This window comes from Pseudopodoces humilis, chromosome 3 (assembly GCF_049639895.1).
Source record: "Pseudopodoces humilis isolate 2021_Gansu_Grassland_sample_001 chromosome 3, ASM4963989v1, whole genome shotgun sequence".
NCBI classification, from domain to species: Eukaryota; Metazoa; Chordata; class Aves; order Passeriformes; family Paridae; genus Pseudopodoces; species Pseudopodoces humilis.
In genome coordinates, this window is record NC_142202.1 from 43227812 (window position 1) to 43516169 (window position 288358).

Sequence of the window (288358 nt, forward strand, 5' to 3'; positions counted from 1 at the left end):
TGATGGTGTCTGGAATGGAATCAGCTTTCCTCTTTCCAGGCATTAATAATTGAAAAATTTGTGTCACTTCATGGCATTTCCTGAATTGGAGAATAAAATGAAGACGACTTTTTAATTTGTACAGTTTACTTCTTAAAAAGAAAATCTATTTTTGACAGCCAGAATTTCCTAGAATTGTCACATATGGTTTGAATCACCAAGGGGAGAAATATTCCCTTTTACAAGTCTGATCAAGCAGAGACAACAGTACCACCAGCAGGACTGGCTCCTGGCTTAGCAGTCAGGAAAATACCTGTGAACAGGCAAGGCGTGTGAAAGTCAGGGAAGAGAGGTTTTTTCCTGTTTCCTCAGAAATTCCTGGATGCCTGCTGTATCACTCATCTGCACATTCTCAGGCAAACCCTACAGAAGCAAGGATGTGGGCTTTCAATCCCCAGATGGCAACCCTGCTTCAGTACCCCTTGGATTTCTGGCATGCAAGGGAACATGTTTTACCTATGAGAACTTTCAATGCTGTGAATTTCTGTTGAATACATTATTTAAGCAATTCCTCACTTACAAGGTATGTTGGTAGGAAAATGGGAGAAAATGGCCTTCTCATCAATGGGACCCACTCAATCCACACATGAGAACAAATGTATATACAATGGCCATTCTAAGATGGCCATTAAAGAAGTAAGGTTTATTTAAATGAATGCTACATCCAAATACTGACAACTTCAAATCCAAATACACATGTGCCATGAAAAAACTCCCGCTATAACAATGACAGCTCAATAGAAAGTAATTCCATATCCAGATGTAAAAAAAAAAAAATAATGCAGGAATATTTGTTTACTTAGTGGCTGTAGTGTAGTGTTTAAAGCCCAGTTTGTGACAAGCAGTAGACACTGAGCAGTGTGAGAAATTAATTTGAGGAAATTTGGGATTTGGGGTGATTAGTTCAGTAAAAAGGACTGTTGATGAGAAAAATATGTTTATTCTGCTTTTTAAAACACCACTGTTCCTGCTTTTGTTTCTCACAGTTTTGTTCTTAGTTGATCTACTGACATATAATTACAGCTGGCTCACACTATTATGAGTAAAATCCATTTTTAAAGCCTGCAGAACAGCAGTATGAATCCTCATCTTGTTTGCTAGTGATCAGGTATCTCTAGGGAAACTTAGTTCTTTTCTTTGACTAATTTAAATTTATGGGAAGTCATTCAGTCAAAAGAAACATTGAAAAGCTTAACTCTTTTGAATTGTATATCATTGCATTAGGACTCCAAACATTTTGAGTTATCCACAATATGTGATTATTAATCCCATAAATATTTTGAATTGAGTAATAATGAGCTACCAGTTTTACTCTTGTTTTGAAGCCTACCCTGACACCAATTGAGTCACTGTCTTTGGAACAGGATAAGAAAATTATGCCAGTAAAGCCAAAGCGCTGCTCTGTTACAGTTGTGGATGAATAATGGAACAGGTGATTCTGGAAAGTGAAATGTATTCACCTGTAACAACAATCACAATAAAGTCTCATTTTTCTTTCAGATTAAGAGGAGTTTGTTTTAAAAAGCTGCTTAATTTTATTTATTTATTTAACAAAATCCTGGATTAGCCAAAATTTCTAGGAGTTCTGTGGTTTAATAACTGAGTCTGGGACTTCTACCTTTCACATTAGACACCTTGATTTATTTTATTTCTCTATCTATTAGAAAGATTACCTTTATGCTAATCATATCACAAAGCGTATTCTAGAGGTGTTATAAGTACCCACAAAATTAACTAGAGCACAAATTTAGAACATCTCATTTTGGTTAGGGTGTGATGGTGTATCTAACCAAAGCACTGATTAAAGCCATGCAATAAAAGTTTTGCTTCAGTTCTGTGGGTGACTTAAAAATATATATATTTAAAAGTTTTTTGCATATTAACCCAAAATACCCTGGCTTTCGCTGGATTTTGATGGAAAAGAATCATTAGGTGATAAAATTCATCACTGAAAGTGAAATAAGTTCTTCTGGTTTTGGACTATTGGGTTCTCCACCTCACTGTGCTCTGCCAGCCTGTGCTGCTGTTCCACACTGGCCACTCCTTCCCATCCTCCCAACTCACTGCAGCTGGCCCACTCCATGCTGCAGCCATCCTTCAAAAGGTGCCATGCAAATGGTTCTTAAAGGGAAGGAGAGAGAATGAGAAGAATAGCTGGAAAAAAATCTGTATTAGAACATGAGCATGATGTTTTTTACTCTTCTGATCTGTGATAGATGCCACAGTGCCACATGTGAGCATAGCTTAAAAAGATCAAGATGTCTTGATCCTAAAGAGATAAATAAGTCTAACATGTCTGGGATTTCCTCATTTTTATGCCAGGCAAAACCTTTTTCTTTTTTTTTTTAATTTGATTAGAATTTGCAAGTAGAGCTGGCTTTCCCTCAGCGGCATGTTTTGATGAATACGTTATTTACTACTGAAACAGAAAAGGTCTCTGGTGAAGCAGTGATGGGGCAGAGAAGGAAAAACAAAGATGAATGCAAGAAGAAGAAAGGCAGAGTTTGCAGCTGAGCTGTGAGACGAACCAGAGGTCGCAAGGGACAGAGCTACAGGAAGTCTGCTCTTTAAGGCAGCAGGTGCAGGGGGGAGCTCTCATACACTGATGTCAATTGGAAGCGAAGGTATCACACAAAGCAGCAGCTATGTGTGGATAATGAGAAGCTGAGAGGCCAAGACAAGCAGTGGAAAACGGGTCAATTTGGAGCTTGCATGAGGGCTCAGGAAGTTGTCTGAGAAGGAAAGAGGCAGCAGCACTGCCTTCAGTACAGGGGGGTTTGTTAAAATTTGGTGTGATTTCTGATGCAGCATGTAATGCTGTAGCTTCACAGTTGCTTTTAAGTGGAAAAAAGTTTTTAGTGGGGAAAAAAAAGTTCCTAGTTCATTGTAGAGCAAAGGAAACTCTCCTGGCAGCACAAAGCAGGCAGTAGCATGGGGAAAGGGAAGGCAGACACAAGTGGAGAAGTAGTGGAGGGAGCAGGCAGGACAATTTCTTTAGGTGGCAGTGCCTGTATATGCCAGTACAATGAAAAATGGAAATTAAGAAACAGCAAAATTCTCCAGCTCCCTCCTGACTAACCTAAACTAGTAGACAGCGTTATAGTATCCACTGTTAGGTATGCTTTTTGTGTCATTTCTTACACCATCCATCTTAATCTAAACACTCAGCTACTGCCCAAATTTTAACTACTTTGCATTAGGGCAAACTGGAGTGGAGTAGATTTCTCTACATCTCTGGATGTCTCCCTATGTCATTTGAACCCGACTTAGGGTTATGGTTATAATTAGGTTAGGGCACAATTAAAACAGAATTAAAACCTAAGGATACTATTCTCCCCTACTAGATTTTGCTTTGGAAGGGTATCTGCAACTTTTTCTCCAGTTCTGCTTAAAGTCTTCAGTAAAAACTATCTGCCATCCCCCTCCAACTCCTTTCCAATGGTCTGGCAATTCGTTGATCAGGCTTGTCAAAAGCTGTTCCTTTCTGGACAAAGGAACAGAATATCGTGTTCTGTGTACGCACTCACACATATTCACACATATTCCTGATTATCGTCTGACGTAATGAATTACAGTCTGCTGAGTATTCTCTTGTGGTGGGACTTTTTTTTAAATATACACACTGCTGTGAGTACACATAAGGTAAGGCAAGCTCACCTGAAGCAGCAGTGATGAGGTTTGGGATAAACTTTAACTCTCCCAGTAGATTCAGAACAAATACAAAGAACTTACTAGCAGGGTTTTTTCCCCCCAAGTACATCTCATGCCCTGCTTCCTTTAAATATTTGTTTCAAGACTATGTACCTTTTTGGTAGCTTCGTATTTGGTAGCTTGTATTGACTAGTGTCTCTTGAACCCTTCCTGCTCACCATATAAGCATCTGAAATAAGTCTGCTGCTGATGCTGAGTTGAGGTAGCATGAACAAGATCTGGCTACAGAGGACTGCAGAAAGACCTCGTGAGATTAAGTAAGTGGGAAATCAAACCACAGATGAAATTCACTGTGTGTAGATTGAATTGACACCTACCAGGAAAAAAAAAAAATCCTAGCCTCTCCTATAAAATTAAAAGCGCTGAAATGATCACAGCCACTGAGAAGGAAACCGTGGCACAAGTTACAATATCAGAAAACATTAGGTAAGTGTGTGGCTGGATTCAGCCAAATGTTACAGACCATTTGCAAAGGAAAACAGAACAGAACAGGAAACATGAAGATGCCACTGTAGGAATCCATAGCAAACCTGAACATTTACTTAGTCCCCTCATCCCAGAAAGCAGAACAGAAAAAAATGAGAGAGGGGCTGTGTATAATGTCAGTCTGATTAGTTTGGCATTGCACAGTTTGGAAAAGGGACTACATTTTGTGTTAATACAGGATGTCATTAGAGGCACAGACACATTGGGAAAAATATGGTTTTTTCAAGCACAAAAATCCAGGAGCTTCCAAAGGCAGGGAGCCATAGCCAGGCTCAGAGCATGAGTTGGTGCCTTGTGCAGCAGGTGAGACCTGGGCAGCCCCTCACCCCTGGATGCTGTGTGGGCCAAAAGCTGAAGCAAGCTCAAGGTGGGGCTGGGAAAGCCCTTGGAGAGTTTGAGAGCCACTGCAGGCTACTGGCTCAACAAACCACTGAGCTGAGCTGAGCTGAGCTGAGGAGCCCCTTGAACACACATTGGTCAGAGGGTGGGTGGGACAGTCCAAAGGGGAAGTGTTGTGGGTGCTGCCTTGTTCCTGCTCCTGCTGAGACAACTGCCCTGGCTTTGAGCTGGAGGCAAGGCTGTTCTTGATGGGCCCTTTGTCTGCACCCATAGAGCTGCCCTTTTACAACCAATTTCTTTCTGAATGATGGGAGCCAGCACTGACATCACTTGAATCAGATGCACTGCAGCAAGGCTGAAGGAAGAAGGAGAAGGATGTGTGGCTATTTTTGGCATGTGAGGCACAGCTGCTTGCTGTCTTCTTCTCGCAAGTCAGGAAGGGCACAGACTGGAACAGGAGGTCAAAACTCTCTTAGCATGTCCTGTATTTCTTAGTAAATGGACTGAAACCAGAGAAAATCAGCAAGATGACAGTTGTTAGATAAACCTGGGCTTTTTTTAGCAACTTTTCTGAATGTTGTGAAAACTTTCTTGTGCACAGGATAGTGTATTTAACTTACAATTGCATTTCCTGTATCTTGAGAAAGAGCATTCTTGAAGACTAGGATGGATGGAGGCCATCTGGAAAACACTGATTTCATGTACATGATTAATATAGTGGATATGATGATTTATGTGTGAAGCAGGTACCACTTTAGCAAAGTTAATAAAAGCTGTAGTCAGTGAGCACTCATAAGCTTATATAAAGCTCAAAATTATGAATAACAATAGAGGTAAAACTGTCACTAGAGAAATACGAGGGATAGCAAAAGATGATGTGTGTGGTAACTAGGGAGGAGAAGATACACTGGAAATGGTGGAGGACTAAAATTACCTAAAACACAGAACAGGAAAGGGGATTTTAGCAGAAATTCATGTTATTCCAATGATATATAAGTTCAAGAGGACAGACTCAGGAAAGGTAAAATGATCTTAGGAAAAGGACTTGAAATGATTTGCTGTATATTAAGGGTTAACTATGGCAAGCAGCTAATCCCCATGCAGCCATTTGCTGGCTCACTTCCCGCACCAATAGGATGGGAGGGAGAATCAGAAGGGTAAAAGTCAGAAAACTCATGGGCTGAGGCACAGACAGTTCAAAAGGTAAAGCGAAAGCCACACACACAAGCAAAGCAAAACAAACAAGGAACTTGTTCACCAGTTCCCATGGGCAGACAGGCATTCAGTCATCCCCAGGAAAGCAGGGCTCCATCATGCATAACAGTGAATTTGGAAGAAAAATGCAATAAATTTGAACGTCCTCTCTTCCTCCTGCTTCCCCCAACTGTTACTGTTTGGCATGACATCATGTGGAGTTATGGTTTGGAATATCCCTTGGGTTGTTTAAGTCAGGCTGTCCCAGCTGTGTCCTTTCCCAGCTTCTTCTGCTCACTGGCAGGGCAGTTCAAGAAGCAGTGTAAGCACTGCCAAGCTAAAACATCCCTGACTGTGGTCACAAACCCAAAACAGAGTCCTAAATAAGCTACCACGAAGAAAATTGCCTCTATACCAACAAAACCCCATACATATATATAAATGGTAGCACCTTTCAACAAAATGAAAAAGCTCTATGACACAAAGATATGTGGAGTCATACAAAAGCAAAAAAAAATACATAGAATTCACAGTATCACAGAATATTCTGAGTTGGAAGGGACCCACAAGGACTATCAAGTCCAATTCCTGGTCCTGCACTAGACTGAGAATCACACCATGTGCCCAAGAGTGTTGTCCAAATGCTTCTTGAACTCTGTCAGGCTGTGCTGTGACCACTTCCCTGGGGAGCCTGTTCCAGTGCCCAACCACCCTCTCCACCTTTTCCTCGTGTATAACCTAAACCAGCCCCTGACACAACTTCAGGCCATTCCCTCAGGTTCTGCACCTGGTCACCACAGAGCAGAGATCAGTGCTTGCCCTTCCACTCCCCTCAGGAGGAAGCTGTAACTGCACTGAGGTCTCCCCTCGGTCTCCTCCAGGCTGGACAGACCAAGTGACCTCAGCAGCTCCTCACACAGAGCTCCTCCTTCACCATCTTCATTGCCCTCCTTTGGACACTCTTGAACAGTTCAATGTCTTTCTTACATTGTGGCACCCAAAACTGCCCCCAGCACTCGAGGTGAGGCTGCCCCAGTGCAGAGCAGAGCGGGACAATCCCTCCCTTGCCCAGCTGGCTGTGCTGTGCCTGATGCCCCCCAGGACAGGGTTGGTCCTCCTGGCTGCCAGGGCACTGCTGGCTCATGTTTAATTTACCCCAAACAGGATCCCCAGGTCCCTTTCCATGGAGCTGCTCTCCAGCCTCTCATTCCCCAGTCTGTCCATACATCCAGGGTTGCCCCATCCCAGGTGCAGAATCTGGCACTTTCTCTGGTTGAACCTCATACGGTTGGTGATTGTCCGGCCCCCTGATTTGTCAAGGTCTCTCTGCAGGGCCTGCTGGCCTTCAAGGGAGTCAACTGCTCCTCCCAGCTTGGTATTGTTTGCAAACTTTCTTAGTATCCCTTTAAGTCCTGCTTCGAAGATGTTTATGGCTACTTGAAACCAATGAATACCATAATAACTGCACACACATCTTGCTAAATTCAGTGAGCATCTGACACGCAAAGCAGCGCCAGAATAGGGCTCACAGTCACACGATGGCTCTAAGACCAAGCAATGCCCAGTACGGCTAAACCTGAAAACAAATTGTTTTCCAGGAGTATGTTTGGTATCTATGTTTGGGATGTGTGAGATGGAGGCCATATATCTGTACGTGTATGGTTGTGTCCTTCACCTGGGGTGAATAACCCCAGCACTGGTATGGGTTAGGGGCTGACCTGACTTCTCTGCGGAGAAGGACCTGAAGGCCCAGGTGGACAGCAAGCTGTGTGTGAGCCATGCCCACACCCACGTGGACAAGAAGACTGATGGAATCCTGGGATCGATTAGGAAGAGCATTGCCAACAGGTCAAGGGAGGGTATCCTGCCCCTCCAATGAGCCCTGGTAAGTCACACTCACATCTGGAGTGCTGTGTCCAGTTCTGGGCTTCTCAATACAAGAGGGACATGGAGCTCCTGGAGCAGGCCAGTGGAGGGATACAGTGATGATTAAGGGACTGGAACATCTCCCCTGTGAGGAAAGGCTGAGGAAGCTGGACCTATTCAGCCTCAAGAGAGACAACTGAGAAGGGGACATTATCCATGCTTTTAAGTATCTGAAGGGATGGTGCCAAGAGGATGGAGCCAGGCTCTTCTCGGTGGTGCTGAGCAATAGGACCTGAGGCAACAGGCAGAAACCAATGCGCAGGAAATTCCACCTGCATATGAGGAAGAACTTCTTTACTCCGTGGCCAGGGGAACAGATTGTGCGAACACGTGGCGTCTCCCTTACTGGAGATACTCCAGAACCATCTGGACACAATCCTGTGCCACGAATGACCCTGCCTGAGCAGGGAGCTTGGACCGCTGTGGTCCCTTCCAATGTGACCGACTCTGCGATCCCTCGATTCCTTTTCCGCCTAACTTAGGGCCGCAGCCCTGAGGGAACCGAGCCCACACAGACCGACAGCAGTGCGCGGGCGGAGCCCGAAGGGCCCGGCTTCCCTGGGGCCGCACCGCACCACCCTCCGGAGCCGGTCCCGCCCGCCGCCCGCTCCTTCCCCAGGGCGGTGGAGCTGCCTGGGGCCCGCCCCCGGCGGGGAGTGGCCGGGCCAGGGCCGCTTTCCGCCCGCTGCGGCCGGGGCCGGGATGTGTCGGCCGCAGCCCCGGCGGGGCGGTCCCGACAGGCGGCGCCGCGGCGGCGGGGACGCGGCGGGCCCGGGTGAGCGGGGGCCGGGGCAGCGAGGGAGGAGGCGGGGGGGTCCGGCCGAGAGCTCCGCAGGAGCCCCCTGAAGGCGCCGGGGGAGTGGGGCACCCCTCTCGGGGCCGGGGCTGGCAGCGCTGCTCCCCGCTGGAGGGGCCGGGCGGCTCGGCTGGATATTGCCCTCGGGCTGGGAGCGGCGGCAGCTCTTGGGAGTCGCGCTGAGTGTGGGGCGAATGTAGTTGTGGTTAATTTTTTTTTTTTTTTTTTTTTAAATCTCTAAAACCCCATGGATGTTTCATTTCAAAGTCCTAAAGTTTTAGGATTTGTTTTAGCTTTCTATTTCATTTATTTATTTATTTACTTATTTTAAAAATTATTTGTTTCTTTATATTTTAAAATATTTAATATTATTTATATAAAATATATTTCTGTTATTATTTTTTATATTTTTGAGCCCCTGGTGATGCTGGCATTTATTTTGCAGTCCATAATATTTCACAGTCTAAGAAAGGGTCTTGCAACTTTGAGATAACTTCGCTATCATTTTGTTAACTCAGAAAATAAGATGCTTTGGTTTTGCTTCAGCCCATGTGAGCGCAGTTTTAGTGATATGGGGGTATCAATGGTTTATTTGGTATCCTTTATTTGTTTACTTTTTTTAATAGCTAGCTGCAAAGAGGGAAGTAATGGTGCTCTTAGAAAAGTCACCTGCATTATGTCTCCAGTCGTGTCTTAAGGAAGAAAAAGATAGCTGCCTTCTCAGTGGACACTCTGTGTGTATATGCTTTTTTAAATAAATGAATTTTATAAGACTGTGACCTCTAATGTGGATGAACTGCTCTCCTTTTCTCTCAGAGCAGCAGCAATCAGCTGGTCTGAGCTAGGGCTGCCCTCCGTATCAACAGTGGTGCTGGCAAAAGGCTGGAGCTCAGATTCTGGGGAAAAACACCTTTTCCAGGAGAACTGGGAAACATGTATTTCTCACTAGGTATGCCTGCTCTCTTTTGGATTGTTTAGGATTGGTGTTCTCCCAGCTCCATGTGTCCACCAAGGCTTTCTGCAAATGCTTCAGTCGTCCTTGCCAACAGTTTAATAGAAAACAGCTCATTCCTGTTTTGGTAATCCACATTAATTTATGTGTACAAGTGCTTGACTAACTTCTTCCTATGCTTTTGAGTAGCAATTTAAGAGTTCTGCAGTGAAGTGCTTTTTATACTAGTAAAAATAAAGGCTTTCACAAAATATGCTGCAGAAGGTATATCAGCAAGTGCTGCTGCTAGTTTGAAGTAATGACTATTTTCAAAGAAATGAGTGAAGTTCCCTGGGATGAATTATCTTGTTTTGTCCTTTCCTGTTGGTTCATTTACTTGCTAATTTGCTATTGGCCTTACAGTAACTCCTGAAAATGGGAGAAGTTCTACTTATTAAAACTTTCCTTGGTGTTTAAATACTGAAGTCCCTTTAATGATGTTGTAGGGTGTTCCCCTCTCTCATTGCTGAAGTTGAAATTGTTGCGGTTCATTCTGGGAAAGGCATTGACAGTGGTTTTCCAGTTGAAACTACAGTACATTTTTCATTATTTGTAGGGCTTCTAGGCCCTTATGAAACTGCAAAGTAGGGGTGTTTAAAATAAATATTTGATTTAAAAGAAAACAAAAGGCTGAGTTTAGTGATTTGTGGTTACTGAAAATATTTGGATCGTGGCAAGTTGAAGGAATGTATGAGAACCACCAAATGCTTATGTGCATTGTTTTATATACTTGAGATTAGGACCATATCCAATATGTCTTTTTTTATTCCCAGTGCTTGATACTATCAGAGTTATCAATTTTCTTTATAGCTGTCTTTGAGATTGGGCACTGAAAATGGCACGTTCTCATACGCATCACTAATGATTACAGCTCAGCAGCACTCTAGAAAAACAGTCAGAGGCAAGTATTGTATTGCCACTGGCTTCCTCCCTCTTTAAATTTAGATAAATCATCGTTTGTTCTCTTCAGTGAAGTGAAGTCAAAACTTTGGGCCTAAGCTGCTTCTGATGGAATTGTAGTGGGTCCATGTAAGAAAAGAGGATTTATTAGCACCAGGATAAATTAATTGTGATGAACAGGAGGACAGAAAGCACTGCAAACAATGTTTTGTACTGACAAAAGCAAAAATCCTAAAGGTTAATTCTGACTTTGTTCACAAATTAGGCACACTTGGTTAGGCTTTTTTTGCTCGCCGTGGCTTGGGCCTTTGACAGCTACTGAACCAGCTGACCTTTCAAGTGCGATTTGCTTGAGTGTGTGACGCCTCACGAGTGTTCCTTAGGAATTACGATTTTTTCTTTTCCCATTTTAGCGTTGTGTTTCTTTGAGCGAGCCCCTCTTTCTAATTGAGCTCAGACAGGCTGTGACCTTTTCTGGCTTTGGCCATATTGCGTATTAATGATTCCTGTGGAAAGGAGATTTCTTACCTCCTTTGGAGTATCGGCCTCCAAGGTGAACGGGAAGGGACCTGTGGAGTTGCCATAGTGATTTCCAAGTTCATCCTTAGCATCTTGTGTCTTTTTCTAGAAAGCAGCCCTTTCATGCTGCGTCACTTAGATTAGGCTTGAACCCAGGGTACGTTGTAATACTATTCAATATTCTTGAAGGAAAACTGCTGCAAAACCCTTATGTATTCGGAATGAATGCGCCCTTTGTAAACCAGCAGTCACACGACGAAAAACTTGGCCCTCTGGCACTGAACAAAGGCTGCTGTTCCTATTTTAAGCATGGTAGTAACCTTATTTGAAGGTGTCTCCTTAATTCTGTGTAGTGTTAACTAATACACCATGTAATTTTCTTTTTTCTTGTTCTTTAGCATATAGGTGTGGATTCCATTAAGAGCTCACCTGAAAAATGCTTTCAGGGAGAAATATTTCTTTATCAAGCCTGCAAGCTACTGATGCTGTGGGAGCTAAGATCCACTATGGACGTACTTTGTTTGCTAAACATGAGTCTTCTGTATGGAAATTGAATTAGCTATTGACATGGAGTTACTTCCCTATTTATTGATGCTGAGAATGTGAAGTGGCTTAATGAGTAATCTGAAGTCTGCAGGCAGAGGGGTGAGATCATGTGCTTGCCTCAAGTAGGGTTTCTTTGTTTGGTGTGATTCCTTTGGGACTCGTAGAATTTGGATTCTGCCTCCCCTTTGTATGTACTGTAAAACGCTGCTCACTGTGTTTCAGGCCTTCCTTCATCTCACAGCCAAGCTTCCTTCCAGAACACCTATTATCTCTGTGATATATTTCTAATTGGGACCCAACTGTCTAATGAGTATGATCAGTGGCACTTGCTGATTTTTCTCACCCCCTCCTCCCTGCCTCTCTTGCTGCCTTGCAAATAGGTGTCTTAGTAGTGTCACCTTGGTGTCAGGGTAAATTGTCCTGTTACTCTGCTCTTTTTTCCCTCTGTCACTCTGTTTATTCAAAACACTGACAAGTGTAAAAAACCCCAAATAAATTAGATTTTACCTTGAATAGTAAATATTTACAACATAAATAGCTGTGTACTCAGAATAAGGGATGGAAAACGTTTTCTTAGTACTGCTTTAGCTAGCTCCTTTAAAGTTGTGTGGCCTACCTGTGTTTATGGGTTGAATGAAAGAACAACCAAGCCAGAACTACAACTGAATAGAAATTTGTTAAACACACTGTACATATACTTAGATTATAAAATCTCCTTGGGAAAGAGCTGTGTGGGAAAAGTGGCTCCTTGAAATTAAGAGCAGAATGGATGTGACGTATGTGACCTTTCTGTGTTCTCTGCAATGGCTGAAGAGTTGGTTATTTGGAGGGATGTAATGCGCCCTTGTTGAAAGTTTTCCTTTGCTGGGCTGAGAGGTCAGTGGGACAGGAAACCATTACAGAAGAAAATATCTTAGTAGGGAGACTTTGAGGCAACCTGTGGTGTGAAAAGTCAAGAGATTGATAGTGAGTATTGTAAAACTAAATAAAATGAAAGGGTTAGTATCTGGGAGAGAGACAGGAACTGGGAGTTGATACCATTAGATTTTTCTGAATGGTTTTGAAAGTCTCCAGATCTGTGTAAGCTGAGTCATGTGGCATTGGTGTAGCTTTTCAAGACCTTGCTTGATGGTGAATAATAATAGTGATGGAATATTAGAATCAGATAATGGTGATGTTTTGAATGTGTCTGTAGATAACGAAGTTTGTCAATGGCTTCACTACTTTACTGATTAAGCTAAGGGTGAGCACTACAATCCCTAGCTCAGCTCACCTACCTGACAGCAATTTGAGTTTAAATCATCAGTCTGATGATGGTGAAAATCATCGGACTGGTCTGAAAAATATGCTTTAAGCAATAAAGGAAACCATTTTTAATGTCCTTTTGTTTTGTTTTTGGGAAGCCAACAACTCTCCAGAGAGCATGGGAAGGGGAAGAATAGTTTTTTTTCATGATAGTAAACTGCTTTCTTGCTGTTTTAGTGGGATACTTAAAGTGTTTTGTTTTTGTTACGGTAGTAAGCGTTCTTCCCACTGACAATCCAGCTTAGTCTTATGGGCTATCATTACTGCAGATATGCAGGCACTTGGAATGGTGCTGGGGGAGGCTACTTGCAAGGCCAAATGCTTATAGCCACAGGCTTTTCCTTTATGTTATGGCTGTCTAATTCTTGTGGTTGGTTGTTCCCTTTCCTCCTCACGTAAATGTTCTACTTCAGGGAAACACCACAAGGTTCAGAGAAGGAACATCCCTGAGCCTGTTCAGGGTGGTAAATTGAGGTAGCCTCAGCTCCATAAAATATCTGACTTTTTGTTGCAAGAGCTAGGCTGATCATTTAAACTTAATTTCCCCCTGTTGTTAGAGAGCATGGCTTTGGGGACAAGAGCTTTCCATTCTCTGTGAGGATTTTGGACAAAGATAGTTACTGAGGCGGGAATGAGGTTGAATTTCCTTTTGCTGGTCTAGGTTTCAGGTGCTTCCTGTTGCTAATGGCCCGTGGAGATCGCGTGATGGAGGGAAATGGGCAGCACAGCTGCTTGCTGGGGCTTGGCTTTTCCCATTTAATGTGCAGTGTATTATCCCGTCGGTGTTTGCACTAGCAGCTCAGGCTGAGCTGTGGCTGGGTGGCATTCCCAGCTCTGCTCCTGAAGAGCCATAGGCACACCAGTCTCAGGAGGGCGTGATACACAGCTGCTGAGTTTGGTGATATTTTACATTGCTGTAGTAAGATTTCCTTGCTGTGAACATCTCTCTGGTTGCTGTGTCTCCAGTGGGAGCGATGTGGTGATATCTGTGCTTCAGCAGTGATGTGGGGTCTCAGGGGCATGAGGTGCTCTTGCACACCTTGGATGGTCCCAGGCTATGCTGCCACTGCAGTGGGACAGCACTGTTTTAGCAGGTCTGAAACTTTGCTCGTGTCCTGCCAGAACCCTTGCTTAGGAGAGCAGGACATTTTAATCTGCTCAGAGCAGGGAAAACCTTGAGGAGACCCTCACTGAAACTGTGTAAGAAGGATCTGATTACTGTTGCCTGGGGTGCAGGACCAGAGCAGCTGATCCTCTGTGTGGTTTTGCTCCCAAAGTAGTTAATAATCAACAGGTGTTGTGTTTCCTTTTCCCCTGGGGAGCCTGCACATGGTCATGGTGAGAGAGCTGCTGTAGTGTTCCCACACTTGTGGTCTGCTGGGGACTTTTACAGACTTGGCTGTGAGAGAAGAGCTGCTCCAGTTAATGGTTTCCTCTGAGCAGTCCCTCGGAACTGGATGTCTGCTTCCTATGGAATGAAGATTAGTGGAAAATCCAGTTTTGTCAGGGGGTCTCAAGTTGCTGTAAGGTAAGAAAAGATCAGCTTCCACTTCTTTTTTTTGTATGCACTGAGCACTAGCAATATGTGTTCTTTTAGGTGGTTGCAAATTTTCCTACTATGGTGACAGCTTTTGCCAATGACAAAATTTTCCATGGGATCATCTGTTCCAGGGTCAAGTTAGGATCCATTTCATGTTAGCCAAGGAGATGCTTTCTGCCCACCTTGAGTTATGATGTAGATTTTTCAGGAGTAGATTTGTAATCGTCTTTTCCTGTGTGAGGAAGGACTGTGGCAGGTAAAAACCAGCATTGCTGTTCTGGGAACAATAATGCATAAGACTTCTGATTGCCCTTTGTGAAACCTACTGGCTTGCCCTGTTGTACTTCAAGGCCTTGTGTTTATCTTTCAGAGTACAGTTAGTAAGGTTTTCCATCTTTGGGTTAAGCAGGCTAACGACTAACCATCTTGGGTTGGTAGTGTATATTCTTATCATTCACTTTCTGAATTAATTTCATATTATTTTAAAATACATTGCCTTTGTTACAAGTAGAGAGCATGGTGTGTTGCAACTGATTTGCTGTGTTTCTGGTGAGTTTGGTGTGGCACTGAATTTCTTGATGAGAGTCCAGACTTTTCTCCTTGATCTTGATGCACATGTACTTCTTGTGTTCCTGCTTCATGTGCTGCCGTGGCCTAGTGAAACTGTGTGCTTTGCTTAGGCATAAAGTTGGAAGTGTGACCCTTGCAGGTTTAGATTGGCTGTGGTTTTAATGCTGAGAGGCCAGTATGACTCCTCAGTGCAAGCCATGGGAAGTACATGAGATTGCTGTCTTTCCTGCAGGTCTCTTTGGAGTAATTGTTCTAGATGTTAGTTGGCTGAAAGTGATATCTAATGGCTTGGAAATCATGATATAAAATATGAGAGGAGTTTTTAGAAGAAGGATTACAAGGCAGGGGGCAAGTTGGGAATAATACCAGGAGTAATAATAATCAAAATCAATCCGGTGAAGACATTGCAGAGGATATAAGGATTTCTGGGTAGCAGCCTGTGTACATATTTTGAGTGCTGGCATTGCTAAGTAGTGGAAGAAGAGAGACCAGCCTCAAAAATCCCTCAAATTTCTACCAAATCAAGAAAAAGAAGATATAGAAATAGCTGTGTTTGCTACTTAATTCAGTTAAGGTATGGATCTCTGGCACAGTTTTGGCTGCCCGACACTTCTGTGTTGCAGAGTATTCAGGTGTGACGTTTTACATGCCCAATAACAGCTATAATCAGACTTCATAGACTGGATAGCATAGAGGCAGTATTCCCTGGGCAGAAGTGGTCTCCCTCCTTCCTTTGCTGGGAAATTTGTGAGAGAGGCAGGTTTTGCTGCAGTTGTTCAGATGTGATGTTAGGTTTTTAGTGTGTAATGCCCTTAGCACCATTTAAGGGATTATGTTTTTGAAAGGGAAGTGTCTTCAGAGAGTTGTAGTCTCACAGATGGCTCCATCTTGTCTTCCAGTTGGCAAGCAGCCTAGGAACAGGTATCAAAATAATTTTTAATATAGCAAAGAGAAATGCTTGCCAATGTTTGTACATTGGCAATAAAAAAGCCTCAGTAATAAAGATTTTGTGAAATAACTGTAATAGATCAAAGTGACATTTAGGTGATGCTCATGAGCATAATTTAATTGCCAGCTAACTACTAAAGGCCTGCTGCTGTGGAACAATTGGAGCTCCTGTGTTGTGCTTTGCTGTATCTGTCTTGCTTAAGGCCCTGACCATCACTGAAGCTTGTAATTTCTCTCTCTCCGTGAGAACAATGGATGCTTAAATGCTGTTTGAGAACTTACTTATTTCTAGTATTGTACTTTATTCTGAATTTTATTTATAGAAAGTGAGCTGTTTTCAGCTTCTGGAATGTGATGGAACTATTGTTTGCTAGCTTCTAGTGACTCCTTTGTGGAGTTATAAATTAGAGAAGTTGCTTTTTTGCAAGGTTGGATGCATCTCCACAGATGAAACTCTTGAACTTTTGTTGTGGGTATAGTTAACTAGTGGAATAATGAAAATCTTGAAACATGTATTTAAACCTTAGAGGTATGTTAGGATAGTGTGGGTTCAAGGGAACCTCAGATGATCTCTGGTCCAATTCCCTGCTCAAAGCAGACTGACTCCAGGGTTGTGTCAGGTTGCTCAGAGCTTTTATCTATTTTATATATTTTATATTGGGCCTTGAAAACCTCCAAGGATATTACAGCCTCTCTGAGTAGCCTACTTCACTTCTTGGCTGCCCTCAGGGTGAAAAAGTTTTCCGTTGTATCCAGTTGGAAGCTTTCCTGTTTTTAGTTATGTCCATCTCTTTCTTGTTCTGCCCCTCTGCACTGCTGTGTGTGGATTGCTGTCATCCTCACTATTGTTATGTGGCATCTTCAGAACATTGCTACTAGTGGAGGATAATTAGAGTAATTTCTGACATCTTTAGAAGTCTTGGAGTAGCACACTTGCATTCTTTGATTTACTTTCCTTCCTATAGCATAAAAGTATATAAAGCATAAAAGTATAAGCACTGTACTTGATGATATTTACTGTTGCTGCAAATATATCTTTATACCCAAAGAGGGCATTCTAACCTTAAGGATGTTCTTAGTTCTGCCTTCCTGGCTTTCTCTGGTACAGAGTCCTTGCTTATGACTCACACTTTAGGTAATTTAAGACATTTCATATGTTTTTGCTCAGTTAATCATTGTGACACTTTTATTGTTCAGAAATGAAAATCTCAGTCTTCTCAGTATCTCTCAAGGTTTTGTTGTCACCTCTTTGCTTTTGTAAGGCTGGTCATGGAAGGTGTTCCTGCTCACAGAGGGCTGGAGAGAGAGGATGCTTTCTAGGTTGAGCAGCTATGGCAGGTACATTCAAAATACTGTGAGTTTTCCTTTCTGCCTAGTCAGGAGAAAATTTAAAAGGTTTCCAGCAGAAAGGTAGCACTGTTTCATTCAGTAGTTAAAGTGTCAATTAACTACTTAGGTATATAAACTATCGTAGTGTATTTGCTTGACACAGGTATTTTATACATCTGTTTTCCAGTCTCAGATCTCAGACTTGTTTAGATTTTGGGTACAAAAACATAGATGGGTGCAAGTCATTACAGACTGAGTCCTCTAAATATGATGTTTGTATTTGCTTCATGTTTCTGGTGAAAAATGTAAGTTATATCTGAAGTTTCCAGTAAAAATTCACCAGACAGAATAGCATTATTGCAGGGTCTGCCTCAAGGGGACCTGCAACTCTAAGGTTTGATAGCTTAGATAATAGAAAGATAAAATTCTATCTGAGTGCTGTTTTTAGATCTCCAACATTTTCCATGAAGACAGGAGTTCTAAGGGTACAAAGCTTTAAGTGTACTCTGATAGTGAAAATACTTAGCTATCTTTCAGGAGTCCTGTGTTAGTCCTTTGTTCTTCTGTCTTGGGCATGCTTTGTGACTGGGATAAGTTGTGTAGTTTCTGGTTCTGCTTCATGGTCTGCTTCAACCACAAAGCAAATGCATCAGATTACTGCTGTACCTCAGAACTCGTGATCAAATGTCTCTGAAATTGCATTGCTTTCCTTGAAAGGAAGCTACAGCAGTTCTGCTGCTACTTCTTAATAATAATACTTTTCAGGAGTATTGTGTGTAAACCTCAAAGAAGCAGAAGAAATCCCTAATTACACAGGGACCTATCCCAGATACCTGAAAGGGATATGAGCTACCTTGCACAGGACCCTGCTGATCCTGGATTATGAATTCAGGCTTTCTAAAGCAAATAATATATTAGAAAACTCCAGTATTGGAAGTAATGAGTTAACAATCTGTATTTATTCTGGAAAATTATCTGAATGACACTCAAAGTTTTCCTCTGCCAAGCTTTTTGTTACTGAAGCAGATCTGTTCAGGTGTGTGTGTTTAACACCATATGGTACATTCTGCACCTTCTTTATCCACTTAAAATACTAAGATGGATCTGGAATATGTTGACCTGAAAAACTGTTCACTGGCTTGTTCTTTTAATACAGAGAATATTTTTGAGAGGTCTGATTTCTGTGATGACTTCTTTTTTTATTTTTAACTTGAAGTATTTTGCTGAAGACTTTGTTTCAGTGCAGTATCCTGCAGAGTCCCTGGCACTCAAGAAACAAGCTATGCCATATAGGGGTACAATTTCTTTGAAGATTATTACTGTGCTTTCATTTACTTCGATAATAAAAGCAGATGGGTAAGGTTCAATGAAAGGTGGCAGATAGTATGGGTTTGTACTTAGGTAGTAGTACTTAGTGAATCACAAATAGTCTGTGACAGAAATATGTTAAAAAAAACCAAACTGGCAGAAGTCTGTGCTTTTGTTGAGCAGCACAGACATGTGTTAATAAGAGTAGCCTGTATTATTAGCTAATGTATGTTAGCCCAGGGAGAATGTCAGAGTAAATTGTGACAGGTGATTGTCTTGATTTCCTAGATATGAATAGAAGTGATTTACAGTCATGGGAAAGAAGCTCTTACAAGAGTGTTTTCATTGAGATGATGTTTAAGGGGATGAATGGAGTCAGTGTGCCTTTGGAGTGAGGTTTGGTTTAGATTGTCATACAAACTCTGTGTGCTGTGAAAGATGTAAAAGAAACCCTGAGAATTGTCTGAAGTTCTTGTAGCCAAAAAGCTGAGCAAGTGATGAGGTCGATGAACACAGCTGAAGTGGGGCTGGGCTTCTTTTAAATGCACTTGGGGAAGCCTAGAAAATTCTGAGCCCTGCTGACGGACCGTGTGAAGCAGGAAGGCTCTCCACCTAGGAAGGGATGGGGTGGGTTGAGGAGGTGGAGGGCCTGGAAGCTCATATGAGGAGGATTTTTGGGGGTAAGTTGAGACATGCTTGTTTGCTGTTGTGAGAGAAATGCTGTTAATGGGGCTGGAGGGAGGCTTGTGCGTGTTGGTGACAAAAAGGAAAGATTGGAAAGGACCAGAGAGGCAGTATTGAGGAAATTTGTGTTGGGAATGAGAGTATCTCTCTTTGGCTTGGAACACTGCTCAGGAGCTTTGTGGGTGCTTATCGTTGTAGACTGTGAAGTGTGACCTGTCCAGGGTTTTTGTCAAAGTTCCAGAGCAGCAATTGGAAAGATTCTGGATCAACTCTCTTTTTCACTTGAAGAGGAATAAGCCCTTGGTTTGGAAGCAGTAAATGGGGAGCAATGATTGAAATGCAGTGAAAGTCAGTGTAAAGGAAGGCAGGGTTTGATGGGAGTGGTGGAAAGCATGTGCAGTGTTGGTATTAGCAGTTAGGATGGGGACAAAAACGAGTGAATGACAGTCAAAGTAGACTGTTGGTGTTTGGTGATGTCCTCTCTCGGTCTAGGGTCTGACTGGCTGCTGCTTGACTGTATTCCTTGATCCTTGTCTGCTTTTGGTGGCCATGGCTTTTGAAGGCATGTAAGCAGGCTTTGGTCCTGTTGAGTCTTCAGTCTCCAGTCTTGGTGTGAGGTGCACGGGGTTACTCTCAGCTCCTGCCTGAAGCTGAGCAGGCAGTTGCTCAGATCTGTGTTTCTGGCACAACCTGGTGAGGTAGGTTGGAAATAGCACATTTAGCCTCTAATGCCAGGGCTCCTACATGGGAAGGTATGGAGAAGTAGCTGTCTAATGATGGTGGTTGCCTCCTTTGAGTGCTTTCAATAGCTTTTCCAGCTGTTTATTGAAGTTTTCTCAACCTCTGTATTGGCAGCTGTTGTCCCTCTGTGCTGCCACATCTGCTAAATTCTGTTGTCCAGTGCAATTACCTTCTAGAGAGAACCTCAGTTCTTTCCTGGAATGTTCATTTTTTACAACTTTCCTTAAAGGATATCTGGCTTGATCTAGGCAGAGTGTCTTCTGACCCACTGTATTTAGAAGGAGCTGTGATGTCTGCCAGAAGTGTTCCTGCCTGTGGTTAGTACTCTGCTGCTGTTTCAGCAATCTCTGCTATAGTATTTCTTCCATAGCCTATTCATAGATAATCTCAGAATTTCATCTGAACAACCTACTTTTCTCCTCTGCTAGAGGAAAAGGATATAGCTGACGTCTTTGCTTTTGTGTTCTGGGGCCCAGTAAAACAAACTTCCAGCTTCTGTTTTGTCTGCCTACAGCCTTGGATAAGGGTTGTAAAGGCCGAGCCATATTCTCAGTGAAGATCTCAAAAGGGATATCATGTGTGTCTTTCCCACTTGCCAGTGAAGGTCTCTGAGGGAGCTGTGCTCTGCTTGCTGGAGTGCAGTTTCACCCCTCACAGGCTGTAACATCTGCAGACTGATGGTGCTGAGCTGCTGGTGTTTGGCAAGGACTTGAATTAACTGAAGCTGCTTGTGCAGGCATTGAGGACAGGAAAGTGAGGCTGCAGGTTGTGCCTCGTGGGTTCACCGGAGGATCTTCATCTCGCCACTCGGAACGGCAATTTGTTGTCAGCTGGCAAAAGCACAGCTCACACAATCGCTGCTGCAAATAGCAAAGAATACCCAAGGGCAGAAATTGTGTCAGAGCATAAAGAGCTGCAGGCTTCATGTAAAGCCCAGAGACTTTGTTTTCAGGGGAGCAGGGTGAGGGAGCAGCACCACTTCTTTGCCTTTCTCCTAGCTACAGGTTGGCCTCATGTCCTGGGCATTGCTGTAACTGCAGTTTGTGCCTTTTGCAGTGTCTTGTATTTAATCTGCATCCTGAGGTGCTGTGCTTTCTGCGGGAATTTAGTGTTCAGCTTTTCTGATGTCTGGAGCTGCATTCCATCTCTGTTCTTGCCTAGACAGCATGGACATTACATCTGACAGCCTGACTGGGGCTACAAGGTGAACTTCCTTCAGCAAGCAAAGGAGGAACATTTGTCCTGGGACTTTGATATTAAACTGTAAAGCTAAAAGCCTTCTGACTCCTCACCCTTGGCAATATAGGAGCTGCCACGTTGTTTTATTTTCATTATATGTGATCACTACTGAGCTGTTAAGAGAAAATTACTTTCTATTTCAGTAAACTCAATTCTGGTTTCAGACTGACTGTGCATCAGATGCTTAATTTGGAACCCACTCTCTTGGTGAAATTAAAAATTCAAATCTCCAAGCTGGAGCATTCAAACTGTGCTTGAATTAGAAATTGACTGCTGTCAATGTGCTCTCACACTTCACTTTTTTTTTTTTTAAATTCCTCCCTCCCCTCCCCCCTGATGAGTTTTATATTAGAGTCTTGGTGTAGATGATCTGACTGAGCAGAAGTAGTGGGAATCCACACTGTCACTCTGTAGACAGAGTGATGAAAGAGAAGTGTGGTGTGTTAAATAGACCATTTTTGAAAAGGACTATTGTGTACTGATTCCATAGTTCCATGAGTGTTTGGCAAAATCACTTTATGGGCTATGACTGCAAACTCATTAAGTGTAGTTTGCAAATTAATTTAGGACCTAAGAAAACTTCACAGTTTCTGTGCAACATCCTTGCTCCCCTATTTCTGTGTCATATTTAAAACTGTTGTCAGATCTTGACTGAAAGAATCAGTTTCTCTCCACTTAAGGCATTTGCATGGACTGCCTCTACAGATTTTTGTATTTGAACTAGGGACAAAAGAGTTTTTCCTCAGGAAGGAGAACAACAAAACTTACACACATCCACACCCCACCTCCTGAAATAAGCATTGGTTCTGTGTTGTGAATATTCTCTGTAGGCTTGCAACTTGTGTGTCCATCTGCCTCTTTGGAAAGCGGGTAAATTATTCTTATTACTGTAAGTTAAAAGGAAATTTACCCACAGGTTTGGAAAAAAATGGGCTGGATATTTTTGGGGAAGTGTCTTCTGTTATTCACTGTGCTGAGGGCAGCCAGTGCTGGTACTGGTTTGTTTTTCCAGGCCTGCTTGTGTTCATCCTTGGGATGTTTTGTTGTTCATCAGACAGGATGGATCAGGCTGGTGATGACTGGGGAGCCTGGGAACTGTTCTCTTAGGCAGCTGGTGATGTGAGTTTGGCAGTTCTAGCTGGCCAAGGCAGGTATCAGTGTGTTGGGTGAAATACATCAGTGAGTTGTGTAAGGAGGTTTGGAGAGTGATTGGGTTGAGGCTGATCAGCCAGAGATGAATTTGGAAGGTGAAGTGTAGTAACAAATATGTAATTAAGGAAAGGGTTATTTCTCTTATTCCCCTGACTAAATAGATGATTGTTACTGACATGGGAGGTGTTTGTTATTCACCAACTTACTTTTTGGTAGACTTTTTTTTTCTTTCTTAGTGTTAAGGCTAGACCAGGTTTAAACTGGTTTTTTTTACTTAATTTCCTGAGGTGTGAAAAAATTGACGGATGTGTTAATATCAGCTGATTGTATTCTAATTCTAGGGAGAGGTGCTGTAATTTCATCAAATGGCTTAAAATGAGTTGTTGCATTAAGAAGGTAAGTGGCTTGATTGTAACAACTCAGTGATGTGCATTACGGGAGTGTGTCAATAAAAACACAGTTATTTAAACCCTGGCTAAAGAAGAGCATTCTGACTTTTACAATGCACAACTCTTTGAAGTGCCTTTTAATGAAAAATGGAAACTGACATGCATTTAATGATCTCAGAGAATATGTTATTTGCGACATTTTGGGAATTTAACGGTTGACTGACTGAACCCAGTCTGTGACGTTAAAAATCATGGAAAGCCTTGGTGGGGAAATAATGTGTGTCATTATACCCAATACAATGTAACTCAGCCCTGCTTCTCTCTATAGATACACTTTATGGAACTTTAGATAAACCACAGTTACACTTAACAGTAGGTGAGATGAAAGAGCTGAGGGAGACCTTTTCATTTTAGGAGTTAGGAAAACCTTTATTTGAAAGTGACTTTCAGGGAGAGCTTATTTGTGCAAAGAGGTGGTACTTGTTTGTTTCAATATGGGCTGTGTTGAGATCAGTGCCATCTTACTTTGCATATTTAGTGGTGCCTTTGAAATTCAGTGAATGAGTCAAACTATAACTGATTAGGAACTTCGCAACTTGCAAATATTTTGCGTATTTCTGTGATGTGGGAACTGAACAGTAATGGTTATTGTCATGTCAAATTGATCTCCAAGAATGGTTCATTTTTGTTTCTGATAGCTTAAACATTTATGTGTGTATGTTTGTAAATAATAAATATTTGAAATTCCCTTTGTTTGTATGTGGTTTGATGCAGGTGTTTAGGGCTTCCTTAAGAGAAGCAACACTACAGAAATGGCTTGGAGCAGTGCTTTGATAGTTGGCTTTGAACATGACTGAATACCTTTTCTTCCACATCACAATTACCACCCGCAAATGCTCTGAAGATGAATTTGTTATTCTAATAAAAACAAACTGGTATAGTGTAGGTGTATTCAGATAGTTGAGCTACCTTTAAAACTTCATCTATAATTTCTCACTTTCAGGGAGAACTTAAATGAACTCACAAGCATTCTGCATCACATGCTTAAAGCAGGAGTGAGGAGGTGATCACTTCAGAGTTTCTGTACTGATCTGTAAAATTCTATTGGAATAGCAAACATACAAAGTATTTGCACCTTTTCATCCACAGATGCTATTAGAACATTTGGTCAGAAAACCTGAACTGCCACTTTTGTGGCTGAAAACAAAGACTGATGATCTAAAATAAATTAGATGTCTGTTTTGCTGTCCTTTAGTGTCAGGCTGGGTACGAGAGAATGTGCTTTTTCCATCAGTGTGAAATGCTCTTAGGCTTCACCTCTCCCTCTTTCATCTCACTGGTGCAGCTAAGATGTGAACAGCATTGTTTTACAGCAATAGACTATTTTATTTTTCCCTCTGCTTTGAATCTCAGCTGACATTTTACATGAAATGTTGATCATCAATGATCATCATCATACTATGTTGAAAGAGCTGTTAAGAATATTTCTGAGCTTTCATAATTAAATTTGAAGTAATTTGTATGTATTTGCCATTAAATATGCTACATTATCTTCTAAGATTGTAAAATATATATTTTAAAAATTTGATTTTTAATATTACAATTGAAAGGCTCTTCCATTTGTGGCTTTTCTCTCTTTCTAAATGTGCCTCATACAATGCATGACACACTGTAGCGTAGGGTCTTAAAATTGCCTTAGGTTGTTTTTATTCTGATAATTTTGTAGTTAATTGCCAGCAATTATTTGATGTTCTTCAAACTGAGGTAAGATGAGAAAAATTTAAGGCCTGGTTTTTTGTTTTTTTTAACAAGCCAGCTGAATCGGTTCAGTGTAATTTCTCTGACATGCAGACAAGGCAACCTATGGTTGGAAGGCTGTGCAGAGAAGGTTTATGTAGCTGTAGTTCAGATATGTAATAATAAACAGCTGAAATTATTCTAATGTTGGTAACGGGGATGTGGCACAAAGGTAAACAGTGCCCAAACAGTACACCCAAGGCAATAGTAACTTCCTGGCTGGGTTTTGTGATGGCTGAGGGCACTGTGAGTGCTCTCTAGCTGGACCTGGAGACCAGGCTTCCCCTTATCCTTTAGGGAAGGTGTGTCTGTGTTCATGTTGGTCCCAGCTCTGTCCACCCTGCCTTGCTCTCAGGGGCAGGCACATTGGGACAAAGGACCTGCAGGTGTCTCCCCTCTGGATGGCTCATGGCTTGGCCCAACTCTAATTCCGAGTATAACTTGGGCAGTGCTCTGTTCTGGTAGCCAAGTGAGCGGTGTGTGCTGCTGGATGGGCTCACCAGGAGGTAGACCTGGAGTCTACAGAGGAACTGAATGCCAAACTTGTCTAGAGGGCTACCTGTGAACCTTGTGAGGAGCGCGGAGATGCATGGGCTCCTTCAGGACACTGGAATTGTACAGAGCCCCTTTGGCTTCAATAATTTTTAGGATTGCATCCAGTTCACTTGGTATGAATATCAAATGCTTTGGCCAATTTAAACCTTATTTACATTAGCTTAGTTTAAATTTGGTGTTTAAAGAGCTGTAATTATCTGTCTACTTTAGAAATTCATAGTGATTTAGTGAGATCAATTTTAAACTGATTTTAATTAAACCAGAGAACCTTTTGTGTTTTAACAGATGAGCCCTGTGACAGGCCTTTTTAAAGGGCCATGGAGTATATGCATCCTTAGAATGACTCTTTTATGCATGCCTGATTTCTTCTGCTGAAGTAAAATTTAGGCTATTTTTTTTTATATAAACAAAAAGAATTAAATTTTAAAGGACGTTCAGTTCTTGTTTTCTTGCTCTGAGAGTGATTCCTGTTTGTTAAGACTTCTGTTAAATTACTCCCAGTACAGCATTTCACTGTCTTCTTATAGTAGACAGGCTGATGGACTCCGTGACCTTTTTTACTTCTGATTTCTGTGATGCTTTTTTTTCCTCAAACAAAAGAAAATGTAGGAGACTGCTGGGATATTCTAATTTATGGTGATAGGAAGCAGAATACAGAAACTTAACTGCAGTCCCATGGTGAGATGTGCCACTATTCTAGTATATGGAAAATGTATAAATTGCTTTTGTTGAAGGTTATTTGGAGAGAATATAATGAATGTTGGGAAAATTCTCCTGGGAAGTTTCAGTTCTAATGCTTAAATTCTTGTATAGGACGTTGTCATAGTGAGGTGTGTATGGGGCCTGTGTAAGGAGCTGCTGAGGAGTTTAGATTATGTGCATATCAGTGTAAAAACTGACAAAGGGTTGAGAATAGTGAGGAATGTTAAATGTAAAGAAAAAACTCTGAAACTTGTGTTTTTGTAAGAGCTCTGTGTGGGTGATATGAATATTTCTAACATCCAGTTGATTCTGTTTCTGTGAGTAGAGGGCAGCTAATAGAGGGCATAATTCAGCTAGGCATCAGATCCACTTGAAGGCTCATTCTGGCAAATAGGTCCAGTCAATATCTTTTTGTGTTACCAAATGGATGACAGTGCAGAGCTTGTATTCCCATTGATTCCCATTGTGCAGGACAGACAAATGGAATACCTTTTAACTAGCAGTAAATCCATGAGAGAATGAAAGTAGTCATCATGTAATCTTTTGCCGATAATGCACATATAAAAATATACAGAAAACACAGACATTAAATTCTGATGTCCCACTTTTAATGTTTACTGTGGTATTTTTATCTTGTTTGTGTGGGGTTTTTTGTTTTCCTGTTTTCCTGTTTTCTGCAAACGGCAAATTTATATTTTCATCCGTGTGAGGAAACCAAGTTACTGAGCAGAGGCTGCTTCTTAATGACATTAATACTTCAATAATTCTACGAATTAATAGTTTTCTAGGATTGGTGGTTCTTCATGCAGAGCTTTTCCTTTAACTTGACATTTTGGACAATAGGTAGTATCATAAATCTAAGTGACAACGTGTACAATATCTCATTAGATCCACATCTGCAACCACAGGGTGTTACAGTTGCGTCTGTTATGGCAGCAGAGTCTGAACCACTTGCTACTCATAGTGTTGAAACATGGATATGAACACAAGAAACTGAACACTCAGCAACAGCAGGTTATGAACAAAATTGCTTTGTGATCACGGCTCTCACATTTTGGATGCAGATTCACTCCTATCTTAGATGTGCTTGTAAGTCTGAAATCATTTTGGATCGGAGAAACTTAAACCAAGTTTCTGCTTCAGCGTGCTGTTAAGCAAGTTGAGAATGGAAAAGCAGAGTGATCCTGTGAATAGGGAAGATGATGTGATACCCAGGTTTATGTCCTGATGGAGGAGCTTGTTAGTGAGTTCACTTAAAAACAGGTGCAAACTCTTTAGAAGGTGAACGAATACATGCTGTGTTCTCTGTCTGCAGTATGGTCAGTGTCTGTGTTTTGTTGAGATGGAAAACGATATGCTGCTTGAAATTTCAGAAACAACTATTTTCAGATGCTACAGTATGTTAAGCCTGGAAAACTGCAGAAACACTTACTGACTTTTTCTCCCCTTCCAGATGATCACCAGCAATTAATGCCTGCAGGCTCGCTGCGAAAAAAGAAGCTGGCAAAAAGACCTGGATACATGAGGCCAGAAGCTCAGCGACAGATCGAGTTTCAGTCCCTGGGTGTCTGCACAGGGACCAGCCCAGCAGAGCTCCAGCATGGCCGGCAGCACTGTGGAGGCTCTGAGAACTGTGTTCTGCACAGACAGTGCCAAAATGACTTGGAATTCCTGTGCTGTAATGCAGTGAGTAGTGCTGTAGTTCCTGCTAATGGGGTAACAACCTTGTCCGCTGCTGGAAATACTCCAGGATGCTGTGAAAATCTTTCACGCTGCAATAGTCCACGCCCGGAGAGCACAGGGATAGGGGTTTGCTCTGCTGCAACAACAAGCAAAGGAGATGCTTCTGCTGTATGCTGTACATGGCAGAAAAGCTGCAGCACCAAATTGAGCAAGCCCCCAAACATGTGTGCTTTGGATCAGACAGAAGTGAGTAACAGCCGTGACTATCAAAACAGAGATGGTATTTCTCCTTCTGCTGGTGCACATGATAGCTTTAGTTCAAGTTTCAGCTTCATACAGCTCTCCCTGAACTTGGCCTCTGGAGTAATTGATGTTGAGGGCAAATCTGTTGAAGAAGCTGAGATCATTTTGCAACCCAAAACCCCAGGCAGTCTGCAGAAGCCAGAAGAGATGGCACAAACTCATGAGCACTTGGGAGATTTGTGTTGCTTCTTCAGGTCCAGTGAAGATTTGCAGCGTGAACGTGAGAGCCCAGTAAATGATAAATTACAGGACTGTGAGACTGTCTCTCTCTCGGATATAGATGCAACATTTTCATATTCTACAGATTCCTCAGATGCAGCATCTGCTGGTTCTTCTGTCACCTCAGGCTATGAAAGTAGCTTTACTGTCAGTGACCATAACTGGGATACTTTGATGAGAAAATATGAACCAGTGCTACAGGATTGCTTGCTTAGCAACCGCAGTACGTTAAAGGTCAGTAATCTCACATTGTTTCTGATACCTCTTCCTCAAAACATTTTTATTTATAGTGCCAAAATCAAAGTTTATGTAGGAGTTCAGATGCTCCTGGCTTTTGTGGCCTTTGTTCAGAGTTCTACAGTAGAGCTCTGCACGATAAAAATGAGATAACAGGTTTTGTTTGGTTCTTTAAAAATAGGTGATATTGTTGTAGAACCCTATTCTATATTCTACTGAAGCTTTAATCCTCTCATTTCAAACATCACACATCAGTTTCTGACTTCCGTAAGTACCATTTCTTTTCACAGGTGGCTGTTTTGTCTGCAGTTTGGGTTATATGTAGTATAAAATTAGGGGGTGATAAGAACTCTTTTCTTGAAGTATCATGATTTAACAACACTGAAGTTTTTAATTGGTAACGTTTAAGTTGAGCCAAAGGTTTCTAAGAATTAGACAACTTTGTGGAAGTAGTGTGCAATCTAATAGGTGCTCTCCCCACATGAAGAAAAATGTGGGTCAAGTCCCTCTCTATCTCCAGCTGGGAACTGAACCTTTTTTTCTTTTCCCCTTCCACCCCGGAGAAGCAGTGGGCTGGTGGGTCAGGAGTCTTTTTGCATATATGTATATTCCCACATTTATACTTACAGTGTATACAGCGTCATTCACTGTGGTCTTTATAGGAGATGGGTGGGGAAACTTCAAGAAGGATCTGCTGTGTTATATTTTTATGATGATAGGTTGGGCATTCTGAGCTTACCTGATCAAAGGAGCCAAGTATTGACTTTATTGTGCACAGGAAACAATAATCCAGAGAATAATATGGACACAGTGGATTGCAATAACTTGTCTAAGGCCCACTGAGTGGGTAGTGAGTGTTTTATTTGGGTTTATTTTTGAGCGTTGTTTTTGTTTGTTTGTTTGGGTTTTTTGTGTGTGTGTTGGGTTTTTTGTTTGTTTAATTTTATTTTAATTGTCTCACTTGTGCTCAAGTTTCTTAGTTGCCTTTTGGAAACTCAGATCTTTGTAACTTCTCAGCTGAGACACATACCTGGTGAGATGTGCTGTATTGTCTTTAGGCTTAATGAAACAATCTGCTCTGGGGCGACTTTGCACAAACCTTCTGTCTGGGTAAGATAGAAGGCTGAGAAACATTTATTCTTTCTTTGCTTTCCGTGACATCTGACCTGGGCTTACAGTGCTCTGTAGTACTTTCTCTTCATAGATAATGTTTGTAGAACTCAAACTAGGTTCTCTTATGACACACATTGACATGGAGCAGTTTCTGTGGTTTCATGCCTGGAATTGCCATTTGCCTATAGTCTGAGATGGTTTGGGAAATTAATTTGCTGCAAATTTGGGAATATGTAATACAATCAAAATAGGAAATTATTTTTCTTTCTTTTCAGTATTGCTTATTTGATAGGCACGAAAGAAACATTGCTATCTTTAATTTCTGTATTCATTAATTCATTGAATGGAGAATTGGGGATTTGTGCCCTCAGATGTCTTTGCCCTTGGTTAGCCAGTTGTGTATGTTTAATTTGAAACACCTTCCTATTGTAATGATAATGAGCAAGTCCCAAAGTTTTCAAAAAGGAACAAAGGCAACGGTAGTCAAGAAAAGGAGACAATACCAAAGTTGTTAAAATTATGCTTTTTCTGTACATAAAAAGTGATCTTCCTCTGGTACACATCTAGGACATGCCATGCTGTAGCAGAAGCAGGTCTTTGATTAGTTGAGCTCTGAATGTCTCCCCAGCCTGTGAACAGAAAGCACTTTACAGTGGCAGCATCAGTCAGTTTGCCGTGGGCGTGCCTGGGCTGTGGTACCCAAGCAGACTTTAAATGACCTGCCACTGTAGTGCATGATGGAATAAACACTGCCAGCAGCAGCAAAGCTGTACTCTCAGTATAGATGGTTGTTGTACATCATGTATATGAAAAAAGTGTCACTGGAATCATTACTATTGCAGGCTTCTTTAAAACACTAAAAAGTCAGGCATAAAACACAGAAAATAATTTAAGGTGACGATTCAGAGCTCCTCCCTTCAGTACCATTCATATTCCTCACTAGCCTCAGAGAAAAAAGATTGGAATTCCAGGAAGTGAAAACCAAAATAAAGTAAAACACAGAAGAAATGGGAATGTATGCAATGTTTTTTATTTGTTTTTCTTCTGGAGCATCCTGTAGCCTATTATTAATCAAACATTTTTGGATGCTTTCCTGGCTTTATTTTTACAGTTCTTTTCTTACTAGTCCACTTTCACATACCATATTCAGAGGGAAATCCTGAATTTAAAGATTTGTGAGTTGATGTGTAGTCTTGATAACTGAGTGCTTCTATTAAGCTGTTGACTGGCTGTACCTATTTTTCTGCATGCAACTTAGAGTTTACATATGAGGATTAAATATGAAAGAGCTTCGGGAAGAAGGGAAATATTTTTAAGTGCAGGATTTCTAAAGTGTGGATTTTAGTCCTCTCCCAAGCACTTTCAGGCTTTGGGCTTTGAGAATATACAGTGCTTCTTTCTTCAGGCTCACCATTTTCAGGTCTGATAGTGGCTTATTTGGTACAGGTCACGCATAAATTTAATAAGAAATACATTTCAGTCTTGTATCTGTAGCCATGTTAGGCTGTGGCTGTCATGGCAGTAAGGAGAGGACTAAACCTACCTTCTAACCAATTTCTTTTAACAGCAAAAACTTGTAATGGCCTTAGAAATTTTTGGTAAATTTAAAACTTTGGTCCAGACTCTTGATGTTAACAAAGAGAAGTGTTAACTTTTGAAACAAAACTTTATGATGGTAAGTTTCTTTTGAAATGTGAGAGTACTCTGTATGTGGTTGGGGTATTCTTGGTGTTCTGCTTTTTTTCCTCATCTAGCATTTGCATTGTGAAAATGCAAATATCAACATTATGAAGATAAGCCTAAATTGTATTTTAATGAAACTTTTTTGGTTGCATATGAGCACTTTTTTCTGACCCATAACATGAGTAAATATGTTCCAAAATACTCATACTGCATTTCTGTTTACAGAATAAAATGTGGTTTGCATATGGAAATTTTATATTTGTTCTCTGCAAAACTCAGGTAAAAAATTGTCAGAATGAGCTTGGGAACATGCTGTTGAGTACAATGTGATCAGAAGTAGATTTCATGCTGACAGAATCCTCTAGTAATTGTACTTTCATTTATTCAAAGGGTGAAAAATATCCTGCAATCGCACGATCTCCTTTGCTTTTCAAGAAATATCGTTTGTTATTCTCTGTGTGTGTTTGGACTAAAGCCATGCTTGGCTCAGGTAGCTGCAGTTCAGCTGACTTCCAAATAGGTCTGTCTACTTAACAAATACTGGGCTTAACTATTAAAATTTGACCACTGTAGTGATGTAGTAATCCATTAAATTTATATTGCCTAGAAGTTAATAGTCTATTTATTTTTAAATGCAGCTTCTTCATAACTAACTTTTTTTTTCTTTACATAGTTAAAATCCTTGATCTTACGTCTTCAGAGGCTTCAGGAAAAAGCAATAGAGGAAGATGACTATGATAGAGGTGAGAATTGCTCCTCCCTACTCCCCACTGGATCATGCTGCCTTTTTTTTTTTTCTTTCCTTCTTCCTCTATTAGTTTTATGTCCCCTACATAGCAGTGAGTAGGTGTGGAAAACTAATTCAATGACCTATATTGTTTATTCTGTCATGTGGTAGGAAACAAATTAAAGCAGGTCAGCAGCAGGTAGCAACAGTTTTTGTTTTCTTGAGCCACATCACCATGTGGGAAGGTTGAAATCCAAATACCCACCATCTGGATCAGCTGTTTTGAAGCAGCATGACTGAAAAAAAAATGCAGAAATGAGTGGAATCCTCAAAAGGAGAAAGGACAGGCACTGGCTGCTGACAGAGTGAGATTTGTTGCTTGCCACATTTAGTCATGACACTACAACAGGGCTCACAGAAATAAGGTCAGCAGCTATTACAGAAGTGAATGATACTGTCCTGTGGGATTGATTAAGTTGATGTCCACTGAGTTCAATCAAAATCAGCTAGAGAAGATGGTGGTGATACAGCTGCTGGCAAATATCTATCTTTCAATTATGCTTTTTCTTTCCAATGCCTTGACACTTCTGATAAATTTTGTATGTGTGCACATTAATAATTAGAGCATCTATTAATGCATGTTGGGTTTCTTATTGTTTCCTTTTGTGGTAGTCTGTGTTCAGGTACTCATATTTTGATAATCTTGAGGTTCTAAGGTAAATTCATCCCACTAGGTCTATCTTCAGTTGGAAGGGTCTGCAAATATTTCACTGAAATCTATATGGTTACTTCAGAGAATAAGTGTGGAAGAAGACAGCTCCTTTCCTCTCACTTTTATACTCTTGGCTTTTAGGAATTGGGCAGTGGTCAGACTTGTGGTTTGCCCCTCCAAACTAATGCTTTGCAGTTTTACTATGACTCTGTTTTCCTGCCCCCAAACATGTCCCCAAGATGAAAATATAATGTCTAGGGGGTAGGGTGTAGCACTTCTGCAAGAGTGATTCTGTTGGCCTCTTAAAAGCCTGCCTGTGTATAGGAGAAGAGTCTGCTGCTGTCACAAGTCATACTTTTAGTGTGTCATCTCCTGACAGGGTAAACCTTTAGGTGTGTTAAAATCTGAGGCTGTAGTAGATATTTATGTGTTTAATCTCTGTCAAATAGACATTATTAATGTGTGTGCTTTACATGTGTAACACTCATAACTCTTCTTTTTTAAGTGCCTGTGGGTTGAGCTCACAGTTGGAGACTTCCCAACAGCTGTGTACTCAGTGTGCATGGTTACCACAGATTCCCACTGGGATCCTCTAGGCAGTCAGCCAGTCTGACAGCAGTATTTCAGTGTATCAGGTGTGACATCTCCATGTGATGCCATATAGTTGTTGACCACAGGGAAAAGCCATGAGTTGTGCTGATTCTCACACAGAAAGCTTTGTGTGGTTTTCCTGGGCACTAGTCTTGAATCCTTAAAACGGGACCAGTTGTCTCTTGATGATCACTTCCTTCTTTCACCCTTTTCAGTTCCACCCTAGTTATCAAGCAGGGGTTAGCACAGAGGGTGGTTTGCAGAATCTTGCATTAATTCCCCTCAGGTGAGTGGTCTGGCTGAAACATTATTTCTCCAGATGTTGTGGGCAGAGAGAGAAAAAGTGATAAGGAGAATTCACAGGTGGGATTGTTGTTTTCTGTGCTAAGCCTGACATAAACAGGCAGAAAACATTGGTCCTGGTATGGGACTGGATGCCGAGGTGCTTGAGAGAATGACTTGAGTTCTTCCATCCCTTTGAAAACTAGAAGTCTGCCTTGGCACTGTTGTTCTCAGAAAATGACATGCTTCATGCATGCATGCATGCAACCAGGGCTGAATTTTATAAATTCCTAGCTTTTGAGTCCTTGACCTGTTTCCTGTCATGCTGGTCTTTGTTCCACTTCTGATACAACTATCAACTGAGGTTTTTTTTTTTGTGACTGCTTTTCATTATTTTCATGGCAGCTAAACTGGCTCCCTAAGTTTTCCTTTGGTGAAACACAGGCAGTGTATCTTCAAGATAAGACGTGCATGGAGAAGGTGCAGAGCTGCAAGGAGAATCAGAACTGTGACCTTCCTTCTTCATCTTGCAGTGGCAAAGCTTTCCACCTTTGCCTTTAGAGCTATGTTGCTGCTTCTGGTGGAGAACAAAGTCTTCTGTGGCGTGAAGTTTGAGAGCTTGTTAAAGAGCTTGCAGATAGGCCCAGTAGCAATTTCTGTTAGAATGAAATCTGTAATTAGCCTTCTTTGAAGGGATCTTATTGCCAAATATTGCTAGCAGAGAATGGAATTGCTAAATGTGCCGTGATGTGGGGTGTAAATGGCCGTGTATTATCAGGGAATGGGAGCAATGAACATGGTGCATGGGGAGGGCTGAGGGCATTTTAACTGTAATGCTAGAGAGAAAATTACTGATCCTGTAATTTGGGGAATGAATCTGAGTACAGAGTGAGTCCTCTGTTAAGAGCAGAACTGTTTTGAATCAGAGATGATGGTAGTACTGTGTGTGGTGACAACGCAGGTCTTGCTCATTTGGTAGCACTGCAGAGCAAGGGTAGACCTAATGTGATGAGAATAGCTGTGAAATGCCCTGGACTTGGAAGAGGTGAGTAGAGGGGAGGGAGAGAAGGTGGAGGAGGGGTATGTGTGGCTAAATTCCCAAGGGGAAAATTAAATTGCCAATAAGTACATTATCATGTGTAGCTGCTGCTTTGGTGATAGTCTACTCTCCAGCTTCAACAATAGTCAAGAAACAAAAAGAGATTTCCTGACTCCAGCTCTTTAAGAATCATCTAGTCTTGAGCAAAGGCCTTTTGGTGGGAGGGAGAGGTGTTAGCACTTAAAACTCCTCTAAGTGCTCAGAACTGCTTTCTGCTGTCTGACACTGGAAACTTCACAACTTTAAGCAAAGACAAGCATCACAAGTTTGACATTGTTTCTTTCCTGCTCTACAGAGCTTTTTGAAAGCTCCTGTAGTTTAAGAAAGTCACTGAAACTGAATTATAAGTAAAGTAGTGCCCCTACAGAGAGGGAAAAAGGGCGCACCGGGTATTTAGTTGCGGCAACAAGACTAGGAAATGACGCAGAAATAAAGGCAAGCTTGTCGCCCCTACAAAGCCATGGACAAATACCTTGTTGCAAACAGCTCAGAAACAAGGATATAATTGTTCTTTCACCTTGCAGAAACACAGGACAAATGCATGCTGCTTGAGCTGCTAGAGAACATGGTGTCTTCCAGGTTAATGTTAATGCATTAGCATTTATTGAATGAGGGAAGATTTTTGTCAAGGCAACCATAACCCTCCATTGTTGTTTAAGAGACAAGGGAATGCCTGTTTAAGTCTTCAGCTTGTTTCTTCCTAGTTTTTCCTTTCTTTAGTTGAATCTTTGTCTTCCTCCTCCCCTTGAGTGACGAACAGCAGAAATGACTCTTGCTATTGCTTGGTTATTTGTGCTGTGCCTTCTGAAAGACCTGCCTTGGGGTCAACACCTTAGGGTGTTGGTGTAGAGGAGCTTCAGTCAGGCATTCAGATAACTACATTTTTTTCTACACTTTCTGGCAGTGCTGTGTGTGTGGGGTGGGGAATGTGTTACGACAGCGTTGGGGGTTGCTCGGGGTGGAGGGCACCCCCATGTCCCTCATTGGTGCTCTTTTTCTAGAGGTCACAGTGCTGTGAAACCTGCAGGGTGTTCTCTCTTCATGCTGTAGCTGTCATGGGTTGTTTCAAATGCAGATGTTCCTTGGTTGTGAAATGGTTATGTGAAATGCATATTCAAATATCCTCAATCCCAGTATAATTTTAAAGAGGAACCCTTGGGATATTATGTGTTTTATTGTTCTTGCTGTTTCTAGGTGCTAAAATATCAGGAAATAAATGTATTTTTTTTTTGTGTATTTACTTGTGGTCTCCTCTTGATGGCCACATTACTGTATATTTTCAAAGCAGGTACTGTACCATGGGAATATAAGCATTTTGCCTTGCATAGCATATAGGAAAAATTGGTGTGTTCTCCAAGGATCACTTGGAATGTTGTCATGGCTCATTATTCATGATGGAGCTTGACAGCTCCAAGGTTAAATACACTGCTGAATACAGGAGGAAAAAAAAAAAAAAAGACTGTATTTTGTGTCTGTGGGAGTTGTGCTTGCAGTGGGAGCAAGTGCATTTTGTTCAAATGCACTTTGAACAATCTATTGCCCAAACATTTGAAAATATTTTTCCTGTTCTTTGCTACTTGAGCTCCTCAACCTTGCCTGGTACAAGAGGCAAGTGGATTGGTAACTGTCATGACCAAGTCTTGCTGCTGAACTCCACTACTGGCTCACATGCCATCTTGTTACTGAGCAAAAAATTGCTGCAGAACTACTGATTCTTTTAAATTATGATAATCATTTTTTAAAGAATTTTTTTTCTTTGCACATGCATTGCTTGCAACTGGTAGGGAATGCTAATTCCCCCATGCAATTCAGAGTCAGCTTTCTTCAGTGAAGGTCATTGAGCAGATCAGAGCAACTCCTCATCAGTCCAACATGACAGAAAGAACACAGAAATGTTTATGCCTGTGGTGGCAAAATCTATCCTATCTCAGCAATAAGGATTTGTGCTGTAGGTACATTTAACGTCACATAAGCCTAAGTTATTTTAGGTGAGTTCTCAAAGGATGAGCTATGTGGATTGGTGAACTGCCATGGACTTGTGCACCGTGTGCTCTGCAGAAAAAGTGTTCACATGTTTTCTCTTTATATTTTTCTCTTTTCTTGTGTTCTTTAAGACATCTTAATACCAATTGTCCTTTCCGTATCTCAGGATTTGCAGGGCATCAAGGGCAGAACCCTATGGTGCTTGTAGGAGCTTCAGTCTCATTTTGCACATTTTCCCTTAGTCACAAGAATAGGAAGGGAAAGGAAAGACTTGGTAGCTGTTGGTCTCCTGTAGCTTTTCGCTACCAGAGGTGCTGTTGGTCACTTGAATGAGCTATTTGTTTTAAGGCAACTGCAGAAGAGAGTAAATGAGGGAGAATCATGTTCAGTAATGCTTGGGTTGAAAATGCTAAGTGGCACTCAGAGGAAGGCCTTTGCCACTTCTTACAGTGCTACTTGCAAATACTGAATTTTGCAAAAACTCTGAATACCTAGCCAGATGTGCATCTGTTTGGTCTTTACAAGTTTCTTTTTGCAGTTTAAACTGGAGCAGTATTTTTCCCAATTTGAAGTACTATTTCCAGTCATAGCTCTTAAACGTTTGTACTAATTTGATATTCAAGCAGGTGGGTGGTGTGTTGTTCTTTTTGTTGTCTGTTTGTTTGTTTTTTAATTTCTTTTCTCTTGGAAGAGCTGTTTGTAGATGAGGGTTGGATAGAATCCCTGCTTTACTGTGCTTCTATTATTTTGAACTAAACTGCTTGCTTGACAGATGGCTGCTATAACAGGACACAGAAACGAAGGCAACTTGGCTTCTTTCTGAGGAAGGACAGGGAATTTGAGAGAAGCTATATCTGGAAATAACTCTCGAAGAACACATTACTTTGGATTGGACTTGTTTCAGTGTGGCACGTATCCTTTGGAAGTTAAATCTTCGACCCAGCTGTATGTTTAGTGAATCACTCTAGCTGAGGCTGCTGACTAAATAAAAAGTGGTGAATGCTGGAGGAGCAGAGCTGCTGTGACACAGGAGACCTACTGCAAGCTTGTAATTTGCAGTCGTAGGCCACTGCCTTGTCAAGGGGTTTGGGGTGGATGGAACAAATAGAGCCTTCTGTTGTGCCATGCTGTTAGAGATTTGTTTCACCACAAGCTTGTAGAAGCTTCCTGAAATCTGTGTGGAAGTCTTCTGGGTTTCATTTTTCATTTTTATAACTTTCCTGTAAGGCTATTAAGAAATAGGGGGGAAAAAAGCTTGTATAAATTCTCAAACCCTAAGCTTTGTTACATGGATCTTGTTTATCTTGTCTTACTCTGATAAATTCAAATAATGTCTCCAAAAGAGTTTGGAAGGTTGAGGATAGTAAAGGCTTTTGTGAAGTACACATTAGACTTAACTTACCTTGCAACAAAACAGAAGCAGCACAAGCCTTGTGCCTCTACCATCTTGTCCATGTTCCTCTAAGATAGTGGACTGAAATGAAAAACAAAAGTCTTTTTGCACATATCCATTTTTTGTTTGGTGCTAGTTGAAGCTGTGGACTGAAATGCTGTTGTTCAAATGCCTCATCTTGGCTTCTGTCCACAAGCAGCAGTAACAACATTACTGTTTATTTTATGCAATCTGTGTTAGACTTATCCAGCTGCCTATCCAGTATTGTGTTGGGTTTGGTTTTATTAAATTGCAAAACTGAGCAGGGGTCACAATTTAAAGGTATGAATTTCGTTATCTCGCTGCCAGGTAGACAACTGGAAAAACTTCTTTTAATACTAAAATAATAGTATTAATTGCTTGTGAGAGAGAGATCTAGTATGCATTTCTGGGTACTTTGACTTCTTGTTTCATTACATGAGAAACACATGCACCTCCAGCAGGTTCTTGAAATGCTTTTGAAATCCTTATTTTAGACCAGTTCTGTTCCACATCAATGAACATCTTTGAGGTAGAACCAGACCTTGCTGACCAGCAGGTCTAGTTATGCTCCACGTTGAAAATGCACTTGTGTTTTCTGTATCTCAAGTTCCTTAGTCAGTATTCTAGCAGAAACTGCTGTAGTCATGCAGTATCTTGCTTGAACTGTGCAGCCTAAATATTTTTAGGAAGTGGTAGTAATTTATGGGATTCTGCCATGCTCTTGTATTTTAATCTTGGCCAGAGTGAAGAGGTTCAGCTACATCTTGTGTTTCTGGAAGCTGCTTGACAAGAGGAAAATTGCTGAAGTTTTGGCATACAGAGTGCTTGGAAGCTTTCTCTGCTCCTGACCATCTGCTGTCTAAAACTGACACTGCCGGCCACCCTCCTAGGGTTGCTGGGCTCTGTTTCTCAGTCCATGATGCAGCCAAGCTGTTCCCAGACAGCCTGGCTAGTCTTTTACAAACAAACAAGCAATGACAAAAATACGAACAAAATAAGCAATTATGGGTAATTTAAGATCTTACTTGCCGAATTGCTGTTTGAAGCACTGGGTTCTAATGGGTATAACTTGGGAGAAGTGTTGATGTGCTATCTGGACGGTACCCACTGAGTGAATGACATGGCTCTCCTGATACTCAGCCAGCCCATCTGCTTACTTTGCACTTGAAAACAAATTTTATATTCAGGACAGACTTATCTTTCCCTAGCTCTTAAAATATTAGCTCCAGATAAGAAAACTGTGTTTCATTTGCAAGACGACCACTGGAGACAGCATGGCTATTAATTCAACCAACAACCAGAAACTGATTTTGCTGCCCTTGTCTTACACTTAGGATATAAAAATTCTAAGGGAAGTGGGACACCTGCTCTTTTCAATTATTATCTGCTTAATAAATGACTGGACATGGGCAGAAACCTCTAGATGCCACGATAATGCAATTTCTGTGTGAATTTGGATTAAAAAGATGCTGAGTGAATGTGACTACCATTTGAAAGCAAACATGAAAATCTTTCAGTATAAATCTTCTGTGGGGAAACAATAATGCTCTTTGCTGCTTCTTGAATGGTGTCTGGTCAAAATCCTTAACAGGATTTTGGATATTGGAGATCTCTTCAACCCTTCCATTGCTTTCCAAACTCCCCTGCAAAGTGTGATTGCCTCAAGTCAGTTAACTTCTGTTTTCTCTTCAGATTTCCCTTCTCTCCTCTGTGTCCACCTGTCCAGGCCAAACTGCCCATGCTGGGGTGTGTTCATAGTTCTGCAGATGTGTCTGTTCTCTCTGATGCTTCACTGCCCTGCCTTTGGCATATGCAAACTTCTGTGTGTTGCTTTATCATTAGCCTGTGGAAGGAAAAGCAGAAAATGTGGTGTTCTATGGAGCTCTTTAGTGCTCTTAGGACAGCGATACATTTGTGGCGGTAAGCATTAATGAAAACAGCCAAGTGGGAAGATGTCAGATTCCTAGCATTCATATATACAATAGCATGTGTTGGACAAAGAGTCAGTGAGTCCATATGAAATGCTGACTGTGGGAGCCTCAAAACTGATGTCAGGTAATGTGAGTTTCAAACTTGCTTACCAGTTATTAAACTGTATATATATACTGTATAAATACCAGTCAAGATTCCTGGTGGGTTTTGATTTGAAGTGTGGAAAGTGCTGGACTTGAGGTTTGTTTTTTTTTTTTTTAATGGGAAAAAAGTAAATGAAATTAGTAAGTTGAATTGGTTTGATGTTTGGCAAAGTTGGGAACAAAGCAAGGTGAGGTGCTGTGATTTGGAGGCATAATTCCAACATGATGATGGAACTACATAAGGATGTCCAGCCATTTTTGTTTAGGTCATGGCAGAATGTGCTATTGATCTGATTTATTTGTGGGTGCTCATTTGTGTGTGCCTCTGGCACTGCCAAGTGCCCCTGTATGCCTCCCTGCTGATGATTCCATGGAAAAATAACATCTTGGAGAAAAGGCTTTAACCCTGGAGTTGCTAGAAGCTCTCCAGAAGTCATTCAGCTTCTTGAGAAACTCGGGGTAAGTAAAGAACAAAACCCATTTGGATTTCTATGTGCTGTGGCACCATACAGAGAATCTGTTGCCTTGCACCAGTGTCAGGGAGTGTGTTGTATATTGAAGCCTTTGGGATCATGGTCTCAAGAATCTGCTTAGAAGTGAGTGGGTTTTTATCTGATTGATTTTTTTCATGACATACTGTACCTAAATGTTTCTATGCTGTCCTAATATCTAACTCTAAAATTGGAATAGGTTGTTCTAAGATCAGGAATTGCAATATCTAAATTTCAGACATTTCAGTTTCTGCCTCTTGCCTGAAGAACTTTTCAAGGGGCATAGGGCAAAGAGGTACTAACTGATGTGTTTTGAAAACCTGGTGTACTTGAGGTATATTGAGTGAGAGCACACAAGAGACATCTCAAATTTGACAGGAGTAACAATATCACTCCAATACTTAAGAAGCGTTCTTGAACAAATCTGTTTTGTAAGATTTTTGTCTAACACTAGGATTTCAATTCTGGATAATTTTCTTTTGTGTTGTGAGGCAAATGAGATTAGCCATGAACTATGAGTACAGGTGTTGACCTTCTGGACTTAAATACACTCATTCTCAGTGTGGGATTTTTCAGGACCATGAATTCCAGACAAGGTTTGCCACAGGGAAATATCTTGAAGAGTCTGACCACAATCAGATAAGCTTTTAGACACACAGGTGTGTAAGATTTTTCATGCCTGAAAGTTCGTATTACTGTTATAACTAAACTAGATGCCCTGGCTGATAAGTTACCAGGACAAGCCTTGTGCTGCCTGTGATAAATGTATTATAGGCAATAGTGTGATGCTGTGATGTGTATGAGGGGAAAAGACAGGTCTAACTTTGCTTTACAAAATAGTAGACTCCATGCTTGCCTTTGAAACTTCACAGTGAGAATATGGTATTTGCTTCTCTAAAACTGTCAATTTAGTATTTTGTAGTAGCTGGTGATTGATAATGTCAAGTACCAGTTTTACGTGCTTCATTAAATGTGAATAACCAAGAGAGCATATAGATAACTAAAATCACTATCTAGGAAGGATTTCTTTTTATGAAAAAGTAATACTGATCACTTATTAGAAAACCGGAAATTCAAAAGCAAGTAGTTAGGAATTTCTCATTATGCGTACCAATAGCAGTAAAACAAATGTTACTGGAATAGAAAGTATTTTTAGAGACTTCTGGAGCATCTTTGCTATTAAAAGTTTTTCTGAAAGCACAGGTGGAAAAGCTGGTGTCACTAAATTGTGTGATTTTTTTTCTTTTTCATCTTCAGTTTTCCTTATAGAGGGGAAGATCAGCCATGCAGTCACAGCAGTGATCTGTTGTTTCTAAACATGTGCATAATTTGAAATGAAAAATGGCATCAAAAAAAGGGCATATGACTAGGGTTGTAAATATCAGCTGAATTCTGGAACCTAATTCTACTTTATCTGTTTTTGATTCAAATTATTTTTAGTCCTAAGAATTTTATAGTTTTAAAGTGAAATGTGTCTTTACAATTGCCTCAAGCAATACAACCTGTAAGTGATTTTTTCTTGTGTTATCAAATGAGTATGAAATGCCCTCATGTATTTTTAATTTTTTGTAAATAAAGCATATGATGTCATGGGATAACTTTTGGCTGCACCTCTGCACTGGGCTGAAGCTGGGCTCTTTTCAATCTGAATCCTGAGTGACAGCAAGAACTTTCTCAGTGGGAGTAATTTGAAATTAAATTGCTCTCATTTAATTATGAGAATGTAGGAATACAGAGAGAAAAGGTTACTGCTGTACCCCATAACACAGTGCAAAGCCTACTAGTAGGGTTATTGCTGAAAAGTCCTCATCTGTCAAATACCACTCAAGGGGAACTGATTTCTCCATCCTTAATCTGAGCAAGAGTCAAACTGGTGAACTGGAAGCAGAAAGCTCAATAGCCCATTAGTAGTTCTGCTGAGGTCTTGTGTTTTCAGGTTTGAGAAAGTAACTCTGGTGACTTAAGGAAGCTACACTGACTGACCTCCTTCAAATGTGTGCAAGCAATATCTGCTGCTCTGTATTCACAGGCCAAATGCCATGCTTTGTTGCCCATGTTCATAGAGAATCTGCTGTCCTGGTCTTTCTAAGTGAAAACAAAAAGCTCAGCTCTTTTAAGTGCACAGCTGTAATTAAAATCAAACTCAAATTCATATTGAAGTGCAGGGGTGTTGGTTTGAAGTATTTTAATTACTGCCTTTATGTGGTGGAGAAAACACTTTTGAGCAAGAGCTGAAATAGGTAGGCTTTAGCACCTGGATATTCTGGTGCTGTCTAATAATAATGAAAATGGTGAGGAGTTCTGAACAAAGAGGTGTTCTGGTCAGACTATGTCACTTCCCTTGAAGAACCTAGGGTAAGAAGACTCAACATGTATATGTAAAAACCCCAAAACATTTCATAATGTTGTGTAAAATGACAAGGTCCTCCAGGGAAAGAAATGCTGACGACACCGAGGAGGAGAAGAACAAGAATTATTTGGGAGGAAAAAATAATCCAAAGTGAAATTACTTCAGAATTAAAATCTCATTCTATTTCAGAGCAATGTGCCTTCAGAAGCACTGCTACTACATTGATTTTCTGATATAATTATTCTACCATCACAAATCTGTTCATGTTTGCATGTAGAGAAGTCTGAGTTTTGTGCAGTTTTTTATTTCCTGTCTCAGGTGCTTATTTCCCCATCTGTAACTCCCAGGACGTATTATGAGGCATACATAGGATGCTATTATTTAATTTAAATGGCCCTTCCTCCTTCTTTTTTTTTTTTTGAAACATTTTTGAAAACAATCATGAAATTCCAGGTAAGAAGGAGGAAAGAAATCTGTCAGAGAAACAAATCATCTTTACTCCCAATGTCATGCACTGTTGCCACTTTGCTTATGGAGTGAACTTGCCCTTTGCTTTATCCAAGAGGTGTTTCTCTCTGCCCTGCTCCTGCTTTCAAAATATTTAGGCTCTTCCTACGTGTAGGTGTTGTACTGACTGACCCACTCAGGCTGAATATGTAGGACCAGCCTTACATGCTAAAATTATTCCATTGTTATTGCTTCTCTCAGAGGGGAAAAAAAAAAGAAGTCCTTTTCAGTCAAGAAAGGAGAAGGCAAGGCTGCCTGCCTGTGTGTGAATAGCTAATGTCTCACCAGTGCAAACAGATGGGAGTTACTTGGGAACAGTGTGGGCAGCAAAACAGCTGAGCTGTAGTTGACTTATTTTCTTTACTTGTGACACACTTGTTTGTTGAATGTAGGGAAAAAAATATTCATTGTGTCAAAAGAAGTGAAATGAAGCTTTTTTGGGTTGGTAAAGTGTCCTGACAAATGTTGCTTTTGCTCAGATGAGTTAAAACCAATGCATTGGGTTCCTGTTTAAGCCAGGGCTTGGTTCTGTGCTGACTGCAAGAGGTGTAGGTCATGTGAGGGCTGGAATCCTTCAGGGGGATAATGTAGCTGCTTCTGCTGGACAAGCATCTTCTAGGCTGTAGCTTGAAGGAAGCAAACTTGAAGTTTGACTTTAACAGGCCTGTTCTGAGAACTTTCCTGTACCTCCATGTATGCTCCTGTAGGGACTGTGACATCATTGGTGATGTTTGCCGCATTTCCTGGCCTCCCTTGGGTGCAAGCAAACAGCATCGTTTCTCTTGTCTCTTTGAAGTCGGGGACCAAGTTTGCCTTGAATGCTGTGCCTGTTTTTAATTTGTCTAGAAGCCCTTTTTCCCCTGCTTTTATTTCATAATGTACAATTCCTTAGCATAAACCTCTTTGCCAATGTTTGCTAATAATTGTTCAGAGTGAATGCTGATAAGAGGCAACTAATAGTGTACTGAGTGTTTGCTTACAAAAGTCAGTTTTGATTTATGAAGTTAGAAGGGATGGAAAATTAGTTCTTCAGGAAAGGGTGCCCTCCTTGATTCTAAACACACTCCTGGTTCTCCCTTTCCTAAGAGGCAACCTTTCCTCTATTTCCATTAGAAAAGTGAGCTTCTCTGCTCCCACTTCTCTGCTCTGGAGTCCAGTGTGCTGCCTAGCCTTCTCTACGCTTCCCCAAACCCATTCTTTCTGTAATAGAAGTGGCCAGGTCTGTGGCTTGTGTGCCTTCCCCACTGCTGGAGCAGGATCCTAGAAGCTGTCATGCTCTTAGCCAAGATTTTTGAATTTCTTTCATGTAAGGCAGGTGCCTTTAGAGTTCACATTTCTTTGTCTGTAGGAAGATCTAAAGAGTTGCTTGGATGGTTGGTTGTTCAGGTATGTGTAGTTGATGCCTATTTGACCTGAGGAGTGTCTTCTTTCTCATACTTTTTTTACAAAATCTTAATTTCTTTTGCCCTATCAATTACAAAATTGCACTTCATATCTGCCTGGAATTACTGAAGTCCATTTTTAATATCTGAGATTTATCTGCCTTGTAATGCAACAGCACACAGTGTTCCTAATATCTCCAATGCCTACCTAAAAGAAATATTGCTGAATGTTACCTGGGGTGCAGAACTTTTTAAGCACCCTTGGGAAAGCAAAGAAAGTATTTTTACAGCCCTGTCGGGCAACCAGAAAGGCTCCCTTTACCAAAGTAGACTGGATAACCTTTGGGGAAAAAAAAAACAACCCAACAAACCAGTGTGAAATACTAGATTTTTTTTTTTTTTCATAGTTCTCATCTGCAGGCCAATTGACTCTTGTCTTTTTTGAAGTGATGTGTAGCACACAAACCTACAATCTTGGCTTCCAAGCAAGTAGATGAATGATACTGGGGTCAGTTAAAAGTCACATAAAATACCAGTCATCCCCTCTATGCAAAGGGGTTTAAAGTAACAACCCAAACCAACTTGCAATAGAGAGATAGAGAGACTTCCTTGATGTTAATATTCTGCTCAGCCAAGATTAACTAACCGCTGCAGACTTCTTTTGAAGGTTAGGATGAAGCTCGTGCTATGCTTATTTCTAATCAAACAATGTTCTTGGGAGCTTGGGGTAAGGTCAAAAAGTGGAATGAATATTTCATCATTGCCAGCTCTTACGAAGTTCATGACTGTCTTGCTTTACAACTTTTTCCCATTTTACTCAGGACTTGTCAGGACACACCTGGAATACTGAGTTCAGTTTTGGTCCCTGCTACACAAAAAAAGATGTGGACAGGCTGGAGAGGGTCCAGAGAAGGAACATAAAGATGAAACATAAAGAAGGAACATAAAGATGGAAGCCTTCAGTGTGAGGAAAGGCTGAACTTGGTTTGTTGAACTGGGTTTGCCCATCCTGTAGAAAAAAAGGCTTAGGGGGAGACCTTGTCAGCATGTTCCCATATTTAAAAGGTGGCTACAAAGATGGAGACTCCCTTTTTGCAAGGAATCAAGTGAAAAGACGAGGAGTAATGGGCACTAATTACTCCTAGAGAGATACCAGTTGGACATAAGGAAAATTTTTCCCAATGAGGCTAATCAGTCATTGGAATAATCTCCATAGGGAAGTGGTGCATTTCCCAATGTTGGATACCTTTAAGCTTCAGCTGGGCAGGGCTGTCTTGTCTAGACTGCATCTCTAAGAGAGGTTGCATCAGGTGATCCCTGAGGTGCCTTCCAGCCTGGTATTCTATCATTGATTCTGCTTCCTTCTATGAGTGAGGAGCCTAATTTGGCCACAAATACCTGTCTGAGAAACACCCTGTAGATTTGGGGTATGTTTAGCAGTATTATGATGTGTTCAGTGCTGAACTGCCTGTGCACAGAGTTTGTGCAGGTGGTGCTCTTGCCATGCCTGGTTTTTGATCACTATTTAAATGGCCTCTTCCTTTATTGCTCAGCTGCTTCCAAGCATAAGCAGCTTCTTGTTACTGAAATCTGTGGGGATGACCATAGTGGACAAGGAAGTGTAATTACCAGGGTGACACCAGTGGGAAATACGAATCTGTCAGAACTGCTGGCTCTGGGTGGATTTTGTCCTCTGGTGTTTTGTACTTGTTCATTCAGAAGTACTCTGCTTGGGGTCCCTTCCTGGCAAAAGGGCTGTCCAACAGCTATTTGCTTACTGCCTTAACCTTGGCTGTGAGGAGTTGCCAGGACTCCTACTGTGCAAATTCAGCCCCAGCAGATGCTCTTTCAGAATTAAAGCCAAACTAGGAAAGGAGAAGAAGCCACAGTGCTAGAGGATAGCTAAGTATCTTAACCCGTTGTTTAGACAATAAGCAATTTAAAGAGTTACGTTAAGTGCAAGAGCGAATAATGGTTTGTTTATCTTCCAAAGGACAATTTGTGAAACTGGATGGAGTGACCGGGAATGCCTGAACTGAACAAGAGATATTTTTGCTGCCTACAACAGAATTTATTTCTCACTCTTTTTTACTTCGATGCTAATTATCTTGTTTAATAACAGTGGAGGAAGAAGGTGAATGTGATGACAGTGTAAATGATGTGGCATCAGGGAGAACTTCTGTAGAATTTTTTTTTTTTTTTTAGAAACAAAAGCTTTTGATCATTGGTGAAGCTCAGTAACTGGGATATCGTGTAGGAAATAAGGCAGTTGTACAGAGGGAAGTATTCAATAGGAGTTTTTTTTTGAAGCATAACATTAGAGTTTTAGTTTCTTTGAAAGTTTATGCAACTTTATGCAAATACTTTGTTGCATTTTTTATTATACTCTTTCAAGTATTTGACACGTTGCCTATTGAACCTGATTTTACCTTCTGTCTAAGTGAGTTTTAAAAAGTTATTTCTGGAAAGTTTTTTTTTTGAAAGTTGTCATGAAGAGATTTCGTCTGAGGTTTTATTTCTAAATGTTCCTCTTAGCATAATTGCATTAAATATAAGACATAGCAGCCTGGTAATTCCTGGAGCTTGCTGAAAGAGGTCTGTAGTATTTCCCGGCACCAGAGATGGTGCTGAGGCTGGCAGAGGCTGGCAGGCTTCCCTGTAGGCTTTTCTCTCCATCCTTTGAAGTGTTGAAACATCCATTTGTCACTGCTGCAGGCAGGACCCTGCACTGGATGGACCCTGGTCTGATCTAGTCTGGCAATTCTGGTCACTTCCAGACTGTTTTGGTTTCTTCTTCCTCTGGTGTAATATGCTCATGTTTTTTTGTATGTACTTGTTGTGCTGGCAAAGGTATGAGGTAGCATAACAAAACTTTTCTTTTTAGCCCTTTATAAAGTGAAGTAATTTTCTTTCCTGCAACTTAGGCTCATGTAACCATTCCAGCATCTGAGGGTGGTTCTCAGAGTGCATCTGAGAATCCCACTTCAGTGGGTATCAGATTCTTTTTATTTAGATTCTGGATCCACAAGCTTTCACCTCTTCAGATAGGAAACAGCTGGCCAAGGGCAAATTTTATTTACACAGTATGCATCTACTTGACGAATCTTCCAAGTAAACAAATAACTTCTTTCAGAATGGGGGTGGTGGGTGATGTTCTCCAGAATATTGTTTGGTGTCAATGCAGTTACAAGTAAAGCATCTGCACATTGAGAGGCATTCATCAAACAGTGCTTCATTGGCCTAAAAACCTTAAAAATTATATTTTCTGTCTCTAACTGAGAATCTGTTTTCTTTTGGGTTTTCTTTACTGCAGCTGTTAGCAGCCTAACATTCTGATGCTGCCATCATTCATTGTGCTTGTCACTGAAGAAACCATTGTGGCTTTCTAAGGTCTTGGTAGTGTTGTTATTGAGTATATTTGAATAACTACTTGAATTTGACACAGTTAGGAAACCTGCCAGAGGGTAAAACAAACATCACTCCCATTCTTGCGTATGGCAGCTGAAGTGGCAGTGAAGAGGTCTGAAGAATGCCACCCTGTCCCTTTGCCAGCTTCCAGCCTTCTCTTCCCTGTGGAAGTGAAAACCTATGAAAGGAGATACATGTTACTGTGCTATGCCAGATTTTTTCTTTTTAATGGAGAGATAATGCTTTGAACAAGGGGTATGTGGCTTCAGATACCTGTTACTGTATCCCTTGGAGCACTTACTGACAGGATGGCCTGATTCTGTTCTAACTGGTGATTTAATTTCCCTTAGTCTCATTCTGGAAACATTCAGGTATCTGTATTTATTCTGTATCTTAGGGACAGAGTTGCAGCTGTCTCTGGTAAATTTTGTTTCTTTAACAGAATGTTGTTTCTTTTCATTTTTGATCCAAAGCTTGCTTAGGATGCAGGCAAGTTTTAGTTCTAGTCAACTAGTATCTGGAAAGTCTAATAAGACCTAACCTGCTTTGCAGTAAATCTGGGAACCCAGTGCTTACAATAAGGACATTGATTGCATGATTATTCTATTTTTGCTTGTTTTAGAGTTGACTCTAAGATATTTCTACCACTCTTCCCAGTAACTGCCAAACTTCTTCCAAGCTTGCCTTGATGATACAGGATCTGAATCTTAAGCAATAGTGTTGAATTTTTAATCTTTTGTTAGTAATGGAAGCTGAGAATAAACTGAGTTGTGTATGAATTGAGTGGTGGAGGGATGTAGTGAGGAGCACCTTCCTTTCCCTTCTCTTCCATCATTGCACAACTCTAGGCCTCCCTGGGTGACAAGGGTCATGTGTCTCTGTAGGATGGGTTTTTGATCACTTAGCCTTAGGATTTCAGCTCCAGCATTAAAATGGCTTGATGCTAATTTCTGTATTTGTTTATGTCAATTTTATATTTTACAGCATACTGTGATGTTATAAATGATTAAGTGCCACTTTTTGAAGAAGAAGTTTTTGATACAATAGGAATAGGGAGCTAAAAGAAAGGAAAAAAAACCAAAACCAAACCCAAACCCACAACAGATTTCTTGTTTAGTTTTGTTTTGTTGTAGTCTACTCAGTCATATTTGCTTTTTGTTATTTTAACTTTAGGCAAGCTATTTCAGCCTGCTTCAGGTGAGCTGTCCATAAAATGGGTGTATCATCACTTGCCACACTACAGTCCTTTGAGTTCTAATTAAATACTCCAGAGCACACTGGACTTCAGTCATGAAACGACACTAATGTTGGCTTGTCATGTCTTGGGAAAAAATGAAGTACTTGAACTCTTTATTTATTTTTTTTCCCCTATGATATAGATTGCAACAACATTATTTTCTGTAGTAGCAATTATTGGATGGATTGACCTTTACCAATCTAGACACTGATGTAGTGGAAGGGACATTTTTCCACTTGACCTTTATGCAATGTGTCGGCTTGTCCTGTAGTGCCAAATGAGTTGCAATTGACAGATTTGATGGAACACTAACTTGACGGGAGCTTATTGTTTGGAAGCAGTTATGTGTGGAAATGTGGAGCCTCTAGTAAATGATGTGATAAGCTATTTGCATGTCTTTTATCACTAAGGAACAAGTTGCTTGGAAATGACTGCTGCCTAAATTGCAATATGAATGCTGGTTAGCTGAGATTTCAGTAAACCTTACCGCACAATGGTGTTTCAGAGTAAAATCTATTGGCTTATCTTTTTATTTCTGTATTGCTTTGTAACCAAATAAGAGTGATTTTCTGTATTTTAATCTTGCTACTTGTTTTATAAAAACAAAAGAGGAATAAAAGACAAGCAATTTTCAGTGTATGACAAGGAGGCTGTGTCTGTCAAGAGGATGGCCACACATGTGTCTGTGTATTGTGTATAATTGCTTTCTTGGTTATTAATTGATATATTAGAGAAATAATAGCCAGATATTATTTGGGAAGAGAGAAGTTCTGTGTGTGGGGAGGAGCGGGGAGCTATAAGCACAATCTAGAGTGAGGTTAGGGGATAGCATAAAGAGAACCATAAAAGGAGAACCAAGCTATCCTGCCCCACTGCTCCAGCTAGGAAGTGGAGATGTCAGTTGCTCCTCACATCTGGTAAAATAAAGGAGGGAGAGAATTGTTGAGGAGAAACTTAAAAGCAAAGACTGAAAGTCAGTTATTTCAGGTGTCTTGTTCTAATCCAGTATCTCTTTCTGCTCTGGTGGAAGGCTCTGATACTTCCTGTAAATAAAATAATTCCACCTCCAAAATGGATAAGAAAAGGTCGTAGTGGAGCTCAGGATCTACCTGAGACTACCTTAGTAATGAATTATGTGGCTTTTTAAAACCATTGAGCAGCAGGACTGAGAAAAGAGCAGCAAATGCCATCTGTCTGATCTACATATTTTACCACAGTTCTTCTTAAGCTGTCCATTGAGGTGAAGTAAAAAGGAGCTGAATGATTGTGGGAGGGGAAAGCAGCTCAGCTCTCTTCTCTTGGATTTGCAGGAGATATTTGGAAGGGGAAAAAAAAATTTGATGTTTATAGAGGTTGCTGTTAACAACAGTCACATTAACATATTATTTGTTACTTCAAAGACAATCTGTTCAAACAATTTCAATAGCAGGGGATGTTGCTTCACAGAGTCAAGGTGGAAGGCTGGATAGAAATGTTTGTTTTGCTGTGGTAAAACAGGTGGTGTGGGCGTACTGGCATGGAGTGAAATTCATAGCAAGATGCGCTGGTGTGGCAATGCTACTTGATTGTAACTCACAAAGAAAGTAGAGATTAGTTAATGTGAAGCTGTATGATAATAAAAGTTATTTTCTTGTGAAGTTTTTGTTTGTAGCTAATGCATGCCACAAAAGATAGCATTAAGAGGCTATAATAAGATAGGCTTTAATGCATTTACTTTACGTGCTTGCAGGAGATGTCCTGCAGGGGCTGGAAGCAGAACCTGCAGTTCTGGGGTCTACAACAGGATCACTTGAAATATGTTCTGTCTTTTGTATGTGGGCTCCTATAAAAATGGCAGATATCTGATCTTTTCTGGAGTACCTGCTTTTCTGAACCCCTTCTGGAGAGCATGGCAATATCCAAATCCCTCTCCCCAAGCTCTGTTTCTAGCTGTGCAACTATCAGAGTCCCACTTTGCTCCTCTTTCCTGGCTCTGTCAACAGACATGGTCTGGCAGCTTTCATTTCCAGCCCCTGGAGGCTCTGCTGAGCAGAGGGAGATGCTGGTGGAGGCAGTGACACTTCCTGTGCTCAGGCTGTATAAAGCAGTGAACCTGTATGTAAAATTTTCAAGTCTTGTAGCTTGAAGTGTGAGGACCGGTGAAGGTGCCTTGGCACTGCTGCATTCCACTCAGGTTGGGCATTTGAGAGGCTCTTCTGTGGATCTGCATGCTGGAGGAGGTTGGACTTCTTGCAGTGGCTATCATTGGGTGGTTGCTGGTGTTCCTCTGAACTCAATCCAGCAAGGCCTCTGATTGCATTTCATGGTTGATGGAGTCTTGTCTCATTCGTAATGGCTTTGCTGAAGGGCACCAAAATAGAGTTAAAGAGCTGTGGAACTTCCGTAGAGAGCCTTTGTTCTTCCCCCTGCTGACCTCTTCCTGTGCAGCTCTACCTGCTGTCCAGCATGCTTGAGGAGTAGTTCTTACACCTGAAATACTTCCAGGAGCTCAGAGCCAGGATGAAAGGAATATTGTAAGTGTAAAAACTTAAAGTGCATATGAGGAAGGAAGGTGGGGAATAATGATTTAAAAAAAAAAAAAAAAAAAAGCCTCCAGAATCCCATTTGTTAAAACAGGAAAGATGATGGGCTTCATTTGATTTTGAAATGAGAAGATTAAGAGGTGACTCCAGTGGGTGAGAGTCTTTTACATGGAGCAGTCTCCAAAGTTCAAATTATGAAAGGGTTAATACAAGGTTTTGTATGCAAGGAGCAGTTCAGATTGTGTAATTACACCTATCCTTTTAGCTGAAGATCTCACACAGGTATTAATTAAGCCTAACAAGGCCCCTATGGAGCAATTGTTGCTGTCTGTGTTTTTACAGATGGAGGACCTAGAAGCTGAAAGAAATAAGGTTATTGACAATGAAGCACTGTAGAATTGGTGTTCATGGGGGAATACCCAGTGTGACTTGAAGCCACCTGGCACAGGCATGGCACAACCAACCCATTCCATGAAACCATGCCAATGGTATATCCCAAATGTTTTCTCTCTGCTTTAAAATGTAGGTATGTGTAAATGCATAAAAAGAAACTGTGGACTAAGAAAAATTACTATTTCTAGATGAACTATCTTCATTATGCCTATAACTACTCCTGAGTTTTTTGGGTTTTTTTTGTATGGTATGCTTGTGATTTTCAGTTTCCTGTGATATTTTGGTTAGTGTTTTCATCCAGTTTCCAGTGTTTTATGAGGCTTATGGGAACCAGCAATAAGGAAAATATATCTACGTTGCTGAGGTTTTGTATGCTAATTCTTTTCATTGTGTTCATGTAAATCTTTTCAATGCAGAGCAGACATTATTTCTTCAGCTTCCCATAGGGAAATCAAACATCTCTCAATTGTTGTTTTGCTTCCTGTACTACTCCTGAGCTGTTGATAATTCCACAAAAGAATTCTGGAGAAGTATTGGTGGATGGATGAAGATGGGTAAACAGAGAATTTTGAGACATTCTTACCCTGCTTTGTAGAATGTTGGATTTCTTAAGCAAGTAATCTAAGCCTTTCATCCTCTTCTGACCCTACCTCACATAGTGTGGGATGGTTGCCTGCCTTGTATTGTTCTGTTGTGTAGTTGTTCTATTCTTTTTCCCTGGTGGTGGAATTTGGGCAGCTCCAAGACTAAGCTTGACAAAATTGCTACCTTTGTTGTTTCTGGAAGCCTCCATAACAGGTTGAATGTGGTGGTGGCGTCGAGTGTCCCAATGCCATGATGTGTTGGTAGAGATCTGTTTCAAGGAGGTCATGTCTCAGAGTCATCAGCTCAACAAAACACAAGTAATTTTTACAATAAGAACCTGCTTAAGCTATTAGGAAGCTGCCAACATGAAGTACAGCTTGATAGCAGAGGAAAAGCCTCCTCTGAGGTTATTGCAGTGAGATGTGGCTTTGATCCAGTTCAGCCTAAGACTGTTTCTTCAGGGAAGTTCACTTCCTGCAGTGTTCTGAGCCCCGCAGACTTTCTGGTTTTTTTAGAGAGTTTGGTGACATTTTGGGAATGTCAGGAATGCAGGATGTTTTGAAATTCAGAATCAATAGGACAAAGTGTGCTTGAGATTAATTTCCAGAGGGAAAAAAAATAGAAAAGGGTATGCAGCTTTTTACATTTGGTATTTTATATTTTTTTGGCCTTCCAAAGGAAGTTGTAGGATCCAATTTCAGTTCCACTGCCCAAAATTATTTTAATTGTTTTGTGTTTATGCTTTGGTACCAAAAACAGACTTGGGAAAGCAGTGGTGAAGATGGTAAATAGGAAATAGACAAGAGCTTAGTACTTGTATATGTAAGCTAAATAAACTGTAGATTCAAGTCAAATAGCTAAAAAACTGTGTTTTTTCTCTTTTTGAAAAGAAAGAAGACTAGAGAAGCAGATGCTAGCTGGAAGATGTAGGAAAGGAAGAGAGTCAAGGCGCAGAAACAATGAAGGGAGAAACTGGGGTGTAAGGGTACCCATGAATTGCTGAGATGAAATTGATTAATAAGGCCAAGTTCAAATGGAAGGGCAGGAAATCAGTCACCAAATATTAACAGTCAGCAGCTGTTCTGTGTTCTGTGATTTTCTTTGCCATTGAATTCTGATTCCTGGAGTAATAATTTCCTGGTGGAAAGTATCTGACTAGATACAATGCAGAAATTTTTTACAGTGGCAGAATTATTTTACAATGAGTGTGCTTGAAACGCTGGAACAGTTTGTGCAGAGTGGAGGGATGGATGCGTGCCCCGTCTCTGGCAACATTGAAGGCCAGGATGGATGGGGCTCTGAGCAACCTGGTCTAGTAGAAGATATCCCTGAATATTGCAGTTGGTTTGGACTAGATGACTTTAAAGGTCCCTTCCAACTCAAACCATTGCATGATTCTGTGAAATTTTAACGTTTGTGAATCAATTTTTTGCTTTGACAGTCAGAATACTCTGAGAACAAATGACCATTCTCTCATATTGCTTGATTTCTTAGGATATGGCCTTTACTGTATAAAGCAGAGCAGTGGTGTGTCTTCTGTGTGCTGGAGCAGTGATGGATGGTAGAAATTGGAAAAGTGGTTAGGCTGAACTAAAGTTAGCATCTTTTATTTGCTATTTTTTAATTTGCCTTTTTTTAAAAATAGTTTTAAAATGTTTTTTGATTTTGCATCTACTGGTGCAGAGTGCTTGGGGAAGGCTATCAGCTTAATTTGATGGTAAAGTTTTACTTCTTGAAGAACACTGGGAATAAAGAAGAAACAATTAAATTAGATTTATATATTTGAGATTATGTAGACTATTAAATGCGAGAGTGGGCACCTGGAATAGTAGCAAACATGGAGTGGTATTGTGGGAGCTCAAGAAGGAGAATGCAGGGAACAAGAGAGGCAGAAAAAAGATTGCTTTAACCTAAAGTAAAATTCTGGCATCCAGGTACTCATCCATAATGAATGAATGTACTGTTTTCAGCTCTGTTACCACACAGGCTTACTGCATCTTCTCTCTCCCTTTTGTTTCTAGAAGCTTCAATTTTCCTTGTAGAGTTCCCCACTGCAGTTTTCAGAGCAATTGCTTTGGGGCTGCATGCACGCATTTATATTCTCTTTATAGCTCTCTGTGTGTAATATTCAATCAATAAGAAATAGTATTTTATACCTTTTCATCAGCATGCCTTGCCACAGAAGGGGGATAATGTTGCCTAATTGCATTTTGTTTTGATGGTGTTGATCTGTAGCTGGTAGCTTAAGCAGACTGCAAGCTAATTTCTTCCCCTATTGTAGTCCTTGGGAAACATAGCACAATTTAATATACACCACACTTCAAAATGTCTGCTGTTTTCTTTCAAGCTTCAACTTAAAGCAACTCTACATCTACTCATTGGTGTTTCTTAGCCTAGACTTTGTGCTGCTTTGTTCTGCACTTTTGCAACATGGCTTTTAAAAGTATGAAGATAAACCTTTGTGGAACACTGCTTGTATCATCTGTACTACTTTGTAGCTTCTCACAAAAAAAATAAAATGTTTCAAACGGTATTCTTTACCATGGTGTTCTCAATATGTTCAGGTTAGGCAATAATAAAGGATCCTTTTCTTTGTCTGACAGCTGGAACAAAGCACTTTAGATTCACAGTATGTGCTTAAACAGACCCTGGTACAAAAAAGTCCCAACATAATCTGATTGTCTCTAATTACAAAATCCTTGATATAAAAGCCCAGATACAGACCATCCAATTTTAAAATTTCTTCCTGGAATATTCAGAACTTTATAAAAATGACAAGTACCTCACACTATAATGCAATTAGTTGTAGAGCACTGCATGGTTTGCTGTTAATTGACTCATGTGTTTTCTAATCAATCCATGGCATTTATTCAGAAGCAGTGAAGATAGATGGATGTTGGCTTAGAGATTCTTGGAGCAAGGAAAGGGACATGGTGAACTGGGATTGAATTGTCTGCAGTTGACATCAATATACAGCTGACAGTGCTTGTATATGAACTGCAGCGATTGGAAACTTCCACCAAACCTTCTCTTCTACCATCTCCAGTAAAAGAAGGAGCTGTATTTATTGCAAGCCAAAGAGCTTTGCATTGATTTCTTTGAGCTTCCTTGTCTTGTGAGATCTGATTCAGAGTAGAATTTTATTCACAATATTTGTCTGTTCTGTTGTCCTGCATAGCCTGACGTTTTTAAAGATACAGAATTGACCTGGAGTCAGCAGTATGTGTTTTTCTTTGTTTCTCCAGAATCTCATATGTAGTGACAGTACTGTCAGCACTGCTGGCAGAATAATGTTACTATCAAATAAAGTGCACAAGCAATCAGCTTTTTTTTCCCTTTTAATATATCTTTACTGATGTTACTGTAAATTATTTTTATTGTAAAGTCATATTGGAAATGTAAAGATCTTGGTGGTTTCATTGGAAGCTTTGTGAAAGACTGTGAATAGCAAACAGTCACTGTTTAATTTGTGAACTGGCTAAAGGAGAAATGATGTCTCCAATGTTCAAATGCCTGTCTGTGAACTCTTGTGGTGTTTGAAGGAATTTACAAATGCAGCAAATCTGAAGAGAAGGACTGTAGGGGATAGAAACTGTATGGAATTGTATATTTCATCCAGTTAGAAAGATGAATTGCAAAGGTTGTCACATACAGAAAACTGCCCACTATTTCACTAACTGTTATGCATGTCAGGCACATTAACAAATGTAATTACTCCTGTGTTTAGAAAATTATGGAAGTAGTTAGTTTAGGCTCTAATGTGAAGTATTTATGAAGGTCCTAATATTAAGAATGTTGCTATTAAAGATACTATAAAACCTCAATGTTTTTCAGCAATGTCAGATAGGAACAATGGAGATTAAGCTGCTTCTAATATGCTGAAATTATTGCCTCTAATTTTCACCTAGAGTGTGGGTCTGATGCGCTTTTCTCTCCATTTGCCCCTTTGGCTGTCATTTATTTTGTGGATTGTAAATTTATTGGAGTAGAGTTTCTTTCCCCACTCCCTTTCCCCTTCCCCTCCGTTGGCTGAGCCTGGTACAATTGGAACCTCCATTGGAGGCTCCTCTGTGAGATGCTAATGGCAAATAATGACTTTCCTTTATGGATAGTCATGTTACAGGAAATTGTCAGTTTATCCAAATAGTCCTGATGTCCTTAAACTCAGCCCAGAAATAACAGCTGTGAGGATAGTTCACCCTACATCATTGCCAGGTGAGGAGAAAGTAACATGAGAAAGCCAAATTTTTCTAGCATTGGCTGAGTAACTACAGAGAGATTAATTGTCCAAGTCAGGACTCGGATATTTTCCTGCTAGGCTCTCAACCCCCATATTTCCCAGAGGTGTGCTGGACAAAGCCCTTCTGGCTTTGTGGCTTCTTGCTTATGTTCCTGCTGATGTTGGAAGTAACTGTACCTGCACCCTCACAAAACCCATAGAGTTCTATGGCTTGTGCCCATAAATCCTGTTAACTGTGATTATTGAGAGCCAGAGAACATATTACAGATCTGAGTGACAGTCTGTCAGTCACGCTGCTGCTGTGAATGTTCTGTGAAGTTGGAGCACTGGTCAAAATTTATGATAAAAAGTCTGTCCCAAGCTTTGCACTAGTGACTTTATGGGGAGAAGTTTCTTTCTGGGGAGGTAGATTTTCCAGTGTTAACTGGAGATGTAAACTGTAGGTGGAAATCTTGGTGGTGTGCTTTGGAAGAAGCATCTTTTAAAACATCTAAGAATGTAGCTTTTTGTTCGATGCTAAATGAATGCTCTTGAATTCAATATAAATTAGAGGAGGGAAATTAAATATCTGCCATTGTGTCAAGTTTCCTTTTGTAATAACAGCTAAAAGTGTCTGTTCTTGTATATTTTAAAGCTTTCAGCCTTCCCAACTCTGCTGCTACACAGATGTTCAGTACACTAAATTCTGAAATGTTATATATTTTAAGGCAGCAGCAATTTCCTGGGTTGTAATTGGTATGAGCTGATGGGTGGAAAATGCAGAGCTTGCAGGGATGCAGCATGCTTGAGCTGTCCTCCCTTTTAAGAAATCTTGTAAACAGTGCTCTCCATTGCTTCTCTTGAAGGAAGTATTTTGAGTACCAGGTTTCCTTTCCTTTCCTTCTCCCTCCCCGATTTACATGTAGTGGTATCTCATTGCTAGGAAAGGAGAAGGAATCTGAGGATAGGCAGCTGATGCTGACTGCAGGAGGGGGAGGCTTGTGGCATCAAATGCTATACCAGGTCATTGCTGGGTATTTTGCTTACTCTGGTACCTTGAGTGTGTCAGGGAATGCAGGAGACTTATTCTTTTGTACTCTTCTGGTTGCTAGTCTTTTAACGTTAAACAGCACCAGAATTGGAGGTACCATCAGTCGAGCATCTCAGCAGGAATTAGAACAGTTTGTCATCTGTATTGAGTGAGAAATAACTGAGGAATACACACAGACCAAGGAATTATGGAGTTGTAGCTCTTGCAGATTTTGGCCCTCCTGCTTTAGGGTGATTTTGTGACAGTAGCTTCTGACTCCAAAGGGTGTTCAGCAGCCAGGAGTTTGCTTTGTTCCTCAAGGAAGTCATGACAGTTCAGTAGAAGAGCTGGAGTGTGCAATTGCACAAAGGTGCCTTTTTTGACTGGAATGGAAAAAGTTAAGTGCCAGGTAAGTGGGATAATTACATTTGTGTTTTGCTCTGCCTTTTTACTGGCTATGGGACCCAGGGGGTTATAGCCTTTTCCAGAAAGCTTTAGCCGCTGCTTACTGGCCTTCCCAGGAACTGCTTTTTCCACTGACTGCTGGATATATTTAATGGACCCTCCGCCAAATATAATTTTAATTTGGATTAGGTGTGTGAGCCTTCAGAAGGAATCTCCCAATTGTCCCATTTATTATGCTTTGTAGATATGTCTTTTATATTACTGTGTTATTACATATTACTATGCAGTGTAGAGCAGTCTTGTAGTACAATGGGTTGGTTTGCTTTCAGGTGAGAAAAAGTTTGAAGAGCTGTAGAGCTACCAGAGGATTTCAACTGTCTGTCCTTTGATTCATAGCATTGCACTAAACCTAGTTTGAAGTAGAACCTTCCAAGATGCAGATGTTGGGGCCTCAATACTGAACTGTTTTGCTCTGCAGATGTTTTTCTTTTAATCCACACAGTCAGCAGGGTAGGCATAACTCTGCTCTCCTGTTGCTTCAGTGGTGTCTGTCCCCAGACCCATGACTTCTTGGAGTCAGCCTTGTCCAGATGTGCAGTTTGACTTTGCAGTGGCTTTATTTTGCTGTTTTCCACATGCAGGGTTGAATGGAATATAGAAAAGGTTTGCTCTATACCGATGACCAGACAGCATGTGCTAGGGGCTAGCTGTTCAACTATCCAGGAGTAATCTGAAGCCCTATTTTATACATATCAAGTGTCTTTCTTTTTGACTGTGTATATGTTTGGTACTGTTAGATGGTTAATTATTTTATCCTTAAGTTAAGAGCAGATAGGAATTCCAGGTGCTTGTAATGCCCTCAGTTCTTATTAAGGTATATGTCTTTGTGTCATATTTGGATATTAATTGATCTGCATTTTCTCCTGCAAGTTATTTTGCAGGAGGCTAATGCTGGTAACTGGGCTGTTATACACCTTGCTTACTTGCTCTCCAGCTGTGTTTCAGTCACGCATTCAAGCTCCACATTAGACTCCTCAGGTTACCAGACAGGGTATGTGTTTGAATAATTCATGGTTCAATTTATGTATTCTCTGTTACAATGTATTTTGGAGACCAAAAGCATAGATAGCCTGAGAAGAGAGAAGTTTCTGGTGGATAGAGCAGAAGTCTTTTAGATGACAGACATTAGGGATTCAGGAACAGAAAGGGGGCACTTTTCATCCTGGTTCTTAGTCTCCTCTCTAAAGTCCTGGTATTGTGTGTGATTTTGGATACAGGCTGCCAGAAGGGTCTTTGGTTCTGGACCTGGGACTTCTTTGGTTCGTAGAAAATACATGACTGTCTTTGGTGCTGAGCATACAAGACACTTGAGTCATTTTGGGCCCCTAGAATTTTTGAGAAAATGAATGGTGGGGAGATTGTGTTTTCAGAAGCAGGCAAGAAAAATATTTTTGAGCTTCAGTGTGTAAGTTATGGTTATAAATCCTACACAAATCCTGTTTTAGGGCCTTCAGATTTTGGGGGGATGCAAGAGCGAAAGGGAAGATGTTGTTTGCTGAATTGTTGTGCAAGATCAAATGACATTCTCGGGTTGATAGCTGAAGAAACACTTTCTTAATATGCAGCAATTTGTAGAATAGCATGATTGATTATCTTCGCATTTTTTAGCACAGACATAAATAAACGTAAGCATAAGAAGTACATAGCAAATGCAGATCTGTCCTTACTGAGATGATTTTCTTAAATGTTTTTTAAATGATGATAAATAGTTCTGATAAAGTGAACCTTTTCTTTGGAGGAATAAAACTGACGTATAGTATGCAAAAAATAGAGAGGCAGCCAGAAGTTCTCACGTGGTCAGTTAGAAGCTATGGAAATTGCTTCCTTTACTCAAAGCTACTACAAAGCATGATCTTTGGAGACACTACTGTTTTCTGACTGCTGCTTGTTTAATTGAGAACAGCAGTTAGTCAGCATCTTCCAGGCCTTCTGTGGGTTTGCTTTAAAGTGAGTGGGATGTCTGAGGTACATTGGCAATGGTGGTTTGCACAGTAATGGATTGCAGTGGAGGGTAATTTAAGAGTTAACTTTTACTGTTTGGTCTGAAGTAGGAGCTTTGTCTAGGGTATCTGTAGGACTCTTCAAGGCAGCAAGCTGGTACCCGCATGTAGTAAAATAAAAGGCTGATAAAGAGAATTTAGGCCTCATTTTAAATGCTTCTGTAAAACAGTATGTATTGATTACCTGAAGGTTTGGTCATTTAAGAACTTCATCAAATGGGGGGGATTGCTTTTGGCATGTAAGCTGTGCATTAGGTAACTGATTTTGAAGTGAGGAATGGGTTAAAGTATTAAGCCTTTCTTTGTGATGGAGATACCTGAGTGCATGTGGTTTCTTTTGGTGTCTCAGTCTATCAGCAAGTTCTTGGATTCTGTGAAGGTCTGTTCTCTGTTGGAATAACTTGTTAAAACACCTAAATGAAAGTAAAAGAAAGTTGTGTCTGTGAGTCTGATGACTTAGCAATAGCAAAGGCCTTCTGTGTCTGCTTCTTGGCTGAAAAATCCTAGAAAATATGGTGGAAGAGATCACTCAGAATATTCTGAGCTGGAATAAGGATCATCAAAGTCCAACTCCTGGACCTGCCCAGGACAGCCCAAAGAATCACACAATGTGCCTGAGAGCATTGTCTGAACGCTTCTTGAACTATGTCAGACTTGATACAATGACAGCTTCCCTGGGGAGCCTGTTCCAGTGCCCAGTCACCCTCTGGATGAAGAATGTTTTCCTAATATTCAGCCTAAACCTCCCCTGACACAACTTCAGACCGTTCCTTCAGGTCCTGTCACTGGTCACCACAGAACAGAGATCAGTGCCTGCCCCTCCACTTCCCCTCAGGAGGAAGCTGTAACTGCACTGAGGTCTCCCCTCGGTCTCCTCCAGGCTGGACAGACCAAGTGACCTCAGCAGCTCCTCACACAGAACTCCTCCTTCACCATCTTCATTGCCCTCCTTTGGACACTCTTGAACAGTTCAATGTCTTTCTTATATTGTGGTACCCAAAACTGCCCCCAGCACTCGAGGTGAGGCTGCCCCAGTGCAGAGCAGAGCGGGACAATCCCTCCCTTGCCCAGCTGGCTGTGCTGTGCCTGATGCCCCCCAGGACAGGGTTGGTCCTCCTGGCTGCCAGGGCACTGCTGACTTACGTTCAACTTGCCAGTGACCAGGACCCACCAGGCCCTGGCACTGCTCTCCAGCCTCTCATTCCCCAGTCTGTCCATACATCCAGGGTTGCCCCATCCCAGGTGCAGAATCTGGCACTTTCCCCTTGTTCAAACAAGAGGATGCATTTGGGTTTTCTGGCTTCAACCTTAAAACTCTGCCAGAACTATTCCTGAGAAATGTTTGTCTGACCTGAAAACCAACACTGGAGATTTCCTGTCTAACCCTGGCAGCTAGATTTAGTGCTTCACTATATCTAATGTTTTTTTGGCATATCATTTACTGCAACTCAAGTTTGTTACTGAGGACTCAAATTCTAAGGGAACATTGTATTACTGCTTTCTTTGCAGCTTGCAGCTTTGTAGTAGTACTGGAAGTTACCTCAGTCTTTATCTCTGCCAGTCTGAGGAGCCCTGCTTATGTCCCTCTTTCACATCCTGTTGGCTAGATTTCTGGTCATTTCCATTACTTATGCTTGATCCAGATTTCTCTTGAGCCACAGCACTAAAAGCTGGATTGAGATGAGCCTTATTTGTATGGTTCCCTGCTCTGCAGCTGGTACTGAGGCTCTTGGGTCTCTCCATGCACTGATGATATTAGCCAGGTCAAATGGCAGGGATCTCCTTTCCAGAAGAGGATTCTAAAAGCTGGGTGCTGCAGTGTTCAGCTCACTGGAGTCTCATAAGACATAACCCTTAAGTGTGATGCTGAAAAGATAAAAGGGTAAAAAATCATTTAGTGCAGAGAGATAAGTAGATACGAGCAGCCATATTACTTATAAGATGCCAGCAGAGCAAATTATTTAGAAATGTCTGCTAGTAGAAACTAATTGAATACTGTGTAGATTGGAATATATAAAGCAGGATGCAGCCAAGACTTAATGAGAGAGAGAGAGAGAAGGAGTTGGCCTGTGGATCCTCTCATCTGTTTTCCTTCCCAAAATAGTGTGTTTCTAGGGCCAGGAGGGGTAGGAGTAGAACGATGGAACAACTGGACACACAAATACAGTTAAGCATAATTACGCTGAAGAACAATGACAACGTTGTTAAATGGCTATAAAGGGTTGCCACAACTCCCAGGAAGCCCAGTGGCGAATGGTGTGAGTAAAAGGAAGTGTTTCCATGTGGTTTGGCATCCAGTGCTCATAGGACACTAGCCAACCCTTTCAGCCCTTACTATTCTGTTTGTAACTGGTATTTTCGATGGCTGAGTTTGAAATGCCAAGTGGCATATTAGCATGCAAGTGCTGATATGTTTTTCTGATCAAAATACAGGGTTGGGAGTCTCATCTCAGCTCAAATTTCAGTTTCAGTGTGGTGATAGGGATAGGGTGAATCTACTTAGCTGTGGCCCCTGAGAAATGCATCACAAGTGTGATTCACCTCCATTACTTTGCAGGAATAGTATGCACATGGATACAAGTGGGATAGGGTGCTCATTTCAGCAAGGGCTTTCTGACATTTTGCATGCCAATGACAACACAAAAGTTCATCCTGGAACAGTTTGCTGGGACAGGGAAAAGATCTAGTCTTATTAGTAAGGTCTCTGTATTCTACCCTGTTGGCACAGAAACAGACTGGAGATCAATACTAATGACAGATTATTGTAAAAATGCATCATTTGCTAAAGCAGCAAATATAAGCAGCTTCTAATGTAAAATCCCCTCAGAGGATAAAGAAAGAAAATAAGCAATAAAAAGCATACACAGATGGATGCTATTCTGATAGTAATATATTGTATTGAAAATGTGAAAAGGATTGCTAATCGCACAAAATTTTATGCAGTGAGGCCACGAGCAGAGTACTGAACTGTAAAGGTTTTCCATTTGAGGATTAGCTCAAAACTCTCTAATTTGACTAATGTATCATCAAAGGTGTTCTGTCTTGGATGGCAGGCTTGTTTTCTGTCATGTAGGTGATTTTGTGGGTATAGTGGCACAATAGAAGATACATGTACTGCATTAATAATTAGTAGTTAGAATGATATTCCTTTGTTTTCTACACAGGGACAGAAAACAAGTAACTTTCATAGGGAAGTGGTTACTCTAAGAAATGTATAGGGTTATGGTAGAATCAAAGCAGTGTCTTGGGGACTACTGTTATTTTTATTTAAAGTTGCAAGTAAATGTTTTTTGTTTTGAATGATAAACTGAGCATAATTCAGGAGAGCCAGGAATGTGATAATTGTTTAATTGCTATAATTGCATGTGCATTTTCTGCTGAAGTATACTGCTGTATCATGTGTGATTCTTCAGTTCTTGATCTAATAGCAGTACAAATTTTTTATGAGGTCAAAATTTAAATGAGTAACTGCTACCTAAGTTTTAAGAAAAACTGAAGCAGTGAAGAGTAGCACTTTTCCTAGAATTTAATTCTCAGCTGTTACTCTAGGAAGAGCATAGATGATAACTGAGATAATTCTTTGGAGCTCTATGAAATTAAGAAAGTGCAGGGAAGCCTGCAGTTTTGTCCTTGTCATAGAAAAAAGTAGCTTGGCATCGTGGTTATTTGATATTTTTCATTGTGGTCTTGTTAATTTCTCCTTAAGCAGAGCAGACCGATATATTTTATGAAAAGAGGAAGAAGAAGAACCATCAGAGAGGTGGATTTTACTTTTTGTTGAGAGACTGTGTTTTTACCCCCAGGTAAAACAGGACCCTTTTGTCACTGTTTAACTTCTTTTTGTTAATTTAATTTCTAGCTGATAAATTTAGACGGAAACTGGAAGAACTGGAGAAGGAGAAAAATTCTTTAAAATTTCAACTTCCTTCAAGGCATCCCTCAGTTAGCAGTTTTTTGGATAGGTTCATGACCCAAGTTCAGGCAACTTTGCACTGGGCTGCTGATCACTGGTAAGTTTGTTGATTTGTTATTGTGTAAAATGATGCTTCTCTTTTTCTCAAAATGCAGAATACAGCTTATGAATAATTATAATAAAGAATTTTAATGACCATCTAATGTGTTCATATGAACCTTGCTTATGAAAATTCCACCCTTCCCCCCCCCCCCCCCCAATTTTTTTCTTTCTACAATTCTTTCAGAATTCCCCTGAAAAACATTGATCATGGTGAACTGGCAAATTAAATGGAACATTTCTCATTGATGTTGAGTGGGAATGGGATTGAATCCTTGACACGGCAGCTTGAGCATACAACAGCAACGGCAGCTTGAGCAACGCTTCCCTGCGGAGTTAATTCTGATGCTCCCTTTCAGGCAATGAAAGGATATTTAAATATAAAGTAAAAACCAGATCTGATAGGAATAGATCTTTGGGAGCTTCCTTTTGTGTGCCACTTCTTAGACAGCAATATTGAGCTCAGCATTGTACAAAGTCACAAAAATAAGTTCTAAACCTTGTCTTGAAGGGATAACTTCAAAGATGAGAGGAATGTGAGATGTGTTGGATGGCCCAAGAGAGGGAGAGCTTAGGAAAAAAAAATAGTCTTTATTTCTTGGTCTGTCGGTGCTCCTAGTTACTGTTGTTAGAAGAGGATAGTTTATAGGTATTGAAAGCTATTCTCAAATGCAATAGCACAAATGAAAGAAGAGAAGCCTTTTGTTTTCTGGCAGCTTGTTAATATAAAGGCTGCAGTGTGCTAGTCAATACCTTTGTGTGTAATTTTTGATAGACATGAAAATTAGATAAAATCAGATAAAATTAGATAATACTTTTTTTTTTTTGTGAAGTTGGAGAATTTGTAGGTAATTTTAGCCTCTGTTTATAGCATCTAGTAAAAGGGGGGGTTTAAAAGAAGCTGCGCTCCTTTCAGAGCTGTTTCCTTCTACCTTCTGAGGCTCTAAGAGGCCTTAAAGATGAAGATACACCATTCTCTATTTTGCTGTTAAGATGTGTTTGGTCTATGCATTAATTTGTAATCATGATTTTGGCATTAGAGGTAGCGTCTTCTTTGTCATGGAAATTGGGTCACTAAAGCATTCCTCAGATACAGTTTGCTTATTTTTATCCTGTATAATGTATATATAATGCTTTTACATATAAAATAGATGTTATAACACACTTTTTTTATGAAAGTGTTCCTGTTCTTTGGATGATTAGATCTGTAACTCTTCTCTTTGCACAGGTCTGAGCAGTGCCATTCTTCAGGGTCAGATGAATATTGTCTTCCCTTTTCTGTCTTGTGCATACTCCTTTCTTTGAGCTTAAGTTCGACTGCTATTGTTGTGACACCCTTTTATTTGCTTGCTTGATTCTTGTAGCCTTTTACACTGCTTTGTCTGTGGTCTGACTCATTAATACAGCAAGTGTACCCTTTGTCTTCTGTACAGGGGTTTAAGTCCTTTCTGTTCCAGCAGTGTTTTTAGATGGTACAGTGGAATGCCTAACTGCTTCCTCAAGAAATTATTTTTTTTTGTTTTCATTTTGAATTGGAACAAAACCAGAATATCCAAGAAAACTTTTGGTTTTGTTTCACCTGGAAAATTAAAAAGATGATCAGACTATCATCAGATTACTGCAATTTTACCATAGTTTAGTCAATCTCATCTTTTTGCAAGAAAAGTGTGTTTGACAGCTTATTTAAGATATGAAGCTGAAATTCATGCTCCAGTTTTGTTTTACTTGATTAAATTATGAGGTAAGTTTTTAAGTGAATGCATTTGATGTTGACACAGGATATTGGGGGCATGTGGGGGGAGCCAGATTTTGTGATTTTTAGCTTAGGAACAAGAAATGCTGTGGTTGTGCAATCATTCAGATTTGGTGAGATAAGAGAGATCTTGTTTGTCTTCCGGCAGTACCAAGTAGACAGATGCACATGGAATTTTCAAGAAGGTTCTGAAAATAAACTATGTTTATAGTGGAATTATTTCTAAATTTTGATCAGCCACTTGGAAATTTATTACATATCTCTCTAGGAACGATGCAGCTCTGGCTTGAAGAAGGTGGCTTCAGACCTGCTGGGAAGTGTAGTTGGTCAGAGCCACAGGAACCTGTAATGATTGTAAGGCACAGTGATGGCCTAGCATCTCATAATATAGGGGATGTCTCTTTGGTGCACGCTGTTAATACAGAAATGCAGTTACACTGTCGTTATGTCTGTCTTGCTTCATGATACCTGTGTTAGTGCTGAGGCTTTATTTTGCCTTTTCAGCATATTCTGCAGCCCACAGGAGGGAGTAAAGCATGTGTCTTTTGATAGTCCTGCAGAATAGATGAAAACCTCTTGTTCTACGCACTTGTTAAACACCTGTGCATGGAGATCATAATTGCGTGATTAATCGTGCTTAAACCAGACTCACGATGCATGCTTTATATGTGGCATTGATGTATTTGCTTTGCGAGATGACAGTGGGAAATCATGCCTCAAAACACTTTGTTTGAGACACAATATTTTTAAAAGATACTGAAATGCATCTGTACTCTTTATGTGGAGATGCATGCACTTGTCTCCAGAGATGGACACAGAACACAATTGCCCTTCTCAAGTGTACATGCCCTTTGTGAGGGAACATGGAAAGCAAAATGGATTTGCATTGTTTGCAGGTGCATTTTGAGAGGCTGATTATGGAATTGTTATTTAACATAATGTGCTGGAGTCCAGTCATGCAAAGATTTACAACTGAGGGCTGTACAGATGACTGGGAGGAAGCCCGCTGATTGTGATTTTGAAAGAACTTGCTGTGCAAGAGAGAAGTAAAATTTGGCATTGTGGAGCAAACACACCAGATGATCTCTAATGTAGTCTCCAAAAGCTGACAGAAGCTGCAAAAATGGCTTTGGCAAGTTTCTAAACTTCTGTCTAAGACATTTTTCTCTGTATTGATAGAAACTACATGCCTTAGTTTTGTCTCTTTCAAGGCAGTGATGGATAAATTTCTGAAATATGATAAAGCTGGGGGAAGCCTGAAGCTTTACAAACTTTCCATTTTCTTTCTTCATCGTGTTGTAAAAACAGTGTAAATGTTTGAGATAATAAAGGAAGATATGCCAAGGAGAAAAAAAATCTCTTGTTCTCTAACTGTATCTGTTTGAAAAGTATTCATTCTGGTGGTGGTGGAGTGTTATGACTCTAAAGGTAACATGTAGCATTCTGATCTGATTAATCCTTGAGACACTGAAACTCATGAAAACCACTAATTTTTAGCTTTTGTCGTGTTTTTTTTCAAAGGGTTAGACGTGAAGAAAATGGTCTTTGTCATGAAAAAGAGCACAGACTTTTGAGATCAACTTCCCAGGAGAGGACGCAGGTTTCAGCCACAAAACGAAACCAGCTTTTTCAAGAAAAGAAGCGGTTACAGGTAACAGGACTGCAGAGTTGTGTATAAGAACCAGTGCTGTGTGGGGAAAGCCTTGTAAGCTGTCACACAGAATTAAATAAATTTATTGTAATAGCGACTTTGCTTCTGTGTAGTAATTAGAGCCTTGGCTGGAGTCCAGTCGATAATCTAAGTGATGATTGGAGATGGCAGCCACAGGAGTTGTGTTAATCTCATTACAGAAACGCAGAGCTGGAAGGTTTGGTGGCTTGTGTGCATGCTTAAACTTTCCTCATTATCTTTTTAAGCGTGCTCTTTGTTATAATTTGACGTTTTAATGTTACACTGATCTTCAGAAGTTTTTATTTGAAGACAAAAAGTTTTCATCCGTTTCTGGTTAGAATTTACTATAAATACATGATTTACCAGCTTTTATTCCTGAAAGATGATTGATGCTTTTCATAAGGATGAAGGAATCATCACGGAGCAGTCAGCATTTGCTAACAATAGCTTTACAATGACACATGATGTCACAACGTGATAGTTTGGCAAATGGAATGTTTCAGGATGGCATTAGTCCAATTTTAAGTCTGTAAGCCTTTTAAGCAAAATTCAGCTCTTTCTTTTCACCATCCTTCAAAAATCTCAATGTACGTTGATGTCTACTTATGTGTCTTTTAAACCTCGGTGATCACACTCAGCAATGTGGCACCTTAGAGAGCAAGTAGACCTACTTTTCCCTTTTTTCTGTGATCTTGTCTTGAATTCTTTTTTTTTTTGTGATATTTTCATTCCTTTGTTGGATCCAATAGTATAGTAATCTTTGTGTACACACATAAATTGATATATATAAAAAACCCGCAAAGAAATAGAGAAAAACATCTTATGTGGTCATTGCAAAATTGTACTTAGGTGAAGAAATGTCTTTTTTATCCTACTCATCATCTTTGTATTTTTTAGGTTTATTTCATCATCAGTTAAGAGGAGACATAGTGTCAGCATTATCAGTATGCAGAAATTTTTTTAAATCTAGACATCCAAGAGCCACCTCAAGATATTGAGCTGAAAACTGCTGTACTTAAGACTCCACTACAGCTATTTTTTACACTTGCTCAAGATGAATCTTTATTTTTCTGTAGTTATACCAGAAAAAATTAACTGCACCATTATACAGGCATGCAATTTGTTAGCATTTTATCAAAATTACCAAGAATTTAGGGTTCTGGGGAAGGCTGATCTGTGGTGATTGTTTGCACCCAGGAATCCCTAAAGATTGCTCCTGCCCAAAATCTTGCATGGTCAGAAGTAATTTTTTTTTTTTTTTTTAAATTTCTTCAGCCCCATTTTTCTTTACTTTTTCTTCTGCCCTCTCTCCTGTTGGTTATGCCTTTGTCTTCAGGGATTTGAAAACCTGTGGCAGTACCTGTAATTTATGTATTAACGTTTCTACTGCAGTCTCTACGTCATGCAGACATCAGTCCGTAAGTGAAGCTGGAGATACATAATCCGTACTGAGTAGCTGTTCTTTTGGAAATCCAAGTTTAAACTCGAATCTGCAAAGTAAAGCTCCAGCTTATGTTTAGTGAGATGAATATCATCTGCTGCTCCGTGCTGAGACATTAGGTCCTTTTTATCTGTCCCTGGAGGCTGACCAAGAGCGTGCTAAAGGCTTCTTTGCATTTCTGGAAAAGAATGTGGGAGAATTCCAGTTTACTGCTTAAAATTTCCATGTTCCCAAGAATGCCTGTGAACTATTGCTGAACAGAGCAGCTTTCTTTCTGTGAATGCAGATTGTGTGCTTCTGGTATCTATTTATGTTGTACATTTCAGTACTAAAAGTGTAATTGTAAAACCAGATTCCGTTCATCCTCCTTGCTGTTCCCGTGTAGGTTGCTTATTGCAGTGATTGCAATTACTACGTGTTCACAGAATATGGAGGTCTCTGTACTAAGTAGGGCCTATTAAGGTTTTGGCAGTATTCCCAAGCCAGTAATACAGAGACATAATTGTCCTTTGTGCACACTAAAAGCCTAATTTGAGACTGAAAGAAAGAAAACTGATGTTTTTGGTCTGCTGATCTTTCTGTTCTTGACAAATGTCTGTGGGTTGAAACATCGGCCACATCATTCTCTTCTTGCTGTATCTAAAACCAAAGAAGGACCAAAATAACTGATGAACCTAGTGTGCAGGACTACTATAAGTTGAAAATTTGGAGCTAGTCAACCTTTGAATATGCAAGGGCCATTTCTTCTTGCTCTAAGTGATATTTGAGAAGCTGGTTACAGTGCAGCAAACCTGAAAGTATGTTTTTTAGCATAATCAGTGAACTAAACTTCATGTAAATTGCATTGAAAACATTATCATAATGTTAAGGTTATGAAGTGAAGCTTGAAAAAAGCAAAAAAATGCTGAAGTCTGTTATCTGTGCATAGTACATATGTTTTATAAGTCTGTAATATTGAAGTATGCCTTTTTTATCCCCCTAGATCCCTACCTACATAGCTGAAGTGTCTGCTTAGTTATTCAGAATACTATTTTATCTTCATTACTCAGTATTTGACCCCAGAACCCTTCTACTGTGTGCCACTCAAACCTTCTTTTAAATACAAATTGATTAATTTGTGAGTGGGCTCTTTTTACAGTATTAATCAACATGGCATCTTAGTGATTCAAACCCACTTAATTTTATCTCTGTAACACCATTTTGGGTGTTACTGCCATTTGCTCAGATGCAGAATGGAGAAGTGAATTGCCATATAAAGCCAGATGGTTGCTTCTAACGTCAGTTTTGTAATGCCTAGTTATTTACTCATTAAAGATTTGGTTTTGGGTTTCTGGATTTTTGTTTTTAATTTTTAGTTGGACTGAATGTGATCAGAGTTTGAAATTGAGCTTTGATTTCTGTTGAGAGCCTATAGATAGCATGTCAGAGATCTCTTGAAGGTTGTATAGAAAATGATGAACATACAGTCTGTGGCCATGTGTGGAGATAATAGTTTAAATGGCTTGCAGAGTTTCACAGAGACAGTAAGAAATGTAGGCATAAAATCAAATTCTCCAGTATGGCGTTTGGCTAGTTTGATGACAACTTTAACTCAGCAACCTAGATTCCTTCAAGAAGTGCTGTTTCCTTGGATGCAAGCTATCTGTTGGGTTTTCAAGGAAAAACCTGTGCAAGGATGATGTACAAATTCATGAAGCTTTTTTTTTTTTTTGGCGTCATCAGTTCAGGAAGGACATAGAGATGCTTGAGCATATCCAGAGAAGGGCAGTGAAGCTGGTGAAGGGTCTGGAGCACAGGTCTGATGGAGGAGTAGCTGAGGGAGCTGCAAGTGTCTAGTCTGGGGAAAAGGAGACTCAGGGGAGGACCTCATCATGTTCTACCTGAAAGGAGGTTGTAGCCAGGTTGATCTCTTCTCCCAGGTAACAAGTGACAGGACAAGAGGAAACAGCCTCAAGCTGTACCAGGGGAGACTAAGATTGAACATGAGGAAGAATTTCTTCACTGAAAGGGTGTCCAGCTTTGGAGCAGGCTGCCCAGGGAGGTGGTAGAGTCACCATCCCTGGAAATGGTCAAGAAATGACTTGACATAGCACTTAGTGCTGTGGTTTAGTTGACAAAGTTCTGTTCCAGTCAAAATTTGGACACAACGATCTTGGAGCACTTTTCCAGCATTAATGATTCTACAGTTCTATGATTCTAAAAATTGTATTTTTCTCTTTCAAGAAACATCAATATTTTAATGGACACAATTTGAACTTCTAGAGAAATGAGTGCAACTGAGGTTGAAGTTCTGTGCATTTTAAGTCAAGGGAAGGATTTTGTACTTTTAGTTAAAATGAAATGTTAATTATCAGAAGAGCTGGGTAGATAGTGATTCTCTGCTTGTATCCTGTGCTTCATTGTGGGATTGGAACCATTATAGCAACCATTGCAGGGACAGTCTGCAGGATAGATGTTTGATTGGTTTAGCTGCCTGTCTGTAGAACAAGATTCTGTTGCCATGGGTGATGTGATAATTGTGCTTTTGATGGAAGTTTTTAGCTTGTGAACTTGGGAAATACCTAGGTATTCTGAAAGTGAAAGAGGGCTGACAGTAGGTGTTGGAAGAGGAATGTGAAGCGTGGTGTTGAAATGGAGGTGAATTCAGACTGCTGGAAGCACTAGAGTTTCTGATTATAACTGACATAAGAATTTTTGTGTGTCAGCAAGAGGATGTCTCGTTTAATGTTTGCTAAACTGGACAAATATAATGAATGCTATTTATGACACTTGTACTGTTTTTTCTTAGGGGAAAATGGGTTTCTTTTATAGGGCTCATAGAAAATTTTGGTTTCTGTTCTATGCAGAAAGAAATTGAAGATCTCCAAACAAGACTGAAAATATTAGAAGGAAAAGATCAACAGCTGAGAAGAGAAATTGAAGAGCAAGACAGGCTTATTCATTCGCAGGACTGTGAATTGGCTGCTTTACTTGGCTGCATTTCTTTAAGAGAGCTGCAGGAAATAAGCAAGGCTGTGGATGACACTTTAACATCCTCCTATCGAATTCCATTCAGTTTAGATCTCCCAGAAGCAATAAAGAGGTATTTAAATTTCAATTTAGATGTAGAGTCTTGTATCTTCCTGTATGTTCAGCTGAATTGGCTGTCAGTTGTTTTCTTCATCATTGTGCCAGCTAATTATCCAGATTTAGACACTTTAAAACTTTCTAAGAAGAGATGTTGGAGTTCTAATATTGATGTACTTCCTCATAAGAGTTTGTAGCTATTTGATTGTCTTGCACTTAATGTTCTCTTATGGTGAACACCCACCTACATAAAGCATATGTGTCCATCAGCTCTTAGTTCCTATCAGCAGCTTACGCTATTTGTTGTTAACTGGTGGAATCTTTTCCCCAGTTTGGTAGTGCAGTAATTAAAACATATTTCTCCCAGCCTGTAAGTGTGTACTAGGCACCATACAAATAAGTATTAGAGATGCGTCTTGCTTCCATGAGCTTGTAATGATGATAAAGTTCAATGTCATGAGGACTGCTAGACTCAGACAGTGGACTTGAAGCAGTGGGGAAGAAGATGCAGCATGAATAGTTTTGGGACACCTACAGTTAAATGAACAGTAGATGGATCCTTTAAATGGAAGAGTAGCTACTCTTGGCAGTATTTTGGAAATAACCTCATATTTATTTAAAAAAGCAATTGAAGTACTAAAACTGTACTGGACACTGGTGATGGGACTTTGAAAGTGGTACTGCTGCTGTGTCACCAAGAGAAAATAAAATTCCTATTTATCCTAATGTACTTTTCTTCCAGATAAGCAGTAACTATGTTGCTTGCAATTTTTTTTCTCCCATCATGTTTATTGGATTTAGTTTGGTTGTATTAACATTCATGAGAAATTGCTGCTCATGTGTGCTAATTTATACAGATGATTTTTTTTTTTTTAAAGTCAGCAGAAGTTTTATAGAGGACATATTCTTCTCTTCTGACATGTGTTTAAAATTTTAAATTAGGTTATGGGAAATAGTTTCTTGCATTAAGTTTAGCTAGCTTTAATAATATTTTTTACCTCTTTTTCTGAGATGGAGAAATAAAAGATCTTAGCAGTCTGTCTGAGAAACTGGTTTGAGTTCTCATAGTTTTGGATTTGCTTATGAAAGAACATTCAGATTATTTTTTTCTCTCATTGCTGCTGTAATATTTAGGTTGCACTTACCTCACTGGGAAATTATTTAGAAGTGAGTTAAATAGTATGGGTTCAGGAGGAATTTTCTCTGAGTTGTTTGCTTACTAGCACTGTGAATAGCACAATCAGTTGAGAGAAAACAGGCATTCATTATTCAAAGTGAGTTCATAACTGGAATGAAAATTTAGAAATATTTTTTTTCCTTTCTGTTCATTTTTAAGTGATGCAATGAATGAAACTTTCTTTTTTTTTTTTTTTTTTTTTTTAATTGACTTTGTTGTCACCAGTGGTCAGGTGCTTCTGCTCTTATTCCCATAGCTGGAGTTTTGCTCTTGGGGCTCTGGTGGATTGACCTTGGCTACACACCATGTGCTCACCAACCACTCCATCACTTCATCTTCTCAGCTGGCCTGAGGAGAGAAAATAAGACGGAAAACAATCCATAGGTTGAGATAAAGCAGTTTACTAAAGCAAAAGTGAAATGTTGCATGCATGTGCACAAAGGTTTTATTCTCTACTTTCTACCATCAGGTGATATCTAGACACTTCCCAAGAATCAGGGCTTCAGCCCATGTAGTGTTTGCTCTAGAAGGCAAGCACTGTAAATAATGAATGCCTCTGCTTCCTCCTCCTTTTGTTAGCTTTTATATCAGCAGACATCCCAAACATTCTTGGAATATCCCTTTGGAATATTCCTTTTGTAGTTTGGAATATCCCTTTGGTCAGTGGGCATCAGATGTTCTGGCTATGTCCCTTCCAAGATTTTGCCTTTCCTCAGCCTACTGCTGGTGTGGGAGGGCAGGATGTTGGAGAGAGGGTGCTGATGCTGTGCCAGTGCACATTGGTGGGTTATCAACAACACCTTTCCAGCCAGCAGTGCAAAGCACAGCACTGTGGAGGCTCCTGTGGGGAAAGTTAACTCCACCTCAGCTAAACCAAATACAGGACACAAAAATGCAGTTATGTAACAGTGAGAGTTTATTCAGATTGACAGTGAACTTAACTAATGGGTGTCTTCCTTTTCAAGCTGTGCAGTCTATCATACCTCAGGTACAGATTTTATGTCTGAGTCCAGGCTTGTTCTCCTGTAAGATGAAAAAGCATCGTGCACATAGTAAGACATTTGGTGTGGGTATAATTCCTGTGTGCCTATGGGCATCCCCTAGATTGTCATACAGTTAAACAGTAATTTAGGAGATTACCTTGTTTAAACTTCTGCTCAAAGTGAGGCTACAATTTCCAAGTTATATCAGGTTGCTCAGGGACCCATCTGTGAGTTTTGTATTTCTTCAAAGATGGAGATTTTGCAGCTTTGATAGGCATCCTGCATTTCACCACCCTTGCTGTAAATTATTTTTCCTTTGTCTTGCCAGAATTTCCATGCTTGCAACTTGCATTGGCTTATTCTAAATCACTACATGTTGTGGAAGAAGTATTGTTTATTAGGTAAAAGGCTTAAACACTTGGTTGATGCTACTTCAGCATAATAGTTTTAAATTCCCAAGTCTTGACATAGTTAATCTGAAAGAGATTTTTCTGGACATGTGAATTTTATTTTATTAATAGTTGCAGAGGGAGAAAAAAAGTTTTCCAAATTTACACCTGTGTGAGAAATAAAGCTATTACTCATGCACATGTAGAGATCAGTGATTATGTAGGAAGGTGGATATGGATGGGCAGTATATTACAAGCTCCTCACTGTTGGGCTGCAAGATACTCTGTATTTATTCTAGTAACACTGTGCGTGTCAGTAAAGTAGTGCTATAATGTGCTTTTGCATAATTATTTGTTGACTACATGAATTGCATTCAGCACTGGAGTAACATGGGCAGGGCTAGTGTGAATCATCTCTTAAGAAAATCTGTGCTATAATGAATTGTATTTGGTGGCTTGCAGGTCACTAAAAGATAGAACATTATTCAATATATTGAAGCAAACTTCCAGGAACTCGAGAGGACATACTAAACAAAGAATGTTTGCTCAAGTACTTGCCCTTCTGTGTGAAGGAAGAAAAGAGCAAGTCAGATATAACGCTGGGATAAGCATTGCATCTAAGCTTATTTTTCTTGTTTAGTGTTGTTATTTTTTCAGGAGTGTTCTTTGTTTTATCTTGTTTATCTTTGGTGTGTGGTGAACTTTTTAAATATGAAGAGCCTTTGCCAATACCTAAAGCATGCTTTGAGTTTGAAAAATTAAGAAATGTTAGGGACTTTACCCTAGGACCTTACTTGAGGGCTGTTGGAAGACATGGTTAAAACCTGCTGGTTAATGGGCAAAGAAATATGTTTTGACAGGGAATTCTCACTGAGGTTGAGACTGCAGAATGTGGTAGTTTTGCTCATCCAGACAGGCTTAATTGCTGTTGGTAAGCTAAAGGGTATAATCATTATTTTAAAATGGGGAAATTGCAGGACAAAAGCCCAGTTCACTTGTATGTGGGGTTGCGTGGAGATGCATTTGAAAGGTGGAAGCAGCTGGTGTTGTGTACACTGTGACACATGCCAGAGTTTTAACTGAGGACAACACACTGAAATCAGAAGGAAGTGGGTCTGGATGTTTCAGCGTGAAGTACTTTCTTCTGGAGATTGCAAAAGGTATCCAAATATATAATTTCCATATTTGCTACTGCACACCATTTCAGAAATACATGTTTTTAACTGGTGTAACTTGAGTTTTCTAATTATAAAATAAGACCATATTAATTATTTGACCTATTCACTTTGTTAGTTCCTTTATTTGTTTCTTCCCATTTCACAATAAAAACTGGGGAAATCCGTTATACTTTAGTTCATATTTAGTTTCATTTAGCAATTTCTTTGTTTTATCCATATCTGCAGATGCATGTGTCCTTACATCATGTCATTCTTAAAAGAAATTACACAGTTCCATCTGGAATATTGTCTGGGCACTGACTGCTGGTTGAAAGAAAGTCACTTATATACCTTTCAAAAGTTTTGAATGCTCTGCCTCTTCCTCACATGGATCAATTTTTGATTAGTAGGAGTTTGTTCTGTGGTGGGTTTGTGGGATCATCTGAAAATAAGGAAATTCTCTGTTACATGTATTACTTATTAGGGGGTGGCCAGTGGTGCAAGGAACTGGACTTGAATATTTATGCAGCCAGTTCACTCTGCTTTTGTGATGCCTGGAGTTCATTTGAGAAAGATCAATTTGAAATGAAATACAAATACTCAGGGGGGTGTAAATCTTATTTGTTGGAATATACTCAGAATATTCAGCAATTTCAGTTGAGGGCAAAGCCTGATAAAGGCAAAAGAGGTGGGGTTCTTTTAGACATTTTCAAATTAGATGTTAGCAAGTTATGTGAAATTGCTGAATAAGTCTGAATGTAGCCATGCTTATTTAAGTCAGCCTTTCAGCAAAAATATTTATTTTTAAACATTATTTTAAATATTATCTTTAAAGTGTAGCAAATCAAATTGCAATCTATCCTTTCAAAAGGATATCTGTTGCTTTTGTTTTTAGTTTGGTTTTTTTGACTAGTCTTGTCACAGTGCCTTTGTCTCAAAAATTCCCTTTGGGAACAGGACAGTAGCTCAAATACAAAGAGCAGAGTGATGAAATGGCTCTGTAGCATCAAGAAATTTCTACTACAGTGCACAAGTTGCTAATGTTCCTGACTCTTTGAAGGGCCTGTGTGTGGGACAGCTGAGAACTGAATTGTTCTAATGCCAGGTACTCTTGGAGTCTTTGATTCTGGATTTGCTACTTGAGGTGTTTGAAGTTTTTTGTTGTCTCCACTTTTTCCTGATACCACAATCTGTTACACAATCTTTATTACAAGTAGAAAGGGATGTTGGTAGGTAGGCTAGAAGCAAAAATGATTGCAACTTTTTTGGTTTCTAAAGATATTCCTGAATTTTTTCAGGAGACACTCTTATGCTGTGTTATGAGTTGGTCTGTGAAGATCCTGATGGTTTGGTAGATGTCTATGAACATTGCATCATTGTCTAATTTCTTCTGGTCTCATTTGGTGCTGGGGAGGTTTGAGGTGCTCCTGGGACTGGCTATACATAGAGCCAATTTCAGCAAGTCAATATTGCTTTTACCTTCTTCTTTTCTTTGCCTGAAATGTTATTTACTTTGGGGTCTTTTACTGTGTGAGTGATTTTCCTGTGCTGCATCATTAAGTCTCTACCCTGGGAGGATGTCAGCAATCCTGCAGTCCTCCCTTGGCAGAAAGGCCTTCTGACCAGACCTTCCTCCTTCTGCTGTCACTTGTCCCTACCCAATGGCCCCTTGACTTCCCAGGTGCTGTTACATTCCATCCATGTTGGGGTGAGCATCTCTGTGTGCACATTTGTCTCATCTCTGTAAGATTCTTGCTTCTGTGCTGTATGAGAGGACAAAGCTTCTGGGCTCCTTCCTCTGCATTGTTCCCTGCTTTGCATGGTGATTTTTCTTCTTTTTTCCCTCCTCCTTAAAAAATACCCCTCTCTGTCACACCTATACCACATTATCTGTCCTTATTCCTATAAAATACCAAAACTCCAGGGAGAGGATATTAAAAAGGAATGTAAGTCAACAGAATAGATAAATGAAAGATGAGAGCTTTTCCCTCATTTTTTTCCCTTTGATAGAGATGCATGATGAAATGACAGTCTTGAGCTGCTAGATGTGCAGACAAAACGGTGACTTCTATGCAGCACTGAGCACAGCCAGAGCTTCTTCACCAAGTAACAGGAATGAAGAAGAGAGAGCTCTCAGTCTGGTTCGGTGACTTTAGCTTTGGAATTGACAGTCTTTGCACAGGATGAGGAAGTGCTGCACAGCCCCAGAAACTGCTCTCGCTGTTGTCCTCGTCTGTTTCAGTCATAAGCTCTGGGCATGAGAACCTTCTGACAGCTTTAGTTGCTCCCCAAGGCCTGTTTGGTTGACTTAATTTCAGTCAATGATAAATCATGTTCTACAATTTGAGGATGATGCACAAATCACTTTGTGTATTTGCCTTACTGCCTTGATTGAAAAAGGGCCCTTTCATGCTGCTCTGACTTTGTGGGGTTTTTTTACAGCTTAACACAGAATTTTGAAACTGTTCCATGTGGTAGGATTTATGTCTTTGACTATACTACATGAGATGAACCAAAATATTTTTTCAGGGTTCTTAAAATACAGCTGATGTAACTGCTGCTATTATAGATAGATATCAGGAAGATGGTATGGTGCCTATTTTTTAAAAAACTGTATTTCTCTTGTTTAGTGATCCATTTTATCCTGTGCACTACAGCTTCACAAAACCTGCAGCAGTGGGCTTGTGGCTAGGAGCAGAACCAGAGGGGATGTTCCCTGGCATGTGAAGAGGACTCTGCCCTGCAAAGAGCCCTCAGAGGGACTGTCCTCACAGCCAACTTCCTCTGCCGCAAGGGGATTTTGAAGGGAAACTCCCAATTTCTTAACAAATGTCATAATCCAACTTGAGCCTTGATAATAAGATTGTCTCATTTTCAGCTAGTCCCATAGCTGTGTTTGTCTTGGACAAGGCCATCATCTCAGCTTTCTCTAAGTATTTGGCTATAGTCTTTTGTAAGAGGCTAAGACAAGTCACAGGTGAAAGAAGAGGTCTGCCTCTTCTTTTGTGAGCTGATTAGGAGGCTCATCTTTCTTGTGGATAGATAGGTGTTTTCCTCTCCATTTGGTCTAGGATTAGTTTCATTCCTTTGTTCTTTGCATAGGATAGAAGGGTAGAGTTAATTGGCAAGTGGCTTTGTTTCCTTTCTTGTCACAGCAACTCTAGGAGGAACTATGTATTGAAAGCCTGGCGTGCCATAAAATGTCTGTGCTTTGGCACATGTAGTGAATTTCCCTTCTGTGAAGGTGCAAACGTGGCTCAGAAGTTCGTAAGTTCATAATGACTCTGGTCCCACTGGCGGATGAGTGGGGACACTCATTGGAGGGAGGAAAAAGGGCTTCAGCTTTTAAAATCTCCCACACTGTAGGCACTGACCTTCCTTGGGAACAACAGGGGGCATTAAAAATAGAGCAGGGAAAGGAAGGAGCCAGTCTTCCAACTTTGAGGACAGAGCCAGTGCTGGCAACCTGAATTATTTTGGAGCAATCCTAAAGGCAATTTTTTGTCCTTCCAAGCAGTGTTGTAGAAGGAAAAAGTCGCAGTAGAAGGATAAGTAGCACTTGCTTGAGTACCCACATGTATGGTGTCACGAGGAATCTGGTTTTCCCTTCTGAGCATCTGGTTCCCCCTGCTTGCTTGAGCAGCATCCAGTGGGACATAGCAGCCTATAAAGCCCAGGCCACATATGTGCTGATTCCTCTGGGTATGTGCACAATGAGATTTACTTCTCCGTAGGGAAAAATGACCAGCTGTCTCAATCAGTGTGTGATACTGAATTAGTTTGTGTATAATGAAGAGAAACAGCTAGCAACAATATCCAAGGACAGACCCTTTCAGTCAGAGAAGTGAAATGGATGTTATTCTTAGGAGAATAATTGCAGCTGCTGTGGGCAAGCTCTAGTTTTTGTGCACTCCAGACAGATGTAGCAGAAGAATGGAGATCTATTGATATGTCAGAAAATCTGGGGAAAGTATTAGTTAGGATGTGATGGGCTGCTCCTGCAGATAGCTCTTTGATTGTCCCTTTGTTCTCAGTCTGATGTTCCTGTTCCCGATAGCAGCTGAAGCGACAACTGCTTCAACCGCCCTGCAGCATCAGCTGGCAGAAGAGTGGTGGGAAATCCAGCACCATATGAATGGTTTGGTTGGTTGAAACAGCCAGCTGTCTGAATGGTGATTTATAGGACTAGAAGGTTTCTCAATATGTGGCAATAAAAATGGAGCTTGTTGTGATGATTAAAGATGCCAGCAGCATCTTCAGGTGTCTATGAACTGATTGTTTCTGTTAGAGTGATTTTATGTAAAAACCCCCAAACCATACTGAGATTCTGCCTCTGTCCATGTATTGCTGGCATTTAAAAAAACCAATTTTTTAATCAGTCTTATAAAAAATTGTGAAGTGTTATCCAATGCCCTGATTTTTCTTCAAGTCTCCTAACTGGGGCTAATGTCTGGCAGCACTCAGCAAATAAGAGTTGACTCAGTTTAGAGTTTTTATGTATGCAAGAGCTGGGCAGGATGATGAGTTTTTAAAGTACACTTCCTACGGGTGTCAGTCTTCGAGAGTTGACAAAGGCAAGTACAGTCACTGAGCAACCTGAGTCAGTGAGAAACCCTACTGGTAAGCTGAGGTTATACAAACATTGGGAAAGTGTATTTCCAGTTCTGACACTTGAAAAACCCTGAGTGGGGAAGCAGATGTATTTAAGCAATCCTTGATGTATAGCAACATCAAGAAGAAATACTGCTCTGCAAATGATAGCTTGAAGAAGAGCAAATTGCTGGAGAAAAAACAGCTCTCTGATCGCTCAGAGGTAAGTGCATAATTTCAGGTTCTCATTCATATTCCTTTGAGAACTTTGTAGATTGAAATGTGCATGAAAGTATGATACTCCTGTGCCTTAAAGTCCATCTCTTGATAGTTGTTCTCTCAGATCAGATTAATTTTTGAGGCTGGAAGTTTTCCAAGGTTAGACTTTGCATTTTACTTCTAATTCAGGTGACTAGTCCTTGCAGCTGCCAGAGATTTCATTTTCACTATGAGTAAAACACAACTTTTCTCTCCTTGTATTTAGTGTCCAAGTCCTTGCCTCAAGAGCATTCTCAAGTTTAGATAAAGTGGATTTTCACCCCATCAGCTGAGCAGAAATTTTGTATTTTTATAATTTTTAACCTAGCTCTCTCATCATATAGGAGTTTTCTGTGGGCTGCATTATTGAAGAAAAAATCAGAGTTTATTTGGAAAATCCTGACTTAGGTTTAAAGGGTGATTTTCCTTCCCATTATAAAGGTATGCTGCTGTGAAAATATCATTGTTTTAAGTCCCATGGATCATTGCAGAGATGAAAAGGAACTTACGTGCTTGGCTGAAAAATCACTTTCTCGGTATGGTGATACTCAGGGGTGTAGCCCAGACAGGCTCATGAAGCCATCACACAGAATGAAGTCTTGTTATCCCATAAATTTCTTGATTAGATAGAATCAAACATTGTGGTAGAGCGTTTCAAAAGAAAACAAAAAGTGGTGGTTTACCTTAATACATTTAATACATTCTAGCCCTGAATGTCCTTAATTGAGAAGAAGTGTAGGGCCAGCAACACCCTGTAGGTTTTGTCCTGGTAAAAATCTGCCCATGGTATCTGTAAATAATAATCTGTTGGTTTTCCTCAAGAAAACTTTGGTAACAAGTATGTTTTCTCTTTTTGTTTCTTTCTTTAGTCCTAGTTGTACATGTCTAGCTTAAAGATGCCTCTTGTTAAATACAGTTTTGTTCAAAGCTTTTTTTTTATGATTTGTTTTCAAAACTTTCTGATATATACCCGATGAGGGAACTATAAAAATACAAGGAAGTTATTGATGGATTTGATTTTATATTGTGGATTTCTTCCCTAAAGGCACAGTGAAGTCCATACACTGAAGATTTTTGGTGGATTTTGATGTAGACTGTAGCAAATATCTACACCAAATGTTCCCCAAGCAGAACTTCTGATTTTTTTTTTTTTTTTTTTTTTTGCAAGGGACTGGACAAAAGCTTTTTTTTAAGATCAGCTTCTGTTTGTTGTTAAAAGAAAGATTACATCTGTAGGGCTTGGTTTATATATTTTCATCTTCTAAGAGAGTATAGCTTCTTGTGACTTAAGAATCAGAGGAAGAATCATGTTAGAAGATGTAAAGCTCTAAAAGCCATGCTCTCTGCAGGTTGTGATCATGAGAATGAGATTATTCTTTGCAGGCATTCTCATTACTCTGGGCCAAATTCAAACTGTAAACTGTTTAAATTTGCTGATTTTATCTAGGAAGGAGTATATATTTGTATGAATTGAGAGTTCAGCCCATCATGCTTTCTGCATACAATCTTAGTGTAGGCTTCTAGGCTGTTGCTCTTGAATTACAAATTCAAATATGGGTAATTTTAAATTGTTCTAACTTGTGCTTAGTTTTAAAGAAATCAAAGTGCTTTTTGCTTAAGCACTGTATTGTCGTGTGGAGATTGGGAGTGTAATGACAAGATCTGTAATAATTTTTTAGGTGACAGTAATGTAAAGAATACTTGCTATCAAAGGACATTTTACTTATCTTTCAGTGTCTTCAGGCAGGGATCAACAATAACAGCTTAGTTTCTCTATGAAAAATAAGGATTTTTAGTACAGGATTTATTTGTTTTATACTGGATCCCTGTGTGTGGTATGTTCTGTTGTGTGGATATAGAAAGTAAATCCTGACTACACTTTTTATTGCTGTATAACAGTTTTATTATTAATACAGGATATTAATACAGGAACAGTTTCTGTTTAAGCAGTGTGTATATTTAAATATATTAAATGTGGGGAACAGCATGAATTGCCTTTTGCCCATTTGCATTCTTTGAATTTTTTCTTAGGAAGCAAAACATAAATACATAATAGCTTGGTATGCAAAGGGAAGTATTCTAGCATAGGGGAAGGAAAGAGATTCAGAAACATGCCTTCCTTTTGGAGGAAGACATTTTTCCCAGTATTGTGCTAGTTAGCCTTCCTTTGAACAAAGTCACTTCCACAGTATCTTTAATTCCTGCATGCAAATTAAAACTTCTCAGAAGATTCTTTAAAAGGCATTTTAAGTATTATCTGTTATTCTGTGACACTTAATCTCCTCTGTGGTTATGTCAGAAGCTGTCATAGAGTGAGGGATGTGTGAACCAGACCACTTGATTCTTATTCTTCCCTCTGCCCCCTATTGCATTGAATATGTTCCTTTATTTTGCCTGCACACCATTCCCAACTATGAACATCATCATCTCAGCAGGTTCCAACTGTGTTATTACAATTAAATACACTTAGTAGCTATTCTTTAATATCAGTAAAATTAGGTACTTAAAGGGTACTGCCTGAAGTGTTTGGCTCTTAAAATTTTTCCCATGGTCTGTTGTTCCATGCCAGATCAACTTCAGTTCCTGAACATGCAGCATTCCCACATCCTCCTGCAACTCTTCAGCCAAAGTCAGTCTTTTGCCAAGGTATTCCTTCATGTGTCATCCAGGAATTGCATCATTCCTCAGCTCCTGCTTTCCTGTTCTAGTCTAGCCTGCATACAGTGATATTCTGGGATGTAGCACATGTAAATTCCTTCTCTTCTTTCCTCCTAATGGATCCCAATGTCTGTAAGTCCATGTCATGTCATTTAAATGAAAGGCCTGTGTGGCCATCTGCATGAATGAAGATACTGCACATGATGTATAGATTGCTGTGGGTTCTGCAAGTGTTAAAAACCTTTCTTTTCCTTTATATTTAGTCAGTTAAATTTGGTAAATTGAATTCCTGTCTTAATCTAGTCCTTTCACCAGCTGGGTCAAGAACTTTGCTTTTTCTGTGATGGTGTTAGCCTATATTGCATTTGACAAGTAAGTTCTAAATGGTCCTCGTAATGGATTGCTAAGACTGTGAGGAGGAGCTGTCAAATTCTTGATTAGCTGTTCTGTCAGAGAAGAATAACAACAAGTCAAAACTGGATGCCTTCCCAGGCAAGATTTTAGTGTTGTTTCAAAGACCTCTTTCTAAAGCCATTTACCCTTGTAGTAATACCTAAAGCAGCTTTTAAGCAGACAGAATACCCCTCTTAAAATGAAATATGATGCTCCAGGGTGGTTGTAAAAGAAAATGCTGTTTCTGGTTCAAGTCACACCTAACAGATCATGGTGGTTAAAGCTCTTTGTTGGTAGAATGAATCGGTATTGACTGCCTGGTTACTCTTGTGGGTCATTACCTTGTCAGTTAATTGGAAAGCTTGTGAGGGGCTTCTCTGTGACAGTGTTTTGCGGTAGAAGAAAACAACCTGGGAATAAATGTAGTTAAAAGCAGTTTGTAGTTGGTAACGATGGCTGGTTCGTACATGGTTTTGATTGCTGTGTGTGCATTGTACACTGGACTAATCTCTGTGAGGGGTAAGGGATTCCTGTGGTATCACTCTGAAGGCTAACAAGGATTGGAAACTGAATACTACCGTGAAATTCGTACCATAAATAAAACAAATACACTTGTAAGTGTCAATGCTGTATCTGTAGCAAAAGGATCTTTAGATTTGAGTCTCTGGTTAATCCAGCTATCACTTGGGTCAAATTTGACCAGCTTGGGTCAAATTAATGGCTTACTAATTACATCCTTTATTGATTTAGGTCAAATTAATATAAAATTCCATTAAAACTATAGCTCCACAAAATAATCTTAAAACTGTAGTTCTACTGTCATTGAAGTGGCAGCATTTGATTCCTTATTTATTTTTCAGTGACTTGTTAGAGACTCGAAAAAGAAATCTGAGTAGAGAGAGAATGTTTTTTCCCACTTCGCACCTGGTCCTGAAAGTCTGCATGGACTTGTGCATCCTTGTTAGCAATGCAGATTTGGCAACTCAGTCCTAGTTTGCAGTGCTGTTTTGGATGCATTGCTTCAAAAGAGGTTAAAAATTATCTCCCTGTTAGCTGTATGAGTTGTGCAGAGCAGTTAAATGTATGAACCTGGAGGGGAGCTTTCTGTGAGGAAAGTAAGCAGATAAGAGGAAGAGCACATGGAAGATATTTGTTAGAATTGCCATCTATATACTGTTGTTCTTCTGGCTATAACTGCACTTTACATTTTCTTATGGCCTGGGTCTTTAGAGTTGAATTTTATGAGGCAGTTTCAGTACAATTGGGTCAGTCACCCAGTATTCATTCAATTACACACTGCAGCCTTGCTGCTGCCCCTTGACATCTGTACACAAAGCCCATCTTTTTTTTACGTAACCTGATCAGCTCAGATGCCAGTTGTGGGAGATGCTGAAAGTCACTGGGGGCTCCAAAGCATAAGAAAAGAAGTGGCTAAATAGTTCATTCCCTCTGGCATGCCCAGAGGCAAGCAGGGACCTGATAATGGCATCATTACACCAGCAATACTTTGTGTTTTGCACATATATTGCTGTAGAAAGGGGAGAAATTTGAGACTCTATGAGAAATGTCATTAAACACTTTAACATAGGTAGGCAGCTGCATTTCTGTTTGTTTCATTGCACAGACGCTGGGGTGGTAATGAGGTGTCAGGCCTTGCTGGGCTGTAGATAGGAAAGGTGTGTGCTCCTTAAAGCAGGGTATTAGGGACAGCAATGCAAATAGATTGCCTCGTTAATGTGATTAAATGATACTCTGAATTCTGCCTCTGAGGCTATTTCACTCCCATGTGCAGCTGGGCAAGATGGTCCAACCAGCCTTTCTGCAGATGATCAGTAGCTGAGTGCAGCTCCAACTTCACTGCTTTGGGATTCATGCTCATGAAAATGCTGACTCTTGAAATAAGGCTCAGTAAGTGCTGTGCTTGGAAAATAAGGACAGGTTCTCGAAAGAAAACTGAAATGCATGTAAAAGAGAAATGCCTAGGCAGCAGGAGCTGTGTGCATGTCAAAAGAGGCACTCAGTCATAGTGTGCTTTCTGAATAAGTGGCTTGTGTTTCTTACACCTGTAAAATGAATACATCACTGCCTTGTCGTGCAAGAGTATCACTGAAATAAATCCAGTGATGTCTCTGATATGTTTGGATATTTCAATGCCAAACACTAGAGGAAAACTCAGAAATAAATCATTAGTTCTTATTTGGGAAAAATAGTAATGGTAGGTCATGAAAGAAACAGAGTTTTTATAACACAGGCATGAGGAAAAATTGAGATGCTGCTAATGGGAAGTGCTGACTGTCATGTACACAGAACTGAGGTGTTTGACAGAAAAGAAAATAGTGTGTGATAAAATAATTGCACACTGTATAAAAAGTGTACACCTCCTAAGCCGGAGGGAGGGGAGTATTAAAGTTGCAAAAATAACCTCTCTCCTAACTCCTGATGTTTGCTTTTACTTGGATTTTTCAACTTCATGTTAAAAATGTAAATGGTGGATTTATTTATGAGAACCAAAGGCAAAAGTTTAATTTAGATTTGGTTAATATAAGAGTGGGAAACTTACATGCTTATATTATGTGGAAGAAAACCTTGAATTTTTTTCATAGAAGCATAGATGATGCCTCAATTTCAGCCCACTGTTCCATCAGTTTGGTACAAATATTTGATAGGTTTTTATGGATCTAAAGAAACCGAGTGCTGGTAACATAAAATTACTGTGAGGAGAAGTGACTGTAGTTGGACTTTTTCTGGCAGAGTTGAAAGCTGGATTGTCAGAGGATAGTAAACTGTCAGTTCTTTGTGAACTGAAATGCCTTTGTGTTAAGGTTTTGGATGATACTCTAGGAAAGCACCACTCCTGGACATTGCCAGGAACTTCTAAATTTGCTTTAGGTATTATGATCACACAAATAATCATAATTATGTTTCAAATGGTAAGTAAAATCTGTATACTCATTAATAAAGAGCTGCAAAGGTGATGTTGGTTAGTCACTAGCAACCCTGAAACTAAGCATAATTTTTGTCTTGATATTGACTCTGCTGTGTTTTGTATGAGTCAGCTTAACACTTTATTTCCATATGAAAATGTGTCTTGTGTAGCAGGCCATGTTGAGCAGAGGTTAACCTAACTTATTTTTATTTTATTAATTTTACTTTAATTCCTTCTAGCCTTCAGGAGAAAGAACAGCTGTTCAGCACGTCCATTAAAGAAACTACTGCCAAAGTAAGTACATGTTTTCAGTTCTTCAGAATATTTACAGATGATATCACCCATCTTAATATATTGTCTTTGTTTTAGGAAGTTAGCTTTGTGGTGTTCCTTCTAAGAAGATTTTGCACATAAATATTTTTAAGCGTACACTGAAAAGCCCTCCCCAACTTTTTGTTTGAACAGGTCACAAGGATTATAGTACTTCAGGAAGCAGATGGAGTCATCTCTTCTTTCTCAGCTTCTTTACTAGTGATCAGTCCTCTTGTTCAGGTCTCTATTCAGGAACAGACTACTCAGCGTCATGAAATCATGGTCATAGCTGAATGTTTTAGCTCTTAATGCAGAATCTCTTACTTTCCTCTCTAACTGGTTTTGTTGGTATGAAAGGAAGAGCATAAATGAAGTACCTTTTAACCCCACCATTTCACTAATAATCTAGCTAGCAATCTCATTTTCATACCCTTTAAAAATACAAAGAAAAGTGATACAGCATATTTAGCATAATTTTTGTTTCTAACTAGAAATATTAATATTTTTCCTTTATATTTCTTATTTCATAGGCTTCTTTCCAGAAGTAGAACACTAGAGTTTTATTTCAGAATTGCCCACTTTGAGCAACTTATGGAGAGTTGCTGCATGAATACTCTAGAAAAAAAAGATCCATTTACTCTAGCCAGTTCACATAGATCTATATGAAACAGGAAATGAAAAAATATTTCTGGGTTTTGATTAATAATGAATTTATATTCTGAAATAAACTTATTTTTCACACTTTCTCTAATGGCAGTCAAAATCAGTAAAAAATGTATCCTTCATAATCTGATCTTCCTAGTCATCTTGACCAACACTTTCACTGTGCACTGTTACAAAGATAATTTGATGACTGCATCTCATTGCCAACTTCTTCCTTCTCTCCCACTTTATTTTGAGCTCATTTTCTCTATTCCTTGCTTATACCCACATCTTGCAAAAATTAATATAGACTATAACAGTGATTCCCCCTGTATTTTTGAAATGGCTATGAATAAAGTATCAAGAAAATTATTTTAACTGACCTACACCTCATCCACTAAAATGAATGAGACATTCAATAGCTCAACGTGATCTTTCAAGTGTTGTTTCAAGCTATTTGCAAGCTAAAACATAAGGTACAGAATTTGCCTTTTCCCCAGAAAATGTCTCATGAGGTATTATTTTATCACCATAGTACCTAGAGACTTTTTCAATCACAGCTCAACCATTGGGTAACAGTAGAGAAGTCTGTGAGGTAGAATTTCACAGATTTATTTTTTTTTCCCCTTTAAATTTTCATTAGACAAAATACTATTTTAATTTTATTCTATTCCTATGTGACGACTTTTATTTGTTATAGGAGATAAATAGGAAGCATGTAGTGACATTTCTCCAAATAATTTCCTATTTAGTTTATTCATATAATCTTATCCTATTATTTTCATCTCAAAATAAATAGAGCTGGTCTTTTAAACCTTTTTATTGTATGGGGAAAACATTCCTTTGTCAAAGGTCCTTCCTTTTCCCCAGTGCCACTGGCATTTCTATGGCCTTTTCTGCCTCCTCTCTTGTTTTCAGCTGTGGCTGCAAAAGCTAACTTCTGCCTGCTAATGAAGGGAGGGCTGTCCCTTATTCACCACTTTCCTTCAGAAATTAATATCTGCTTTCAGTAATGGCAAGATTGTGCTGTGTGGGAGAGCAGGTAGACTGTTCCTTCCTTTAGGCAGTGTGAGCAGAATTTCTTCATCTTTTCCAAGGTGCTGTTCTAAAGAAATATGAAGGTTACTCAAAACTTCTTTTATCTTGAGATGATTGGAGAGTCAATTCCAGTGCTTTACTTGCTGTCCTTGTCCCTGTTTTTGTCACTTTAGATTAACATCATATACTGGAAAGATGGAAGAGGATGACAATGGACAAACTTGCCTTTGATATTTTGCTGGTTTTCATCTTGATTCCACATATCTTTGCTAACCAGCTTCCAACTGGTTTCAGATAGACTGCTTTTTTGAATAACATTTCAGTCTGAATGCAGATTTATAAGGTATATTCCTAAACAAGAGCCTTTTTTTAAAAAAAAAAAATCTGCTTTAAAAAAACTTCAGAAACCACTGAAGAGGATTTTGTAATAAATACAGTAACACTTGGCTGCAAAAACACTTTCCTGAAACGGAGACTTTTTTTAGACTTTGAGCCTGTTGGTCTGTGGGTCACAGCAGAGCTGGTCTCTGAAAACAGGGAGAGGGCATTGTTGGGGCCACAGGCCCCTGCAGTCAGGCTGGTTACAGAAGGATGGTGTTCACTGGAAGCCCAGGACACTGGCTCTGTGAATGTTCACCACCTTTGTTAGCTAACAAATAACCTTTCCTTAGCAGCTGAATAAGCTACTGCAATGAATAATGGTATCTGTTATGAAGATACAATAATTACAAAAAGTGAAAAGAATTGGAGCTTGTAGAGTAGACCTGATGTGACATAGAAGCAGTGCCATAATTTTAGGGGATATTACTTTGTCTTTCCCACTTGCTCATTTAATTTTGTTGAACTATGCCATATGATAGGTCTGAAGATTAATGTTGTTCATTTATCTGCAGAATACATGTGACATAGATACAAGCAGAGGCCCGGCAGCCTACTTATCTCGTTCCAGAAGAATCATCTCCGAGTTGGAGGGACTGCCTTTCTGCCTCTGGTCCCTGCATTTGGTCCATTAATAAAGAGTGCCAGCGAGCTTTGTTCTGACAGTGGGGCTTACAAGGTGGACAGTGCTCACTAGAAACTGATTAAACATCCCAGCTTATTTTGCGTAATTGCCAAACAGCTGTCTAGTGATAATGACTTTAACTTACTACCAGCATGGGATATATTCATGCAGTTTTCCTGGAGCTGAAATACTCCCCATCTAATTGCAATTCACTGAGCCATTCAATGCCCCTAAAGAGAGAGTACTGCTTGGAAAGAAGTCATTAAAAACTTTCAGATTTATTTTGGAGATGGGAGACAGAAATGGCCTTTGGGTTTTTTAGGCACGTTTATTCACCTCTGACAGGTTTGGGGTTTTAAAAACATTTTAACTGAATTAGCCAGTGAGTCACTTAGAAGGGGGTACTGGAACAAATTGAAATATCTGGGAATTTAAAAATTATAGTAGATGCAGAAGCCATATGTGTTTTTAAATTAATAAGATGACTCTGAAGTCTTTACTTCAGAGTAACTGTTACTGCTTGGAGGGTAGTTCTGTTGATTCAAAAAAAATTTACCCATTTATAGTTAATAAATAGTCTCAGCAAAGGAAGAGGGTCTTATTAACTTAAAAGAATCTAAAGATTATTTTATATATGAATTATTATCATTTAATTGTATGAACAGGTAAACCATTAGAACTATAAAGTTTTGCTCTTTAAAAAATGAAGTTATACCTGTGCTTCTGTTAATATGCATAGCGCTTGTTTTTTGAGGAAGGAAAAATAAAAGTGAAGGAAGACAGGGAAACTTCTCTCTGGAGATTTCCTTTCACATGACATCATTTAAGAACTGGCCTGTGCCTGTCTTGGCTATTGCTTTAGTATTGGTTCCAGTGAATACAATGTTTTCTTAAGTGTCAGCTACTATTGTAAAGAAAGTGTTTGGCGTCTGCCTTCAGAACAAGGGATTTGCCTTAGTTCAGTGAAGGGTCTTTGTTCATTTTGCTTTCCTTCCCAAATGATGCATTATGGAGTAATCCAAACATTTTTTAATATGTGGGACTTGTATAAATTTTGCATGCTGTATAAGCTCCTTCTGAGGTGGCAATGTACACTGAAACGTAAAGTACAGAAGCGCCTGAATTTGCTTTATTTTTTTTCTCTATTTTCTTTCTCCATCTTTTCAATACCAAACCGTATTGAAGGACCTCCAGTTAAAAAGATAAAAAAGAGAGCAAGGGAAAGTCAGAAACCTGAACCCTAGTAATCTGTGTGTCCTGACTGTGAAACAAAGTACGGAGTCAAGCTGATGCAGCCTTATTTGTTGCCTGTGTGAAAAATAAGGCTGCTTTGCCTTTTTTCATTTAAAATGCAGAGCACGGTATATTTTGTATAAAAATCAGTGCACATTGTATGTCATGGAATTTTAATCTCCAAATACTGGCTTACTTATGCTCCACTTCAAGCACAATCATTAATACTGAAATTGTGCAGAATTTGCAAGATGGCCTTTCTTCTGTGTGCAGCCTCAGTGTGTAGTGGTGAAACATGTCCTCTCTCATGCAGGTAGTTAATGCTAATACCGTTCTCTGTTTTAACAATAGAATGTGCAGCACAGCCTGGAAATTTTGATTCAATGTTGGGTGTTTCTGTAAAGACATCACTTTTTATTAAGCTTTTTTACCTTGCTGCAGGATGTTATGTCATGTGTGTTAACCAAGAACGTTGAAGCCCCATTTCAACTGCCTTATACTTTTACATGAATGAATTCTATATCATGTCTGTCTGCCTCAATTTAGGTTTGCACGAGTCAGAAACTCTGCAGTACTTTGAGGAGGAAAGTGAGTGATATTGAGACTCAACTACCAGCTCTACTTGAAGCCAAAATGCTGGCTGTTTCAGGTAAGTTTTAAGTGATGAGAAGGATTAACAGTGTTAAGGAGTCTATTAGAGCAGTTATTGACCTCTTCATAACAGACTTGTTAGGGAAAGCTTTTCATGTGCTTGTGTAGATCCCTTGAAGTTGTGGCCAGCCTGTCAGAACAGGGCTATGCCATGTCTTGTGTAAGGTACTTCAGGTCACTCTCCACACTTTGGAACTACTGGCAAAGCTGATGCTGTGTGGTAGACAATTAATGTGCAAAACACATGGTATTTTTCCGTAGGTGAAATTGATGTGTAATCATCAATTGCTGTTCCAGGACTCCTAAAGTTACATTCTTAGAGCTCTCTAGCTAAGTTGTAAATGTATAGCTAAGGAATCATAAGTACAAGTCTGGCTTTAAATGACACTTTAAAATGGAATACAATAATTGGCAGCTTCTGCTGTTCAGATCATTAAACAACTAATGTTGGCAGCAAAAGAGCACTTTCATCCTTGGAGCACTCGTGCATGTTATTTACAACCAGTAAAACACTGAAATGTGATTACAGAGTGTGATACATAACAGCCTTACATGTCATTTGCTTGGGATTGCTGCACTGTTCAGCATGGAAAAAAGGCAAATCACAGTCCTTTCTTTTAAGTTGAAAGAGGTGGGTTTTCTAGTTCAGCAAATGGTTTGCAAATGTTCCAGTAGGTGTCTCTGCTAAACACCTGCCTCAGAGAGGAAGCTGAGTAGAAGGGAATGTGGACTAGAGTGCAAGGAGTTACACTAAGTAAAGAAAGGCTAAAGGGTTTTTGATACATGTTGAGATGTAGCTCTCCATATGTGATTTATATATTAAGTTATATATAAGAATCTGTATTACACACACAAATTATTTTAAAATGAAACCTTGTACAGCGTCACATGTTTTGTTTGCAAGGAGTGGATAATGTGAGCTTGAGCAAAGTCCTAAAGGAAATTAAAGCCCAGATTTTGTGTTGATGCTGAGCATGCTCAATTCCCGTATTTCTCATAAAACCTTTCTTAAAATGTAAGTCTTTTTTATTTCACTCCACCTATAAGAGGTAAACCAGGCAATGGTCCTTCTCTACCCTTAGACTGTTTAAATGTGGGTCATTTTATCACTTTCACAAAAGGGGTTTTATGGCTTAGGGACAAAACAGCCCATAAACTGGTCATGCAACTACATGTAGGAAGCAGTTGGCCAGAAAAGCTGTATCTCAGTCTGACACTTGGAGAGAGTGAATGACAGCTTGAGGATCATTTCCAAAACATTCATAACAGCATTTTATACTTGTTAGCTCTTAAAAGAGGTTGTTTGTTTCAGGAATGAATTCCAATTTAATGCTGCTCTTAATATAAAATGTTTTTACAATTGTTTGACTGCCTTTCTATGTTTTTTGAGAAGTATCACTGCATTTTCTTTTCTTCTTTTACTTCAGGGAATTTTAATGACTGTGAATGGTACAATCCTAATTTTTTACTAAGGCAAAATTCTGCATGGCAGAATTAAAAATCAAGGACGAAAGGTAATTTGGTGACAGTGGATACTGTAATTTCTTTACCTCATTTTAAGATACAGATACATTTAGTCAATGTGGTGGCACTTGTTTATGTAAAATGCAGAGGTATATAGAGAGAACACAGGGGAGAGACAAGAATAAAAAGAAAATTATTTCTTTGAAGGCCTGAAAGTAAAAAAGTGAAAAAAAAATAAAATCTGAAAACACCAGAAATAGTCTTAGAGCACAAGGTGAATAAAATCAGAAAAGCCAAGATACAGTGAGTTGCAGCTAGCTAGCAGAGAAGCAAATCAGGAAGAAAAGATTTGATAAATGCAGAAGAGGAAAGAGGAAGTAAGGTACAAAAATACGGGGGTTGTGTTGTTGGGGTTTTTTCACTTAATAAGGCAAACCCAGTGAATAGTGGATAATGGAGAAGGCTAAATTACTTTAGTTTCTGTGTATTCCTGTGTAGGATTAAATGAATGACACCTCTTGAGGAAGGCATTGTTAAGAAGCAGGTGTTAACCTTCTAAATACTAGCTAAGATTAAGCAAGACACTTTATGTACATATTCCCTGGTCTCTCAGCCACAAGTGTTACAGCCACAGTGAACAGCTTGTCCATCCTCAATTGTTAGAAGTTGGAAGAGCTTTCAGTTGGGTAATATGCACTTACTTAAGGACAGTCTTGGAACAGGCTGACGTTCAGAAGAAATTATAGCATGCATATGAAAATATGCTGTAAGAAAGTTGAGTGGTCATAGAGGTTTTCATGTAGTCTGGAAACATCAGGCAGGGTTAAATGTCTGTTACTTCTTCTTATGTAGCAGTTAGATAATTCATTCAGACAGTTTCTTCAAGAACACTGTTAATGGATACTGAGAACAACTGTTTTGCTCTATACAGATGTCGCATAATTTTTGATAAAAGTAGCATTTTTCTTGAGGAAGCAGTAAGAATTAAGAGACTTTGGAACAGTGTCAAAGCAAAAAAGGTGACTGTATCCCTAACGTTAGATTAGATGAGCTAAAAAGTGAAAATTATGAAGTGAAAATTAGCTTTCAGAGCTTATATGTGGTGACTTAATGATGTGATGACTTGGAAAGCATGATATATACCTCAGCCTTCAATGGCTATCTTGACAGCTTCAGACAACATTCATTTGGTGCATGAACTGTACTTTCTAATACAAATACATTGATTTAAAATACTGATGTATTTGCACAAAAAAAAAGTAAGAATATAGTTTGATATAATTTTTGGAGGAAAATGCTCTGATAAATGCAATGTGAGCATAAGTTCTGTTAGTTAGTCTTATCAATGCCGTACCATGGAATTTAGGGCTGTATGCTAAATGATACTGTAAAGATGTGAGAGACAATACTATGTGTATAAATGCCTCTCCTTCCTATTTTTTCATCCTGGGAAGAAGTACAAAATTAAATTTAGAAGAAAAGAAAGTTTGTGAATATTTGGATTATTGAAGGCCATAAAAGAAATTGAATTAAGTTCCAGTGAGCTTTCTAATGGGAAAAAGAAAAGAAGCCCATACTTCCATGTTCAAGAGACATTTTTATCAACAAGTGAAAATCAGAACCTTTCTATCAACACCTCAATTACATCTGATTGGCCTGTTGGGACAAATAACTAATAGTTAATACTCCGGAGATGCTAGTCCAGAATTTTCCTCCAGAGAGAATTAGAAGGATCCTATGTCATTCCAGTTATTATGTCAGTAGCTTTAGGTAATTATAGGTAGCAAGTTCTCCTGATGTCATGAGATGTTACTGCTGATATGCACATCTGTAAATTCTCATCAATGAGCTGTTATAGTTTAGCATCTTAGTTGGTCTTTTTTTAATTATACAAAAACACTTTAATGTCAGTGCTTAGAAACCTGCATGTGATGTTTCTAACAGCTGCTTCTTACAGTGGCTCTGAACATGCTCATAATATTTTGTAATCAGTTTTAGGAAGAACATGGCAGTATGTGATACTCTGTTCTTTCTTTTAGTATCATGTTACTATTTAGCATGAGATTTTTCTAGGGAATAAATTTCGGATGAAACAATTTGAAGCTTGTAAGAAAATTCAAGTAGGATGATGTTTACGCAAGTGTGAACATAACTGTAGAAAATTATTGAAACTTATTTTCATACTTTGAGCTGTTTTACACAAGAGGAAATAATAAGAGATGGTGTGTTTCTGTTGTTTTCTTAGTGACAAAATAATTTGGGAATAGGACTGAAGATGCAAACTAAAATGAATTTTTAGTCCTGTTTCATCTCTTTCCTATATTTGAATAAAAGAGGTTTATGGAGGTACATTTTACAGTGTTTTCATAGACTCTTTGAGAACTCTTTTTCCTCTTGAGAATACATATTAGCACGGGACTAGATAGCCAGAAAGTGGCTTAATGAGAAGCTAAGCAGGCATGAATGAAATTCTGTTTATTATGTAGTTATCCATGAGGTGCATATCATTAACTTTCCTTCTGTTTTTGAAAACACAAATTAGATCCAAACACAGAACTTAGAGTGAGGTGACTTGTAGTTTGAAAATCTTGAAATTGTCTATACCATTTAGAGATCATGTGTCATGGTCCTATAAATATCATTACCTATATTTCATTAAGTACTGGCAAGTGGGAGCTGCTTGGAAATGATGTTGTGGGATGATTTCCAGCAGTACAATAAGGTTTTTTTCCTTATGTCAGTGTAAAAGCATAGTTTTATAAATAACATGACATAAATACGAGATAGCATATTTCACAAAGCCTAATGTTAGGGCTGTTGCCTCTCTGGCTGCCCTTTGATGCTCATTTAGGGCAAATTTTTCATGGATCCAACTGTAACAAAAAGTGCCCCCCAGCTTTCCAGATTTGGTGCTAAGTATTCCTGTTGGGAATGAGTAGGTTAGGGGAGGGGGGACAGAGCCATCAGGCTGGAAGATGCCAGTGCAGGCAGAAGGACATTTTCAGCCATCCATCTGTGGTTTATGTTAATGTGGATGCCTTGTTTTCATGCTTGTGATGTAGTCTGTCATTTCAATCAGAAATATGAATGGACACATAGAGTTCTTGGTATGTCAAGTTCTTCCCCAGACATGCTGCTCCTAATTTGTCTTTCACCGGAAGGTAGTGATGTTCCTGGTTTCTTTTCTGTTCCTGAGAAATGTTGTTTGGTGATGGTTGCAGAACTTGCCTGATCTTAGAGACAAAACCAACAATGCTCCTTTGTGCCTTCTCACAAAGGCTCTGTTTTTTGATGAATTGGAGTCCAATAGAGGGCTGCATCTTGTCAGATGACATAGCTGGTTCCACACTTGCCTATTCCTGATTCCAGCAGCAGCCTGGGTTGATGGATCAGAGGTGTACTGAGATTTATTCTACTTCATGACTGCAGTGTCTGGTTCCAGCATACAATTCTGTGTATGGTCATGTCTTCCACAATACTCACTTTTTATATATATATTATGAAATAAAATTTGCCACCATATATTGATCAAGCAGTGTACTTTTTGTCACACCTATTTGAAAAATAATGCTATTGAGTCCCCCAAACCAACTCTCTAATGGTCCCTCAGACTTCAGACAGCTCTGTGTTGTGGTTTGTCCCCAGCCAGCAGTAAAGTCCTTTGTGGACATTCTCTCTGCTCACACTGGGGGAGGAAAGTAAAACTTCTGTGTTGAGATAAGAACAGTTTAATAACTGAAGCAAAATAAAATAGAATAGTACTAATGTTAAAAGTAACAGCAATAATAATGGTAAGGAAAAGGAGAGTGAGAAGAGGCATAAAGCCCAAGACAAGCAAGTGATGCACAATACCAATAAAGTGATGCTTACCACCCACAGACCAGTGCCCAGCCCATTTCCAGGCAGCTATTGGTCCTTCTCAATCAGCTCCCCCCAGTTTATTTGCTGCATATGACGTTCTGTGGTATGGAATATCCCTTTGTCCAGTTTGGATCAACTATCCTGGCCATGCTCCCTCCCAGCTTCTGGTGTACTTGCTTGCAGAGCATGGGAAACTGAGATGTCCCTGATTTTAGGCTAAGAACTGCTCAGCAACAGCTAAAAACATCAATGTGTTATCAACATTATTCTCTGCCTAAATTCAAAACACAGCACTGTACCAGCCACTAAGAAGAAAATTAACTCTATCTCAGCCAAAACCAAGACATTATACTGTTTGTCTTTTTCATCTTGTTTTCAAGTCAGACTGCGAGATACTACTGGCTTTCAGTGAACTTCAAGGGTAATTCATTGTAGCTGAAGTTCCAGCATGATATGTGACCAGACAGCAGAAAATGTTTTCTTCTGTTGGAGAAGTCAGTCATGAAACAACTTACTCTCTTTCACTCCTCTTACCTAAGCAGCTATCCCTGGAGCAGGAGAGAAGGTCAATTTATCTCTTTGGCAGCTCTTTTCCCTTTTTTTTTTTTTTTTTGGTTTTGTGCTCAAAGATGACATGTTAAATAGAAGAGCTGTGAAGGGAAGGTGCTATCCCTCTGTAGAAAGGGGCTGTGCTGTGGTCTGGAGGGCATGAGAAAAAACACTTGTGGAAGGAGACAGATATGTCTTTCCATTGTTACTACTGATTTGAAATGTTATTACTTTGGGTTTATTTATTTGTGCTCCCCACTGTCCCTTTGGGGATTTTTTTGGGTTTTGTTTTTTTTTTTTAATATAGGTATATATATTCCTGACTTGTTCCTTGGTGACTGACTGTGTCCAGGTACAAGAGGCTCTCTGTGTCTGAGAATTGCTCCTCCAAATGTATGTCTGTGGGGTCTCTCGCCTTCTTCTAGCTGGCAATTACCTGTCAGGATCACATCAATCACGTAGTTGAGTTATGCTTCATAAAAGCATTGACATGTGTTATTGCTTAAAAACAATAATTGCAATTCAAATGTGCTGGATTTCTGTAAAATGTTTCAGGAGATGGTAGACTGTCCTTCATTCGCAGTTTATTTTCTCAGAGGTGCAAACACACTGGCAGTCCTTCCAGAATCTTACATTTGTCATGTCTTTAGCTTTTTCCCTTTCCTTTGTGAGTAGGTGAATGGTATTTATTTTCTTCAATTTCTTTTGTGGTGTTGAAATCACTTTGTATCCTCATTAATCACAGGGTGGAAGATTTTCAGCCTTGTATTCTGGTACCATTGATAAATACTATGGCGGCAAATGCCCTGAGCTAAAATGTAAATTTTCACTTTCTTATGAATTATTAAAGGTAGTGCTGTAAGTATATGAAGAATTAATTTATAGATAATGATGAAGAATGACCAGTCTATTCTTTGTTACATTTAAGCTAGTGTCCAATAGATATGCTTTATTATTAATGACAAATTTACTCCTTTGTACTACAACGAACATATTTTCAGTGGGGCTGAGACTTCTCTCTCTGGTTCAAGTATAAATAATGGTAACTATGAATGTATGTAACTTCTGCCATAAATTTGAGAAAAAGTGTGAGTAAAAAATCTGTGGACCCGTAACTTTGTCCTATGTTTTGAAGGGGGAAATATTTAATAAAGTTTAAATAATAACATATTTCTTGTTATTTGGTAAAATTGAACAGATTTCAAACCATATTTTTAACCAATTTGTTGCTGCTAAATTGTATCAAAATAATGTTATTTTACTTCAAGACTACTAAATAGGCAACTATCTGCCCGATATAGTAAAATCTGACAACGAGGTGTTATAATGGGCATGAGTTCATGGCATGTAACTATATGTACAGAAAATATATTTGATGGCTAGAGTACTATTTAGCTGTAGCCATATAAAATTTTAGGAGTAGAGAAAACAAGGGAAATACAGTAATGTTTACACTAAGTAAAAGTAGTAATTACATGACTACTTTCTGCCTGGAGATTTTTTTTTTATTTTTACTGTTTTTCCTGTGTGTGTTGTTGTGCTTGATTTGGCTGGTATTTTTGGCATTCACATCAAGCTGCTGGAGCTTACCTGATGTCACTTTCTGTAGAGGATGAAGGATGCATGGGAGGAGTGAGCCCCAGAGGGCAAGATTAAGGAGGAAGATTTAACTTTTTTTGTTGCTGTCTTTCAAGGTAATGTTCAGTCCTTCAAAGAGAAGTGTACATGCTCAGTTTCTTATGACAGTGCACTGCAAGCACCTCACCCTCCCAGGGCACTGGGAACTGGAAGTCTGCTGCCCCACTTTGCACCCAGTGTGTTTATATGAATGTGGATGCAGTGGCTAAAATTGCACATCTCTAGCAAGCTTCACAGTGAGGAAGGAGGAAAAATGGCATCTTGCTCTCCAGTCGCCTTCACAGAATCTCTGTCCCAAGCCCTGGTTTTGACCAGAATCTCAGCCTTGGTCTTTAGACTATTAATTCCTTAGCTTTGTTTTCTCTGTACAGATTTTCTGAGTAGACAGTTCTATTGGCTGCATGATTTTTGAGTTTCCTAGGAAGAGTATTGAATACTCTTTTGTATTTTATATTTATCTATATAGATTATATATATATATATATAATTTATATACAGTACTCTACTGACTTAACCAATATCAACCAACTAGAACTCTCTCACTGATATGGCTGTGTAATACACAGCTCTGAGTGGCTGACAAAGTTATTGTGTTCACTTAGGCAAACTAATTATTAAATTATCAAAGAGAGAAATGTTAACATTTTGAGAGCATTAGCAGAATAAAGTTGACATATGTCTTCAGAATGTTTGTATGGCATCCAATGTGACATCTCGACAAAAAAACAACAACAAAAATAAAAACACCTACAAAAAGCCCACAACAAAACAACAACAAAAAAAAACAACCCAGGAGGGCAAGTTTTTCAATGCTGGCAGCTATGGATTATATATTAATTTTTTAATCAACCTTCTTCTGGCATTTAGAAAACAGTTACTTTGGTTGCTGGGATTGAGGTCAGAGCTCACTGGTAATGGTACTTGCGATACCTGAGTTTTTGTATGCTCTTCTGAATTTTCACTGCAGACTTTCAGACATTTTTGCTGTCATGGGAAGCTGCATCAGGTAGGGTGTCTTTTGCTTTTGAGTTTGTATCTGGTGCCATTTCCTTATAGCCTGAATTTCGATATAAACTTCTCCTCTGGGAATTCAGATCCATTTAGTATATATAAAACTTTCATATGCAATATCATACCTTTTTCCTTGCTGTTCTCTGAAATGTAACAGCAGGCTTCAGATTCTAATGAAGATTTTCTCACCTTCATGTTTTATTAAGCCTCCTGTGCTTTGATGCTTGGGATGAGTTCAGGTGAATAAATGTGGACTCAAGTCTTGTTACCTTAGAAGCATCTGATTATTTGCCATTTTCCCAGTGATTTTGTCTTGCTTATTTTGTTGCTTTGTTTTGCCCATTTGGAAACATGACAAATTAAGGTAATAAAATCTGTGCTGTTGTTTCCCAGTAAAACACTGGTAAGCATAAGATCCTACTATTTGTAAGATCCTACATATGCTATTTGTAAAGTATGTTTATATTTATTTGTAATTGCAAGACTGAAGTGGCAAATAGGGTTTTAACTGGGAATTAGAAATGAAGGACTTTTGAACTGTTAAAAAGAAACAAGAAAATGTCAACTTTGAGGAATGTTAGATAGGAGGAAGAGGTTGAATGAAACTGTCATAGCCTTGGGACTAAAAAAAAAACACCAAAAAAAAAATGTAAAACAGGACTACCACGCTGAGCAATGTTCAGTTTTTAACTGATCTTTAACTTTCAATTTTGACTTATTTGATATAGTATTTTTCCAAAATTTTGATAAGCACAGCCTCCCTCTGGCACACCTGCCCTCATACAGCCACTTGAGTTTGCAACAGCATCTTTGCTCCAGGCTGTAGGTGTTTGGTGGAAGTGCTTCTGTTCACTCTGGCATTCTGGAGGAATGGAGCCTCTCCAGGCAGCTGCTGGTGGTGGTTTGCCATCTTCTGACCGCTGTAAATACTTGCATCCCATTCTTACTTCCTTGTCTTGAAGAAACTGAACAGCAGCCAAAGCATTCCCTTTTAAGACTTTGTGACCAACACTTTGAAGACTGCAGGTTGAAAAGACATAGTGCCATAATTTAGGATATTCTGATGTGGATTTGATTGTTTGGATTATATTTTAATATTTGAAAATAAACTTTTCAATTGATCTGTTGTGTCTAAGCAACAGTGTAAACAAAAAATTTACTGTGTAAACAAAACCAAAAAGGAGCCCTTACGTCTGAATAATGCTAGTGGTACTATAAAGTGATTTCAGGAGGCTAAAGTAATTTCAGAAGCTGATGAGACATTTTTGTGACTGGATTTGTTTTATGTTAGTATTTGCTTCAAGGCTAAATATTCTAAGTGCCTTTACTTACTAAGTATCTTTACTTATTAAATCATACTACTAAATTTTTGCTAATTTAGGATGATATCAGAGCTTAAAACTTATGTTAAAGATCTTCTTTTGTTGGGCAATTCTGTATGGAAATTATTTTTTTCAAGAATTCTTTTGATTAAAGTGTTGTGGTGGGGTTTAGGTTTTTTTTTGTGTGTGTATATTTTAGTGGGATTTTTTTCCCCCAGCCAAGTATCTCAATCATTAAAATGATTCTGGTACAGTTATGTAAATGTAGCATTGTTACTCTGTTGCTGTTTAAAAGTAATTTAATGGCTGAGGATCTCCCTGTCATTTTCTATTTATTACAGAAGACTTCTTTGCAAAGTAAGAAAAAATTCCTCTCCAGCTACTTATAAAACTGGTTTTCAGAGTAGTTTAGTGGATAAATATTACTAGACTAAACCACTTGGGAGTTGAACTTTTTACTCTGGATGCCTGTCCAAAGGAACCAGACATTTTTAAATACTCCAGAGCAGCGTGAGCTGGTGCTGCCAAGGCCTTCTGCCTGTGATGTTTCATGCTTCAAGGAGAGGCAGAAGTGGAGGGTTGTGACTTCTGAATGTATTCTCTGAGAAAAACATCTCTCTATGGTCTTTGCTTGAGGTGCAGCCATTTAAGAAATGTAATGTGTCATTCATAAAGAACCTTCCGGTGCTTGTTACAAAAACCAGCACAAGGCTGCTTTGTTCGGGGAGGAAATACTTCAGTGTCCAGCAGGTTGAAGGCCTCTGTTTCAAATACGCTGTTATTTGAGGCGGTCTTCTAAAAGAAAAAAATGTTCTGATAGATCACACTGCAGTGATCAATGAATTACAGTATGATGTTATTTGAACTGTGAACCCTTAGGAACAGGTTTCCTGAAAAAATGTGAATTATATAAATAATTCTGTGTGTGTAAGGTTAAATCAGCTACAATTATTATTTTTGTAATATTAATTAAATAGATGCTTGCAAAGCAGTTTTTCTCCCCCCTTTCAGTGCTGTTAGGAAGTATAATTGCCTAATTTCCCAGGATTGCTATGTAAGCTACTGATGTTGCAAGTGTCTGCCTCATTGTCTTTTTCCTCTTTCTTCCCCTGCCCCCACAAAACATGCAGGAAGTAATTTTGGCACTGCAAAGGATCTTGCAGAAGAAATAAGATCATTAACATCTGAGAAAGAGGGACTGGAAGGACTTCTCAATGAACTGTTGGTTCTGAGTGCCAGAAATACACGAAAATTAGAGAGAATTCAAGATGATTACACCAGGCTGAAACAAGAACTTGAGCAAGGAGAGACTGCCTTTGGTGAGTAGTTTACAGATTGCTACAGCTTTTTGCTCAGACCTGATCTCCTGAAGGTCTGCTGGGTTTGATGAATCGTTCTGCATTTCACAAAACATACTGATTGTTCTGAGGAAAGTCTGGCAGTGACCTAGAGAAACAGTATGTTCAATATCCTCTCAGCTGTTTCCCCTGGAGTTGGAGGAGGCTGTGGAGAGCAAGGGATACCCCAGCAATATACCACTTTTTGAAATATGCCTTAGCCCAGTTCTCAAAACCTTTCTTTTCTAAGCCCATTTTAATCACAGTGATGTGTTCACATACAGAGGAACATGTAGTCTTTATGCAGAAGCAATAGATGTGTCTGGCTGTGACAATAGGAACATGTTTGGTGTATGAAACTAAATGTTTGGTACGTATGTTTGGTGGTGGGTATGAGGTGCAAGAGATTCCTGATTCTGAAAGCAAGAGTTCTCATAGTAAATTTGTGTTTGAGTGGGAGTTTAAATAACTTGCCAAGTGCTGCTCTCACACATCTATGGGCAGTGTGCTTGGGTTGTAGTGTCATGGTGGAATTGGGGAGGTTGTCTGTGATTACTGGGAGAGCTACTGACAAATTATCAAATAGTAAAGTCATTCCTAGACTTGACTTACTCTCTTGCCTGCTCTACTCACTCCTGAAGTTGAAGTAGATAAAATGACCTTGCTGCTTGCTTAAACAAAAAGGCTCAGTAATTTTTGATTGACTACAAATATACTAAAATTATCTCTAAACGAAATACAATCCTGAGAGCTACTTTAAAGCTTTAGAATTTGGAAATGTCTTTCCTTTTTCAGGATCTATGAGGAGTAGGTTGGGTGAAGAGAGAAAGGTGCCTATGTTTTAGAAGCATATGAAGCTTCTTCATAGGCAAGTGGATAAGCAGAGCTATTTTAAAACAAAAAAGGCATCTGGATACATCTAATACTGTGTTTTAAAAATGCATAGAATAATGTATATACTCACACACTTCTAGGTAAGAATTCGCTTTTTTAAAATCTAGATAAAATTTTAAAAAATGGTTCCTCAAAATTGCACTGTGATGCAAACCCAGAAATGCACATCAGGCAATGCTGCTTCTTTACTTGGATTTTCAAAAGAGTTGAAAAGGATTCTGACCTTCTAATCAGCCCGTTTTTTTTTCTCTTTTATTTTAGGACAATTAAACTTCCTGTAATACACATGTATGTTTTCATTTGTGTTTAGTTTAGCAGGGTTTTAAATCAAGCCTATACAAGACACTTGCTGATACCACAAATGGTATCAGTTTAGTCTTTTTTTTCACTTTTGGATTTATACAGCTGAGAGGAGATACCTTCTTTACCTGACCTCCACTGTCCCACATTTTGTGACAATAAATTTCAAAATACAGGGTGTTTACTCTATAGATTTTATTTTAATTTACTGTGATTCTGTAGGCATAAGGAGAAATTTATCCTTCTGTTAAAATAAAATGCTGTCAAGCAGATACTAGTCAGAGATACATAAATTGAAACCTGGCATCTTCCCTTTTCATCATCCCTGCCCCCTTTACATATGATCTACCCTATTTTCTCCTTTACAAAATGGAAATATTTGAGAACACTGGCATGGGTTTGATACCAACATATTTAACTAAATGTAAACCTTCAGATGTACTCTGGAAAACAGTATGCAGATAGTGTCCTGAGGAAAAGAAGCCACTTTTTTGGAACAGTGTTATTTTGCACAGCATTTTTATATTTAGAGAATAAAGCATAAAGAATTGGAATACAATTTTGTTGCCTTTTTTTTTTTTTCCTGCTGTTCGAAAGAACTGGAGATAGTTGTGTTGGCTTTGTCTGCACTGTGAAAGGTGTGATTTGAGTTGGGATAACTGACCTGACTTACTTCACAGCCTTAGGCCTGGTGTTTCATTTATGCCAATAAAATCTGCCTTGCTGCAGAGAAAGGCAGTTCTTCCTTTTCTGTGTTCCTGCCCCATCCTGTACACTATAGGTGTACGGTCCTATACGTGTCTATTTCTATGTCATCTGGTACTTGAATTGTTGCTTTGTGCCTGCGACCTTCTTGAAAACTTTATTTTTTTTTACTGAACCTAATACTGCTTTGTATGGAAAATACTGGACAAAAAATTTAAATGCTAAAATATGTGTGTGTGTGTTTGTCTTGTGTATAAATTGGTCACCTATTTTTTACTTCATTAATAATTGTTGATTTCTCATAGTAATGCAGATATAAGGAAGCAGACGTCAAGGGAAGAGACTTAATCACACAATAATCAGAGCTGGAATTTTAAATAGGACACATCATTAGCATGTTAATGAATTTTCTCACTCTGTGCCAGCTGCCCAAGTATAAAAGATATTGCAGATGTAGTGCAAAAATCAGGCTTGGCTTACTGCACTGAGAGCTGTCAGTGCTCTCTATGAAGGAAATTTGACAAAAAATCCTTTCATATTTTTAGAGATGCTAAAAAATATGCTTTTCATGTTGGATAATAGAAGCATTGACAAGTAATGCTATGTATTAGCATTTTAGGATGAATAGTACTAACTTGCCCTTTAGACATTGACTTTCTTCTGAGGCCGTCAAAACGCTTGCTGTAAAAGTGATCAACTGTTATTTCCATTTTACAGATAGGAAAGCCTGGGACTTAGAGGTCATGTAATTTTACCTGAAATGGTGGTGAAGCAGTTGCCCAGCTGACAGTCTAGCATCAATCCTGATTGAATTAATCTCTTGCAATAAACATATGAAACCAAAGTGGTGCTGTGTTTCTTTGTGAGCTTTATATTCCTCTGGACTGCTGCTGAAGACGCAATGGTTCTGGGAAAATCGCTGAAGGTCTTGTGCTTGATCATTGAGCAGACCTGTCTTATAAAGTCAGAAGGTTCTGTTATGGCAAAGAAGAGAACTGCTTTACAGTCCAAAACAACCAAACTTGTGTTCCAGACAAGTGAAGCTTAATTACTTGCCTGTCTGCCAAACTGTTGGATTGTACTTATAAATCCTGGCTTGGGTTGATTGACATTTGTAACCCAGGGCTGGAAATAAAACCTACCCTCTTCTTGTGGCTTCCTCACTACCAGTGCTGCTGGGAAAGTTTTCCTTCCTCGTATGCTGAATTTTTTTCCTGGCTGCTCTCAGCTGTTTTCTGCCCCTATTACACTTTTGGGAAAGCACCTCCCATAAGTAATGTATGTATACACACAACTTGGTGGGGGGGGACCATGCTTCCCAATCTAATTGCTAGGTTGTGCTTGCCAAGTCATGTTAAGTAGAATTTCTGTACTGCATTAATTTCTAGAGGAAGTATAAAATAAGGGCTTTCATGCACATGAAAATAGCTTTTTAACCCTGTCGTGGTTTAAAACCAGTAACTAAAAAATTACTATTTTTTTTCTGTGAGATATGGATTTGAATAAGAGCAAAACAGGCTTAAAACTTAAAAGGAATAGAAACAGTTTATTAACAAACTACAAGAATAAGAACACTAGAATAAACTTCCAGAAAACCCTTTTATCTCTCACCACTTAACCATTCTTTTGTACACATGATAACATAGAGACAAAAAAAACTTTAGAACTTTGGTGGTCAAAAACAGTCTCAATTTTTGCTAGAGTCTTTCTTTCAGTCTTTGTAGAGAAACAGAAGTCTCTTTTTGCCAATGTATGGAGTTTTTAGAGTTCACTCCTCCCATTCCACATCACTCCGAGGTGTGCATGGGTCAAATGAGTCTAGGGATACTATTTTAAGGATTAGTTATTCAAAGGCAGAAGTCTTCTTCATCTGTCTCTGAGAGCCTTCCTGGAAAACAGCTTTTGCTTTGCCCTTCAAGGCTTCAAAAAATCTTCACTCTACTCATCTCCAGCAACTCACAGTATCACAATTACTCTTATTTTAAAAAGTCCACACTTTGAACACTCTATTCCTCCCATACTCTAGTCATGAATTAAAGGAGTCTTTTAAACTACTATTATCCATCTCCATAGCTTTAACAGAAAGATATTTCAGCTGTACGCATCTCCTTATTCTCTTTTTCTTATTTAAACTTAACTCTTTCTCTCACTGTTTTTAGTGGTTCTATGATGTTTTTTGCATGTTGATTGTCTCTTTCGTTCTCTGTCTTTTCTGAAAAAAAAGAGTAATCTGTTCATTTATCTAAGTAGTAAAAGAATTAAAAGCTTTAGAAAGCTGCAAGAGTTCATAGTGTTAGGTTTCAGTCCCGCAGCAGAAACTGAAAACCAAGCTCGGCTGACCGACTCTGCTTCTCTCCCCCACCCCTCCCTGTGGCCTTGTCGGCCTGGAGCGGGGGGGAAGGAGGCCAGGACAGACCTTGTTACCTTGTCAAAAGCCGGAAACCAAAGAGGGCAAGAGCACTCTGTCTGTACTTCTTAAGGGGGTGTTTACAAGTTGAATTCACTTTTTAATGGTCAGATCTGCTGTCAATTCTTGGAAATGACTGATAATTAGTCAGGAGGAAAAACTCCCAGCAGCCACCAGCAGCGCCAACTTCCCCTCTTTCTAAGCTGTCTTAAAGGTGAAGCTACCCCATGACAAACCCTTTTAAAAAACACCAAAACCCAAACTACTGTTTGAAGGCTGATATTTCAGTCTCTCTGCTCAACTCCTGTTGCCATCCTTGACTTTTATTGTCTTAGAAATTGCTTGTGTAAGTCCTAAAGCTCTTACCAGCCTGTTTTTACAGTAAAGCTTCTGGAATTGAACAGATACATTTATTAAACAACAAACTAGATGTAGCAGAGGTGTTTCTTGGGAAGCTGGAAATTTCTGTCAGGCTCACTTTATTTTGTTGAATACACACACTCTGCATGCTTGCATAGAGTACCTCACAGTGTTTTGTCCTTTTAACAGAAGAAAAACCTATCGGAGTTGATTTTTTTAATCTGTTCGTTTTTTTTTTTTTTTAATAAAAAAATCCCAATGTTTTGACTTTAGAATACTACTTGGGAATAAAATGTATTCAGAATGTACTTTGAAGACTAAGAAAAATTCTGCTATTCTTTTTCTAGTCATTGTTCCAAAAGCTGCAAATATGACTATTGTGAAGGATGCAATTAGTCTAAGACTTAATATTGTCTGGACAGCAGAAACCACTAGTGGTGCTGCTTAATGTAATGCTCACTATTGCATACTGAAATATTTATGAAAAGAAGGTTCCATGCTTCATATACAATTGTATAGGATGTGATTTATCAAAGTGTTAATGACCATTTGCTACAGAGCAATTTTATTCGATTTCAGACATTTTTATTCTGATGAGTACAACACAAAGTCTTACAATAGAAACACATGCCATGTACTTTGTACTGGGAAAGCTACCTTTTTTGTTTGTTTAAATATTTATTTTAAATGATAGCTGTAATACGAAAGCTTCTCTCTTTTTCCTTGTAACTGGTCTTTGCAATACTGTTTGAAGATGTCTAAAGATCATCAACAATTTTACACCATTTTTAATTGTTGAAAAAAGAAGTATGACATAAACCCATGTGCCTATGACATAACCAGAATGATTCCATCTTTTCTTTACTGATTTTTCAGGTGATGGTTTTAATGCTCTTCCTCAATGCTAGTTTTTCTTTACCAAATAGGCTTTCCATAATTGTTTCTGTAGTTCATTGTCCGTCTGAGCAATTATCTGATTCTAAACTGAAGAGCTGAACCTTTTGATTACCTCTGTTTAAATAAATCATTAAAGAAGAACCCTCATAGTGTGTAACAGATGGGCTTCTGTGAGGGAGAAGAAGCTGCTCTGTTGTGTCCACTTCTAATTTGGGTGAGATCATTAAGTTCTGCATGTCACACCTTTATGAAATGCTTGTTGTCATTAAAGTGAGTGGTGAAATTGAATGGCTTATTGCTTATGTCTACGGCCATCTCCACGTAAACTGTGATCCTGAAGGATTTAGCCAGTGGTCCCTCTGTTTAGCTTTCCCAGAAGGTGTAAAACCCTCGGTGATGATGCAGGGATGGGACTGGCAGTGCACCTGATATTATCCTTTACTCTGAGCTGACGTTCAGTTGACACTCCAAAGAAGCACTTGGCAGCCTTCTGTTGGGCAACATGGAAAAGTCATGTCCACATAAAAACCCAAAAGGATAAAACAGCAACAGCAACAAAACCCTCAAGAAGCCCAGTCTTGCAGAGCTCCTTTTGTGTTGTCTTGGGCAAGTACAGCATGAGTAATTCCCTCTGCTCATTAGTATTCTCTCTGCTGTTTCATTAAAAAAATTGGTGTTCCTGCATTTGTGTGGACTCGCACACTTATGCTTATTCTGTGTTTATTTCTGTTTCACTGATTTTGAGCATGGGTCTCATTTTCTTAGGTCATTTTAAAGCACTTGAGATCTTACAAGTTTAGTAAACACATAGACATCTTTTGGTCTTATAATTCTATAATGTTAGTAACTGCGTATCAAATTGTTACCAAGCTTTGAGGATCAAATTCAGACTAATGATTTTCATTCCATTCGTGCTTTCACAATATCATCCACATCATCTTTGTTAAGTAATATTTAACCATAAGTAGTTAAAGGGTTTTTTTTGTGTTTTAGAATTGCCTTTCTTGATAAATACTATCAGTAGAATTTAGTAACGTAAAAAGAGTAAATTCTGCCAGGCATTTCCTGTAACTAAAATCTCAAATATATCTTAATTTTAGACATCAATTTTTCTCATGATTGAAAAGATTGGAAAACAGTATGTTTAAGCATAATTAAGTTTGCCATATATCTTGAGTCACTTGTAATTGTGTTTCTTACAATGGTGATTTTAAAGGTCATCTTGTGTGGTGTTGTTCATTTAAATGTGTAAAATACTTTGGTTTTCACTTGGGGCATAGAGGTTTAGTCTGTATAAATGCAATGGAGGTATTAAATTTAATCTGGCCTTTCTGTATAATTAGATGCAAATATGTGTAATGCAGAAAATATGAAATATTCAGGCAGCTTGAACTGAGAAAGCAGCTTGGTTTAAAGCCTGCCAATATCTGTAGAGATCTTTTGATCAGGGTGTTTTTGTGTTGATGCTCAAAGGTGAGCTTCTCTTCTATCTCTTCCAAGATGTGATGACAGTAACTTAATTGAAATGTTTTATGTACCTGTATAATACTTTTTGGACAGCAGTATGAGGTAATTACACACAGAATAGTAACTCTTGAAATGACCTGACATGGATGCTGCAGTCATAGAGGTGGTTATCTACCTTGCTGCAAGGAACAAAGCTTGGTCTGAAGTTTTATGCTGGGTCTCTTCAGGGAATATGATGTCATCTTTGACTAGGATGGGCATAAAGACATCAAGATTTTTTAAGTTTAAGGCCACAGATATGTGGAGTGGTTCTGTTGTAATTGTGCAAGTGCAATCTAGTGGTGAATAGTGTCACTGAACAGCTTCCTATTGCAATGGGAGGTGGGCAACCTCCCCCCTGTAATGCAGTGTGGACACTTTATTGTGCTGGTGTGCAGGCAAACAAGCAAACAGAAAGTTCTGAGATTATTCCAGGCAACTTATTCCTTTACATCTGAAATGCTGTTGCCAGCTATATACACGGTGCATTAAACTTTTGGAGTGGGCATCATATCAAATTATTCTGGTTTGCCGTCTCTGCTCCAGGTTTCTGCACTGCTCTGCTTTTTAGTTCAGCTTCTTCAGCTGACAGCGATGCAACAGAGTAAGTAGGAAGAAGCAACACAGATGAGTTAAATTTGGAATAAATGTGGAAATTCATACCACCAATTTTAATCATTCTTCATTCGATTCTATTTCTGCAGCTGCATCTTCTGAGGTACTGGGCTCAGATTGAAAATCCATGTTTTTTTGTTTTTTTTCTTAATGACTCTAGCTGGTTTGAAAAAGAATGAGATGCTAAGATGCCAAAATGCTAGGATTAAAGAAGAGAGAAAAAAATAGTATATTATGTTCATTGCCCAGATAGAGCAGGTTCCCCTATGTAATTCAAACTCTAGCCCTGGTTACAACCAACAAACATTCTTTATTTTGCCACTTCTAGAATTTGAATATATCATGGTAGGAAATTTGTAACTATTTTCCTGATAGTATATAGCTGCTGTTCCTACATGTTATATTAAGAGAATTCCAGTTTTGTCAGAAAGATGTGTCTGATGAGCTGCTCAGAGGCAGACAGGAAGGTCTGTGGGGCTGCTGATGGGGTGCTCAGAAGAGGACCTAGGAAAGTAGTGATATGGAGTGACACTTAGCAGATAGGATCAAATTAATTTTCAAATATTGCTTTCCTTGTCTCCCAGATGAGGTAATGGAGGCACTCAGGGAATTGATTTTGTGTTTCTGTTAATTTTGCCATTACATATGGGTACTGCCTGTACGTATTTGGCCTTTAGGATGGGATTACAGCATGTGTTTGACAACTTGATGCCAAAACATTAGTAGGTTTGAAGTACAAAATAAGTGTTTGGTCTCTTAAAAACCTCAAGTTTTATTGCAAAAGTCAATGAACAGTTGGTCTACCATTTACGGGTTTCTTTAAGTTATGTTCATTTTGGTTTTTATTCTCGGTGTCACACGGCATGGTTTTGCTTTTTCTTTTTCTTTTTTTCTTTTTCTTTTTTTTTAAATGTTGTTCAAGTTATATTAACATGGCATGAGATTTTCAGGTCCCAGAAGTGTGCAAAGGGCTCTTTAGAATACTTTGCCTCATTTAGTTTCTCTTGAAGATGAGTATAGAAATGGATAGAATATTTAAGAAATAGTGTTAATTTGCTTTCAAGTAGTACTTCAGTGAAACTAATCTTAGGCAGTTATCCTTTCGAATATTCAGACTTTCTGCAAATTGAAGATAAAAATAGTACAGCATTTTGCATTCAGTTAATGTTTTAGATTTTATTTATTTTTTTTAGATGTAAGCAAGAAAATGTTGGTTTGGGTCATCTGGGATCACTGACAAAAAACTGATGTGCTAGAAGAAGACTTTACTGCCACAGAAGCACAGAGTGAAGATATTGTTTAACCTTTTAATTGCAGATATTTTTCAGATGTATGTATTTTGATTCAAAATTTTAGCACTTTAGTACATTTCCATACAAAAGTTTTCATTCAAGAGTTTTGACAGTGTTCTCGAGTTACAGTGTACAAAGCTAATTCTATGATTGCATAAATACATGCAATTTGTAAAGAATTACATCTCCTTACATTGGCAGTAAATTCACCTCGCTGACTGAAGTCAGATATTTATTTTTCTCAGATACTGCCTTTCATCTTTGCTTTGCTATGACTGGCAATATTCAGATACAGCATCTAAAAGTATGTACATCTAAGCAAAAGAAACCCCTGGGATACCATTCCATTTGGAATACAAGGTGTCCCTCATGAAATACAGGGGTTTATTCTCCAGATTTTTTTCCTTTTGACTGTCAGATGTGGAGTAATTTCTGCCTCATTCTTTATTGCTTTTTTTGTTTTGTTTTGTTTAAGGTTTCCTTTGCAAATTTACATTTGGAATTGCAAATGCAGTAGTAAAGATACAAGCTAAATGAAAGTTTCTATAAAGGATTTTGTAAAGTAGGGTTGTTACCAGCCTTGACTGAGTTTTCCCAACTAAATATTTGCAGTGAATGAAATTACTGTCTGCTACAAACTACTGCATAGTTTGTTTCTTCAGTCACCACAGGGTTCCATGCATGCTTTATACCCACTGGGATGCAGAAGTATAACCAAATCTGGAGTAATAGAAAATATTTATTGAAAAGTGGAGGAGGTATAATACCTGATGATAAATCCAGAATAAACCTACTGAAATTCTAATCCTTTCTAGAAGAGCTGGGTTTTGTCTCTAAAATTATTTAAATGCTGCATGTATTATGGTAAAGAATGCTTTACAATAGAGAACCTCTTCCAATTTATACCTCTTACCAAGATAGACAAGTAGAAATAGAGAATTTAAATGGAAGAAAGAGACATTATTTGTTCTGACTTTGATTCCCCCAAGAAAATGTATTTACATCTTCTCTAAGCTTTTAGTCTTTTTCTGTACTTCCATTAAATCCTAAGTGATTACTGAGGCAATGGAAATCTTATTATTTAGAGCAGAATTAAGTACCTTCCATCTCCAGTTCAGGAACTGAAAGTTTTCACTCAAGAATTTTCTTTCTCTGTCCTTGGAGACATAAACTGGAACAAAAGGCAGAAAACCAAAGGATTGCTAATGCCTGAAGTTAGGAGCTGGAACTCCATGTCCTTCAGTTTGATTTCTGTTCTTACTTCAGCAGGAACAGAAGCAGTTTGCTGATGTTCCAGTTGATTTGGGCCAGTTTCCTTGTACGAGGCGTGGAGGTAACCACTGCTTCTGTTACAATCCTGTTGTCAGGTGTATGCTCCACAGACTCGATATTTAGGCATGGGAGACAATAGTAGCAGGTGATAGTATAAGGCCCAGGGATTTTGTCATCTGTAATTGCAAAGAATCTGTGGCCCATGTGCAACAGGTGCTTGTGATCATTATTCCTGGTGGCCTGCCAGATTTCAACTGATAGGCTGAGACCATGTAAGAAAAATAAAAATTCACAGAACTGGATATTTGAAACGCTGGGTTTTTTTGTTGTTGTGTTTGAACCTGGTTTCTTTCTTTATTCAAAAATATTGTAGTAGAATATAATTAAAAATTTGATGCTAACTGAAAAGAAGACTCACTCATATTTGTGGATGATATCTTTGGTTTGATGTGCATGTTGAAGGCTTGGGTAAAGATAAACAGGCATGTTTGCCAAGCTGCATAAGATTAAACAGTTCATTACCTGTTGGAATTATCAGCTGCAAGACACCTTGCATAATTTGGACTACAACCTTTATATGCTTTTGGCTGGATTATACCTCTTATCTAGTGAGGTGCATTGAAATATAATTAACAATGTGAGCTGGAAATGACAGGCTGAAACTATGTGTATTTTTGTGCAGATAAACAATCCTGTATCTGGATCAGAAGTCATAGAAACATTTTATCTACTAATTTTTTTCCCAGTTCCTGTGTTCTAAAAAATTCTACAGAGAAAAATAATCTGTGCTCTGTGTCAGAGAAGAGCAAATAGGCACCAGCCTTGTCTCCCTGTAGGCTTGACTTTAAGAACCTTTGGAAAATGTTAAATCCTGCAGAAAACAGTAGTTATGTTAGATTTTTCATAATCTGCATTTTGAATGTTTTATTGGAAAGAGAATTTTGAAAACGTGGAGGCAGGAATTCTGATCCATATATACTGGTATGAGTTTTGCCTCCAGTTACGGCAGAGTTCAGGATTTCCCCTGTGACACTCCCCACACTGAAGCTGCAGCATCTGTTTCTGAGCTGAGCTGTTTGGATGCAAGTCGTCTTACCTTGATGAAAGTGCAGTCCACATAAGAAAGTGCAGAACTTGGTCAGAAATTCTTTTAACTAGGAAATCCTCCAGCTTTATGACAAAATGATAAATTTTGAAGTTGGTAGTCCTCTTCTACTACAGAAGAATCAGGTGTTTTATTTTGAATGTTTAAGCTGAAAGCTATTTGCTGTTGATTTTAGTTCAATGAACTTAACAGCCCTTTGACTTTTACAGTGTATTATTTTAGGATACTGTTTCTCTGTAGTTAGGAGAAAAATATTTTTTTACAAGTTCAGAGCATATGAAATGTGGAATTTTCAACAGAATCACCCGCATTTGTTCTTGTTACTGCAGTAAAAACCGTATGAACAGTAAAACCTGAATGAAATTTATTGTCCTTGTATTTTCAGGTTTCCAGTGTGCAGTCTTCTGGGTATATATATGTTCTTGATCTAGTTCTTAGTCTATTTAAATGTTCCTTGATCTAGTGATTAAAATAAAAATTTTCCTGTGCCAGCAGAAAAATGTTAGAATTGTGACATTTTTTCACTTCTATTCAGTACCTGTGAAAAAAAACTGTGTGAGTACTGGTGTAACATATCATTGTTCATTAGCTCATGAAGTGGTCATCCACATCCTTAGGTGGAAGGATATAATTCCAGTGGGAGAGATGCCCTCTAAATAAGCTGTAGACAGTGGCTGAAGCATCAAAAATGGTGTTGTCCTTTTTTAGTACCTTAGATTGCAATCTAAAAACATAGATCTGGATATTTGTTAGATTAGCTATTTTTTTCTCCATATCTTTTCTGCTTATGTGGTAAGTAATGACAATCTGGGGAATACTTGAAAATAACAGAATTCTAGACAGGGACACAACAATTCCTGCAGCTTTGTAGTGTTGAACAGAGCTTTTGACAGTTTTTGGCAAGTACTTGGCTTAGTCTTTTGCCAGCCCAAAAAAACATGGATGGTATGTCAGTATTGTAGTCCAAGGATGCTTCAAGATCAAATTGGCCAATACTCAAAAAGATTTTGCCTGCAACCTGTCTCCAGTATGGATTATAGACCAGAGGAAAATGATAAATAAAGCCCATGTGTTCTAAAAGTTTTTGCCAGTGAGTCTGGTTAAAACCAGTTGTAGATATGAGCCATCTTTGTTCAGTTTAAAGAGCAGAAGTCTAAAATCCTTTGGTTATAGCCCGCAACTACCTGCTCAGAGACCAGAACTTGATAGTGGAAACATATTTATAGAGACAAAAGCAGAATAGATCATTTCTAATGGCTAGTAATTGAAGCTGACAACCTTAGATTTAAAAAAAAAAAAAAAGCCTTTTAACTGACAGGACAATTGTCTTTTGCCAGAGTTCAGCAAAGATTTTATTGTAAATGCTCAGTAACTGGGGTTTTTTATATGTCATTTTTGTAGTTGCAGCTGGAATCAGTTCAGAGGGATCTTACTGTGTTTTGCAGATGACCAGGATCATTAAAAGCAATAACTTCTGTTAGACTTGTGTTCTGGTACTGTTGTTTTATAAAAAGAATAATAACTAGAGAAGCAATCCCTGTTTTGGTATTTTTTTAGATAAATAAAGCCCAATGCAGAATGGCAACATTTTCTATTAGTGTTAAAGTGAATTGGGTTGTGCAGTAATACCTCGTTCTCTTCCTTCCCACTCCTTTTCTATAATTTTTAATTTACTAGCTCACAATACTTTTCAGTCTCTTCATGGTCTATTTGTCTCCATCTCATGCTGTATGAAGTTTTCTTGCAATCCAGTAATTAATTGAAGTCCTGCTTGTCTGAGCTCCTAATCATATGGAGCACAATTTCACACCTTTTCCAGGACAATGTACAGTTCACTGAGGCCACACTCTCTACCTGATTTATTTATTCTTAAAAGAAGATGGCATACAGAAGCCTTCTCTGACTCAATTCCTCAAAGGCCCGGTATGTAGGTGTTTCCTCATTTTTATGCTGCTTGCATTTTGCCTCTTGTGGTGACCCCTGCTGAGGTTACTTATGTGTTGTAAGAGTGGATTGATTGGGGAAATGGAGACCAAGGGAAAACACAGAACTCTAAAAGCACAGAGCATTTTACAAGCTGTCTGCCTGACTTTGAAAACCAATATGCACTGGTCTAAGTGGAAGACATATTCACAATTTTGCAGGATAAAGTACGAGGGCAGCAGGATCTTTTCGTGTGTTAGAATACTTTGTCGCAGTGCTGAAATGCTGAGCTGCAGCTGAGAGCCATCAGGGTATACATTTATTAATTTAGTTCTGCTTCTGTAGCATCACTCTAGTGTACCAGCATCCTCTTATGCCTTATAGAAATATAAAGACGTAAGAAAACCTCTGTTTTCTAAAATTCTCTGGGGTTTTGGGAGTTGTTTTAAAAGTTCTGAATGCTCAGAGTCCGTCATCTTCATCATTCTCTATGTTTAGGTTTATTTTATAGCCTTTTTCTCCCACTAGGTATTCTGGAAAGCTTGTATTTTAATATTTCTCCATATCTGATAGATGCCACGCATCTCTGCAGTAAAAGAAATAAATAAAAAAATATAAAAAATTAACCTCTAAATTCTGAGCATTAATTGGTTTACAGCATTTCAGTTTCTTTCCCCTCTTTTCACTCTTGTTATATGTTCACTTTCATTGTAAACCTTCAAGTCCCATTGACATGTTTTCCTTTATTTCTCTTCTTCCCTCATCTCTGTTCAAACCTTTTGAATTTTTTGTATTTTTATTTGTATCTGTGTACGTGTAAAATAATTTCATCTAGTTTATTATGCTGTTCTCTTATTTCTGATAGCTTTTCTAATCCAAAAGGTTCCTGAACTAACTTGCATGGGCCCACTTCACTGTTAATTCAATTTTCTGTTCTCTAGGTTATTTTTATTACCTTTGTTGTTTCCCAGGTTTTTTTTCCAAATTCTATGCTTAATGTTACTTCTTTTTAAAAAATATGGACTCTCTTCCTTGTTTCAACCCACATATAGCAAACCTGAGTTACGGATTTTTCTTTCCACTTCCACGATTTGTGACTTGGTAGTTAGGTGATTGCTCTGAAAATTGCCAATACTTGCTGACAAGTAGTTTTTTTCCCAGCCTACATGTTTAGTGCAAGAGAATAACCCAAATGGGCAGCCACTTATGCTTCTTTCTTGTGTGTATATACCTTCTCACTGTCCCAAGACATTTGTTTAGGCTGTATTTGGGCAGTATAAACAGAGGGTGTTTCACTTCACTCCCGGAGGCAATGTATCTGAAATTCTCAGGTAGGACACCCACCTCTATGTAGTGCTCTACAGTGCCAGGTCCTTTTCCTGTCCCAGAACATGCAGATGCTGTGAGAAGTGCCTTCAGTCAAAATCCCGCTCCCCCTTGCTAGAAGGTGGTGTGCTCTCATTAATAGTAACGAAGCTGGAAAAAACACTCCTAGCACTCTCTGGTGGACCTGCACTGTGGGACAGTCTCCTTATCACAAGCCAAATATTTTTCTTACCCTGCCTATTATGCCTGTTCAATGTGGTGTTTAAAGGGTTTGTGGTGGGGTAATCCTGGCTTTGTTGTGCCATCACACATTACAAATGTGTGTTTCCTTCAGCAGTGTTTTCCAGGTTCCCATCTGTTCTTTCAGTTCCCTGTTAGGAAAAAGGTCCATGTTGAGCTGTGTTGAATTACTAAGCTCTCAAGGCAGACCATGATGATCCCACAGAGGAATATTTTTCCTTTATAAAGCAGCAGAGAGCCCAAGATGACTTGGCATTGGAATTATTCTCTGCCTGTCTATCTTTGTTTGTTCCATGGCGTTTCGCTGCTGAACAGTAGGAGTGGTGATAAACTTGTATATCTAAGATGTGTCTGGAAATTACATGAGCTATGAAGTTTAAAAAGGCAAAAAAGGATGGATTTCTGCAAATAGCCTACCTAAAATGATTGTTCAATGAAGAATTCTCCTTCAGTACACAGGGTATACTTCAGTGAATAGTTTGAGACTGAGAACTGTGAGCCTTCAAATTTATAAAACAGGTAAAAGGCATAGTAACAGAAGAGTTGCTGTCCAAGAATAACTCTGTAATAAGAGGTTAGGTAGGAAAAGTTACCTGACTGTCTTGCAGTCAGAGGTCATGAGCACAGGAAAAACTCATTTAGCTTTTGTTCCCCTTTCCTACTGTAGGTGACTGCTTTCTTCACACGTTATTTTTGTTATTTTGGCACACTATGTGTGAGTGACAGCAGGATCTTTAACTCTTCCTAGCTTTGGCAACTGTCCCCTTGCCTCTGTGAAATTAAAGTCTGTAGGTTTTGATAAGACATTCTTTAAAAGAGAACTTAATCTGCCATCATTTATTTTATTAGACTGAAATATGTTCCTGCTGCCCTCTTTGTTGAGAGTTATTGCTTCAACAATCACAGGCAAATCTGATTTACTGTAAACATTTATAACAGCAGAGTAGGAGTGTGGGCTGTAAATTGGTTGGAAAATGGGAGCAATTTGCTAGGAGTGAGAAAGTAAGGTTAAGTTAAACTGTTGAAACATTCACTGAAGTCTTGTACCATCAGCTCCAACAGCTTAACTAAGTACTATGAGAAGCCTTATGCCAGGTCATTCTTTGCTACTTACTTTGTGCTGGCATTATTGGAGAACACCCCGCCTGGCAGGGTGTGGCACTGGCTCTGCCCACTTGTGACTGGTACTAAATCAGTTGCAATGAAGAAAAAAGGAAAGGGCTGTTCCTCTCGTGTCCTGAGGGGGTACCTGTGATTTGGATACTGAAAATAATTTATTTTAATTTCATCTAATTAAGTGGACAACTGGGAGAAAGGGTGAAAAAAACCCAAAAAAGCAAAACTTAAATGGAAGAATTTAAGTGGTGGCAGGAAGGAGGCAGAAAACCCAAGGACACATGTGAAGAAAGAGTGTTGAAGATTGAAAGAAGCTTTTGATTTGATCATGTATGAAATATTTCCATCAGCCAAAAGCAGTTCTTAAGTCTCCTCCCCTTGCAAACCTCTGCAATCAGGTGAATTAAATTTCCTCTTCGCCTGCCTCTCCCCTTAAAGAACAAATGGGAGACCAGTGGCCCAGCACTGTATCAGTGTGCAATATCAGGATTCACTTTCTTCTGTGTCTAGGATTTGAAACCACCTCTCCAGCACATCTTGAAGGGGGGTGATAGGTCCCCAGTAGTCAAACGTGCTCTTGAGGAGACACTGTGCTATTGCCTCTGTGTCCTGACCACTATACTGGAGCATTCTCCTTTTAGGGGTTATAAAACTCACCCCGTTTTATCATGCATTGCCTTTCCTAGTGCAAACTGTCTCTGGAGTCATGGAAGTTATAATTATGCAATTTGTATGATTTATTGCTTGCACTCAACAGCCACTCTTCGCTGCTGTTTCCATTATTTCTGAACTGGATCAATTTAAAAGTTTGATGTTCTTACAAATATCACATCAATATAATTACAGGTGTTGTAACATTATTGGCCAGTCTTGTTTGGGAAAGAATTAATTTCAAGAGAAGGTATATTCTACAATGATGTAATTTGGAGAAAAGCTTCACGTTTGCTAAATTTTGTTTGGTGTGTGGGTTGTGTCGCTATCTTCATACACAAGGGAGGTGCCTTACTGCAGGGTTTGCGCTGTGAGGGGCAAGCTCTGTACACATCAGGGCAGCAAATATCAGATGTTACTTTAAAAAATAAAATAAAATAAATGTTTTTTTAATATTACGTATTTTCCACATGCTACCATTTATTCTGCCTCGGAATGTTCCTTTTGACCTTGGTGAAAGGCTGTAATTAATCAGCAATTAAGGCGGCGGCGGCCTTAGGGAGGCAGCGCGAGGGGGCGGCATTGCCGCGGGAGAGGCGCGCCCGGCGCTGGGCTGCGGGAAGGGAAGGGATGGAAGGAGGGAGCCCCCTCTTCCCGGACACCCCCGAAGTGCCTTCGGATCGCCGGCCTCGCGTCCGCCGGCAAAATGCACCCTTGGGATAAGATAAATCGGCACGGTTGCGGTGTTTCTTAGTAGCCAGGTGTCCCCTTAAAACTTGATTTAGGGCTGTTATTGAGGGGTTTGAATTGCACTTTGTTCTGTCTGGGTTCTTCTTGAATGCGCACCTTACTGTAATGTTCCAGATGGCTGTCGTCTTAACAATAGATAAGAATTAAGGATGGTAATTGGGGATATTTTATTTAAATCCACATCTTTAGCTTTCATTACTTATTCACATTCTATTATACCCTGGTGCTGTATTCAAAACACTTGAGGATTTAACAAGGGGAAAAATAACCATTTAAATTAGGATACTATGTTGACACCTTTACTGATGGTAATTTTTTCAAGCAGTAGTGCAGTATGGAAGAGCTGGAGCTGTTTTACATGGAGGAGGAAGAGGAAGCCTCACAAACACAAAATTTTGTTTGAGTTGCACTTACAAGCTAAGAATTCATTCCCAAAGAAGACCAACTTATATAATGGGGTGGGGAAGTGTTGCAAGCAGGCAGGCTGTTCACTGAGTAGAACTGGTGAGAAGACTTTTGTAAGAGTTTTTGCTAGGTCTTTAAATTTGTTAGAGCATCACAGAGTGTTTTTCTGAGACTTCTGACTAAAACTTCCTCAAGCAGAGGCAAAACAGCTAGTAAATGCAGTGGTCTGGGAAACTGGGTATCCATGTGAAAGTCCATGCATGGCTTGATTGAGAGTGATACTGGATATTGGTTTCTCCAGAATGAAGTGGTAGAGAATTAGAGAGGTCACACTGGGCCTCTAGTACTCCTTGCACTAGCACCAGGTTTCCTGGGATGGGTGAATCCACCTTCTCACTGGTAAACAGACACTTTGAGAGAGCTATTGTTTCTTGGGCTTCTGACCAGTCTGACTTAAGTTCAAAATATCAGAATGCTGCTTTGACACTGAATTATTATCCTGGATCACTGCTGGTGATGCTGCAATATGTAATGAAGCCAAATCTCTAAATGCCTGCAGAGTAATGAGTGATTTAGCTGCATAAAATAGAGAACACATTTCCTCAAATGTTGGTACTGTGGGAATAAAAGCGGGTGCATTGACACTGCTGTAGATTTGTTTTGGTGTAGCCGCTGGGTGCATAGAATTAGTCTTCTGTCGTGATAATTTTTACTGACAGAGGTGGAAATACCATTTTCCTTTCTTGCTTGTTGGATTTGAGCTAAGAGCCTTTATTTGGTTCATGAAGACCGTGCTTAGTTTCAGAATGATAGTCAAATGCTTCAAGTAATCGCTAATGAAAGGCAGGCCCTTCTGTGTCTTGATTTCCATATTCAGGATGGATTTGCTTATGTCAGATTTCTGAGTTACTAGTAGTCCAGATAGAATGAATGTTGGTTACTCTCCTTTCCTACAGCTCAACCTACTGAGGTATTTTATACATTGATGGGAATTACATATGAGAATTAGCACTGCATTATAACCATGGTGCTTGAATCCTCTCTCAGGCTTGTTCCATGAAATCCAGGATTTAAGTTCATTGGAATAGTGAAATGGAATTGGGGGGATGCTGTAATGTGTATGTGCATTAGAATCATGTGTAACATTTTTATAATCCATTAAGGTGATGTATGTTGTTAATGATTTTAATAGCCCTCAAGTGTCTGTCTCTTGACTACTTATCTTAATACAAATTTTTGATTTTAGCATCTGTATTATAAATGCAATTTCAGTTTTCATGAATGTTGTTGCTCACCTGTATCTGATACTACATCAACATACCATGCTGATATAGTGTCAGACTTCCTGTGTTAGTAAGGGTTAATGTATTGTTCACCAGTTTGAACTAGAACTCAGTGGCAGTGTGCTAGGATGAAAAAAATATCTGGATCTGTATCAACAGGGAACCTAAGAATATCACTAATTGCCAAACACCTAAAATATCTTGGATAAAACCTTCCTTTTCGATGCAGTTACTTTCTTGTAGAAAATACAAACAGCTGATGGTTGCTGGTAAATCCAGTGTAGTGTGATCTTAGAAAGGTAGTGCATATATAGAAGGAAACAGCCCATAACAAAAATTCACATTCTTTTTACCTAGTGCTCAGCAAAGTTGCAGGATATGCATGTGTAGATAAAAGTTTTATCAGACTGATCAAAAAATTTATATAAAGCCTCTGATCTATGGAGTGAAGACAATGTGAAATATGTTTTAGGGGGATATATTATTATCTGTAAAAATCAATACAAGTGTTAGAGGTGAATTATTGCTTCAGAATATGATTTGTTATATTGAAGTATGCAGCCATTTTCCTTTCAGTGCTAGTGTTGAGCCATTTTTTTTTTCATAATGAACCATACTGAAATGTTCTTTTTCCTTTTATTTTATATTTTTATGTGTTCACCTTGCTAGTTCTATTGTGTGGAAGATGGGAAAACCTGCTGTTGGACTTGCAGTTGGATTACATTGCTCTCTGGATTTCTCTCTTGTTTTTCTTGGGAGAATAGCTGGTATAAGATTAAAAGTGGGAAATTTTAATAAACACAGGTTTCTGAAACCCTTTTATGCACAATTAAAGTGACAACTAAGGAAAGAATGAGAATAATTCACAAAAGTCAGGTCATCATCACCCAACTTATTGTGTAAGAGAATTTTAAAATGAAGGGCAGGATCTAGACCCTGTGTGCTCTAGATCCCAAAGCTTTGCAGTCAGCAGATTCTCTTCTTGTGTGTTTGTGTGACATGTTATGAGTTAAGTCCTTAATGAAAGGCCTCATAAAGCATTTTTCCTGTTGAGTTTTGAGTACAGCTCTGTTTTGCTCAGTACAGTTTATCTAGTTTATATATGCTCAGACACATTTTTGTCTTCCATCTAGAAAAGTTCCTTAGGTGGGAAGAAATTAATTGAAGCGCTTTTCCTTAAATAGCCACTCTAAGTGTGCTCGTTTGTGCATGCAGACACACAGTTAACCTAGCAAGTCCAAAAGGCCTACCCTGCTTTGCCTCAGTGCCTCCAGCTTACACTGAGACTGGACAAGGGTAGGAGTGTGAAGCCAATTTTGGGTTATCATGTGTGGCTACTGAAAAGGTTACATCGTCATGGAATCATCACAGAACACATCCACATGCCTGCCTGTGTAAATGTAAGTAGTTTTGTCTGTTCAGAGTGCAATTATTAATGCAGCAATACCATGCAAAACTGTTTGGGGTCAGGTTTTTTAACAGAACGTAATTTTACAGTTTTGACTGTTTCCACTTTGCCTTTCCCAAGGGAGACAGGCACTTCAGCAGAGGCTTCTGTAGATCTGCCTATGGATTTCTGGCATACAGCAAGGTTTCTACCAGGGTCATAGAAACCAGGATTTCTGCTTTTGTATCTCAGTTTTGAGGGTTGTGCTGTGAGCACCATTGAAACAATTTGTGAAAAATCTGTTCAGGGGAAAAAAAACCAGCCCTCAGTTGCAGTATGACTCCCTAAAACACTTAGCCATAGATTTGTATGGATGTTATGGGAGCTTCTAGAGTCAGGGTGAAATGAGGGGTAAGAATGGGAGGGAAGTGTTAGACAGTGGTACGAAAAGAGGTTGGTAGTCTTATGTGTTACAGTCTCCGTTTTCAGCTGGGGTGATTGCCCAGCACCATGGTGGAAAGCAAAGTTCACTTGTGAAGATGGCATCTTTCATAGTTTGTCCAAGGGGATAGGTTGGTGTAAAGGTGTATGAAGGTCGTTCCCGTAGATTTTTAAGTAAGCTTTCATAACAAAGATGGTGTGATATGATGATGCTCAGAACTTGGGAGGGCTAAATTGTGAGCAGAGGATCTCTAGGATTGTCAAAGTAGAAGTGTTAGTAGGGGTGTGGTAGGCATTCTGTGAGGCTTGGTGGGGTTTCTTTTTGTCTATGAACTGTCTTCTAGTTTTTGTGAGAACATGTACATACTGACAGCAGAAGAGATCTTTTTTTCCCTGTTGCTGGTCACCATATCCTTCTGCCACGAGTTCACTTGGAATGCAGCTCTGGCATGTTGGTTTTCAGACAATTCTGGTGTGGTGGGCTCAGGGCTGTCCTTTGACCTCCAAACCAGGGAGCCCTGAGCAATGTTCAATTTCTTTGTTTAATTCTAAAGAGTTCAATTCAGGAATTGAAAGCAGCGGGATAATATTGCCCTTCTTAGGAATAGCTTTTCGATTGTATATTGACTCTGGTGTGTAAGACCTTGCACAGTTGCTGTGACTTCCCTTTCCTTCACCCATCTTCCCTGTCTGCGTGTTTCTTGTCCCTTCTTTTCCTTTTCCTTGACAATGAACTTATTCAGACACTGATGCTCCTCTGTGGATATTTAACTGATTTCTAAAGAAAGAAACAAAAAAAATATGGGACTTTAAAAGGATAGGCCTTCCAATGTAATCTAAATTTTGGATTTGTTTGAGATTTGTGGAGCTACGCCCTTACTTGTCTGTGTAGTAGCAGTGTGCTGGAAGTGGTGTGGACAACTACAAAATCACTTGAGATGATAAAAAGTAGTCTTCTTTATTTAGAGCTTGTTGCTCACCACTCTTACAAAAATCTGTCATTGTGTTTGGTTTTGCCCCTAAGTTTTAGGAGTTGAAAAAATGTATTTGTCTGCAAGATTGCAACTTGACATCTGAGGGGGTGAAGCTGGAAGACACCTAACTTGGGGTACAGCTGTGTGTCTTGAGAGTCTCTCTTCACTTAGCTTTTTCAGTGGAGTAAGTTATCCTAAGTGGTCAAGTCCTATTAACTTTGACTGGAATTTAGGCTGTTTAATGACATAATAACTATATCTTTCTGGACAGTTTTTAAAAAATATTGGATCATGAATTGTTCAGTGAAAAGTCAGTAAAATAGTATTTTTGGATCCCAGTAAAGTCTTGCAATATTTTTTTTTAAAAAGCGTACTTCTCATACTACATGAAAATTTGCCAGGGAAAATAAATTTCTATGAATAGAAAAAGTTATTTATCCTAAGTTATTTATCTAAACCTGTGAGTAATTTGATTTGATTATTAAAGATTGGAAAACTGAGCCAGAGAAATTAGTTTCCTGAATATGTATTTTAAATTATTCTAGCTAATTTATCCTTGGAAAGAGAAGCTACATTGCAACTGTTTCTGAAACTAACAGCTCTGTAAATGCACACACCATTTGAAGGCTGTGGCAAATGAGGTGGGAGTGTTCATCTCCCTCACTGTACTACTTAATGTAAATTACTTTCCTGAATATCCATTTTGTGTACAGGGAGCAGTACACAGCAGATGCTTCATACGCTTAACTGAGAGCATTTGTAAAACAAAGCGTCTCTGTAAAACCTGTCTCATCCTTGGATATCAGTATTTCATTCAGTGCTGCCATTACTTCTTAGAAGAAAGTTCATCTAAGAGCAATGCAGGCAGCATCTCTGCATAAAAGCAAACATTCAAGATGGTGGAGGTGAAGTTGTTAGGGGTACGTGATTCCAAGCCAGAGTTTATCACCGTGAGTCTATAATATCTTAGTATGTGTGTGAAATGTCAGATATGAAAAGGATGAGTTTGTCAGAGGAGTGTCCAGGTGTGCCATGCAAGCTGCCAGCAATAACTTGCTCCCACTGATCTTATAAATAATCTATGGCTTGTTATGTTTTAATTCAGAACACCTTAAAGGGCAGCACGTCATTATATAACCATGTATATAATGTCCCTGTATGCTCTTTCAGAAATTAACTTTGACAGATACTAAAATGGTGAGCAGACTTGTTGGCTCCTCACATGGGCTTCTACAAGAGTTTTGTATGAGCCAAAATAGTGTCAATAAATAGTATGAGCTGTGGATGAAACATTTGCATGGAAACAGAGAAATAGACTGATATGGGTTCTTTTAAATATAACCCTAGTGATGAATTGTTATTTGAGAAGTGATGCCTGACTCCTTTTAAAGATGGTATCACGCATACAAATTGTGTATGCCTTTAAAATGCTCCTCGTTTTAGTCTAAACTTTAGACTAAATTTTAGTCTCAGCATTTATTTTCTTCTGTTTCGTAATGTTTTGTTTCCTCTTTGTCACTTCTTCCTGCCATTTTCTGTACTTGTTCAAATGATCTATTTTTTTTTTTTTTTTGAGTGTTCTGAGGCATTTTCTGTGTTTGTAAAGCTCTTTTTCCTGAGAGAAGTAGGAGTTATTCTGCTGGAATGTACATGAAGACTCCTGTTACTAATGTAAGGGTTCATCCTTTGAAAATAATACTACACACTGTGTGCTAGCTCTGACTTCTTCCCTCCCTTGGAACTGGCTATTATTTGTTGAGCACTGTCAACACACTCTACACTGTGTGATAAAAAGAAAGAGGAGTATGGGATTTCTGCCCCAAAGGGTCCGCAGTCTATTAGATGCACAAAACAGATTAGATAAAGCTGAATATGGCACTGGTCAGATGCACAGATTAGTCTGAAAATGCCACAGATCTCTTTAATATAACTTCCTCCTTTGATGGATGTAGTCTGTGTTTTAATGAAAGTATAGAAATACTCTTGTCTTCCCTGAAGACTTTACAAAAAGCTACATCTGAATAACTGACAGGTAGGATCTATCATGCCAAGCTTAAGCTTATTGCTAAGCCAACATATCTGATAAAGATGGTTTGCCTACTGGCAAAGAATTAATTGGATTTCATACTTTGAGTCCTTTCTTTTGCTCCATCATTATTATCATGGAGTTACAGGAGGTAGAGATATAAAAGACCTATTAAGTCATCCAAGCAATAGGCTTCTCAAAGCGTGCCTTCTATTACCCTTCTTTTTTTCCTTGAGAGTCAAATGTTTCTTAATTTTATCTTCTTATTCATAATTGTATCTATTGTTTCAATCCTAAGTAGTGAATTTTCCTTATTCCCACACATATCCTTCCTTCAGATATTTACAGGTTGTAACTGTGTCCCCCAGAAAGCTGTTCCCTAGTCAACCTTTATGCAGTTAACTTTTAATGTCTTGATGTAATAACGCTCCTCAATCTTCACTTATCATTTTTCTTACTTCTCTAATAACTCTGTCTAATGTGTTATCTTTCTGGTAATGAGGTGTCTGGAGCTGAATGTAATATTCCGTATGTGCTTCTGCAAGAGTTCTGCCGTGGGGGACTCACAGCTCTCTATTGCAGGATGTCACAGAACTGTTTAGGTTAGAAAATACTTTAGGATTCAGCCACTAGCTTAGCACTGCTAAGTCCACCACTAAACCATGTGCACCTACAGATGTGGACAAAACCCCTTGGGCTTTATTGTGCTATGTCACGTAGCAAACAGGAGACCGATTGATTCCGATGACAATGGCGTTGTATCATTCCAGGTGATAAAGCAATATTATGTGTGTCCTTCCATGCAAGTGTGAATGGGAATTTCTAGATTTTTATCTCTGCAGGAGTGAACTATATTCATCAAAAATATTTGTTTCTTTTATCCCCTCTTTATAACGTAGGCAATTAAAAGCAGAACAGACAAGTGAGGTTAAAATAACACGGAGGCAATTGGCAGTGCCCTGCTGTTGATCTCTCCTTTGAACATCTGCTGGCACCCTCGGGAATATGGTTGGGATAGGAGTGATTTCTGCTGACTCATTATGGTTTATTAACACCAAATTGAATATATTGGCAGTGTAGGTGTCACTGGGGAGCAGCTAGAAGAACCAGCACTCTGTATATGTGCTTTATTTGCCCGTGATTCAAAAATAAATCCTCACACTGGGAAGGGTAGGGGGCTGGAATCAGGGTGTGAATGATAAAGGAAGAGTCCTCCTGCAGTAAACCCTCGTTATTTCAAGGTGCATTGAGGGAATTTCAGCTGTGATTCATATCCTCTGTGTAGCAGAAGATAGAAGAGCAAAGAGTGATGGGGACAGGGAGAAGAAGGCAGAGAAGTGCAGCCTGTCCTGGTGGTGTGCTCAGGGTCAGTGCCCCATGCAGCACAGCACCACATCCATCTGCAGATCCCAGCATCTGGATACAGACCCCCAGCAAATACACTGGCATGGGTTTAGAACCAAAGGTGAAAACAAATGGTCTGGAACTGAGTTTGATACTATTATGAAACAAAAAGAAAGAACTAAGCTTGCTGTGATGCGTTAAATACATTTTTCATCTTTAGCTGCTTCTGTATGGAATGGAGCTATGTGCAGTTAAAATTTTCACAGGAAATTGCAGCCACTGATCTGAAGGGATCCCAGTTGCTTGGACTCCAAGCAAGTGCAATCCCAGTTTGAAACTGAGGTTTTGACATCACAGTGTTGTTCTTTTCTCTACTGCAGGAGCTGTGAGGTAATTTTCTGTTTCAGTTTCTGATTCAGTTTAGTGACTGATTTCTTGAGCACTGAAGAACTGAGTTAAAATACTGAGAGAGACCTGTTTCTCCTCTTCCAATCTGCAAATAAAAACTGTGTTTCAGCAAATACATCTATCATGATTATAATCTTGGAGTAATTTTGGACCCAGAACTGATTGTGTCCACTTCCTTATTTGAGGCAATGTTTCCTTTTGATCAATTTAAAATACAAATTCGGATAAACTTAACTTCCTTCATATGTACACAAGTCATGAAAAAATAATTCAGTTAGTGAATTTGATATCATTTCTTAGTGTTCCTTGTGTGCCTTTTAAGAAGTTCCCACTGTTATTCAAGCTGAGCTTGGTGTAAATATATTAGCATCACAATAGAAACACAGCTTACTACTTTTTAATAAAGCAAACATGAAGGTATTACAAAGTTACAGCTCTGGTAGGTTGTGCTTAAATAGCATTTCTGTGTTGTACTCTTAGAACATAGAGTATATATTCTGACATACAGCATGGTTTGGTTGTGGATGAACCTGTTTTGATGATTGGTGTGCAAAGAGAACCATGACTTTTGAAGATTAGCTGAAAAGTAGAAATGTGGATTAAGACTGGTTTAAGCTCAGGCTGTGTTTAAAATACAGTACTGTTCCAGAGAACAATATGGCAATTTTGCTTGCTCCCTGCTTTTGTATCTTTGGCTCCTGCATTCCTGTGAAAGACTTGTGGTTCTTTCAGGATAAATTTTTCTTGTACCATTCACTTCAGCAAATCAGTGTTGGTGGAGAGTATCTGCATCTTCCCTGAACTGGCAAGCTGTGGTTCTTCTTAGCACTGCTTTGGGAAATTTATTCCCAGTGTCTGGGATGGTTTTCTTCAGTGTTTATTCCTCTCCCTCAAGTACCTAGTTGGAGGCAGACCCTGGATTTGTGCAGGAGCATGGTGTGATGCTCCCATTGTTTTATTTTACCATAATTTAGAGCAAGCCTGATATCCTGATAATAGGAAAGGGAATTAAGCCTCCCAGATGTACCTAGTTCTCCTTTTTCTTGTAGGTGATCACCAGTGAGCAGGTGTGTATCATTCCCAGCCTTCTGGCATGCTGAGGACAGCAGAGGGGAACAAAGGGCCAACTCACTTGCCTCATTACAGTCTAGTTTTTTAATTTATTCCTTAATTTTTCAGTCAGCCATACACATACAGAATATGAAAGCAATGTGTTGAGGCAACCGATGCAAACACCAGGCCTTGAACTGCAAAGCACCTTGCAGACTTTGTTCAGTGTGTCTTACTGGGGGATGCACTGATACATGCTAAAGGAAAAGGAATCTGAATTAAATTAACTGAAGAAGAATGAATACTTTACAAGCAGACTAGCATTATTCTTCCAAGTTTCTGAAGGGCTTTTTAAAGTACAAATTAATTAGTCTCCTAGCCTCTCTATGATAAAGCTCTTTTTACACAGAGTTGAGGCCAGGAGAGACTGTTATATTATTTAGTCTGACTTTGCCCTTTGTGTGTGCCAGGCAAATGCTTTCTTAGTGTTTCTCACAGACAACCTAATGGGACTTTTCCTACTGGTCTTTAGTAAGTTTTTGAGGTCTTGAACTGAAAGAACTGCGTGCTGCAGTTCAGCTAAACCTGGCTGTGTATGGTACAACCCAGTGTCATGTGGACAGGGAGTCCTGTACAGTGCTTTGTGGGAATTAGGGCCTTGAGTGGGGTCTGCAGCCACTGCTTAGAGCCATCAGAAAGGCCAAGCAGAGAGGAGTCCTTAGCCTTGAGTTTCTACAGAGCTTAGGTATTTTGCTCAGACTTTCAGGGAAATGCTTCTTTCCATTTGAGTTCACGGATTGTTCCCTTCTCCTGAAGACAAGACAGAGTATAAGCAGTGTTTAATTTATCACCTGGAGGGATAGAGACTGACATATTTCACTTTGTTGGAGAATATCCAGGCTGCCAGGGAAAGAAAGAGAGGCTAGTTTTACTGCCAGTCCTCTTTGTCTCTAACCAAGAGGATACATAATAGTATTTCCTGGTGATCTCATCTTCCTCCCTAATGAGCAATGGAATATTTTAACTACACTGATACCTAAGACAGATGTGTTGAGCATCGTGTTCTTGCCAAAGCAGGGATACGAAACTCATGAGGTTTTTCCTGGTGGTGGAACTTGAAGATTAGTGAACTCAGAGGCATACTGAGTGGTTGACACAACCAAAGAATTACCATAATAATTACAGCATCACTTTTCTGGATAATGGGAACTGATACTTCAGAAGCTTTCCAAGTTGGGAAGTTTGTTAGCATTGTATTAGAAATCAGCATCTAATTGGTTTTTTTACCCTTCTTTATAATTGTACCATTCTAATTGTCACATAACGATTTTGTGGTGTTCCAGAACAGGCAAAGTGTTCAGTTATTTTATTTTTGAGGACTTAAATGAGGTCTGTGGCAAACTGGATTTTATGATTCTATTGAAATTTACGGATTCCTACGGCTTATTCCCTTGGTGAATTCCAGTCTGTGATAGTGAAGGGTGCTGTGATGGAAATATCAATAGCATTATAAGTGAAGAATGGTGACTTTAGAAAGCAAATGACCAATTGCAGTCAGTTAATTCTGTAAGAAATTAAAACCAGGACTTGCAAAGTCACATCTATAAAGTTGCTGTCATGATGTGCAGGAGTTTGTTTGCAAACAGATCAAGATTCCTTTTAACATCTAACATTAGTCTTCAGTGTTAATGGAAGAGGAATTCACATTTGATTTTTTTTCCAGCCATGGTTTTACTCCTTAACTATAACTTATAGGCTTGTGCCACTGGTTTCAGCTGCTCAGTATATGGTTTAGGGAACTCTGTTCAGATCAATCACTTCTGAAGAGAATATCAGGGAAAGCTCAATGACATGTTTGTTTCACATCTGATAGGTCTTTAACTCTTACAGCTTGCAGGCAATCAAGTGGCTTCTAATATGCTGGTAACTGCTTTGCTATCACTTCAAAATGGATGTGTCAATTATCTTCTCATGCTGTACATTTAATGGTCAGATCAGCCCCTGCACTGCAATTTTAGTTTGTTTTTACTGTACCCTTTTTAGTCATTGTTCTGGATGGTGTATTTCCAATGAAGTTGCATTACTGAATCTCTTAGGCAAAATTAGAGGAGGATATTAGATTGGAATTGTTAATACAAAAACATGCTTCATTGAGTTGCTGAGGGAACTACTTTTGAGATGCTTCTTGCTGCAGCATGTATGGATATGAATGTATTGATCGTGTATCAAGCCATTTATTGCAGACCACCCACATTTTTTCTGCTAAAGGAAAAAGAGTATTGTCTATTTGTGTGTATCTATAAATCTGCCTTCTGCTTGAATACTTTATTTTCAGCCTTAATTGTGTCACTCTTGAAGTGGTAGATGTTTTCTTTTGTATTCACCCCCCCCTCATTGTACAGCTTAGTGTGGATGTTTTGAGTTTTCCTCCAGTGAGCAAGTACAGGCTACTGCTACAGTAGTACTACAGACTACTTCTTTCTCCCAAAAACCACTGAGTGAATTATTCTTCTTTCCTCTCTCTTCCTTTCCCCCCCAGACTTAAGCATATTTGCATTACCTGAAAACCAGCCTTGCTGTGAAGTTTTGCTGAAGTTCATTATGTAAACCCCAAGCCTGGGCTGCTACCAGTGTTCTGCAGTGAACATGCATTGGTTGCTTTATTCTTCCTCAGTTTCTTGTGATAATGGTTTCTGGTACCTTTTGTGATATCATCTGCATTTACCTGGAACAACAAAAGGGACAGTAAGAGATGAAGATGATGTTATGAAGATTTCAACTGTGTAGTAGGTGAAGTCCATCATTGTGTTTATCTGTTTGGGTAACAGTGAAGAGAAGAATAGTAATGTGCCTTTTTTATTTTTCTTTTTTTTTTAAAAAACTTTTTCATGTTTCCCTTACTTTTAAGGGAAAAATTCCCTGCTCATGTCCAGGGAATCTGGGAAATGTCTGTGTGCAGCTACAATGTGAAGACTTTATATGCTTTTCATTATATTGATTTGTTCAGCAGAATTAATGCTCACAGCAATAACCTATTGTTCATATTTTTTGTTCATCACTGCAAATTTGGCCTAGTTAAAGTCCCCTCCATTTTTAAAGACTCTCTCAAGTCACCAATTTTACTGTGAACATTTTGTTTGTATCACCCACTCCTTATTTACCTTTATTGCACACAGCAATAGTTAATCTAATAGTCAGTAATAACCTAAAAAATAGTGAAACCTGAAACTTCTCCAGGTGTAAACAGCATCAAAGCACCCAAATTATAACTTTTTATACCTTTTATATTTCTTTGCAGTTCACTTTTATGCTTAAATATCTCAGATAAATATCACTTATTTTTTTGTTCAGACTAGTATGTATGTCTTTCCTCTTTAATCAAGGCATGATATTCTAGTATTGCATTTCATGCTGTCAGTCCTGCATCCTGGTTACTTCCCTCCCTTCAACATCTGTGCCCCTGAGAGAAGCAACTACTGCAGCTGCTTCTCTTTCAAGTTCCCTGCCCTCTTGTCCTTACCCTCAGTTGCCTTACTCTCTTCTGAACTTTTCCATATCCCACTAAAAAATAGTCTGACTATAATAGTCACTCCAGTCTCTGTGAAGAATAGTTAACTTCTGCTTGTGTCTCTTAATATTTTCAGTAAAATCTATGAGGAGAGTGGGAATTAGTATCAAGACAAGGCAGGCTGTTTTTTCAAATGATGAATTTTTAATTTTTTTTGTAATTTTAAAAACTGCCCACAACAATGACTATCATCTAAACAATGATTAATAAAAAATTAAGCATGAAAGAATCATGTGCACCAGTGCAAATGCTTTGTGTGATTGTAATCTTCATATTGGAGCATTATCCCCCAGTTCATGGTAATGATTAAATTTCAAAGTTTCTAAAGAGAAGATGGAGCAACTGTGCTCTAATGAATCTGTAATGAGTTCTAGGGCTAGGTAACCATGCATAGTTGAGGGATTTGCATAATAATTGTTATAGCTGTACTAAAACTATAGAGTTTTTTCCAAGAAGAAATGAGAATTGTTGCACAATTTAGTGAAAAATTCAGCTTTTGTAGCTTCTCCAGCAATACCACAACTGTAACTAAGGGAAAAAAAAAAAAAAGCTGTAAGGAAAATGCAGTGATGGCACTTCATTTTTACATTTGTAAAAAGTGTGCCTGAAAGCAATGGATTTTTTAGCCTGTGTAATTACAAATAATTAAATTTGAATTTTTTACTAATTGGGTCTTCTTCAGCCAATATTAGGACTCAGAAGTGAATTACTGAAAAGTGTAAAAGTGTAGGTAAAATAGGTAAAGGCTTACCCAGCATCCTTACTCACTAATACACTGAGGCAATTCTTTTTTAATAAGAGGACTACTAATAAAAGAAAAATATTATTTCATTTCCGTTGCAGGAGGAAGATCTTTGCTTAGCCCAATGTTGTTGCAGGGTACTATTGGTATGGTTACTCATTGGGCTTTTTTTTTCTGTCGAGTTTTACTATCTACTTAGGTTCTTACAGTATAAAGTAAAGGGTTCAAAACTGCATTCATTGATTTCCTGTAACACAGCAAGAAAGAGTTCGCATTTTCCGTGTTTATTAAAACTAGAGGATTCTGAGGGCTCTAAAACAGTGAACTGGAAATTCTGATTTTGATTAGTTTCTATATTGACATTGAATTTCTAATTAAAAATTCCACTTGCACAGTTTTCCAGGCAGACAATGTTCTACAATAAAATTACTTCATCTATATGCTGCCTGTCTCAGTTTATTCAATCGTTTGTTCTGCCAGGAACCATTTTTTCACTTTGTAGGAGTGTTGAATTTTCTTACCAGTATCAAAGGGCAGCGTTAAAACAAACCCCATCTCATGTCCACATGGTGTGATGTGAGGAGAGCGGTACACAATGCTGTGCTTGTGATTCGAGGCACTGTGCTGGCCACAGTCACCACCGTGACTGCAAAAATAAAGCTCTTGTTATTCCTCTCTTTGGGTTTCTTTCTGCTCCATCAGGTGGTCAGTTCGTGCTGCTAGGCCTCTTCTCAGAGCCAGGCTGGTTCTCTTTCTGTCAGGATCCTTTCTGCTTTTGTTTTCTATGGTTTCACTGATCAGATTGTATTTCTCCAGAAAGTGCTCCCTAGAGCAATTTCAGCTGTTCTCTGCCTCCTGATGTTGCACTACTTGTCTGCATTTTTATGGTCTGATCCTGTCTGATGTTGTTGTATGTGAGGTGCTCTGACAGTGTGGTCAACTTCTGGAAACAGACAATGGAGGAAAAAAATCCAGAGAGATTCAGCTCTTTGGCTGGTGGAGATGGTCCAAGAGTGCAGGGACAGAACATACTTTAAAAGCTTGTGTGAAGTCAAGTGGCTCCTTACCAGGTATCATCACATTTCATTCCCAGTCTTTGCCTTCCAGAGGTACACAAGTCAGGCCTCTCCTTTTCTTTTTCCTGTGCCCTGGGTGTGAATGGTGGCCCCACTGATGAAGGGGGGAGCACTTTCTGATGGTGCTCAGAGCAGTTTGTATGTCTGAGGTCAGCAAAAGCAACCAGCTCACCTCAGTCTCCAGCTGCAGGTTGATGAACTGGTTCGTCTCAATGAGACATGGACATTGTCTTGCTATCATGGGCAGTCTTACAAAGAAATTCTCATTTTCTGACCCCCATCTCCAGCCTGAAGCCTTGAGGTTACAGGAGGTCAACGTTGTATGTGGGGTCAGAAAGTATGTGGTTAGCATCATACTTAAACCAGTCTTATGGCTCTTGGACTATAACACAGGGAGCTGTCATTTCCTTCAAAACTGAAATCTTTTCATGCGTTCTTGGCATCAATGAAGTTTCTTTTCTTTAAGCTCTTTGCCATGTTCCAAGTCTGGAGTAGAACAAGCATTCAAGGTGATTTGAACTCACAAAAATATTTAATTCAGATTTATTTAGCGCTACTGCTGAACTAAATTGGTCTGTTAATGGCATTGAGAACAGCAAATGACTTGATTAGGAAGAGAAAATCTGATTGATAAACTTCTTATTTACTTGAAGAATAATTTGGCTTCTTTGAAGTAGCCCTGCTTTTGAGTCATTACCGTGACATTATTTGTGCGTGCAACTGTACTCCGAAACAGTTTTTCTTCAGAATGTGGTCTCTAACAAGCTTTATCAAATATTCCTTGCTTCAATGCAAGTTCAGGAACATTTTGAGATTTGAAATTGATACATTTTCTACAAGGAAATGGTAGTGTTTTGAAAATGCCCGTCACAGTTTTTAGTTTATCTCTATTAAAAACAATCAAGAGATTAGCAAGCAATGATTTTTGTCCTTAATTCTCATATCAAAGCTGTTTGTGTTAACAAGATAAAATACATTCTGAGGCAATATGTGCAAAGGCTTGTTTATCAGCAAGAAGAATAAAGTTATCCTCACTTGACCTGAATTTTTTTTTTTTTGCTTTGTGTATTTTCTGGATACTTCTAAAACATTTAAATGAAAAAGTAATTTATATTTGAACCACACTGGCAGAATTTTATCTTCCTGTTTTGTGTTTTATTGTTTAATTTAAAACAAATCTATAAGAAGTAAAGGACCTATTAATAAAATAATAATGTTTTTTCAAAAAAAGTTTAATGCTACTGAGACTCATACATCTTTAAGTATCATCAGAAATGAGTTATTCAGTAAAGAAAATGATGACTTGCTATTTTCTAAAGTTATTAAAAACATAAATCCATCTGTGACTACTTGTATTCAAATAGCATCGAGGATGTTACAGAAAAAAACTTCTTGCCATGGCTTTGCTATCTCATTTGAGCAAATTCTGTGTGTCCCAGCTGAGCCCCAGAACAACCACATTTAGTGTTTGACTTCCCCTTCCACACAGGCTGTCATTAGAGGAGCTCAGTCCTATGACCCCTTGCTCTGTCCTTGTTACATCTCCTTGTGCCAGTTACCTACTGTGAACCGTGAATGCTCATCAGGACTTGAAGCTGTAGGCTTCCAGACTCTGTCTGGGAGTTTTATGCAGGTGGACAAAGGAGCTGTGATTGAGGCAAAGAGATTTTCATTTCCTTTTTTCCAGTGGCAGTACTATGAGCACTGTCTATTTGAACTCTTTGATTCAATCTGCAATGCCCCACCCCATCAATAATTTGTTCTGTGATTCTCTGTCAAATCTGATACAGTCTTCATGGAAAAGATAAAAGAATCCTTATAAATCCTGGATTTTTTTTTTGTTTCTTTATAAATTCAGAGTTTTGCTCCTTGTTCGTGACCAGTTTAAAATGATGCTGTCTTCAATTATCGTTATTTTTTATGCAATATGCTGATGGTTTGGGGCTGTTTTAAAGCAGAGCTTTAGTAACATGCTGTGGGAGGTTGAATTCAAAATCCATTATTATTAGATAAAAAGTTTAATTGCTCAGGAAGAGCAATTAGAGGAAGGTCTCAGAGTTGTAGTTTTGTTCCCCAAGAGCTGGAACTACTGAGAGGTGCTGATCTCGGGAGATGACCTGGAAGAAGGATACAAAGATGTCAGTGAGAGAATTAGTAACTGAACTTACTAGAAATGAACATCAGGGTGACTAATAGTATAAATTATTAATTTTTTTTTAAATATTTCTCCCGCTGTTCACGTGTTTTCTCTGTCAGGAGGACACTTTCTGTCTCTTATGAGGAATATCCCACTTAGATGACACAGAAATGCTTGAAGCTTGTATATCAAGCTTGGTTTGTGAGTTTTTTGAAAAGTTGTGTTGGTTTGAAGATGTCAGTTGTGAAGATGTTTCTGTTAATGTGAGTCCTTCCTGCTCCTTCTGTTTTGTGTTGCATTGCGTTGATTCTTGAGGATGTTCTGGTTTTCTTTTCATTCTTTTGTTTCACTTATAAATATTTCAATTTTGCTGAAGCTGCTCAGAGCAGAGGTAAGTTTTTCAAGGGGCTTTTTGAGGGATCTCCTAATATTTTTTGTGTTTTTACTAGAAAGTCTGAAAGTATTGGGCTCGTAGGCAGAAGAATTTTTATCAAAACTATAAAGGGAAATGTAAAAAATGACAACAATAGGAAGCAAGCTAATCAAAAGCATTGAATTGAAATACCATTTGACTTGTGCTTGGATTGGGTGTTCCCTGTTATGCCCTGTGGCAAGTAACTTGCCTGTGATGGGTTGTGCTGATGCAGCACTAGAGACAGCTGTTCACACAGAGGTCGATCTTTGTGTGTGTTGGCCATTTCAGTGCTGAGCTGGAAGCATATTAAGGAATGCAGCTAAAATGGGATTTTGCTGACATCACTTTTATCAGCCAGTCTTTCAAAGATGCAGAAACCTAAATGTCCATGAAGAACAGAGGGAAATAGTTTTGTGACATGGGGTCTTCCCATTTCTGTTTTACTGTCTTCCCCACACTCTTCCCATCCTTTGAATCTATTGGATTCAGAGTGAAGTACTGTGGTACCCTCTAACCCCTCTCCCCGCAGCAGTTCCTGTGCTTAAGATAGACCTCAACATGTCCACTTTCCCAAAGGCTGCCTTCCCCACCAGCCCACCTGAGCTGCAAATGTTCTGCATGTGGTTTCGGGGTTAAGCTGCATGCTGACACTCTATAGCAACAGAGACAGTTAGTGCAGACACTGAAGCTGTGCCTGCAGACAGATGAAATACCTTTGTTGATAGTCTTTTTGAAGAAGGGTAAATGGAAGTAGAAAAAAAAAAAGAGGAAAAAAGCAGGTCAAAAGCAGAGCCTTGCTGAGAGGATGAAAGGAGTTAAGAGTTTGTTTCTGTGGAATGTACCAGTTGATTAACTTTGTGCTTTGAGTTTTGCAAGTTACAGTCTCCCTTTAAGGAGAGTTTGAGGGCCCCCTTGATAGCCACTGTCAATCACAGTAAGTTGTAAAATTGGTCTCCTGGGGTGCCTTGCCCTCCACAAACTGTTGGCATGTCCCAGCTGTCCTTTGGTGTGAGGGGTGGGGCATCCCTGTGCTGGAGGCTGGAAAGCAATCTCCCTGAACAATGGGTATTTCTGACAGCAGGGATATCCCCAGAGAACTTGTGAAGCATTCAGGTGACACAATGATCCACTCCATCACCTGGGGTGAAACATGTATTGGCAGTGTGTCTTCTTTCCTGGCTGAGGATGGGACTTGCTTTCACCTTGATAATTCTTTTAGAAATATCTTTAACTACGGTTATGTTTAATAATCATAGGCTGTGGGTCTGTTGAAGCAGTGTGCAGTTTGGAGCAACAAACTGAGCTTGGATTCAGCTCCTGTCTCTGATCCCTGTACTGTCAGCTGATGTAGACACATTACCCATGTCTTTCTTGTCTCTGTTCATGTAACTCAAATGGTGAAACAGTTCCTCCCTCTGTGAAGAGCATCACTCAGTTTTTGGGATCCAGCAGCAAATGGTACTCATTTAAAGGCAGGGTGAGGAGTGGTTTATAGAACTGTAGAATGTTAAGGTTTGGGGGGGACTTCAAAGATCATACAGTCCCAACCTCCCCTGCCATGGGCAGGGACACCTCCTACTAGACCAGGCTAGTCAAGGCCTTACCCAACTTGGCCTTAAACACTGCCAGAGCTGGGGCATCCACGACGTCTCTGAGCAACCTGTTCCAGTGTCTCACCACCCTCACAGTAAAGAATTTCTTCCTAATACCTAATCTAAACCTACCCTCTTTCAGTTTGTACCCATACACCCTTGTTCCATCACTGCATTCGTGACAAAGAGTCCCTCTCTAGCTTCCCTTTGGATACTGGAAGGTTGCAGTGAGGTCTCTGTACAACTTTCTCTTCTCCAGGCTGAAGAGACACAACTGTCAGCCTGTGTTTGTAGAGGAGGTGCTTCAGTCCTCTTAGCAATATTGTGGCCATCTCTGGACTTGCTCCAAGAGTTCCATGTCCTTTTTGTGTTGGGGACACAAGAGCTGGATGCAGCACTCCAGGTGGCGGTCTCACAAGTGCAGAGAAGAGTGGCAGGAACACCTCCCTTGACCTGCTGGCCACGTTCCTTCGGATGCAGCCCAGGATTTCCTTGGTTTTCTGGGCTGTGAGTGCACATTGCCAGCTCACATTGAGTTGTTCATCAACCATCACCCCGAATATTTGCTGGAAGGACTACTCACAGTCCCTTCTCTGCCCAGCCTGTAGATGTGCCTGGGACTGCCCCAACCCACATGTGGGACCTTGCACTATGCTTGGCTGAACTTCATAGGTTAGCATGGGCCCACCTCTCCAGCCTGTCCAGGTCCCCCTGGATGCCATCCCTCCCCTCCAGTGCGCTGACTGCACCACAAGGCTTGGTGTCTTCAGTGAACTCAGTGAGGGAGCACTCAATCCCACCATCACAAATGCTGAACAGTATCAGTCCCAGGAGTGACCCTGAGGGACCCACACTGCTTCCTCATGGGGGAGGTTGCATGCAGCTGTCATCTGCAGCCTTCTGGGTACAGAATGTCCGATCTTGGGCAGAAGCCAGGGTAGCCTGAGAGTTGCTCTCTTTTTGCCAAAGGATAATTCCCAAAGGGGTCTTCTATTAACTATCCTGGCAAGTCCAGAGAACATTTAATCTGCTCATTGTTTAAGGAAAAAATGAGAATGCTCATTTCGTTTCAGCCATTGCAGTGAACGAAGTACACTTACAAGAGGCTGAAATTTGCCCCTAAATACAGTCCAGTCATACAAGCTGTCACTTTGCTCTGAAGCTGTTTGATCTGAAACAGTTGTGGTTCCCATCAGCTAGAATTCCCATCAGGGTACTCCAAGTACATTGTTGCCTCTGTGCTTTTTGTAAGAAGCTTTTTCCTGAAATAGACTTTTTTGGACAGTGAAGGATTTTATTTTCTCTGTTGTCCATCTGGCTCCTTCATCGACATCTGGAATGCTATGATTACCCAATCCACAGCAACAAAGATAATTTAAGTCTTAAAAAGACAGCAGAAGCTTGTGGAATGGATTTATAGCTTATTAGGGTGCCTGTATATTTTCTCTCTGTCTAAAGAATGTTTGCATTATTGTGTCGTTTTTAAGAATGAAATTTCCCTCAGGGAAAATTAAAATCCATCACCACAATGTACTTGGGAGTAGCATTGTTTTCCTAGAAATTGCTGTAAGTGCAAGAAGCACTATAGGTAAATAGTGAAGCTGCAGGGTCTGTTTCTTGGGCAGTTTAGGGTGAAAGAACAAATATTCTTCAAATAATTGGCAAAGCAGGATAATTATTTTTGTTACAAGTGGGATGCAGTATATCTGTGTGGCCTTGCCCATGCCCAATAGAAAGCAGATAACACTAACACCTTTCAGAACTGACAGTGCAAATCAAATAGAGGAAATCCAGTGTTGTTTAATGCTTTTGTTGCTAAAGCCTTAACTAAGGAGGGTGGAAGATAAAAGGTTAATCAAAGGTGACTCTTACTAGGCTACGTGGTGATTTTTATGGCAGGGGGACAGAAGCTGTGACACGAGGGTTTCTTTTCATTCCCTTTCATTTTGTGTGTCTCCCCAGCCCTCCTTGCGCTGTGCAAGCTGTGCCACCTGAACCTGGTAAGTCATTACACGCCTGGCTGGCTGCAGTAGAGGGCTGGCATGGCCCATGAGCTCAGGGCAGTGGGGCAGGAGGTGGCACTGTTCACTCTCTGCTGGCCTCAAGTGTGCTTCTGGTCCAGGACCTCCATGAACCAGAGATTCCTGTTTTTCAAGGAAGGCATGACAGGAAAAATTGAGGAAAGCTCCTTTAAGCACAGGGAATGGATTTCAGTAAATTGTGAAGAAACCCAGCCGGAAGAGGTGACAACCTCATGTGGCAGGAGTTGTGTGTCAGAGTTCTGTGAAATGATCATACCTGGGCCCCAGTTGTCAATTTGACCAGTTCAGATGGCCAGTGCCTCTTACAGATCATCTGATTTGGTGGGATAACAAGCGCTCAAAACTCTGTTAAAAAATAATTATGAAAACATAAATATGTTAATGTTTTTCAAAGAATTGTAGCTATCCAAATTCCCACAAAAATATATATTTTGACCAAAGATGCAGTGCCAGAGATCAAAGTAGGCTGCTGTATTTTCCTATGCTAACATGCTTCATTTTGCTTTAGTGAAGCAATATTCTCTTCCTGCTGCTGATTGCAGTCGTGTGCCCTGCTTAAATATCTTCTGGGGAAGACCACGGAGAATGAAGTTATTAAAAATCTGAGTTTCTCTGGGTTCATTTGAAATGAATCATTATTAAGCAATTCTGCCTCACAACTTTTTAGAAAGTGAGTATTTAATTGCTGCTACTCGAATGCATTTTCTTAGGGTATGATTCCCCTTTGGACATCTTTTCTCTTTAGATAATTTAGTTTTAAAAATGCTGAAAATGGGAATAATGCACAATTAAGAATTAGAGTTGCACCACTCGTTAGGGAGGTGATAGACTGACAGTCACGTTAAACACAGAGGAAGCAGATACAAGCTTTATTTTCCCACTCTTGTTTGCCCTGACCCTGTGTGGATGCACCTAGAAGTCTCACACAAATTCAGGTACATTTCTGCATCTGTGTATGCTAAAAGGAAGCTTGCAATTGATATATCAATGTGGATACAGAAAGGCAGAATGGCAGAAAAATCTTGGGTTGTTTTTTTTTATTTTCTTCAGGACAAAATATTTTCTTCAGGACAAATCTATGCCTGTTTAATGGCTCTAAAAAGTGTTGCAAGAAACATTAGAATAACCCAATGGAAAAGAACAGTAAATTGAAAAGAACAGTTGTAATTGAAATAAAACAGCTCATAAACTGATCTGAAAAAATTTAGGGAATTCAAATTTAGCTGAATAGTCCTTTAAAGAGAGAAGATTTTTTCATAGTAGATTGTACTGAATCTTGCAGTAGCATCTTGCTTCACTGCCTCTGCAAATTAATTTGTGCTTCTAATCTAAGACTCCTAAGGCTGATCTAAGCTTTCCTGTGCTACTGAGTAGGTACACAATAAGCAGTCAATTGATTTGTGTTACTCTACCTAGTTTCAGAAGCACTTATTATACCAAATATATTTTACTTTTCTGGGCACTCTAGCTCATCTCTCTTTGTTGCTGGGTTGTCATGCAATAGTAAGCATCCTATAGTGCTTACTTTCCAAAATACGACTTTTGTTTGTTTGTATTCTGACAGCATATTCTTTTTTATTTCAATTTATGTATGCTTTCTGATCTTTCATGTGTTACTGTCTTCCATAAAAAGCATTTTTTGCCCAGCTGAGCAGGCAGTCCTTGCCTGCTATTTATATGTCACTAAAACCCTGTTTTCTGTTTCACACATCAGTTTGCACTGCAGCTAGGGTGGAATCTGTTATGTATTTTTGTGCTGTTTTCTCACACAGGCAAATCCTTTCATTCTCACCACTTCCACCAGGAGGTTACAGCTATTTAGCTGGTCATGCACATGGATCTGAAAGTATTTTGCAGAGGTACTCGACTCAAAACATCCAAATTCGTTTCCCAGTATTTCTTTTTTTATACCTTTCTACCTGGTCCGGTATATATCATAGTAATTTCTTTCAGGCCTTGTGAGGAGCTTTGCTTGGTTCAGCCCCTATAGTTCCATTAGGCTGCAGCCTAATGAATTAAAGAATTATAAATATTAATGATGAAATATCCCTCTGTGTCCCAGCTCTAGCCATATTGTTGTGTGAGTAATGGCCATTTTTATACAGTTGACTATAAAGCCTGTCCACTGAATGACTTCTGTTGTGCAATTTCACAAATCCCATCATTTGTTTTCAGGTTAAATAATTTTGAAATTGCCTAACTATTATTTCAAGTATATTTCTGCAGAGAATAGCGATGTAAATTTGTTAGCATTTCGAGAATAAGCAGCCTTTTAAGGCAGCTACACTAAAATTTCAGAAGCTTAACCACCAAATGTTCCATGGAATGAATCATAAGAACATCTTTGGCCAGGCAGAGGTATAACCCATGTACTGTGCTGACTTGATGGCTTGATGAAACTGACCTGGACTGACTGTAGGATCTGGACCAATCAACAGACTTGACCAGAGTAATATCCATTGGCCCTTCCTTTTCTTTTTTAGGTGACACCTTCTGGCTTCATCAGAGTTGTAGTTCTGAGGTAGTACTTCATTAGGATACTTCTTTTCCTGTCGTCTCTGCATGCCGCTGTTCCAGCAGGTTGTCCAAAGATGCTGTGTGGGCTCTGAAGTTCGATAAGTTCATTAACTACTTCCGTATTTGTGCGTGTGTACATGTATGTTTGTCTGTCCCAAAAGTAAATAGTCCTACACTATTTGTTTCTGGGAACTCCTTGCCTTAATTTGTTGTGGGCTTCCTTTCAGCATTATTGAACTATGATTTTTTAGTCTCTGGCTGCAGGTTGGTGCCTGCTGGGTTTGTCTCTGTGGAGGAAACTGAGTATCTTTTGTGCATTAGTTGCATTTTTATGTAAGCAATACGTTCTATGTTAAATTCACTTACCCTCCCCCTCTTCCTCATACTCACCTTTTCTTTTAATTTGGACGGGAAGGGAAGTGTCTCTGTGGGGTTCTGAGGATTTCCACACCTCCTGGGAGTTAATTTTTCCCCCTCTTTAGGACAGGTCAATAGTGCTTATCAGGCATCAGGCTACACTGCTGTGAGCTCGGGCATTCTGGTTTCTCCCAGAAGTGAAACCAGACATCTTTTCAGAGGCACTTAGCCAAAAAAAGAGGATTTCCTAGAATTTTAATCATACCCCTTATGTTTTCACCCAAAATACTGTACTTTTAAGCTGTGCTAATTGACCTGAAGTTCTGGTTGTAGATTCATGGTAGTAACCCTCAGAGCTAATTTACGCAACGTGCTTTGAACTGAACTTGGTAATGCAAATATAATGTCCTATTAGCAAATTGTAAATGGTTCCTACTGGGATTTGTACAATGATTCTGAGTTCATTATTACTGTCATTCAATACTGTGGATGAGTAGAGGAAAAATAATTAAACAAAGTAGTACTTTAAATCCCAGAAGGAATGTAAAATCAACAAAGTTGAAAACCCAGAAGTCTTAACTTGTGTTTAATATATATGCTCTGTGGAAAGGGAGGGGGAAGCGAGTGTGTGTGTTAAATACTCAGCGTAGCTGCCCAGCCTAATTGGATGGAAAAATTGATACCCAGTGAATCATGTATTTCCCCCAAATGATTCCGTATTTCTCCGAATTTTAGCTGATAATGTTACATGGAAAATGGCTTAAGAAGTATTTTCTTCTAATCCTCCTTTAAATATAAGTCATCTTCCAAAAGTGTTGCTTGGGGATTTAGCTGTTTGACTCCTACTGATATCCCTGGAAGTTTCACAGCTAAAATGCACAAACAGCGCTTTGAAAAAGCCTCTTGCAATCCAACACTGTGGAAGCATTTGCTGTGTGAGCATTTCTCATTTCTACAGCTTGACCTGGCGATAGCAGCAAAATCTATGGGGGACCTTGAAGTTGGGAAAATGTTGAATGTTCCTCAACTTTGCATAAACATGCAGGCCAAGTCCACTTCTATTAGGCAGTGGGCAATTTGTCCCAATGTTTAAAACTGAATTACCAGGGAAGATGACAGAAAAAACACTCTAATTGTTCAACTGACATATTAGTCAGTCAGCCAGGCGAAGAGGCAGCAGCTCAATTGAAAAATTATTCTCCAGTGTGGTGAACTGTACCACTTGGCTCTACTCAGACTTGAACAGAGTGCCCTAGAAAGCCGGCTGTAATCTGCTCATCTGCTGCAGACCAGTTGAATTTCCCCCAGGCTCAGTTCTTCAGCAGCACCTTTCAACCTGCTCCTCATCATGACTTTCTTTTCCTGTTTGACTCCCTCCACTTCTCTTTTCTCCCATGTTTTCTGGGCAGACTGTCTCTCTTACCCTGTTAATTGTCCAATAATTAGACTGGGTACTTGAACAGGAAACTTGAGTCATATTCTCTATTTTCAGGCTGTGAGACTCAGAAAATTTCATTCCTTAGGTGTCACAGCCCAGGTTTGTTGTGTTCCAGCTGGTGGACAATTCCATCTCCTGTCCACCTTTTCCATGAAGGAGTGATAAGAAATGGTTGGATGTTGCCTGTAGAGCTGATTAGTTTGTCCTGACAGTGTCCAGAAGAAGTTACTGCTGCTCTTGCATGTTAGTGAGAAGGTTAAGAGAGGAGGCATAATTCTAATCCTAAACATAGGACATTTTGGAATAGCCTCATAATGCTGTTCTTGCTGCAGGTGTTGGGATGTTCTGAAGATCTGGAGCTTGATTTTTGCCAGAGTTGGATTTTTGCCCCATGTCTTCAAAACTTAAGAAATTAAAACTTTCCTTTTCAAGGTGACACTTGAAAAATAATTTAGGTTATGAAGATTCCATCAACTAAGCATGTGAAATCATACCTAAAGAACATTTGGTATTAGAAAATGTTCAATTAAGCTATTGTAGAGGAGTTCACATCAGCCATTGGCAAGTTGTTTCAACATCACCAGAATGACTAGCTTGTACTTGAAAGTTTTATTTTCTAGAAGTGGCTTAAACACTGCCAGTTTGGTACGGAGAGCAAAACCAGAAGTAAAATTCCCTGTAGTATTAAATGATTTACAGCTTAAGTGAAAGAGCAAAGCTGACCAAATATGAAAAAGAGAAATTTGAAAGGCAGAGTAGAAACTAAAAAGAACAGAGGAGAAAATGACACAAACAGCATAGACTTAGGAGTCAGGGAGGGAGACAGCTTGGGTCATATGGCAAATAAAATGTATGTAAAAGAACATCATAGTCAAAAGTCAAGGAAGAGTGTCAGTTTCAACAGAAATTGCTACTTTCAGGGATTTTTTTTTTAAAAGCCCACTGTATTAAATTATTCTGCTGCTTTGAAGAATGAGTTCACTCATCCTATTTACAATATAGCAATGCAGAGACTCAATATGAGGGGCAAGGCCTTTAATTTCTTTCCTTTATGGACATTATATAAACAGAGGTCTTAGGGTTTAATTCAAACAAAAGATTTTCTATTGATGCTGACACTGTCTGCTTCAATCTAGAAAGAGATTTTGAATAGTAATAAGGATGCTTTTTTCGTCATCTTTCTAAACTAAATATGAATTCTCTCTTAAAAAACAAAAACAAAAGGCTACAGGAAGATCAAATATTTTATAGTTTATCCAGATAAGGGGAAGATGTAGATTTATGCCTGGCTCTGGTGACAAAAGAGGGTATCAAGGAAAAAAAATATATGAAAGAGAGAGTAGCATCAGTGAAGATTACATGGTAATCTGCAATGTGCTGGAATTTTTCTTCCATTGGAATCCATTCTTTATTATGCAGTGTAAAGTGGTGTGTACAACCAATTTATAAAGTGCACTTTATCACCCTATGTGAAATCTTATGCCTTTGTTGTGACCACCTTAGCTTAGAGATATTAATACTGTTGTTTTCAAGAACTCTACTGCAGTAGAGTTTTGCACTAGGAAGTTCATAAGGAAACTAACAAAGAACATTTTTAAGTCGGCCAATTTAATTAATGATCCTGTTTTGAAAGTAGTTTAAAAAACATCTGTCCACTCAAAAATCAAGTTAAAAAATCATCTGCCCTTCTGTCTGTGACTCTGCCCTTTTGGGTGCTCAGGATTAGTAGAAGCTCTTAGTACACATACATTCATGTAGGTACATCTGTTTTTCTGAGCTGCAGTAATTCTCCCACTTACATTGTATAAATCTCTGCTCCAGCTTTGTGTATAAGGAGCAGAGAGGCTTTTAAGGCATCACTGCATGTTCATGGTCAAAAGCATCATGTTTACATTGATATGTCAGGCATAGCCAAATATTTCTTGTGAGTTTAATGAAACTCATATGCTGTAATGTGCAGGTTGCATAGTGCCAGGAAGAAGCAGCTAGGGCAAAGATTATTAGGGATTAAGGAAAGTGATACATTAAAGCTCCCTTGTCCCTAAAATGGCTGCAGAGCAGGCTCTGCTCAACCTCTGCTGAGCAGCTTCACATATTTTTCTTGTTTGGAAGCCCTGTAATTGCATTGCAGAAAGGATGACTCGTATAGCCAACAGTGGTCAAATAGTTTACAAAAGGTTTCTGAAAACTTTGGCGTATGTGGGACACTGCTTCTCTTTATCATGGTCTCATTGTCAGCTATTTTTCAGAACAGAAGTTGCTGCTTCTCTGAAGTTTCAAGACCTGTTCTAGATCCTTGGAGAGAACAGCAGTACAAAAATGTAAGCTAGTGCTATTTGCAGGTATCCTTTCTAAGCCTTGGTGCAGGAAGTCCCTGCTTTATTTGATGTCATTTCAAGGTTGTTAAAAAATAGCTTGCAATGCTGAATATTCTTTCTCATCACTATTGCAATTTGTATTACTTCTAACCTTCAGTATATACCTTAAAGCTCCACTTTGCTTCCTTTAAAATTATCTGAAGGACTGATGTCTTAGTAGCAATTTGTTCTACTGTGAAGGTGTTTGTGTTTTTCCTTTGTCAGTGATAGCATTGGCTTTTCAAACACTTTTTTGCCTTTTTTTTTTCTTTCTTTTTTTTTTTTCCAAAGCTCTTATGCTTGTATGCTGCTCTCCCTTTAATCTCTTCTAGTAGCCAGATTCTACAGCAGCATTTAAGGGCAAATTCCATTTTTTTGTAATTTTTTTTTTCTGTGTTGCAGTGAGGTGGTTTTGTTCTATAAAGAAGTTTTGACACAATTTATGCAATAATTAATTTTATTTCTTGAAGTAAAAATATATTTTATCCTCTGACTTAGGGCTGTCTCTCTGTAGGTGTCTGGGTTCTTGCTAATTTGTATGGCCTGACTAGCAAGCATGTTGAGATAGGAAAAGAATAATCAGCAGTGTTAAGAGTTAGCATGAAATTTTGCAGAGTCCTTTTAGAAAAAAAATTCTGGAGGGGTTAGTGATTTTGAAAAATCTTTTTGTGACCTTAAATTAAACAGCCAAAATAGGTTAGTAATTTAATATAATTTTTAGTTGCAATTAGTTGCAACTAAAGCATTAGGTGTAAGACTTCATATGTGGAAGTTCAGCAGAGTTTCACCTGAAACCAGCTACTGTGTCTTTTAGAAGCCTTGATGTTGTTGAATGGCTATGACGTGTCCAGTGGTCTATGGATCATCCATATTAGCTGTAAAGTATCTTCTTAAATCAGAAATTAAATTGTGATTTCACTTGTTTTATAGTTTGTCTCGTCAGACAAAATGTTTGACCTGTTCCTGCTCTTCATAACATAGGCATTAGGTGCTGTCAGTAATTGTCATGGAGCTTGGCCCATGCATAAAGCCTTAATTGTTCTCTGTTTTTTGTCTTGGATAGCTATATGAAAGGCTCATTCTTGGTCTTTTTATCTTATCTAACAGCGTTAAAATAAATCTTACTTCCAGGAAAAACTTGTGGCAATTCAAGCAACGAGTTTGAACTCTTCTGGTGCCTTTGCACATGTTGAGTCTGGTTGCCTTGTTGGGGTGTGTAATGATTTCCAGATGATGTCTTGTGACTGCTGACAATCTACAGAGGGCAAGCTGGACACATGGCTCTCCTTGATGTTCAGGCTTTGCTTTGTGAGGAGAAAGGAGAAAAGGAATTTTTGTTGTTGTTGTTGGAGCAGGGAGGCTGAACAGATGGTCAGCAGAGGATTGAAGTAATAGGTGGCAAGCAGGCAGAGAGGAGAACCAGGTAGGAGAAAATGTAAGCAGACTGCTCTCTGGGACCTCTGCCTTCCCCTTCGCTTCTTCCCAGCTGCTTAGTAAAGAATGCCAGTGAAATGAGAATAGAAAGTGAAAGGAAACTTTTCTCATGGGTTTTGGAAAAGAGATGATACTTTTAATACTAAAATAGGTTAATAAGTTGTTGTGTAACAAAGTGTGAACAATTATTCTGGTGGCTGCAGAGAAGCAAGGAAAACAGGATGGTCTTACCCATGTGATGGAATGGGAGAGGAAAACTCACTTTCAAAAACCTTCACTGTCCCATTGGAGAATTCAGGAGCCTCCATCCCCCGAGGATGTTATTGGTGAAGATCTCCAGCATTCTTCCCGAAGTGGTACTATACAGTCACCCTGGAGCTAGAAAGTGTGTATGAATCCATATCTAATTCTAAATGAAGTTAAACCTGTCTGTAATGAGGAAAACCTTTCTGGGGCAAGTTGGCTTATTTATGTCAGCAGTGTCAAGCAGAGAGAGAGTTTGGTTTGAGCTCAGATTTCCCTGAAGTGAGAATGTTGTCATCCAGTACCAAACACATGAAGTAGGAATAGTTTTCTCCCTGGTTTTCTGCAGCCAATTTAAAATTCCATTTAGTGCACTCCTATCACTTGCAGCTTTTAAATAATTTGTGGGAAAGTAACCAAACCTGTGATAGGGGATCTGCACCTAGGCTGTGGTTACTACAGAGGTGGTACATGTAGGGGAGAAGTTGGAAGGCCAGGAGGCTGCTTCCAGACCTGGGGCTGCACAGGTGGGTTGTCTGGTGCTATTTGATTTGTCACCCTCCCTACATTTTGTATAGTCTCTTAAAGTATCAAGGCAGAATTTTTTCATGTTATTATGTATTCTGGTGACTGCTGGGCCTATTGCCCATTCAGTTTAGAATCAGTATGCTTGCTTTGGTTCTGTGTAATAAAACAATGCATAAAATTTCAGCTGATTTTTTTTAAGGTAAATTATTTACTGAAAGTAATTTGCTTCCTTCTGCCTGCTGTCTCCCACATGTAGCATGGAAGGAATTCCTGTGTCAGGTTTGACAGATTTTGCAGAAATTTGAAAGAAACTCAGAAGCTATGTGAAAGTATGGTAATTCTCTTGAATTTAGGCAATTTAATCATCACAGAACTTGAAGGGTCACCTGTCTCTTTAGATGAAAAGTACTGCATACAACAAAGAAGGTTCAGGAGGCAGATTCTGGGAATGTCTGTTTCTCAAATGTGCCTTTTTATGCAGGGTGGTTTTCCCCTGCTCCTTGTCACCTCTGCAAACCTTTTATGCCTTGCTCAAAGACAGAATTGTCAGTTGTTATAGGCAGAGCTGCTGGCACCTCCTGTCATTTCTCTTTGTAAGATCTATTTTCTGTTTTTTATTTCTTTGTCAAACTTCTGTTCATTCTGAGATTTTCCATAACTTATATCTGCCCTGACATCTAACTTGAGAGCAGAATGTGGCTTCTCTGTTAAAATCAGTATCTTCTATACGCTCTCTATGTTTAGCTGTAATTTTTTACATCAAAGGCAAGGTGCCACTTGTCTTATTGCATGCTCAAAATCATTGTTGCACCAAGGTCTACAAATTAAGCCATCTGTAAATATGTTGAGAACTTTGACACAAGCAGAAGGAGCATTTTCTTTGCCTACTTCTGCTATGTGTAAAATACTGCCATCTTTCCAAATGAGATGGAAAAACTTGGCCCAACTTGTCCTTTATGTGATCTCCTAAAGAGAGTAAGCTGGTTCTCCTGAGCTAGTAGTGCCCACCCATTCCCAGCATGTCTGGAGGTTACACTACGCTTCCTCCTGTTCAGGATGTACCAAGGTGTTAGGGAGAAATTGAACAGTAGACACTCTGTGTCCACAGCTCCAAAGGGAACTTCCCGAGGAAGTGGAGTTGTTCATACTGTTTCAGTCTTTTCCTGTTTCAGTGCAGTATTAGGGGCAAAATGCTGTGCTGTCCTGTGTTCTGCCAATTTTGTATTTCTCTATTACTCTTCATAGATTTTTATTACTTCCCATATATTTCCAGAGTTAGAGGGTATAAAGTGGAAATATACTAAAAGATTTTAAATGTGAGAGTGAGCAAAGTATTTTAAGACCGTGATGCTCCAGATGGAGCCTTTAGTTATTTGCTTCCATATATCAGAAGTGTTGCCCTCAACAACAGAGCAGTTGACTCTGGTGCTGGAGAGGAAAGTGATGCTGATGGAAATCTTCACATGGACAAGGTACTACATACTCCATCCCTCTGAGAACTCTGAAAGCAGAGAGAGTCATTTGACAATGCATCCCTGAAAGCCTGCTCTTCTCCTGTGGGATGGGATTATGATAAGATCAACATTAGTGAAGCACCCAGCTGTTATTGCAGACTCTTTTCCATCCAGAGGGACTGAGACTATCTAGTAGCCCTGCATAGTACAGCCCTTCAGCATTCACAGATCTCAGTCCCAGCACATCTGCTACTCCTGAGCTGCCTGCCTGTGGTATGGCACTGCAAAGCACAGCTTTCCATTGCTGTGGCAGGACAGTATCCTTTTCTCCAGGCCAGCTGCTTACAGAAGGAGGGAAAAACCTTGTGACTGAGTTATGGAATCCAATCTCCAATTAGGCAGAGAATATTTTCAACTTCATCAAGTAAGATTGAGTTGTGTCTTTATAAGTCTGGCTCTAATTTCTAATTTTCTAAAACAGATGTTTTAGTGTGTCTGGTTTACCTTTATGTAGTGTTTCTAATTGCAGAATAGCCAGTCCATTTGGACGTCTAAATTTTGGCTACCTCATCTCTGGTCACAGTAATTTCTTAGTTTCTGTTCTGCAGTGTGTTATTTAGAGGATTAGCACATTTCTTAGAACAAATCATAGTTACTGGAAGAGTGATAATAACTACATACCTCGGTATTTACTTCGTTACTTGATGACAGGGAACCAGCATAGAATTTCATTTGGCTTTTTAAAGTATTTACACATTTTTAATAAGGCACTAGTTTTTTGTGCCTTTAATCCTGACCTTTTCTGTTTTTTCTACTTGAGTTCCTTGGGAACAATGCATTGGAGAATGGTCATTCTTCTTCACACAGAGCTTGTTCTTTGGGGTTTTCTCCTGTCTGCAGGATGCAAAATTCCTTACCATTCTGTAATCCAAAATCTTGTTACTGGATCTTGACATGTAGTTGGGCAGCTGAGATGTCATCTCTGAAGTTTGACTGTCTTTTCAAGTGAACCTTTAAATATATCAAAGCCATTCTTCAGTTTTTCCCACCCAAACTTCACACATTAATGTAGTACATATTTCATGACAGAAAATAACAGAATCATTTTCATAGAATTATTTTCTGATTTCATTTTCTCTTACTATTAATAATAATTTTTACATTTAAAAAAATAATAGTGAAGCAACATGTCAGCTTTGTTCACACCTAATTCTGCCCTCAGAGTAAATGAATGCATGTCTATGCAGTTATTTTTATTTTTATTCCTACATCCTTAAGTCAGAAAAAAATGCCATTGAAGCCAGTGGGAGTTTTACTCTTCCTAATAAAATATTTGAAAAGGAACATAATGCTTGTGGATCAGAAAGGCTAATTTTGTAGGTTTCAGGCTCGTCATGCAGACAGATAATGTCTGGCAGTCCTTTTTATGCTGGGTGTTGATGAAGGAGCTATTGCAGCTTTTCCAACCTTTAATTTTGTGTAAAACTATGTGTCATTATTCATCCACACTGTCTATCCATTAAAAAAAAAAAAAAACCAACAAAGAAATAATACCTTTTAGGATGGAAGGCAAGAATAATTACTTTAGACTTTGTATCTCTTGGACTCAGTGGATGACTTACCTGGTAAAGAACTACTGACCTGTGAAAAATACTGTGATATTGACTACCATTTTTTAAGCCCCTAATTCAATTTTAAAAATTTATTCTTCTGAGTTGCCAAGCATCTACATCTGGAACATCCATGTGAACACTGGGTTTGAGGTGTCTCCAGTCAGATACTCAGGTTTTATAAAGTTTTAGAGAATATTAATTGTAGAATCCAAAGCATATCTCATAGTCCATAGTTGTTTTTAAGTTCAATTTTTGAGGACCAAAGAATAGGAGACTGAAGAATAAGCGTAATGATACACTTTCATGTGTGGGCTTAAATAATCTTTGTAAGTAATAGAAAATAGTATTACCCCAGTGAGGCTGCTTTCAGATGAGAAATTACATGTGATGATGTTTTAAAGGGATGCTACATAAGTTAATTATTGAATGGTATTTATGCAGCTTCTGAAACAGCAGATTTACATTCAGCAGCAATTAAAAGACCACTGCTCACTGCTGCTCCTCAGTTCTGTCTGACCATAAGTGACTCCAAGACTGGATTTTGCTGCTGTAGGGAGGATGAAAAATTTAAGATAAAATAAGGGAAAGAAATGCTGACTCACTTTTCTCCAATTAAGACTTCACAAGAGAAGTTTATTTTTAGTCTTAGCAAATAACCTGGTGTTCTGATCTTCTGTGAGTATTTATACTTCTTTATTTTAATAACTCCCCTCAAGGCCAATATAAGCTAAGCATGTAAATCTCCAGAGAACTGATGGAAAAAGGCAACCCCGTTCACTTAAATGTAAAAATGTAAAAACATTTGGCATGCAGAGAAGAATCTCATAAATTATTATTTCTTTTCTTTCTCTGTCATTTAGTACTTTCTTGGCTAGATTGAAAGCACACACGATTTCCTGTTTGCATTTCTTTGCTTTGAAGTGATGGTGAATAAATTTATTAAATTAGAACAAAAAAATCTGCTAATCTGTTGCTTGTCTTCTATTTCAATGGGTGATCTAAAAGTCTGAAAGTATTTCTGTATTTGTTGCAGTGCTGTCTACAGTTAGTTGCAAGGGAAGTAACCTTAATCAGATTTTTAAGATGTGTTTTCCTTCCAGCAAAATCTCCAGGTCACAGCTTTTCCAATTACACGGGGAAGAAGGCAAGGAGACAAAGCTAGTCTGGGGAGCTTTCTTTTTCAGCAGCAAAGTTTGCATTTCTTTTAATGTAAAAACGTTTGACAGGAGAGAGTAGGGTTTAGTGATGTGAGGTGATTTCCAAATGAGTGTTAGCTTTTTGCTGACCTACTTTTGACTAGTGGTGTATTCTTGTCCATTACTTTTTGTCATTGAATAATACTGGTATATTAAGCTGTGTGCTTCAAGGGCATTGTAAAATTGCATGTAGGGGCAGGACTGAACTGTGAAAGTGCGAATTACTGTATCAGATCAAACCCAATTAAAAAGTGACAAGCACAGCAGGAGAAATTGAAAGCAAGGTTTATCTTTCATGTAACGTAAGAAGTCACTATATCGGTTAGAAACAAAGTGAGTGTGAAACAGATTCTCCACCTCTTCTCATCCCTCTCAAAAAATTAATAATATCTGCTGACTTTATTATCCAAAAGAATAAGCCCCTGAGTTGTAACAGCTCATGTTGAAGGACACTGTGACAATGGCAAGAGAAGGGGAAGTACAGCACCCGAACACCTTGAAGCTGTTTGCTATCAAAGCATGCACTGGGCCTCAGGTCAGCACATTTGGGGGTTGATGGATAGGGAGTTTGCAAGAAGTGGTGGCCGTTTTTATAAAGCTGTAGTGTGTCATTAAAGAAAGACTTGCCGTCTTGCAGGCGCTCCGCAGTTCCACAGGAAGTGTAGGAATAAAAGCACCATAAGGAAACTGTGAGCTTTTACTAAGCCCTGTAGTTGTTACAGAACTGCTACAAGCTAGGAAAAGTTATTTAGTCTCCAGTGCCATTACAGAAATCCTTATAAACCCTTTTGCATAACATCCATCAGCACTCTTCTAATGAGTAATTGAGCCTGTGAACGTATAAACTAATGCAGTTGTCTGTGTACAATATAATACTGCAGAATCCTGCTTCCAGATACTGGGGGTGTGGTGGGTTTGGGTTCTTTGTTTGTTTCAGGCTTTTTTGTGTTTGGTTTGTTTGTTTGTTTGCTAACCTAATAAACCCATATAACAAGCAAAACGAAACAAAACAAGCAACCAAAAAGTAAATCAACCTTGCAAAATGTGTTCTGTGCTTGCCATTGTATTGCAGACAGCTTCAGTGATGTGTGACTGCTGCGTGACCTGGTGACCAGCACCTTCTGCAGACAGTCGATGTTACACTGACCCTGATGCTTGCTGCTAATGGTGCTACCTCAGTCAACTCCTCTGTGTGTAAACTTTAATTTGGCTAATACCAAGTTTTCAGGTTAGGCTTTAGTGGGTGAACCGTCTACGTTGTGAAGGAAAAAAAACCCAACAAACACAGAAGGGGGAAGCACTTGATGTGTGGAAGCTGTGCTTGGAGCCGTCGTATTGTACGGAAGGTGGGGGAGATGGGTGGATAAATCCACAGGGTACCTGATCTTTGTAGTATGTTTTGCCTGTAAAAACAGTGATGCTCTGTAGGATGCCTCTTCATATAAAATAAATATTTGATGTACAGTGAATTAAGAATTTAAAAGAGACCAAATGATTCACAGTCCCACTAGATGGATTTTGCAAGCAGCTGTTAGGGAGGAGGGAAGAAAGTTGTCACATTGTGAAAATGGTTATTACCTAAAAACCTTCATTTTCCTGAAAGAAGTTTACTTTCTACCATTGATGCAGTGCCAATGGTGATTCAAAGGAACAGCTTTGTTCTTTTGTGTGTTATGGTAAGTAATCTTTTGGAGTGTCTTCTGGGTGAAGAAGTTGTAGGGACAGAGAATGTCTAGGTCTGAATTTTAAAAACAAGCAAAGAAACACACACACAACTGTCCTCCCAGACACTAAACCACAAAAAAAAACACAACCTAAATTTCATAACAATCTTGAGCGGTATTTCTTTTCATTCTATAGTGTTTTGGTTTTATCAGAAGAAGTTTGATACAAGATTAATAACAATTTAAAGGACTGTTGTGCATGGACTGATACATTTGTTAGTCTGGCTTACTTCTCCTAAAGGTAAAGAGGAGGACCTAGCTGCGTGGGTAATACTTCTTTTTTTGTGGAGGTGATTTTTTTTTTTGGCCGTCATTGTTGTCTTTGTTTTTTATTTTGTCAAGAGGAAACTTCTACAAACTGTGCCTTTGTTAGTCTCACCATTTTTCTGGCCCAACCAAGAGATTAATGCATTCTTTAGTGATCTATTATTATAATATAGATACAATAGACTTTCAAGAAAAAAGGGAGAAGACACCCACACTGTAATTTGAAAGTGAAAAAGATTAATGAAATTCTTATTCCTAACTGATATGTGTAAAATATGTGGGTAAGAGATGAATTGGTTCAAAAAAGGAAAACCCCCATAGAACTGTACAGTTATATCATTACCTAAATTTGGCCTTTATTTTGCAGTGACCAGTGTAAAAGAAAATGCTGAGAAGTACATGGAGGTTCTGGAGGATAAACTACATAGGTAAGAAATGGTATCGTGAAAACCTTTGAAATCTTAAAAACTCCTGTACGTGCAGCATTGATATGCATAAAAGTGTTAAGGAACTTGCATTAGAATAATACCAAAAATAGTTCAAAGTAGGAAATACCCTTTGTTCATGGCTGCATTCAGCAGCCTGGCAATGGGTGCAGGTAAAAGAAAGAATTGTGTTCTTCAGTGCACAGGGCTGCTCTGGAGCAGTGGTCCAGCCAGAAACCCTGAAATATTGGGGATATGACAGCTGGGTGAAAAATCACCCTTCTGCTCCCATGCAAAACACAGCACTGAGCAGGGGCAAAGAATCCCTTACCAGAATTCTGGACATCTTTAGCAAGTAATGATATTCTATATAACAGTTTAGAAAGAATGCAAATTTGGGGCATGGCAGAGTGCAAGTACAAACCAAGACAAAAGATATTTAAATAATTAAATCCTAGTGCAGAATTTACAGATTTTTATGCCTTTGCTTTTTGAAACAAATGCTAACATTTCTATTTCTATTCTTCTCTTGGTGTGTGAAGAGGATTCTAGGTGACCTCTCTGACTTTAGGCTTCTCCTTGAAATATTGTTAGCACATATTACAGTGCTGTTGTAATGGAATCTTCTAGTGAGTGAACTTTGCCCTGAATGAGTATATTTGTATTGAAAAAGGCTTTCATGGGTTGTAATTGGAGTTTTTGTATTAATAAAATGTAGTCCACCAAATAAGCACCATTTCCATTACTGAACAGGTATAATTAATAAATTGTTACCCTTCTTAATTTTTTTGTTGTATTGATAACGAGAGGGTTCTATATATTTAGTTTTGTTCACTCATACTTTTGAATATAGAAATATTTATTTTACTCAACTCTTAAATTTAAAAGATATTCAGATCTGAATGAAAAATGATGGAAACAGACGTGAAGATCAAGCTTTGTTTCTGTGTGCTACTTAACCCTCTCTTAATATTTTTACTCCATATACTTCAGTCCATAAGTTTAAGACAAGTCTTAAGGCCTTTGTGTGCTGTCTTTTTGAAAGACAAAAAGATACTCTTTGTTATAAAACAAAGTATAGCTGCATCTTTTGATGCTTCTAGAGTGTATGGATTTAATTGACATGCCAGGTTCTCAGAGGGATGTAAATTTCTCTTTAAGTGTTAAATACTTGGAGAAGCTGTACGTTTGTTTCTCCTTCCAGGGGTTTATCAGATAGAGTTTGCAGGTCCCAGATGGTGAAGATTCAGTCCTAAACTTGTTTTCCAAGATGTGCAAATGGTATTAGTCTAAAAATAGTTCAAGTAATTAAGAGCTAAGAATTTGCTTGAATTTTTATGGAAAGAGAAAATCTTTAGTGTTTTTATTAGAGAGACATTTCCAAGATAGTATGTCCTGAAAAATATTTTATTTTCATGCAAATAAGGTGGTTATAGATTTTTGTTTATTATAGGTTCTTAGGTCTTTAAGTAGTTAGCTACACCTGCTCTACAGCTTGAGCAATCAAGAAAAAAAAAGCAAGCAAGAGCCCAAGAGGCTTCCTCGAACCCTGCCCCTGCTTAGAGCAGTAACTTGAGAGAGTTTCTCTTTTTTGGTCTTCATATAGTTGCTCATATTACTCATTTATATATATATCATAAGCTAAAAAAAGAGTCTCTAAGGAAAGTTTAAAGAGTAAGTTTTAAGATTACATTTTAGACAGGGATGGAATTTGCATCTGGCTCATGGATGCACTTTTGGGGATGCTCTTGAAACCAAAAGAGGATCAAATCTGGTGTCGTGGTTTTAAACCAATAACTAAGAAAATTACTTATTTCTTGCTGTGAGATATGGATTAGAACAAGAGCAAAACAGGCATACAACTTAAAAGGAAAAAAAAAAAAAGTTTATTGACAAACTACAATAAGAACACCAGAATAAACTTCCAGAAAAACCTTTTCATCCCCTATCTACCCACTATTCCCTTGTTCACATGACAAAAGAGACAAAAACTTTGGAACTTTGATGGTTAAAACAGTCCCAATTCTTGCTACAGTCTTTTCACCAGTCTTTATAAAGAGAAACAGAAGTTTCTTCCTGTTAATTTATGGAGTTTCTCACAAGAAAAACTATTTTTTTTATAGTTTTCCATTGCTCTAATGTTAGCTGCCCAGAGCTTTTCTTATTAGAGCCCACTCCTCCCATTTTCACATCACTCTCAAGTGTGTATGGGCCATGAGTCTAGGGATGGGATTTTTAAGGATAAGTTATTCAAAGGCAAAAAGTCTTCTTCATCTGTTTCTGTGAGCTTCACTAGAAAACAGTTTTCTCATTGCCTCTCAAGGCTTCAAATCTTCCAGCACTTCACTGTACCATAATTACTCTACTTTTTTACTCAAAATTTACACTTTGAACACTCTATTCCTCCCTATTTACTGTCATGAATTAAAGGAGTGTTTTCAAGACCTTATTGTCCATGTCCATAGTTTTAACAGAAAGACATTTCAGCTTAATTAAAGCATCTTCTTAATTCTCTACCTTTTCTGAAGCTTCTTTTCTTTCCTGTCACTGGTAGTTTATAAAGTCTCTTTTCATGTTGATCACTCTCTTTTTCTCTCTCTGGATAAAAAGATTAATCCGCAAGTCTCATCTGGGTAATGAAAGAGTTAAAATCTTGCCCAGGCTGTTGTAGGTAGTTCTGTGGCCTCGGCCGGTGCAGGAGCTGGAGCCGTCTGCGATGGAAAGTTCCTCATGGCTGCTCTGGAGAGTGTAGGCGCTGCGCCCAGCCCGCTGCAGGTCCAGAGCCTCTCTCCTTCTTCACTCAGCAGTTTCTTTTCTGAATTTAGTTACAGCAAAAAACCTGCAGCCGAGCCAGAGATCGGCTCGGCCCGGCCCGGCCGGAGCCCGGAGAAAACCCCCTCCACAGGGCCCGCATCCCCCGGCCGGGAGACGCTGGGCCCAGCCCAGTCCCCGCCCGGCCGCATGGCCTGGGCAGGGAACGGGAGGCCTGGAGCTCCGCCACCCTTCCCAGCCAGGAAACAAAGAGAACCAACAGAGCTCTGGTTTTACACTTTAAGGTAGGGTTCACAAGTTGATCCCACTTTTCAATGGCCTAAACTGCTGTCAATTCTCAGCAATGACCGATAATTGGTCAGGAGAAAAGACTCCAGGCAGTTCCCAGCAACTTAAACTTTCTTAAAGGCAAAGTAACTCCATGACATCTGGGTAGCATGAATTCAAATAAGCCTCTAAAGCTTTTCTCCAGCTGAAATGTATAATTTTGCTAGGTAATGTTTCAAATAAAAACAGCCTAGATTCAGAACCTTTCAATTTAAGATACAGCTTCAAAGTAAAGCAGAACTCTTAGAAATGTCATTTTTGACCACTTTGTAACAGAAGGAAAAGGAAGTTAATGAAGAAATCTCATAACAAAACAGCTTTAATGAAGATTCAAGTTTCAAAAAATCAATTTTGACAGTTAATTTCCCTCCTCCCCTTTCCTTTTCTTTTTTATTTTCATAAGAAAAGTTTGGAATATATTCCTCTTATTCCTTTTGTCCTTTTTTTTTTTTTTTAATGGTTGGAGAGAGGGAAGGGGAATCTAGCTTATTTGCTGGAATACCTTTTGGGGACATGGGGATTTTGGGTTTTTTTGTTTGTTAGTTGGTTGGTTTTAAAAACAAATGCAAACTTTTCACTGGGGCCTAAAAGATGTATCCATTGTCAGGTAGCTTAACAGAATACATTTCATTAGGAATGCTACTCTTTTGATAGCCTTGTACCTAAAGAAAAAATGGGAAAATATGCATTTAAAAAAATGGGAATGTGTTCAGTGTCTGATAGTTTCACCCCAAGGAAGGAGAAGAACTCTCTAAGTATACAGATTAGTTGACATTGTTTTTTCCTGATTTAAAATATAGGTTATATTCTGACAGTGGACCGGCAGTTGTTGAGGACAGTATCCTCCAATAAAAGAATGAACCAATAGCATGTTTAATAATGCTGCTGGCTGGCTCTCTCCTAGTCACCAGCATACATCAAGCCATTCTTCAAGTTTATACATCAAATCATTGTCTGCTCTCTTGAGAGTGTAAATACCATTGCTTGCCTTATGTTAGTAAACAGGAGATGTGCAAAAGTGGTCAGAGTTAGGATAATAAAAGTGAGTTCAGCAGAGACCTCTGTCTGTGTGAATATGTGAAGTACAAGAAGTTCTGTGTGGGTTTCTTCAGCTCATCCCTTGAACCAATTAGGAGGGATTGTATAGAAGTTTACAGTAATTTCTCTAGCTCATTGAAATTCAGATGAGCATCTTCTCAAGGGAGCCTTGTTCTTCCACAGAAAGTGGTTTCCTTTTTTTCATTTCACTTGTTTCTACAAGTGAAGGCTCTGCTTGCACTTTATATCATTACCATGAATAAAGTAGACTTCAACCATCCAACTCTTTCAAAAACCACTGAGTTCTGCCATAAGTGAGCTTTAGTCATGTAAATGGGTGAGGGTCACAAACTGATCCTAGGAGAGAGTGCTGTAAAGCCATAAAAGATTTCATATCGAGCTGTTAGTGCCTGTGTGTCATGTTATAGAAACTGATGTCTCTCTGCTGCATGGAAACTGCTGTGCTAAGGCTGCTGAGTAAGGCTTTCCAAAAGGTTTTCCCTCCCTCTTGTCTATGGAGCAGCACAGGCATGCTTGTGAGTGCCAGATGGTCTGTGGTAATTTTGTATAACCCATGACCCTCCTCAGTTGTGCTGAGGGCTTTTCCAGCTGCTGGTAGTATCTCAGCAGTGCACAGATAGGGCTGAAATGTCATCTTTGCCTGCCTGCCCCCAGGACTGTGTTTTCTACTGTGCTTCCAAGAGACTTTACAGCTCCACCCCTTGCTGGATAATGATCTGATCTTATTTTGCTTACCAACAGTTGTGCTGCTGGAGTGTTAAAATGCAGGTTAGACAAAATACTAGATCCTTCTAGTGACTCATTTAGTCCCTTTCTTCTTCCCAGCTGGTCTAAGTCATACACAGCTGTGAGAACATGAGCTCCAAAATTCTGAGAAGCAGACACTTTGTATGTGGTGATGCATTCCTTTATATCTCTTGGCCCACATGGTGATGACTTCTAAATCCCTTATCATAGCTGCCTCAGGCTGGAAACAATTTTTTTGTAGCAGCTGATGTAAAGATGACATTTCTTGAGCTGAGGGAATTTAATGTGATTGTACTGTTCTCCAGACCTCAAAAGATTATGCTGTGACTTCCATTCATCACAAAAACAGGGCTTTTAAATAGCTTTTCCTAATTCCCAGATAGGAATCGTGAAATTATTTTGGGGGAATAATGTTGTTCAAGAATAACCAGTGACAGTTACACAAAGGTGATTTTAGTGAGCTATTTTCTGTGCTATCCTGCAAGAAAGGTGAAATGCACAAATATAACAAGATGCAACACTGCAGTGACTGTACTTTGCTGCTGTTGAATGATATAGCACCAGGAAACTTTGCAAATGTGTACCAAACCTTTCTTCTTTAATTGACTCTCTTTTGCTGTTTGTCTTGGGTTCATTTTCTGTTCAGCAATGTTTGTTTTCATATTAATCTTGCCTTTATTTTTACTCATGGATACATGGTACAGAAAATGTCCTGGAGTCTTACTCTGATGTGAGTTGTGTTCATCTGCATGGCTCCTCGTTCACTGAGGTGTTAAGATGGTTGGTGTGATAAAGGCAACTTGCATTTATTGAAGCAGCAAAAATTGAGCCCAAGGTCTGTTTTACCTGATCTCATGTGTGGGGCTTTTTTGATTTTTTTTTTAAGAGTTTCAATCAAATATCACTGGCCTAGTTAAGAACAAATGTGGCTGCAGCCTGATTGCTCAGATTGCTAGGGCATGCAAGTATTCTGTGTCAGAAATAAAGGTTTCTCATGCAGGCAGTGCTTTTAATGCATTTGAGTATGTCATCTTCAGTGAGATCCTGTCCATTCAGGCAGACATACAATGTTCTCAGGGTCCCATACCATAAGATGACAGGTCAGGATTGAATACCACCACATCACATTCCAGTTTACATGAAAATGAACAGTCTTAGAAGTTACAGTCTTTCCTTAATATTCACTGTTAGTTTACATACCACATACCTTAAGTCTCCTTTATAAAATACTATGTTTCAGAAATTGTTTTGGGAGCAGAGCTGGGTATGGATGCTCTGAATAGCACAGCACACATATAGGGCAGAGTTTCATACTGCTGGTGGTCTTAAAGGTGGTCTCAGAGCATATCAAAAGGACTGTACATCCTTACAGATTTGTAGCTCTTTTTCTCTGTTGTTCATGTCTAGATGGAATATTTTGTGTTTTAATTTAACCTTGATTATATAGGGGTAGTTTTCCCAACTCTGTTGTTTGCTTATGACTTCAGCATGTTGTTTATAAGAGGTCCTTTTCTTCCTGAAAAAATGCCCTTGGATGGCAGTGGAATCACTTGTGATGCCTTCTGTTGCACCAAAGGAGTGCAGGACTAGGCTTGGTGTGATTAACTTAAGTACTGAAAATTTGGAACATGTTTGGAAATTGATTCTGCATGAAGTGAATATGGAACATAACTTGCCAGTTTCATAAATTTGGAAGAAATCTTTGCACTCTCCAGTGACATTTGAAGGCATTCTGCCTAATCATGGTTTGCTGTTCTTCAGAATAAAATAGTCTCTCTTGACCATACTGTGTAGTTTTATCATACTGGTGGATACCCAAAAGCTTTCATACACCACCAAATAATTTCTCATGTTTCAGTAATGTGAAGAACACATTGCATTGTCACCTAACCCTCATGGGAACAATTAAACACTTTACTTTGGACAATCCCTTCTCCTTGTTGTGAACAATACAGCTGCTTTGTTTCAGTTACCTTATTCTCTGTCTACATGAGAGAGGCTGTCACAAAAAGAGGACTATTGTTTCTTAAAGGCTCATGTTTTCCTAATATTCTTTTCCAGCCTGAAAATGGCAGCTCTTGTCATACTACTTACTTTGCTGTGGAAATGTTATGATACCACAAATTGAAGGATTATTACTTTCAGCCATTAAACTGGTAACAAGAACTTAGGAACTTGTGAATAAAAGCAGCATTTTAAAGGTGTTTCTGTAGGGGAGGATTTGGCAAGATCCCACTGGTTTCTTGGTACTATTGTAGTGAGGGAAGTTTACTTGCCCAAAATACTCACAAATAAAAGGAGCTGTGAATAATAAAAAGCAAATTGCTAAGTGTGTTAGTTAATAATTTACAGGTGGTTTTTTTTGTTGCTATATTGGCCCAGTCTTATTTGGGAGATATGTCCTTTTTGTAATAGTTCAGGAAAAATTCACAGTGGTGAATCCAATTAACAAAGAAGAAAAATTTAAGTATTCTTTCTCATTCTATTTTACCCTCTGCTTTAAATGTTGTGTGCTTTCTTTTTTGCTGTGGTTTAATTGCTCTGTCTTGATGTTAGCAATCTTAAAAAGGGACTTTTCTGATTCTTCTCCTGCTCTTTCCATTATTGTGTGTCCTCTGTCTTCCTTCCTTGGACTTGTCTCATTTCCACTTTGTGTGTGTTATTCTTACCTTTGTTTTATTTCCAACTTTGTCCCTTAGGACACCTATTTTTGCCCATCTCTTTTGTGTGTCATGGAACAGGGGGAAGTTGGAGAGTAGGAATATAATAAGGCACTTTCTTCACAGAAGCCCTGTTCTCACCTTTAAAACACACTAGATTACTTTTCAAGCTGTTTTATTTTGTATGACCACAGTGCAGATTCTCACCAAACATCCTGATTGTCTTCACAATCACTTGCAATATATTTGAAAATGTTTGCAGTTTCCTGACAAAGTATAGTATCTTGGAAGCTCTTAGTAAATTTAAATAATGTCAGAAGAAATTTGATGCTATTGCTTCACAGAAGTGGATTAGCCTAGATTAACTGGGTCTGGAGGATAGGGGAGAATCTTCACTATGCCTTTAATTTCTGGTTGTGGAGAGTGTAGCTGATGCCCACAGGGTGTGGAAAAGGAAATTGTTGCTATAGAAGTGCAGCAGATTAGAGTTTCTAATCATGTTTCTGCAGCATAATGTGCGTTTTATTGTCAAGTGTTATCTGGTGCCATGTGCTAGTGGAGATCCTTTGATAAACTTGTCTGTGCCAGGAATGGAACTCTCAGTTCCCAGCCTTGAACCTGACTTTCAGCCTTGGTAGAACTAAGATCTATCTACAGATGAAAATGCACGTTGCAGAAGCAGTAAAAATGGAGGGCAAAGAATGCAATCTGCTTCCTGCACCAAGCGAGAAAGACATTTAAAAAAAACCCAAACAAAAAAAACCCAAACAAACAAACCAGAAAACATCCCCAGCACCACTTCTGTCTGTGTCATCCACAAGATAAGAGATAATCTCATTGATGGAACCCGCCATGCCTTTTGTGGCAGTAGCAGGAATCTTTTGATTTTGCAGTGATAAAATTAATTTTTTGCTACAAGGGGAGGAGAAGGTTGTTTTATATCCTAAGGAACCATCTGCTGGTTAAAGGTGTGGAGGTAGAATTTTGCAGAAAAGGAGGGATGAGATAGGTAGGCTTTTGGGCCCCACAGTACTTTGGGGAAAGGGACATAACACAAAATTTACTTTTTCACATTAAGGCCCAGTAGACAATTAGTATTGCACTGATGTATATGTGTTACATACAACAATTTTTAATGACTGGCTTCTATATGAGATGATAAGAAGTACAGAAGAGCACAAGAATTAAGAACTCAGAAATTGTTATTGTCTTTGTATTTTGCCTGTTCAGGGATGCTGGGTCACAAATACAGATTTTTAATTGGGAGGTGAGGGAACTGTGGCACATGCCCATACTGTTTGATAAGAAGCAGCAGAAAGCTCTGTTCTTTTTAGCTATTCTCAGCATTGAAACTAGACTTTTTTAGGGAAAAAAAAATTAAAAAAGAGAAAAGGTCAGATATGAGGCCAGTTTCCAGTTCCTCAGATCTTTAGAAAAAGCAAAGCACATGGTTGAACAGCCTTGATGTTCTAACTTGAACTAACTCCCTGTCCATATTAATTCAGGTTTCGTCCAGGGCTTTTTCCAAGTTACTGAATTAACATCAGTAGTTAGTATGTAGCATTGTCAAAGACAAGGTGACAGGGGATTTTGCTGCTTATTCATGGAAAATCTTGCCCTTCTTTCCTCTAGGCTCTTTGTCTTCCATTCATTTTATTCTTAGCATAGCAAAAATTGTCAGAGGGCAAGGCCTCTCCCCTTCTAAAAACAGAAAGTATTGCCCTTGCTTGAAAAGGAAATGTGATGAAAGTTCACAGCCTCTCTAGCTGGTTACTAATTGTGTATTTTGTTAGGATTTTGTTTTATTCTGTATGCCCTTTTCTTATGCTGCATTGTTCTGGTGCTGGTCAATGATGCCTGCAGAGCTGTAGTTCAACACTTTGCTGAAATTCATTAGTGTCACATTCTCGTAGTGCAACCCCAGCCAGCAGCCCCACAGCCCCTCGCTCGCTGCCCCAGCAGCGGGGTCAGGGAGAGAACGGGAAACATAAAAGTGAGAAAACTCATGGGTTGAGATAAAAACAGTTTGATGAGGAAAGTAAAAACCACACCCACAAGCAAAGCAAAACGGAATTAATTCACCACTTCCCATGGGCAGGCAGGTGTTCAGCCATTCCCAAAGAGCTGGGTCCCTCACACAGAGCAGCTACTTGGGAAGAGAAATGCCATCAATCCAAACATGCCCCACTTCTTCCTTCTTCCCCCGCTTATATGCAGCATGATGTTATGTGGTCAGGAATATCCCTTTGGTCAGCCTGGCTCACTTGTCCCAGCTGTGTCTTCTCCCACCTTCCTTGCACCCCTAACTTCCTCGCCAGTGTGGCAGTACCAAAAGCAAAAAAGGCCTTGGCTCTCTGTAAGCCCTGCTCAGCAATAACAAAAACATCTCAATATTATCAACCCTGTGCTCAGCACAAATCCAAAACACAGCCCCACAGCAGCCACTGTGAAGAAAATTACCTCAGCTAAAATCAGTACACACAGTAGTCCTCTCTGCTGCAAACTCTTGCCTCGTTCAGAGTAAGTAATTCTATATCACTTTGCTGCTTTGGTGTGCTGAGATTTCACTGTTTTGGAGCAAAAGTAAATTTTTCCTTATCTTTTTTCCCAATCTCTTGTGCTTTTCTTGCTTGAATTGTATGAATCTTATTAAGAGTTTAAAATTCATATTAATAATTTTTTTGTTTGTTAATTAGTGATACTTGTCAGTGTGGAGAGGATTCCATTTTATGAGTGGTGAATGTCAAGCATGACTGACAGCCGTCATACATCCTTCCTCTTCCCCAAGAGTAGGTTCTTGGCTTTTGATCTGGAATCCTATACAATTTCTCTTGAAGATATTGGACCTAATGTATGTTTGCATTAATGAGGGGAAGATTGATACAATGAGCTTTGGTGTTTTGTTTTTAGTCGTTTGCCATTTCCTATGCAAAAATGCTCTGCCTATGACATAATATTTTTTATAACAGCTCCACTGTGCTTCATAAAGACTGTTCAGCAACTGACCTCATCCTAGAATTTTCAGAGGGAGTTTGAAAATAAGATCCAAGATCAACAGTATGAGGAAGTATTTGCTGTGTGCTATGGCTGCTGAGGAGTTAAATTTGGACACTGTCAACGTAAAGGACAGTGGTTTCATCATTTCCTTCAAATAACAAGGAAAATATGCAGCAGAATGTTTTGCAGTAGTGTTAGGTGAGAGGCAGTCTGAAAACTAGGGACTGAGTTTGAGAAATTGATAAAAAATATCCCTTTACACAGAGGACTGTTTCCAGTAATTTTATGGGACTTTCCTCAGTCTTGCTGAGAAAAATACCTGTAAACTCTTCAAAGTGCTTCCTTTTGCCCTTCAGCATCACCTGTGCCTTGCCCAGCTCTGCCCTGCTGTCGACTTCTCTGTGAGCTGATTTCATGCAAACCTCAACCCATCTTAGCTGTGAAGATACGACTGTGAGGGGAGGGAGGGATAGCAAAGCTGTTTGTCACCTCTGGGTCCTTGGCATTAAGCTTTTGCTCTCTTACCAGGTGATGCTCTTGGTGGCTGCATGTAAGTGAATATGAGTAGTGAAAAACAGGTGCTCCCTTCTGAACTTGACAAGAGTGTTGGGATGTGGATATGTATTTTCCTACTGCTACTGTTTTCCAATGCATCCCTGAAGACAAGATTTGAAACCAGTTTGTGCAATTACAAAGGCTCTGTCGTCTGTCTTGAGTGGGATTGTCATCATCAGTAGTAATGGGTATAGAGCAGTCAAGGAGGATGAGGATGGATGGCTGACATCATCTGCCTGCTGTCCAGCAGTGCTGCTAAATCCTCCTGTTCTGTCTTTGGGTGATACTTTGCACAAAGCTCTCACTGACCAGTTAGATAGAAACCATGATAATTAAACAAGTAGAAAATAAGGTATTGCCATCTGCAAAGCACAAGTATGAAGATATGGGATAACTTTATTTTACATCCAGCTGGGCCAGTCTTTCCTACTAGCATTTGGAATTGGCATTTTCATTGATTAATGTACTTGCTACTGGGAGTGTACTCTGCTAGTCTGGGGGAGACAATGCATAGCCCAGCAATTTTAAGTCAGCAGTAGTGCAGGGTTTTTGTAGCTAGTGGGGTCCAGCCAGGAAGAATCTGTAGACCTTGCCCTTTCTCTCTTGGTGTTTTTGATCCAGAAGAGGATTTGGCTCCTGAACCTATATGACTCTGCAACTACAGCAGGTCATATGGAGCCCTTGGATGTTTCAGAGGAACTCCATAAACACGTGGCTCTCGACATCTGTATTTGGCCAACACTCTTGTTTTTCCAGGTGTGTCTTCCTGGTTACAGAAGCTGAATTTCGAGGTACATTCCTACATGATGACAATATATAATCTCTTCCAATTCTACCTCTTCTAAAAGGTTATTTCTTTGCCCTGTTTTTTATGTATGCTTAATTTCTGTTTGGTCAGTGGTACACAGGGTGATTCACATCCTCAAATTCTCTTGACACTGAAAGTCTAAATCTCTCATGCTTTCAGAGAGAGAAGTATATTTTAAACTGTTTTATATTAGAGAACAGAGGTGAATGAAAATGATAGAATTGTGAATTCCTTCTATGTGCTTTTGTTTGCACTGTGGTCAGAGAATGTAATAAGCAATAAAAGACCAGGGTCATTATTCTAATTGCTTTGAAATAAGAACACGTTCTTCTCTTGGTATAAGTACCCATTGCTGCTATTGCAGCAGTGTGGGTTTGTGGCAGCTGAGAATGTGGCCTTAATGCAAATGCTGTGCTTTCTTCCTGTGGCGTACTTATAGCAACAAATGTATTCTCTTGGATTAGAGCTGGTTGTGACTTTGAAAGACACTGAATGATTTCTGTTTTAGAGGAGGTCACTAGAAGTTGGATGCTTTGTGGGGTTCAAGCTCAAGAAAGTACTGAGGCCTGTGTAGCAGCTGAGCTAAACAAAGCTTAGATGGATACATAGATACTGAGATGCATGTTGTTTTTTTCAAAATTGGGGCCTAATTCTTGCCTCTCCTTTAAATCCAATTTGGGATCAAATATTAAATAGTGCAGAAAAAAGATCTCATTCCAGCAATTCCTATCCAGCCAAAATTAATGACATTATGGGGTTTTGCTGTTATTGCACGAGCCAAAGGCAAGCAGGATACAGACTGAATTATCAGAGTTAGTACCAAATTCAAAGGTGTTTTATCAGATTATGAACAAGGTGAATGATAAACTAGGGTTGAGAAGCTGGCTTTATGTGAACTGCTGAATAAGAAGAATTTCCTGGTAGCTTTCTCCTCATCTATCAAAGTTAAGTTTTTTAGTCTTAGAATAGATTATTTGTAATAGATGTTTTAGTGGAGGTAAGGGCAGAGGATCATTTTTTTTTTAAAGAGAAATAAATAGCCCTGAAAGCAGGTAGTAAATTTTTACATTATAGATTGGGTAATATAGGAAGAATAAATATAAAAGTAAATATATGTAAAAAGTAAAATAAATAAATAAAAATAAAAAAGTAAATATAGGGACAAAATTGAATTATAAATGCCCTCAACAAAATGCCTTCCTTCTTGCCTTGTAAATTACTGAATTTCCTGCATTCAGTGTGTGGGTCCCATTCCTGCATCCACCCTGTGTTAAGAATCAAAGTGAAAACTATCAGCTGCAGCAGCCTATCATTTTGTGTTTCCAGTGGAGATAATTTAAGTATAACGCAGTGACATTGAATATTGGTAAAAAGATGACAGCCCATGATTAAAGTTCTGCACCAGGTAAAATAAATGGCTGGAGGATTGAAGACAAAATGACAAAAGTATTGTTTGATATTGTCTGGTATCTTGTTTTTTAATAACACTAATCAAATGTCTATTGTTGGTTTTAAGCACTAGATATATTGTTTTTAACAAGCCTTTCAGGAAAGAAAAAACAGACATATAATATGTACATTTGACATAAAATACAAGGTGGTAGTTCTGTCCTTCAATTGCCGTATCAAGGTGGAGTTTTTTTAGAAAATATGTCAATTCTTAGCAGACTGGTTTCAGATTTCAGTGTTAATCTTTCAATATCCTGGGTGCAGTAGTTTTACTGAGTGGAAAAAATTGTGGATAATGAGTGGAGTTGATAAGCTTAATTTTTTAAAACACGTTTGGCAGAAAACATTGGCAGATATTTATGTATTTTTTTTGTTTACTGATATTACTGTGAGTGGTCATGTATTTTTACATGAATATTATTTCTTATTTGTAATTTTTAGCTTCTTTCTATGGAAAACTCTGCGTGGAAAGGAGTTTTTTAAGAAATATGAAGGCAGTTCAAGTTTATAGATTTTGCAAGGCCTGAGAAAATTCCTTAGAAATCTTAGAATCCATCAGAATAGAATATTTACCCTTTTTCCTTAATAATGCAATTTATAGAATTGGTGGTATAGCCTCATTATGAATATATACAAAATGTCTTTGTCTAAAGACACTACCTGGAGCTACCCCAAGTTATAAAATGGCAGTGTTGCCATTTAGGAAACAGAACAGAAGAGGGAGAAAACAGAGGCAGTGAAGAACAGGGCTAAGTTTTTAACTGAAAGGAGTATAAGGGTTGTCTCTGCTCCCAGAGAGCAGAAATGCAGAATTTATCTGCAGAAATGCACTGTTCCTGGAGTGAAGTTCAGATATGAGCAAGCAGAAATGTGAAAGAAGCAAGGAGCATGCAACAGGTAGCAGCTGTCTGAAGTAGGCTGTGCACTGTTTGAGTGGTTGCCTTCCAGTGTGGCATTTTTCCTTCCAACATAGTGTTACATTTCAGGTCTACTCTCTACTCCCTGTTTTTTATACTCAGCATGGGGCCTCTACAGTGTTAAATATCTCAGATGAGAAGGTGTCTGAATGTATTTGGGGTTCTCCACTAGGACTCATCTGAAATTTGTGAACAAGGAGGGAATTGAGCTGTTGCTCTTCTTTTTGCTCACCAAGCCAAGAAGTGAGAGCTCCTAATGCCAACTCACAATTTGAGATTGTGGTGGGTGTTCCATAACAGTAGAGGTTAGATCACTCAACAAAGACACAGGCTATCTGGCTCCAGGTACTCTGTCTACTGCACTTCCAGATTTACTCTGTCCTGAAGAGATGTGGGTGCCATAGCCACCTCATTAAGGACTGCTTTGGGGGCTCTGCTCACCTTTTTCCTCAAATCTGCCCCTTCCTGCATACTTACCTGGCTCCTGGGATGCAGTAGAAAGCAGAGCCACTGCCAACACCCATTCTTCCAGCTGCATGAAAGTGATGTCCACACCTCTGTGCTGCACTGTCACATCCTGGCTGCACTGGATGTCTTTTGAATAGGACTGATGTGCAGAGAACTGGGCTGTGGCTACAAAGTGTAAATATTAGAAAAGTCAGCTCAGAGCAAATTTTTCAGGTGTTGAATATGTAGAAGTCTGAAAGTTAGATGGGGATTGTGAGGATTGCTTTCTTGGCTTCTGTGGTTCTGGTCCAGAATATTCTCAAGGGGTGAAACATCCTATTTAAAGAGGGAGAGCTAATTGCTGTTTTGTAGTTATTACTGTATTTTTTATAAAGGAGAGGGCAAGGTTGGAGGAACAAGTTGCTGTTGCTTGTGCCAGGGAAAAGTACTACCAGCTTCAGACTTTGCCTGGGAGTTTTAGCTAGTGTCCAAGGTAGAGAAGGTTGTTATCTGACAAGGGAATATGTGGAGTCTCCTTCTGGGAGTGACTCGTTTTCACATGGAGAAATGTGACAATAGTGCTGAGTAGCAAGCAAGTATTATCAGTGAGCTATAAAATAAGTGAGTAGAAAGGATGTCTCCCACACTAGGAGACACCACACGATTGGAACCATATGAAGCCAATTAATAAGATTTTTGGCTCCTGTGGAGAATGGAGAAGAGAGACACAATGCAAGGAATTGAATTGTGAAATTGAAGTTATATTGAAGGCATTTATAGGATTAGGGAGACTTGCAAGAAGTGGGGGGGGAGAAAAAAGGGTTTTGATTTTAGCTCCAGATATTTAAGGAAGGTGACTTTCTAGTGTGCAGGCCAAAGGGAAACAAAAGTTTTGCTATTTGGGCAGAGTCCACATGTTCTTTGTACTTTCTCCCTTATCAGTCTGCTGTTGCACACCAGTCAGGTGGGGAAAACCGGATTATGTGCCTCCTTCCCCCTGGAGCCTCATGTGAGTGACTGATTGGCACATTGTAGTTCTTGGTTTGTTCCACAGGTTGGCTTTCAGCATCTTAAAATATAAGGGTAAAGAACAAGAACTGATCAGGCTGGAAACTTCTTTCTTTCTTTTTTTTTTTTTCTAATGAAAAAGAGAAGTAAAGCATATTTCTAAAGTAGCAAATACTTGTTAAATATAAGAAGAGTTATTAATGCATGACTGTGAATTAATATAATTAATCAAATAAAAAGATGAGGCTTTGCTAAGAGTGGAGCAACCATTGCCTTTTATCCTCTAAGTATCATTAGAAGATACTTTCTTTTGTTTGCTTCCTTTGTTCACTGCACAGCTATTGCCTTCAGAAAAAGAAACAAAGTCATAGTTAAATGTTGAGTGAGAAGAGCTCATTCCTCCCCTGTGGTGCAAAATATAAATAGAAGCAAGTGACCAAAATATAGAAAAACTTTCCCTAGTTTGTACAATAGTTTAATAAAGAATGGGGATATTGAACAAAGTCTTTTGATTCACATTGCCATTTTATGCAAGCCTCAAAAGTTTCCAATCATTTTAATTGTCATAATGAAAATCCCTGTTGTTTCTGCCAGACTACTTTTGTTGCATTTTGTTTGCTTTTTTTTTTTTTTTTTTTTTATCAGAGAAAACTACTTTTAGGGTCAGTGAATGCAGAGTTAAAATATGTTCCAGTACTGGGAGAAGATAAGCACATGGTTTCCTGAATCTGTACCTTAATGTGGCTCATCTATTAAAAGGAAGAAATCTAGAATATCTCTTCTTAGTGGTGGTTGATCTCTCCTCCTAAGTTACCTTTTGATTATGCCATTTCTGAATAGTTTTAGCTTCAGTCTCATTCTCTTGGCTTTCAGTGTGAGGGTTCTTACAGGATTTCCCTTGAAATAAGCAACATCATCTCATCAACACATAGTATTGACCTCAGTGTGTTATAAACCACTTGTAACAACTCACTCACTGAGGGGCATTCCTGAAAACTATAAATTATGAGATTTAGAAGCAGTGGCATCTTCCTGTCTTGATTCCACTATGCTTTTGAGGACATTTTGCTGAACTTTGGTTTGGTTTGGTTTTGGTGATGTGGGTTTGGCTTTTCTTTTGTTTGTCTTTTTTGTTGGTTTTTTTTGTTTGTTTGTTTTTTGTTTGTTTGTGGGGGTTTTTGTTTGTTTTGGGTTTTTTGGTTTTTTTATAGAGTTTAATATAAAATCTTTTGACTATTTTTACACAGGCATGTTTTCATTTAGACTACAATGTTCAGGAACTGAATGTGCCTTTTGTATGTATGCAGAGCCCTCAGTAAAGAAAAGTCATGTTCTCGTAGTTCCAGTTAGCACTATAAATAGCCTTAGAATAATGTAGTGCTGAAAGCTACAGAGAGCCCCCATAGATACCTCCCAGAATCTCGCCAAAAGGCAGAGAAACAATGTTTTTTGGAGCTCAAAAGAGAGAGAATCCTTGCTGGTTATGTCTCTTGACATGAATTTCACCCAACATCACAAGTAGAGGGGAAATATCCTCTAGTTTCCTTTTACCCTGGTCATGTTTCCCATACAACTGCTTGAGCCTCAGTAAAGGCAACTGCAATTACAGTGATTACAGTGTCAATTGCCACTTTATCATTAGAACTCAAGGATAAGCCTCTCTGTTCCACATCCATTTCCTCCTGTCCATAAACAGCCCTGTTTCTCTGACAGCCCTTTCATCATCATCAACTTGACCTAATGCAGTATTCTGTCTGCTGCGTCCTTTCGTGTTGCTGTGGATGTCTCAGCCATTCTTCAAGTCAGCTTAGGCCTGCTCTTGTAGATTCTTTCTGCACAGTATCCTTGAGGTAAAACCAGTCCCAGCTATCCATGCAGCTGAAAAATTACTCATGTAGAGTCTTGCATCTCACTTACTTCACCATCAATTTCCCTGGCCCTTACTTGACAAAAGTAGCCTTTCACTACTCTCATTCATTCAAAATGAGCACTTCTGTCTTTTTTTCTATTTCACATTGTTTTTCTCCATTGACTCCTTCTGTTCTGTATAATCAAAACTAACTACTATCTTCCAGTGCCAGGGCTGCTCAGTCTTTAACTCCCTACTCAGTACTTTATTTTTTTAATAAGAAAAGACTGACTCTCCTCTGTAGATGTTAAGCCACATCGATATTAATCACTTGCCCACTGTATTGTTATATTAGCATCTCTTACCTTTCTTACATGATTCCTTTGGGAAGGGATGGAGATCTTGGATATCCAAGGACATGTTTCATTGTCCTCCCACAAACCCTTAAAATGCTCATTCACTGTGATGCCTCTGTGTTCTTGGCACCACTTCGATTAATCACTTGTGTAACTAATTAAACTGTTGTACTGTAACTAACATGCCATGTCCAGTCCACTGTGTTTCTTTGAACATCCCCATCCTAGCTCTTGCTGATTGTTTGAAAGATAAAAGTTGCTTTGAGAAAAGGCCATGGCTGTAATGTGTTTGGCGTTTGTACAAAGCCTGGCACTCTGACTCTTGGCAGTTCAGAATCAGTAGGTGATTAAGGTATGTTTTGTGTCGCTGGGTCTATGGAAATGGCTGATGGATTGTGATTTGTTGTGGATTCCAGCAGATTGTTCCAGACACCTTCATTGAACTTGCCACATATGCCACTTTGATAGTAATATACAGGCAGGCATATAGCACCTAGAGGTGTTGATACATCATGAAATATTTATAAGTATGGGAATAATGTAAAACCTCATCCAGACTCGATCCATCATTTTGAAACATTTCATACCTGAAAAATCTCACTGTGTTCAATACAGCCATCTATGGAGGCTTCACAGAGACTGCAATGAACTTTTAATTGAACGTGAATAAACCAAACACTGAAATTCTATTTAATTTTAGCAAAAGACATAAAAGCTAAAGTTTTTTGCATGCTGGGGAAAACATAATTTTTAATAATTATTTGGAATGTGTCTCTGTGTTAGCTACTTGCAGCTTCAAAGTAATTTTCATTCCATAAGCATGTTTGAAAAATGCTTCAACACACTGAATTCCAAAATACAGACTAAAAGGTTGATATGTTGGACTTAAATCTGTTCAGATTATCCCAGTGTATGTGCATTCACTGATTTTGGTTGAAAAGTTCAGCCTAACATCTTAGCATCTTAGTTCAAGATGTATCAGAGTTTTACAGATACCATGATAAAACAATGCTGGCCTTCAAATAAAAGCCGTCTGTTAGCAGTAGATTCAGTAAATGCTATTACTAAAATGCATTTAAAACCTAGACACAGACAAAACCACATTGGCCAATGCCCTGAGTCATGGCCAAATAACAGCAGCCCAGGCACCATTAAGCTGTACTGTTATACATGCTGTTCATCTTCCCCACTGAGAAATGCTGCATACATCACCATCTCTGCCCTAATTTTGTCAATAAAGCTCTTCATTAAATTAAATAGCCAAAACAAGTTATCCTTTGGACATTCTGATTTAGCTCTCTAGAGTGGTTTTTTTTTTAGCTTTTAATAATAAGCCATATATAGATGCAAACAAACATTTTCAAAAAGCAAATAAATGGGCTTATGTATGTCTGCAGGAAAATGTTTTGACTGTGTAACTATGATAATGTGATTGACAAGTAGAGAAACAGTGGGGGTTATTTTATTTTTCTGGCTTGGTAAATGAAATGCTACCTGGATGGAACACAGACATGTAATCCAGTGAAGCATTTTTCCCTTTCTAATTAGTGATACTTTGAACTCCTTGGGAGAGACCAATTTGTGGACCCCATGCTGCATTATGCCTTCAATAAACATATATACTGACTCTTAAGCACAGATCAAACAGCTCAGCTTCTGAAGCCTGATTTTGCTCTCAGTCTCAGTATATTACTGTGTGATTTTTACAGCTTGGCATCTTGTGGAGTTAAAAACATACTTGTGTTAGATTAATGAACTCATTGTGAGAAGTGCAGCTCCTTATTCCTTAATTTGGGATAAAAGATAAGGTGGTATTTAATTTTGTCAGAAAAGTTAAATTCAAATGGTTATTTTTCTTCTTTTAAGTCACTTATAATTTCTCACAATTATATAGTAAATGATATAATTTGAAAAAGAGCAGTGAAAAAAATACTGTGGTTATTAGCATTGAAATCTGTCTGGAAGTGTGTATTGCTATGGGAAATAATTGCTTCTCAGTCCTATCCCAGGCTCTGCCACTGATCTACTATATTTTAGCAAGCAATCTGCTCATTTGGTTCCTTAGAGACAACACATATTAAATGGTGATGTGACCACATCACTTACAAACAGTGTGATGTTAGTATTCAGTTCTCAAAATCTATCTACACTTAGAATTCCCATTTATTTCAGGTGGAATAACTTTTGGATGATCTCAGGAGCACTATTTGTAATGTACATGTTTGAGAGATGATTAATGGATGTAAAGTTTATAGAAATTTTGTATTTTGAATTCTGTTTTTGTTTTGGTGGCCTAACAAAGTAGAAGGAAACCAAAGCACATTAAGTAAGAGATAATGACAACACTCAAAATATGAGACTGAAAAGAGGAAGACTATTGTGGTTTAGTCTAATCTGATTCAGCAGTACTGAAGTAAGCACATTTTAGTCTAGTAAGAAATTTAGTGTACCTGTTTTTCAAAAACTAGACCTGATTTAAATGCAGTTAGTAGTGTGATTGTTCACACATGAACTTCTACGTCAAATTCAGGAAAGCCACACGGCTGCAGGATGCCAGGCCTGTGTATCTGATATTGTGAAGGAAACTCTGGTTATGATGGCAAGACCCCTGAACCTGTGTCTGAACAGAGGGAAGTCTCCTGTAGCCAGTGTTTGCTGTACAGCTGGAAGCAACATCTTAACCCAAGGAGGTTTTTCTATCATCCACTTTGTAATAGGGCAATAATTTTACTGCTTTTCAGTTTGATATAGCAGTGTTATCTCTGTGGGAGTATTTGAGGTACTGGTGGGTTTTTTGGTTGTTTTTATTTTTCTGTCTATAATAAGCAGTTACTCCAAGTGTTACTTGAAATAGCAACTATTCTCCCTGAACTGCAGTTTTATTTTCTTTTGGCTTTTATTTCAGCTGTGGGAGCCAGCTGCTCCAAAGAGTGTGGGAAGCTGATTTGGAGGCCTGTCAGCTGTTGATCCGAGGGTTTCATCTGAAAGAAGCCAGTTGCTGTGTTTTCGAAGAAGAAGAGAACCAAATGGATGAGATGGAGATGACTGCTGATGCCCCACTTGATTCTGAAAAAAGAAAAGAAGGTCACTTTCTGAAGGGCACAGAGTGGGGTGCTGTTTCCTGCTCCAAACACAGGGAGCTGAAAGAGGTATCTGAAATAGTCTGAAGCTGCATTTCAAGTAATATTGCTGGTTTTCCTTTTGAGAGGAGGAGTTGAATCTTTATGATGGGTCAGCAGGGCAGGTTAAGTATGAACTTAACATCTAGCTTCTAATCTGGGACATGAGTAAAATCTTATTGGCTTCTAAGAAGTCCCTCAACCCTTTTTGCTTTTACCATCAGTGTTTTTAAAATACAGAAATTATTCAAGCAATAAATGCAGAGTATACATCAGGATTTAAAGGAAAAATTATTAAGTATTTAACCAAAATTATAAGTTGTTCCTCATCTCACTGACAAGTTTCATTTTGAGTTGGTTCTGCTGACTTGTTAGCCTGGACCATTCTTAGCTGACATGAAGAGTTAGTTAGTTTTCCTCCCTTAGTGCAATGGTCAAAGGCTTCTGAGCTAAAAGATGCTAATAGGCTTACAGCATCCAACAATTATTGAAAGGAGGAAAAAATCATGTAGCTTAGAAAGCTTGACAAATTTATTTCAAGTTTTCATGTTTTGATCTGGAATGTTATCCCTGCTTGAAAAATTAAGCAGTATCTGATAGTCTTTTAACTGTACTGTCTAGGTAAACAAGTTGTTAAAAAAGCTTCATCACCCAACAGCACCACTGTGACAAAAAGACCCTCCAACAGCAGTTGTTAGCTTTATTACCATAGAATTAAGTTGAGAAAAATTTAAATTATGCTTAATTGCATTTGATGTTAAGAGCCATTGAACTGTGCATTGCTCTGAAATCTGATGCCTAATTTTGCATTTATACTGGCTGAGTCTTAGTGGAAATCAGACCTGACTGTAAAATCTCATGTTAGTAAAATTCTGGTTTTATGTTGGGCTTCAGTAGTCCTTGCAGTCTTTTCCCAGGGTAAAATACTGGCTTCACATAGAGAACATTTTTATTAGAAATGGTCAGCTTGGCTTTGATTCCACCACATCACTGCCTTACTGTATTTTTTTATGAGTCTGCTGAAATAATATTGGTTGGTTATGACATAACATAATATGTTGGTTATTGAAAGCTGTGCTCCAGTGTCAAAAGTGCTTAGAGGCTCTGGAGAGTTTGGGATTTTGTTTTGCTACTGTTTCTGTAGCACTCCTGATATTTGTGCTATAGATTACCACCTCTTTCACCCCTGCAAGCCCAGATTGTTTCACTGGAAATCAACCTCACTATCCAAGAGTGACAGATGGGCAGCTGAAGTGAGGTGACTTCTGGCTGTGGAGAGATATGTGGAGCTTGAGGGATGGTTCTCCACATCTTGAATGGAAGAGGAAACTGTATTTGCAGTGACAGGCAGTATCTAATCTTTTAGAGAAGAGCCATAACGGGTTATTCCCTAACACCTCTTATTAGTTCATCACAAGGCAGAATATAAAAGCAAACTAAAAAACCTGACACAAACGAAAAAACCTGACACAAATCATGCTAACTTGTGGTTTTGAACATGTTGAAGTGCAAGCAAAGATCCATCTTGATTTGTGAATGGACTTGAAAAACAAACCACTTCTGAAGCATTTAAATGCCCTGTTATATGGCAGTGTATTTTTTATTTGAAAATAATTCAATATAGAAAAATAGTGATGTGGTGCTTAGTCTCTCAATTTAGCCGCTTATAAGACTTCCATGGAAAATCTTATCCTTTGCCATTAGCAGGGAACCTTTTCATAGCCATTTATCAGCAAGTGATAAATTTCATTTAACAAGGTTGTGGTGCCCCTGTGAGAGGGGTAGCTTGCTGTGGTTGCCATGTTTCTGGAATGACTTTTCTGTTCAACTGTGTCACAACCTCTCTTCACCATCAGAGAATTTCTAGAGAGCACCACTGGCCACTGAAACAGGAGAGAGTCATGTTCTTTGTACTTAGAGATTACTGAATTAATTACTTCAAGACAATATATGAAAGGCTGATAATAACATATATGCATATATGCCTTGGGAATATTTCATCCCCAGGTGATTGATTTATTTTACAGTGGAATTCTATAAATGAAGCTCTCCAGTTATTTATTGTGTCATATAGAGCTAAGCACTAGTGCCAGGTGAATATTGGTTTTCTTGATGTGTACTATGAATAGTTTTCTTGTATATAACTGTATCTTACTCTATAGGTTTCCTTAGAAAACAAAAAAAAAAAAAACCAAACAAAAATAAGTAAGAAACATAACAATAATAAGAAAAGCAAAATAGATGAAAGAGCCCTTCTCATAGATCCTCAGATACTCCTTTGCAGAGGGGCCATTTATCATTTTTAATTAAATATCCTCACTAAATCATAAAATATGATATGTTCTGGTACAAAAATATATAAGGTATAAATTCTTTGAAAGTTTGTTATTTTACTCTCATGCGTGCACAGGTTTATTAACTGTCAACAGTTATTTTATAGTTTTCATAACTGTGTTTTCTAAGATGCTACTGATTTTTTTCCCCCAGTTTTTATGTGGTAGACTGGCATCCCAAAATAATTCAGTAAATCAGGCTTCCTCTATAAAACTGACTGTTAACTAGGGATGAAAATCAGATGCATTGGAAGCTCAACTTGTTGAAACATCATTAAAGATGTTTTGGTGAAAACTAAATAAAGTGGGGCTAGCAAAAATCATCCTGTGAATTACTCTGAGTTACTTAAATAAGATGTGCTTCTCTCAATTGAAATAGCTCATTAGGCTATAGCATTAAAAACACACAGGAGCAAAGTTGCAGACAATATTGCTACCCTCAGTCATGTGGAAGTCAGCTTGCCTAATGTATTTGATAGAGATTCTTGAATTCTCATATAAGTGTGTATTTTCCAGCTGGTAGCTGTGTTGATGAAATCAGGGCGTCCCATCATTTCAGTTGTAGTTTGACTTTTTGTGACAATTTGGGCTTGATTTTCTTCTAAGTCTCTGAAGAATTAAAGATGGGTTTTAGTTTTCATCCCACAAACATTCCATGCTTTTAAACTGAGTGAGGTGGAAATTGCAATGAATATTACTACATGGTTGCATATATGCATGTCTGGGTGATTTCTAAAACATACAGTAGCATTTCATTTCTCTTTAGACATTAATGCCTGCTTCTTCCACTCCTTATAATATCTTGCTTTATTTTTTTGCTTCTTGATAATGTATGTGTAAGCAAACTCTTTTATAAAAGCTTTTAAAAACAGCAGAACCACCAGTGATAACTAATAAAGTTATTCATTTAGTTAAATAACTAAATTAATAACTAAACTGAGAGATTTGTGTGTGCTGGGACCTCCCTAACAGCAAGTAACCTGATGAACATGGGTATGTGTGCCCCTGCAGGCTTGAGTTCCTGACCTATCCTTTTTTCTTCTTCTGCTCTCTGGCTTGCTGTGCAGTGCTCCCTCTTAATCACTATGAAGGAAAGAAACACCTACTAGATTTCAAGAAAATTGAGGTGATTAAAGTTACAAGGTAAAATCCAAAATTCAGTAGTTTTAACTTCTGTAAGTCAGCATTTTTGGTAGTTGTCCCATCAGAATTGTTTGTAGTTAAATTCTCACTCTTTCATCACAAAACAAGTAGAGAACAGGGATAAGGATAAGGCCTGCTGTCTTTTCCTCTTCTTTACATATTTCAATTTGGCCAGCTGGGATGATGTTCTGGGGTTGGTTGAAGATCACTTTGGTGTTTGGAAAATGTTCTATTACTGTAAAGCATTCATGTGATTAAATTGTTAAAAGTTACTGAGGTCTAAATGATACCAAATGGGCCATCACAAAAATAATGTTTAATGCAGTGTCTGCTATTAAGAAGAAGTTATTGCAGAACAAGATGCAACATATTTCAGAATTTAGTGATAGCAAGCACCAAGAAAGCCTTTGTGAGCAGTCTGTAACTGATTACTGTGCACTGGGGTAGCCTGTGGTCCAGGAGGCAAACATGTAATGTGTAAAGGACAAAGCCCTTTGAAAGCTAAACAAACTGTGCATTCATTTGAGCTTTAATTAAATGCTGTATTTGTGGAGCTTAGAAAATAATTTGGAAATTTTGAATTTAATCTTAGTTTTAAATGTCAGCATTAAGCATTAGTGAAAGTCAGCATTTGTATGTTCCTTGTATTGATCCAAGCTAAAAAAAGGATGTCAGTGGCAAGAGGCAGCTGGCTTGTACACAATGGTCAGATCCTCTGACTGAACAGCCACACGTGGAGCTGTGCAGCACAGTGGCCCTCAGCTGCATCTGAGGTGGGGTGGAGTTCTGCTGGTAAAAATGCTAGCTCCTTAGGTGGGGATTGTAGCACCTCAGTAAGCTTAATGTTTACATGTAATTAGGCAGTAAAAATACCATTGGAAAATTAATATTACAGGCAAGAAAAATTTAAACTTTTTTTCAGATTGCTGAAAATAGTATCCAGTAGCAATTGTGATTGTGTGGCAGATTAATGATTTTGCACATTTATTATGTGTATCTATATATGAATTCTCATATAAGTGTGTATTTTCCAGCTGATAGCTGTGTTGATGAAATTAGGGTGTCCCACCATTTCAGTTGTAGTTTGACTTTTTGTGACTGTTAGGGCTTGATTTTCTTCTAAGCCTCTGAAGAATTAAAGATGGGTTTCTGTATATATGTGTGTGTGTCTGTGCATACCAAAGCAGTGTCCCTATCTCAGCTTATTATCAAAAACACTGTTAGGCATGACCACTATTAATGATTTCCCAGTGATGTTAACATCAAATTTCTTTGCTCCTCAGCCAGTCAATGAAACTTCGGCTAATTTCATATAGACTTCATAGATGAAGGAAATTTTGAAGGAAGAATTGACTATAATTAGCAATAGGAACATTGATTGGGTTTCTCATTTTCCCTGCCCAGAATCATTTACAGGGTTCTTACAGAAAAAAAAAAAGTGTGTAGACTCTTGAGTGGCATACAGATCTGCAAGAGCTTGATAGAAAAGTTTGTTTCAATCTATAGTTAGTCCTTGAGTTTTAAAGGCAGTATTCCTTGTGGGTTTTAAGTGAGAAGCCAAAGCAGACTTTAATAAAATATATTCAAATATAGTTTTAAGTATTGGGTGGCTGCCATTGCCCCATTACAAATTCAATTGAAGTCTTTCATGCATGTGAAGAAAATTGATGCAGTTGTTCAGCTTACATAACTTTTTATTGTGCTATATGGTTTTTATAAGTTCCATTAAAATCATACTGTTTATATAGCATGTATCTACTATATACTTAATAATTTATCTCTAACAGGTTATGGAAGATATTTCATTTGGAACAGAGGGTCATTTATCTGAGGTAAGTGTTTCCTGGGCAGTATAAAGTGGTGATATTGTACAGACTTTTCTTTGTCTCAATTAGAACAAATGACACTTGTTTTTATAGTGCTACCTTTGCTTAAAAATTGCTAGACAGTGTGTGAGCACTTGGAAAAGCAACAGAATCACAACTAGAGTAGGCCCATTCGGTTTTTTTTTGTTTGTTTTTTTCTTTTTCCATTGAAGATAATGGTCTAATTGCTGAGTATTTCAGGGAGTTTATAGTTAAAACTTGTGCTAGTATTTTTTGACACATGCCAACAACAGGATGAACACACTGGGGAAAAGAAGAACCAGTAATAATTAGCCAGCCCCACTGTAGCACTGTCATGATGCTTAGGAATGGAAGAAAATTGTGATGCTTAGCCCGTTTTCTTGTGTGCCACTAAAAATACCTTTGAATTTATTTTTGAAGTGTAAAAGCATACAAGCATACTGCAGCAGAATACATGGTAACAGGAATTTCATCTAAATTAAATCATTGGATGTTTGTAATTTTACACCATTTTCATTAAAAAAAGATCTCAGAACCTAGTCCATGTGTTCAAGAAAGCCGGAATGATTGAGTAACATGAGATATATGGCCTATGAGAAAAACCTGCTTATATACAAAAATCTGTCTACCTACAAACTAAAAGTTTAGGTAATATATGTGTAACGAGAGCTGCCCTGGTTCTAAGAGCTGTGCTGTTTCAGTCTGGTCCATTTTTGTATCAGTATGCCCTGGGTTGCAACTTACATTGTAAGGAAATTCAGTATCCAAGCATTGCGTCCAGCTAGCAAATAAATTGCATGGACAAGTAACCCGCAGTTCCCTTTCCATAACAACATACCTGCTTCCTGTCAAGTACAACTGACAAGTGCTCCAAACCAGGCAAATATTCAATAAATAAATATTAAAATTTAGGGTAACTATTCACATGAGACATTTCTTTAGATTCCCACACTGCCACAGCTGGACTGATGAAGATTTGTAGAGTCCATAAAGCTCTGTGAAAGTGTCAGCAGCCTGTACCATGTCAAGGTTTTGCCTAAATGTATCTTTGGTGCTCTGGTCCCCTAATTTGCGCTGGTCAGTCTCCCCCACTGCCTGCAGGAGGGCACCAAGTTAGTCATTCCTGATTGTTGCATCTTACTGACTTGGGAGCAGAGATGGGAATGAAGAATCCTAGGAACCACCTATAAATGAAACCCAGCTATACTGACTCCTTGCACAGCAGGGTGTGGACACAGGAAAACAGTTTGGTACTTTGTTTCTTTTTCCAAGTCCTGACCCACTGTGAATTTTTATTGGTTAGTCGGTAAATAGCCTCATCCTCCCTCAGCAGGAGCTGGAATTGTCCCAGTGTAATTAAATGAGCCAGTGCAGTAGTGTGCTCTCATTTTAGAAAGTCTGCAATTAGGGAAGATCTTCAGTCTACTAGGGATGAGAATAGGAAGACTGCTGTCAGGCCACAGCTGGGTGCTGGAAGGCAGTGAAAAACTCTGTTCCTGCAGAGATGCTTTTCCAGGGACACTCCTCTGTAGCTGTAATGGAAGATACACAAAGGGAGGACTTGCCAACGTCAGACTGTAATTCTGATGAGTCATTTAACACTCCCATGTGGAGAAGGGAGGGGGATCAGTGCAAACAAAGGGAGTGTGGGAAAAGCGTGTGATGGTGGGAAAGAGATCGGTCACAGCTGGCTGGAAGGCTTTATGCCTAAATTGTTGCATATGAGAAAGTGGGGAGTGTGTCGTAGTGCTGGAGTCTCCTAAATATATATAACCACGCTGATGGAACAAGCTAACAGTCTGTAAGTGGAAGGTGATAAGAGCAAAAGCAATTGGGAAACAACTTTGATCCCTCTTCTGAGAAAAGTTAGATAGCTATCTCCACGAAAGAAAGGCTCAGCTAAACAAAATGAGGGAAGCAACAGGGCATTTTCTGTGGGACAAACTGTAGGAGAAGGAATCAGCAAGTATTCTTTGGTAGTGTCCAGAAGACATCAGGTTTATAGTACAGCTGCATCTTCTTTTGGTGCAGAAAAGTGCAAACACAATCACAGACTACATGTCTGTGTCAGCAGTTTCCTAGTGGCTCAAAGGTTTTGACAAGGAAAGGAAAAAAGTGTTAGTAAGAATGAGCCTAGGAGGGTACTTCACTGTCTAAGTGTGAAGCAGCAAGACTCCTGAGCACACTAAGCTACATGAAACAGAAGATGTGAAATGGCAAGAGAGTTCAGGGATAAGCTGGATGCAAGGGAAAGGTAAAAGAAAACGTGTGTCTTCTAACAAGAAAATTGAATGAGAAAACAAATGAGATCAGATTTTTTTTCCTTCCTTATTCTCTCTGCTTTTGGTCTTTTTAAAGATTATAAGCTATGTCCACTTATGTAGTGCTCCTAGGATTCACTACAAGGTAGTAAGAGGCAAATGCAGTAAAAGACCCAAAGGCAAATGAGATGTACTCAAGTCAGGCTAGACTGATGTAATTTCTCCTGAGCACATTGGAGCCAAGAAAAACAATCTCCAAACCATTAACAAGCTCCTTTGAAAACTCCTAGCGGAAGCTTGAAGTCCCAGCAAATCAGTAAAGGCAGACTTTGTGTTTGCCTTTAAAAAGGAGGTAGGCCAGGAGTTTATGTGCCAGTCAACAGAATTTCAATTAGGATTAGAGTTCCAAATGGTCTTGATAGATTGAAAGAATAGTCAGAAATCAATAAGAAGGGATATGTTGAAAGACAGGTGCAAATTACATTTGAGGGAGAGTAGGATTTATGTATACAGATGATAAATAGCAGCTAAGTTGACAATACTGCAGAAGAATCTAGGTTTCTAGTGGGCTACAAATATAGTGGGACTCATTACCTTCATTGTATTGGAAGAAAGGGCAAATGTCGTTTGCAGCCTCATTACTGGGAATGTCAGTTGTAGGACAGAAATAATTATGGTGCTTAGCTGAGAATGCCAAAGCCTCCAGAGGACTGTGGCTCTAGTCTGGACACCTCCCTCTATAGAAGACAGGAACATGATGAAGGAAAGAAGGAAAAGAATGGAAATAAAAGGTTTCAAGATCCTAGTCTGGTTGAAAGTCAAAGTCTTCAACCACATAAAACGTAGTGATATATAGGAGAACTATTAGTTATTGTTATGTGGCACGTAAGGGTAAAACAGAATGTAACCATCTTGGTTTGTAGCCAGAAGAAAACCTGCTCACTGCAAGGGTCCTTTAGCCCTGGAGCAGTCTGTACCCTGCAGTCAGAACCCATGTCAGCTGCTAAGAGCCACAAGGACAGTCACAGCTTGGTCACACTGCAAGTTGCAGAGCAGGCTCTGGTGGTCCCTGGATGCTTCCTGGACAGCCTTGACGTGGTGGTGTTGGTCATGAGTAACATGCGTTGTCCTCAGTGGCTTTCCTCATCTACAACAGGACAATGCCCAGGACAATGCACATGGGGCAGGAAATCTGGGATGCAGAGCAGGAACAAATTCTTCAGTTTCTTCCTTCCCTGCTCTGTGGTCACCTCACGGCCATGCAGCTCATTTATCTCAGGGTATGTGCACTTAGCCTGCATGTGACTGAAGCATCTGCTCAAGCAGGACAAATATGGATGGTTGCATCTTGTTTCTAGTAATTGTCTGAGATATGTCATGGCCTAACATTCTGGAGTTTCAAGTGTCAATTGCCTTTAACTACTGCAAGGGTCGAGAGTAAACATGCAGCACTTCTGCCATGTGTAGATCACTGTTCTAAACCTTGTGCCATAATGTGAAGTATCAGCCAGCAAGGACAAGTTTTTGTAGTTGTTATTTATGTTACTTTGAGTTCTTTTTACTATTATGAGAGATTGTTTAGTGCAGGTGAAAGAAATCTGGCTTTGCAGAAGGTGTTCTAAAGTTTCTATTTTATTTGGATTATGATACTGCTGCTTGGAAGTAAGGCAATACCCTTTTACAAAGGGTATTCCTCTGTAGGAAGAATGAATTTTAAGGATATATCTGGGAATTCTCCTTCTCAGCACAACCACCAAAGACTCTAATATAGACTCTAATCCAAAGTAGAATTAAATTAATCTAGCGACTACAATACCAATTCTTCTATATAAAATTACTAAGCTAGATGGAAGAGCATAGGAGGTATTTGCACTGGAAAAGCTGATCAAACATTTTCTTCAAGTAATGCTGTCAAGGAGCTATTGCTCATAGGTGGCTATAATTACATGTAAAAGGGTAAAACAAAATGCAGAAGATGAAAGTGAAAGCCATTCCCTCCACTCTTGATGCAATATGTGGATGTTACAGCAGTGCATTGGCTGGAACGTTGTCTGTTTTTACCATTTCTTGCATCAGATTTTCACATCTTTGGGAAAGAATGAGAATTTCTGCTTTGTTTGAGAAGCCAGAAGAATTGTGCCTTAAATCACAGCCATATTTGTGCTGTTTTCACCTGCTTAAGGATTTAGAGGGGGAAAAAATCCCAGCCAGCTACATTCCCTGTTCACAGAAAAATCCATAAAGCAATATTGCATTTCAGCTCTCTCCTGAATCCTGCAATCTCTCCCAGCTGCTTCCTAAAAATGCCACTAGAGCAAAAATAACCAAAGTCTTCAGGCTTACAGCATCTTGTAGCATTGACATAACCTACAAGCTTGGATTAGTTGTATTTTATGAATAAGTTGAGCTTGAGGCAGAGTCCACTTTCCTCTCAGAGATATTGCTGATCAGTGTAAAGTGCCGCTTCCCAACCGTGAGCTGTTCTGAATAGTTTGTGTATCACTGACAGGGGTTTTCCTGCCTACATAGACAAATGTCAAATAGAAATGCTACCAATGATGTTACCAGGCATGAAAAGCACTAAGAGAAATCTTTTCTATCTACTTCTCTGGGCTAGCAAACCTTTTTTAAATGAGGGCCTGGAGGCAGAAGCTGTGGAATTGGTTGAATATTTAGAATTATTGTTGTGTATTTTTGAGAGCACTGTATGTTTCTTCCATTTCCATATTTATTTATATAAATTCTGGGAAATTACAATTTATATGATGGTTCTCTTACATTTTTCACATGACACCTGCAAGTAAATTCCTGGGAGTTGATGCTTGTCTAAGGTGTTGGAGGAACTTCTCATTTCAACTGAAAAGGCACCTGGGTTATGTAGGTGCAGAAATAGTTCATTCATACACTATCATGGCTGTAATAAAGAGAAATTAAGCTGCATTATTAGGATTAAAAGACTAATTAAATATAACCTCAATCTTACAGAGCTATTTTGGTTATTCTGAAGTGCAACCATAGCCATTTAGATTTAATTGGTTTAGAAGTGTTTAAAGACCTAAACAAGTTTGATTTGACCTTTACACTCTCTGATTTCCCTGCCTGCCCATATTGTTGTTACAATTGGTTACATCTGTCTAATATTTATTGTTCCTTTACCTTAATTTCCAAAGTAAACAGGATTTTATTATACTTTTAGGCAGTGCATTATGTACCCAAAATATGATCATTGAGGAAGAATACCCCGCGTTTTTTCGTATGTGGAGCTTTCTCTATGTGGTCATAATTCTAGATGTGCTTTCAGAGTACTTGTTTGGATTTTTTCAATTTACTGATTTTTTCTAGCCTGATCCCTAAATTCTCTTGGACAATTGTCATCTGTTCTTGCATGTATGTCACAGAATGATTACCTAAGAGCTTTCTACTGATACAAATGGCCTGGGTTGTCCCACTCCATTACAGCACATGGAGTCCTGCTGGTATGCTGAATAATAATTTAGTAGCTGGATGGAAGACTTTTTCCTCATCTTCTGTCACTCGTCTTCAGAAAAAGACGTTCCTAGTTGCTGCAAGGAGAATGTTTCTTTTCTCCTCCCATGTTCTTACTTTAAAAACAATGGGGTTTTTTCATATCCGTACATTCTGTGGAGTGCTGCTGTAGGTTCTCAGGCTTGGTAGTGCCTGGAAGTGGTATCTCTGGTCTGTGCACAGAGCCAAGGACTCAGCCATTGTGCTCCTCTGTGTCTGAGCTGCAGGGGTTTGCAACACAACCTCTTAACCAACCTCATCCAGGGGCTGAGCTGCAGCTGGTCCCAGTGGGAGCTGCTGGATAGCCAAGTCCGGGAAAGGCCCGCGGAAAGCAGAAAGGTGAAGCTCTGTGCCATAACAGAGGATGTGCCAGCAAGCAGAGCTCTTCTGGCATTCAACTCCATGTATGCAATGTACTGTGTGATGCAAAGTGAAAGGATAGCACACAACTGAGATCTGGTAAACATGTTCACCAAAACTCAAATTGTCTCACAACAAGCAGCATTCCAAAAAGCACTAGCGTGATTTCTTTGGAAGGCCTTTGACTGAAGGTTTGATTTCTCTTAAGCAACCACTGATGTCTTATAGCAACAGATAAGTACAAAGGACCCCAAGTACTTTTCTCTTTGAGGAGAAAAATTTTCTGCAGCTAGTATACGGCCACATTAGAAGCTGGCTTTATTAATGAGTGCACAGACTAGGTCTAGGGATTGTCTAGCGACAGTCAAGTTTTCTGGATTCCAGCTGATGAATTACTCTTTTTTTTTTTTAACATGATTCCAGCAGAAGTTCATCCTGGCACCATAATCTTTTTTTACAAATAACCCTTGTCATTACTGTACACAACACTACGGTGCCATGGGAGGGAGAGGAAAGGCTTGTCTCAGAGCTGCACAAATTGATTGATTTTTTTTCCCCTCTATTCTCATATTTGCTGCTTATTTGGGTCATTTCTCAAAGTACTACTCAATGCAAAATATAAAAAATAGCAGTTATCCTTGTGCAATGTATCTGGAAAAACTTATGAGAAGGACTTTGAAACTGGTTTAAAATACTCAATTTAAAATAGAAAAAGTATTTGCCTGTGTAAGTTCTAAGTAGAGAAGTATTATTTTTGAAAATTTAGTCTTGTTTAATGATAACTCAGTAAAAAAAGTACAGTTTCATCTTGTAATCTCAAAGACTTTGATGCATTTTCTTTGATTGCTTGAGCGAAGTCCCTAAGTACTCTAGCCAGATTTTTCTTCAAAAATATAAGTACATTTTATGTGTATAAGAGTTACCAAAATGTTGCTGCTTGAAATATTTACATGACCTAAAAGTGTAAATCATATTTACATGAACAATTCATAATTTGGGTACCTTAATGGGTGGTTAGCATGAGACTTCCCTCCCCTGCTGTGATGAGACAACAGGGGAGAAGGAGAGCAGTTCAGGGTAGTTGTCTTCACACCCCTTTAATCATCTGCTGAAAGTGAGATTGTGACTCTTTTCTGCTGGGAAGAAGACTGAGACCACAAGCTCATTCCATTTCATATTAATCACCAATTTATTATATAGAGCTTTTTGTCTCTCTAATGGGAATTTGCTTTTAGGCAATGTCTTTGCACTGCAAAGTATCATATCCCCTTACTAATATTTTATTTTCCCTTTAATTTGATGCAAATTTGATGTAGAAAAGTGCATTCAGCAGCAAACATGCTCTCTTTTATTTTTCAACTTTCTGTAGGAGTTCTTCATATTTTCTGCAGAGTTGGGAGAAAAATGTGAAGCAATAAGTGAGAAATTGGTGCATCTGGAAGATCAATTGCAAAGTTCCGCCTGCAGAGTTGATGAAGGAGTTATTCATATCCTTTTCGCTATAGCTATAGATACATATCAATCTGGGTAAGTATGCACATCAGATACTTGCCTTTCAGGCTCACATGGAATGCTGATTCTTAGTGTAGGTTAGCTACATTAAGAATGGGAGAAATCATTGTCTTGCTGACATGGGCATTTTTGTGTAGTAAGTTTTCCTATAGTGCATTTTAACTGTGGTCTGATCCAGCTTTGATTGATTTAAATAGAAGTTAGTTCTTTGTAAATTAAGATTGGGCACTGCAAAGCCTTTATTTTGCTGTTAAAATCCTTTAGCTTGTAATGCTCATATGATTAAATATGTAGTGCACCAAAAGCTGCATGGGTACGAGTGTCTGTGCACCTGCATTTCCGAACATGATTTAGCTGAATTAGATGCTACTTTATTGACTCAGACTTTGTGTATTGTCACCTGTAGTTTGGGGATTTTTCTTTTAAAAAATAATGGACAACAGATGCATCGTGTGGCATCCTACACATTTTAATCTGCCTCTAACACTCCAATAGAAGTAACCAGATGAGATATTGTCTTATGCACACTTACCTCTTTCTGTGCTATATTTGTCAGTTTTTCTGAAGACTGCTTAACCTTTATGAGGAATTCCTTGGCCATTTCTCAAAATTTAGGAGCACAAAGTTTTGTTTCATTTGTAACTTCCATAGGAAAAAAAAATCTTATAAGAAAGTTATAGGAATATAGCAATAATAAGGGAGATTTTGTTCTTCTAAGAAAGGGTAAGGAAAGTAAGAACCAGTGAAGCTGAGGAAGATGAGAGTACTGAGCTTGTTAAGTTTTAGTAGAGAAGAGATGGCAGTTGAGAGGATCATGAAGAAAAATAAATATATTCAAAGTGCAGAGATTAGCAGAGGAGCCCTTGGAGACATCTGAAGGTGACTAGGGGTGACAATGGTGTAGAAAGGATTCACTTCCTGCTAAGAGAAGGTGGACAGTCCTGTAGAGGATAGTTTAGAGAAAAGAGAATAAATAGTGTGTGGAAATAGCACTGTGTTTTAAGTAATTTGGCATCTATGGCAAGTCATTGCAAAATTCCTATTCTAGAAACTTGATTTCTTTAAAGGTAACAGAAGGATAAAGTGTGAGGGGCAGAGGGAAGGAAGGATGGTGTTAGGGGAAGGGGATTTGCAATGGAGGAAAGAAATCCAGTCAGTCATTTGTCAGTACTTTAAATATGTCTTGTTTAAGCATTTCCCTATACAGGCAATATACAGAAAGATTATTCTACATTTTTTTTATTATATTTGCAGTGTTCATGCTTAGTTGCAGTTGTGTTTCCCCAATGCATTCTTTTCAGAGCTGTATGGATGTGTGTGTGTGTGTGTGTGTGCAGAGCATCCAATTCCTTTCTCCCTTACATATATTTACTCTCAAACAAGCTTTCTCAGTGGCCCTTATAGAAGAACACTGAGGGTTGTAGTTACAGGTTCTTTGCAGGGGACTTAAGTTAATATTCAAACTGAACAGTCACATCTGATCATAGTTATACTTTACTATGTTATTACTTTTTAGGTAAGGTGAAATAAGCTGGAAAACTGCATTTTTGGTTCCAGAAGATAATACACTACATATGTGCGAAATAGTGTTTCTTACATTCTATGGAGCGTGCCTATTTCTTCACAGCTGTTGAGACTGCAAGAGTTAGTAAAAAAATAAAATTAGTAATTGGAAATTTCAGGAGAGTTGTAGATTAGTCTCATTTTAAGCCACAGTTTTCTGATAGAGATCTGACTTCCTCTATCAGTGAAATTCAACACATGTTATCTAAATACAGAAATGCACAGTGTGTGATATCCTGGTCTTAGCAAGACCATCAGTCACAAAATAAGAAACCATGTTTAAAACATAGGGATGTACAAAGAAGCAGTTCAGCAATTCAGCTACCCCTCATTAACATTCAGTTGCTATTTCAGAGGTAGTCCAGGTCAATGTGCATAAAATGTTACCATCTGGTACATGTAATCACTGTGCTGTACTTCAAAAAGGAATTAGAAAAATAGCTACCAGAGTGCCACAGACCTGTAGATTGTTTTGGGTTTTTTTATATAAAGACTGTGCAGTGCCTATAAAATTAGCTTTCACTCATTGGTAACTTGACTGTATTGCAGGAACTAGCACTAAGATAAGAGACAACAATTAGCCTTGGCAGAAGAATTTATTTAATAGATGAATCTGTTGTTGTAATTTATTTGATCTTAGATAAAACAATTTCCTAACACAGATACTGGGCAATCATGCAGTCTTACATTAAAAATCTGTAGAACTCCTGAGAGCAGGAGCTTAAAGACCTGAAATAGTAATGAAAGCAGGATAAATTTTTCCAAGTCCATTCACTGGTTATTTTCATCCTTCCCATATTCCTCCCAAAAAACTGCTTTACACATAAATGTTACAAAATATATTAGGTCAAATATCTAACTGGGGGCTGCACAGATATAAATTAGTCCTGTGGTCTTATTATTAAAAGACTTCCAAAGACTCCACTGAGAAAAATAAATTCCTGCTGCTCTTGAGCCATTTGCCAATGTTTAGTGTGTATCATAGCTTTGATTAATAATTAAGTTTGTATTAGAAGAAAAAACCCAGATGTCATTGTTTTTCATTCTATGTTTTGATGGCATAGCACACTTAAATCAACCACGCTGCTCATTGTAAGTGCCAGCACAACCTGAACAAAGGAGAAATCCAGCAATATGTCTTGGCCCTGAGTATAGGCACAGACCCACTTGCAATTCTAATTTATTGTTGAAATTTTTCACAAAAACCACTAAACTGCCCTTCTATATAAAAAGCATCAAACAATAGGGGCATGGGACTGGATGTTAGAGTTCTCTGTAGCACTATGACATATTTGCTAAATTCTATGTAGTATAACCAAATAAACCTACAAAATAGTCAATTATGGTTGATCATTAATGAGTGTATGAAAACAGTCCACATCATTAATTGGGAAAACCAAAGGATGAGAGGTGACTTGTTCTGGTGTCTGCAGAACTGATGAGAGGTGTTACTTTCCTGATAGTAAAGGCCTGGAATTACCACTAAAATTAAATGGAGTCTATATTGCAATTTCACAGTCATTTTTTGTTCTTAATTAGTAGTTACATTTTGATGGACAATTTGAATGCATGTAATAGTTGCTCTTGGTGGAAATGCTTTGTTGGAAGAAAACACGTGGTATTACTACAAAAACAATCTTCTTTCCTTGCCCTAAAATAGGCATTTTAATCAGTTATTTTGAAAGCAGGATTTTGTGCCTAAATATCCATTAAATGTTGCAGGTCACTTTGCTAACCCTTCACCTTTATCCTGCAGCAGGCTCCCATACAAGTCTTGCTTTACACCAGAGCAGGTTTTCAAGAGATTCATGTAAAACTGAGCCCTGGCTGTAGCTCAGTGAGGAGTCTCACTCTGGGTGAACCTGTAAGAGATTTTGGGATCCTCCAAGTGTTAGAGGTGGCAATGGCACCCTCTTCGATTTTATTTTAGATGACAGGAGGGTGGGCCCTTCCCTCTGCATGTCACACAGAGAACATAGTTCTACTTTTATAGTTTATGCTGTGATAGAGTCAGTGTATTTCCACTCAGGTGCTACAACTTCTTTGCCTTCTATTTTCTGCTGGAACAAGCAATTTGAAAGTAGCTGATATTCAGACCACTGAAGGGTTCCATTTTTCAATATGTAGCAGTCATTCTGTTGTAGTTTTTTTTGTTGAGTAGTTTTTTGGGCGAGTATTTTGGGTTTTGCATGGCAGGGGTACTATCTTATTTTGTAGAAATAACATTCATGAATGTGAAGGAGGGAAACAGTAATCAAGGGGGTGATTGAGAAAATTTTAATTGGTTGCACTACTGCAAATACCCCTGTATTTTGTGAGGAGAAGTGATGGATTTCCAAAAGCCATTTTTCTCTCTTGCTGTGACACCACACAGGTCTCACAGAAACAGCAGGGACTTGCTTAGTGTCTTTCCCTTGCTCCCAAGAGTGCTCTTCAAAAAGGCCAAAACCCCAGTCATTCAAAAGACTTACTGAATTGTCTTGGCTCTTCACTGGTCCTTTGGCATGTAGCACACACAGTCAAAGAGCTGTGTAATTGGAAGTGACCTTTTGAAATCATCTGGTCCAACTCCCTGCTCAAGCAGGGTCACCTAGAGAAAGTTGTCCAGGATGTTTTGTCCAATCCAATTTTGAATATCCCCAAGGATGGGCACTCCACAACCTGATAGTGCAATATAGTGTTTGACCACCTTTAAACAAAGAGAATGTTTTAGTGAATTCTGATTCAATTTCCTATTTTGGAATTTCTCCCTGTTACTTCTTGTTCTGTCAGTGAACAAGAAAAAAGTCAGAAGAGTCTGGCTCCCTCTTCTTCATTCCTGACTTTCAGCTGTTTATACCAATGGTAGTATCCTGCAAGCCTTCTTTTCTTCAGGTTGAGGAGTCCCAGCTCTCTCAGCATCTCCTCATGTGATGGATACCCAAGTCCATTAAACCAGTCCCATGCTGGAGTCATTCCAGTAAATCATTCTCTTTTATTGTGGAACCCACAACATCCAGATGGGACCTTAGCAGTGCTGGTTAGAGGGGAAGGATCATCTCCCTCTGCCAGCTGGCTGTGTTTTTGTTAATCCAGCCTGGGAGGCTGTGGGGCACCTTTGCCACAAGACACGTTGCTGATGTATGTGCAGTTTACTGTCCACCATGACCTCAAGGTCCTTTTCTGCAGAACTTCTTTGCAGCTGGCTTAGCCCCTCCATGGGTGCTGGTGCCTGGGCTTGGGAGTGACACTTGCAGTTAGGTGGTAGGACATTGAGCTGAGCTTCTGTCTGCAGCCACTGTTTGGCTTTTAGAAGCAAGTGGAATAGTTAACCAGGTTAAAAACAAGAAAAAACCCAACCAAAAACCTCTTTCAGATTATTTCTGTTCTTCAAGAATTAACTTCTTCATTGCATTACTTTGATATAAGTAATTGCATCAAACAATGCAGTTACTTTCCAAAATCCCATTGGCCCTTAGAGCAGTAGTTGTCCTTCATTGTCCTTCCAATGTCTTTTATTTTATAATACGTACTCTTAGTTTCTAACCTTTCCTATAGGAAGGCAACTGATTGATAGTATCTACTTTTTGTCTCTTTTCCCTAAACATCTGGGCTGAGAGATCAGAAGCTGCATTTGAACAAAATGATCCCATTTTTTCCAAAACTTAAGTGTCTCTACAGTAATTTGATCTGCTTTTTATCTGCTTGCAAATTGTGGGCTCTGAGACGATGCTCAATTTTTCAAAGAGACAAAGTCAAATAGGTGAAAAGCTTCCAGCAAGACAATGTTCAACCTGCAACATTGTTGAATATGGGTTGCATTTTTGTGGATATGGGTTATTCTTGTTCCCAAGTACTTTAATTTACTGCTTATTTGACTTTGTGGAGATTTTTTTCAGTTTTCAGAGGTAGACAGCAGAACTAGAAAATATTCCTAGTTGGAACTTGCTTTAACTCCTTCCTTGGATAATGGCTCAACATTTGCAGCACTGGATAGACAATTTAAACACGAAGGACACATTTGCATGTTGACCCATGCAAAACTGTTTATTTGTATTTTTAAAATGGGTGAAGCTGTTTATCCAGATATAACCTGTGTGTTAGAGATGATAGAAATTCCATACTCAGCCATATACCAATATATTTGTCTTAGCTATAAAGGCTCATTTACTTGTCTACATACGATTGTGGTGTTATTTATGCAGTTATTGGAACTTGCTGTACTTAGACTATGCAGTCATCTTTTTTTTGTTGCTCCATCTTTCTGTTGGTTAACAGTTGTTTTTTTTCCTGTCTTCCTCATTATCTTCCATCCTTTAAGATTTCTCATCCACTGTCACTGAAACATTTCAATTTTGCTTCTTCTCTCTACCTGAAAGGAATTTTGTAGTTGCCTGGAATATTACAAGTAACAGCATGTAGTCAGAGACTACACATCAGAATTAATTAAACTTCAGAAGGTTTATGGTGTTCATGGACTACAGAATTTATGTTTACCAGTTAGGTTTTCAGCAGAGCCTTATGATTAAGTTGCAGAGGGGTGGAGAATCCAGGACTTAGAAGAGAATAATAATATTTCTTACCTCAGAGAAGATGCAAAGCATAATTAATTTGTCCTTGTACTGTGCTTTGTGATCCTGGGATAGGAGAAGCTTTGTGTGTACTGCTTCTATTTGTAATCAGAGACAGAAGGCCTTTAGATTAACAGAGCTGTCCAGAAATTAGAAATATGCATGAACATATTAAGAGCAAAACATCATAGCAAATGCATGTAAATACACAAACATGAAATTTTGGAGAATTTGTAACAGAATCAAAAGCAGCCAAGACTTTTCAAAGACATAATAATGGCTGCCTGAGAGAGCCATGCTTGGTATAGCTTTATATAAAGTCATAATTTTTCAAAAGTAGCAGCTTAGTTTTTACAGTCACATAACCTGAGGCCATCTTTTTTTCTTGACATTGCATTGACATTGGGGTCAAGTAAAACAACATTCCCTAATGTATGAGCTTTGCAAAGGACAAAGACTGTCCTTGTGCCTTGTCCTTTCTGTGTGTTGTACTTTTGAAACTGAGTTGTTTCAGTGTTATCCTGTTTCACTTCCCTTGAAGTGAGGTGAACCAATTTCTGTCTTTTGGGGTCTTTGCCCTTCAGCCATACCTGTTCCAGGAGGCCTCAGTGGGGATGGGATGGGCCCTAGGGTTTGTTCATAGACTTGGTCATTGATTTACCATTTCAGCAGGCTCTGGTTCACCTCTGCTTGCTTTCTTCTTCACATAGAATAAGCTGTAGAAGAGGGGATAAAATTGGTTGTCTCATTGAGCTACACCCAGTCCTTGCACTTCTTCCAGCAATGGATAGTGTTGCTGATTTATAATTATCAGCAGAAAGGCCAGTATATTGGTAGTACAAACCTATTACCAGTCATAGCACAAAAAGCTGTTCTGCCAAGGAAGCCTAGCCACTTAAAGGCTTGTGCATGTGTCAGGAGGAGTTGCTGCTGTCTCTGAATGTCCTGCCTTCATCTTCCAGTCCTGCTGCACCCCTTGTTGTCACCACATGGCATCCTCCCTCTCGTCATTGTGGAGCTGGGGAAAGAGGGAAGTGGAAGGTCTCTTTCAGAGGCCGAGCCATTAAGCATCAGTTTCTCCCTGAATTCATTGCAGGAACCCTGAACTAGATAGAGGAAAATAAAGTGCAATAATCTCTTTCTTAACCAAATGAAGCATTTTATACTATTTATTGGATACTTCTCAGGTGGCCTTCTTCCTTTTAATGCACAACAATACAACCTTGTTACTGCCCTCTTGCTTTTCAATTTGTTCAAAGCATTCCCTGTGGAGTCTTGTATAGTTTATATTTGTTCTGCACTATAATTATAATGATAATTCAGCTAACATGAAAGCTTTCTGGAGGTAAGTGTAGCAGAAAAACTTTCTCTGCTGTAAGTTAATTTTGCTCCTTACCTAGATTCCCACCCCACCTTGCATAGCACGCGTTGTTGAGCTCACCAATGTCACGCAAGCTGTGGTCACTTGGCATTTGTTTCAGGCTGCTCCGCTGCCTTCACCTGGGATCTGATTGACCCAGCTCTGTGTCTCTGGAATTAAAGTCTACCCTCCATGCATCAGGAAACTCACACCTAATGCTGCCGCCTCCATAGTACACAATATTTTTTTGTCTCCTTCCTTCCCATGAGAACAATGTCCAAGCAGTATCCCACATCCCCTCCCTTTTTTAAACTGCTAAATAATGCTACTTGAGAACTTGAGTTTGCCTGCATTTTTCTTTTGCTAGCAAGTGTGAGAAATGTATTAATATTTAATCCAAACAATTTGGAAGAATTTGAAGCTACAATTAGATAGCCATGGCCATCTGTTGTGAACAGCAGAACAAGAATGTACTTAATAACTTGGAAAGAGAAAAGCGACTGCCAATCACCTATAGATTATTTCTTAATAAAGCTTGCACAGTCTCTGCAGAGGGAGATCCAGGTGGTGAAGGAGACACTCCAGACCGTGCTGGTGCAACTGCAGTCAGCCAAGGAGGCAGGAGAAGAAAAGGCTGGAGACTTCCTCTGTGACAGCTGGTGTCCAGGAAAACAAGACTTGGAGGAATAATGAGCAGAAAGAGCTGGTAGGATGACATTAATTCACAAAGGGCTGCTTTTAGTAACTGAATACTGTTTTACTAAGCCTCAGGGATCTCTTCTCTCCCCTGCATAACTAATAACTAAATCAATTATGGAGAAACAGAGCCTGGAGGTCTATCATTAGAAGTATGCTACGCAGCCTCACATGTTTTGGCACAGATTGGGAAACAGCTTTCAGAGCAGAGCAGCTCCTGTAAATGTGTAGATTGCAAATTGATACATTTCAAGTGAGTCTGCAAAGTTGCCTTTAATGTCAGTGAAGTGTTCTCCTTGAAGGCTCATAAACACTGTCTTCCTCTACTCATGGATTTTTTTTTTCCCCTGATTTAAAAATGCAGCTTTAAAGCTGGAACATCTAGTATTTCTTGGAAAATAGCTCTAAGAATAATAACTTCTTTTTTCCTCCTCTGGCTTTAACAGCTTTCTTACACTGAATGTATTTTCACATTCCTGCCAATAATTAAATCAATAGGGTGAAATTCAAGCTAACCATGTTCTTTCAACTGAAATTTGGACCTCATTTGCTCTGTGGTATTAAGTACAGTGGATGTAACTAAAAGCAGCCCCTACAGGAGTAGTTTAACTCAATTTATTTAGCTATTAATATAAACTTTCTTTAGTATTACAGGGGTAGTAAAGAAAAAAAAAAATTTAAAAAATCCTATGTTGGTGATTTGTGTTTAAATTTAAATATTTTATGAACAATAAGACATTTAAGTCTTTTTGTAAAGATTACTCCCTACTTTACAAAGACTACTTTGATCTTCCTTGTGAGCTTCAGAAGGAATGCAGGTCTTATTGCAAGACATGTATGTCAATATATACACACACATAGTTAAACATGTATTTTTATAGGAAATAAAAGCAATACTCAACTAAAGCCAATGGGATAATTGTTCAAAAGAGTTGATGTATTCAAAAATTCATGTGTACTTCTACTTTGATACCAGTATAAAAAATTCTGTTGCAGAGGGAGAATTTAAAAAAAAAAAACAAACCTCTTAATTTTTAAAAATACAATACAAAATGTCTTGCAACTCTGTACTGTACTTTTTTGATACTGTTTTTCTGACATTTTTAGAATTACTCTTCTACTTCTGTTACTCATTTAATAGCCATGTTATATTTTTGCAAATTTTGAAGGTCATTGGACTACTTTCCCACTAAGATCCTGTTCATTTCTTGTGTGTTTTAATGCTAGTTGAAACTTCTACCTCAGTGTTAAGTATGGAAGGAGGGAGGAAAAAAGTGCCAGGCAGCTGAGACATACAACAGGATTATAATTGCCTCTGGGAGCATATGGTTGTCAAACCAGGGCAGCAGAGCTCAGGTGGTTTCTATAGTCACCAGATCCTCAGGGTTGAATTACAAACCCTGTAATTCAGAACATGGTTGACTTTTCTCATTGGGTAATATATGGGCCAGCATCCATGTTGTGGTAAAGACACTTGGAGCTCCAGCTTGCATGGACTCAGCTACTCTGTTCCCTAATGGAGATCTCTTGCTGTTCTGCTGGAAGAGCTTATCTCTTCATGTCCCTGTTCAATCCCTACCTCCCCACCATAGCTCTGGCACTTTCTGAAGCTCACCTGAACAGATGAACAAGGTGTTTGCCTCCAGCTCAAGGCAGGAGACAAGTGCAGGTGGCACCCTGAAATTCAGCCCATGCACAGGACCAGCTCCACAGCAAAACCTGCCTGCCAGAAAGCACTCGTGGAAACCCACATGAGTTCAGGTAAACAGGAAAGAGAGCACAGTGACAAGATACATCTCTTAAAACTGTTTTTCTTTAGCATCCACAGAAGCTCCCTGGGGGTTCAATACCACAGAGGGCCCAGATACTGCATTTCCAGCAAGGAGCATTTATATAGGACTATGAGGACGGTCCCAGAGATGATGGCCAGTACACTAAACTAAGGTTGCATAATGACACCCCACTCTCCCACCCTGTGGAATTTTTCCTTTGAATACTTAGTGCCTGCAATGTAAAGAGTTGATAGGCCCTAGAAGTGCCTTAGAGCCAGGATCAGCTACTGCTGAAGCACCAAGTCTGCCTCCTTGCAGCAGCAAGGGCTCAGCATCAGGAATAGGACCCGAGCATCACAGGGGCAGGGGAACAGCAGCCCCATTCCCACTAGCAAGGTTTCTTGAAGGCATTCCCATTCAACTTAAAAAATTGTGTGACTTTTGTGTTTCAGACCACTACTGCATTTTAATAAAAACTCAGCTTAGGAAACCACTCTAATAAGACACTGAATTTCTAAGGAGAAGGGAAACTGAATCTGTCATCATTCATGTTATGTTTGTATCTGTTAACATCTATTTTATATGTAATGTGGACTACTACTACTCCTTTAATTTATTGTTCCATTAACTTCACTGTTTCTTGTGGGAAGTTAGAGCCAGTAACCATCCTTTTTCTGACATATTTGATAATAAGCATACTTTAAAAAAAAGGTATACTATGCAATGTATCCAACTGCCTGTTATCTGTGAATAGAAAACTTTCAAATAAAGAGAAGTATGTTTTTAACTAACCCAATGTCTGTTTGCATTCTGTGCAGTGCACAACATTTTAGAAATTTCATCATGGGGAGTGGAGGAGAGGAAAGGAGAAAGAAACCATGTGTGTGACTATTATTGTGCTGCTGACAGCAGTAATTCGTCTGCTTGGGGTAGTTTGTTATGCCTTTTGAAAACAGTCTGAAGATGTATTCAAGACTAAAGTCTGACAGCAACATGTAGCTCTTTTCAGTATGAATGGGAAAAACAAGTGAACTGTACAAACTGGTAAAACCTGCACTTGGGTCCCAGCTTGACTCAGTCTTGCTGTGCAGCTGAATCCCGCCTGCCCTCCCTCAGTTCCTTACCCATGGATAAGGGCTGAAGGAGGAGCAGCGTGACTGTGCATTGGCTACAGCGATATCTGAGGTCAAAGTTATGCCCTTACACACATTCATTGCCGTGATGAGAGGTAGGAGAGTGTGTATGGTGCCCCAAGGACCAGTTTCATACAGCCTTGCTTGAACTCTCACTTCTGGGCAGACTGGTCTCCCACCACCTGCAAACAATGAACATCTCCAGAAAGAAGTTCCTTTCCTGCCCAGGTCCTATGCTGTCTCTAGACCCAAGAGTTTAAAGTCCAGATCCAAAAGGTTTAAAGACTACATAGGCAAATAAGGCTTTGTGTGTTTATCTTCTGTAACAGCAATAAAATAATAAAATAATTTAGATTATGACGTTAAGACTGATCACAACCATTCACCCAATACTGCCAAGCACATCCACCACTACACATCCCTAAGTGCCACATCTACACATCTTTTAAATACCTCCAGCACTCCTGACACCACCACCTCCCTGAGCAGCCTGATCCAATGCTTGACAGTCATTTCAGTGAAGAATTTCTTCCTGACATCCAACATTAACCTCTCCTAGCACTCAGAGCACATCTTGAGGGCATTTCCTCTTGATCCTGTCAGTTGTTACCTGGGAGAAGAGAACAACCCCCACCTGGCTACACCCTGCTTTCAGGGAGTTGTAGAGTGATAAGGTCCCCTCTGAGCCTCCTTTTCTCCAGACTGAACACTCCCAGCTCCCTCAGCTGCTCCTCACAGGACTTGTGCTCCAGACCCTTCACCAGCTCCCTTGTTCTTCCAGAGCAGACACCACAGACTGCTCCAGGACAGCCACAAGACAAGGAAAAGTAGCTCACTTCCAGCAGTCCCTTGCATGTGCTTTGTAGGAGGAGTAGTTGATTGTGTTGAGTATACCCCCCCTCAGTGTACAAACATGCTCTCAAGGCACTAAAGACTGAAGCAAGGAGAAGAGAGCACTCCAAAGGATGTTCAGCTCCAGCCTAATATTTCTTTTCACAATCAATTAGCTAATCCATTATTTCCAAAGCATGACAGCTCAGGCTTTTGCTATCATTACTTGTTAAATCAAGATAAGTGCCTGTTTTCTAGAGCACTGGAGAAGGCAGTCCAATAATGGGTCCCAGATAGGCAGTAGTGCTGCAGAGAGCTCCAGGGTGAGATTAGAATAATCCTCATGTATCCTCTTAGTTTACTATCCTATTAAAAACGAGGCTGGGACCAAGAGATATTTTTTTTTTTAGTCTCAGAGATTAACATGCTACAAAGAAGCTCTAAAATATTGGATACTTTTCTGCACTGCTAAAAATGATAATACAAGTTTCTGGAGAAGTATTAAAAAATAATAAGAAAAAAGGGCCTGTGAATAAAGGAGATTCTGCCTGAATCTGAAAAGCAGCCAAGCCAGCAGCCACAGTAAAGCATTTCTCTCAAATTTCTAATGAAGATTTGGATATGAGGCTTGGGAAAAGAACATCTAGGGTTGAGTGAGTAAGGAAATGTTTGAGTTCTGCACATGCATGGTATTCAGTCACATTTTCCCTGTTTCCTTATCTGGAAGAGCAGAGTCTTTGGGAAGGGGTTGTTGGGGCATTGTTAAAGACACAATGTCAATACAACGTTAGACTATTTGTCCTTGTAATCACCTGTAAAGCTGAATAAATAGTTTATAATAATAAACAGCCATACAGGAATACTAAGTGGCAAGAGAGAGAGGATATTAAACTAGTCAGGCAGGCACAGGTAGGAGACACATGATAGATCTCACTGGAGAAATGGAAAATTAAGAGACCTTTCCACAGTGACAATCCAATTTACAAGACGAAAATGACCTTGGATTTATTACTTCTCTGACAATGAGACTTTGAAACACCAAAGGAAAGACTTCTTTGTTTTCTTGTCAAAGTAGGCTTAAGATTTTGTCTATCAGCTCAATCCCAAAACCTAGAGTTTTGTGCCCACTGTCATGTTTCCCTATAGTAGCAGCTCCAGGGCAATGCTCAGGAGCAGCAGCAGGGAGCCAGGCACAGCTCTACTTCAGAGCTGCATCACAGTTTACACCTTTAATTTCAATAACATGAGCTCCTGGAGCAGCAGCTGACTGGTTGACCTGGCTATTTTCCTCGCTTAATGAGCAATGCCGAAGAGCAAGAACATGGCATTGCATCTATACACAATACAGACAAGACTTTATGAGTACTGACAACTCTGCTGTGCCTCCACAAAGTAAAAGCAAGTGAGGTTTCAGAAAAAGACATACAAGAACCTCTTTGGAGGTTACGGCAAACTAATTCAAGTTGGAGGAAAGACCAGAAAAATTCAGCACATAGAGCTTGCCAGCTAAAGCCCAAAATGTGACCCACTCATGCCCTGTAGTATTTACATGGAGAAAGATTTGCAGTGCCTACTGGTTGTTTCATCTAGCAGGAATCACACAAAAAAACCCAAAAAAAACATATATATTTATTAGCAGGGAGAATAATTATCCATTGAGAGTTTTTTTCCCAGAAATTGTGAATAAAGCCCTTCTGCATCCCAGATGTAATGCACTTGACTCAGAAAACACCACAATTCAATTTTATACAGCCTGCATGATACCTGTAGAGCTGAGGAATAGTCACAGTGTTTTACCTTAAATATATGAGTTTTCCGTAATAGCTTAAAAAAAATAAAAATAGAGGCACAGAAAGAAGAAATACTTAATAAAATGTTGTTTAGGTCAGTGGAGGAGTTGGAGGACAGAACAGCTGGATGTCAGCAAGTTGGGAAAGCCTATTTACCCACTCTCTGATCTTGACCTTAGCTCGAAAGGGCAAGTGAAACCAAATGCTAGGGAAGGCCTTCTTGTAAATCTTTCCCAGGAAGCAAAGACTGAAGCTATTACAAAGTGCTTCACAGCCTGAATAGGGAGAAGCCCAGGGTTATGAGTCAAATTCCTTCCCTCAGGTTAAACGGGCTCAGGAGCTAGGGACACATGCTGTGGTGCAGTACCAGGGAGGACAGGCCACCAGACTCAGTGGCCGAGGAGCGGAGGCAGTGCCGCAGCACATGGACAGTGCTCCAGCCAGGGAGGCAGCACAACCACTGGCAGCTCTGTTCAGCATCCTCTGCAGCAGAGGAGAGCCCAAAGAAATCCAGCCAGCACCAAGCCATCAGGCACTGCTTGTCATGGATGGTAGTGCTGATCGCTGTAGTGCTGCTTGGTTTTTGTTAAATGAGAGAGAAAAGGTGAAGAGAACACCCTGCCTCTCGCAGCCACGCATGATTTGTCATTGCTAATTTTCTATAATGAATGTAGCAAGTGAAACCAGTCTTCTCCATTAATCCTGATGGGAAATGTTCCTTCTCTTGTCTTCTCAGAAAGTGCCCCAAATTCCTTGAATGAATATATGCTATAGCTGTACCAAGCACCCAACTGTCCTTGGAACTTCTATCTAGTCTTGTGAACTGAAGGCAGCAACACAGAATAGCTCTTCCAGCAACAGTAATACTCCCTGCTTACGACATTGCAACAATAAGGCATCACCAGCTTTATTTCCTTCTATGTGTGGGGTTTTTTTATTGTCCTGAATTAGAAAGATAATATTGATTTAGTTTACTATAGTAGGGGAAAAAAGGAAAGACCAACAAACAAAATCCCAGTGAGCAATGTTGTGTTCTGAAAGCGAAATAAATCGCCTGGTTAATGTCTCCTGTTCTGCAGCCTTAGTTCTTGGGCTTTAGGAAGTTCTTCCCACAAGATATATTGAGGTCAGCAGAACAATCATTTAGGGATTTCTTTAATCACTTCCCCCATAAATTGGTAACAGAGCCTGCTTATCTTTTACAAGAGATATTAGTACGTTTTAAGTTTTACCTCAAACAATTAATGGTCACTGGGTTATGGGAGGTGTTATTTAGCTCTAGGGGTTGAATCAGTAGAAGAAAATTTTCCTATTTCCTGTGCACAGACAGTCTAAACTGACCAAACTAAGCAAAGTGTCTGATGTCTTATGGGAGCTCCCAGAGTGCTTATCCTTTTGTCCAGTCAGTCCACCCCGAGGTAAAGGCTCAGGCAAACACATGTGCTCCACATTCATCCCTCTAACACCTTTAACATATGGTTTATGCATGTCCTAAGTGGTGCACTGCTTTGAACAAAGGAGCAAACTTCATGCTGGAATTCAAGGCTTTTTCCCCACTGCTGGTAGTCATCTTTTCATTTCAGCTTTCCTCTTTGATCTCCCTGCACAGCATCCTGCCTCTGCCATGGGCTGGCACATCAGCTCGGGGGCACATCAGCTCTGGGGCACAGGTGGTGGTGGCAGTGCTCACCCTGCACTCGGCACATGTGCACGGGCACACCCCCTCCTCGCACGCATCCTCCATCCCAGAGAGTAAACAGAGCCCAGATGCTTTTCCCTCGTGCCTTTGGGTCAAAGCCTGCCAAAAGCCTGGTGCTCAGGGGAGGCAGGCATGCTCATCAGGGATTGAGGATCCCCAGGGCTCAGGTTGGAGAGAGCTGTTTTCATCCAAGCCTCACGTACATCTGCTTCTTCAGAGGTTGAGGCCAGCCAGGCAGAGAACAAAGCCATTTGTCTCTAACCCCCACACCAAAAGTGTCTACTAATCTTCTCCCTATCACTGCAAAAAGCTCTGGCAGAACACCAGACAGGCAAGAAAGTTTAGTTCCACTGGTAGAAGTAGGAGGCAAAAGGTACATTTTGGGCAGGCAGGGGCTTGCCCCAGCAGCTCCCCCAGAGGAGTTAATCTCATCACAGAATCACAAGAAGAGCTACAGGACCCTGTCAGCACCCCACAAGCTGAACTAAGAATCTCAGGATCTCACAGGGGATTATCAGCTACAGTGGTACATTCACACACCTTCCTTCCCATCTTTGCAGGGGCAAAGCAAACTCATCTTCCTGGAGATACAACAAAAGCAAATTCAAAAGTCAAGGATAGTCTGGATCTCCATCTGACCCTACCAAAGCTGACCTGTGTGAGCACGGGCTTTCTGCACTGTACCAGCCTGAGCTGGAGTTGACACATCAGTCCTGGGTGATTACTGTGCAGCTCAGTAGTGATCATTAAAGGCTTTAGAGAAAGAGGAGAGATGAACCTCTCATGCCTGATAGGTGACTCCAAACTATCCCCAAATTAGCAATTAGAAGTGCAGCCCAGTGCTGAAGGTAGATGAAAGGGTAAAGGTCCTGGTCCCTCAGGGCTTTTGAGCACATCAGTGATTTTGAGAACGTAAACGTGAGTCTCCAGTAAATTTTACCAATGCCCTTAAAATAAAAACACTGTATGCTGTCAAGGCTGTCTAAGATGTGTTTTCTGGTGATTCTTGCTTCACTAGGATGAAACCCACATGCCTCTCTGGTTTTTGTGAACCCACCACTCACCAGTCAAGTGTCAGGTCCCCTGGCCAGCTTGTGGGGACCCTCTAGGCAAGGTTGCACTGCACATCAGGCACAGGATGTTCACACCCTTTCTTTCACATATGTCTCTGGCTTTGGACACCAGGTTGGTTTTGAAAACACCTTCAGCGAGGCTGGAGGTAATTAAAAAGGCATCATGGTCCCCTGTAATTAGGCAGGGCTTTGCATAACCCTGGGTAGACGTAGAAGAAATAAAACTTGTGAGACATCCTCCATGAAGCATTTGGCATAGGAAAAGGCACAATCTGTGTGACTACACAGATCACAAGTCAGCACCCACTAGAAGACAAGCCTTCCCTTGTGACTTGGTGACAGGATCTCAACCACATGCTCCCATGAATATCAGTGGGCCACTGAGTGATGCTTAATACTCTCCCAGATTGAATAAGTTGCCCCAGCATCTCCCAGCTAGTGGCCAAGAAGTTACATCAAGAGTCAGAAGAGATGGAACAACTTCTCCCATGTAATTTGGGGGTAAAAGTAGGAACTGACAACTTTTACTATGGCCCACACAGAAGAAGAGTATTGTTCTGCATCTGGGAGGGAATGAGTTTCAGCAGGAGCCCCTAACATGGATGTGTCCAGGAAGCATCCCCTTCCCCTGGCTTCAACTGCTCCCTCAAAGGCCTGATACTGATTTTCAGCTGCTCTTTCCTCCTTCTGAAGATCTTGCCTCCTTCTTCAGTTTTCCCCTTGTGGATACAGACCTTCTCTAGCAAAGGACAAAGTATAGGAACTTACATAACAGTTGTCAAAAGGAGAGCTTAAAAATAACTTTAAAAAACACTTAAAAATAAGCATTCCCTCCATCTCCTAGGCGAAACACTGGGTCTTGAACCAAACCCCACCTGCCCTTCCAGGCATCATTTGCAACCTAACAACTTTGAAACATAAGCAATAGCTGAATCTGAGGAAGTGCGGGGAGGGAGATGACTAGAAGATCTCCAGAGGTCCCTGCCAACTGCAACCATTCTGTGATAAGAGGGGGAAAAAAAAATCCCAGAAAGCAAACTAAACTACTTTGTTGAGTTTCAGATCTGCCAAGTGTTCTCTGCCACTTCTAATCACAAGTCAAAGTAATCCTTTAAGAGGTTTTGCTGGAGGGAGCATTAAAGTGTGCAGGATCATGTGGAGTTCTCCAAGGAGAGTCACAAAGTGATACCAGAAAAAAAATGCAGGCAAGAGGCACACCACTGACATAGTTTCAATGTTCTGCTATTAAAAAGCTAGAGAAACCTGAGATTATATAGCTACTGTCACAGGTTTCTTGTAATAGCAACTAGTAAGTGCATTTCACTTCCCAATTACATCTTTATGAGTGGCACCGACCCAAACATGAGGTTTAAGCCCAAGTAACAATTTACAATTTACTTTTGGAGTAACAGCTGAGCTGCTTAAGGGAAGCTTGACCTAAGGCAAAAAGAAGATAGAGTTCCAGTGTCTGCAACCACATCCCTACAGCACCTGAACTCCACTTAGGATCCTCATGTGCCTTTGTCCTTTGAAACCAGTATAAGATGGTCCTCTCTAAGTTCGTCTCTTTTGTGCTCATAAAAAAACAGGAATGATGACATTTTACACAGAAACTCTACACCACAAGGTAGACATTGCAGCAGTAAAGTAAAAGCCTGAATCCTTCTGCTCAGGCACTTCAGCATTTCAAGGTAGCAGCAATGTCATGATTGGATTCACTAATAAAAAAACTCTACCTTAGTTTTTAATTTTTTTTATTCAATATTTAATCCAAAACAGTGCTGTAAACATTTTCCCCCGGGTGAAACCTTCTCACAGGTTCATTGACCATGATAAAAACCTGTGTCCAAGTGTGGAGAGAATCAAAAAAACAATGGCTCCCCAGCATTTGCCTGCTTTGCACAGGCACCTCCTGCTCAAAGGGTTTCCTCCACCTATTGCTCACTTCTATTTTGCACCCTGCATGTGAGGCACCTTTTCACTACCTTCTTATCCTCTTTCCTATTTGATAAAATGAGATAAAATACACTTGCCAAGAAGCAGCCCAGCCCAAGGCAGCAGAGAAACCCCCTATGCCACCCACTCAGGGGCAGGAGTAAGGAGTTTGCCGTTCCCACCACTGTGTCTCACCACACCGAGAGGGAGAGGGAAGAACTGTCTCACCAATGACCCACCAAAATCAAGAGAAGTGAATGAAGTGGTTCATAACCTCAGTTCATTGGAGATATACCACATTTCATGCAGCAGTCAGGGAAGAGATTGTCTGGATAAGGGCAAGATAATGAGGACTGGATGGCAGACTGTAATTCCCTCTTTGTAGGGCACAACATCCAATCTACAGGCCCATTCCCTCCTTCCCTACCTCACAGCCCTTTGATACTACTAATTCTGATGTGCATATAAAAGACCCTGTTTTCATCATGACATGGGCTAATTAACTGATTCTGACACAGCAATTAGCTGGTAAAATTAGGTCTACATTTTCTTACTTAACATAGATGCTGTAGTTCTCATGCCAGGGCAGCTGAGTGTGGCTGGGCTGCACTGCAGTGCTCCATGGTGCCAAAGGCTGAGCACAGAGTGACAGGATGCTCTGCATCAGCAGATGCAAAGGGACACAGTAGGACCAGGGAAAAGTCCACATCTGCCTCAGAACTCACTCCACCAGCAAATCTCTAATAGCGTGTTGAGCCAAGTCCTACTTCAACACATCAGACATGTTTTGTATGAAAGCTCTGGCACATCCATATCTGTGTCAGATGATGCTTAGCCAGTTGTGAAGTAGCTCTGTGAATTCTAGAAGCCTGTTTTGACCATAGCCATGTCACAGCAGGTGGTGCCAAATAGTCTGCAGAGAAGGAATAACAGCTCTATTATTGAGCCCCTCTGAATCAGGGAACAGGATGCACATCCCCAGGAGTGCTGGCAAAGCTGCATTTCACATGCCTATTTGAACCACAGATATCACCTTACTCTGCAAATGTGACTGAGTTTTAAATCTCAAATGCTCTACACAACACTATATTCCTCCTCACCTTCCATCCTCCCTCACTCCCCACCCTCAGGGCCATATTTCCCTCCTCTCTATTTCCAGCTTGGAGCCTTCTAATGAAGTTTTAGTAACTCTCTTGACTCTCTCAGGAGCAGCAGGTAAATAATATTGAGAAACAAAACAGTATCTCCTGCCCAGAGCAGATGCACTGTGTGACTGAGACAAAGAGAATGTTCTATTTATTTTTGTTTATTTTATTTTTATTTCTAAACTTTGCCAGGATAAGGAATACTGACTTTCTTGGAGGAAACCAAAGACAGCAATCCCTCTCTAACACCCATCAGTCCACACACTCTGAGCTAGGTCCAGCCGTGTTTGTTAAGTCAAGGAGGACGGGGCTGTCTGACTGCACCCTTCTGCTGGCTGTCTGACAGGTGAACCAGTCTAGGTACATCTGTCTCTTCCCTCCTCCCATACCAAATTAACCAAAATTAATGGCAATTTACAGCCACTCGTGTCTGGGACAAAGGCTGGCCACGTGCTGGATCAGCTCCTGGATTTTGGTCTGAAATAAGAGCCTGGGCAGGGTACCGAGAGGGGTACTGAAATCATCCATGCTTTACAGAGGAACACATGAAATCTGCTGAGAGAAACTCTGTTGTTATAGGCCACTGTGAAGATGCCACCATCTCATAGCAGATGGCATCATCACATGCTGAAGCATTTTTTAAAGTGCTTTATGTGCCAGGAAGCAGTCACATCAGGTTAGCAGTTCACAAGCACACTGAAGTTCAGAAATTCATTTACTGCTGTTTTAACACTTCCCAAATGGCACTTGTGAGCCCTGCTGCCCCTCCATTACTACATTGCTATTTCCCTGCCCCCAGTAGATGGAAGATGCATTTTATGTGGTTTTTTCCCCAGTGTGAATTCCTGGAAACACATGATTGTTCACAAGCACTCTTCACTCCCTGCTGAAGACTCTTTACTCCGTGGCCCAACTCATCTGCCTTGCCTGGTTTTGTACATCTTTAGAGAAAACAGTTTGACTGTCCAACAGCCCATAATGGTTGCAGAGCCCACAGAAACATGACCTTCACTAGTGGGCTGCTGACATTAACAATGCAAACTCTGTAACACAAAACAGGGTCCAGTCAAATACTGAGCTGGTGTTGTCAGCTGAAGTTGTCCCATTGCTGCTCTCCATTAAGCCTGAAGTGTTCAGTACCAGATATGTTAGATGATCACTTCACAAACCCCTTCAGCATCCTCAGTTTCAGGAAGCAGGAAGGGTGCTCAATATCTTAGTGAAAGGGTCAGTTACTTTAACCCATGCCATGCTCCCTTGATGTTGATAATTTTAAAATTTATCTTTCAGTCCATTTAATAATGTGTGTTACCACTTAGCCACAATCTCTTGTTGAGGGTGGATTTGGAAGTAGTCACACTCCTCAACAGCTTCTTTAGAGAATATTACTCTTCCATGAGCTTACGAAGGTGTTCCCTCTGTCCCAGCAGAGACATTAGCAAGTTAAAAAAAAAAAATTTCTAAGATAAATTGCTACTGTCAGAGATATCTGAGCAATTACCAAAGCCAAGAGGGAGAACTGGGATTCAAGCAGTGAAATGCCAGTGAGCAGCCTGAGCTGTGCCATCCCCTGTGGGGACTTGGACCCTGAAATCCCAGTGTTAAGACAGAATCAGGAATGTCAAGTCAAACAGATGAAGCTGGGGTGAGCTTAATCCCAAAGGTGGGCAATGTAAAATGTGATCTGTGATTTTTTTTAAGATTGCTTGCATTTGCATGACCAACACCACAGCAAGAAAACAAGAACATGCAAGTAAAATCCTGGACTATATTTAAATAAATCCCTGATTATGCTCTGCTTAAAGCAAGTTCAAAGGGTGGTGAAGTTTTCCTGCCTCCTAAATGTACAATTGAAACTATACACCCAAACAGACAAATTATCACTGTCAGCCAGAACCCAGACTGTGGGAGGGCAGCAGCACCTTACTAGAAAGGTCCTCCTGGGGTTAAGAAAAAAAGCCACAAGACATGTACCAGCACATCATGAAGCACTACCTGATAATTCTCTACTTCTCTAGCTCAAAATGGGCAGGTCCCATGGGCTACAAATTCATGGATTAGTATAATCCATACAAATGTAATTACAGATCTCTATGGCTCTTAGCAAGCTCTGCATAGTGGCCATGTGCAGAACTATGAGTACTTCTCTAATCTCATTTTCTGATTTTCTTTTCTCCCCAAAAGCACATCACCAAGTCTTCCTTTTTCCAGACTGAAGTTTGATGCTTTTGATCTCTCAGGATTGAAGACTACGTTGCCTACCACAGAAGCTTATTTTTCTTATCTCTTCCTCCACATCCCTTTTAGTCTGTGTGGGCACAAGAAAACATTCAGGACAGACATCAGGCAATGAGACCTGTAACTTCAGTCAGATTTTAACTGCAGGCCTGTCCCAGACTTAGCACAGACACTGTGCTGGTCCCAGGCATGTGTGGACATACCTGGCAAGACCTGGACATTGGGACTGCCACCATAACACCAGTGTTTGTAGCTGGCCCATGCCAGCAGGCTGCACAGGGCAGAAGGACCAGCTCTTTGCCCTGCCCTCCCATCTCAAATGCCTTGTGCAAGGGCTGGCCCAAGGCACTGCAAACATGAGAGCACAAACACAGCAGAATGCGCTTCACCCTCCTCTTCTGCAGTGCGGGAGGAAAGCGGCTGCTTTTTGAGAAGGAAGGGATCTCCCTGAAAAGCACCATGATCTGAGGCACATTCCAGTGGCCAGCCCAAGACCAGGACAAGCCTGTTCTACACCTGCCTCTGGCCTTCCATGCAACCAGTTTAGGCAGCTAAAACTTGGGGAGGGTTTTAGGTAGGGGTTTTGGGTGCCACAGCTAACCCAGAATCTTTCTTGTCAGACCTGTGCCTTGCCCCAGGAACACTCATGGGACTCCACCATCCTTTTATTTTTTCCACCAAATTTGCTTCCAGTTCCTCCACTTGAGGTCTGGCCCTGTATTTGGATATTCCTAGTGCTGAAGAGGAAGTTCACAGTGCTCTGTGATGCTACTGCAGGAGGAAGAGCACTGATTAAATTGGCAGCTCACCCCAGCTCTGGTGCCTAGTTACTCTGGGAATGTAGAGGAGGAGGGCAAGCTCCAAGGCCAATTCAGCATCTCTCTTACCCAGCAGCTCTACAGGAAGCCCATGGAGGAGGCCACACAGGTAGCAAACTATCGAGTGCCAATTCAGCCCAGAGGCTGCTCCAGGAATAAGCAATTAAAAAGCGCCGTCAGGGCAGCCTGTCACCCGTATCACTCTCCCAGACGTCATGTGGGGGTGTTGATGCCAGCAAAGGATGCCCTTTCTGACAACCCCAGGTCTCAGCACTCCACAGCTGATGGGGAGCTGGAGCAGCTCCCTCTCACACAGACATGCTCCATCCCCACACTGCTGGGACACCTTAGAGGGGCAGAGGCACAGCTCGCTTTCCCTGACCTGTGACGTTAATGGCCCCTGCGATGGAGACAGACAAGAGCTGTGCCAGTTAACAGCAGTCGTAATGAGGCAGAGAAACAATCCTTTTTCCAGTTGAGGTCAATAACAAGGCTCCCTTGGGTACCTATGGGAAGCAGATTAGGCCTGTTACAGGAAATTAAGATGCACACAGAAGAGTGTAGAAGGAGCCCTGGAGAGGAGTTTCAAAATTCTTGTAGCATGATGAGAAATGATTCACTTATTTTCCCAAGTGTATTTTAAGAGGCACACTTGCCCATGTGGAAGAAATGCCATGTCATTCACTAGTAACAGGTAAACTGCTCATCTGTAAAGCTCTTCTCATACTCCAGTGGATGTAAACACAGGTATCATTCCCACTTTCCTCTCCCGGTAATGGAGGCCTCGCTTCCAGTGCACTTCACTTGAAAAACAAGTAGGGAGCCACTAACAAATGGCCTTATTATCTACCTGGGTCTCAGATGCAGTGTGTTCCTTTAGCACAGACTCACAGCTCAGATATGGGGGAGCTGTGCTGGCACCTGAACCAGAGCAGCAGCTCTGTGGCACAGATGCCAGTAGCCCGAAAACCTCAGCTCTGAACAGGGCTCAAGGCATGCTGGACAAGAATAAAAGTTTTCTGAACAGATAACATTTCCTGCAGGCAGAAAGATCTTAGCTTCAACAACCATGTCATGGCTGTCCTGTGCAGGGCTAAGAGTTGTATTTGTGTGTCCCTTCCAATTCAGGGCACTTCATGATTCTGTGACACGCTCCCAGCTGGTTAGAGTTTATCCCTTCCAGTCTCTACAGGCATCCCCAGTCTGGAGTCAGAGCTTCACCTCTCACATGATGAATCATATCTCCCAGCGAGCCTCAATGGCCATTAAAGCAAAATCAGTGACAGCCTGACTTGTCCTCTGCTTTCAGCCCAGTCAGCAGCAGAGACAGCATTCCCTGCTCGGGGCCAGTCCTCTCCCAGCCCATGTGCTCAGGGCCTGCTCACCCTCCCCTCACATGCAGGTGGCCTCTGCCATGCCAATTAGTATCAGCTCTGATTTTCCTTCCTGATGAGAACATGTGCATTAGGGACAGAAACCAAACAGCCTGCCTGACTTCACTGAACAGCCAGGTCCCAAACAGCTGATGCTGCATTATCAGCACGGGCCACATCTGAGTACTGGCTCATTAGTTATCTGTCCTCTGGCCATTTAGAGCAAAATGAGCAGAAAATGCCCATGGTCTCTGAAGAGCTGCTCCTTTCCAAATTCAAGGCTCTCCTCCATTTGCTGCCTTCCAACACCTGAAAAATACTGGCTTTCTCTGGGTAGCTAGGTTAGGACTACCACACAGCTCAGTTTAAGCCAAAAGAGTGTAGTTTCCCATGGTAATGAGAAACATTTCTGCCTGACAGCCCAGTGAAGCAGGTAGCATTTACAGACCCAGAAGACCAGAGTGTTCACTGACAATCCAGGCTGCCATCACCTCCCAAATTGTGCATGGACAACAGAAACCCACAGAATTTACTCAGATAATAGTATTTCAAGTGAGAAAGCAGGACTGTCCTTGTACTTTATGGCAGCTCCTTACTGTCTGCACCCCTGGCTCCCAAATGTAACAGCATAACCAGGGAACTGGAAGAAAGACTTTGCTTTACTTTCATTTGTGTGACTCCACAGTTAGAACAGAATATAAAAAAATACATGCCCCCCTCCCAAACAGCAGTAAAACCCTGTGATTAGGCTTCTCTGAAGAGGTACATCTCACTAGCATTTGAGATTTTATCCCAATAGGAATACAGTAGCCGTGTTTCTCCTATATTATCTCCTGTTTGTCTTACAGGAGTCAAAGAGGCTCTGCTGGTTTTCCAGGGAGACAAGTGCTCAGGCTTCTCAGGAAGCTGCAGGTGCTATTACCTGGGATGAGGCTCTTTCAGGTAAGGTGCTTACACGCATAATTTGGGTCAAGTTTGTTCCATTTAGCAGCAGCTTGGATTGAGGCCCAGGCGGTCAGCCCTGAAGGGTTGAACAAAATGACTGCAGTGCAGAAAAAGGCCTGGCAGTCCCAGGAAGAGCCATGCCCTGGAAGGCCTGGGAACAAGCAGAGTCAAGAGGAGTGCAAGGTCCTGCTTTTTAGCATCCAGGGTTACACTGGAAACAGCTTCATTTTTAACAACTATTTCATAGAAGATACTCACTGAATTAGTGGTGGCAAAATCCTGCGAGTGCCCTCAACCTTTTAATCTGACTTTGAGCCCTTTCAGTTTGATTTCCCAGGTATTGCTGCACTTCCTTGAGGTGAAAAAGAGCAGGAGAAGAGCAGGCTTTTGTTCCATCTCAAAAGTCAGCTCAAGAGTAATCTGTATTTTCTCTTTTATTGTAGTTATGGTGAAAAGGGATCTTTCAGAGTTCTTTTTGAAATGCTGACATAAAAGCCCATCTAAGATTAGTAAATGCTTGCTATACAGCTTTAAGGACTCCAGCAAGCTTCTCCCTTATTTAACTGCTATATTCAGCTCTCAAACACTGCACACTCTGTCTTACTCTTACAGACATCAGGGGCAGATAGAGAAGGGAGAGCAGAAAGGATGCAGGGGATACCAAATTCTTTACCATACAGAACAACAGTAGGTTTCAAGTGAGAGCTCTCATCTGTCCCGAACATACACCAAAAATGCAGCTGGTGGTGGGGGGGAAGAAAAAGAGCATTTGTAGCATCAGGTCAGAGGCAATATGGCCCTCTTGGCCCTCCTTCATTGGCTCAGTCACAGACCATCTGCAACAAATTAATTTCCCTCGGTGCACTGCAGCCCCCTCGCTGCACGCAGACCTTGTGCTCAGCATCTGCTGCCTTTGCTCACAAGTTGATGGTGTGCTTTCAGCCAGTTGTCACAGCACTTATGACTGCGGGCTTTCAAAGTCTTTCACAACTGTGTACAAGATGAATCTTCAATCCCAAAGCTGACACAAGGCCTCTATGTTAAATTCCATATACTGTCCAGATGAGAAATTGAACTTGGCTCTTCCTACAAGGAAAGCTAGGTACAGAACTTCAAAGGACTCATGTCCCTTCAAAAGCCATGGCTTTGCATCTTCCAAAGGAGATTGGATGGGCAAGTCCTTACTTTGGAATGATGTTATTTTCAGGATTTAAACTTTTCCTCACCATTTCAAACCCAAAGTAGCATGTAAAAATTTTCATTGTACTACACATTTCTACTGCCATAGAGCAGCAGCTATAAGTTATGAAGGAACAATTGTTTTGAAATTGCTCACCAGAAACCCATCAAGAGCAGTATTGTGCAAAGACCTTTTTTGTTCTCTTAAAAGAAATTATAGCTTAAAGCATCTCTTTCAGAAAGGATTTCAAAAATTGACACCCTTTCTCATGCAAGGTGCAAAGCTCAGAAGAACATGATGTAAACAGGAAGAGGATGAAAAATCTATAAACACAGAACTGCCAGAGACTGACGTGAGCTACAGCAAGTCAACAACTTTTCATCCATTTATTCCCACTTCTCAAAGCTTCCTGCTGTAGACAGGCCCTTCCTCCTTTGTTAGCACCTCCTGTTCAGTTTCCTTTGCCACCAGCTCAGAGGAACACCCAAGCACACTCTGCAAACAGACTTGAGCTGGGAATTAACTCATCCAGTACTGTGTGCCAGAGAGATGAGATTTCCCTTTCCAGGATGGGGGACACTGTTCTGCACATCAATGTGCTATCATCACTGTGAGGTTGCTGTGGAGCTTTGAGGGCAGGAAAGTAACTAGTGAAGGGCAAGGGAAAAGGAGCAAAAAACTAGAACTGGAGCGCTCACTTGCCAAAAGGTGGTGGCATTCAGCAGCCCTCTGGAGAGGGCATAGCAGCCTATGAGACCAAACCCATGAGCAGGAAGAGCTGCCTCCAAAACCTGCCCTCTCACCAAACCAGCTGATGCTCTGGGGAATTATACTCACCCACCTTGACAACCCACCTGCTAGGAGCCCTTTGTTGTGGTCCCATTCTCAGCTGGCTTTGTGCCCAGAGCTCAGCATGTCTCTCCCTGGCTGCTGAGGCAGGACATGCCCTTCCCTTTGCTTTTGTCCAAAGTTCAGTTTTCACCAACAGGAATTGCTGCTCTGGAGAACCACAATTTGCTCAAGGCTGTGGTTACAGGACCCCAGTAGAGCTTATGTTTTTTTCATTTACTTAAGCCTGAAATAAATGAACAATCCTGGACAGGAAATCTCAAACATTGAGCAAAAGGTCTGGGATAGCTCTCATGGGTTTTCCTCCATTATATAGATAGAATTCCTCTATTATATGTAGAGAATTGTACTACCCATTTAGCATGTGAAGGGTCTCAATCCCACAGTTAAAAACCCCTCTGCTCTCTAAATGCTTCCTCCAGACACTTGCTTTTCCTGGCTGTTTCTCCAGCACAACCTAACACAGCTTGGGGTTTCATTGTCACCCTGTACCTCACAGTAGAAAAAGGCAGAAAACTCTGAGGTGTAAGGAGGAGAGAGGCTCCATGCTCCTCTGACAGAACTAGCAGGCCAGGAGGTGATCCTGTGCAGATGTTTGTGCTCTTATGACTGCAGAACAGCTCATGGTGAACAAGAATAAATATACAACAATCAGGAATCAAGACTAAAAGGTACATCACCAGTAGTACTGCCATTTGCAAGGTGTGTGCATCTGACAATTTGTACAAAGAAGTAGCAGACAAAATTTTGAATTTCACTGGTAATACAGATATGAATTGGCCTAGCTTTATCTGTAATCTAATGCTTCAGCTAGGTCCAGCAAGGGCTACAACTTCTATTTTTATTGACAAATGCTGTGTTCTGTACCCATCTTTGCTATGCACTAGGAATTGCTATGTAGGGGGTAGCCGGCAAGGCTAAGCTCCAAGAGAGGGGGAAAACCAAACCCACCATTTCCTTGGAGTAATACTGTAAGCAGCAGGGCTTTCCATGAAGTAGGATCCCCAGCAGCTAAGCACTGAGGCACAGGATTTGTTTGCAGGTTTATTGAATGCCAGTGCCTGCTGGGACCATGCTGTATGCACACACTTCTCCAGGACTGTTCCCTTCCTGACTGCAGCAATTCTGCAGGAGCCAGATCACACCCAGCCTGTGCTGACCCTGGGAAGCACAGGAGCAGCAAGCAGCACAACAGCATGTCCAGAAGCTACAGGAGAGGCTGGGACAGTGGCAGGGACATGCTCCAAGTGCCAAGTCTGCACTGCTGCTCCCTGTTACTCATTGCCCTTCTATAAAGCTTTCTGCCCTGCTGGTATTTTCTGCTCTCACCCAGCAGAGAGAGCAAAATTCTTATGTTTGAGGGAGCTGATGGCTTTCCCCTTACCCACTGGCAGAAGCACCTAGGTGCAGGCTCCTACAAATTGCTTTGATGAACTTGGATGGGGGAATTGGTGCTGACAGAATAAGAGCCATCAGCCAAAACAAAGTTCAGCTTGGATTGAGACTGAGCCGCCTTTCAAGCCTGACTAACCACAAGTATGAACGACAAAGCCTTCCCTTCCTGTGCACCTTCTGCCTTCATGCAAAAGCAGAGGGTGGATGTAAATATGGGGCTATCTTTGACTTATTCTGTGCTGGAACAGGAGCCAGAAATACTGGAAACAGATGTTTTTAGGGGGTTATTTTTTTCCTGGAAGTTTCCCATCTTCCCAGAGACGCTCCTTACCTGAAATACTGTCAGAACTTACAGAATATTTTCATTAGAGGTCTACAGGAAATATTTTTCCTATCCTATTGAAAGAAACCTTCCTTCTGTACCCCAGTGAGGAAATTGTGCTTTGTTAGTCTTCTTACACAAGGAAAGGAAAGCAAAACAAATTAACAAAACCCCCCATCAATTAAGAAACCACGTGTGTTTTTCACCATAGCTAGCGGGCAAGCAATTACACAGAATACGTGCAGAGTTGGAAGGGACCCACAGAGATCACTGAGTTCAACTCCTCGTCCTCCACAGGACCATCCCAAGTGTCACACCTTGCTTGGAGATCAAGTTCTTCATCTCCCCAGTTCAGAGAGGCTTTAAGTCTTGTTTTATATCCCTGATAATCTCATGGGTCTCCAGGCTGCTCAAACCACACTAATGATATTTTCAGGAGTTTTGGACATGAAATTCTTTTCAGGATGGCAAACCTGCCTGGAGCCTGACCTCTGTTATGGAGCTGGGATAGGGAAGTTCACAGAGTACTTCTTGCAAGTAACTCAGAGTCATGGAAACTGCCAAAACAAAACCCAAAGAGCTTTTGATGGTGTTGACAGACAACTCCAGATTGTTATCCAGGACACCATTTACCAGCAAAGTGCGAGAGATCACCAGGCATATGCAAAATACCTTGTAACTTCTGAGGAAAAAATTTAGCCGAGCCAGGTAGGAAAAGTGCCCTGGCCTGTTATTCCCACTGTATTTCAGTCAGATGTATTCATCTTGCTTATGAAACTTGAGAGGGAGTTTCACACCACACAAATTCAGGGATTCTTCCAGCTCATGCCTGGCCTTGTAAGCAGGGATAGGTGAACTCCTGAGGCAGGACAAAACCAGTTTGGCAGCTTTGCCTAGGGAAATGCTTGTACTGATAGGCAGGGGCTTTTGAACCAGCAAAGGCAGACACCCAAGTTGTACAGCTATTATAGCCAAGGTGTTTTGGAAAGACTTCCAAAATTGCTGACCTAGATGATCTCTGGAAACTATTTGTCATGCTGCTTTGAAGTTGTACAGGAAGTCTGATAAAGCAGAACTTTACTTCCCTGTGTGCTCTCTCTATCCCCCTTCTATACTCACATGAGGGGAATGTCAGGAATATTGTGGCGCAAGAAATTCTGTACGTGGTCCAACACAGCGCTCCAGTAATTGCCACTTTTGCCTTACACTGTCTTTTTTTCTTGGGAATAGCACTGAAGATAGCAGTACATATTTCAAAGAGATTCAATGCGATTCTCCAGTACCAACAGGGTAACTTTGGGCAGAGGAAGAAATACCTTACTGCTGTGGCTAGCCAGATCCCAAGAACAGACTTAATTCCTTAGTTCAAGAATGGAAAAAAATAACCCAAAAAACTTATTCTCAGTGTCTTTAATCAGGCTGTGAAGCACAGAGGCCTTTTACACTGAAGTTGTCATACAGGCAGTTATAAGTGGCAACAGATTTGTCCTAAGGATCAGAAACAATAGATTCATTTTGCTTGATCTAGATTGAAGCAGATTAGTGCCAAGATACCACAGCAAGATCTCAAACTACAGGCTATCTTTTCCATTTTTTTTGGTTTTCAAAACCAAAATAAATTTGCACATGCTGACCCAGGAAGGTTCTTTTATACAACTTTCACAGATGCAACTAAGAAACCCCAAAATTTAAACCAGGTGTCAGTTCATCCATGTTTGTTAATGAACACATAAATCAAGCTATCTCAGATATCTATTATCTGTACCTTAAAACAATAAAAATGTGACACTGTATGATTTTTGAGGGCGACATATCTAGCCACAGACCTTATTTTTGACTGGCAATACTAATGTGACTTTTGAGAAGATAAAGGCAGTTCTGCATAAAACTAGAGTAACTCTTGATAGAATCTGCAAAGTCCTAATTAGCGTACGTCCAGAAGAGAAAATACATTTCCCGACGGGTAAGTTGAGGTTTGTTTTTTCTACCATCTTTAAAGAGGTTGAAAAAACAAATTGTATTTTTGTTATTTGCTCACAGGGCCATTTACTAGAGTTCATTAAAATGTGAGTGCCCACAATATCATGACTGAGCCTTGGCTTCTTTCACTCTGCCAGTTCCTCCTACATGGAAAGTCTCTGTGCCCTTTTCAAACTGCACAGAGAAAAAAAAATTTAAAAAATTATGGGTTTAACAAAGGGAGGAGAAAAAAAAAAAGGTCCTGGATCCATGGCATTATGGTGAAAGTTTCCAGAGGTTCCAAAACCTGACAAATTCAATTGCAACAATATCACAGACACTCAATATCACAGACACTCAATCTGCCTGAAAAACTAGTGTTGTAAATAGAATAACTGGAAGATAATCTGATATTTAAAACCAAATTCAGGTAACCCTCTGATCAACCTTCCTGGTCACCATTTGCATTGCTAGGGTAGTTTGAAGGCAGAAATTTTGATATGCAGCTGCTTGGGGATCAGGCTTCATCACCAAATGCTCACCCTGTTGCTCATCATCACTTCTATGATGCCAGGAGAGCCAGCATCCCTCCCTGCCCACCCCAGCCTGACACACCTAGAGCACACATTTCCCTCACAAACCAGCCAGCAAACCTCTTGAGGGTTTTTTATTTTTAAGATTGGTCTCTTTCTCTCCTTACCCCCTCTCTGGTGTAGGCCCTGGCTGTGCTAATTATTTGTTCAAGGCTTGTAGAGCATGGTGTGGTTAATGGCTACAGCAGGTGGTGAGGATGCTTTATGGGAAGGGTAGCAAACACAGGGGGATGCACCCAAGATCAACACAGAGCAGACATCAATACTCAATGGGATACCATTTCTCATTTTAGAAGACAAGACATGGTTATCTTGAGGGACTGCTAAAATCCCACTGTGCCCTTCCAACTATCACCCTGCAGTTTTGGCTACGGAGCAATTCCACTTCCTCTCCTTCAACATGGCTAGCTTGGCATTGAGTAGGGCAAGGGATGTTACTGCCCACATACCTCTATTTTATACGGTGAAATGAGCATACTCACAACTAGACAACCAAAGAAATAAGTGTTCTTAAAACTAGAAAAAAAAAAAAAGCGTAAAGCAAAATTGTTCAGATAAAGAGTACAGGGTGAAAAATCAGGGGCAGAGCAGGAATGAGGAGTTAGCCTGGCCATCAAGCACTGCTAGTTCCTCTGGATGGTGCTTACCCTCACTTGCAGAAGGGGTGAACAAAAGCAGTTTTCCTTTGAATGTCAATCAGGTTCTTTACCAGATACTCTTAAATCTAACTTTAAACCCTGATTGCTGCAATTCTGCCACATTAAAGCGATTCTGTGAAGTAACACTGATTTATTCACAATGCTGCTATTTAGCAGCCAGAGCATCAGAGCAACACAGTTATGTTTTGATTTCAATTCAATTGCCAACAGAGTAGAAGCCACAGCACAAAGCTGAGATATGCACAGCACAGCTGTGATAGTGGTCACACCCCAGCAGCTCTCTGCCTCCCTTTCCCCAGTTTAAAGTTTTTTGGAAATGCCCCTCTGCCCTGGGCTCACACAATTTACGCAGTCAGACCCCCAAGAATGAGGGGGCATTTTCACTGAGAAACAGATTGAGACCCCTCTTCTCCCACAGAGAAAAAGCTGGTTTCTGGAAGCAGCACAAGCTGGAGAGGTTGTAGGAGCTGGGGTTTGAGGAAAGGGAAATACCATTTCCCAGGAGGACACAGCCTCTTCACATGAAAGAGATCTAAAAGCTGAAATTAAAAAACAGTTCAAAAGGAGCAATTCCTTTTTCAGAGGGGAAATAAGAAGTCACCCCAGGCCAAAGCAGGAACAGCTCTTCCAGCAGACTTATTTCAGCATAGCTAGGACCAGTCCCTCCAAGCAAAAGGGATAGGTGCCCAGACCTCACTAGTCAAGAAAAGTCTGACTCTCAAATTTAACTCTACTGCAAATTAAATATCAGAGCACCAGAGCTTCAACATGCAAAATTACAACTGCTTCATCTGAAAATAACACTTTTCAAAGGACCTTACCAATCAGGCAGCTAAAGGAATGCTCAGATACAATTAGAAAGGACTAAAACACTTACAGCAGCCAGCTTTTACCATACTCTGTTGTAGCCAAGCTCCTGCACAAGGGTTTAGAAGGTAGAAATAAACACTCACCAATAATTTTTTTTTAGAGATCTATGAAGCTCAATCCAGAAAACTGCATTTGCACCTCTCAGCATCTACAGCAAGCACCCACAGTCAATCAGGACCCATCTCACTTCCCAGCAGGACTGACCTTATTCCTTAGCTGTGCAGAAGCACCTTATCACTAGACACAGCTGAGGAGCATTCACCACAGTTGCAAGTCAGAGGATTAATTACAGCTTTGACTACCACAGTGGTAAATTAAATTATCTCCTTTAGGTGGCCTGAAGGAGCAGAAATATCCCATGCTCATACACAGTTACAGCAGTAGCAGCCCAGGTTAATAGCTTAGTCTACCACACTACTAAAAGCCTTGGTGCTTGTCCTAATCTCTTTTTTCTTTTTTTTTTTCAGTGCCTCTGCATGATAAAGAATTCAGTTTTTAATATTCTAGACACTGCTTTTTACCTAGAGTCAAAGGAGCTCAAGGTTTTGGGAGGTCTATATTTTATAAGGAGGGATAAGCTGCTTTTAAGCTGAATTTGCTAACATGACAAAGCTGTGGCATGGAGGACTTCACCAGTGCTCCTTGAGGAAGTGCCTGCATTTCTTTGGTCTCCCTGGGAGCTGTCTCAGCTTTGATGGGCTGCCCCAGATGGGCTTCTGCAGTGCTGGGGGAATGCCATGGGCTCCAGGCAGCAATTCCCTCCCTCCTCCTTTTCTCCCCTGTGCCCAGGAAAGGCATTTTACTGTAATGCCAAAGACTCCATCTCCAGCTCGTGTGATACTACAGGTTTTGTCACCCTCAATTCAAAAATAGTGATTCTGTTGAAATGAAAGCATCCTGCCCTGCTCCTCCTAATTCTTGGAGACAGAAATGAGGCTGCAGCATTAGCTATTTTCTGTTCTTGGGTCCCTGGGAATCCCCAGGAGCTCAGCACCCTGCTCTTAGGGGTCATCCTCAGCCAGCTCCCTGCTGGTTCACAGCTCCTGAACAGGTGAAATCTCAAATAGTAAACACAATTGTTTTATTTTATATCAAGGTTGCTGTGTGTGTCATGCTCCATGTAAAAAAAATGCAGGGATATTTAATGGGGTAAAGGGTATTTTCTCAGAGCAGGATTTTATAAACCAGTTGTTTGAAATAGATTCAACTACAAAGCCACAGAAATTCCCTTTACCAAATTTTTTGAGTTCTGAATCACCATCTGGAAGAGCTGCCTGGCTGTGGGAAGGCCAAGGGATCAAATTCAGATTGGAGGCCTCACTTGGAAGACTAAAGTTAGGTGAGAGGAATCCTAACCAAGATGCTGCAACAGCTGCTGAGAGTATTTCTGGAGCAGCCACCAAATGAAATATAAGACAAGCTTTTTGTCAGGGTACACTGCTGCTTTTAGAAATTAAGCTTTACAGCCCTGTTCCTGTTTTGGAATTCTTTTAACTGTGGGAAATGCATGTCATACTTTAATTCATCGCCTCCAAGAAGAAATAGGTGCCTAAACCCCAGTGATTTCAGTAGGAGCTGAGATCTTCCAAATCTAGGGCTTTGGAACCCATCTAGTTTCCCTCTCCTGTAACTGGTTTGTCTGTATACATAACTAATCAGAATAAATTGGTGGACTCCATGATTTTTCCAAGCAGGATTAACTGAAAATTGGGGGGAAAAAGTCTTCTTCTATGAGGTGTGGATCTGCTAGTGGATGGAAAGAAATGCTGTTCCCTGCTTGGTCACCCCTGGCTGAGGAGACCAGTGCAGGCAGGGGTGGACAGCAGTGGCTGGGTGCTGGGAAGCCCTTTCTGCTTCCTGACCTGACTGTGACCTGCTCTGCTGAGTCCCTTTGGTCGGCTGACACGGCCAAACTTAATGCCAACTTGGCAGATTTTTTTTCTTTTTTTTCCTTTTATACTTTTTTTCTATCCGTCCAGACTCACCACTACTGCTGGGTAGTAGCCATATGTAAATGAGCAGATTGTTCTATCTGTGAGCTCTGACACTACCTACTGCTAGCAGTCATTTTACACATCCTTTTACGGCACCAGTGTCTAACTCATTTGTCTGCGGATTTATTTTTTTCTCTTTTATTCCCTGTTTTGAATACAGCCAAAAAGGGCAATAGTAGATAAATGACCAAATAGTTTTCTGCAAACCATGTCTGCATGCAGTGAAAATGGGCTGTGCACAGCCCCCATACACTAGATTGTCTGTTGGCACTGCTGCATTAAATTTTGGGATGTACCTGGGCTTTCCTGCCTACTTTTGCTTACTCTGAACACTCTAAAGACATCCTGGGAAGCACTGTCATTTCCTAGAGGGCATTTATTGTAAGCATTGATAAAAATTTATTTCTACACTTGATACCCACTGGGATAAGGGGAAGGGGTTTTTAAAATTATTTAGGAGTTAGAAAGAAAAAAGATAATTTAAACTATCACTGAAAGATTCTTAACCTTTACTAGGCAGATTTTTTCATGGAATTTTCTTGTTTTAAGTGACAAGGGAAAAAAAAAATGAACATCAAAACTTCAACAAAAATTAAACCTACATACAATCCAGAAAAAAAATATTGGGTGTGTCACACGCATGACAGTGGGCTAAGAGAGACCCTGGACTGGTCATTTGCAAAATCAGATGATGTGGAGCTGTGAAGTAAAAAAGTCTCAAAAACTGTAATTCCCAGAAATGTTAACTTGATTTATTACTGGCATTTAAGCAGTGAATGAGGGTAGGAAACAGTGGTTAGACAGTAACTAGTCATAGCAGATTGTCAAGTATTCACCAGGTATTTGGGCAAAGCAGCTGTCTATCGTGCATGGCATCATACAATTTCTGGCTGTAGCTCTGCACAGATGGCTGCAGCGTTCTGCTTGTAACACAACCTAACATAACACAGCATAGCAGAGCATAACATAGCACAATGTAATGTAACATGGCACCCTGATGTATTCTTTGCATTGCGAAAAACCAAGCATGGCATGGTGGTGGCCCCCATTTCCCAGCACTTCCTACCAGGAGGGGATGTGGGCACAGAAGGGGAGGAGTTCAGAGGCAGCTTCAAATGAGAATGGTGAAACAACAGCTACAGAAAGAGATGTGTTGTAGACCATGACAAGTTGCACTCAGAAAAGAGCCCAGCTGGAGTTCAAATAAGACATGACTGCAGATTTGAAAAGACCTTTTTGCTGGAAAACAGCTTGATCTTGCCTGAAAACACATACCAGACTGCAGAAATTTCTGTAAGCAAAAGGAGGAATCTGGCTGTGAGTGAAGTGATTAAACAACAGCTTTAACATTCAGTGACAAATGTTTCAGCAGCATCTGAAGTCATTTGAGGGGCTCGATAGTCCTTGTTTTAAAGAGTGCCACTGAGACAAGAAATGCCTTTAGAAAAGCACTGGAAAGCCACTGTGTGTAAAAACAAAACCAGACTCATTCTGATGCTCTTGCTCATTCTCAGCCGCTGCCTTTGCTTCTGAGGGAAGGTACTATTTTCAGCTCCTTGAAGCAGCTTGCTACGTGCTGGAGCATGTGGGAGTCTGTGGTGTGGAAAAATGGGCAGAGGCCCAGCTGACCCCTCTCAAGCCACAAGACCTGTTGTCTTCAGGCCCATCTTGTAAATTTTTGAGGATTCTTTGAATTCTGTGAGAATTTTATGGCCTTCGGCTGCTGGAGCAGGAAGTGGCAGTAGGAGCAGGAAGGTAGACAGTGGAATAAGAAGGTATAAGATTATTTTTTTTTCCAGCTAAAGAATTGGCTGACTTTGGCTAAGCTCAAACACATGCATGCACTCATAGTTGTCACTGGCATAAGAAATGCAGGAGAAGTTATCTCAAAAGTAGGTTAGCTTTTTGTTGTGGTTTAACTCCATCAAACCCCACACAGCCTCTTGCTCGCTCCTCCACCAGTGAGATAAGGGAGAGAACAGAAAGGGTAAAAGCTAAAATACTCATGGGTTGAGATAAAGACAGCTTAATAGGAAAAGCAAAACAAGGAATTAATTTGCTGCTTCCCATAAGCAGGCAGGTGTTCAGCCATCTCCTGGAGAGCTGGGCCTCATCACATGTAATGGTTACTTGGGAAGACAAACACCATCACTCCAAATGTCTCCCTCTTCCTCCTTCTTCCCCCCACCTTATATACTGAGCACGATGTTATATGGTCTGGAATATCACTTTGGTCAGTTTGGGTCACCTGTCCTGGCTGTGTCCCCTCCCAGCCTCCCATAATCCCAAACTTCCTCACCAGTGTGACTGTACAAAAAGCAGAAAAGGCCTTGGCTCTCTGTAAGCCCTGCTCAGCAATAACAAACATATCACTGCAATATCGAGCCTGTGTTCAGCACAAATCCAAAACAAGACCCCTACTTGCCACTGGGAAGAAAATTAACTCTATCCCAGATGAAACCAGAACACCTTTTAAAGTAGATATATTCAGTGCATTGAACCAGACTTGATTTTAAAGTGAATAATAGATAGACTTTATATTATATTATTTTTGGGTACTAAAAAACTGGTCAAACCTTCCAGGACAGGAATTCCTCTAAAAATGTCTTGCCCTTCTTGGGCACAAACATTGAGAAAATCAATTCTCCCAAAGCCTCTCCCCAGTTAAGGAAAGCATTTAGTAGCTGAGAATCTGTGGGCTTTTCTGAGTACTGGGAGCACTTCAACTAGCCAGCTAAGCCATCTCCCTCTTGGCATCACAACTCAGGAGGGCTCAGTTGACATAAAAACTTGCAGAGTCCAAGGTTGGCAGACTGATTTAGGACGCACCTTGCATTGTTCTGGGGAATGTGAATTAGAAAAAGTTGCTCCCTAACCCCCATGGTGAAAGGCCAGTGAAGGAGCTGTGAGCTGCTGTGGTATGAGGAAGCTTTGCTGATATTGGCTTCTCAGGGCGGACGACAGCAGTCTCCTCCATGGGGGTTGGTATCCTGGAATTGGCAGAAGGCAGAGGAGATTTCTGATTGTCCCTCACAGGCCTCAGCTGCTGGGGCAGGCAGGGCATTGCTCAGCCTTTAGGGCACACTGCAAAGTAGTCCATCTGTCCACTTGGGATTCAGTCACTGCTGCACACTTTGAAACACTGAAAAATGCATGCTTAGAGTAAATCCTGCCTTGAAACCCCCATCCTTAAGGCTCCTCAGGCAGAGGTATCCCTTTGGTTTCCAACAGAGCAAAGCTGATGCTGGTGGTGGTGTGTGGTGGTGGGATGGAGGCCTGGGCTTGTGTTGCCCACCATGTCCAAAACAAATCTGGGAGGAGGTATCTGTGAGGCTGCTTCCTCCCTGGAGCTCTGACAGAAGAGAAGTACCGAGGACTGGCCATTGCTGAAAGCTCCTTTTATAACCAGTGCTGAACGCTCTTATTTGCTTTTTGTAATGATGCCACTTGTTCAGATGTGCTTACAGTGGGAGCTTCCTGGGCCATGCTCTTCCTCATGGACCTCTCAATGGCATTTGGCCCTGTGAGTATCCAGCCAGGGCTGTGGCCACAGGCACTGGAGCTATCCGGACTTGAGTACCCATACGACTTGCCAGTGTGATGAGCAGCTGCCTGTTTGCAATATATTCCTTTTATATCTGGATGGTGTTGAATCAAACCCTCGATAAGCTCAAAGAGTGACAGGGATATCCCTGCCTGTGGTTGTTCAATTGTTTTGCATGGCTTAGAATAGCCACTGCCACAAGCACAAACAAGCAAACCATGACAAGAAATGCTTCTCACCATCTCCAGGAAGCATCTACAATCTTCCTACAGCAAAAGAAACTACTACTACTACTGTGTTTGATTTGTGGGGGGTGGGAGAAATGAATCAACTAGGTCAGGATACTCTTTTAATAGGCAGGACTATTGCAGGAAAGCCTTGTAACATGCTGCTAGTGACATGCTAGGCAGAAATGACAGCAAGCTCATGGAAATATATGGAAATTTGACATCCTGCCTCTCTGTCCCCCTCCCCACCCTCTGGTATGTATGACTTTGAATCTGCTTTTGAGAGTCCCTGCTGTGCAGGGGCTGTCCATCCATCTGGCAAGGTTACAAACGCATTTTGGTGCTGTCTACAACATGCCTGATGTAACCTCCTTTCTGTCGCCTCTGCTCTCCTCCTCGCAATCTTTGTTTGATGTGGAGGAATGAAGCCTTGCAAAGCAAACCCAATGAACCGTGAAGAATCACAGGGCCCAAACTGCCGGCTCCCAAGAGGGGAGGGGGATGGAGGCAAAGCACAAAAGGGGGAAAAGGGGAAAGGAGGTGGAAGAAAAAGCTAAAATCCACAAAGAAGATCATACAAAGGCAGGGTGGGGGAGAGAGGATAAGGAGAACGCCAGCAGGGATGGGCTGTGCCCTCTCTACAGGGGTTTAACACTCAGTTATTACTGGCTTTGCAGCTGTATTACATCTGTCAAAATCTCAGATTCTGCCTGTCAAGGTATTTACATTATGCTCACTCATGACAGCAGCAAGCCTATCGCCAGCTTCCCTTCTCCTCTCCAAGGCTGTTAAGGAGAGAGAAAGCCTTTGTTTATTTGTCAGTTGTGACTTCTTTTCTGCTGTGAATCTTGCCCCAGCCAGCTCACAGATGGTCACTACAGAAGTGAGGCACGGCAGCATTGCAGGTGTTGGGGGCTGTAGTGGCCATTGGGGAAAGATGCTGAAGTTCCTGTTTTAATTAAGAGTTGCATTTACATATTTATCTAAGAGCTAAAGTGTTAATTTAGTTGCTCAGTAATTGATTTTGGTTTCTTTATGGCACTGAGGCAACCTATTCTGTACACATTAATTAGAAGTTCTATGGCCCATGACTTTAGGACATTTTATTAGAAGTTAGCTGAGAGAAAAAAAAAAAAGGAAACATTTAAATCTCTCTGATACAACTGTGGAATAGCTGTTTACAAGTTCAGAGCCAGTGCACTGAATACAGACGTGAGAGTCAGAAGCACTTAAGATTGAAATAGACTCTTGTTTTTTTCTTCCTAAGAAAGAAAATTAAATTGTGCTGATGATTTATGGAGGAAGCCTAGGTCTTTCTAGCTTGATGCCTTTGAATGACAGCATAAACAGGAGAAGTTTTCCTGAAGAATGTGCAGAGGGAAAATTTACCCTCAGGACACACAGAGCTTTTCTGGCAGTTTATTGAGAGGTGGTGAGAGACTGGGACACTGATGATGGCCAGATCTCCAGAAGGCCAACTTCTGCTCCAGGATGGACCTTGCAGGTACTGTTCATATGCCAGTCTGGGCAGTCATATGTCTTTTACAGGGGAACCAAATGTGTTAGCAACTAATACAGGAGCATCATTCTGTTTTCCCTTTTCTTTTTTTTTCTAGAGCAGCTCACACTTTGATTCAGCCTCCCTAAAATGTTCCTCTCAAAAAGAAAATAATCCCCTGCGCCACAGCTTTGGAGATGGTGAAAATTCCTGACATGAGACCTCACTTGGGCCACCAGCAGATTTCCACTGACTTTTGAAAAACTCAATTAATTTCTTTGATTTCCACTATTTGTACTTTGCACATAGAAAGGCAGGGGAAGCGCTGTATAGCTTCTTCTTTTGCTTTTATTTGGAGCTTCAAGGACAGTTTGGAAGGAACATGGGCTGCAAAACTCCCAGCTAGATCTGCAACCTTTAGAAAACCAAGAGTTCAGCTGGAGCCATCTTCTTTGGTAACAGTGCAGAATCTGGCTCCAGACTTCTGTGTTTCAAAAGGGAGTTAATAAGGAAAACATTTCCCCTAGAAAAGGAGAAAGATAACCCATTTAAAAAGGGAGATAAGGAAGAACCAGGTACCTCTAGGCAGGTCAGTCTCACCTCTGTGCCTGGCAAGATCATGGAGCAGATGGGATCGAGTTCTCCCTCAGCAGTTTGCTGGTGACACCAGGCTGTGTGCTGGGGTCGACGTGGTGGAGGGAAGGGATCCATCCAGAGGGACCACGACAGGCTTGAGATGTGGGTCTGTGAAAACTTCATGGAAGTTTAACAAGGCCAAGGTTCTGTGCCTGGGCAATCCCAAGCACAAATACAGGCTGGATGGAGAATGGATTGAGAGCAGCTCTCTTGAGAACAGCTTGGGGATGCTGATAGATGAGAAGCTCAACACAACACAACAAAATCACACTTGTGGCCCAGAAGACTGAGCTGCATCAAAAGCAGCATGATCACAGCTCAAAGGAGGGATTCTTCCTCTTTACTCTGCTCTTGTGGGACCCCACTTGGAGTACTGTGTCCAGCTCTGATACCCTCAAAAAGAAGGATGTTGTCCCATTGGAGTCACTCCAGAGGAGGGTCAGGAAGAGGATCAGAGGGCTGGAACACCTCTGTTCCAGCTGTGGGTTTGGGGCTATTCAAGCTGAAGAAGAGAAGTGTCTGGAGTGACCTTCTTGTGACCTCACAGTGCCTCAACTGGTCTTACAAGAAGGATGGAGAGGGACTTTTTACAAGGACATGTAGTAACAGGACAAGAGGAATGGCTTTAAGCTGAAAGACACTAGGTTTAGACTGGATATTAGGAAGAAATCCTTTACTGTGAGGCTGATGAGGCACAGGAACAGGCTTCCCAGAGAAGCTGTGGATGCCCCATCCCTGGAAGTGTTCAAGACCAGGCTAGATAGTTCTCCAGTCTAGTGGAAGGTGTCCTTTCCCATTGCAGGGGGGTTGGAACTAGATACCTTTAAGTCTTTTCCAAACCATTCTATATTTCCTCATCAAATTTGCATTTTTCCCCTTTTTTTGCAACTGGAATCAGAGCTGAGTTTTACTTACTCCCTGCTGAAGTGAACAGGTTACTGTAATGTCAAAATCTGCTTACATAACAACAGGAAGATCATGTATCTGCTTGCAGCCTTTTGTATCTATTAAACTTAGTTTGCCAGGAAATAAGTAAGAGATGGGGGATCACTTGTGTTGTATTAGTCCACTTAAAGGTCTTTTAACAATTTGCTATTGTTTGAAAAAAATTTCTTGTCACATTCTAGTCACATTTGTCCTCCTAGGAACATAAGCTTAATTAGTGTTACTAGTTTTGTGTGCCTAATGTGTTTGGTCCCACCTATTTCACTTGTGAACAGGTTATTTTCAATGGCCACCTTAAAAGGAAGTACCTCATTATTATGACTGTGTTGCCTCTTCACTAAATGCCATGATATTTGTCTTTTTTCCAAAGGTGGAAGGATGAACAGAGTGCTTTGACTGCTTTGTTTTACATGGTGGCACCCCTGGTGTTCCCTGTTATTCACAAACTATAGGTATAAATGATTATGTGGTTTGACCCCAGCTGGCAACCAAGTACCAAGAGTGAGCTATCTGCTCACTCCCCTACCCCCACCCTCCTGGGATGAGAGGAAGAATCAGAAAGAAAAGGATCAATGAGATAAGAACAGTTTGATAATTTAAATCAATGGAAATCAAATTAAATTTATTTAGATTAGTAACAAGAATTGCAATTTAAAGATAGGTTAAAAAAAAAAAAAGAAAAAAAAAAAGAGAGGACTAAAACCCAAAACAGGAAAGTGATGTACAATACAACTGCTCACTACCCACAGACAGATGCCCTGCCTGACCCCAAAGCAGTGATGGGCTCCTCTTGGCCAGCTCCCCTCAGTTCATTTACTGGGCATAACACTCTATGGGCTATGGAATATCCCTTAGGCCACTTTGGGTCAGCTGTCCTGGCTGTGCTTCCTCTCAGCTCCTTCTGCACCTGCTGGCTGGCTGAGCATGGGAAACTGAGAAGTCCTTAACTTGGGGCAAGCACTACTGAGCTACAACTAAATCACCCGTGTGTTATCAACCTTATTCTCATACTGAATACAAAATACAGCGCTGTACCAGCTGCTAGGAAGAAAATTATCTTAGCTGAACCTAGGACAATGGTTCCAAAAAAAAAGAAAAATAAAAAATAGGTGGTGGATTGTTCTCATTTTATGACTGGCTGAAACTGAAGCCTGTAGAATGGGGGGAAAATTTGGTGGCAAATGCCCAGCCACAACAGCCATGTGTTCCAGAAAGGCCATCAGAAATAACCCCATGTACCTACAAATCTGGGGGGGTTTTATACATCCCTTGCCAGGTTCCCCTCTGGTTCCCAGGAAGCTGCTTGGTAGAGGGGTGGCACCTCTGTTGCAGGATGTACAGTTTTTCTCTCCTTGTCCATGTACCAGGGTGAGACATCTGGCTTCTTTACCTCACTGCTGGGCTTTGTTTTGTTTACTTTTTGATTGTAATATCATCACTTTAGTATGCAGTCTGAGCACACAGGACAATTTTTTCTTCAATTTGACTTTTTTTTATGGTGGGTTTACAGGTTTTATTGCCAATAATAAATATGTTGTCCTTTTTCTGCACTTAGTAGGAACCATACATGCAGATGCTACAAAGACATGTTAGCTGGCCACCCTGTCATACAGAGACAAAGATTCCAAATTCTTTGACCTAATCACTTTCTTTTTTTCTCTGAAATTATCCTGATTTACAGTGTTACCTTAGTTGCATAGTTACAGCAGTTTCCCACCTACCCATCCCTTCCTTTCTACTGTGAGACAGTTGCAATTTTCTGAAGAAATTTCATCTCTAAAACCAGATACCAAAGGCCACAGGAGAAAAGGATGTGGAGAGAAATGTCTGCTTTTCTGTAAGACAGTACTTCAGATTGGTTGTTACTTTGTCCCCAAGATGTCAGCTTTAGACTTCATTTTCCATCAGCATTCTTCTCACCTTAAAGCCTTCTTCAATGTCATTAATAAGAAGAATTTCTTTAGGAGATTAGATCATTTAACGTGGAATTCAGCTATAGTGGTAGTTTTAATCTCATTCCATCCCAAAGGTGATAAATGACTAATTGAGTTCAATACAGGCATTGTTTGTTTGAAGTCTTTGTATTTTCAAGAGTCCTGCAGAGTCAGGCTGAATATACTCTGCTTTTGTCTTAGTCAGGTGCTAAAATTTTCCAGATGCCAGTCATTACAGGGAGAAGCAGTGCTGAAAAGTGTTAAGCTTATCAAACTTTATGCTCAAAATTTGAGTAATTGGGAATGCATCATGTCTAAGATCACCTTGCCCACATCTCTTATCTTAGAGCCTGTAGCAGTGGCTGTACGTGGTGGATTGTGCTCCCTTGATGGGCAGATATTCAATACTTTCTGTTTCCAGTGCACATTCTGCAAATGAAATCTACTTTTCTGCTCAAGATACAAAACCTTCTCAGGGAGCTGTGTGTTTCTGGTCTGACTGTCTGCCAGATAAGCACTTCAGTCTTTGAACCCTTCTTGAATGTTGGTCCAACAATCTCAAGCTGCTTTTCCCATTACAGCCTTCCCGGTGAGCTCCGTAACATCCCTCTTCCTTTGCTCCATGGCAGGGACAATGCAGCATCCTCTGACACTGCTTCCAGCCGGCCCTGTGGTGTGTCCCACGGGCCTCTGGCCTCCCTGCACGCTCATTCACACCTGTATTTATGCGTGACTCTGCACCACAGCACTGCTACCAGGGGTGGAAGCTGTCTGATCCTGTTTCCCAGCTGAGGCATAGAAAGGACAAGGTCAAAAGGTAGCAGTGATTTCAGCACCTCTTAGAAGCGATGAGGGTGTGATGATTTGGGCATATTTGACAATTCAGAGCATGAAACACACCCACTAGCATTGTGCATTGTCAGCTCCTGCAGCTGGGAAAGCTACAGCATCTCAAGTCAGGCAGCAAAAAATAGGAAAAGAAATACAGGATCAGTCATCACTAATATGAGGTTTGGTTTAAGTAGCATGTCAAATATGGCACAGGATCTCCTTGATCATTGTAAGGACAGAATTTGATCTTTTAGAACAACGATCAGTTGCTTTAACCTTGTGATAAGCTTTTAATTTCTAGTTCAACACCCAGGTCATCCTGCAACATCAGATTCCTGCAGCAAATGGGACTGCTTTCTCTTCCCCAGTCTTGCCACGTTTACCAAATCCACTTTCCCTTCCATCTTATCTCATCCTATTCATACAAATTCCTTCTCCCTGGGTTTCTCCTGTGCTGGTGCCTTTCCCCAGGCTGCTCCGTTTCTACAGTCCCAGTCCCGCCTCCCCCCAGCTCCTGACAAATCTCCATCCTTCCGAGTGCCCCCACCTCATCTGCAGGACCATGCCCCCCCTTTCCAGCTGTGCTCCAGTTCTCCTTGCCAGCCCCCTCTCTGCTTGGTGCTAGCTTTCCCTCCCACCTCCTCCCCACCCCAGCTCGTCCGCTCCATCGCCCTTCTCCTCGCCTCAGATGGGATCCTGCAGGGACATGGTGGCAGCAGGTGCCACTCCAGCCACCTCCTGTGACAAAGGCAGCGTGGGATGAGCCTGGTTGTGGCACACTGCCCTGGGATCACACCCTCTGCTTAGCACAGCCCGATGGCTTCATCATCTGAAAGAGCACAGGGGGCCCAGGGTGTACAGAAGCAGCTCCTCACTGCTGTTGACACCTTAATAGTCAAAATAAACACCTGAATAGTCAAATTAAACTAGCTAACAAACCAAAATGGTTGCACACACACAGATAAAAGCTGTTTCCTGCTCTACACTGTGAGAACTCAAAGGCTACTTCAATAATAGCAGACACTGTTCAGAAATTTTACAAAATAGTAAAAATGCTGCAAACTGAGAACCCATCAGAGCACAAAGGAAGGTGCAAATATGTAAACTAAAAATGTTAATTTTTAAGATATGTCCATTTGTTGCTTTTTTTTCTTCTAGTTGTTCTGGTCAGACTCATTTTATCAATGATAGAACAAGAACAGAATGCAGAAAAACTATGCAAGATCATAAAACCACCAATATATAGGACTTAGTATTTCTAAATACTTGAAAAATCTACTCAAAATTATGACAAAACTATGTGAATTAAGACCATTTTTATCCTCACCAGATTGTCACCACCTATTCTTTTAATAGCTCTACATTCTGTATTGTGAATTATTCTCTTCTATTGTGAGTTATTCTCTTCTGATGAAGGAATTATCTCTAAAAAAAGGGTCATTACTCAAATGATGGGAAATTTCAAGGTGTTAACCCACTTCAGCTGTTTACTGCATGAACAATAATCAGTGCCCAAATTCACTAAAACTCTGTTAAAACACTTTGAATATGTAAAGCAAGCACTGAGTTACTGCACTGGGCTAGACCAGAACCTAATCTGCTCTCTGAAAGAGGCTGTGTCTGGTCTGGGAGGCCAGGAAATGACCTGAGAAGAAGATGCTTACCTTGATTGCTGAGTACTCCTCCAGTGACTACGCCTGATCAGGGATACAGCCAAGCTCCACAAGTCTCAGTATTCCTCTTCCAACACAGAACCGGGGCAGTTTCGGTGACAACATCACCTTTGCAACTCTGAAGTCGTATCTCTTGCTCACAGCAGCACAAGTGTGAACAGTAACTTGCCCTCATCTCTTTGGACTATTAATGCCTTAGATTGGCTTCCTAGAACAGAGGCTAGACAGAGTTAGAGAATAAAGTAGGTGTTTAGTAAAGGCCTTCAACAGACACACCTTGGGCAGTGCAAAGCCTTGCAGAAGCTACACCCAAGAGGGATGTCACAAGTCACAAGTTTCCCAGACAAAGTTTGGTCTGCTTGCATATCAGGAGTTATTTGTCCAATTACAGCTTCAGCTAATGAAGTCGTATTTCCCCAGTTTGCTCCTCCTCAATTCACTTTTGTTTATATTTTTTGGCCCTGAGGCTGTGAGGGTGACCTTGGTTCTCAGGCCTGGAAGGATTGTATCATCTATCAAAATGTGGAGACCTTACTAACACTCTGTATGGAGTTCAGACTTATACATTAATGCAGTACAGGATCTGAAAAATATAAAAGCCAAAAACTTAAGGCATCACCATAACATCAAAGAGAGGTGGGTCCTATTTGTGAAGATTAGAGGTGCTGTGATACAACCTTTAGTCCTGCACAGGTGGGTTCAGAGTGTGAAAACAAGTGAGCTAATGGTACAAAGTCAATAAACAGAAGTTCATGTGCATTCAGCTCCTATGCAGATGCCCTCCTTTGGGAATAAAGCCGTTCTCTAAATAGGATGCTGCACTGAAAACATAACCCACATCTGGAAGAATCTACTCACCTGAGGATTTAACACACTCTGTATCCCATAGTTTGGGTGCATTAACATCACAGCTTGAGTTGAATGGCTTGGTAAATCGACTGTGTCCCACGTATACGTGCTTGTGGTATGCTCTGTGTGTGCACCTGTGTGCTCTGTCCCTTCCTCCACTTCTGTTTCTTTTGAAGGAAAGTCTTGGGTGTCAGAACCCTCTTTCGTGTGCATCTGCACTGCCTACCAGTGACTCTACACAGCCTCATCACCCTGCAGAAGTACAGCCAATACATGTGCTGACCCTGATTCATGCTGGTAACTTCAGGAAACAGCTGAGAAAGAGCCTGGTGTGGTAGCCAGCACACATTTTGCATGTAGCACATCCAAGCCTAAGGGGTGAATTTAAGGCCAAGTTTGGTGTGTGAGATAGCACAAGTGCTGCAGAGAGGCAGGGAAATCACAGACACCCATCGCCGCCAGCACCAAAGCCCTATTGTCATTATGCTATCACCATTGCTGTAACTGATTAGTTCTGCTGACAGGCAAGACTAATTAACTCACATACAACCCTGTTATCTTCCACCTGCCTGTCCTTAGGGAGTCAAACTAACATTTGTTATTGCTAATAACCTGCAGCCCGTGTCACAAGGTGGCCCAGGATCTGTCAATGGTAGCCTGGGATTCCTGGCACCAGGCTCTTGTGTGAAGTAGAGGTAACACCAAGATCCCCCCAAGCATTCCCTAATGGTCAGCAGCAGTGCTTTCCCTTCATCAGAGTCTGCATGACACCTTTTGTAGTATTCCCAGTGACATAATTTCAAGATGCTGGACAAAACCAAGTTTCCTGTTCCTTCTTTGTGTTCTCGAAGTTCCCTTAGACATGATCAGAATTTTTTATCTGATGATCTATTGATCTAATGTACTGCAGTTTCATTGATATTCCCATGTTAATCTGACTCTTGTCTGGCATCACAGAAACTTCTGCTTGCTCATGCAGTGTAAATTAGCTTCAGCTCAATTAACCTCTTGACATATGTTGCTTTTTCCAATTTCTCCTCAGACTTGGTAGTTTTCCTTCAGAGCATCAGTGCTCAGCTCCTTTGGTGAACACTTCTCTGCATTGCAATTCTTGCTGTTTCAGCAGTGGTTGTTGTGACACGAGGGCACAAAGTCGTGTCACAGCACAGCTTTCTGAGGAAGGGAGCAGGATACCCTGGAGCATGAAAGCCCCTGAACTCTTGGTCCAGAAACTGCACTAGCTCAATGAAAAAAGGAATTAGGGAATAGAAGAGCACAAGAGCTAGGGGCCCTGAAAAGAGGCTTGGGAACTTGCATTTCCATTTAATGCCTCTGCCTATATAAGAAGAATTTGCCCCAGTACTGTCAGAGTTAAGTGTGTACAAGATGCAGTATTCTGAAGCAATTTGCCCTATTCATCTTCATTAGCTCCTTTCCTTTAAATTCCCCCAAATTCAACACCGGGAGCTCTGCTCATTACGGTCAAGAAGGCCATTACTTCATGTGAAGAATACACAGATTTCTAATGGTGTGCTCCTAGTTAATTGAATTCAGTGAATGACAACACCATGACATTGCTAAGATTAATGACTCAATAATTTTTGAGACAAGGCAAAACGTGAAGCAAATTGATTGCATTATTTTTTTTCCCCCCCTTGGAAACAGTACTGCATCCCAGCTCAGCACTGTCCTGGAGAGGAGGCTTTGCTGATACAGAGTGAAGCCCAGCTTCCCCTTCTCCATTCAACTCTTGCACTCTGACATCACTTCGAAGTAACTTTTAATGTAATTTCCTAGTTGCAGAGATGCAGACTGACAATAATTGAGCTGAGATCTTGACAGACCAAATGATTAATGCAGAAGGTTTTTTGGAGTGGAAATTTCAGCTATTATTAGATTATTCAAGAGAAAGAGAGAAGGTGTCAGAGCATAGAATGGAGGAGTGCAGTGCCTACGTATCTCACTCTTTCAAAAGTATGAATAGATTTTAATTTCTGCCATTTTGTTGGTAGCTCTTATTCATATACTAATCAGCTCTTGCATTAATGTGATGTCAGATGTAACATCTTGTTTAAAAATCCATTTGCGGACAATGAGATGGCTGCTTTTTTCCAGCATGTGGTGTAAGTTGAGACAGCTTTCACACAGTATCTGTGATAGCATCTATCAAAAGTATCTCTGAAAAATGTAGAGAATAGTGTTTGGTGTTGGTCAACACGACCTGCATTTTTTTTTTTATAAGACAGTCACCAAAATAAACAAAGGTTATAAGTCTAGTGAGAAGAGTTACACAGGCAGAGTGGTTTGTTTCTCTTCAGAAGACAGTGACAAAAATAAGTATTCCAGAGCTAGGATTTTGTGCGTTAAGGTGTAGATCAAAAATATTAATGGAAGTATCTTGAGAAAGAGGGAAGACAGGTGTCAGGTAACTCATTCTATTGGCTTCCACGTAGAGTCCAGAAACTAATCACAGATGTTTAGAAGACAGTTTTCATAAGTGGGGTATCTGAGCTTGGGGTGGGATAGCAAAACAGTTTTAGCTTTTGCCCTCTACCCTTCAATCCCTTGGGTGAATAGGGAGTGACAGGGGAGACAGTGGTGGTGACAGCTATGTCTCACAAAGAAACTCCACCTTATGTCAGTAAAAGTTGATTCTGGCAACTAACATAAGAAAAAATAAAAATGAAAAATGGCTGAGATCCCAAAGGATTTTTAGCTGTAAATATTATTAAAACAGCATGATTTTTATTACTTTCTCTGTTTTCTATTGCATTGTTGCAAATATTTTTCCCTTAACTTTCATATGATAGTTGAATTTATCCAGAATCAAGTGACATGTGACACATGTTCCTCAACCAAAGTTTTATGACCTAAAGAGCAAGGGTCCTGGAATGGGTATCCTGCTTCCCAACACAGTCTTTTCTGGAAGACAAGGCAGATCAGGATCACAGAAACTGGCCCCCTCCAGGAACTGCTTTCTCAGGGCTTACCAGGGAAGAAAGCCCTCATGGAGAACAGGCACAAAAGAAAATTTACAGGCGTTAAGAGAAGGAGAGCACAGATGAGCCCTGCGAGTTCCAGAGGAGTGATAACAGTGCCATAACACTTGTCATTTTTCCATTCATTCTCTGGGATTCTCTGTTTTTAATCCTAGAGCAGATCCTCCTGTCCAGTGGTGCAGAACAGGCACTGTTGAACCAGAGCCTGAGATAAGGACTGGTTGGCACAACAAAGCTCCCGGTTCCTCTGGCAAAAAATTGGGAAGTCTTTGGCTCCTGTGAGAACTGTAGAAAAGTTGATATCCCTGAGAAATGGGATCCTTAGGGAATACTTACATCCTTCTGACCGGCAGCTGTCTTACGCAAAGGGGTTCTAGATGTAGGCATCTGGGTGATGCTTCAGGAGGAATAATAATGAGAAAAAAAATCTGAATTCAGGCCACCTGCAATGGGATAGGCTTTGAAATTTAATGCAAACCAGTTGTTCATTCAATTTATATTTTGGACATCTGCAGCCAAGGATTTCTTCTTTCTTTGCTGTCTAACTGAAGAAAATGTCATCACTATGATGAGACATTTATACGAATTGCAATTATGATATCTCCCACAGCATGCCTTGTTTTGTAACTGTCAATATTGAAGAGAAAAAAGCACTGTCAGTCTGAAAACAGATCACTTTCTACCTCAATGGCTAAATGTGATCTTGTTTTAGTGCTGTATCATTTACCTTGCTGTCCAACTACAAGCCACCTCACCCAGACCTAAGTGCAAAAGAGGTGACATGACCAGGGAAAACTGCTTCTTTCAATAATGTTGCAACAGCACAGGGAGTTTATGACCCTGAAAACACAAATGTTTACACTCACAGAACACTTAATAGTTACAAGTTCTGAAGGAAAAAGGGCAAGGGAAAGGTTTCCCTGAGCAATAAATAAACTCAGGGGGTTCAAATACCTTTCAGTATGAGCTGATCATCGGCTCCTACTCCTGCTCCTCAGTTTCTGAGGCTCCATTGCAGAGACAGAACCTGTGAATTCAAGGATTTCTGCAGCAATGCTCTCACATGCCTGAGGTAAGGGTCATTGCACACCTACAGACACATTTCCACGAATACCTACTCCTTCCTTTGGTGTGTTTTCAGCTGTTCAGTCCCAGTTTCAGGCCTGATGGCCTGTCTCTGAGTGGTGTCAGAGGCTCACAAGTCTGCATGAAGTTTACAAGGACTGAAGTTAAAAGACTGCCCTTGCCAATCAGAGTATGAGTGCCACATTCCAGACATACAAAACCATTTTGAAAGGAATGACTTTTGGGGAGATCATGTCACATACAAACTGCCATGAATTTATCAATGTCTGACCAGGAATTCCAGCCATCTGAAAGGACTGTTAGCAAAGGAGTTTACTAATGATCTGCCTGGCTCTTAACCAGAGGAAAAAGCACTTAGTTATAGCCCACAGTCAGCAGAAATGGTTCTGGAAATGTTCAGCAGTCAGCTGAGGAGTGGCTTTAAGGTATGAGGGAAGCACGGAACATAGGGAGAGAGCAAAGTCTGGCCAAAGGTTTCCCAGACAAGTAGGGATGTACAAAACTGGTCTTATTACTCCTTCTGCCTATGGAGAAATAGGCAGGATGATGGCAATGACGGCCCTTGTTAAAAGTCCTGCTCCAACAATAGTCACTGCCTCATGTACTCTTACTCTGTCCACCTGGCAGGAGCACCAGCAGCAGCCTGGCTTCCCAGTGTTAGTGCCACAGGCAGAGAGCAGCCAGAAGGGAAACCAGGAAAGACCTGAATTAGTGGGGTATGAATCGCTTAGAGATGCTGTTCCCTCCTGCCTCCATCACAGCTGGTTCAATGACTTTCCTAACCCATCATCTTCCTTCTTTCCCATCTGTTGTAGTTAAAAGTTTTGGTAAGTGCTTGGTTGCCAAAGATGACCACCACAAATTAAAGTGGAATCATTAAAGTGGAACAATTCAGGAAATCCACATGTGATATAGGGGACTCTGGGCTTTATTGTGAGATGAAAGACAGGGACCTCATCCAAGGTTTCTTTGCCCTCATTAATCAGCATAAGAGAAAATCTTTCAGCAGCGCTGACACTTCCAGTTTTGGTTTCCTACTAGATTTAGACCAGATGAGACTCAAGTAACAAGACATTTGTGGAAAAAATAGTAATAGTTCCTTCTTATCTTGTAAGTGAGAAACCTGCAGAGGGTCAGCTTCCAATTAAAAAATAGTGAAATGTTCCTTCCTTCCTTCCTTCCTTCCTTCCTTCCTTCCTTCCTTCCTTCCTTCCTTCCTTCCTTCCTTCCTTCCTTCCTTCCTTCCTTCCTTCCTTCCTTCCTTCCTTCCTTCCTTCTTCCTTCCTTCCTTCCTTCCTTCCTTCCTTCCTTCCTTCCTTCCTTCCTTCCTTCTTTCCTTCCTTCCTTCCTTCCTTCCGCCACTTCCTTCCGCCACTTCCTTCCGCCACTTCCTTCCGCCACTTCCTTCCTTCCTTCCTTCCTTCCTTCCTTCCTTCCTTCCTTCCTTCCTTCCTTCTCCTTCCTTCCTTCCTTCCTTCCTTCCTTCCTTCCTTCCTTCCTTCCGCCACTTCCTTCCGCCACTTCCTTCCGCCACTTCCTTCCGCCACTTCCTTCCGCCACTTCCTTCCGCCACTTCCTTCCGCCACTTCCTTCCGCCACTTCCTTCCTTCCGCCACTTCCTTCCTTCCTTCCTTCCTTCCTTCCGCCACTTCCTTCCTTCCTTCCTTCCTTCCTTCCTTCCTTCCTTCCTTCCTTCCTTCCTTCCTTCCTTCCTTCCTTCCTTCCTTCCTTCCTTCCTTCCTTCCTTCCTTCCTTCCTTCCTTCCTTCCCCCACTCCCTTCCCTCCCTCATTCCCTCCTCCCTTCCTCCCTCCCTCCCTCCCTCCCTTCCTCCCTTCCTCCCTTCCTCCCTTCCTCCCTTCCTTCCTCCCTTCCTCCCTCCCCCCCTCCCTTCCTCCCTCCCCCCCTCCCTTCATCCCTGCCTTCCTCCCTCCCTCCCTCCCTCCCTTCCTCCCTTCCTCCCTTCCTCCCTTCCTCCCTCCCTCCCTCCCTCCCTCCCTCCCTCCCTCCCAGGGGCCAAGGCCACCTTGCTGCTGCACCCACCTCAGATAAACCCTTACTGTGCCTTGTTCAGGGATCACACAGATTTTGCAGTGCCATGTACCAGAAGCTTGCTGTACTCCTATGGTACAAAACAACTGCAAATGCATCTTACTTTGCTGCCTGAACTGGGCTGGGCTTTGATTTGTGTCACCACAACAAACAGCACTATGAGGACATCTTGGTGAATCTTGCTATTTTGGTTATCCAGTGGGAAAAAAACCACCACTTCTGGCATCTCTGGGTTGTAAACACCATGAAGCCAGTAGGAATCTGTGAGGTAAACACTGACTTATTACTTATTATTACCGACTTGTTTGGAGTAATGCATTGTTTTTAAAAGTGCTGGTCTTACACTGATTGCTCTAAGCGTGCGTCTAACCTTACCAGTAAGAAAAAGAAGTGGCTTTCAAGATGGTTTTACCACAATTTCTGGCATTAACTTTCTTCTTGACAGTGTCTGTAGGACTGAGACACATGAAGAGCATTTGAACAGCCACAAAAATTCTATTTTTATTTGAGATACTTCACAAAAATTTTTCCAAGTCCTTGGAACAATAGGCAGAGTATAATTGGCCTTCAAGGAGTCTTTGGATATGTTACAACTAACAGATGATGGGAACATTGGTGGTATATGGTGTCTTTCATCCAAATAAGACTATGTTCTCAAAATGTTGGGCAAGTCCAATACAAATGTGTACAGTAAGGAATTACCTGGCTACAGAAAAAAATGTGTCATGCAGCCTTGAGGAAGTGTGGAGAGAAAGGTAGGAGTAGATGCATTCAAGAGCAGTGGGTCTGGGCTGGGCCCAGCAGCGTTACGAACACACCCAGCAGAATGGGGAGCAAAGGCTCATGCCAAGACACATCTTTCAGCTTTGAAGTGAGCAGCAAAAAGCCAGCTCAGGACACAAGATCTGAAGCACAGGCTGGAGCGGGGGCTTCTCTCCTCTTCTGTGCTCATTGAGACTTCAGGTGAGCAGGGATGGGTGCTGGTGTGCGGTGTGTGCACAGGTACAGCTCACTCACCATTGCTAAACCACAACCTGCTCTGAAGTGGTAGAGGGATGCCTCTAAACTGGATGCATGTCTGCACAGAAAGTTTGTGATCAGTGCTTCATACAAGTTATAAGGAATCTCAGACATGTAAACTGTAATAATATAACTGGAACTCACCCAGGACACTCAAGGCAACAGCCTTTCATTACTGCTGTGAAGATTGACATGGGACCTAGACTTTTGTGTCTTGTTCAAAAGACTGCACCTTTGACAGCCAGCTGTCCCCTGGCACTATTTCATTGCACTGAGTGATAAAGGGAAAGAAAAGGCCAATTGTTGACCTACTTTTTGTGGCACCAACACTTGCTGTGCGTCATTTCAGGGACTGAAAATTCCCAAACTTGCCTTAGTTATACTATTTAGCTGTGTTACAACGCATGGTTCAAAACTAAGCTGTGGAAGAGTAAATGCCCAACTATGAAACGAAATAAGAATTCTGTGAATAAGATCAAATAACAGAAAGTAGAGAATAATGGTAAATGGCCAGGTAACAGAGAAATAATCCTTTTACCACACTGAATTACAGCATATCAAGGGAATTGTCATTGAGTCCAGTTTTATTAATGTAATACATAACTGATTCAGAGGCAGCAAAATGCAAACTCCCTCCTGAATCAGTTTAACCAGTGTGAATTTGTGGGTAGACCAGGCCTCAGTCAGAACAAAAGAGAAAATAATCCCCTTGTAATGCAGCATTTAACACCTAGCAGTCAGGTGATAATTGCTTCCGTCCAAGGGGATTAGCACATTGCAACCTCATTATAATGTAAAATGCAACTTCCCTATATGGGGTTGTCTACATGGAAAACTTACAGTGGCATAAACAAAGGTATGAATTCAAACTGATTTAGTTTTGCTGGAATAATTCCTGGTGTGAATTTATTTATTTGGGGGAAAGAAAGTGGGGCTTTTTTGTGATGTCTTTTTTTTTCCCTTCTTTTTTTTCTTTTGCAGTTCAGTCAACTTCAGTTTATATGGTGTGTTTTATAAGAGTCCACCCAAAAGGAGAGATTCTGGATGTCAGCCAAGCCCCCCATTGCTTAAAGACACCGGAGCATTCCTAAATTAAGGAAGTATAAAGTTTGGGGAGTCAGTTTTTATTAACAAGCAAGCTTAATTGTATGGTGCCAAGTAAGAATGCATTTAAGGAATATTTATACATAGAAATACTAAATGTATTCATGCTGAAGCACAACTATTTCTGCTCTCAGTGACAAGTTTGGCTTAATTGCTGGTACAGGATCAGACACATGGGATACTAATAACTGCATACCACTCTAGTTGTCCTTGTACTTTGGGCCTGCTCTGCTTTATCCTGACTTCTTCAGATCAACAGCTCCATGAAGGTCTGTGGGTCCACGTCCTGGGACTGAAATGCTAACTTTCTTATGCAGACAAGTCCTAAGGAGAGTTTCCAGACTATACCTTATTCTAGGATAAAGTCCTGTTATTTATTGCATCAAGCCAGTTCAGTAGCAAATAACAAAACCTCATTTTATCAAGGACCCCGAACCAACATTAACTAAGGCTCAAGCCCACTCTGAAAATATCTTGTGCTATTTTGATTTAAAAAGTGATCTAAGCAAGGGAAGGGGTTAAAAGAGCTTTGTCCCACAGCCACAACGCAAAGGAATTGAGGAGTGCAGGCTGTGAGGGTATTCTCCCAGATAATGGCAGAATCAAGAGTTTTATCACACACTTCCATTCATTTCTCCCTAAGGAGCAAGTCCCAATGAGTTCTCACCTGCTGTGATTTTATGCATAGACAAGGTCACAACAAAAAGTAAAATATGAAAATCTGATCTGCTTTGCTAATGCAAAATAACTTCTTTCTGAATGTAACCTCACACAGGGTTCAGCCACTTAGATATAACAGGCTAAAGATTGCTTTCAGAGGTTTAATTCAATTTTGGTGAGCTTGCTGTGCACTCCCAGAGAATAATGCAGGTTCCTCCCTGCCTTCCCTGAAAGGAATACATGGCAAAGCTCTTCAAGATGAGTTCTTCAATTTCAGATACACTCTTACAAACATCAGTCAGCTCAGTTGCATCCTTCAAATTTGAATCACCTGGGGATTTGGCCACCTTAGAAACATTGTATGTTGCTGCTAAGCAGGCATCTACATATCAGAGAAACCTAAGGAAAATTCTTCTTCCATATGCTGTATGCTTTGTCTTAGCAAATGGGCATATACACAAAAGCACATTTTTCAAAATAGGATTTCCATTACAGATAAAATAGTGTGTCCACTCATGTTTTACTCTAAACAAGTACTCTAAGGTTTTTTGGTTCTTTTTATACATGGGTGATCAAAACTGTTAAGTTCTCATCACTTGTGTTTTCATTAGAGTTATGCATGTAGGATCATCTAAAAATCCAAGCTAGAGACCTGTCTCTTCAACCACTCTGTTTTAAACACCCACTGTACTTTGCACCTTGCCCTGAAAAATGTGTCATTGCTAGTACAAAGTTACACAAACTGACTACACAGACTAAACTTCCATTGTGTCTTGTGTTCACCCCCTCCACCCCATCCCCACCCTGTAAATGCTTCTGGTGCCAATGGAAGCTTTTAATTTGGGATACGTGGGATCATACACAGGATCATCACCAAGTCCTGCATTACTTCCCAAGAAGCCAGGGTGACAAGGCAGATCTGCCTGTAAAGATAGAAAAGTGGTGGTATAAATTGATCAAAGTGCACTTCCTTACATTGGAAATGTAATTTCAAATGTCTCCTGATCTTTCTGTTCAAGATCTTACCAGGCTTTATAGACAAATACCTTTCTTTAGAGTGGCACTACTTTCAAGTACTTATGACTGACAATTCTTTTCATAGAAATTGTTAGCATCAGTAACAGGCAGCAAAGAATCTGTCAAAAGAAACATGTTGTTCAATTTAATTGGAAGTATCTAATGGAAGGGCCTATCTATAAAAGGGGTTTTTTTGCCAAGAAATAAACACTTATTTCCCTACAGCAGCTAACGGTTTGCTAATTCTTTATAGGAGACATTAATCATTCTATGCTTGTTCCCCTAAACGACTAGAATAAATTGTTTATTTTTAATTGCTCTGCAGCATCTTTACTACATTATTCAACTCAGCTTTAATACCACACTACTATTACTACTATTTAGCAAAGACATAGCATTTTACATCTTCATAGTGGCCTACAGCATTAACTAATGCATTCCAAAACATCCTGCACTTGAATTAAATAGGTGCTCTACTGCAGGTAAATATTTATTTCCTTAGCATAATTTGTGGTGTAATTAAAGATTACACAAACATAACTGAGATCACATTCCTGTTCTGTGTCTAGGACCAGACCCAGGTCCTAGGATTTCTCCCTGTTCTCTTTACCTTCAACTGTTGTTTGATGTAACTTTCCCATCGCATACACATGTCAAAGAACAGAGCTCTTTTGGGATAAAGTATGTGCAGCACTCTTTTAGGAAACTATAAACTGGAGGCATTCTCCAGCCTGGGAAAGGAGATAGTTATTTTTACTCTTAAATTCCTTTGAGGGAAAGGCATTTAGATATGAGTGTGACAAAAGCCATACAAGTACATAGAATGAGAGAGAGCAAGAGAAGGAAAGAAGTGATTAATGTGGCTTGGCTACACTACTGGCTAGAAGATGAGTCTGAACGAGGAAACACGAGATTTTGGAAAAGGATTGCTCTCCAACTACAGTCACTTTCAAGTTAAAGATACCAATGGCTCTGTTGACTGTGACTTCAAACATCTCTGACAATAGCCATCACCACCAGCTAGGAATGACTCCTCTGAAGCAAATGACTAGAGATAACCAGTACCAATTGCTCCTCCCAAGCTGCCTAGTATGCCCAAATCACTCCCAGGCTCCACTCAGGGCTTGATGGAAGTGTCCTGTCTCCAGGGAAGCCTGTCAGAAATCAGCTGAGTGGTGATGTCTCAGTGGTGCACCAGCTGGGAAAGAGCCAGTCCCTGTCAGGAGTCCCTGCACTGTGCCACAGCCAGGACCCCAGGGCACCGTGTCCTCTGCCCCCTTGCCCTGCCAAGCTGCAAAGACCAAAGCTGCCAAGCCAGGCCCTTCCACAGCTACAGGTGGCAGCATAGTCCAGTGCCAGCAGCGCTGGAGACTCTACAGGACACACAGGCATGTGCAAGAACAGCCAGATAAAGGCAATTTCTTCTTAAGCCTTGATTTGACTCTGGAGCAGATGCACTGGCCACTACCAGTCCTCATGATGTGGACCAAACAATTCTGAAATTGCTAGCAGAATAGTGGGCATGAAGAGAGTGTCTCGAAGCTGGTTTTGCTTTTGGTTGTTTGAAGAAGACAGAAATGTCTAGAAAATTCAGGCAACAAAATAATTTGTGTTTCTAGGAAGGCTATGTATTTTTATGGTTTTCTTGGGGGTGAGGTGGGAATATCTGTGAGACTCTGCATATAATAAGTAGGTGTATCAAACTGCAGCCTAAAAAATCCTGAAACAATTTCTGCAGTGAGGACATTTCTCCTCAGGAGCTGTTTGTGACTCACTGTTCCTGTCAAGCAGGTTAATGTGCCTCTAAATTTCACCTGGCAGAAAATGTATCACAGTGTCAGCTGCACTAGGGAATGACAAACACAGCCCTACTGTGGTACTGTTGGACACCTTGAGGTTGTTCTCAGCAAGGACAGGCGGAGCAAGGAACCTCCCTCAGTTCCAACAAAACAAGGGGTTGTGGCCAGCTCGAGGACATTGTAAGGCAAGTTCAGCCACTTGTAAGAGCCATCATCAGGCTCTAAGAGCCTCACAGGTTCTTAGAGGAAGGGCCTGCTGAGGCAGAATCTGTGTGACCTGTTTATAAGCAGAAAACTGACTTAGGAGCAGTGTTTGCCCTCTGAACAACTTCTGTTGTTTTGAAATCACCTTCCACCAGTCCATCACACATAGCAGGTGCCACCTGTGCAGCCTCAGGGAGCTTTTTGCTTTTCCCTGTGTGATAAATGTAACCTTGGATAAAAATTCGTGAAAGAATAAATAAGTATATAACTGTATTTGTAACAATGTAAAAATTATATAAAATATAGTGTGGCCTAAGGATTTCCCCCAAACCCAGCAGTAACTACCCATTCAGGTGGTAACGACCCTAGGCAACGTTCATCAGCCTGAAAGAAAGAGCAGGACACGGACAATCAGGCTAAACAATGAGAGGAGCCAGGCCGAGATACCCATCGGCTCCGCACCGCACTGGACCTGGACACTTCATCCTGAGAGTCCAACCTAGGATACAATCAGGAAGCACTCAGAACCTTTCACATGCGAAAGGACTCTGCCCAGTCGTCTATTGATTCAGTTCCAGGTTCCAGGAAATTCATTCAACCAGCCATCTAAACTCTTTGTTGAACAGTAACTGCTCGGAGTTCTGGCCTCAGGACACAAAATCCCTATAAAAACCCCGGACAGTCTACCCTCCTTCGTGGATTTGGGAACACCTATACCTTTGGGTATAGACCCCTGTCCACCCAGCGCTGCGCTGTTTATTTTATTGTGTTTTTTTTTTTTTCTCTCATTGTTTGTGATTGAAATTGTTTTATAATAAATCGCTTTTTGTATTAACCCTATTTTGCCATTGCATTTATAACACCTGTGAATGACATGCTGGACTGTCACGCGCTCAGCGTGGTGACCCATGTGCCACAAAGCTGCTCATGGCTCTGTTGACCACGGGAGCTCCAACAGCTTATCCTGCTTCTGGGATCCAACCTTGTAGCTGTCTGCTTTATGGATGTACTAATCTACATGGGTTTAGCTGGAGATACCCCAGTGTGTCTGTAGACCATGACTGCCTCATAGTGAGGGAATCAGTGCTTTAGCCTTAGCCATGATTACTTCAGCTTTTCTGTTGAAAGTGAAAAGTTCACACCCCATACATCTCTTAATTGGAATTAGGATCATACAAACCCCACCCAGAAATTGTCCTTATCTTTCTGGAAATGAGGTTTCCAAGCCACAAGACTTTTATTTTTGTACGAAATGGTGCCATCTCCTGTACTGATGGTCCTAGGGGTGCACTGCACCAGTTACCAAGGAGCTGGAGTCTTGGATCCAGAATGAATTTGGGTGCAAAGAGGGAAGCATTCCAGCTCTTGTCTTCTCTGACTCTCTGGCTGTTGTTATGGTGCATTTTGTTTGAACTGAGGCTGATGATGTTAGCTTCCACTATGAGATTTCAATTCCCCTTTCACAGCTTATTTCTCTTGTTTTTTTCAAAATCCTTTTTTTTAAAAAGTCAGAAGAATGAAAAAGTATACAAAAGCAATTATAATCAGTTCTCAATTGTCTATCTATATATCTTTATCTATTCACTGATTCTTTTTTTGCATAGTTCTTGAAGAAATGTATGGTGGATGCAGGCCAATGAAGAAATACCTCCAGCCAGACTCTCATTGGAAAAATTACATCCAAGTAAACATGGTTTAAACGGGGCTTTGATCTAATGTCAAAGGTCTCAGTTAAACAGGGCTGATAGTTTGGGCAACCTGTCTGCTCTGCACTGTTTCTTCTTCATGCCTCCTGATGCAACACAGATGTCCAGCAGCACAAATATCTGCCTGTGAGGCACCTCTGCAGACAGGCCACTGCTGTGGCCATGGTGAGTAACCCACCAGCTTCAGTCATATTTGTGGTGTATCTAGTCCACGAGTAAAGTCCTTGAAATCTCTGGTTTTCTGGATTCCTTCAGCATCCCTTGCTTCACACCATAAACAAACACCATAAGAAAGATTTATGGAAACAACTGTATCTATTGGCTGCTAAGACTCCAAAACTCCACATTTGCTAGGTTGAGATTAAGCAGTTAGCCAGACAAGATAGCCCTGAATCAACAGACATAGCTGTAGCATTAAACAAAACCAGTTAATGTGTAATGTACTTATTTCTCAAAATCCCTGAAGTTCTCCCAGGAAGTCTGAGTTGTTTTTCTGCCCAGCTGCATTCCTCCTGATCCTGCAACTGCCATTCTCTCCCCCAAACAATCAAACAGGCTTCAAAATCCAGAAAACCACACAAAAGGTTGCATTCCTTTCAAATGTCATTTTTGATTGGGGTTTGTTTGTTTGTTTTCTTGTGAAAATCAGAAATGTGTTTGTTGGGGAAAAAAAAGAGAAGCAACTAGAAAGTAGCCCTCAACTAGTAACCTTTTGTTTCCACAGCTATTCTCTCATTAAATTATCAGCTATCACAAGACTGTGGATGAAAGAGCTGCAAATGGTGAGATGTCACATTAATTCACAGTTGGCAGAGAACAGCTGGACAGCATGGCTGCAAGTAATTCCTCCAGGACCCCCACCCCAGGGAGGTTCTGCTCACTATTCACAGTGCTGTGTTACACTCTGGGAATCTTCACCTCAGAAGTAATGGAAAGGAACTGCTGCAACCTTTGTCAGACCCCATGGCTCAAACTAATTTCCACTAATTTCAGCGAGGACACTGCAGAGCAAGAAGAAAAAGTTTCTCTTCCCATGGACTGCTGCATGCATGGTAAGAGTTAGACAGGTTTAGAGACAAACTCATCTATCCAGAAAGGATGGGGAGTATGGAGCAGGCAAGCTTGCTTATCTGTCACCCAGGATGTTTTTGTCCTGCTGCTAGAGGACTACTCTTATGCAGCATAACATGACAGCTAACAAACCTTTAAAGCCTTGGGGTAAAAAAAAATTAATGCGCTGGTGCTTGGAGCAGGTTTTAGTCCACTGCTAACGAGGCCCTGAGGAAAGGCTGCCTATTTTTATACCCATGTCTCAGGCAGGGGTCTAAGCCACCACTCCAAGGCAAGCATGCCACCAAGGCCACTCCCTTGCCATCTGCATGTGGCACACTCCACCCACTTACAGCCATGGTGCTGACTGCTCTGACTGTGGGGCTTCCCTCTTCCTGCCAGGACAACTGTGTGTGGCTGCTGAGAGTTGCTCGTCAAAACCAGCTCAAAGCCCACGTTTGTGTGAGGCTTTCACTGTGACCACGGAACAGAGGGAATGCGGGGCTATGGTCAGAGATGAGGCACTTCACAGCATCTTTGGTGGCTCTTCACTTGGGTAGATTTAGGTTGCCATGTATCGCTCCTCTTTAAAGCCCCTTGCTCACAATTTTATACTTTTTTGTTTCTCAGGATGTTGGCTTAACCCTCCTAGGCATCCCACTGCCCTCCACTCTGTATATCCTTTACAGCAGAGCCGTGGGTTGGAGTTCTCCACAGCAAGTTTTGCCTTCAGGACCTCAAAATGTTAAACATCTAATGTGCTCACAGACAGGCTGTGCCTTTCCATCCTTTCCATCTGTGAGGACAGACTGGTATTAAGGTCCAGAACTCCCTCCCCTGGGTCACTCCAAAGGCCATTATAGTTAGTGGTAGGGCATGCTGTAGGCAGGATCAGGTGGGCAACAGCTTCCTTATTGAAAGGACTTAAAAATTCAGGATCACTTGATCAGATGTGGCAAACCATTAGCAGGCAACCGATTTTTGAGATGTTTCCAGCCCAACCTAGCCCAGCCTTCAGAAAGCATCCCTAATTCCCAGGGTGCCAGCAAGGTTGAGGTGTGATTGGTGTTCCTGAAATGAATCTCAGGAACATCACAACGGTAAGCACCCAAAGACACTTCAGGCTTGGAGTTTGTGTAATTCAGAGGTCAAACTCATTCCCAAAACTTTGTCTCCAAAATGTTGGTGGAAATGCTTTGCCACATACAACTCAGATATTTTCGTTGGAAACCATTGTTTCAACCCCTGCTGCTTTACTGAGCATATTGTTACTATTTTTAAGAAAGATAGTCTCACAAAGATTTTTCCCCTAGTCTAAGAATAGGAGGTTTTGGGGGAAATAGCTTTATTGCAGAGTGGTCTCAATGCAAAAATGTAACTATCCTTGCTCAAGACAGAGGGCTTCCAAATTTGTCAAAAAAATCTATGCATTTGACAATTTTACTGTAACTTATTATGAGTGTAAAGTAAAATAGAGGGATTTTTGTGGTTTGACTTGTATTTCTGTATTTATATATGGTAATTAAATGTAAAAAAAAGCCAATTAAAAAAAAAACTTTGGCAAGAGATTAGTCAAAATATGTACACTTTAATTTTTTAGGGGCTTGAGGAGGCATTCCTTTGACATTTGCTTTTGGAAAAAATTGACTTAAAATATGACACTTCAAAAGCAGCTGCTTTGTGTGTTCACAAAGTGGTTTCCATATGCAGATATATGAATATGTATGTGCCCACATGACCATAACCATTGATAACAGGCTAAATAATCATTTACACAGTGCCTTCTCAAGACGGGGGGATCTCTGTTAGTTCCCATTTCATAAGAAATAAGTACAGAAAAAAAACTATACCAGTAATAAATGCCCCTAACTTGTTCAGTGTGCTAGGGAATGAGCTACTGTTGGTGTCATGAAAAAAGAACAAGCTGTCAGGATTTTCTTACATATTTCTGTGGATGTGACTGTGTCTTGACCTAGTCACATAACTTTTTGGTATCTCATCTTCCTCATTTGCAGAGTGGGTATAATTGTCTCTCTAGTGCTGTCCAATATAACAAAGCAAAGTGCACAAGGAGCACAGAAAATCATTCTGGGAAAGGGTTGTTCATTGTTATGCATAAAAATTGCCTGATTAGCTAGCACAGCTGTGAAGGATGGGAAGGTGAAGTGCTTGGATGGAGTGAGAACTCATCAAGGTTTTTTTGTTATTGCAAAATATTACTTAAAATAAGCTGAAGGTTCAGATGTGCTATTGTGGGGATGGGTTGTACTCAGCCTGCTGTGCTTTGTTCCTGTCTTGTGGGTCTCTGCTCTCTTGCGAGGCAGCAGCCTCAGCTATGATCCATTCCCACTCCTGCCAGAAGGCTCCTTCCAGAGACAGTCCCACACCTGCCTTGGGGACTGCTCAATTTCTGGGCCATAACCATTCCCTCTGCTGGAAAAACATGCCATCTTTGGGACCAAAACCATCTGCTCTGAGCAAACCCCTGCAGGAAAGCCAGGCAAGCGTAAGGTCTCTTGGGGACTAGGAGCGTTTGTGCAATATACAGACATCACTCGAGACAATTAAGAAATCTGCTCACAGGTGATAAACACAGTGTTGTGTGCTGCCTGGTGTTTATCCTATAGATTTTGAATTTAAAAGACAAATAAACACACAGCCTCTGAGCATCAGTCAGGAGGAAGGTACAGAGCTGTGTCCCACCAGTATAGAGGTCTGGTTTTGTCAGGGATAAGGAGACCTGACTTGCTTTTGCTGATACTTTTATGCACCTTGTCACCCATATCCCTTTGCTAGCCTGCAGTTCCCTTCCCCTGCTTGGTAGCCTACCCAAATGTGGAGGTATTCCCAGTTCATCTCCTTTAATCCCCATCTTTCCCTCTGCTCCTAACCCCACGTCTGAGCTGTATGCTTTCAAGTTTGCAGTGCTTTCTGGCCTCTGAGGTGGTGGCCTGGGCACAGTTGTGAGCTGCTGTGCAGTTGTCAGGGTGTCCTCCTCCTGCCTTAGGGGCTGATGTGGGAAAGTACAGTGTGAGCTGGGGCCCCTTACAAAAAATGAGAAGATAGGCAGCCAAGTCTTCCCTCTGGAGACTGGGGGAATGTGTCTGTGGAGAGGGTTTGCCTGTTTCTGCTGGTCATGGACAGACATATAACGTTGTGTCCTTCTCTGAGTCCTAGATCTGCATGATCCAAAATTGTTAAGTATAATCCCTTCAGCAGGTCCCAAATTCTTGAGTCACACATGCTGTGGTGCCGTTTCTCCCAAAGTGGCAGAGGCCTTACCAGGAGGGGACAGGCTTGTAGCCGTGTCCCCCACCCTCACTTTTCCATTGTGTTTAGGACAAGCTGGGGTCTGGTGGCACAAGCACAAGTTCACTGAACCAGCAGCAGCTGGCAGGGCAAAACTTACCCCTTCACATACAGATCTATTAGCAAGGTGTTTCTAGTCTGGGCTGGTCTGCAACTGATGGTGTGGAAATCAATGAGATTTGTGCATTTCAGGAAAAAAAATGGCAAATAACTAGACATCTGCCCTAGGATTATGCCTACCAAATTTATATAAAATATCAATATTGATATAAAAATCAAATATCAAATTTAATAAGCACAGTAGAACCTTCCACTAACTACAGACCAGTAACCCCATGCATCTCTAGAAATTTGGGTGGAAAGAGGAGAATAGGGGGAGGAAGAAAGAAAAGCATTCTTTGTAAAATAAAATACAGGCATTCCCATAATTAAAAGAAGAATACAACCTGAATAGCAAATCACAGACATTAACACCGAGATGAACACATTAATAAAGAAAATAATAAGCAAAGAAGATGTAATTGCCTCCAAGCAATTTTGGCACATTTCTTCCTTGCATTAAAGCCCAAAGGATTTGATGGAGAATTTTTGTGGCAATGCTTGCAAGGCATGTGTCATAGTACAGGAGGGAGGATTTTTCCATTGCATTCTCTGCTGCTCTGCTTTTGAGCACCACAAAGGCACATTTTTTCGTAAATGTGTTCTTGGTTTGTTGGTTTTGGTGGTGGTAGTGCTGCAGGAGCAGTGCCTTTTCCAGATGGCATTCTGAAGGCTCATTCTCTCCTGGCTGAGCCATCAAAGGTCCCTCAGGAGACAGGAATTGTCACAACCAACTGGAGGGAACATTTGTCTTACCCAGATACCCATATCTGGCAGTTGCCTCCATGGACTGCTTAGGAGGGATACAGCACTAATCTGCATCTGCCAACTGCCCTGCTTCACTCTTCTCTTTGAAAATTGCCAAAGAAGGAGGTTTCCTGTCTTCTTCAGATTTGTTATATCTTTATAACATTTACTTTTATCTTTTGGCAAAGAGTTTCACAGGCCATGAACCTATTCTTTGGGAAAGCACTTTCCTTTTTTCTTTCTACTCCTCAGTTCATCACTCATGTGAGACCAGATGCTGAACTAGGGGAAAGCAGTTTAAAGCTTGTCCAAACTAAAACCTTCTTTTAAAACTCACCCTTCCAGGTCTTGTCAGCAGCTCCAGGCATCACCAGAGCATATTGAAAAGCAATTTGTGACATCTGCATTGTGCAATTTAAGTCTGGATCTTGCCACAAACTGCTTAAACTGGAAGAGCATTAAAAGGTTAAAAGGACAGCTGCACAGAGCAAGCCCTCCCCAGGGATCCAATATTGGTTGGTCTCATGGCCCTGGAGGCAGAGAGAGGTTAAGAAACAATTGCAGACATACCACCGAGCAAGGCTGAGAAAGTCACTCCACTGTGATTCTAACCAGGCAAGGAAGAAGCTGAATCTCGAGAAAGACCAACACTTCATCCTAGCTGGGCATATTCACCCTTTCTGAGCAACTTCATTGACTTCCTGTGTAAATGAGCACTTGTTGAGGGCTGTGCAAGCTTACTGTGGAGGGAAATGACAGCCAAGGGCAGGGAGCTCCCATCTGTTGTCTGCAGAAAAACATTCAGGATTTGGCCCCAACAGTCATGCAGAAAATAAGAATCAGAAAGCACAGCACCTGAGCAATGGTGAGGAGGAGCTCTCTTTCCATTTCCTTTCCTTCCTTTTGCACCAGGTGTTCCTCCCTTGATCCCCACATGCAGCCCTTTGGATGTGTGGTTAGGACCACACCTCCTGCCCACCAGCCCTGCTCTCCTGAGTGACACATGCTGCATGGAGCTGGGTGCCTCTCTCCAAGACCCCCATCCTGGCCTACACCAGTTCTCCATCCCATCCCTCCCACTCACCCTGCCATCAACTTGATCCCTGACAACCTACCTCAGCAGTGTTCCCTCCCTGCTGTGGCGTGGGTCACAGAAGGAGTGCTGGGACCCTTTCCCTGCTGTGAAGTGTCTGGCAGGGAGAAGGAAGTGCTACCTGATAGTGAGGCAGTGATGGGAAACTTCATGGCTTTGGTTCACACTTTTTTACACAAGGGCAAGGGAGATCAGGCACAAGTGATTTTATTCTTTTCCTCTTTCCTGTCGTACTCACACTGATGAGCAGCTCAACTAGCATAAGTGAGTTTGAAGTGGATTTTACACACTATGTTATGATCTTAATGTATAGCATTTAATGAAACTGTTAGTTTAAATTATGTTGCTGTAGTCCTGAACCAAAGTGTTCTACATTGTTTGAAAGCAAACTCAGCCCTTTTCTCTGGCATAAAGAAACTAGAAAAGAAGGCAAGAAACAACTCTGTCTTAACTGTCCAAGCTAAAAAAAGCACTCTCAACACTCATCAAATAAAATAAAAAAAATTAATAATTCAGAAGAAAAAATATTTGATTTTAAAACTTGTCTGTGACAGTTTGATCCCTACTGTGTTATGTACAACTGTGTTACATACACAGGCTGCATATAAGCAAATGGCAACAAACAGAAAACAAACTAAAGGAGGCTGGATATGGACTTGGAGTTTTCCTTCTAAGAGGTGAATTTTTATTCCCCCTGCAAAACCTGATTTCATGCCATGTGTGTTAAAATCATCACTCCTTACTAGCAGGTACAGTTTAGAGATAAAACAGAAGAGCACAGGGTAATGTTAAGAAAATAAACATTGCTTGTTCCCCAGCTGCCCACAGAGGCCAGCAAGAAGATCCCTGCACAAGAGCCAGCATGGCGTGCAGCACTGCTTCAGATTCCTGCTCTCTACCAATATAATTTGTTCCACATGCTGTTTACCCACTGTTTCTTCCAAACCACGTCTTGGCTAGAAGGCAGGTGATGACAGGTCATGGAAAAAACCAGAAGAATTTTGCAGCTTGTCTTGGCTGTACTGAATATGCCCTTGTGCTTGGAACAAATCAAATGCTTTGTGCCATTAACAATCTGTGGCAAGTCCAGTGAGCCTTCCTTCCCTGGCAGGGGCTGGAAAGATGCACCAAAACAACAGAAAGTTATGGGATTACTTCAGTACATTGACACTCACAGCAGAGAAAACAAGGTGTGGGCTGGCTTTTATGAGCAGATGCACGAGTGTGCTTTTCTCTGGATGGTGGCAGGGGACAGGGAGACTGTTCTTTGCAAGCAGTATGTGTCATGCCTTCCTTTACTGCCTACCTGGGAACTGGCCTTGAAGTAACAGCCATCCATAAATTCCTTGTCCTACTAGGTGTCATTTGCTAAAGATACACTGGGAAGCAGCTCATGAAGTTGATGAGTATGGCAAAGGTTTACCTAATTTCATTGTGTCAGAGCTTCGCAGTCAGTGGAAGAAATGCCACCATGAAAATGCATAAATTATAGCTCATGCTGCACAAACATAATCTTTAATAAATAAACATGAGGAAAATCTCCTCTTCTGCAAGTTGTCCTTACTTTGCAACATGCAAAGGGAAGAAACCATATAGCTCTGGCTCCATTGGCTCCCTTGGAGAGTGAAGGGGCTATGTGGTTCCTTGGTAATATCTTCTCTGCTTCTCTGGCTACCAATGAGTGAAAGCCCAAGACTCCATGTCTGGGGTCTGAGCAGTGGAAGTGAAAGGTCAAGAAAAGGGGGAGAAATGTGACATCTGGAGGCTGTGTTGCTCCAGTGCCCATGTCTTGTCCTGGCAGGCACATATCTGAAAAGGGTGGAACAAACAACAGGACTGAGCCTGAGCATGGGGTCAGTGGCAGCTGAATAAATGTGCTGGGACTTGCGTCAGTACGTTATTTTTGCTACTGGACCCCGCTGAATTTCTTTGACCTGGAAGTCACCGATCATCTCCCCAGCTGGGAAGAGAACAGCAACACATGCTGTGACCTGTGTAAAAATCTGAGCTAGAATGGCCGAGGGAAAGAGGAATCTGTGGAGGTATATTTATGTGCCTGTGTCAAAAGATCAAGTCTGCAAAATCACTGGATTGTTACACCAGTATGATATGTCTCTGTAGCTAAAGACGCATGGAGACAGGGGTGGAAAAATGCCTGTTGCGCCACACATCATCTAATTTATCTCTATGAAGATGTATGTCCATTTTGTGCAACAGTTTCTGGCTAGTTTTTCAATGTCCCAAGAAAGGAAACTTCCCATGAAAAGTTACTTCACAAACCACATTGAAAATGCTCATGGTGTTTGTTTACTTAAATAAATTCAGTCAAAATTTTAAACTTACTAATTTCATGTCAATTAATAATTTATATAATTATCAATAATAATAGGTGCATCTTTCTGAATCTCACTTAATGTCTGAATCTCTCAAAAATCTACAGATAACCAGACCTTTATCAATATGGTTCTTTCAATTAGTCTTTTCAGTGACAGAATTATTTTGTCCTGCCTGAATTCTACCAGTTTTTCCTGGTAATACAATGCAAGGTTCCTTAAACCCCAGCCATCAGCTGCTCTTTGATTTTGTTTGCCATGGCAAGTCAGTGCTTGACTGCCTCTTGGCTGGCTAAGGAGTCCTGAAGACCATACATTTCACTGGAATTAATCAGGATCTACTTTTAGTGAAAATTTAAATAATCCAGCATTACAAAGATGTTAGAATATGGCCATTTATTCATATGAATATTCCACTCAGCTACATACTCTTGCCCAGCTATTTGACATGCACATTTTCCTCCTGACTTAAAAGCTGTGGGTACCTTGGAAGCTGTCCAAAGGAGTGAGCTACCCCAATGCCAAATGCTTTTGTTACCTGTTGCACAGCCCTAACTTCCAGGCTTCCTCTTTCAGTTTATTTCCCTTGTAAGACTTACCAGTGCATGGAAAATCTATTGAAAAGCCAAAAGTGCATTGAAATCCAGATGCGGTTGTGCAGAATCCAGCCGTGTCACTATTTGGAAAAAAATAATTAAAAATAATTTCCTGCTAAAACCTGCTAAATTTTCTGCTTTAAGAAAATTTAAGATTGTCTCTTTATTAGGTTGTGATTGGCAGTTTGGAGTTGGCATATCAGTATTTGCCAGTATACATGCCAGCATTAAAGGAAAAGTACTTGCTCCTGTCTCCAAAAAAGAGACGTTTTCCGTATGTGTGCTCTCCATTCTGTCCTGCCTAATGACTATACATTAAGATATTATGTGGGAAAGGTTGCAACATTTTGTAGCATATGTCTGTGCAAGTGAGAAGTGTGTCTCACACCTGCTTCTTGGCTTTGCGATATTATGTCTTGTAACTCTCTTACTGCCTGGCTGGCTTGTGGTGCTGCAGGTTTCAAGTGGAGAAGCAGGGCAGTGAAGCAGGGCTTCCCCTGCTTGGAGTGGCAACACACATGAAAGCCTGTGGTCCCTTCTGTGACATTGTGCTCGTGGGCAGAGGCAGTGGCCAGCCCCCTTCAAAACAAAGCTGCCAAACCACTTCCAAAGCAGCCTCACAATTATTCGCTTAGGAAGGAAGCTTATGACTTCTTTCCTCACTCAGAGTTCAGAGAGCTGGTCTGAAATAGAGACCATGTTCCTTTAAGTAGCATAAGCACTGCTGGAGCAGGATTACATCTGTCACAGATAAAAATGCTCTATTTATGCCTTATTGTAATCCATTCACTGGTTTATGGTGCCTGTGTCCTTCGGGGAGTGTTGGAAACCCACACGGCACTCCCGAGTGCTACATTTTGCATTCATATCTCCAATTCTGTTGACAGATGTGTACAATCACACTCAGCAGTCAGACAACTCCCTCTTGACTCTGTATCAGAGGAAGAGCAAGTGGGAAAATTATTTCAGCTGAGGTCAGCATTAACTTGAGCTCAAAATACTTCCCTCCAGATACACCTGTTTCAGACAGAAGTATGCAAATAGGAGGTGATCTTCGGTGAATTCCAGCCACTTCCCTATTTCACATTCCATTTGCGAGCTCTGCCATCACACATATAGACAGCAGAAATGCACTCAATTAAGCCAAAAAAAATCTGAAATCAGCCTGATAACTGGGAAAAAAATTATCCTCCCCCTGCAAGTGGAATGTAACGGTTACGTATTTTTACATAATTTTAAGTATAAACATTGACTATGTAAATACAGCATGTTCCTGGATGCTTCAGGAGAAAGATGATAAATTTTCCGAGGACAATCCATTAAAAAAAGAGTCTGATTAATACATTACTGTTAAATTAAACAAAGGTTTCTGAGAATAAACCATTTAAACAATAGTTTCCAGCTTCTCTTAGTTTCAAGTGTTAGGAGTATCAGCTTCGTTGCTCTTAGCCTTTCCATATTAAAAAAAATAGCTTCTTCTCTCATTCCTTATAATTGGCCATTCCCAATAAAGCTGAGTAGTTCCAAAGAAATGTGATGAATCACTGATCCTCATTCCTTGTTGCCTTGTGATCAGATCTACACCCGTCCTCCAGGGCAGGGACTTGTTCATTTGACTGTGTCCCACCCAGCCTCAGGTTGAAGGGATCCTGGTCTCACTGTATCCTGCTGAAAAGGCAGGAAATGTGTCTGGAAACAGAATAATGCTTTTGTCAGTCTCAGTTATCAATATTGGTGTGTACTGGCAAGTGTCTCCAAATTCCTTCACAACTGCATCTCAGATAGTCGCCTGGGGTTTAAGCAGAGATTCTCAGAAGGGTTTGGGTAGTGAAAACAGGACTTTGCTCTTGAAACCATCATTGCTCTTGAAATAACCCTTAGTGGCATAAATCTGTTCTCTTTCACGTCCACTTAAACTAGAGTTTAAATTCCCAAGAACTGGGAGATTTTCCCTGAGTAACCACAAAGCTTCTTATAGCTGGAAGCCAAAGCTGAGGGTATGTACCGTCCTATTAACCTCAGCCAGCTTTGGTATTTTTGTTGGCTTGTCCTCAAAAAATAATGGTATTGGCAGGTCTGACTTTGAATATAAAGAGCTGTAGCTCCCTCACAGTAGGTGAGCAATCTGTGCAACTGGACATAAATGCTGATAACAAGGCCTCCTTCCAATTAGGAAGCAATAAAACAAACTATATCAGCAAAAATTCCTGCAAGCATATTCCTTAAGGCTGCTTTGTGCTCTCATAAAACTCAAACATCTTTACCATGCAATACCACCAGATTCACCAGCTGCTCACAGATACACTTAAGCACTGATTCTTTGTGAAACTGCCCAGAAAAGAATGCTTGGTGCTGCTGCTGGGGGTCAGGGCTGGAGGGACACTTTTACATAGGAGAGGCACAGATGGACATGCACAGGCAGAGAGTTGTGACCTCTCTGTGCAAGGGGAGGTTGCTAAGGTAAGCTGAAACCTCTGTGTATACATTTTAGTTCTCAGAAAGCTGCTTGAATGGAATGTACTTGTAATAAAAAAGTGTTTTGAGAGTAGTCACAACAGATATAAAATGTGGGCTACATGAGGGTCTGAGATTACACCCCCAGAAACATGCTGCCCTTGGTTCTTTCTGTTTGAACTTGGAGGGTTGGCTTCTGATGCTGCAGAAAGACAGGAGGAGTGCTCCCAGAGATACACAGAAGACAAATTGTGCAGTTCGTTTTTCATCCATGTCTATACAGCTCCCCAACACAGATAATTACATTGTTTGACAAAGTCTCAGCCATTTCTTACATTGTCAGAACTTCTTGGCCCCCAAGAGAGCCTCCCTGGTCATGGTGCATCCTGTGGGCCTGTGGTCACCATCTTCCCCGGGGTCCAAGTCACAGGTTTTTGGCAACATGTCTGTGCACTGCACATGCAACACAATTGGATTTTAACATTGCTCTGGAGCACTGAGGAAAGAATTAAGGGAGTTTAGGAAGAATTAAGACCATGACTTACTGGACTTATGATGAGACAGTCAGTGACTGTATTTGAGGCTTGTTTCTGACATCTGGAAGGTCACTTGTGAATGACATTGAGGACTCTCAAAAGATTTACTGAGAAAAAGTTTCTTGAGGCAGTCTGGGAATTTATTCTGGGAATAAAACACATCACCAAAGGCAAAAAAGAAGACCAAAGAGAGTAGCTTATAAGCTGGCACAAAACTGGATGTCAGCACAGTTAGCACTGGAAAACATATTTTTGGTTGTTTTCTTTTAATAAGGTGCAGGCATGGCTACTTTTTCCATAATGCTGGAAGGAGTGATTTCATTGCTCACCAGGATGCAAAAGGTACTCATAGAAGATGGACAGCCCTTTCTGGGACCAAGGGTACCTGGCAGGACTAGGGTGGGAGCAGGAGAGGGGCCACAGCACAGCAACCTGACAAAACAGTCTCCCACTCCCTTGATGCTGTTGACCTAGAGACTTCCAGACCAGAGATTTACTGGTGACCTAGGAAGAAGCAGTTTTCCTGGCAAAGGATAGCAGCACTGCCTCTAGGAGACTAGAGTTCAGTAGCAGGGGATGGAGTTCACCAAAAGTGGTTTTTAACAGCCACTTTGGCTGTGATCTTGACAGACATTATTGTCAAATTGGCCTGAATCATCTCCAGCACAGCTCTGTCTAGGCAAGAGACATAAGATTTATAACAATCTCTTGGAACAGTTTTATAAATGCTTTGTAAATGTCTTCTTTGATTTGCACATAACCTTCTTCAGCAGAGATACTGAGCATTGTTGAAGTGATGTAGCTGTCTGTGGACTGGGTAAACACAAGCTAATCTTTCTGCTGGCCACAGCCTTTCCTTCAGTTCATGGTAAGAATGGCCCCATCAATAACAGTTATGATTCATGACTGTGCTGAAAGTTGATAGCTCAGCGTGCTTGTGTCTATGCCAAAAGCCTGTGTAGGATGCCTGAACATAGCCCAGGTGAGGAAAGGAAAAGTACGTTTGGTCTGGCTAAGAGTCCCAGTCAGGACCCCAGAATTAGTGTCAAACCAGATGGCAAAACAAGGTAGTTCAGGACAAACAATCCTTTTTAGATATGTGTGAGGCTTAGCCACCTCTGCCCTCTTCATAAGACTGTCTCACAATATTAAAAATGGATGGATTGAGTGGGAACTGTTCCATATCAGCAAGATCTACCCTTACACATTTAGCATGGCCACATTTTTCTCCCAAAGTAACAAGTTAACAACTTCAACAGTGAAGCAGAAAGCATGGGATTTTATGCTGGGAGTTTGCCCTCCTGAAGGAAGACCCACTGGTAACTGCAGAGCCCTTAGATGTTCCAGATTTTTCAGTGATGGGGCTGAAGTTCTTTTCAAACATGGTAACATAGAGGACTTCAAAGGTGTTACACAGCTGGTAAGAATTATTTAAATGGTTCCTGAGAAGTTCTAAAAGCTAATTAAAAGGTAATAATGTGAGAACAGAATAGGAAATAGGTGGTGTGAAGTGGTGGAAGGTTGAGAAGTGTCATGTTAAAGAAAAAATGGAAGGCAATAAGGTATATGCCTGAGGTGGGAGTGTGACTGCTGTAAACCCCACTGGTCTTCACAGGTTTTATGAAAATGGGCTGCTGTGTCAAGTGAACTATTAGAGATACTTCTAAGGGCACAAGAAAAGTCAAGAGCAGAGTTAAGAAAAAAATAATAGGTTGTTTAATCTTCACCAAAGTGCTAGGAACAAGAGCAATCACTAGATAGAAGCAGCAACAGCACATAGAAGGACACGGAAACAAAAGGGTGCACACACAAAGCCAAATGCAAGAAGCATAATTCTTCAGATGCAGGAAGCATTAGCCTGCTGCAAGAGAGAATAATCAAAATCTATAAAAGACTTTACTGAATAGGATGAAACAGATGCACCATCAGGAGTTAATAATAAAGGATTGTTGCAAACACATTTCATACTGTTGGGGATCTCCGCAATTCCCTTTGATTAGAAAAGAGCTCTTTGGTGGAGCAGTCCAGAATCTTTCTGTTGAAAAACACTCAGTCATAACAAATATTATATTAACAAAAGCATTTAATATTTGTGTGTGTATGCATGTGCTCTGAATATTTGGATTGACATGCATGAAATTCTCAAGGAAATAAATCATAGGTTTTGAACTGATCTATTTTTCAACACTAGAGCTCACTTTACAGACTTTTATTGCTTTTCAAGGATTCTTTCTGTCCAAGCAGATAAATTGTAACAGTTCTGCACTTTCAAATGTGTCTTCTTATATGCTATAAAGATCGCTTACATTCTGCTGAAGATTTTTTATGATTATTTTTTGCTTTTTTTTGAGGATATTTAAAAAAAGCACATATAATAGTTAAAAATTGACTGGTTTGATTCTCACACTGATCCTTGTGGCTGGGAGCTGCCAGAGATATGTTTGTTATGAAAAAGAAGAGGAAACACCTTGTGTATTGCCCTTGGAAATTTCCACAGATATGCATGTGCCTGTTTCTAATTGCATATGGTGCAACCATGCAGTGGGAACGTGAGTGCTCTCCTTTTATACCCAAATAATGGCAAATGGATGACATGACTGAAATATAGCAACAAGAGTCTTGCTATAACCATGGTAGTACAAGGACATGGGTAAGACAGGGCATTTGTCTAGAGCTGCCTTCACAAATAAGCACCTCTGTTTTGTGTCAGCAAAGACACAACTAGGAGTGGTGAGAATTTGGTGACTTGCAGCTGTCTGTAATTCTGAGGCTTTGCCTCACAGAGTATCCTTTATTAGACCAAATGGCATGGCTGGGAAGGATTATACAGGGTTTCTAGCACATACCATCTTTGCTAGGTTGGCAACACAGCAGCTAACCTGAACTAACAGCACACCAAACCCAGATACTCTGAGTTTGATCCCTCCACACACAGAGCTCCCTTATCACGACCTTGCTTTCAGTCATTCCCTCTAGCTGAAGTCAGCCAGTATGATACTGAAGCCTGAAACATTTGCCTGAAGGAAACAGCTTAAGGGAGGCATCTGGGAGAGGACAAGAGCAATAAACAGACCAAACTCACTTCTCTGGGAAGCGGGCAAAACTTATTGCTGCCAACAGTGAGCTTGGTTATGGGTACAACACTGGGAAGGAGACACAAAAACCAAAGTGTATAACTTAGGCAGGCATTGCACATCATTCACTCTATTTATATGTTTTGAAGGGGACATCCCTGTGGCAAACAAAATAGTTCGACAGAGTTCTGTTTCTGTGGTGTTGTTTTCTTGGGATGCTTCCCTTGATTAATAACAGGGCCAGAATGCCTCTGCAGCCCACTGCTTTGCTTTTGTTAAAGCAAACCCCCAAACTCTCACAGAATTCTCAAGCCTTCCTCTTTCTTAACGGGTTCTTGGCCCTGTAGTTTCCCCCACACTTCTCCAGTTAAAGTGTTCCAGCCCTGGGCATGGGAAGCTGTGCACAGCTGTGTGCCCGGCTTTCCAGCCCGCCACTGTGATGGTTGGAGCTGCTGGCCAAAACCTTGGAAACAGATTTTAAATTTAGATTTCTGGCCAAGCTGTGGCCTATTTTAAGCCTTTAGAAATACTCTGGATCTCATGCAGATCTCCATTGCCTTTAAGTAAACCAGTGGCAGCAGCAACACAACTGAGCTTCCCAGTGGCAGCCCTGGGTAAAACAGGAAGGGGGGAATCAGGATCCTGCTCATGGTTTTACAGTTTGCTGAGTCTGAAACAAAACCTGGAGCTACTCTATCCTCTATGCAGAAGCAGACCATCTTCTGTTTTGTCAGTTTAATGGGAATTTACTGTATCTTTTTCTTCTCTCCAGATGTGTTAACAGATAACATAGATCTCTCTTTATAGTCAGATCCCTGAACAAACGTGCAAAGATGATAAGGGTGCAAAGAGCTTTCCCTTGTCCTCTCCACAATGTGTCATAGGCTGTCCCAACCCACAGGGTTGCTGCTACCTCCCTGCTGCCCTGCAGGATGTCATGGCTGGGCTGGGCAGGGAGACCCAGGGAGCCCCCACATCACCAGCTGAGTCCTAGCAAAAAAAAATCCCTTCTCCAAAGTGGGTGAAGTCCTGTTGTAGGACATCATAGCTTTGTTATCAGCTCTCTCCCAGCAATCCCTGGCATTTTGCACAAGGTGCCCGTAGCCCAGAACTCTGCTTCTGGCAGGGTGAGGGTAAGGGGAACCACAGGAGCTTGGCCATCATCTACAGATCACATCAAGTATTTCCCAGTCAGGAACATATTTATTTGGGAGACAAGAAAGTTTTTATGGAATCAGAGCAGTTAAATTCTGTGGTGGACTCTCATAAACAGGAAGACCAAAGGATGAGCTGATTTAAAGTGTAGTTTAGAGCATGACTGGGCTGAGCTGGTCTGCAGCAGTCCTTGGTCCCCTGTGCCTGAGAGTGCCAGCTTCTCTACGGCAGATGGTGCAGGCATCTCATCCTCCTCCAGGAGCAGGGACAGGCCAGGTTTTGCTGCCACAGGATAACAGAGGTCCTCTGGCAGAAATAGTGTCTTCACAGGAGGAAAAGCACTTTGTCTCATCTTTTAAACAGGGCAAATAGAGACATCAAACATTAACTTTCTTCTGTTGCCAGTGAATGGGGTTAGTTTAGATCAGAGACCTAAGCAAGATGGTCTGAACAGGACCTATTCCTCTCATTTGCTCTTCAATATGGAGCATAGATATATAGGCCAAATATGAAGGCACCTGGAGACAGATCCATAGCACTGGCCTGCAGACTGAGTCATTCTCTGCCATCAGGCACGGCAGTGGAGTCTGAGGCATTGCTGTACCCAGCAACATGCTCTTCTCTGTGCACAGTGATTGAATGAAGACTGTGCACTAGTTTGCTGCAGCACTTTTATAAATCCCTCCTCAAACCTAGCACTAAAATCTGTATTCTTCTCAGACTTTGTTACAGTTGTGTCTTGATGTTAGTGTACTGTGTCACCCATCACTACAGGAAAATAGCAGCAGCCAATTTCTGTACATTGGAACGACACAGGCTAGTTATAAGGTGTCCACTGTGGTTCAGTATTTGCTGAAGTGTTAACACATTTCTTTTCAGCTGACAGTGCTCACTGAAACTGGAAGTCTAATTGGAGTAAGAGACTTGCACAAATCTGCTCTCCTGTAAAATTTGATTTTGAAATCAATGGCAGTACAGTCAGCTTCACTGATGCTCTGTTTTGTTGGGTTTTTTCATCACAATTTTTCCTTCAAATACTGTGCTGATTTATGTGTAATCAAAATTCATGCAGAAAAAAAAACCCAGGGGACATGAGTGACATAATACAGCTTCACAGAAGCCTTGAAAGCTATGCAGATTTAGTCAAATAAATCAGACATCTCAGGATCCCTGACCTAGCAGCTCTCCATGTGTGATAAAAGCTTTTGAGGGCAGACAAGACTTGTGTGCTCTAAGCAGCCTTGGTTAGGACAAGATTAAAATAAAAAAAAAAAAAAACCCATGCAGCTTCTCCTCATCAGACAACACCACTGCCTAACCATGCAGGATAAGATTTTTACTCAGTGACAGCCAGTTCCTCACTCCATCCCTGTGGCCTCTCTCCTGTGGATCTGCCTCTGGCCTGTTTGGGGATTAGGTTGGAGGAGTGAAAATGATGGGCCCTCAGAGTGGAGTTTAGGAAAGGCACAGAGGGTGAGTGAAGTAGACCAGAAACTAGATGCTGATGGACAAGGGAAAGGAACAGAAATACAATGTTGCAGGTTTGGAAGTCAGAGTTGAAGTCATCAAGAAATGTGTAACACAAACTGATAGCCAGCAATATGTGCAGGAACTCTGACAATATGGGGATTTCAACAACAGTAATTTTCAATTGAAATAAATATACCATCCTTCCAAGAGGACAGCAATAATTAGGGAAGAAATAATTTCACAAACAAGCATAAACAGAGATCAGCTCTTCAGGGTAGGAGCATAGTCCCTTTCCCTTGAGATGACCTTGGGATAAGGCCCAGACTGGGAGGGAAACATCAGAAGTCAATGTGACTTGGCACTGGCCATTGCCAAGGGAATGTGATATGTCAGACTCATTTCTAAAAATCCTGTCTCTGTCTGTCTCAATTATTGAGGCCTGAAGCACAGGCAGCTCTTGTGCAGACTGCACAGGATGGGACATGGGCACACAGTGGCTTCCCAAACCTGTTCTTTGGCCTTGCCAGGGTCTGTCTCCTCAAGTAAGAACTGCTTTTCCCTTCTTTTCCCCAAGGCTTAAGTCTCTTCAGAAAGAGATGGGAAACAAGCCAAGGTTCAGTTGGTCTTAATCTTTTCCCTTCTGCCTCCACCTCATGATCCAGATCTCAAGAAGGGATGTAGCCCCAGTTTCCACCATGCAGCTGTATCCTGGCTGTGTGGCAGATGGTGCAGATACTGCACAAACAGCAGTGGTGGGGGTTCAACTCCTACAGCAGCCCAGAGTAACTTTGTCTGGGCTTCACTTAAACCATCACTTACCTTTTGATCTTTCTTCAGTGCATAGGATGGGTGATAAAGGATCAAAACAAAAGTTTTCTGGCACAAACCAGAAAATGTCACCTTTGTGAAGCAGTAATTCCTGTGTGCAAGTTAGCTGCCAGTTTGCATACAAAAGGGACAAACCACTTGTGTAAGGATATTAAGTTCTAAAGTCAAAAGCAGATTTACTGTGGAGTTTAAGACTGATCAGCTTTGTCACTTTGCATTCCTTAGTTTAAAAATGAAATGAAAGACTGCTTGCTTGCTTTTTGGTTTCTGAGAAATATGGCTTAAGAAATAAAAGTATAAAAATGTATTGCATCTGCAAAACAAGCCATAGTAAATAACATCTATTCATACTCTATGTAAATTCACGCCCTAGATTCACAAACACTAGTTCAGAAACTTGTTGGCAGGAGATGCAATAGACAAATATACAGGCTGTTGGCAGAAAAAGCACTTCCATTATTCATTTGTCACTGGTACCCAGGACTGTGATGCTATTCAAGGTAATGTACTGTCTCAAAATAAATCTTTTATCACTACTCACTTCAGCAGCCAGAGCTGGTGAAGTACACAGGCTCATACAGACACAAGGCCAAATGACAGCCATTTCTTGTTAGAACTACTCTATTGCAACACAGTTTCATTTTTAAATTATTCACTGTTCTTTTTGAGGATTTTATCAAGTTAGTGGTCAGATGTGTCTGCTGATGGACTCACTGCTGATGTGTACAGTGCCTTAAGTGCACAACACCTAATAAGGTACCTTTACAGCAACATCCAGAATCTGTAGCAGCCTGTGTAGAAAAGTAATATTGACTGACAGCACTGGAAAAGGTGAAGGGACTTTGTGCTTCCCTGAAGTTTGGGCCACATGAATGATAATAAGACCCAGAGAGAAGCAGCAAGATAAAATTTTAAAAAGTCTTTCTTCCTTATACTGGACTGATGCAAATGTAAATGAAAACTTGGTCCCTGAAGTGGTGAAACTGTATACGGTGTTAATAATTTTGATTCCAAGTCAAATCCATCTCAATTGAATCAAATTAGGGTTTTCATCAGTTTAGATGCTAGAATAGACTTGAAAATTGATGAAAAGAAGAGCAAAACTTTTCAGCTGAAGCTTTGCATAGCAACAACACTGAAAATATATACGCACAAGCACATTTAATTACAATTCCATACATTAAAAACAGTGACAGCTTTACCTGTGCTTAATGGAGTATTTAAGTTTAAACCTGGCAGTTCAGAGTCCTTTCCTCTGTCTAGAATGTGATGGAGGGAGTTTGGTGTGTGGTATATTAATCATAGCAAGGGAGACTATTTTATCATATACAAACTCCAAGAGATAGGAGAAACTAGGCAGAGGAAGATGGCTCTCACAGAGACTGATTCACTCTTTTTCTGGTTAAGTGGTATTAGAGATCTTTGTACATGGCTAAAAGACTGAGAAGTATTTAATAACCTAATAAAATATCTAAATGAGAATTGGTGGAGGTTTCATGAAATTATGGAAAGTGAAGAGGGCCTTTCTCACATGTTTTGGGTCTAGTTCATAACACTGCACAACCTTTTAAATGCAGTTGTATTCCTCTGCTGTGTTCCCCTCCAAACACAGAGCAAATGAATAAATGGTAGCAAAAAGAATGAAGAAAGAGAAAATAAATTCTCCTTTTTTAAATTTTTTTTATTTTTTTAAGAGAAAAAGAACAGCATTTGTAAGGCATGAGGCACACAAGGAAGCCACTGGACCCATAGTCATTATGGGACAGGAGGACCCTCCAAAGACATAACAGACTCCCCTGGGGGCTGGTGATGGCAGGAGATGGGTTTGAGGAGGTGAAAGCAAGGCTGGCTGTAGGGGAGCCAGCAGCACAATTGGGGGGGGTGGGGGCATAAGCTGACAGAATGCTCCAGCAAAATGCAGGGTTCTGTGCAAGCAACATCCAGGTGAGAGGGAGCACAATGGGACAGCACCTGTAGCACTGAGTCTATAGAAAAGAGGGGTTAGGACAGCTCAGCTTGAACTGTGGTGCTGCTCCTGGTTGCTGGAATTGATTCCAATGCGTGACAATGCAATTGTCCTAGCGCTGGGATCACCCACAGCTTGAAACTGTGGGTTTCAAAACCACTGGGTCTTGCAGGGACTCTCCAGAGGCTTTTGTCTGCTTCCTTGCTGTGCCCTGAAGAACTACCAGACTTTGCTAGTGCTGGACCACAGTTCTGTTCCTTCCCCATGCCCCCAGCTTGCACTGGTGCCTGCATATATCTCAGCCAAACTGTGGAGTTCCAGCTGCTCTGCATGTGTCCTCAAAGAGCTCCAGGACCATGAGCAGAGAGTGGCAGAATGGCCCAGAGCACCATCTGCAAAATCAAATTCCTCCTGTGGCTTGAAGGCCAGCCTCACTGCTTATTCCCCTCCACCAGCACCCACACCAGCAGCTGTTCTCCTATGGGTTGGCTAAGAGAAGTCACTTTAACAGCACCTTTCCTCTCTTGTGTCTGTCTGGCCAGGACTGTTTTTATTCAGGATGGACAGGAAATGGCATTTAGATATGCAGATGAGTTGGCTGGGGGCTAGAATGTGAAGTACAACATGCTTAAGATAATTGTGAATGTAGTTCTGGGAAACTTACTCCTCGAGGGTTCGATTGGATGTCCCTGCTTCTCAAAAAGATGATGAGGGAAGTTGACAGACATAGTTCAGCTTTAATCCAGACAGGGAAAATACTGTATTTTAAATTAATTTCATAGTTCCTGTCATTTATTGCAAAGATAGCAGCAACACCTAGAGTATTATAATACTTAGCAGCACTAAGTCACTTGGTTTTTGTATTATAATACTTAGTAGCACTAAATCACTCGTTTTTTCTTTTCCATATATTTGTTTCAATATCTAGGTTTTTGTCCTTTAAAATCCTTTGAAAACTATCCAGGTTTCCAGGTCACTTGATTATTGATCTTCTACATTTTAATCCACTTCTCACTAGTGCATGTAGTCACCACAATTCAACAGTAAAATCAGTCTCATTGGATAAATATTTGGTCCATCTTTTGGCAAGTAAAACAAGATTGCCCACTTTGGCTGGAGAGTGTTTGGTCCTGCTTGTTCTGCTGGATGTCTGTATAAATGAAGGACCTCTGTTTTTTGTGCAGTGAGGCTGTTTCTCCTGAGGGTGCACCTAAATGTTCTTGTTTCACCTCTGGTGACTGAGCCACAAGGAAAAGCTAAGGCAGCTGCTTCAATTTTGACCAGCACTTCTAAGTCTTTTCACAGAGGCAACAGAAACCACGTTGATTCACTGGGATAAATAACTTTTTTTTTTGGTGGGTTAGATCAAAGACGCTGTCAATAGGAGTCAGGTGAGACTTGGGATTGTTCAGAGGAGAATTCCTACATTTCAGCATCAGTGCTTTAAAATGGAATGTCAAATTCCTTCAGGGAGTTACATTCCCAACAAGATTCACAAAATAGTTAAGCGGTTAACTTTCACTGGTCTAGTGCTGGTTGTTGGTTGTAGATGTGTAATGAGCTGAAAGGATGGTTACAGAAAACCAAAAGCAAACAATCAAATTTATGTGCAAGTGGGAAGCCTCTTAAACCAGACAGTGAGCCAACAAGAAATCCCCCAGTGAGGTTTTAAGGTGTTAGCTAGCAACACAACCTCTTGTACACCTCTGTACAAGCAAATCAACCATATGACTCATCAGGGAGACCTACTGGGCTACCTCAAAGCTTATGCATTGTGTAGGTGTGGGTCTTCTCAGCAGTGGAAGATTCCTTGGAACAGGAAAGGGTTTGAGGACTTGCCTTTGTGCCTCACACCAATCAGAGCAACTAACAAACGCAGGCAGGGTCTGGCAGCTGAAGAAATAATTCCTCTTTTCTCCTGACCTACAGAGTTCTGGCATGGAGGTGGTTCTGATCTTTTCTGCTAATGGCATCCTGACTTGTATAAGCAATTGTGAGGCCAGCAGGACCAGGAAAGTGAGCATTCTCCTGGCACTGGTGAGGTAACATCTGAAATTCTGTGTTCAGTTTTGTGTCCCTCACTACAAGACAGACAATAAGGTGCTGGAGCAAGTCCACAGAAGCAAAGTGGAGGTCAGTGTCTTCTCCCAGGTAACAAGTGACAAGATGAGAGGAAATGGCTTAAGCTGTACCAGACAATATTTAAGTTGGATATTAGGAACGCTTTGTTCACTGAAAGGATTGTCAAGCATTGGGACAGAATGCCCAGGGAAGTGATGGAGTCACCATTCCTGGTGGTATTTAAAAGAAGTGTAGCTGTGGTGCTTAGGGACATGATTTAGTAGCTGTCTTGGCAGTGCTTGAATAACAGCTGGACTTGATCTTGAAGCTCTTTTCCAACATCAGTGATTCCATATTTCTATCCTCTATGTTTCTATCTACACAGTGCTTTTTGTTAACTTGTCTTGCCCCTTTCCTGATGTCATTTGTCTTTTTTGGTGGTTCTTATGACCACAGTCATGTCCCCTGAGCACCACAATATGCATCACCACACACAACAATGAAGAATTTTCCTATGCATACAAAATGTCTTTAGCAAGACCTACATCATAATAGGAGCCTAGAGTCTGACGGCCTCAGAAAGTCAGAAAACATCAGGTTCAAACAACTGCCACGTCTGTGAGCCTAAAGGCTACTGAGGACATGTTTGTGAGTCCAAAGTCTACAGCATGCACTCCTGCTCCTCTCTTGCCCTGGCTTCAAACCAGCACCCCTTGTTCATGATTATACAAGCCCAGCAGAGCAAATGCAAAAAATAATTTCTGTGCTGTACTTGTAAGAAGGACATAAATACACTGGGAACATCTTCAATGAGGAGAGAGAATGTGGGAGAGCATGGGCTTTCATGTGGCATCACACCAATTAAGGGATAAATGGATGCAGAGAAAATGGTATTGTGGGAAGCTGAGCACTCAACATATGCAGTCCCTGGGATAATACATCATTCCTATGCAGCATGATCAGAAAGTGCTGCAGGGAGTCATGAGGTATTTGACTGGGCAGTATTGATGGCTGCTAGTCTCACAAAATAGTTTTGGGTATGAGGAGTTTGTGTTCCACAGAGCAGAGAAGGGAAGGCCACCCCCATGAAGTACAGAAATCACGGAGAGAGAGAAATGTAAATACATTGCTGTGTATGGACTGAAATGCTGATACCTGTGAAATACCTGGATGTGTGGCTGCTGCCATTTACTCTAATTGAGGAAGGAGTATTTCACCTCACCTACTCATCTTCAGATCAAATTTTCCATTCCCTTAAAATGCCAAGCCTAACCTTCCCTGTCCCCATGCTGTTATGGGGTGCATCTCTGGGGTGCAATACTGTCCTCACAGCCAGTTGCTTTGCTAAGGTAATGCAATTTATTCATGTGGCTGGATTCTTCTGATTTTTCTTGTTTGATCAGAGCTACCTCTGCCTGATGCACCCCTATGCCAAGTCCACATATAACAAAAGTCTGCAAGGCACCTACAGAAGCGAATTTCCACAGACTTAATTTCTGATGCACTTTTGGCTTCTGCTTTATGAGTCCAAATCCTTGTTTCTCACTTTGATGACTGTTTAATCAGAAGTTTAGCCTAAAATAGAATCTCAAAATGGCTCCTTAGGTAGCTCACCTTTAATTGCAATCTATCCATCTAAAACTTCTTCTTGGTAAGAAATTACCCTGCACTGTTTACAATATTATAAAATCTTAAATAAAAAACACACAGATGTTAGTTTAACATGAGAGAAAAAAGTCCAATGAACATCTTCTAATCCAAACAATCCTCTCATTTAGTTTGCTGTTTAGGTTAGATATTCATATCAGTAACCTGATACCTAGCAGGTAATATCTTACATCAAAAAGATATTTGTAACCCGGGAAATTCAAAATTCTCTTTGAATTAAAAGAGAAAGAACACAAAATAATAGAAAATATGTGAAAACTCAAAGGCTTTTTACAGAAAAAGAATGGTGAAAATTCCAGAAATACAGAAATACCTTGGACTCGTCAAAACAAGAAGTGTGGCTGGTTCTTTCCAAAATGAAAATTCTTTGTAGTAAACTGCAGAGCAGCAGCATCAACTACTACTTATTGCTAACTATACATGATGTGCTGAGAAAGACATAATTACTAAATTGTTAAAGATTTTCTCATATACAGGAGTCTTGCATAATTTCATACGTCCATTAATTTAGGCAAATATTTTTCTTACCATTAAACAGGTGAATAAAAGTCTGCTCTTTAGTTTGTATTTTGTACTTATGGTACTTATAGGTTAGTGGATTTTTCACTCAGCTTGGTGAGATTTCAGAGCAGCTGATCAGTAAGAAAGGAGTTAAAAAATCGTAGTACATTAATTACTCATAGACTCTGAAAATGACATGGGTGCTGACATAAGGGAAATGTTGTACACACAACCTATGTCTCATATTTAAAACTGATAAACCTAAATAAACCCACAGGCATACACATGTGCATACACACACAAATGCCTGCTGCTGCAAATTCAAACAAAAACTGCTTCTGTGTGCAGTTTCACTTCTCTGTGCAGCTGGAAGGATGAAGGCCAAAGCATCACTGGAGACTGTCAGTCACTGCAACCTCTCCCCCTGGGATTAATAATTACCCAGACCCAGCTGTTCAGCAAAGGGTACTAAAAGCAAAGGCTTCTGAATAATGCCATCTTCCTAATTACCTAAGGGTTTCCATCTTCAAGAGACTTGGCTGATCAATTCTCTACTCAGAAACTCTAGAGCTAAAGTTCATGCCGTGCTAAGGGAACAGCTTGATGAATCTGATTGTGTTTGCTTTCCTCGAGTCTACACAGCAGCAAAAGCTGTTCCTCGTCCCAGTAATTCTGCTGAAGAGGAGCGAAGACCCAGCTGGATGATTCTGCATATACATAAGCATCCAAACATCAGAAGTTCTTTCAAAATATACCTATAAACCACCTCAGCCTTTTACATCTGCAAATTTAGATGACAATCTCATGAGAGGAAGCTTTTCTCTGAAATCTCTGAAAAGTGTGCTCCTTATCAGGCCAGAAGTTTTCCAAGAACCACCTTGACTACTATGCAGAAATATAGTTCATGTTCACATCCTGTGGTATCCCTGACTATTTGGGAGTTCCACATGTTTCATTAGCCTGTGGCCAGAAATGGGTTCCTTTGTCAGAAAATACGTGGGCTGTTATTTCCAGAGTCTGTCCCCTTTTCCTTTTTGCTATAAAAAGAAAGCACAGAAGACCCTAAAATACTTTCTCTCTACCAGTGGTTTGTAATATTTTTAGTTCCTGTTCCCCTTTCTTCTCTGTATGCATTTAGCCCTTACTCTGCTCCTGGCATCTGCTGCCTGCTCTGGCCTACCCTGATGCTCTGAATCCCAGCCTCTAGCCACCTCCTCCAGACCTGACATGTAACCTGTCTTCCTCCCCTCAAAGAAAACCCATGATCCCCACTCAAAAAAACCAAAACAACTCATGATCCCCACTCTGCAGCACAGGCAGCCTTGCCCCCCTCTCCCTTCTCCCCAACCCAAGCTGCCTGGCAAGACCCTGACCGCAGCCCCGCTCTCTCCAGCTGCAGCCCCAGCTCTGCTGGCTCCTGCCATCAGGGGTCCAGGCCAAATGTCTGTCTTCACTGAGGCACAGCTCCCCATGGCCCGTGTCCCCAGCCCCGCCTGTGTGACAGATTCAGCCCCTGCAGGGGAGAGGGGATGGGCATGGCGAACACCCACATGTGCAGCTGGTGCCAGCACCACAGCACAGCCTCTGGCCTATGGCCACCCCATCCACCACCACCTCTGTCCATCCACCCTCACTCTCCACACCTTGTTCCTGTGACTCGAGGCAAATCCCGCTGCCTGGGAAGCAAGAACACCTGGGGCACAGGGAGATGGGAGGTGCAAGGGCTGGAGGGGGCTCCAGGGCCCATGGCCCCCTCCCTAGCTCCAAGATCTGCCCTCGGCCTCAGTGCTGTGCCTCTCCCCCTCATGCAAACCATTCCTGGTGGCTGGGTGATTCCTAGTCAGATCTGCATCCCTACCTGCATGCCATTATTTATTTGTTATTCAAAGCATGTTAGCTTTGAATTTTTTATTCAAAGCATTCTTGCCTCTGCAGCTTGCCTGGGCAAGTGAAGCCGTAGGAGCAGGCTCAAACACATCAGTCTCGATGCTAAGAGAGTTGTACTCTTTTAAGGAAGCTTATGCAGTGATAGATCTCCAGAATGAAACCCTGCCTCATAATTTACATTCATTGGATGTATTTATGTCAGTGTGCAGCTCCAGATATAAAGGTTGATGCTCAGTGAATGCTTATGACTCTGTGTGTACTAAACAGGTGTTCAGTTGCTTCAGCTCTTCGTGAGTTAAAGTCCATTTTAATGGCAATCATAGGTTGGCCTGGCTCATAAGAGTGAGTCACATGCAATTTTTCGGCTGAAGGGATGGGATTTTGTGTTTCAGCGGAAAGATAGAAAAGCTCTCATCGTCTTCCTTTGAGCTGGATAAAAAGAAGAAATGAAAAATAGAATAGAGATTTTCTGTGCCATGGCTAATCATTTCAGAAAGATTTTCTTCTGATAAGTTTCATAAGTTCCATAAAACTAAAAGGTGTATGAGTTTGATTCAAACTTTTGTTAAACATTTTCTTTGGCTTAAAGGAAAACACACAAAATTTCAACAGAAAAGAAGATTTTCAGGCTTTTACAGGAAAGAGGAAAAAAGGGGGGTTTAAAAATGGAACACCCAGAGCAACCTCAGCTAATGCATTCTGTACCACAGCGTGATAGAAAAGGAAAACTTGTGTTCCACATACACCAAAAGCACATTTTTAACAAGCTGTTCTTTATTGTACTGAATCAACACTGTTTATATGTTTTTCCCTCTACAAACAATTTGTGTGCTTTAGACAGCGAAGAGAGGAACAAAGAAGTGAAAAAAATGGCAAAACAAAGCAACTTATAAATGAACTCAGATCCATTCAACTGAGATAATCAACACATGCTGTACTTCAAAACTGTTGGAAAGGACTGCAGAACTACTTCATTAGGCAGGCTGTTGTATGAAATCCAGACCAACAGAGTCAAAATACCTTGTGAAACCATAGAAAATATCTATCAGCCATTAGAGCTGGATTTCCTCCCCTGTAGCATATCCTGTTGAGAGTGGATAAAATGTAACATTTGGTCTGGAACTGCTGAAGTCCATCAGCAAGGTAATCAATTTTATCTTGTGTCCTTCTCAATATTCCTTTTCCCCATCATGTTCTCTCTTCCTTCCCACTATCTTGTTTAATTGGCATTTTTGATGGAGCACTGCAGATTCTGATTGTTTTCTCAAGACAATCACTGTTTTGGGCTTTAGGGAGCCCATGAGAAAGACAAAGCACATTAAATCCCACAGACATCATCCTGAGCCACTGCCACAAATTTCCCTCATCAAAGAGGAGATTTCTCCTTAGCAAAGAAAATAAGAGCTCTAACCTTGAAAACTTACTGAATCCAATGACCTGCAAAAGGTGGAGGTGGCAGAGTCACATGGTTGCTTCTGCCTGGTTTTCCTGTGGATATCTTGTTCTTTTTGGGTTATTTCTCATTTCACAGACTTTTCTGGAGGCACAGTACCTTCAGAAGACATGGAATCATTGACTCCTTCCTCTGTGATTGTCCACCAGCCACTCTCTACAGAAAGGCAGAACCACAGGACGTTTTTAATGCTCCTCTGTCCTGCCCTGATTACCTGGCAGAACTCACTCAGAAAAAAGGGCATTTTTTTTTCCTCTAATCAGCAAACTTGTTTGCAAGTGTCCATGGAGGCCACACAAAACCCAAAGAGCTTATGAGAAAAAACGCAGTGGAGCATGAGATGGGCTCCATCTCTGCATGGTTTCCTTGCCTGTGCAGGCACAAAGGGAGAAGAAACACCTGTGTCCCACTGCTTTAATAAACAACAGCTTGCAAGTGGTGTGGCAACAGGATCCATGCATGAATTTGGAAGACACAAAGCAGTAATGAGAAAGAGCCATATGTCTTCCTGTGTGACAAATGAGAAGGTGTGGAAGGAGCCATGACCTGCAGAAAACTGATTAATACAATGAGTGGTGCAAATTTTTTGTGGAACCCAGGGATACTGCCCTGATAGTTAACCACAGAGGGGAACTGTGCTGTTCATTGCTGCTATCTGATACCAAATCCTACTAGGAAAACTGCTTGATTTTTATATGTTACTTTAACTAGACTGGTATCTTTCTGGTAGCTCAGTGTTTTAAAATAAACAGCATTACAGTGAGTATGGGAGGCAAAACTTGCTACATGGCTATACGGTGACATTTAGTTGCAGCCTTGCAAAACTGCCTGCAGGTTTGCTGCTCTGCTCTGCTGGTGCAGTGTGCAAATCAGTTCTCAGCTGGTTTAATGAAAGATGGTCAGAGTCTCCTTGTGAGGGTGAGCAATACAGCGGATCTACTGAGCTGACCATGCAGTCACCCTCCTCAGTAAGGAGGGTGGAAACAAAAGATGAGGGATCTTGAAAGGCCTTGGCTCACAGGTCTGACAGCTTTGGGATCTGGGCAGCCTTTTCCAGAGCGTGAGGGTTGAGAGCATGTTTGGCAGCCCAGGGCTCCCCTTGGTCAGCACTCTGTGCTGGAAACGTTCCATCCTTGTCACAGTCAGTTATTTCAGACCCTAATCTTAACCTAGGACTTGGCCACCAAAAGCTGCACAGTTGAGCTGCACACCATGTTCATTGGGTAGGTCTCCATACCAGCACACAACGGGAAAAAGCTACAGGTGTACTTTGTGCCAGTTATCAAGCAGCACAAAGTGGGGACTGGCTGTTCAGTAACATATATTCAAAGCAGCATTTCCTTTATGTGTATGTGTAAATATATATGTTTCATCTTCTCTGCATTGAGTAATGTGTTCTCCTACGTCACAATCTTCTATCACACACCTACTTTACATTGTTTTAGTTGGACAAATATCCATACATTTGGTATGTAAAAGTGTTACAATCACTAACAATACCTTTATTCAGTTAGTGTCATATCACTGGATATTGTATTTGGATAGTGCCTTATCCATTCAGTTTCCTCCACCCTATGCTTTCAGTATCTTGTTCAGAAGTCAGCTGAAGAAAAATGTATTTTTTCTGCTTGTTGATCTGTTATCAGTTGTTTTTTCAGGCTTTCTAATACTGCCCTTATTCTACTGTATGAGTTAAATGTCTCATTTCTCAGGTCTCAGTAGAAGTGCTTTCACCAGCTGGGGTGACTTCTTCAGACCACTTTCAGCACTTCAAGACACAGTTGCTTGTGCACTGGTTAAAGACAGCATGAGACCTCCTCACAGACAATCTGAGGATCAGAAATAAATCTTCAACATGAACAAATCATGTGAATGGCACCGGTATTTGATGCAAAAGAAGGATCATAAGAAACTCAATTGTCCAAGAAGGTGGAAGCTGAAAACTGATGAAACTCAAAGTTGATGGATACCCCTGTGTATTTCTGTGATGCCATTTGCACCCAAAAGTAGAAAGGAGGAAACTCACTGAACATTCCCAGATGGCAGAAAAGAGAATTTGGAAATACCCCAACAGTTCCTAAACATGATGAGAGGAGACCTGTTTTGGAGGCAGGATTAAGAGTAGAATTGCAAAAAAGGTCCAAATTATCTTGTCTGTGGAGTATTGACGTTTAGAAGTACTGACATCAAACCTCTTCCTGACATTTGGGCACTCTCACATTTCCCATCCGCAGAAAATGCTGGTATATACATTTCAGTCACTGATAGGAAATCCAAGCGTGCACCAGCCCCTTGTCAGCCTGCCCTCAGGACTGAGTCTGCTGCGTGTGTCAGGCAGGCTAAGCACAACAGATGGGACTGGAGGATGGATACTTGCCAATAATAGAAATCAAACTGGGAGTTGTGTTCCCATGTCTGGATGAAAGATCTAAACAGGCAGAACAATTTATAAACCTGCAAACTGGCGGACAACCTGCATCTCTCATACAGCAACTTCCTCAAGCCCTGCCCAGGTGGATTGGGCTGTGACTGGAGAATATGTGTGGGAACATGTTGATTGGATTCTAGGCTTGGTGAAAACATAGGGTCTCGAGGTAAAGAGAAAGTCAGTTCTTTAAAATGTGTATTTTGTCCTTTTTGTTCTTATCTCATATGCTCTTTCTCATCTATTCTGCATTCACTTTTCTATTTATCACACCCATGCTTATTTAACCTACACACAGAAAGAAAGAAACAAAATAAAATAAAAACAAAACACTCTGAGATCACTCTGCATGAATGTTGTGTGTTAGATGTTTTTTCCAGCCCTTTCTCTGGCTATTGAACCATAACTTTCATGATTCAGGGTCTGTCAGATAATCTTGTACAAGGATTCATCCATGGCTGGTCTTTGGACACTGGCACGCTAAACATGAATAATGGTAATGATGATACATCCTGCACAGTATCACACAATTAGCTTCTCTTTGACCTGTAACAAATCAATGAATAAAACCTGTGGCCTGGCCACTTAGTTTAGAGGGTCCTTGGGCTCACTTATTCTAGAGGGTTCTTGGACTTGACATGTTCATGCAACAAAGTTTGTTCCCTGAGCATCTCTGGGACTCACACATTCCAGAACCATCTGCAACCAGAGCATTAAAAGCATTCTTTTATCCCTAGGAAATAGCAGAGATGAAAAATAAAGCCAGGTTTAAATATGCTTTGGCAAGTTTTGTGTCATGTTTTTGTTTTGGTTTGGCGTTTTGTTTTTATTGTTTTAATATTGTGATGTAAGGTGTATTTTAGTTACATGGCCCATGCCTTCTCCAGAGAATAAGAAGCAAATTTATGCCAAGTTTCCTGTGCTGAGACTTGGGAGAATGGGAATACTAAATATTTTGTCAGAAAAAGTGCAAACAGGATCCTATGGAGTAACATGTATGCAGCTCCTGTCAGGGCGGTACTGCAGCTTCTTAGGGTCCTGTAGAAACAAGTCACAGCAGGCATTGCTGGAAACACATGGGGGCTGTGTTTGTCTTTTCTGCTCTGCTTTTCTGCTTATTCCTGTTCTGCTATGGTTCTGGTGACTGTCCCTAAGGAGAAAAAGTCCGTTTCAAAAGCAGAGCATTTGTAAAAAAGAAAATACTTCCAGATGGGCCAAACGTCCCCTCCATCCTGATGTGAAGAAGAGCAGTGCATGCCCTCAGGTCCCGTGCTCCCATGCTGTGGTGGAGGGGAGGTGGCCAGCGGTTCTTGGGTGACCCATGATGTACAAGAGGGGTGGCAGTGATGTGCTCCTCCAAACTTGTCCATGTGCTGGGTGGGTGTCTCTGCCTGGGTGTTTTGAGCACAGCCAAGAGCAGTAGAGATCACTGCAGCTGGGAAAAAGGAAGCCAGAGCATCCCAAGGCCCCTTCTGACCAGAAGACAGGTCGCCCTGGCATTGTACTTTGCTGCTGTACATAACATTTGGGACCATGCATGTATGAGGCAAGAACACCCTCAGAGACTGGAGGTGAAAGGAGCACTGGATGGATAACTCACAGCAATTAAACAGTGGGTTTAGAGGTAGGCTCACATGTTTCCCTGTAGGGTAAGGCTGATGCTGGAAAGTGAAAATTAAATGTCTTTTGCTAATCCCCTCAGGGTGACAATACCTGTCAGATGTAGCCATAACTTGCACTGAAATCTGTCTCACGTCCTTCAGCTCTTGGACGTAATAGTTATCTTCAGCACCTCTGGGCTGGTACACTGTCACTGAGCTGGGAGAGAACTGCAGCTGCCATCAACTCCTGCAAGATGGGACCGAGGAAATAGAAAGAAAAATAAAAAGAGAAAATGAAAGGTGGAGGAGGGAGCCCCATAAAGTTTGTTTGGTGGTAAATTTTCCCTACCTTGTTTGGTTTGTTCGTTCATTTCTGGCTCAATGGAAGGTTTCCCAATCTTATTTTTCACTCCTCCAAGATTATTTCCCCCTACTTTGCTTATGGAAATCTGTGTAAGATACGGCAAAAGCCTTTCTGAGCTGAGATGTAAGTCAACAATGCCTTGTTTTTATCCGCAAAGCCTGAAACTCTGCTTCAGCAGGAAATTAAATGAGTTTAACACAATTTCTCCTGGACAAATCTACACCCATTACACACCTATTTTCCCCCCTTTTTTATCTTTTGATTTTGTTTTCGGTTTTGATTTGGTTTTTTTGGGGGGGTGGGTTTGTTTTCTTTTTGGTTTTTTTTGTTGGTTGGTTGGTGTTGTTTTGTGGAGTTTTTTGTCCGGGGGATTTTTTGTTGTGAGGCTTTTGTTGTTGTTGTTGTGCTTTTCTTTTTTTCTTTTCTTTCTTACAAGGGCATAGAGAACTAGTAGCTGACTGGTTGTTGCTGTAGCTGAACTGCCAGCTGTGTCATCCCTGAGATCATCCTGGCTCTACTCCTTTCAAACAAGTTGCACTATTTACCTTTTAAATGACCTTCTGGTACTTCTCATATTCTTCAAAATATCTTAATATCTCAGATTTAACTAGACAGGATTTAAAGGGCTTAGGACACCAAATAAATTATAACTTTAAGTTCCCAAAAAGGAAGGATGAAGCCTTAATCTGGCAGCAAAAGTGAATCTCCAAAAAAGAGACAGAAGACCCTTTCTTTATTGACATCAGATTCATTCTCAGGTAATTTTTTGAGGTCACTGGCATTGCTTCTGATATAGCTGCTTCGAGGACAAAGTTTCTATGCAGGTTTGGTTAGAAAGAATTTTGGGAAAGTTGAAAATGGAGGCTGGATCAAAGAACTGTCCTTGACTGTGTTTCCTGGTCTAAAAGATGTGTCTGAAGTAGAGACGGTGCATTTATAGAGAAAATCTATAAATGAAGAATTTATAAAATAAGGGGTCAGTGGGTTTTCTTGATCTAGAGCTAAGAATAATCAGGGCTGCAGCCAAGGTGCCTAGAGATACGGGTGACAGTAATTAGTTTCATGCTGTGTTTAAAAGATAACGTTTTAGATGTAATCACCAGCAGCTCACAAGACAACAGAGGATGGGTTCAAAAAACATACATAGAGAAGGAAAGTCCATCAGGTCAGAACTGTGTGAAATACTCAGTTTTCCTTTTGCCTGGTACTTTTTAATGAAATGTGGAGAAAAATATGTCCAAATTTGATGCAAAATTTATTTTACTTATTGGGCATGGAACAGCAGCTTTCACGGTGGAAGCAGCAAAAACTTCAGGGCAAGGTTTAGATGTACATCTTGATTGACACTGCTCACTCTCCCTAGACTTTAAAAAGCCCTGTTTAATAAAGACCCAAACTGCTGCCTTCTCAGCTGACTGACAGTCTTTAACCTGGGAGGTGCCCACCTGGTTGTAAGGTTGTAGGTGGGTGGCTGGTTATGAATTGATTTGGTTTGCAGATTCACCTCCCTGCTTCACAGGTCTTTAATCTGCTCCCCAGGGTGGTGTGTCACAGCACCAGCTGTGGGGTGGCAAAGGACACTGCCAGCCTGGGGGGACTGCAGCAGGAAAGTAGGATTTGGAAGATGAAGGAAGGAAATAGAGTCTTGTTTCCTCTTACCACCAGAGCAACGCAGAAAAGATGGAGAAGGCTGCACAGCACACCCTGTGTTTCATAATGATCATCTGGAGTAAATGAGGAAGCAATTTCAAGCTGAGATTTCTGTGTCAAGGTGAAGTCATGTCTTCCAACCTTCTCCTGGGAAATCTCTGGCCAAGGCACAGCAGAGTGAGGAGGAAGGTAGCTCAGTACCAGCCAGGAATGGAAACTATTCCTTCAAGGTATTCAAAAACAGGAGGTGAAGGAGGTTAAAAAAGGCAGGCAGTATCAATTACGCAGGCTGGGATCATAAGGCTGCTCCTTTACTGAGTGAATATCAAGCACCCTGATTGTGGGCTTTGGTAAGGCTCTAGTTTATTCAGGTTCATTTCAGCCTCATGGAATCACAGAATTATTAAGGTTGCAAAAGATCTTTAACACTGTAACCTTAATTAATCAGCAGGATGAAAGAGACAGCTATACCTAAAAAATTTTATGTAAGCTGTACGTACTTAAGAAGGCTTACTGTATCTATGTAATTGTCATGGAGTGAAACTTCTTTCTTGGTTATTGGAAGAAAAATTCTGTTTCCAAGAGAAATCAGGCAAAAATCTTTCTTCTTGCACAGAAAAGGTAATTTCCTTTATGCTGTTTGCTAATCAGAGTTTCAAAGGCAATAGCTACTCAATAGGAAATTGGTAGCAGGTATCAGCCCTGTACCATGTGTAGGGACTGCTATGTGTCCCAAAAGAAGATTCCCAGTATCTAGCAGGCTGGACAGCGTATGCCTTCATGAACCACTGAGTTTCAGGCTTAGCTGGCTAACTGCACAAATAGGTAGCTGAGATGTCTTTCCTAGAAGTAACACCATGAGCTTAAGGGAATGCATCTCAATTAATGAACAAACTGATTTCCAGGAGCATAGGAACTACCCTCATGTTTCTTTGGCATTTTCACCACCTTAGGCAGTACAGTAAAGAGGAAGCTGAAGGTCACAGATAAGACAGGAAGATTCAATCTGAAAGAGTTCCTTTTGTCACTCTGAAACTAACACATTTTCTCTTTTCTGGAGCATAAATATTCCTGCATTTTCAAATCAAAATCTTCATTATATTTCATTGACACTTAGCTTATCTTACACAAAAGGTGTGAATGAACGACATTTTGTCTGGTTCTATGTGTCTTTTCAGGATACTTTCCTTTTTCAGCTGGATGTTCTGAATCCTTTCCACAGCTTCCTAAGTTACTCTTTACTACTACTAGCAAAAATACCACAATATTGAGAAAGGAAATACAAAATATTCAGACAAGCAACAGGGAAAAGAGTCATGACCTTTATATATGTATATATCTATATATCTATATCTGTGTGTGTGTGTCTGTGTGTGTGTGGTATATATATATATGTGTGTGGTATATATAAAATATATGTATTTATATATATATATATATATATATATATTATATATGCCTATATATATACACCTATATATAGGCAAATTTTATAATGCATTATATATGTACTCTATTTTATCAATGTCTCTGGGACAACTGCCAGTACACTAGCATAGCCAATTAATAGAGAGAGCAAAGACTACTCCTTAAACATCATCATGATAGCAAATTTTCTATCTAACAAGACATACATAAAATGATAAATCCTGAACAGTGAGATTTAGCCTGAATAATTGGTAAGTCAAGGGCTTGATTCATCACTGCATTACTCTTATTTTACAGAATACTTCCGTCAAACTCAACATATTTCTACAGGCATAAACCCCAGAGAAACAGTGAGTCAAGAGACTGCGACTGACATAATCAATAATTTTGCTTTAGTGTTTTTTTCTTAGTCATTTAATGTCTTTCCAGGTTGTTTTTTTGCCTCAAGGAAATAGTAATTTAAAATCTGATTCTTCCCAGAACATGGGTTGCTTCCATACATTCTGAATACAGTAAAAGGAAGGCAAGGAACCATACAATAAATACAGGAGGCATGTATAAAACAGATGCATAGCAGTCAGGTCACCCTGCCTGGTAATGGGCACGAAGACCAAGCAGGAGATGCAATATTAATGCCTGACCCTGACTCCTGGGTTCTATTTTCCTGTGTGCAGACATTTACATTTGTCCTTGCTGAACTTCACAAGGCACTTATAAGCCCCCCCTTACAGCTTATCCAGGTTTTCCTGCAGGATGGCTCTCCCTTCCCAAGTGTGCACTTCCCCACTCAGTTTGGTATTGGCAAACTCCATCAGGGTGGAGTGATCCCATCACACAGATCACTCAGGAAGTATTAAAGAGTGTTGGGCCCAATATCAATCCCTGGGGACCCCGCTGGTGGCAGGATCCAGTTTAAAAAGGATTTACTCCCTCTGTGTGTGTCCAGGCAGTCAGTGCCCAAGCACTGCACAGACCCATTGTCTCCACCCTAATACCTCAGTTTCTCTGGGAGGAGCTTGTGGGAAACTGTATGAAACATCCTGGAAAACCCTTGGATTTTTGTGGTGGATAATCTAGTAAAGACAATCTCAGTAACCTAGGCAGTTTTCCAATCCTGTATTAAGCCACTTAATTCAGGTTAATTGAGGTGGAAAACAGGTAATGGGGTTTATTTCAATTTTATAGCTCTCTGGAGACAGATGGTTCAGCCAGTATATGAAGTGCCAAGTGTACTGCTAACTAAACCTTTAAGTGAATGCTATGGTGGGATTTGAAAGTCT

General features: G+C 40.3%; 1 protein-coding gene and 2 long non-coding RNA genes across 10 annotated transcripts; 1 reads left to right on the forward strand and 2 right to left on the reverse strand.

Moving 5' to 3' along the window:
• The first annotated feature begins 8426 nt into the window (after window positions 1–8426).
• DISC1 (DISC1 scaffold protein) lies at window positions 8427–201478 on the forward strand. Of its 6 annotated transcripts, XM_088052574.1 has the most exons (15): window positions 9387–9440; window positions 27160–27912; window positions 27997–28145; window positions 31618–31687; window positions 64276–64426; window positions 67703–67832; window positions 72141–72376; window positions 87131–87185; window positions 91666–91768; window positions 102746–102934; window positions 156697–156757; window positions 177611–177854; window positions 183088–183132; window positions 190663–190779; window positions 198819–201478. In XM_088052574.1, exons 1-15 carry the CDS (start codon window positions 9425–9427, stop codon window positions 198966–198968), a joined length of 2469 nt encoding a protein of 822 aa, XP_087908700.1. In that variant the 5' UTR covers window positions 9387–9424; the 3' UTR covers window positions 198969–201478. The 6 variants fall into 6 exon arrangements, with proteins under 6 accessions (XP_087908696.1, XP_087908700.1, XP_087908694.1 ...); XM_088052570.1 differs by lacking the exon at window positions 9387–9440 and adding an exon at window positions 8427–8470 and having other exon boundaries at window positions 27160–28145; XM_088052568.1 differs by having other exon boundaries at window positions 9388–9440; window positions 27160–28145.
• Window positions 100239–107290, reverse strand: LOC106629163 (uncharacterized). Of its 2 annotated transcripts, none has more exons than XR_001332328.2 (3): window positions 107268–107290; window positions 105607–105802; window positions 100239–101313 (listed from the first exon to the last, which is right to left on the reverse strand). It is a non-coding gene; the product is annotated as an uncharacterized LOC106629163 (long non-coding RNA). The 2 variants fall into 2 exon arrangements; XR_015772135.1 differs by having other exon boundaries at window positions 100239–102410.
• LOC148184635 (uncharacterized) lies at window positions 196469–223740 on the reverse strand. 2 transcript variants are annotated; one of them, XR_015772134.1, is made up of 5 exons: window positions 223637–223740; window positions 197763–197936; window positions 197509–197634; window positions 196931–197016; window positions 196469–196719 (listed from the first exon to the last, which is right to left on the reverse strand). It is a non-coding gene; the product is annotated as an uncharacterized LOC148184635 (long non-coding RNA). The 2 variants fall into 2 exon arrangements; XR_015772133.1 differs by having other exon boundaries at window positions 196931–197057.
• Window positions 223741–288358: the final 64618 nt, after the last annotated feature.

Coding starts and splice junctions, on each gene's coding strand:
- DISC1 (XM_088052568.1), top strand. Junction 64,427..67,702: donor CACTGGGCTGCTGATCACTG/GTAAGTTTGTTG, acceptor TTTTTTTCAAAG/GGTTAGACGTGAAGAAAATG. Junction 72,377..87,130: donor CTCCCAGAAGCAATAAAGAG/GTATTTAAATTT, acceptor AATTCCTTCTAG/CCTTCAGGAGAAAGAACAGC.